The sequence below is a fragment of the Tamandua tetradactyla genome, chromosome 2, assembly GCF_023851605.1.
Source record: "Tamandua tetradactyla isolate mTamTet1 chromosome 2, mTamTet1.pri, whole genome shotgun sequence".
Classification (NCBI taxonomy): domain Eukaryota; kingdom Metazoa; phylum Chordata; class Mammalia; order Pilosa; family Myrmecophagidae; genus Tamandua; species Tamandua tetradactyla.
The window spans coordinates 198134191-198422548 of NC_135328.1; the positions used below are offsets into that span (position 1 = coordinate 198134191).

The following is a 288358-nucleotide window of genomic DNA, read 5'->3' on the forward strand; positions in this document are numbered from 1 at the left end:
GTGTTCTTATTTATCTATTTCTTTCTTCAATGCTTGTGCTTTGGGTGTAAGATCTAGGAACCTGCCTCCTATTACAAGTCTTATAAGATATTTCCCTACATTTTCTTCTAAAAGTTTTATGATCTTCAATGGAAGTAAGGTTTATTTGATCTGAAACTGAAATTTTCTGTAGTGCATAATCTGATTCAACCTATCTGTATAGCTCATTTGAAACACAGGAAGCACAGAATAAGAAAGAGGTCCTTTAATCCTGTATAAATTAGTGTAATACCTGGAAACATCCTAGAGTAAATTAAGCAGATAATCAAAAAGTATTGGCAAAGTCCCCTGAGGGAGGGAAGAAAGAATTTGGAACTATTAAGCCTTACCATCAGGGAATCCCCTGATACTTGGTCAAACTTTAGGGATACCCAAAGCATGCCCTCGATCACGAGGCTTATTCTTGTGAAGCTTATGTAGGTAGCGGAGAAGCTTAGACTACCTATAGGCATGCCGAAGAGTTACTTCTGGAGGACCTCTGTTGTTGATCAGATGTGGCCTCACTCTCTCTAAGCCCAACTCTGCAAGTGAAATTATCGCCCTTCCCCCTACGCAGGACATGATACCCAGGGGTAAAAGTCTCCCTGGCAACGTGGGAGATGACACCCAGGGATGAATCCAGACCTGGCACCATGGGTTCAACAATCACATCCTGACCAAAATGGGGAAAAGAAGTGTAATTAAAGTACCAGGGGCAGAGAGAGTTCAAATAGAGTCAAGAGGCTACACTGGAGGTTGCTCTTATGCAAACTTCAGGTAGACCTTACTACCTATCATAACCTGCCAACTCCTGACCAGGATCACTCCAGACTATCCTAAAGAACACCTAGGGCAATATATAAGATTGCCCAAGGGTTCCAGGCACTAAAGTAACTTTCCAGAAGCCTACAACCTCCAGATGGGTCCCTGGTTCAGATAAGTCCTGAAACCTAGATGGCCTAGCCTCTCCAGAACATCAGATAGTTCCATCTCTCTACCCCATATTAGTGAAAGACTCTTCCAATATCAAAAATTTAGAATTGCCATAGCCCAAACAACCCCAAAGAGAGGTATGGAAAGATCAAAGGTGATGGTGAAATTACACATAGAAGATAGGACTTATCAAATGAATATGAATGCTGAATCATTAAATGGATATCTCTTTTTGCCTCCAGTATTTTAGAACAGCCAGAAGTAAAAACCTAAAATTGTTAAATTGTAACCTATGTCAAAGCCTGAAATATGTTCTACAACTAACTGTGGTGCTGTGCTTTGAAATTTATAGCTTATTTTGTATATATGCTATTGTTCACAAAAAAAGAAGGAAAACAAGTTGATTGTGATGATAAAAAGTATTTAAGCCCTCTACCCTCCTATATTCTGGAGCAGTTAGAAGGAAAAATATGAGAGGATGGTATGGTAGCCCATGACAACTCTGGGATCTGTCCTGTAAACACTTGTTGAAGACAGCTTTGAAAACTATTGCTTTTTTATTTCTTTGCTTTGTATATATGTTATACTATACAATAAAAAAAGTTAAAAAAATTTTTAAAAAGTTTTATGGTCTTAGCTCTAATGTTTAGGTCTTCAATTCATTTTGAGTTAATTTTTGTATAATGTGTGACACATGGATCCTCTTTCATTCTTTTGCATGTGGATACCTAGTTCTTCAGGCACCATTATTGAAGAGGCTGCTCTGTCCCAGGTGAGTTGACTTGACTGCCTTATCAAAGATCAATTGTCCATAGATGAGAGGGTCCATATCTGAACAATCTATTTGATTCTATTGGTCAATATATTTATCTTCATGCGGGTACCATAGAGTTTTGATCATTGTAGCTTCTTAATATGTAAGTCAGGTAGTGTGAGACCTCCCGCTTCATTTTTCCTTCTCAAGATATTTTTAGCTATTTGGGACACCCTGCCCTTCCAAATAAATATAGTTATTGGTTCTTCTATTTCTGCAAAGTAGGTTTTGGGTATTTTAATTGGTATTACATTGAATCTATAAATCAGTTTGGGTAGAACTGACATCTTAAGGATATTTAGTTTTTCCATCTATGAATGGGTATGCCCTTCCATTTAATTTGGTCTTCCATGATTTCTTTTAGCAATTTCTTATAGTTTCCTGTGTATAGGTCTTTTGTCTCCTTAGTTAAATTTATTCCTAAATGTTTGATTCTTTTGGTTGGTATTGTAAACAGAATTTTTTTCTTGATTTCCTTGTCAGATTGTTCATTACTAGTGTATAGAAACACTACTGATTTTTCAGTGCTGATCTTGTACCCTGACACTTTGCTATACTCATTTATTAGCTCTAATAGCTTTGCTGTGGGTTTTTTAGGATTTTTCACATAAAGTATCTGTCATGGTCAGGTTCATGTGTCAACTTGGCCAAGTGGTGGTACCTGTTTGTCTGATTGGGCAAGTGCTGGCCTGTCTGTTTCGATGAGGACATTTCATAGAATTAAATCATGATCATGTCAGCTGCACCCACAGCTGATTCCATTTGTAATCAGCCAAAGGGGAGTGTCTTCTGTAATGAGTGATGCTTAATCTAATCACTGGAAGCCTTTTAAGGAGGATTCAGAAGAGACAGGCTCTCTTCCTGCTTTGGTTGGCGAGCCTCTCCTGTGGAGTACATCCAAACTCTCCATCAGAATCGTCTGCTTCACAGCCTGCCCTGTGGATTTTGGACTCTGCGTTCCCATGGTCACATGAGACACTTTTATAAATTTTATATTTGCTAGTGTCTCCTCTTGATTCTGTTTCTCTAGAGAACCGTAATACAGTATCATATCATCTGGAAACAGTGAGAGTTTTACTTCTTCCTTTCCAATTTGGATGCCTTGTATTTCTTTTTGTTGTCTAATTGCTCTGGCTAGACTTCCACCACAATGTTGAATAACAATGGTGACAGTGGGTATCTTGTCTGGTTCCTGATCTTAGGGGGTAAGCATTCAGTCTTTCCCCATTGAGAATGATGTTAGCTCTGGGTTTTTCATATATTCCCTTTATCATGTTGAGGAAGTTCCCTTCTATTCCTATTCTTTGAAGTGTTTTCGTCAAGAAAGGATGTTGAATTTTGTCAAATGCCCTTTTGCATAAATCGAGATGATCATGTGGTTCTTCCACTTTGATTTGTTGATACAGTGCTGAGTCCACCTCAGCAAAGGGTGAGATTGAATGGAAGGCAATGCAGAACTTAAAAAACAACACAAGAGAAGATTTAAAGATGGGAACGGGGGACTCACAGTCTCAAGGACTGAGAGTCTTGACCCTGAGTTCTTCATTGTATTTATTGAGAAGCTTCAAAACAGAAAGTATCTTTCAAGGTTGTTAGTAAGTTGTTTTTCCCTGGACTGCCACATCAACATTATTCTCAGGCATTCCATACAAAGCTCGAATGTTTTCTTCTGCAAATAATCATGTGCTCGCCAGGACAGTGTTCCGCCCTGGCAGGACCTGGTGTTCTGAGGTCTGCCCCCTTATTTGCGTTATGGAAACATTCTGACTTTTAGGCATTTCCCACAATATGGTGTATTACATTAATTGATTTTCTTATGTTGAACCATCCTTGCATACCTGGCATAAATCCCACTTGGTCATGGTGTATAATTCTCTTAATGTGCTGCTGGATTCAATTTGCCAGTATTTTGCTGAGGATTATTGCAACTATATTCATTAAAGAGATTGGTCTATAATTTTCTTTTCTTGTAGTGTCTTTCTCTGGCTTTGGTATGAGAGTGATGTTGCCTTCATAGAATGCATTAGGCATCTTTCCCTACTCTTCAATTTTTTTTGAAGAATTTGAGCAGGATTAGTACTAATTCTTTCTGGAATACTTGGTAGAATTCACATCTTCCCCTGGACTTTTCTTTTTTGGAGCTTTTTGATGACTGATTCAATCTCTTTACTTGTGATTGGTTTGTTGAGGTCATCTATTTCTTCTTGAGTCAAAGTTGGTTGTTTATGCCTCTCTGTGGAGTTGTCCATTTCATCTAACTGTCTAGTTTTTTAGCGTATAGTTGGTCATAGTATCCTCTCATTACCTCCTTTATTTACACAGGGTCAGCGGTTTTCTTCTCTTCCATTTCTGATTTTACTTATTTGCATCCTCTCTCTTTGTCTTTTTGTCAACGTAGCTAGGATCCATCAATTTTATTGATTTTCTCATAGAACCAACTTCTGGCTTTGTTGATTTTCTCGATTGTTTTCATGCTCTCAATTTCATTTGTTTCTGCTCTAATCTTCGTTATTTCTTTCCTTTTGCTTGCTTTGGGGTTAGTTTGCTGTTCTTTCTCTAGTTCAGTGAACAATTAATTCCTGACTTTTGTGGTTTCTTCTTTTTAATATACACATTTAAAACAATAATTTTCCCTCTTAGCACTGCCTTTGCTGCATCCCATAAACTTTGATATATTGTGTTTTCATTTTCATTTGCCTTATGATATTTATTGATTTCTCTCGTAATTTCATCTTTGACCTTACTGGTTGTTTAAGAGTGTGTTGTTTAGCCTCCATATATTTGTGAATTTTCTGGTCCTCTGCCTGTTAGTGATTTCCAACTTCACTCCATTATGATCTGAGAAAGTGTTCTGCATGATTTCAGTCTTTTTAAATTTGTTGAGACTTGTTTTGTGACCCAACATATGGTCTATCCTTGAGAATGATCCTTGAGCCCTTGGGAAAAATGTGTGTTCCGCTGTTGTGGGGTGTAATGTTCTGTAAATATCTGTTAAGTCTAGTTCATTTATTATATTATTCAAATTCTCCATTTCTTTATTGATTCTCTGCCTAGATGTTCTATTCATTGATGAGGGTGGGGAATTGAAGTCTCCAATTATTATGGTAGAGATAATTGAAGGGTTCTCCTGTCAACCTTCTGTGTCCTTCTGTGTCTCTTTTAATTGTTTTACATTTGGAGTCTAATTTGTCAAATATTAGTATAGCTATTTCTTCTCTTTTCTGATTGTTGTTTGCATGAGATATCTTTTCCCAACCTTTTACTTTCAATCTATTTTTGTCCTTGGGCCTAAAATGAATCTCCAGTAGACAGCACATAAATGGGTCCTGTTTTTTAACCCATTCTGCCAATCTTTATCTTTTGATTGGGGAGTTTAATCCATTAAAATTTAGTGTTCTCTTTGACATCTGATGATCTGATTAGTAAGTGTCTTAGAGTACATCTATTTGGATCTACTCTGTTTGGGGTATGTTGCATTTCTTGGATCTGTAATTTTATGTCTCTCATAAGAGATGAGAGATTTTCAGTGATTCTGGGACACCCACAAGATGTATATTCATGTGCTTCATATTGTTATTCAATTCCCTGAGACTCTGCTCATGTATTTCCATTTTTTCCATATATTTTCTTTTGTGTGTTGGATTTCAGATGTCTAGCCCTACAGTTCATTAATCCTTTCTTCTGCTTCTTCAAATCTGTTGTTGTAGGTTTCCATTTTTTTTTAAATTTTTTATCTTCTCTTCTATTGTGCCTATCATTCCCACAACTTCTGATTTGTTTTTTTCAAACTTTTGATTTCTTGTTTTTGTGTGCCCAGTGCCTTCTTTATATCCTCCCTCAACTTGTTGATTTGATTTTTTTTTTTTTTTAAAGGAAAGACAGAGAGAAGGAAGGAAGGATAGAAGGAAGGAAGAGAGGAAGAAAGGGAAACATCTTTTTAAACATTTTCTTGTTTTTATTGTATTTTGTTTCTCCGTTTTCGTTACATGGGCTGGGGCCGGGAATCGAACCGAGGTCCTCCGGCATAGCAGGCAAGCACTTTGCCCGCTGAGCCACCGCGGCCCGCCCGTTGATTTGATTTTTGATGAGACTTTCCATGTCTGTTTGAACAGCCTGAATCAGTTGTTTCAACTCCTGTATCTCATCTGAATCATAGGTTTGTTCCTTTGACAGGGCTGTATTTTCAATTTTCCTAGTATGATTCGTTATTTTTTGCTGGCATCTAGGCATTTAATTTCCTTAATTAGTTTATTCTAGAGGTTGTTTTCACTCTTTTACCTAGGATTTTCTTGCTGGATGGCTCTGTTCTCTATCTGTTCTTTAACATTCAGTTCAACTTATTCTAGACCTCTAGCATAGGTTCTGTTTAACTCATCAGAATTTTTCAGTTCTTGTTTTTCTGTTTCTTGCTCTGCCTATATGGAGGCTTTTTTTTTTTTTTTTGAGAAGGGTCTCCTCAGATATTATATACCCCAGTTAGATTTTCCCAGACTGGATTGGCCTCCTTTCAGGAGGAAAGAGTGCCTGCATCAGTTTTCCCTGAGGGTGAGACACAGCAGGTTGACAGACTTTCTTATGAGACCTCTTTTTCCCTGAACTGCCACATCAACATTATTCTCAGGCATTCCATACAAAGCTCGAATATTTCCTTCTGCAAAAAATCATGTGCTTGCCAGGACGGTGTTCCACCCTGGCAGGACCTGGTGTTCTGAGGTCTGCCCCCTTATCTGTGTTATGGAAACATTCTGACTTTTGGGCACTTCCCACAATATGGTGTATTACATTAATTGATTTTCTTATGTTGAACCATCCTTGCATACCTGGAATAAATCCCACTTGGTCATGGTGTATAATTCTCTTAATGTGCTGCTGGATTCAATTTGCCAGTATTTTGTTGAGGATTATTGCAACTATATTCATTAACGAGATTGGTCTACAATTTTCATTTCTTATAGTATCTTTCTTTGACTTTGTTATGAGTGTAATGCTCCCTTTATAGAATGCATTAGGCATCCTTCCCTACTCTTCAATTTTTTTTTTTTTAAGAATTTGAGCAGCACAAATTCTGATTTTCTGATCCTGCCCAGCATGTGGTGCTTGTCTTCCCATGGCTTTCCACCAGTGTAAAGTGCTGTGGTGTCTTTAATTTCAGCATACTCTCCCTGCCAGAGGCATGGTTGAGACAGAGGTGAGGTTTTAGGTTGACATGTATTGCTTCGGTTTTCCAGTCCCTAGGGTTTGAATTCCTTAAGGGAGGGATTCCACTTGATCTGAGCTTCACCTTTCTTCTGTACGTGGGGTAGGTACAGCGTTTAGGGAATTAACTCCTTTCACCTGACTAGTTACTTTGTCTCTCAGACAAGCTTAATTCTGCCCTTGCCTGGGGCAGTGTCAGAGCCTGAGATGGCTTCTGGTTCTGTCTAATGAGCTGTTAAATAGTAGGGAAAAAAAAGAAGAGGATCTTTTTCAGAGCAGGACTCCAGCTTCTCAGGTTTGTCAATCAAGAGCTTAAGTTGATAGGTGGCTTTATGTACCTCCAGGGTCTATGTGCCCTTTTTTTTAAGAGTCAAATCCTTTTCCAGTATGTTGTGTGGTCTGACAAAAAAAAGCCTATTTTTTTTCCCCCTGTCAGCCCTGCCCCGTCTCTGCTGGGGCAAAAACTCCTAGTACCTTTTGCGCTTATTCCAGGTTTATCTGGGCTGAGAGCCTATTTTCAGTAGTCAGAATTTGTTAATTAATTCCATAATTGAGGCTTGGTTGAGCTAAGCCCTTGCTGCTAGTAGAGTCTGTTTACTTTCCCCTCTGGGAACCAGCCTGCCACACCTGTTGGGGAGGGGCACCGGCTTCTGTGGCTTGAGGGACTTACAGTTCTCTGTGGGGTCTCAGCCAGTACAGCTTGTCCAGACTGGTGTACACTATGTGTCTGGTCACTGATGTAGTCCCAGAAGTTGTTCTGTATTGTTCCTGGCTATTTACTACTGCTCTGGAGGATGAACTAAATTCTACACCTCACTAAGCTGTCATCTTGCCCTGCCTCCAGAAGTTTTCAATTTTGATGCAATCCCATTCATCTCTGTTTTCTTTTGTTCTCATGTTTTTAGTGTAAAGTCTAAGAGACCATTACCTAACACAAGGTCATGAAGATGATTCCCTATGTTTTCTTCTAGGAGTTTTATAGTTTGGGTTATTATATTTGATTTTTGATCCATTTGTAATTAACTTTTTTTTATATATGTAGTAGGGATCCACCTTCATTCTTTTGCATGTGGATATCCAATTTTCCCAGTGCCTTTTATTGAAGAAAATATTCTTTGCTTGGTACCTGTGTTAGTTTTCAAGCTGCCAGAATGCAAAAAACAAACAAACAAACAAACAAACAAAAAAAACCAGAGCTGTGACAGCTTTTAAAATGGGGAATTTAATAAGTTACAAATTTACAGTTCTAAGCCTATAAAAATGTCCAAACTAAGGCATCCAATAAAAGGTACCTTAGTTCAAGGAAGGTCAATGGGTCAGGAACACCTCTGTCAGCTGGGGAGTTATAGTGGCATTTTGCTGGTCTCTTGCTCCTGGGATCCATTGTTTCAGCCTCTGTTCCTGCAGGGCTTCCTCATTTTGCTTCTCCAGGGCTGGCTTTTATGCCTTGGCTTCCTTTGGCTCTCTCCAAGTTCTGGAATGCTTAACATCTCATGGCAATGTCTGCTGGGCTCCAAGCATCTCCAAACATCCATGTCTCTGTTCTCTGAAGCAACTGTTCTCCAAGTGCCTACATCTGTTCTCTCTACCAGCTCTGAGGCTTCTCTCATTTATGACTCTCTGCAATGTTTCCTCTTTTAAAGGATTCCAGTAAACTAATCAAGACCCATCTTGAATGAGTGGAGTTACATTTCCATCTAATCAAAAGATCACATTCACAATAGGGTGTGCCATGTCTCTGTGGAGATAATCTAGTCAGAGGTTTCCACCCTACAGTATTGAATTGGGATTGAAAGAAATGGCTGCCTCCTCCACAAGATTGAAATCAGGATTAAAACAGGATTTTGTGGGGTATATAACACTTTTAAACTGGAACATCCACCCTCTGGACCCCCCAAAAGTCATGTTTTTCCATACAAAATACATTCACTCCATCACAAAATCACAAAAGCATTAAACCATTTCAGTAACAATACAAATACAAAGTTAAAACCAGTACAAAGTCTCACCAAAGTCTGCTACAGGCATGATCTGTTCTAAGGCAAAAAAAATTCTCCTATGGTTCTGGACCTGTGAAACTCAGAAGAAGTTACCTGCTGCAAATATACAAAGGAGGAACAGTCATAGGACACATGTTTCCATAGCTATAGGGAGAAATAGAAAGGTAACAGAGTTACTGGACCCATACAATTTCAAAAACCTTCAGGTCAAATTTCACTAGATTTCAAAGTCTGAGAGCCATTTAGTCTTGGGACTTTAGAAAGCAGCACTCTCACTCATTCCAAGGGCCTACACAGTGGCTTTGCTCTCTCCAAACACTGGAGTGGTTGCAATTTTGGGGAACGTTGGGGAGATCATGTTTTTCTTGGCTCTACCCTCTCCAAGCTTTGGGGCAGCACCTGGGATCTTTGCCATGTCCAAGGCACACCCTCAACCCCTCCAGAAAAATGGCATGGCAGCCAGGCTTTTCCAAATACCCAAAGAATGTGTTCCACTCTCTCCAAGGCCTGAGGCAGCACAATTCTTCCTGAGCAACAAGGTGGAAGGCCCACCCACCACTTCTGGGGCAAACTCACTCTCTTCTTGTGTATGAGTCAGTCTGTGCTCCTGTCCTGAGGTCTCCTGGTTCCAGACGTTAGCCTCCATGGTTCTACCTCTGAAGCCACTTTTCCTTCAATTTGTCTCTTTTCTGTTCCTCTTAGTCCAGACTGGCAGTGGTCCCATTTATAGAGATCCCATAGCAGTCTTGTTGGTTTTTTATGAAATACGCTGAGATCATGCCCATCAGACAAAAGGACATTCCACAAATCCCTTCTAGATAACTCAATCTCAAATCCTGGCTTCTTCTGAAATGGTTGACTGCTTCCAGGTTTGCTTAATCCTCATATGAGGCCCTATTCCCTGGGGTCTCACTTTCTGGAAGCCCAGAATTTTCCAGGACACCAATTTCTGTTTCTTTTGTACCCAAGAGTTCAGTTCTCAACTTATCTCTATCCTCTCACACTTAAAATAAGCTTCAAGGAGCAGCCAAATTGTATTTTCCACATTTAATTTGGAAATTTCCTGCACTAATTATCCAATTGTATCACTCTCAAATTCTGCCTTCCATCTTCAAGGAATGCCTTCCTTCCAGTTTTCAATGACATGTTCACCATTATGTTCTAAAGCCTCATCAGAAGTATCTTTAGAGTCCACATTACTACCAACAGTCTCTTCAAATAATTCTAGGCCTTCTCTATCAAGCGTCTCACAACTCCACCAGAATTTTACCCTTATCCATTTAAAAGCTGGTCCAATATGTTTGGTATTTGCATATTGCAGCAGCACCCCACTCCTTGTACCAAAATCTGTGTTACTTTGCAAGCTGCCAGAATGCGATATACCAGAACTGGAACAACTTTTAAAAGGGGGATTTAATAAGTTACAACTTTAGAGTTCTGAGCCTATAAAAATGTCCAAAGTAAGGCATCCAGGGAAAGATACCTTGGCTTAACAAAGGTCGATGGGTCAGGAATACCTTTGTCAGCTGGGGAGTCAAGTGGTTGGCATCTGCTGGTTTCTTGTTCTTAGGCTCTGTTGCTCTCAGCCTCTGTTCCTGTGGGGGTTTCTCACTTTACTTCTCCAGGGCTGGCTTTTATCTCTTGGCTTCCTTTGGCTCTCTCTAGGATCTGGCTTGCTTAACATCTATGGTGATGTCTGCTGGGCTCCAAGCATCTCAAAAAATCATGTCAGGAATTCTGGGAAGATGGCCAACTAGAGTAGCTTGAAATTAGCCCTACTCCATGGAAAGGTTAGAGAAGGGACAGGAGGGCAACTGAGGCAGCAATTCAGGAGGGCAGCTGACCTGGGAGAGCTTTCTGCACCACATGCAGCAGCCCTGGTTGTAGAGGCCGAGGAACTGAGAGGCAGAAAGCTGGAGTCTGGCATGGAGTTGCAGAGCCCATGGGACTGTATGGACAGGAATGCAGGACTAGGAAGTAAGCCGGGCCATGTTCCTTGGGCAGGCTACCCTCACCAGTGCAGCCCCATGACCGGTGACTCACCCCACACCCCAAGCACCTGAACCCCATCACCCACTCCCATTCCCTGCACTCCAGGCACCCCTACCCCACCAGCCCCCAGTGCATGTACCTGCCCCCCACCCCCACCCCAAGTGCAGCCCAACCCATCTCTCCTGCATCCCTCCAGAGCACTACCTCCCCCTCCCTATTCCCCACAGGCTGTTGCCAGTGCATAAAGGCTGTGGGCACTAACCTCCATACCTAGGTTACCCCCACCCCCCACCCATAGTGTCACACAGCCTCACCCTACCCTCCCTGAGCTCAACACATCCATTTATGGCACTCCCAGGCCCACATATGCACACGGGCCCCCAATCATGTCATTCAGCACTGGGAACCACACTTTACAGGAGTCCTAGAACCGCACATGTGCACAGCCCTCAGCCTCACTTCCCAGCTCTGAGAAAGTGCCAACCTGCGCAGCCAGGTCACATCTGCACCAAATCCATGAAGGCCTAATGCTGACCTGTTGCCGCAGCTCTACACATGTACACAAAGGGCTCTATGCCTTAGACCAGCACACACCAGGGGTACACCCCCCAGACCAGTGCATCTGCACAGCTGCATCCTCCCTGGCTGCTGCATGCCCACATTCACAAATATTAGTGTAACATCCCAAACCTGCGCCCATACCTGCCCTAAAACAAATCACCATACTGAGTGCTCCGGTCCCCTTCTCTTGTACAACCATCCTGCAAACACAAGGCCTTAGACTACTGAAAGAAATCAACTCCCAAAGTAAATCAATCAAGATATTTACATGTGATGAAGATAGCAGAAGATCACTAAGCATATCACAATGTAGACAGATATAGCCCTGCCTAATGACCAAATTAAAACACCAGAGGAGACACAGACGTTGGAACAATGAAGATGTTTATACAACTCTATTTGATAAAATAAATGGGATAGCAAATGACATAAAGAAGATCAAGAAGACAGTAGAAGAGCACAAAGAGGAAATTGAAAGAATACATAGAGAAATAGCAGAAATCACAGAGATTAAAGACTCTGTTGACCAAATAAAAAATATACTAGAGGCATACAGCACCAAAATTGAAGAGACAGAAGAAAGAATAAGTGATATAGAGGGCAGGATAATTGACTTTGAAGACTCAAAACAGCAAATGGCAAAAAAAGATGGAAAAAATTCAATGAGAACTCAGGGAAATGATAGACACAACAAAGCACGCAAATATAAGAATCATTGGTGTCAACTTCCAGGCTAAGATGGCGGCTTAGCAATGTGCGCATTTTAGTTTGTCCCCCAGAACAACTACTAAATAAGCAGAAACAGTACAGAACAGCTCCTGGGGACTGGACACACAGCATACCCCAGTCTGGACCAGCTGGACTGGCTGCAAACCTCCCCAGAACCATGAGTTCCCCAAGCCGCAGTGGCCAGTGCCCCTCCCTGACAGGCTGCTTCCCAGAGGGGAAAGGAAAGAGACATTACTAGCAGCAGCAGCTGAGTCCAACCAAATGCCAATTGTGGAATTAATTAAGAAATTCTGACTACTAAAAATAGGCCCCCAGCTCAGGCGAACCTGGTCAAAGAGGAGGTCACTCATTTTTGCCCTGGTGCCAAGGGGGCAGGGCTGATGGAAAAAGAAAAAAAAAGGAAACAGAGGTTTTTGTGGCTGTGTTTCTACAAAGGCTTGACTGCCTTTGGATACAGCAGCAGGACTTCTCAGGCTGCAACTGCCTCAGGCATAGGTAGAAACAAGCTTGTTTGAGGGCTTATCTGGAGCCTGTGCCTTCCCCAGGGAGGGGGTGAAGCCCAACTCAGGTGGAATCCCTCCCTCAAGGAATTCAGACCCCAGGGCTTGGTAATTTGAAGCCATTAAAACCAGCCTACAACCTCTCCTCTGTCTCCACCACGTCCCCAGCAGGGAGAGTCTGCCAAAGTGAAAGGTGCCGAATCATCTTATGCTGGTGGGACCTGCAGGCAGACAGGCACCACATACTGGGCAGGATAAGAAAAACAGAGCCCAGAGACTTCACAGGAAAGTCTTTTAACCTGCTGGGTCTCACCCTCAGGGAAAACCGAAGCAGGTGACTCTTTCCTCATGACAGGAGGCCAGTTAGGTCTGGGAAAATCTGGCCGGGGTCTATAATACCTAAGTAGACCCTCCTAAGGTTAGGAAGGGGAAGGCACCATACAAGCAGGGCAAGAAACAAGAAAACAAGAACTGAAAAATTCTCCTCTGTTAAACAAAACCTCAGCTAGAGGTCCAGAAAAACCTGAAATGAATGTCAAAGAACAGGGAGACAACAGATTCATCCAGCAAGAAAACCCAAGGTAAAAGAAGTGAACACAATCTCCAGAATAAACTGATTAAGGTAATTAAATGCCTAGACACCAGCAAAAAATAACAAGTCACACTAGGAAAATTGAAGATATGGCCCAGTCAAAGGAACAAAACAACAATTCAAATGAAATACAGGAGCTGAAACAATTAATCCAGAATATATGAACAGACATGGAAAACCTCATCAAAAACCAAATCAATGAATTGAGGGAGGATATAAAGAAGGCAAGCAATGAACAAAAAGAAGAAATCGAAAGTCTGAAAAAACAAATCACAAAACTTATGGGAATGAAAGGCACAGTAGAAGAGATGAAAAAAACAATGGAAACCTACAATGGTAGATTTCGAGAGGCAGAACATAGGATTAGTAAACTGGAGGATGGAACATCTGAAATCCAACAAGAAAAAGAAAATATAGGGAAAAAATGGAAAAATATGAGCAGGGACTCAGGGAATTGAATGACAATATGAAGCACATGAATATACATGTTGTGGGTGTCCCAGAAGGAGAAGAAAAGGAAAAAGGAGGAGAAAAACTAATGGAGGAAATTATCACTGAAAATTTCCCAACTGTTATGAAAGACCTAAAATTACAGATCTAAGAAGTGCAGCATGCCCCAAAGAGAATAGATCCAAATAGACGTACTCCAAGACATTTACTAATCAGAATGTCAGAGGTCAAAGAGAAAGAGAGAATCTTGAAAGCAGCAAGAGAAAAGCAATCCATCACATACAAGGGAAGCCCAATAAGACTATGCATAGATCTCTCAGCAGGAACCATGGAGGCAAGAAGACAGTGGGATGATATATTTAAACTATTAAAAGAGAAAAATGGCCAACCAAGACTTCTATATCCAGCAAAATTGTCCTTCAAAACTGAGGGAGAAATTAAAGCATTTTCAGACAAAAAAATCACTCAGAGAATTTGTGACTAAGAGACCAGCTCTGAAAGAAATATTAAAGGGAAAACTAGAGACAGATACGAAAAGACAGAAGAGAGAGGTGTGGAGAAGAGTGTAGAAAGGAAGACTATGAGTAAAGGTAAAAAGAAGGAAAAATAGATATGATGTATAAAATCTAAAGGGCAAAATGGTAGAAGAAAGTACTACCCATGCAGTAATAACACTAAATGTTAATGGATTAAACTCCCCAATCTAAAGACATAGACTGGCAGAATGGATTAAAAAACAGGACACATCTATATGCTGTCTCTACTCAAAGGACATGAGGGCAAGGACACAAATGGACATTTGCACACCAATGTTTATAGCAGCATTATTTACAATTACCAAGAGATGGAAACAGCCAAAATGTCCATCAACGGACGGGTGGCTAAACAAACTGTGGCATATACATACAATGGAATATTATGCAGCTGTAAGACAGAATAAGGTTATGAAGTATGTAACAACATGGATGGACTTTAAGGACATTATGCTGAGTAAGATTAGCCAAAAACAAAAGGACAAATACCGTATGGTCTCACTGATATGAACTGACATTAGTGAATAAACTTGGAATATTTCGTTGGTATCAGAGACCATCAGAAGATAGAAATAGGGTAAGATATTGGGTAATTGGAGCTGAAAGGATACAGATTGTGCAACAGGACTGAATATAAAAACTCAGAAATGGGCAGCACAATACTACCTAAGTGTAATACAATTATGTTAAACACTAAATGAAGCTGAATGTGAGAATGATAGAGGGAGGAGGGCGGGGGGCATAAATGAAATCAGAAAGAAAGATAGACGATAAAGATTGAGATGGTATAATCTAGGAATGTCTAGAGTTTATAATGATAGTGACTAAATGTACAAATTTTAAAAATGTTTTTGCATAAGGAAGAACAAAGGAATGTCATTACTGCAGCGTGCTGAAAATAGATGGTAATTAATATTTTAAAATGTCAACTTATGTGTGAGACTAAAGCAAAAAATGTTTATTTGGTAACAAAAATTATATTTTGACAAGTGCATTTCCTAATATAACTTATGTAGATAGTTGGTTGAACAACATAAGTACATGGAACCTTGGTAAGACATGAGATTTTGTTGGTTTGTCCAGGTGATGCCCCAATGAATCCCAGAGTGATTCTATCAGTGAGTGGAAAAGTATTTGCAAAGTCCCCTTTGGGGAATGGTGAGAACGGGGGAAAATTCAACTTCCCCAAGTTGAGTTCTTGATATTCTCACAGCAGTGTGGACAACCAAAGCTATAGGCTGAGTCCCCAGTCTTGGGGTTTGTTCATATGAAACTTAAACCCACAAAGGATAGGTCAAGCCTACTTAAAATTAGGCCTAAGAGTCACCCCCAAGAGAACCTCTCTTGTTGCTTAGATGTGGCCTCTCTCTCCAGCCAACACAACAAAGAAATTTACCACCCTCCCCTGTTTATATGGGACATGACTCCCAGGGGTGTGGACCTTCCTGGCAACATGGGACAGAAATCCGAGAATGAGCTGAGACTTAGCATCAAGGGATTGAGAAAAGCTCTAGAATGAGCTGAGACCCAGCATCAAGGGATTGAGAAAACCTTCTTGACCAAAAGGGGGAAGAGTGAAATGAGACACAGTGTCAATGGCTGAGAGATTCCAAACAGAGTCAAAAGGTTATCCTGGGGGTTATTCTTATGCATTAAGTAGATATCACCTTGTTATCCAAGATGTAATGGAGAGGCTGGACGGAACTGCCTGAAAATGTAGAGCTGTGTTCCAGTAGCCATGTTTCTTGATGATGATTGTATAATCATATAGCTTTCACAATGTGACTGTGTGATTGTGAAAACCTTGTGTCTGATGCTCCTTATATCTACCTTGTCAACAAACAAGTATAACATATGGAATAAAAATAAATAATGGGGGGGAACAAATGTTAAAATAAATTTAGTTTGAAATGCTAGTGATCAATGAAAGCGAGGGGTAAGGGGTATGGTATGTATAATCTTTTTTTATTCTGTTTTCATTTTATTTCTTTTTTGATTGTCTTTTTATATCTTTTTCTGAATTGATGCAAATGTTCTAAGAAATGATGAATATGCAACTAAGTGATGATATTGTGAATTACTGATTATATATATAGAATGGAATGATCATATGTTAAGAATATTTGTTTCTTTCTTGTGATGTCTTTTAATTTAAAAATTAAAAACAAAACAAAACAAACAACAAAAACAAAAAGGAATCACTGGTGTCCTAGAAGAAGAAGAGATCAGTAAAGGGCTATGAAGAGTAGTTGAGTTTATAATGGGGGAAAACTTCCCAAACTTCATAAAAGACATAAATATACAAGTCAAAGAAGCCCAACGAACTCCCAACAGAATAAATCCAAATAGGCCTTCCCCAAGGCACATACTAATCAGTTTGTCAAATGTTGAGGAGAAGCAGAAAATCCTGAAAGTGGCAAGAGAAAAGCAATCTACTACATACAAGGGAAATCAAATAAGACTGACTTCAGACTACTCAACTAGCACCCTGGAGGCGAGAAGGCAGTGGTATGACATAGCCAAGATCCTGAAAGAGGAAGACTTCCAGCCAAGAATTCTGTACCCAGCCAAACTGTCCTTCAAAATTGAGGGAGAGATTAAAGTTTTCACAGACAAAGAAGTCCTGAAAGAATTTGTCAACAAGAGACCAGCCCTCTAAGAAATACTAAAAGGAGTTCTGCTGGCTGAAAAAAAAAATGACAGAAGAGGGAGGTCTGGAGGAGGGCACAGAATTGAAGATACCACTAAGGGTAATTTAAATAATACAAAGAGAAAGAGGGAAAAGAACATACAGACCTGACAAATAAAATTAAAAAGATAAGATAGATGGAATCAGGAAATGTCTTTTCATTAATAACTTTGAATGTTAACAGACTAAACTTACCAATTAAAAGATACAGATTGGCAGAATGGATTAAGAAACACAATCCAGCTATATGCTGCTTACCAGATACTCATCCTAGATACAAGAATACAAATAGATTGAAAGCGAAAGGATGGAAAAAGATTTACCATGCAAGTTGTAACCAAAAGAAAGCTGGAGTAGCTATATTAATATTGGACAAAATAGACTTTAAATGTAAAGACATCATAAGGGACAAAGAAGACCACAATATAATAATTAAAAGGTCAATTCACCAAGAAGATATAGCAATCATAAATGTTCATGCTCCCAATCAAGGAGCTCCAAAGTACATGAGACAGACATTGGCAAAACTGAAGGGAGAGATAGATGTTTCAATAATAATAGTAGGAGACTTCAATACACCACTCTCCTCTATAGGCAGAACAACCAGACAGAAGATCAACAAAGAAATAGAGAAGTTAAATAACTTGATAAATGAGTTAAACCTAACAGACATATATATGTCATTGCACCCCAAAGCACATGGTTATACATTCTTTTCTAGTGCTCATGGAACATTCTCCAGAATAGATCATATGCTGGGTCATAAAACAGGTCTTTATAAATTTAAGAATTTAAAAATATTTAAAAATATTGAAATTATTCAAAGCACTTTCTCTGATCACAATGGGATGAAGCTGGATCTCAATAACTATCAAAGAACTAGAACATTCACAAATATATGGATATTAAATAACACACTTTTAAACAACCAGTGGGTCAAAGAAGAAATTGCTAGAGAAATCAGTAGCTATCTGGAAATGAATGAAAATGAGAATACAACTTATCAGAACTTACAGGATGCGGCAAAGGCTGTGCTGAGAGGGAAATTTATTGCCCTAAATGTCTCTATTAAAAAACAAGACAGAGCAAAAATCGGGGACATAACAGCAAACCTGGAGGAACTTGAGAAACAACAGCAAACTAACCCCAAAGCAAATAGGAGAAGAGAAATAACAAAGATTATTATTATTATTATTATTATTATTATTATTATTATTATTATGGGAGAACAGAAGAACAATAGAATCAATAAAACCAAAAGTTGGTTCTTTGAGAAAATCAATAAATTACTTGGAAGATCCTGAGAAATCTACAGCAAAGTTGCTTGAGCTAATAAATAAATTCAGCAAAGTGGCAGGATATAAAATTAATTTATATTAATTAATAATCCTTTATTAAGTTTTAATGCAAAACTCAGTAACATTTCTATACACAAGCAATGACCTAGCTGAGGGGTCAATTAAGGAAAAAATTCAATTCAAAATAGCAAATGAAAGAATCTAATACTCAAGAATGAACTTAACTAGGGACATAAAGGACTTGTACACAGAAAACTACGTAACATTGCTAAAAGAAACCAAAGGAGACCTAAATAGGTGGAAAGATATTCCCTGTTCATGAATAGGAAGTCTAAATACAGTTAAGATGTCAATTCTCAAATTGATCTACAGATTCAACACAGTACCGATAAAAATTCCAACAACCTACTTTGAAGATTTGGGAAAGCTAACTACTAAATTTACCTGGAAGGGAAAGAGACCCTGAATAGTTAAAAGCATCCTAAAAAGAAGAACAAAGTGGGAGGATTAATACTTCCTGACTTTAAAACCTATTATAAAGCCACAGTGGTCAAAACAGTATGGTATTGGCACAAAGACAGAGAAGCATTAACCAATGGAATTGAAAAGAGAGTGCAGAAATAGACCACCAAATCTATGGTCAACTGATTTTTGACAAGGCCCCCAAATCCTCTGAACTGGGACAAAATAGTCTTTTCAATAATCGGGCATGGAAGAACTGGATATCAATAGTCAAGAGAATGGAAGAGGATCCCTATCTTACATCCTACACAAAAAAATTAACTCAAAGTGGACTAAATACCTAAATATAAGAACTAGCTCCTTAAAGCTTCTAGAAGAAAATGTAGGGAAACATGTTCAAGATCTAGTAACAGGAGGTAGCTTCCTAAACTTTACACCCAAAGCACAAGCAACAAAAGTAAAAATAGATAAATGGGAACTCCTCAAAATCAAATGCTTCTTGTGTATGAATTTTTTCCTGTTTTCTTTTTATTTCTTTTTCTGAATTGATGCAAATGTTCCAAGAAATGATCATGATGAATATACAAATATGTGATGATATTGTGAGTTATTGATTATATAACAAGAATGGAATTATCATATGGTAAAAAAAGAAAAAAATCAAATGCTTCTGCACCTCAAAAGACTTTGTCAAAAAGGTGAAGAGGCAACCAACTCAATGGGAGAAAATATTTGGAAATCATATATCAGACAAAGGTTTGATTTCCTGTATATACAACGAAATCATACAGCTCAACAACAAAAGAACAAACAATCCAATTATAAAATGGGCTAAAGATATGAATAGGCATTTTTCTGAAGTGGAAATACAGATGGCTCAAAAAACACATGAAGAGATGCTCATTTCCACTGGTTATAAAGGAAATGCAGATTAAGACTACAATGAGATACCACCTCATGCCTATAAGAATGGTTGCTAGTAAACAAACAGGAAACTATAAATGTTGGAGGGGATGTGGAAAACTGGGACACTTATGCACTGCTGGTGGGAATGTATAATGGTGCAGCTACTATGGAAGACCGTTTGGTGGTTCCTTAGGAAACTAAACATCGAGTTGCCCTATGACCCAGCAATAGCACTACTTGGTATATACCCAGAAGAGCTGAAAGCAATGACACAAATAGACACCAATGTTCATAGCAGCATTATTCACAATTGCCAAAAGATGGAAACAAACCAAATGCCCATCAACAGACGAGTGTACCAAATGTGGTATATACATACGATGGAATATTGTGCAGCAGTAAGACAAAATGATGTCCTGAAGCACATAAGATGGATGAGCCTTGAGGACATAATGCTGAGTGAAATTAGACAGTCACAAAAGGACAGATACTGTCTGATACCACTTTTATGACCAACACAAAGGTATGCTCAGAGGCTTATAATACAGAATATTTGGGACTTAGAGATACATAGAAGCTAGAGATGGGTGAACCGTTAGCTAATGAAGTTGAACTAGGGTGGAATTATACATAGAAGATAGGACTTAACAAATGAATATGAATGCTGAATCATTAAATTGATATCTCTTCTAGTCTCCAGTATTTTAGAGCAGCTAGAAGGAAAAACCTAAAATTGTTAAATTGTAACCTATGTCAAATTCTGAAATATGTTCTACAACTAATTGTGGTGCTGTGCTTTGAAATTTATAGCTTTTTTTGTATGTATGTTATTGTTCACAAAAAAAGAAGGAAAAGAAGTCAAGAGTGATGATAAAGAAGTATATAAGCCCTCTAGCCTCCTATATTCTGGAGCAGCTAGAAGGAAAAATATGAGAGGATCGTATGGTAGCCCATGACAAACTATGGGGTTTGTCCTGGAACCATTTTTTGAAGAGTGCTTTGAAGACTATGTGCTTTTTCATTTCTTTGCTTTGTATACGTGATATACTATACAATAAAAAAGGTTTTAAAAAAATCAGTCTCTGTCTCTAAAGCAACTGTTCTCCAAGTGCCTACATCTGCTCTCTCTGTTGGTTCTAAGGTGTCTGTCATTTCTGACTCTCTCTAAAATGTTTCCTCTTTTAAAGGATTCCAGTAAACTAATCAAGACCCTGCTTGAATGGGTGCAGTCACATTTCCATCTAATCAAAAGATCACATCCATAATTGGGTGTGTCACATCTCCGTGATTCAACCTACAGTATTAAATCAGGATCGAAAGAAATGGCTGCCTCCACAAGATTGAATTAAGAGTAAAACATGGGTACATAACGCTTTCAAACTGGCATAGCACCCTTGTCAAAAATCATTGGAACATGCCATTAGATTACATTGGTTTATATTTCTGTTCTTGTGCCAGTACCAAATTATTTTGATTGCTGTAGCTTTCTAATAAGTTTTAAAATAGGAGAGTGTGAGCCCTCCAACTTTATTCTTTTTCAAGATGTTTTTGGCTATTCGGGGCCCCTTATCCTTCCATATAATTGATTGGGATTGCCTTGATTCTGTATATTGCTTTAGATAGAACTGGCATCTTAACAATATTTAGGCTTCCAATCCAAGAACACAGATGTCTTTCCATTTAATTAGTTCTCTGATTTCTTTCAGCAATATTTTGTAGTTTTCCATGAAGTCTGTTACATCCTTGGTTAAATTCATTCCTAGATATTTGATTCTTTTTGTTCCTATTGAAAATGGAATTTTTTTTAGTTCTTCTTCAGATTATTCATTATTAATATAGAGAAACACTATTAAATTTTGAGTATCAATCTTGTACCCCGTCACTTTGCTGAATTCATTTATTAGCTCTAGTAGTTTTCTTGTGGATTTTTCAGGATCATGTCATCTGCAAATAGAGAACATTTTGCTTCTTCTTTTCCAATTTGGATGCCTTTTATTTCCTTTTCTTGCCAAATTTCTCTGGCTAGAACTTCCATTACAATGGTGAATAACAGAAGTGACAGTGGGCATATTTATCTTCTTTCTGATCTAAGAGGGAAAGCTTTCAGGCTTTTCCCATTGACAACGATATTAGCTAGGGTTTTCATATATGACCTATATCACGCTGAGGACGTTTCCTTTCATTCTTCATTTTCTGAATGTTTTTATCAAGAAGGGGTGCTGGGGGCGGGCCATGGTGGCTCAGCAGGCAAGAATGCTTGCCTGCCATGCCAAAGGACCCGGGTTCGATTCCCGGTGCCTGCCCATGTTAAAAAAAAAAAAAATGGGTGCTGGCTTTTGCCAGATGCCTTTTCTTTGTCAGTACAGTCAATCATGTGTTGCTTTTTTTCCTTCATTCTATTAATGTGGTGTATTATATTAATTGATTTTCTTATAATGAATCACCCTTGAGTAGCTGGGATAAATTCCACTTGACCATGATGTAGAATTTTTTAATGTGCTATTAGATTTAATTTGCTTCATTTTTCTTGAGGGTTTTTGCATCAATGTGCCTAAGGGATATTGGGCTGTAATTTTATTTTCTTTTATATCTTTATCTGGCTTTGGTATTAGAGTGAGTTTGGCCTCATAGAATGAGTTAGGGAATGTCGTCTCCTCTTCAATTTTTTGGAAAGGTTGGAGAAAGATTGCTGTTAACTCTTCTGGGAGTGCTTAGTAAAATTCACTGGTGAAGCCTTCCGGTCCTGAGCTTTCATTTTCAGAGGTTTTTGATTACTGATTCAACCTCTTCACTTGTGATTGGTCTGTCAAGATTTTTTATTTCTTCTTCAGTCAGTGTAGGTATTTTGTGTGCTCCTAGGAATTTGTCCATTTTGTCTAGGTTGTCTAGAAGGCATGCAGTTGTTCATAGTATCCTCTTATAATCCTTTTTCTTCCTGGGGTAGATACTAATATTTCCCATTTTGTTTTTCATTTCAGTTATTTATTTGAGTCCTTTCTCATTTTTTCCTTATCATCTAGCTAAGATGTGCTCTTTTCCAAGAACCAAGTTTTGATTTCATTGATTTTCTCGATTGTCTTTTATTCTCTATTTCACTTATCTCTTTTCTAATCTTTGTTATTTCCTTTCTTCTGCTTGCTTTGGGTTTAGTTTGCTCCCTTTTCTAGTACTTCCAGTTGAGGGTAGGTCTTTGATTTTAAATCTTTTTCCTGTTTTATGTAGGCATTTGAGGTATAAATTTCCCTCTCAACTTTGCATCCCATAAGTTTTGAAATATTGAATTTTCATTTTCCTCTACATATTTCCTAATTTCCCTTATGATTTCTTCTTTGGTCCATTGGTTGTTTAACAGTGTATGTTTAATTTCCACATATTTATGAATTTTCCCTTTCTCTGTTATTGATTTGTAGCTTCATTTCATTGTGGTCAGAGAAGAAACAATGTATGATTTCAACACTTTTAAATTTATTGAGACTTGTTTTGTGACCTAACATATATTCTATCCTGAAGAATGACTCATGTGTACTAGGGAAGGATATATATTCTGCTGCTGTTGGATGAAATGTTCTATGTATAATTATTAGGTCTAGTTGGTTCACAGTAGTGTCCAAATATTCTATTTCCTTATTGTTCTTTTGTCTAGATGTTCTATCCTTTATTGAAAGTAGTATATTGAAGTTTAGGCTTGCGTTTTGATTTATATTTTGGTTTTCCTATAGAAAGATTTCTTTTTTTTTTTTTTTTGGCATGGGCACACACCAGAAATTGAACCCGGGTCTCTAGCATGCAGGTGAGAACTCTGCCTGCTGAGCCACCATGGCCCACTCTAGAAAGATTTTGTTATAATATTTTTTAGACTATTTTAGTAGGCTTTTTGCTGATTTAAATGAAATATTAAATTTATAGAAAATAATATCACCAATTTCTAAGTACTTGCAACCCAGCTTGAATAAATCTCAACCATATTTTTTGCCATATTTCTTTATATCAGTCCCTGGGAGTAGAACACTATGCAGAAGAAAAATCAGACAGACATTTTCAACCTTCCGCTGACTGGCAGCAGAGAAAAATACATGAACTCAGAGAAGAGAAACTAGTAAGAAAATGAATTCATGCTTGACTTCCTGTTGCTGTTCCTTTAGTTTGAGAGGAATATGGCCTAGTAGTTAAAATCATGGTCTCTGAAGTCATTCTAGATTCAAGTCCTGGCTTTGCTTCTTGTCAGTTGTGTGGCCTCTGGCAAATTACTTAACCTCTCCCTGCCTCAATTCCCTCAACTGAGGAATAACCATAATATTTCCCAGGGCTGTTGGATTATAAGCAAAAATTGAGTCCCTATGTTTTGTTTTGTTTTTTTTTTACTATGTACACTATGCGGTACATAGTAAAACTTCAATAAATACTAACAATTATTTGTTTTGCTTATTAAGCACCCACCATATGCCAATCACTCTTCTAGTGCTGAGAATTCAGCAGTGAACAAGAAAGACAAAGACTTCCATGAAGCTTAATTCCTAGTGACAGACTATGAACATGTAAATAAAATAATCTCAGATAGTGCTAAAGCCCTGAAGAAAAATGTTATAGGAAGAGAATGGGGGGGGGGCAACTTTTGACAGGTGGTCATGAGAGGCCTTTCTGAAGACTTCAGAGGTGAAATTTAACTGGGACTAGCAAAAGAAGGAGCTAGTCATAGGAAGGTCTGGAGAAGAATGTTTGACACTGAGGGGATACTGTATTCTTAGGCCTTGAGGCAAGTGCAAGCTTAGTTTGTACAAGAAACAGAAAGGAGTACAGTATGACTGGAGCTCAGTATGTGAGGCAAGGAATACACTCTGAAAGTAGAAAGGCAGGTAAGAAGGGCCTTGTAGATGACAGTAAGGAGTTTGGATTTTATTCTTAATATGAAGACAATGGAAGGTTTTAATTGCTGGTGATGTACAAAACTCTGCTCTAGGCGGAGATTTGTGTGTTTTGAAATTATTGTGCTCATGCTTCAGGAGCAACTTTTCTGGAGGTATCACACTGGTTACTCATGGGCTCCCTCTGGTGGAGCTTGTGGCTTGGCTTGCATGGTCTCAGATTAGCAAAAACAGTAATTGAGCAATTTATTTTCTCATTCAACAAATGTTCATTCGGCACCTACATAGTGCCAGACTCTGTTCACATTCTGGGATACATCAGTGAACAAAAATACGGAAGAGAACAAAAGAGACAAACATCGACCTTCTCATGGAGTTTACATTCTGGAGGATGGAGAGAGAGGCATAAAAGTAAATGTGCAAGCAATTTATGTAGCAAGTTGGATGAGGATAAGTGCTGTTAGAGAAAACTTACGTGGCGAACTAAGCTAGGAAGTGCCTAGGATGGTGGTGTTAGATAGATACAATTTTAGATACAGTGACAGGGAAGTCCTCATTGAGAAGGTGAAATTTCAGCAAAGATGTAAAGGAGGTGACAGAATGGTGCAGTTATCAGGGGAAGAGCATTCCAGGCAGAGGGATCAGCAAACATGTAGGCCCTGCAGGTTTGTGGAACAGCAAAGAGGTCAGTGTGTGCCTTGAGTGAGAAGATAATTGGGAAAGTAGGAAATGAAGTCAGAGTTGGAATGAGGGCAACGCATCAACTCTTGGGCGTCTTGTAGGCCAATGTATGCACTCCGAAATGGGAATCCACTGGAGGAGGCACATGATCTGATCAAGATTTTAAAAGGAGCCCTCTGCTGCTGTGTTGATAAATTTTGCGAGGGCCAGAGTGCAAATAGGGCCAACAGCGGCAGGTTGATTGTGGATTGTACCAGTGGAGGTAGTGAATGGTCAGATTCTGGACAGATTTTGAAGGCAGATCCTGCAAAATCTGCTGATGAAATAGATGCGGTGTGTGAGAGTCAAGGATTTCAGTAAATGATATTACTTAGTAAATTGTTGTCAGTAGAAGAGGTAATCAAAGATTATACAATCAAAAAATGTACGAATAAAACATTTTAGAGGTGACTCAAGCAGTTAATTAAAAATACGTTCTTTTTCTGGATTTTGTGATGTTTGTGGTATTTATGAGCTTTTAAAAATCCAACTTATTTCTTCTCGCATTCTAAAGATTCACTTTCCTATATAATACTGTATTTGTAATTCAGTGTTCTTTTCTTAAAGAGAAGCCCCGAGCTTAATAAACTTCAGGCCCCACAAAATCTGAATTAAATTCTGCTTCTTGCCCATAGGTAACAATTTAAAGTTAACGAAGCATTAAAATTTTTCCTCATAAGATACATAAAACAATGCGCACGAAATAAAAGTCGATGGTAAACTCAATATGATATTCGGAGTAAACAAATATTGGGGGGGGGGGGGAGATCACCGTGGGCCAGCACTCAAGTATCAACTATCTCCCAGCCACTCGGGTATCTTCCCAAACTTCCCACCGTTCTTCCACAGTTTTCCTAAATTCACCAAATGCGTTCAGAATTTCCCTTTGGGAAGGCAGGGATTATACGCATTTTTAAAAGATTCTCATGAAAAATGAATAGCTGAAGTATTTCTTCCCGCAGAGTAACTTTCACTCCAACCAGGGATTCCGCACATCGGAGCAGAACTAAGAAGCGCCGAGTGCGGCGGAACCAGGGACCCGACGTAACGAGGAGGCGGAGGGGGCGGAAGGGGCGGGGTGTAGGCGCTTTCCCCGCCCTGAGAGGCTTGACACACGCGCCCAGCGGTTTCTGGGGGAATGAGGTGTGGATTGTGAGGTGACCGAGGCCGCTTGCTTCCGGTTCCTAAGGATGCGCATCCGGGTCACACCAACGCCGCCGTTTCCTCCGCTCGCTTGGTTCTGCTGTGGGTCTGGACGGGTCCCCATGTCCTGCTGTGGGACCTCTGCAGCCTTTGGGTGAGTCTCCACCGCCAACAAAGTCTGAGTGGCAGCCAGCCAAGTACAACATGTAGGGGAAAGGGTCAAGAGCTCTGTCCCAGTCCCTGGATAGGAGTTCTCTTTGCCTGTCCCTTGTCCCTGCAATGCTTCTCTCACCCTAGCCCTGTCCCTCATAGTGGCCTCACTCCGTTTACCTCAGTTTATCCTTTATCGCCCCTGCAACCCCTTTCACCTCGCTGTTTTCCCCAGCCTCTTTCAGCCTGGGTTTCCTGCTTTTCGCTTTCCTCCCAGCCGCTCCCTGTTTGCTCTCCCTACTCTCCCACTTTAACACCTCCTTTTCCCAATCCTTGATCCTGGGATCTCAGTGTTATTTCAACTAGCGGGACGACCCCACCTCCTCATTTTGCTCACCCTCCTCCCCTGCGAAACAGCCTTTCTCTCGGGCCCTAGGTTCTTGTCTCCCGACTTTCCTAACCTAACCCTTCCCCCCTTCTTGGGACTAGTAGGTGACATTTTTTCCTCCTGTGTTTCTCCCGCCTTTTCTTAGCTAGAAGAGGGCTTTACCAGAGCCCCAATCTGGAAAGACTTCCCCAGACTGGAGAAGTTTAGTCTCAAGGCGCTGGGTGAGACGGAACTCTGGTAGCTTCCGTAATTAGGGAACAGAAAAGGCGTGCCCAGTTCCTTGCTGGAGCACAGTTTGGGGGCTCTCTAAAGAACAGGCTAACAGGTGGCAGGCCTATGTTACTACTAGCGGTTGGACTTGTGTGATCTTTGTTAATTGACGGGTCATGACAACGTCTTGCCAGTTTTGTGTTCTCTCTCATGAGAATGGATGTGCACAGCTGAAACAAAAATGCGAATGTTCTGGGACAGTCAGCCCCGTTTTCTGCATGGACTTTATTTGTAGGACAGTTTGCTGTGACCAATGACAGGTTTTTTCCCAAAGACAATAAGTCCCCGAATTATAAGCGTATTGTAAACAATTTTAGTGCGTTGTTATTGAAACGATTACTGCTAAAGAGTTCACTATAATAGTTTCGAAGTACATTTTCTTTGCTTGAACTAAGTAGGTGGAAATATATCCCTATGCTTGCCTTTTATACATTGTTTCTTCATTTTCAGTCCAAGTTTTGTTTTTTTCCTGTTTCTTCATAAGTCAGGCACTACTGTACTTAATTTCTTAGAATATTCTTCAAACTTTCATTTTTTTCTTTACTGCTTCCACTTTAGACTTAAAAGCATCTTTTTCTCATTTTGAGACTTAGGTCTTCTTTTGTAAATTTCTCCAAAGGTTTTGTTAAATTCTATTCAAGAGTTAAGTCATCTATAAAATGAAGGGATTGGATTTAAACATTGTTATTGCTCGTTTTCCAAAATTTTGTGATGCCAAGGTATAGTATGTGGGTCAGGGTTGGATAATTTTTGTTTTTGTTTTTCTGATGTTTATGGTGTATGTCTCGCATTTGATTGCAAATGTTTTTGTGTGTCATCAAATTTCTGTAATCACAAATTCTCTAAAATTTAGCACTTTAAATGTGAACAGAACAAAACCAGCTTTTAGTGTCTGCTTTTCTTGACTGGTGTGTTATAGAAAAGTCTCCCTCATTATATGATACATTATGTATATGAAAATGTATCATAGACCTTGGCTTGTTCCAAAATTGGGCTGCTCCATCAGCTATTTTTAGCAAATGACTTTGGAACTTAAGCTTGCTAGTCTTAGAAGCCACAGACAAAGCCTTTTCTAGTTGACTTTGAGAGTTTCCTACCTGTGCCTTCTCCCCTAGTGCCTAGGCTCTGCATCTAGCTTCCACTCAACTTGACCTCATCATTTCCTATCCTTCAAACCAACTCCGTTGAGTACGGGCTGACTCCAGGTGCTTTCTCCAAATTGGTGAGCTTTTGTGTGTGCTATGGACCCTTGTTGGGCTGATGCAGGGCCCTCTTTGAATTGTTTTCATTTCTGGATTTGTATTTCTTGAGCATGTCTAAGTCTGAACCCAGGTGGATTTGTACAGTTTACACCTGGAAGGAACCATAGAGTTAAAAATTAGCCCTTCATTATTTATTTATTTGTTTGTTTGCTTTTCTAGCCCTTCATTTTACAACTAAGGAAATTAGGGCTGTAAAATATTAGTGATGATTTTTCCAAGGTCTTTTAAAAAAATTTTTTAATAATGAAATCTTGCATATGCAGTTAGTATAGTGGGTTTTTGTTACAACAAAATGATAGGTTAGAGAGTATAATACAGTATTTACTGGCTTTTTTTTCAATAACTTTATCTCAGTTTAATTAAAATTAAATTTTAATTCCAAAGCTGAAGTCATTTTGCCTACAAAGAGGAAATAGAAACTGTTTTGCCAGAACTAGAAGTTGAAGTTTGAGACACAGAGTTTCTTTATCTTTTTTTTTTCTTCTAAAATGATTTTAGCCTACTATGATATAAATTCTGCATAGAAGCCTTAAATGAAGTGAACACCTGTCTTCCCATTGGAGCAGTTTTGTTGTTCATGCTTCTGGGCCTTGTACAGAAGAACACTGATAAATTTTGTGATTCTCGAAAATTCTGCACCTCTTTTACCTCACTGCCATTCAGAAAAAATATAATCACTAAAGACAGCTTAGTGTGTGTTTACTTTTAAAGCTCCAGTGAAGAATCTGGCACTTCTGGTTTTTGATAGAAATTTCTACTTCAGTTAGGCAAAGTCTTAGTTTGTAACCCTGAGGGCCCAATTAAAAGTACATTTCCTCATATTAATTTTAAGCCATATTAGTTTAAACCTACATATTACTTTTAAGTCTACAAACAAAAGTTTGTTTTGTTTTGGTTTAGTTGTCATTTAACTTGCTTCTGTTATTTTGTTTTGTATATTATCTCCACTGTGTCCTTTCTATTTGTACCTTGCAGTATGATTTCTGTGTTCTGCCTAAGCTATTTCATAACTTCATTCTGTTTTTCTTGATTGCAAATAAAAGGATCATAGAATTTATTTTTGGTAGTTGTTTAAAAGATTTTTGAGTTCTGAATATAAAACAGGATATTTTATCTCGTGTGATTTAAATGGAGAAAGAATAGTTCAAGATGGAAATGTGTATTTTAAAATACTAGGAATAATTTATTGTTCCCAAACATTCATTTATTTGATTTATGTCAATGGCTTGAATTGTTATAATTGTAGTAAAGTAGAAAATAGATGGACTTTCTGTCTGCTCATTTGTTTAAAATAAAAACGCAAGAGAATGTCATGTACACAATATATGGTTTAAGTTATAAACTGTCCTTATGATAGTGGTATCCTTTTTTGTCAGAACATTGCAAACAGTGGAACAACCACCACATCATCACCTGGATATTTTTATTTGATCCCATCAACCTAAGTCCTTGGGTAATAAAAGTACAGTATATTCTTTGTTAATTTTATGGTGTGTGTATATATATATGCACACACACTATAGTATATAATATATTAAAAATGGACATTTTTATGGGTTTTATAAAATCTGTCTTTACTATTTGCCTCTTTTAAATATGCAGCAATATCTTAAATTAGAAAAGGATGCGTAGTTTAAAAGTACTGATGCATTGTAAATAAGTTAACATATCAGCCCAAGGCACTCACTGCTTAATATCTTAAGATCTTACTTAACATTGTGTTGCATGCACTTTAACTTATTAGCTTGGCTGATGTTTGTATCACTTAAGTTTGTTTTTTTTCTCCCTGGAAAATAGTTGGTAATAATCTTTTAATACATTTCTTTCAGCAATTATTTGGGTACCTACTATGCACAAATATAACAATAGATATTCAGGCTGTGCATGTAAACTAGGCTACATTGTACAGGGTTAACATTTATACTAAAATGTTGAATTTGATCTTATTTTTACATGTCTGAATTAAAAGGCATAACGTAATTAAAATTAAAGTAAGCGTTAACCTTAAGAGCTGTCACTTAAAAAAAATTTATTGTAACATATATACAACACAAAATTTCCCATTTTAGCTGCTTATATATGTACAATTCAGTCATAAGGTTATTCTGTATTTAACTTTCCGAGGAGCCAACCACCACCCGTTTTCCACAGCAGCTGTACAATTTTACATTCCCCAAAACAATGTATAAGGTTTCCTATTTCTCTACATTCTTATGAACTTTCTTTTTTTAAATAGTATCTATTGTAGTGGGTGTGAAGTGGCATCTCATTGTAGTTTTGATTTGCATTTCCTTTATGGCTAATGATGCTAAACATCTTTTCATGTATTCATTGGTCATTTGTATATCTTCTTTGGGGAAATGTCTATTCAAGTCCTTTGTCCATTTTTTTAAATTGGGTTGCTTTGTTGTACAGTTATAGGAGTTCTTTATATATTCTGGTTATTAAACCCTTATCAGATATATAATTTCTAAATGTTTTCTCCCATTCTGAAGATTACCTTTTCACTTTTTGGTAATGGCCTTTGTTGTTTGAAAATTTTTAATTTTTGTGAAATACGATTTATCTTTTCTTTCTTTTGTAGCTCATGCTTTTAGTGTCATACGTAAGAATCCACTGCCTAATACAAAGGTCCTCAAGATTTCCCTCTATGTTTCATTTAAGATATTTCTGGTTTGAGCACTTACATTAGGTCATCGACTTATTTTGAGTTAACTTTTGTATATGACGTGAAGGAGGGGACTGATTTCATTTTTTGGTTTGTTTTTGCTTGTGTTTATCCAATTTTCCTGGCACCATTTATTGAAGAAACTATTCTTTTCCCACTGAATGGACTTTGTAGTCCTGTAAAAAATCAGTTTTCCATAGATGTATAGGTTTATTTTTTATTCTGTTCCATTAGTCTATTTGTCTTTCCTTATGTCCAGTACCATACTCTTTTGACTACTGTTTTGATTATTGCTTGAAGTCAGGAAGTGTGAATCTTCCAACTTTGTTCTTTTTCTAGATAGTTTTGGGTATTCTGACCCCTTGCCATTCTGTATGAATTTATTGATTGGCGTTTCCAGTCTTCAAAGAAGGCTGCTGAAATTTTGATTGGGGTTGCGTTGAACTTGTATATTGCTTTGGGTTGTATTGATATCTTAACAATCTTAAGTCTTCCAGCCCTTTAAGATGGGATGTCTATCCATTTATTTATGTCTTCTTTAATTTCTTTCAGTAATGTTTTCTAGTTTTCAGTATGCAAGTCTTTCACCTCCTTGGTTAAATTTATTCTTAGATATTTTAATCTTTTAATTAAATTGTAAATTTAATTATTTTCTTGTTTTCCTTTTGGACTGTTCATTGCTGGTGTATAGAAACAACTGATATTTTTGTGTTGATCTTATACTCCATGTTCTAGTTTGCTAGCTGCTGGAATGCAGTATACCAGAAACAGAATGTCTTTTAAAAAGAGGAATTTAATAAGTTGCTAGTTCACAGTTGTAAAACCGAGAAAATGTCCCAATTAAAACAAGTCTATAGAAATGTCCAATCAAAGGCATCCATCCAGGGAAAGATACCTTGGTTCCAGAAGGCCAATAAAGTTCAGGGTTTTTTTCTGAAGTGAGAAGGTACATGGCGAACACAGTCAGGGCTTCTCTCTTAGCTGGAAGGGTACATAGCGAACAGCATCATCTGCTAGCTTTCTCTCCTGGCTTCTGGTTTCATGAAGCTCTCTGGGAGGCATTTTCCTTCTTCATCTCCAAAAGTCGCTGGCTCATGGACTCTGTTTCATGGTGCTGCAGCAATCTCTGCTCTCTCCGAATGTTTCCTTTTTTATAAGGACTCCAGTAAACCAATCAAGACCCATCCAAATGGGCAGAGACATGTTGCCACCTAATCCAGTTTAACAACCACTCTTGATTGAGTCACATCTCCAGAGAGATGATCTAATTGCAGTTTCAAACATACAATATTGAATAGGGATTAGAAGAAATGGCTGCCTTTACAAAAGAGAATTAGGATTAAAACATGGCTTTTCTAGTGTACATATATCCTTTCAAACCAGCACAGTCCACCACTTTGCTCAATTTTCTCATTATTTCTAATAGTTTTCTTATGGATTCTTTGGGATTTTTTATATATAGGATATGTCATCTTCAAATAGGGATTGCTTTATTTATTCTTTTCCAATTTGAAATGTTCATACTGTCTTGAATTTCCAGTACAATGATGAATAGCATTGGTGACAGCAGGCAACCTTGTCCTGTTCCAGATCTTAAGGGGAAACTTTCAGTCTTTTACTACTGAGTATCATGTTAGCTATGAGTTTTTTATATATGTCCTTTATCATGCTGAGGAAGTTCCCTTCTATGCCTATATTTCTGAGTATTTTTATCAAGAGACGTTGCTGAATTTTGTCAGATGCTTTTTCTACATCAATTTAAATGATCATGTTTTTTTTCCCCTTAAGTATTACTGCTTACCAGTAACAATGGTATTTAATCTTTTAAACTAGTTTATTTTACGATTTTCTTTTGTTTTCAAAACAGCATGATTTCTTATTATTTGGGTTTAAGGTTCTTACATTAATTTACATCACAGCTTAATTAATATAAATTTTACTGGAATAATTTATAGGTATTATAGATACAATAATTTTCATTTGGGAAACGTTCACAGCTGAGCTGTACACATCAACTGTAGAATCTGATAAAATAATAAAAGTAAAGTTTATGTTCTAAAATTGATGATGAAAGTACAACTAAGTGATAATACTGTGAGCCCCTGATTAAATACTTTGGATGAATTCTGTGGTGTGAGAATATATCTCAATAAAATGGCAAAAAACACCTGAACTTTTACATAGTTCTTATATGCCAGGAACCTGTGTTCTAAGTAGTTATACTAATTCTTTAATCCTTACAACTCTATGATGTAAGTGTGATTATTTTCCCCGTTTTACATATGAGGAAACTGAAATTACATAATCTGCTCGAAGTCATACAGCTAGTTAGATGGGGAAAGCATTATGATTGAACTTAGTTTTTTTAGCTCCAGAGTCCATGGCGTTTTTTGCAGAAGGGTATACTAGTGATTTCTTCCTTGTAGGTTAGGTTAAAAATCCAATTTCTCTGATCATAAAAAGGATACTACTTTTGGTTAGGAAACAGGGAGTTTCCTGGGTGTGTGTGGTTTTTTTTTTTTTAAACTTATTCTGGCTTAAGGCAAATTGTACACTCCTGCAACCTTTCTCAGATGGCAAAAACCATATATTAAGAGAGCAAAGAAAAAGTATTTTTCATATGAATTCCATATTACTAAAATGTCTTACCCTTTAAAACTAATTCCATTTTATTACATAAATTTGTATAACACTCAAATTCTAAAATTTTAATGTCCTCCAAATGTATTTACCAACTTTGAAATATAAAACAAGAATAAAATGGAAATCTGTTTTAGTTAAAGGTACATCAAAAAAAAATTCCAAATTTGGAAGTTTGTGCAAAATTAAGTAACTTTATGTCTTTAGGACTGCCATGTTTAGTATATTTAAACTAGTGTTTTTATTTTTACTTTATGAAAGGGTATTTTCACAAATTAAATCCTTTTTTTTTAAATTAAAGAAATAACAGTGATTTAGAATATTCTTTTGTGCTTGCCCCCCACCAAAAAAAATTAGTTGCATTTCTAAGGAGAGATGATTTTAATTCAGATGTATTTGCCCATTTGAAAATTTAAAATTTTTGATCAGAAGTTGTAGATTTATGGAAAGATCATGCCAAAATATAGACTTCCCAGTGTACCCACCCCCGTTTTAACAGTTTGCATTAGTGCACTTTTACAACTGACAAGAGGCTATTATATTGTACTATAAGCTATAGTCCACAGTTTGCATCGGGTTTCACTGTGTTGTACTGTCATGTTTTTTTAATTGTTTTTCTGGCAATATATATACCCACTAAAATTGTCATCCCCTAAAATTATCTTGATTCTCCTCATTGTTATTGAGCTAAAAAGTAAAAGCATTGGTATGGTGATTTACTTGTTGGCATTTAGAATTTTAGTAGTTTTCAATCACCCTGAGTTTAGCAACGTTACTGAATTTCACCCTAAATTGGTAGTTTGTTCCTATGAGCACTTGCTATGTTACTATAGAAATAAATTAGAATGATTAGCTCTTAGGTGAATTGAACATTATTCTTTAGTTTCCATAGTATTTGAAAAAGATTTAATTCAGAATCATCTGTTCCCACTGTTTGGGTTTGCAAAAACTGTCGAGGAATGCAATATATTAAAACAGAATGGCTTTTAAAAATGGACATTTATTAAGTTGCAATTTTATAGTTCTAAGGCCATGAAAATGTCCTAACTAAGGCATCCAGGAAGAGATACGTTGATTCAAGAAAAGCTAATGGGTCCAGAACACTTCTGTCAGCTGGAAAGGCGTTAGTTTTCTCTCCTGGCTTCTGGATTCATGAAGCTCCCCTGGGGAGGGGGGGGCATTTTCCTTCTTCATCTCCAAAGGTTTCTGGCTGCTTTTGCTCTATTTCTGTTGGCTCTCCAAGCTTTTTCCAAAAATGGTTCCCTCTTAAAGGGCTCAAGTAAGCAATCCCACCTTGAATGGGTGGAGACATATCTCCATGGAAACCATCTAATCAAAAGTTACCACCAGCTGTTGGGTGAGTCACATCTCCATGGAAACAATTAAAGAGATCCTGTTCTAGTTTGCTAGCTGCCGGAATGCAACACACCAGAGACAGATTGGCTTTTAATAAAAGGGATTTATTTTGTTGGTTCTTCAGAGGAAAGGCAGCTAACTTTCCACTGAGGCTCTTTTCTTACGTGGAAGGCACAGGATGGTCTCTGCTGGTCTTCTCTCCAGGCCCCTGGGTTCCAACAACTTTCCCCGGGGTGATTTCTTTCTCCACCTCCAAGGGCCCGGGCTGAGCTGCAAGTGCTGAGATGAGGAATGCCAAGCTGCTAGACTGTGCTACATTGCGTTCTCTCATTTAAGCACAAGCCAATTAAGTTAAACTTCACTCATTGCAGCAGACACGCCTCCTAGCCGACTGCGGATGTAATTAGCAACAGATGAGATTCACCTACCATTGGCTCATGTCCACAGCAACAGAACTAGGTGCTTTCACCTGGCCAAGTTGACAACTGAATCTAACTACCACATGTCCACCCCTTGTCAACTTGGCAGCTACTCACATCACCTTAAACAGGTGCAAAATATTCTCTTCTGGCTGTGGACCTGTGAATCTCAAAATAAGTCCGGTGCCAATATGCAAAGGAGGATAGTCAAAGGATACAGATTTTCATTTCCATAGGGAGAAATTGGAAGGAAGATTTGCAGGCAAACACCATTGGATTTCCAAGTCTGAAAGTCATTTATCCTTCGGCTGTAGAACGCGGCAGTCCCACCCCTTCCAAGGGCCTATGCAGTGGCCGGCCTCTTTCCAAATCAACCTCGGGGATCATCGAGGAGACCACCTCTGGGCTCCACTCTCTCCAGGCATCAGGGCCACCCCTGGGCTCTCTGCCATTTCTGGGGCACACGCTCAACCCCTCCACATGGTGGCAGCCAGGCTCTCCCAGTCCCCCAAGGAGCGTGCTACGCCTTTTCCAAGGCCCGAGGCTGCACAACTATTCCACTGCAATGAGAGGGAAGACTCATCCTCGCCCTTCAGGGTAAACTCACCCTCTCCACACATACAGGTGGGTCCACTCTCCTGGCCGAGGTTTCTTGGCTTCAGACCCGAACTTCCACGGTTCTCACTCTGCAAACTCCAATCTCTCCCTTTTGTGTCCTCCTTTGTCAAGATTGGCGGTGGTTCCATTTACACCAACAGTCTCTTCAAGCCCTCCAGGACTTCTCCATCAATCTCTTCACAGTTCCTCCAAAGTCTTCCCCTTAGCCATCCAAAACACAGTTCCAACAGATCTGGCATTTGCAAACCGCAGCAGCACCCCACTCTCCGGTACCAACTCTGTTCTAGTTTGCTAGCTGCCGGAATGCAACACACCAGAGACGGATTGGCTTTTAATAAAAGGGGATTTATTTTGTTGGTTCTTCAGAGGAAAGGCAGCTAACTTTCCACTGAGGCTCTTTTCTTACGTGGAAGGCACAGGATGGTCTCTGCTGGTCTTCTCTCCAGGCCCCTGGGTTCCAACAACTTTCCCCGGGGTGATTTCTTTCTCCACCTCCTAGGGCCCGGGCTGAGCTGCAAGTGCTGAGATGAGGAATGCCAAGCTGCTAGACTGTGCTACATTGCGTTCTCTCATTTAAGCACAAGCCAATTAAGTTAAACTTCACTCATTGCAGCAGACACGCCTCCTAGCCGACTGCGGATGTAATTAGCAACAGATGAGATTCACCTACCATTGGCTCATGTCCACAGCAACAGAACTAGGTGCTTTCACCTGGCCAAGTTGACAACTGAATCTAACTACCACAGATCCCAACCAGCAGCAGTACTGAATGAGGATTAAAAGACATGGCTTTTCTGGGGTGTATAGTAGCTTTAAACCAGCGTACTTCCTGTTTCCCTTTTTTTAATGAGGAAATTTTAATTTAGCACAATGATGTTAATTTCATTCTCTTTACTGACAGTATAATCAAAATACTAGTGTATGCTTTTTTCTTAGACTATTTCAGAATTTAAAGAACACTTTAGAATTTAAAAAATATTACATAAATGTCTTATAAAAACATACCCTAATATGTTTTCACTTGACAGAATTTTTCTCTTTAAAGATGTCAAACTTGGGAAGCAGCATCTATAAAGATAACCTAAAAGCAGAATTTTTCAACTCTGCTCTTTCTTTTCCCCATGTCTTACTTTGCTATAGGTTAGGAAGGAGTATCAAGTGTTCTAGTTTGCTAGCTGCTGAAATGCAACACACCAGAGATGGATTGGCCTCTAATAAAAGGGGATTTCTTTTAAATCGTATAGTTCAGAGGAAAGGCAGCTAACTTTCAACTGAGGTTCTTTCTTATGTGGGAAGGCACAGGGTGATCTCTGCTGGCCTTCTTTCCAGAAGTCTGGGTTCGGTGATTCCTTTCTGCATTTCCAGAGGCCTGGGCTGAGCTGGGAGTGCTGGAATGAGGTATGTTGAGCTGCTTAGGCTGTGCTGTGTTGAGCTCTTGCATTTAAGAGTCCGGCCATTTAAATCAGACATCATTCAATTGCAGCAGTCACGCCTCCTAGCCAACTGCAGATGTAATCAGCAACAGATGAGGTTTACATGCCATTGGCTCCTGTCGACAGCAATAGAATTAAGCACCTTCACCTGGCCAAGTTGACACGGGAACCTAACTACCACATGTCAACCCCTGGTCAACTTGGCAGCTATACACATCACCTTAAATGATATTAAAGTGGCAAAAATTCTCTTCTGGCTGTGGACCTATAAATCTCAAAACAAGTTATTTGGTAACTATATGCAAAAGACAGTCACAGGATACAGGTTTTCATTTCCATGGGGAGAAATTGGAAGGAACCCAGGAGTCACAAGGCCCAAACAGTTCTGAAAACCTGCAGGGCAAACTCCATTGGATTTCAAAGTTTGAAAGTCATTTATCCTTCAGCTTTAGAAGGTAGCAGTCCCACCCTTTCCCAAGGGCCTATGCAGTGGCCCACATCTTTCCAAATCAACGTTGGGGGACATTGAGGAGACCATCTTTTTCTCAGCTCCATCCTCTCCAGGCATCAGGCCCATACCTGGGCTCTCTACCATTCTGGGGCACATGCTCAACCCCTTCATATGGTGGCAGCCAGGCTCTTCCCAGTCCCCAAGGAGTGTACTATACCTTTTCCAAGGCCTGAGGCGCACACATCTCTTCCACTGCAATGAGGTGGGAGTCTCATCTTCTGCCTTCAGGGCAAACTCACCTTCTCAATGTATATAGGCAGGTCCACTCTCCTGGCTGAGGTTTCTTGGCTTCAGACCCGAGCTTCCATGGTTCTCACTCTGCAAACTCCAATTTATCCCTTTTGTGGCCCCCTTTGTCCAGATTGGCAGTGGCTGCATTTACACCAACAGTCTCTTCAAACACTCCAGGACTGTTCCATCATTCTCTTCACAGTTCCTCCAAAAATCTCCCCCTTATCCATCCAGAAAACTGTTCCAATATGTCTGGTATTTGCAAACTGCAGCAGTACCCCACTTTTCCGGTACCAAATCTGTTCTAGTTTGCTAACTGCCGAAATGCAACACACCAGAGATGGATTGACATTTAGTAAAAGGGGATTTATTTAGTTAAAAATGTACAGTTCTTCAGAAGAAAGGCAGCTAACTTTCAACCGAGGTTCTTTCTTACATGGGAAGGCACAGGGTGATCTCTGCTGGTTTTTTCTCTCTATGCCTCTGGGTTCCAACAAGCTTCCCCAAGGTGATTCCTTTCTGCATCTCCAAAGGCCTGGGCTGAGCTGCGAGTGCTGAGATGAGATATGCTGAGCTGCTTGGACTGTACTACGTTGAGCTCTTGCATTTAAGCATCCAGCCACTTAACTCAAACATCATTCAGTTGCAGCAGGCACGCCTCCTAGGCAACTGCAGATGTAATCGGCAACAGATGAGGTTCACATGCCATTGGCTTCTGTCCACAGCAATAGAATTACCCAAACACCTTCACTTGGCCAAGTTGACACCTGAACCTAACTACCACAATTAGATAACAAAATACTAATGAATAAGTGTTTTTGAGAGTGAGAGCTTGAACTTGTGCATAGTGAATAGGCAGTTTCTCCCATTACTTTGATGTTTAATCGCTAAATGAACTCAAAATCTTGGTCTTATCTCATTTCTGTAAATTGTTTGCATATACTTTATTATTAATACTTTTATTCTCTTGTTTATTTGAAATAACTATGGGAATAATTATGTTAAACCATTTATTCTTACCAGGTTGTCCTTTTTTGTTCTCCTTCAGAGGCTTGCCTTTAAAAAACTATGATCTAGGTATTTATCAGAATGTTTTAATATCAGAATGTTTTTTCGATATAGTGTGAAGTGGGTATTTTCCTCCCATTTGACTTGCCAGTTTTCTTTTTTTTTTAACTCTTTAAGCTTTTTATTAGTTACTTCAACCACACAACAGCACAATACTTTGAAGACATATACATATCTCTTTTCACATACTCTTTAAACAAGCCAAAGCAAAGAACACAGCAACTTGAAAAGGGGAACAAATATCTTATAGTTTCAAGGACCTTCAAAGTGCAGAATGTTCAGAATAGGTCTTTTTTTTCTGTTATCTACTAACTGTCCAAGCATCAAAATTTTGTAAGCAAAACAAACAAATATCTGACCAGTTTGAGGAGTGCCTGCCTGTAACAATGAGGCTGTTTAATGTGTCTTTACTCTAATAACTCATATTGATTTACTTTTATGATGGAAAGAGATTATAAAAGAGCAGACGTCTACAGGTATTACAGGCATTTATTGCTCGGTCAATATATATATGTCCTTTAATCTGGGAAGGCACCCAAATTAGAAAAGCATGAAAAGAGGAAAGGACTGTTTCAGGCAGCAGGCATGTACTGCAAAATTAGGGAAGTACTAAATTGTTTTTCAGTTATGCTTTTGGATTTGTGCTGATCCATCTGTACGCTAGTTCTATATCTCCATAACCAATGATACTGACAGTTTACAACCTGTTGTCCAGGTTAGGAATGTAATATACTGCTATGCTGTTGACCAAAACCTGCTGAACCATACCACTTTATGAGAATTTCATTGGTATCTCTTTCTAACAAGAGTCAGCTTTGTATATATTCTGCTGAAGGCTGGGGGCTGCTGTGCTGAGGAACCTTGGGCAAATTACTAAAATCTCTCAGTTTCCTGTTTTCCTCATCTGTAGAATGGATTGAATTTTACATATTTTATGTCTCTAAAACCAAACTAAAAATAAATATACATTTTTAAAATACTTGGAAGAGCTTTTTTTTTTCATTCAGTGTTTTAACAAAATTACATTACAATTAGGTAGTATTGTGCTGTCCATTTTTGAGTTTTTGTATCTAGTCCTGTTGCACAGTCTGTATCCCTTCAGCTCCAATTACCCATTATCTTACCCTGTTTCTAACTCCTGCTGGTCTCTGTTACCAATGACATATTCCAAGTTTATTCTCGAATGTCGGTTCACATCAGTGGGACCATACAGTATTTGTCCTTTAGTTTTTGGCTAGACTCACTCAGCATAATGTTCTCTAGGTCCATCCATGTTATTACATGCTTCATAAGTTTATTCTGTCTTAAAGCTGCATAATATTCCATCTTATGTATATACCACAGTTTGTTTAGCCACTCGTCTGTTGATGGACATTTTGGCTGTTTCCATCTCTTTGCAATTGTAAATAATGCTGCTATAAACATTGGTGTGCAAATGTCCGTTTGTGTCTTTGCCCTTAAGTCCTTTGAGTAGATTCCTAGCAATGGTATTGCTGGGTCGTATGGCAATTCTATATTCAGTTTTTTTGAGGAACCGCCAAAATGCCTTCCACAGTGGTTGTACCATTTGACATTCCCACCAACAGTGGATAAGTGTGCCTCTTTCTCCGCGTCCTCTCCAGTTTTCTTTTATCTTCTGGTAGAGTGGCTTTCAAACTTTGTTGCTCGTAAACCACAGTGAAGTTGTATATTTTACATTATTGCCCAGTACTTATATATGTTCATATTACCATTTAAATTGAAATGGAAGTTCATGAAACAGTATTTGTCTTCACTGATGGTGATGCATTCTAATATTTTCTGTGCTATTTTGTCTAATTGTATTTCATTTGAACTGATTTCCATTCGCTAACTTAATATGATGGCCTTTTTATGTGTTAAATTAGAATTTTCCAGGACTGAGATTTTTTCTAATATTTTCTTTTTGGAGTTGAAAATGTTTGGGTTTGCTAGTTCTGTTCCCCCCACCCCAGCCCCGAAATGTATCTTATAACTTAAATAATTGTGCATTATAGTTGTGAAAAAGAGGCCCTATTGCTCTAATTGTTTTTTGTCATCTCTGTTCTTTACCGTGACTAGGTATATCATTTTAAAAACTGTGTCTAGAATCATGGTGAGATAAAATAATGTCCGGACACATGCAGAACTTCTATCGTTAGAATCCTTTGCTAGTTTCCATTTAACAGAGAAGGTTAAGGTAACTTCAGTTGCTTTTTACAAGTGTTGCTTCTGCTTCTGTTCTTGGCAGCCAGTCAAAAGGTTACAAAGCTGCTTTATGTTACTTTCTTCTGGCCCCAGTCCAGCCTTTGTAAACCAAGAAAAGAAAAGTGAAGAAGTGTGCTGTGTGTATATATATTGTGTTAAGTAAAAGAAACATGATTGAAAAGTATAGTTGGTAGGGTTTGTGACATTTATCTACTGTCCTGATTCATTTTCTGTAATTGGAGGGAAAAGGGTACTAGCTAACTCAGCACTCCTGGTCTTTCACTGAAGGCAGGGTCAGCAGGCATATTCTTACCTATTATTTTTAGCACCACCACCCCTTAGCGTTTAATGAGCACTTACTATGTACCAGGCACTATTTAAAGCACTTCACTTGTATTGACTCATATTCACTTGGGAGGCCTGGAGGAGAGTAAGAATGAGAAAGGATAAAGAAAAAAATTGCCTTCTTTTTTAGTCTCTCTTGTGAATTCTGTTAGTTACTGTAGCATGACATTTTGTACATTTTTAGCTTGGTCAGCTTTTAAAAATCCTCAGTCTTGCCTGTGTTGTTTCATTATAGAGGGGCATTATGTGGTTTGAGAGCTCAGGCTTTGAGACCTGGTTGGATTTGAAATTGGGTTTGGTGACTTACTAGGTGTATAGTCTTAGGGAATTTACTTTACCCTGTGCCTTAGTTTTCTTGTCTGTAAAATGATGACAGTAATGAATAATTATATTTAGACTTAATGAGAGGGTTATATGAATTAACATATGGAAGGCACTTAGAACAGTGCATGACCCCTATAGTTATTAATAGTCTCAACTCACAGTTGGATCTTCTGAGAATATATGCGACCACTGTGAGATCTGCATATTTGCTGAGTAACAGAATTGATTGACATTCAACATTATATTGCCCAGTAGCTATAAAACATTTTTCCTTGAGGACTTTTAGGGAAAGCTCTTATGTGAAGTATTTGGACTCAAAGTCAGGTGACAAAGGGTTTCAGGGCTACAGGCTCAATTTGTTTAATCCCTCATAGGAATCTATTTTTTGGACTTTATTTGTAGTAGTTTTCATATTTTGACCTTTGAAAAACTAAGTGGAACTAGTAAGTGAATTCTTCCACTCAAGACCAGATTTCTTTCATGAGTCTTGAAGTTTATCTTATGTCCAAGATATTTATTTAATTTTTCTTTAACAAATACTTATTAAACACTTATGTGCCCGACACTATTCTAAGACTTTTAAGATATTAATTCATATAATTCTCATAAAAAGCTTATGAGAAAGACACTAATATTGTTCCTGTTTTACAGATGAAGTCACTGAGGCCCAGAAAAGTTAAATAACTTGTCTAAGATCCTACACAGCTGGCCTGTGTTAGAGTAGGGATTTGAACTTATGCAGTCTAGCTCCAGACTTTATACATCCCAGATACCTTATGTTGGCCTTACCTGTCTCTTTCAGAATTAATTATGTTGAAAAGGGTAAAATAATGAGTGTTGAAACTTGCTTCACTATTCTTCACTCTGTGTATTGAAATGACAACACTGAAATTATGGATAATTTTTTTTTATTCAGCTGTTTTTTGAAAGAGGAAATAAGTTCAGAGAAATAGAACATCTAGTAAAATCTAGATGCATTACTAAATCTAGATTTTGTGCTATTTCTGACAGCTAAACACATATACATTTCAGAAAACTTAATTTTGTAAGTATAGTAAATTTTGTCCAAATATTGGAGAGCTGTTTGATATATAGAATTTTGACTTTAGAAAAGATATGAGTACTAATTTTTCTATATAATATATAAATGGAATATTCATTTAAGTATCAGACCACAGTACATAAAGGAAATGAATGTGACTCTCTTAGAAATATTAACTTCACAGATGAAAAGAAGAGGAAAACAAAGTTTTGGAGGCCCTGAGATCTCTGGAGTCTAAATCTTCAAAGATTAGACAAGTTCTTATGCTTTCTACCGACCAATTACTAAAAACTGAAGAGATCCAAGGAGGGTTGGAAGGGATGTAGTTAAAGAACCATTGACCCAGCTAATTCAGATTAATCCATTTCTTCTAAATGGTTTTGACAGTGGTTTTGGAATTTTTCTTGTGGAACACATCTTCCTGGGTTTTGGGGAAAAGTGTGTTGATTTTTTTTTTTTGCATGGGCAGGCACCGGGAATCGAACCCGGTTCTCTGGCATAGCAGGTGAGAACTCTGCCTGCTGAGCCATCATGGCTCGCCCAATTTTTTTTTTTAATTAAAGATTGTTTTGTAGAAAATTTCAAAGCGTGATTTTCCAAGAAATAATAGTAGAAATTGTAAAAACAATTCTTTGAGTATCTATTCCTGATAAAATAGTTTTCTTATTCAGAAATTTGTTACAGCCCAAATATGTATTTAAAAATACTTCCTTAGTAAGTTCTGATAGCATTTTGCTAAGTGTAAGTGTAAGTAACTATAAATATTTCTACAGCTGACATCACCATGATATGTTAATCAGTCATGCCTCTCAAAGTAGCCAGAAGAATTCACCAACTTTACCACAGTCAGCTTGGCTAGGCGGTTATTTATGGAGGAAGTTACAGTGATGATTTTTGTATGTCTGCAGGAAGGTCAACAGGGAAGGTGTAGTTGGTTACAATTTTGGAGGGTCCATAGAAATGTGAATTTATGCTGTTGCCTAAAAGACTGTCTTAGGATCAACCTGCAGGAAGCCTTAAGGGAGGTCAGGTGAGTGTAGACCTGCTGGATTTGTGTGTCTACTTAAGAAGTACTCTGAGCACAAAGAACTCTTAAGTAGATATGTTAGACGTTTTTTAAAACATGGTAAATCAAGCAAGGGTCCCATTACCTGATGAGACTTTGATGAATTTCAGAAAGAAGGAAATAGTGAGAGTGGATTGATGGAAAAACTTGTGGAAGAAATTGTAGCCCAAAGTGTATATAGAAGTTTCTGAAATGTACCAGATTCAGAGTAAATAAATAGGAAGAATGGAAGGATAACTGGAGTCATCAGCTCCCAACCTTTGCTCTGGATTTTGAGCATCTGGTGTTTGTCTCCTGGATAAAGCCCAGAAAAATGTATTCCAAACATATTGAACAATCTGCCTGAAGAGGACATGTATTTACTAATGGTCTATTCTCTACATGTCATTTAGTGTATGTAAATCCAATCATGTCATTCTCTTGAAGAGAATGCCTTCCCAACCTCCTTATCATATGTTATGAGGCTGTGTGTGAGCTGGCCCTTATTTGCCTCTCAAGCCTCATTTTCTACCACTCATTCACTTGCTAACTCTGCTCGAAAACCATTGGCCTTTCTGTTATTTTTCAGCAGGCTGAGATGTTATTTTCTTAATTGGGTTTTTTTTTTTTTGCACTTGCTCCCTCCTGGAAAGCTCTTGTTAAGATCTTCTTATAGTTCTCTCCTTTTTATTAGTTAACTTTGTGCTGAAATATTACTACCTCAGAGAAATTTTTATCCTACCTGAAATAGCTTCCCTAATATCATTGTGTATTTTTTTTACTTTGTTTTATATTCCATAGCATTTACCACTTTGTGAAATTATGTCACCTTGTTTATTCACACATTCGAATTGTTCCTTGAGGCTTGGCACTTTGTTTTGTTGATCACTGAATCCTTAGTAGCTACGTTAGTGCCTGGCACATAGTAGACATTCAGTAATCATTTTTAAAATGAGTGAATGTATTTTGAGGCTAGAGAAACAAGTAAACACAGCTTGAAGCACCATAGACCTCTGCAGGAAAAGGAAAAAAAGCAAAGAGAGCAGCTAACTCCAGTGTTTCCCCCAAGTTAAAGCTATGATAGCTACTTTCAAAAATGAGAGTCCTGTCATAGAAGACAAGGTATATCCCAGATAATTTATATAATGTTCAGAAGAAACAGGGATTCATATCTAGAAGGCAGTTTATCTGCAGAAACTGCCCAACTGCATATTTTACCCCTCTTACACAGTCCCTAGAGGAAACTTTATATACTAGAACCTAGTGCATGAACTAGGTTCTACTACTGCCTGAACAGATTCTCATGCACTCAGGAAAACTACTTAGTTGATAATACCAACTACAAATATCAACTGAGATAATCCTATCTGTTGAAGACTTTTAATGATGAAGAAAGACTTTCTCACTGCTTCTTCAGCCAGCAAGTCTCTCCTGTGGAGTTCTTCCAGACCCTTCATCAGAGCTGCCAGCTTCACAGCCTGCCTATAGATTTTTTTTTTTTATTAATTAACGGAAAAAAAGAAATTAACCCAACATTTAGAAATCATACCATTCTACATATGCAATCAGTAATTCTTAACATCATCACATAGATGCATGATCATCGTTTCTTAGTACATTTGCATCGGTTTAGAAGAACTAGCAACACAACCGAAAAAGATATAGAATGTTAATATAGAGAAAAAAAAATAAAAGTAATAATAATAAGAACAAAACAAAACAAAACAAAAACCTATAGCTCGGATGCAGCTTCATTCAGTGTTTTAACATGATTACTTTACAATTAGGTATTATTGTGCTGTCCATTTTTGAGGTTTTGTATCTAGTCCTGTTGCACAGTCTGTATCCCATCAGCTCCAATTATCCATTATCTTACCCTGTTTCTAACTCCTGCTGAACTCTGTTACCAATGACATATTCCAAGTTTATGCTCGAATGTCGATTCACATCATTGGGACCATACAGTATTTGTCTTTTAGTTTTTGGCTAGACTCACTCAGCATAATGTTCTCTAGGTCCATCCATGTTATTACATGCTTCATAATTTTATCCTGTCTTAAAGCTGCATAATATTCCATCGTATGTATATACCACAGTTTTTTTAGCCACTCGTCTGTTGATGGAAGTTTTGGCTGTTTCCATCTCTTTGCAATTGTAAATAACGCTGCTATAAACATTGGTGTGCAAATGTCGTTTGAGTTTTTGCCCTTAATTCCTTTGAGTAGATTCCCAGCAATGGTATTGCAGGGTCATATGGCAATTCTATATTCAGATTTTTGAGGAACCGCCAAACTGCCTTCCACAGTGGTTGCACCATTTGACATTCCCACCAACAGTGGATAAGTGTGCCTCTTTCACCGCATCCTCTCCAGCACTTGTCATTTTCTATTTTGTTGATAATGGCCATTCTGGTGGGTGTGAGATGATATCTCATTGTGGTTTTGATTTGCATTTCTCTAATGGCCAGGGACATTGAGCATCTCTTCATGTGCCTTTTGGCCATTTGTATTTCCTCCTCTGAGAGGTGTCTATTCAAGTCTTTTTCCCATTTTGTAATTGGGTTGGCTGTCTTTTTGTTGTTGAGTTGAACAATCTCTTTATAAATTCTGGATACTAGACCTTTATCTGATATGTCGTTTCCAAATATTGTTTCCCATTGTGTAGGCTGTCTTTCTACTTTCTTGATGAAGTTCTTTGATGCACAAAAGTTTAATTTTGAGGAGTTCCCATTTATTTATTTCCTTCTTCAGTGCTCTTGCTTTAGGTGTAAGGTCCATAAAACTGCCTCCAATTGTAAGATTCATAAGATATCTCCCTATATTTTCCTCTAACTGTTTTATGGTCTTAGACCTAATGTTTAGATCTTTGATCCATTTTGAGTTAACTTTTGTGTAGGGTGTGAGATATGGGTCTTCTTTCATTCTTTTGCATATGGATATCCAGTTCTCTACGCACCATTTATTGAAGAGACTGTTCTGTCCCAGGTGAGTTGGCTTGACTGCCTTATCGAAGATCAAATGTCCATAGATGAGAGGGTCTATATCTGAGCACTCTATTCGATTCCGTTGGTCGATATATCTATCTTTATGCCAATACCATGCTGTTTTGACCACTGTGGCTTCATAATATGCCTTAAAGTCAGGCAGTGTAAGACCTCCAGCTTCGTTTTTTTTCCTCAAGATGTTTTTAGCAATTCGGGGCACCCTGCCCTTCCAGATAAATTTGCTTATTGGTTTTTCTATTTCTGAAAAATAAGTTGCTGGGATTTTGATTGGTATTGCATTGAATCTGTAAATCAATTTAGGTAGGATTGACATCTTAACTATATTTAGTCTTCCAGTCCATGAACACGGTATGCCCTTCCATCTATTTAGGTCTTCTGTGATTTCTTTTAGCAGTTTTTTGTAGTTTTCTTTATATAGATTTTTTGTCTCTTTAGTTAAATTTATTCCTAGGTATTTTATTCTTTTAGTTGCAATTGTAAATGGGATTCGTTTCTTGATTTCCCCCTCCGCTTATTCATTGCTAGTGTATAGAAACACTACAGATTTTTGAATGTTGATCTTGTAACCTGCTACTTTGCTGTACTCATTTATTAGCTCTAGTAGTTTTGTTGTGGATTTTTCCGGGTTTTCAACGTATAGTATCATATCGTCTGCAAACAGTGATAGTTTTACTTCTTCTTTTCCAATTTTTTTTTTATTAATTAAAAAAATTAACACAACAATAGAAATCAATCCATTCTACATATGCAATCAGTAATTCTTAATATCATCACATAGGTGTATGGTCATCATTTCTCAGTACATATGCATCGATTTAGAGAAAGAAATAGCACTACAACAGAAAAAGAAATAAAGTGATAACACAGAGAGAAAACACAAATAAAAATAAAAAGTACAAAAATATATAAGAGAAAAAAAAAACAAAACAAACAAAAAAAAGACTATAGATCAGATGCAGCTTCATTCAGCGTTCCAAGATAATTACATTACAATTAGGCAGTATTGTGCTGACCATTTTTTTTTTTTTAGACGTCATACCATTCTACATATGCAATCAGTAATTCTTAACATCATCACATAGATGCATGATCATTGTTTCTTAGTACATTTGCATCGGTTTAGAAGAACTAGCATTATAACAGAAAAAGATATAGAATGCTAATATAGAGAAAAAAAATAAAAGTAATAATAATAAGAACAAAACAAACAGAACAAAACAAAACAAAAACCTATAGCTCGGATGCAGCTTCGTTCAGTATTTTAACATGATTACTTTACAATTAGGTATTATTGTACTGTCCATTTTTGAGTTTTTGTATCTAGTCCTATTGCACCGTCTGTATTCCATCAGCTCCGATTACCCATTATCTTACCCTGTTTCTAACTCCTGCTGAACTCTGTTACCAATGACATATTCCAAGTTTATTCTCGAGTGTCGATTCACATCATTGGGACCATACAGTATTTGTCTTTTAGCTTTTGGCTAGACTCACTCAGCATAATGTTTTCTAGGTCCATCCATGTTATTACATGCTTCATAAGTTTATCCTGTCTTAACGCTGCATTATATTCCATCGTACGTATATACCACAGTTTGTTTAGCCACTCGTCTGTTGATGGACATTTTGGCTGTTTCCATCTCTTTGCAATTGTAAATAACGCTGCTATAAACATTGGTGTGCAAATGTCTGTTTGAGTTTTTGCCCTTAATTCCTTTGAGTAGATTCCCAGCAATGGTATTGCTGGATCGTATGGCAATTCTATATTCAGCTTTTTGAGGAACCGCCAAACTGCTTTCCACAGTGGTTGCACCATTTGACATTCCCACCAACAGTGGATAAGTGTGCCTCTTTCTCCGCATCCTCTCCAGCACTTGTCATTTTCTGTTTTGTTGATAATGGCCATTCTGGTGGGTGTGAGATGATATCTCATTGTGGTTTTGATTTGCATTTCTCTAATGGCCAGGGACATTGAGCATCTCTTCATGTGTCTTTTGGCCATTTGTATTTCCTCCTCTGAGAGGTGTCTATTCAAGTCTTTTTCCCATTTTGTAATTGGGTTGGCTATCTTTTTGTTGTTGAGTTGAACAATCTCATTATAAATTCTGGATACTAGATCTTTATCTGATATGTCGTTTCCAAATATTGATTCCCATTGTGTAGGCTGTCTTTCTACTTTCTTGATGAAGTTCTTTGATGCACAAAAGTGTTTAATTTTGAGGAGTTCCCATTTATTTATTTCCTTCTTCAGTGCTCTTGCTTTAGGTGTAAGGTCCATAAAACCGCCTCCAATTGTAAGATTCATAAGATATCTCCCTACATTTTCCTCTAACTGTTTTATGGTCTTAGACCTAATGTTTAGATCTTTGATCCATTTTGAGTTAACTTTTGTATAGGGTGTGAGATATGGGTCTTCTTTCATTCTTTTGCATATGGATATCCAGTTCTCTAGGCACCATTTATTGAAGAGACTGCTCTGTCCCAGGTGAGTTGGCTTGACTCCCTTATCAAAGATCAAATGTCCATAGATGAGAGGGTCTATATCTGAGCACTCTATTCGATTCCATTGGTCGATATATCTATCTTTATGCCAATACCATGCTGTTTTGACCACTGTGGCTTCATAATATGCCTTAAAGTCTGGCAGCGCAAGACCTCCAGCTTCGTTTTTTTTCCTCAAGATGTTTTTAGCAATTCGGGGCACCCTGCCCTTCCAGATAAATTTGCTTATTGGTTTTTCTATTTCTGAAAGATAAGTTGTTGGGATTTTGATTGGTATTGCATTGAATCTGTAAATCAATTTAGGTAGGATTGACATCTTAACTATATTTAGTCTTCCAATCCATGAACACGGTATGCCCTTCCATCTGTTTAGGTCTTCTGTGATTTCTTTTAGCAGTTTTTTGTAGTTTTCTTTGTATAGGTCTTTTGTCTCTTTAGTTAAATTTATTCCTAGGTATTTTATTCTTTTAGTTGCAATTGTAAATGGGATTCGTTTCTTGATTTCCCCCTCCGCTTGTTCATTGCTAGTGTATAGAAATGCTACAGATTTTTGAATGTTGATCTTGTAACCTGCTACTTTGCTGTACTCATTTATTAGCTCTAGTAGTTTTGTTGTGGATTTTTCCGGGTTTTCGACATATAGTATCATATCGTCTGCAAACAGTGATAGTTTTACTTCTTCCTTTCCAATTTTGATGCCTTGTATTTCTTTTTCTTGTCTAATTGCTCTGGCTAGAACCTCCAACACAATGTTGAATAATAGTGGTGATAGTGGACATCCTTGTCTTGTTCCTGATCTTAGGGGGAACGTTTTCAATTTTTCCCCATTAAGGATGATATTAGCTGTGGGTTTTTCATATATTCCCTCTATCATTTTAAGGAAGTTCCCTTGTATTCTTTGAAGTGTTTTCAACAGGAAAGGATGTTGAATCTTGTCAAATGCCTCCTCTGCATCAATTGAGATGATCATGTGATTTTTCTGCTTTGATTTGTTGATATGATGTATTACATTAATTGATTTTCTTATGTTGAACCATCCTTGCATACCTGGGATGAATCCTACTTGGTCATGATGTATAATTCTTTTAATGTGTTGTTGGATACGATTTGCTAGAATTTTATTGAGGATTTTTGCATCTATATTCATTAGAGAGATTGGCCTGTAGTTTTCTTTTTTTGTAATATCTTTGCCTGGTTTTGGTATGAGGGTGATGTTGGCTTCATAAAATGAATTAGGTAGTTTTCCCTCCGCTTCGATTTTTTTGAAGAGTTTGAGGAGAGTTGGTACTAATTCTCTCTGGAATGTTTGATAGAATTCAGATGTGAAGCCGTCTGGTCCTGGACTTTTCTTTTTAGGAAGCTTTTGAATGACTAATTCAATTTCTTTACTTGTGATTGGTTTGTTGAGGTCATCTATGTCTTCTTGAGTCAAAGTTGGTTGTTCATGTCTTTCCAGGAACCCGTCCATTTCCTCTAAATTGTTGTATTTATTAGCATAAAGTTGTTCATAGTATCCTGTTATTACCTCCTTTATTTCTGTGAGGTCAGTAGTTATGTCTCCTCTTCCATTTCTGATTTTATTTATTTGCATCCTCTCTCTTCTTCTTTTTGTCAGTCTTGCTAAGGGCCCATCAATCTTATTGATTTTCTCATAGAACCAACTTCTGGCCTTATTGATTTGCTCTATTGTTTTCAATTTCATTTATTTCTGCTTTAATCTTTGTTATTTCTTTCCTTTTGCTTGCTTTGGGATTAGCTTGCTGTTCTTTCTCCAGTTCTTCCAAGTGGACAGTTAATTCCTGCATTTTTGCCTTTTCTTCTTTTCTGATATAGGCATTTAGGGCAATAAATTTCCCTCTTAGCACTGCCTTTGCTGCATCCCATAAGTTTTGATATGTTGTGTTTTCATTTTCATTCGCCTCGAGGTATTTGCTAATTTCTCTAGCAATTTCTTCTTTGACCCACTCGTTGTTTAGGAGTGTGTTGTTGAGCCTCCATGTATTTGTGAATTTTCTGGCACTCCGCCTATTATTGATTTCCAACTTCATTCCTTTATGATCCGAGAAAGTGTTGTGTATGATTTCAATCTTTTTAAATTTGTTAAGACTTGCTTTGTGACCCAGCATATGGTCTATCTTTGAGAATGATCCATGAGCACTTGAGAAAAAGGTGTATCCTGCTGTTGTGGGATGTAATGTCCTATAAATGTCTGTTAAGTCTAGCTCATTTATAGTAATATTCAGATTCTCTATTTCTTTATTGATCCTCTGTCTAGATGTTCTGTCCATTGATGAGAGTGGTGAATTGAAGTCTCCAACTATTATGGTATATGAGTCTATTTCCCTTTTCAGTGTTTGCAGTGTATTCCTCACGTATTTTGGGGCATTCTGGTTTGGTGCGTAAATATTTATGATTGTTATGTCTTCTTGTTTAATTGTTCCTTTTATTAGTATATAGTGTCCTTCTTTGTCTCTTTTAACTGTTTTACATTTGAAGTCTAATTTGTTGGATATTAGTATAGCCACTCCTGCTCTTTTCTGGTTGTTATTTGCATGAAATATCTTTTCCCAACCTTTCACTTTCAACCTATGTTTATCTTTGGGTCTAAGATGTGTTTCCTGTAGACAGCATATGGAAAGATCCTGTTTTTTAATCCATTCTGCCAATCTGTGTCTTTTGATTGGGGAATTCAGTCCATTAACATTTAGTGTTATTACTGTTTGGATAATATTTTCCTCTAACATTTTGCCTTTTGTATTATATATATCATATCTGATTTTCCTTCTTTCTACACTCTTCTCCATACCTCTCTCTTCTGTCTTTTTGTATCTGACTCTAGTGCTCCCTTTAGTATTTCTTACAGAGCTGGTCTCTTGGTCACAAATTCTCTCAGTGACTTTTTGTCTGAGAATGTTTTAATTTCTCCCTCATTTTTGAAGGATAATTTTGCTGGATATAGGAGTCTTGGTTGGCAGTTTTTCTCTTTTAGTAATTTAAATATATCATCCCACTGTCTTCTAGCTTCCATGGTTTCTGCTGAGAAATCTACACATAGTCTTATTGGGTTTCCCTTGTATGTGATGGATTGTTTTTCTCGTGCTGCTTTCAAGATCCTCTCTTTCTCTTTGACCTCTGACATTCTAACTAGTAAGTGTCTTGGAGAACGCCTATTTGGGTCTAATCTCTTTGGGGTGCGCTGCATTCTTGGGTCTATAATTTTAGGTCTTTCACAAGAGTTGGGAAATTTTCAGTGATAATTTCTTCCATTAGTTTTTCTCCTCCTTTTCCCTTCTCTTCTCCTTCTGGGACACCCGCAACACGTATATTTGTGCGGTTCATATTGTCCTTGAGTTATGATACCCTGTTCAGATTTTTCCGTTCTTTTCCCGATAGTTTCTGTTTCTTTTTGGAATTCAGATGTTCCATCCTCCAAATCACTAATTCTATCTTCTGTCTCTTTAAATCTATCATTGTCGGTATCCATTGTTTTTTCCATCGTTTCTACTTTATCCTTCACTTCCATAAGTTCTGTGATTTGTTTTTTCAGTTTTTCTATTTCTTCTTTATGTTCAGCCCATGTCTTCTTCATGTCCTCCCTCAATTTATCGATTTCATTTTTGAAGAGGTTTTCCTTTTCTGTTCGTATATTCAGCATTAGTTGTCTCAGCTCTTGTATCTCATTTGAACTATTGGTTTGTTCCTTTGACTGGGCCATATTCTCAATCTTCTGAGCGTGGACCATTATCTTCTGCTGCTGGCGTCTGGGCATTTAGTCAGATTTCCCTGGGTGTCGGACCCAACAAGGTTGTAAGATTTTTCTGTGAAATCTCTGGGTTCTGTTTTTCTTATCCTGCCCAGTAGGTGGCACTCGTGGCACACGTTTGTCTCTCGTGTTTGGAAGGGATCCCCCTGGTCACCGATCTCCACGGCCTGGGGATTTCCAATCCAATTCTCTCCGTTGGTTCGGGGGGCCACGCGTGGTGGGGGCGTCAGCCGCCGCGGCTTGAGGGGACCCTGTGGTTGGTTGCCGGCTGCAGCGGGCCCGGGGAATTCGCCACCGGACCAGGAAGTCGCCCGCGGGGGAGGGGCGTCGGTCACCGGCCGCCGCGGCCTGTGGAATTCCCCACCGGACCAGGAAGCCGCCCGCGGGGAAGAGCCACCGCGGCTTGGGTAGCCCTCTGATTCGAGACTCGTAGCCAGACCAGGAAGCCGCCCGCAAAAGAGGGGCGCCGGCCGCCTCGGCTTGGGAAACTTGCCTCTCCGAGACTCTCAGCCGGCCCGGGAAGGAGGGAGGGAGGAGCTCCGGCCGCCACAGCTGCCGCTGCTCGGGAAATCGCACGCCGCTCAGGGATCTCACCGCACCCGAGTCTCGCAGTCAGACTAGCCAGTCCAGACTGGGGTACGCTGTGTGTCCATTCCCTGCCGTGGCCCCGGGAGCTGTTCTGCACTGTTTCAGTTCACCTAGTAGTTGCTTTGGAGGAGGAACTAAGACACACGTACCTTACTAAGCCGCCATCTTGGCCCCCCTGCCTATAGATTTTTACTTTTCCATTCCCACGTTTGTGTGAGACACCTTTATAAATCTCATATTAAAAATATCTCCTCTTGGTTCTGTTTCTCTAGAGAACCCTGAGTAAAACATCATCCCAAATTATTTCCTAGTTTTACCCCTTTGGTAGTCAAAGTATCCTTGTACGATTCACTCCTGGAAATCACTAATCTGTCCTCCATCCCTATAGTTTTGTTATATAAATGTATAAATCAAGTGCTATGGTATGTAGTCTAGGCGTCTGGCTTTTTTCACTTAGCATAATGCATTTGAGACATCCTTATTGCATGTATCAATATTTTGTTTCTTTTTATTGCTAAGTAATATTCCATGGTATGTTCACCAGCTGAAGGATATGTGGGTTGTATTCAATTTTTGGCTTTATAAATAAAGCATTTCTGAATATTCACACATACACACATACACACACACACACACAAACACAAAGAAGAACATATATCCCCCATCCCATCCCCCCCATCTCCCAGTTGCATGGCAGGCACCTGTAGATACTACAGCTCTTGTTCCTGATGTGACTTGCTGGTGCTAGGTGGGCAATAAGGACCTAAGCCTCCAAAAGCTGTGCGTCTGTGGTCTTATTGCTGCTTTTGAGCCCAGCTTTTGACCGCTAGAGGGCCACTTGGAGGGTGGCCATTGTTTCTACCCTTATAGGCAGAAGCAGTAGAGGGGTCTTAAAGAGACAGTACCCTTTTTTCCCCTTTCTTTTTGGGAACAAAAATAGTTTGGGAAAGTCAGAAATGGATGGCTCCAGCCATCAAGAAGAGCTCAGCAATCACAGAGGAGTGCGAAAATTAGATTTCCAGAGTTCCAACACAATACTCAGACTGTCAGTTCTCAACTAAAAATTTATTTAGTTGTATTAAATTACAAAATACACAAAGAAACAGGAAAGTATGGCCCATTTCAAGAAAAAAGAATTTGAGAGAAACCATCCCTGAGAAGCTCATACATTAGAACTATTAGTCTATGACTAACAGTTAACTGCCCTAAAATATGAGCTAAAGGAAACCATGGACAGAGAACGAAAGGAATTTAGGAAAATATTGTCTGAACAAAATAAAGAGATAGAAAGTATGAAGAGGCATGAAACAAATTTTGGAGCTGGAAAGTATAATAATTGATTAAAAAAACTGACTAGAGGTATTCAACAGCACATTTGAGCAGGTGGAAAATGATGTGAGCTTGAAGACAACACAATTGAAGTTATCCAGTGTGGGGAGCAGAAAGAAAAAAAGAATGGGGATAAATGAAAGAGCCTGAAGGTCCTGTGTAACACCATCAAGCGTACCAATGTATGCATCATAGGAGTACCAGAAGGATAAGAGAAAGGGGCAAAAAAAAAAAAAAAAATTTCTAGCTGCTCCAGAATATAGGAGGCTAGAAAGCTTAAGTATTTTTTATCATCCTATTGAATTTCTTTTCTTTTTTTGCATGTGAAAAATAACATATATACAAAAAAGCAATAAATTTCAAAGTACAGCACCACAATTAGTTGTAGAACATATTTCAGAGTTTGACATGGGTTACAGTTCCACAATTTTAGGTTTTTACTTCTAGCTGCTCTAAGATACTGGAGACTAAAAGAGATATCAATTTAATGATTCAGCAATTATACTCATTTGTTAAATCCTGTCTTCTCTGTATAACTCCACCATCACCTTTGATCTTTCTTTCTCTCTCTTTGGGGTGTTTGGACTATGGCCATTCTAAATTTTCAATTGTTGGAAGAGTCTGTCACTAATATAGGGTAGGGAGATGGAACTATCTGATATTCTAGAGAGGCTCAGCCCTCTAGGTTTCAGGACCTAACTGGTCCAGGGACCCATCTGCAGGTTGTAGGTTTCTGGAAAGTTACTCTAGTGCATAAAACCCTTGTGGAATCTTATATATTGTCCTAGATGTTCTTTAGGATTGGCTGGAATGGTCCTAATTGGGGATTGGCAAGGTATGTTAGGTAGCAGTGTCTAACTGAAGCTTGCATAATAACAATCTCCAGAATAGCCTCTCAACTCTATTTGAACTCCCTCTGCCACTGATACTTTATTAGTTACACGTCTTTTCTCCCTTTTGGTCAGGATGGAATTGTTGATCCCACATTTCCAGGGCTGGATTCATCCCTGGGAGTCATCTCCCACGCCGCCAGGGAGACTTTCACCCCTGAGTGTCATGTCCCACGTGGGAGGGAGGGTGGGCAATGATTTCACTTGCAGAGTTGGGCTTAGAGAGAGTGAGGTTGCATCTGAGCAATGAAAAAGGTCCTCCAGAAGTAACTCTTAGGCATGCGTATAGGTAGTCTAAGCTTCTCCATTACCTATATAAGCTTCACAAGAGTAAGCCTTGAGATCAAGGGCATGGCCTATTGATTTGGGTGTCCCTAAAGCTAAACTCAAACTTAAATAGAATGTAGAGAGGCTTATAAGAAAGAATTTTAAGGAATTGGTTTACTAGAGACTAGATGAAGATTGTTTTCATGATATTCAAGATTATTCACGGTGGATCACTGCTGCCAGACTTATAGATTGTGTTAAATTATCTTGGGTTAAGTGCTGAAAATATGGGGAACTTTTCAGTTAACACATACTTCAGGATGAAATCCCTCAGTGCGCTTAACGAAACTTATAAAGAATTAAAGTTGTGACTTAACATTTCTGGGTTTTGGCACCAAAGAAAAAGTTGTGGCTTAGGTATCCTTGGTGAGAAATGGAAGGGCATAGATGTGAAAGATATTGAAGATTCTTAGCAAATTGGTTTTAAATATTAAAAGGAATCAAGAGTCTGGAAATTGTACTTGCTTGAACAAATATTTATTGAATGCCTACTGGGTACTATAAATACTAAAAGAATAAGGAGATCTCTGCCATTGTGGAACTTAGGACCAAGATACCAAGGAAATATTAATAGTTTAAACAAAATTATTATGTGCCACTTTTGAAGATCATAGATAATGTCAGAGGAGTAGTTTTGAAAAACTCTTAACTATTTACTAATAATGAAGCAAGGAACTCTTTTACTAATAACTTTGAGGTTTTTGTAGGTTAGAGGAGAATGCTTTTTCAAAATCATGATGTTTTTCTCTGTCTAGAAATGGTAAAATATGTATTTTTTTAATTTACCTTGTAATTAAAGTTGCCTGTTTCAATAACAGTAAATCACAGTTCATGCATTGTTTCAGTGGTAGATTGCTCACCTGCCACGTGGGAAAACCAGGTTCAATTCCCGGCCTATGCACACACCCCCCACCCCCCAAAAAAAGTGTGTGTTGTTGTAAATTAAGGACTTATGGTTATAAAAGAGAAATCATATTGTTGTTTTTGCTACAACTGTACAGGGAGTTAATCAGAAAGATAAAAAAAAATCTAATTTTAGGATTTTTGAGGAGGTCCTTAAAGTGGCATTGAACACTTTGAAGAAGTTTTTGAGTTTATACATATAAAAATTTATTTTTAATATCAGGAGCATGTTGTTATACCATGAGGCCTAAGTAATGTACTATACAATAGTTAGAGATTTAAGGAAGGACAAAGAATAAGAGCTTCGGGTAATATAAGGTATGTAATTTTAAAAGGGAAGGTGATATATTAAATACTACATGAGGAGGTAGGGGGCAGCATCAGACAGGGGAGTCCAGAGTTTTGGGTTCCAATACTGGTTGTTACTTAGAGGCTTCATGTAGCAGTGCCTTCACTTCTTTGGTCATGGTATTCTTAGCCCTTAACTAAGGATTAGCGCTAAACAATCTATGTAATAGTCTATATACATTGTGACATCCTTTGCTGTATAGTTTCTTGCATTAGTAGAGAGGCTAGTTTTTGTCCAGAAAAGTAAAACAAAATGTGAACTCACTTATCCACTGTCGGTGGGAATGTAAAATGGTACAACTGCTGCGGAAGGCAGTTTGACATTTCCTCAGGAAGCTAAGTATAGAATTGCCATATGATCTGGCAATACCATTGCTAGATATCTACTCAGAGGACATGAGGGCAAGGACACAGACATTTGCTACAACAATGTTTATAGCAGCATTATTTATAATTGCCAAGAGATGGAAACAGCTCAAATATCCATCAACAGAGGAGTGGCTAAACAAGCTTTGGTATATACATACAATGAATTATTATGCAGCTGTAAGGCAGAATAAAGTTAAGAAGTGTGTACAACATGGATGGACCTTGAGGACATTATGCTGAGTGAGATTAGCCAGAAACAAAAAGACAAATACTGTGTGGTCTCACTGATATGAATTAACATTAGTGAATGAATTCGGAGAATTTCAGCTAAGAACAGAGACCATCAGGAGCTAGAAATAGGGTAGATATTGAGTAATTGGAGCTGAAGGGATACAAATTGTGCAACAGGACTGATTGTAAAAATTCAGAAATGGATAGCACAATACTACCTAACTGTAATGTAGTTAGTTAGTTATGTTAGTACACCGAATGAAGCTGAATGTGAGAATGATACAGGGAGGAGGGCTGGGGGCACAAATGAAATCAGAAGGAAAGATAGACAGTAAAGACTGAGGTGGTATAATCTAGGAATGCCTAGAGTGTACAATGATAGTGACTAAATGTACAAATAAAAATGTTTTTGCATGAGTCAATATCGCAGGGTGTTGAAAATAGATGATAATTCATATTTTAAAACTTTATGTGTAAGACTAAAGCAAAAAATGCTTATTTGGTACAAAGTTTATTATTTGACTAGTACATTTCCTAATATAATTTATGGGAGCAATTTAATTGAACACCATAAGTACATGGAACCTTGAGCAGGGCATGAGATTTTGTAGGTTTGTCCAGAGTGATACCCTGATAAATGCCAGAATGATTTGAACAGTGAATTAAAAAAATTTTTTTTTTAAAGTATTTGCAAAGTCTCCTTGGGGGAGTGACAAGAAAGGGGGGAAGTTCATCTTTCTCATGTGGAGAATTCCTGATGTTCTCACAAGCAGTGGGGACAACCAAAGCAATAGGTCAAGCCCCCAATCTTGGGGTTTGTTCATATGAAACTTATCCCCGCAAAGGATAGGCTAAGCCTACTTAAAATTAGGCCTAAGAGTCACCCCCAGATAACCTCTTTTGTTGCTCAGATGTGGGCTATCTCTCAGCTAAAACGGCAACCAAACTCACCGCCCTCCCCTTCTCTATATGGGACATGACTCCCAGGGCTGTAAGCCTTCCTGGCAACGTGGGACAGAAATCCTAGAATGAGCTGGAACTCAGCATGAAGGAATTGAAAAAACCTCCTCAATCAAAGGGGAAGAGAGAAATGAGACAAAATAAAGTGTCAATAGCTGAGAGATTTCAAACAGTCGAGAGGTTATCCTGGAGGTTATTCTTACACATTATACAGGTATCACCTTTTTAGTTAAGGTGTATTGGAGAGGCTGGTGGGAAATGTCTGAAACTGTAGAGCTTTGTTCCAGTAGCCGTGTTCCTTGAAGATGATGGTACAATGATATAGCTTTCACAATGTGACTGTGTGATTGTGTAAACCTTGTATCTGATGCTCCTTTTATCTATGGTATGGACAGATGAGTAAAATATATGGATCAAAAATAAATAATGGGGGCGGGCCGCGGTGGCTCAGCGGGCAAAGTACTTGCCTGCTATGCCGGAGGACCTCGGTTCGATTCCCGGCCCCAGCCCATGTAACAAAAACGGAGAAACAGAATACAATAAAAACAAGAAAATGTTTAAAAATGTTTCCCTTTCTTCCTTCCTTCCTTCCTTCTATCCTTCCTTCCTTCTCTCTGTCTTTAAAAAAAAAAAATAAATAAATAAATAAATAAATAAATAAATAATGGGGGGAACAAATGTTAAAATAAATTTAGTAGATTGAAATGCTTGTGATCAATGAAAGGGAGTGATAAGGGGTAGAGAAAAAATAGGGGAAACAAACATCTATATTGGGTAGATGGAAATGCTAGCAATCAATGAGAAGGAGAGATATGTATGAGTTTTTTTCTTTTTATTTCTTTTTCTGAATTGATGCAAATGTTCTAAGAAATGATCATGGTGATGAATACACAACCATGTGATGATACTGTAAGTTATTGATTATATACCAAGAATGGAATAATCATATGGTAAGAATGTTCATGTTTGTATGTTGTTATGTTTTTTTTTAAAAAAAAGTGAACTCTTTTGTTGATATCACATTCTTTAACTTTTGGAATTTCAGTACTGTTGCTCAGAACCATAAAATGAATCAATCCTGAATTTGTGTGCAATTTCTGTGTTCTAATTCACTTGACTTCTTATGAAAGAGGTTAACAAGCAAGAAAATCAAATGAGTCTTTTTTGCCTAGGGCATGAACTTCTCTAAGATTTGGAGGATCACTGCAATTTAAACTACTATTTCCTCGAAATTGACATTTTTCCCTATAGAAAAAGTTTGGGGAAAGAATCCAGAAATTATGTCCAATGTTAGCTTAATGTCTTGAGGAATGCTTTTGTAAAAACATTTCTAAAATAATGCACTTAAATATTTTGCTACAAAAAATGTTAAAATATCCAACATTGTCCCTTTGTATATATTTTTTTTTAATTTTTTTTTTTTATTAATTAAAAAAAGAATTAACAAAACAATTAGAAATCATTCCAATCTACATGTACAATCAGTAATTCTTAATAACATCACATAGTTGCATATTCATCATTTCTTAGTACATTTGCATCGATTTAGAAAAAGAAATAAAAAGACAACAGAATAAGAATTAAAACAATAATAGAAAGAAAAAAAAACAAAAAAAACAAAAACAAAAGACCTATACCTCACATGCAGCTTCATTCAGTGTTTTAACATAATTGCATTACAATTGGGTAGTATTGTGCTGTCCATTTCTGAGTTTTTATATCCAGTCCCGTTGTACAGTCTGTATCCCTTCATCTCCAATTATCCCTTCTCTTTTTTTTTTTTTTAATTAACGGAAAAAAAGAAATTAACCCAACATTTAGAGATCATACCATTCTACACATGCAATCATTAATTCTTAACATCATCACATAGATGCATGATCATCATTTCTTAGTACATTTGCATTGGTTTAGAAGAACTAGCAACATAACCGAAAAAGATATAGAATGTTAATATAGAGAAAAAAATAAAAGTAATAATAGTAAAATCAAAACAAAACAAAACAAAACAAAACAAAAACCTATAGCTCAGATGCAGCTTCATTCAGTGTTTTAACATGATTACTTTACAATTAGGTATTATTGTGCTGTCCATTTTTGAGTTTTTGTATCTAGTCCTGTTGCACAGTCTGTATCCCTTCAGCTTCAATTACCCATTGTCTTACCCTGTTTCTAACTCCTGCTGAACTCTGTTACCAATGACATATTTCAAGTTTATTCTCGAATGTCCGTTCACATCAGTGGGACCATACAGTATTTGTCCTTTAGTTTTTGGCTGGATTCACTCAGCATAATATTCTCTAGGTCCATCCATGTTATTACATGGTTCATAAGTTTATCTTGTCTTAAAGCTGCATAATATTCCATCGTATGTATATACCACAGTTTGTTTAGCCACTCTTCTGTTGATGGAGATTTTGGCTGTTTCCATCTCTTTGCAATTGTAAATAATGCTGCTATAAACATTGGTGTGCAAATGTCCGTTTGTGTCTTTGCCCTTAAGTCCTTTGAGTAGATACCTAGCAATGGTATTGCTGGGTCGTATGGCAGTTCTATATTCAGCTTTTTGAGGAACCGCCAAACTGCCTTCCACAGTGGTTGCACCCTTTGACATTCCCACCAACAGTGGATAAGTGTGCCTCTTTCTCCGCATCCTCTCCAGCACTTGTCATTTTCTGTTTTGTTGATAATGGCCATTCTGGTGGGTGTGAGATGATATCTCATTGTGGTTTTGATTTGCATTTCTCTAATGGCCAGGGACATTGAGCATCTCTTCATGTGCCTCTTGGCCATCCGTATTTCCTCTTCTGAGAGGTGTCTGTTCAAGTCTTTTTCCCATTTTGTAATTGGGTTGGCTGTCTTTTTGTTGTTGAGATGAACAATCTCTTTATAAATTCTGGATACTAGACCTTTATCTGATATATCATTTCCAAATATTGTCTCCCATTGTGAAGGCTGTCTTTCTACTTTCTTGATGAAGTTCTTTGATGCACAAAAGTGTTTAATTTTGAGGAGTTCCCATTTATTTATTTCCTTCTTCAGTGCTCTTGCTTTAGGTTTAAGGTCCATAAAACCGCCTCCAGTTGTAAGATCCATAAGATATCTCCCAACATTTTCCTCTAACTGTTTTATGGTCTTAGACCTAATGTTTAGATCTTTGATCCATTTTGAGTTAACTTTTGTATAGGGTGTGAGAGATGGGTCTTCTTTCATTCTTTTGCATATGGATATCCAGTTCTCTACGCACCATTTATTGAAGAGACTGCTCTGTCCCAGGTGAGTTGGCTTGACTGCCTTATCAAAGATCAAATGTCCATAGATGAGAGGGTCTATATCTGAGCACTCTATTCGATTCCATTGGTCGATATATCTATCTTTATGCCAATACCATGCTGTTTTGACCACTGTGGCTTCATAATATGCCTTAAAGTCAGGCAGCGTGAGACCTCCAGCTTCGTTTTTTTTTCCTCAAGATGTTTTTAGCAATTCGGGGCACCCTGCCCTTCCAGATAAATTTGCTTATTGGTTTTTCTATTTCTGAAAGATAAGTTGTTGGGATTTTGATTGGTATTGCATTGAATCTGTAAATCAATTTAGGTAGGATTGACATCTTAACTATATTTAGTCTTCCAATCCATGAACACGGTATGCCCTTCCATCTATTTAGGTCTTCTGTGATTTCTTTTAGCAGTTTTTTGTAGTTTTCTTTATATAGGTTTTTTGTCTCTTTAGTTAAATTTATTCCTAGGTATTTTATTCTTTTAGTTGCAATTGTAAATGGGATTCGTTTCTTGATTTCCCCCTCAGCTTGTTCATTACTAGTGTATAGAAATGCTACAGATTTTTGAATGTTGATCTTGTAACCTGCTACTTTGCTGTACTCATTTATTAGCTCTAGTAGTTTTGTTGTGGATTTTTCCGGGTTTTCGACGTATAGTATCATATCGTCTGCAAACAGTGATAGTTTTACTTCTTCCTTTCCAATTTTGATGCCTTGTATTTCTTTTTCTTGTCTAATTGCTCTGGCTAGAACCTCCAACACAATGTTGAATAATAGTGGTGATAGTGGACATCCTTGTCTTGTTCCTGATCTTAGGGGGAACGTTTTCAATTTTTCCCCATTAAGGATGATATTAGCTGTGGGTTTTTCATATATTCCCTCTATCATTTTAAGGAAGTTCCCTTGTATTCCTATCTTTTGAAGTGTTTTCAACAGGAAAGGATGTTGAATCTTGTCGAATGCCTTCTCTGCATCAATTGAGATGATCATGTGATTTTTCTGCTTTGATTTGTTGATATGGTGTATTACATTAATTGATTTTCTTATGTTGAACCATCCTTGCATACCTGGGATGAATCCTACTTGGTCATGATGTATAATTCTTTTAATGTGTTGTTGGATACGATTTGCTAGAATTTTATTGAGGATTTTTGCATCTGTATTCATTAGAGAGATTGGTCTGTAGTTTTCTTTTTTTGTAATATCTTTGCCTGGTTTTGGTATGAGGGTGATGTTGGCTTCATAGAATGAATTAGGTAGTTTTCCCTCCACTTCGATTTTTTTGAAGAGTTTGAAGAGAATTGGTACTAATTCTTTCTGGAACGTTTGGTAGAATTCACATGTGAAGCCATCTGGTCCTGGACTTTTCTTTTTAGGAAGCTTTTGAATGACTAATTCAATTTCTTTACTTGTGATTGGTTTGTTGAGGTCATCTATGTCTTCTTGAGTCAAAGTTGGTTGTTCATGTCTTTCCAGGAACCCGTCCATTTCCTCTAAATTGTTGTATTTATTAGCGTAGAGTTGTTCATAGTATCCTGTTATTACCTCCTTTATTTCTGTGAGGTCAGTAGTTATGTCTCCTCTTCCATTTCTGATCTTATTTATTTGCATCCTCTCTCTTCTTCTTTTTGTCAATCTTGCTAAGGGCCCATCAATCTTATTGATTTTCTCATAGAACCAACTTCTGGCCTTATTGATTTTCTCTATTGTTTTCATGTTTTCAATTTCATTTATTTGTGCTCTAATCTTTGTTATTTCTTTCCTTTTGCTTGCTTTGGGGTTAGCTTGCTGTTCTTTCTCCAGTTCTTCCAAATGGATAGTTAATTCCTGAATTTTTGCCTTTTCTTCTTTTCTGATATAGGCATTTAGAGCAATAAATTTCCCTCTTAGCACTGCCTTTGCTGCGTCCCATAAGTTTTGATATGTTGTGTTTTCATTTTCATTCGCCTCGAGGTATTTGCTAATTTCTCTTGCAATTTCTTCTTTGACCCAGTCGTTGTTTAGGAGTGTGTTGTTGAGCCTCCACGTATTTGTGAATTTTCTGGCACTCTGCCTATTATTGATTTCCAACATCATTCCTTTATGGTCCGAGAAAGTGTTGTGTAAGATTTCAAACTTTTTAAATTTGTTAAGACTTGCTTTGTGACCCAGCATATGGTCTATCTTTGAGAATGATCCATGAGCACTTGAGAAAAAGGTGTATCCTGCTGTTGTGGGATGTAATGTCCTATAAATGTCTATTAAGTCTAGTTCATTTATAGTAATATTCAGATTCTCTATTTCTTTGTTGATCCTCTGTCTAGATGTTCTGTCCCTTGATGAGAGTGGTGAGTTGAAGTCTCCAACTATTATGGTATATGAGTCTATTTCCCTTTTCAGTGTTTGCAGTATATTCCTCACGTATTTTGGGGCATTCTGATTCGGTGCGTAAATATTTATGATTGTTATGTCTTCTTGTTTAATTGTTCCTTTTATTAGTATATAGTGTCCTTCTTTGTCTCTTTTAACTGTTTTACATTTGAAGTCTAATTTGTTGGATATTAGTATAGCCACTCCTGCTCTTTTCTGGTTGTTATTTGCATGAAATATCTTTTCTCAACCTTTCACTTTCAACCTATGTTTATCTTTGGGTCTAAGATGTGTTTCCTGTAGACAGCATATAGAAGGATCCTGTTTTTTAATCCATTCTGCCAATCTATGTCTTTTGATTGGGGAATTCAGTCCATTGACATTTAGTGTTATTACTGTTTGGATAATATTTTCCTCTAACATTTTGCCTTTTGTATTATATATATCATATCTGATTTTCCTTCTTTCTACACTCTTTTCCATATCTCTCTCTTCTGTCTTTTTGTATCTGACTCTAGTGCTCCCTTTAGTATTTCTTGCAGAGCTGGTCTCTTGGTCACAAATTCTTTCAGTGACTTTTTGTCTGAGAATGTTTTAATTTCTCCCTCATTTTTGAAGGATAATTTTGCTGGATATAGGAGTCTTGGTTGGCAGTTTTTCTCTTTTAGTATTTTAAATATATCATCCCACTGTCTTCTAGCTTCCATGGTTTCTGCTGAGAAATCTACACAAAGTCTTATTGGGTTTCCCTTGTATGTAATGGATTGTTTTTCTCTTGCTGCTTTCAAGATCTTCTCTTTCTCTTTGACCTCTGACATTCTAACTAGTAAGTGTCTTGGAGAACGCCTATTTGGGTCTAATCTCTTTGGGGTGCGCTGCACTTCTTGGATCTGTAATTTTAGGTCTTTCATAAGAGTTGGGAAATTTTCAGTGATAATTTCTTCCATTAGTTTTTCTCCTCCTTTTCCCTTCTCTTCTCCTTCTGGGACACCCACAACACGTATATTTGTGCGGTTCATATTGTCCTTGAGTTCCCTGATACCCTGTTCAAATTTTTCCATTCTTTTCCCGATAGTTTCTGTTTCTTTTTGGAATTCAGATGTTCCATCCTCCAAATCACTAATTCTATCTTCTGTCTCTTTAAATCTATCATTGTAGCTGTCCATTATTTTTTCTATGTTTGCTACTTTATCCTTCACTTCCATAAGTTCTGCGATTTGTTTTTTCAGTTTTTCTATTTCTTCTTTATGTTCAGCCCATGTCCTCTTCATGTCCTCCCTCAATTTATCGATTTCATTTTTGAAGAGGTTTTCCATTTCTGTTCGTATATTCAGCATTAGTTGTCTCAGCTCTTGTGTCTCATTTGAGCTATTGGTTTGTTCCTTTGACTGAGCCATATTCTCAATCTTTTGAGCGTGGACAGTTATCTTCTGCTGCTGGCGTCTGGGCATTTATTCAGATTTCTCTTGGTGTTGGACCCAGCAAGGTTGTAATATTTTTCTGTGAAATCTCTGGGTTCTGTTTTTCTTATCCTGCCCAGTAGGTGGCGCTCGTGGCACACGTTTGTCTGCGGGTCCCACCAGTAAAAGGTGCTGTGGGACCTTAAACTTTGGAAAACTCTCGCCGTCCTGGGGGTTCGCTAGCCGAAGCGGCTTGAGCCGGCCCGGGGTCTGAACGCAGGGAGGGTTGCTGGTCGCCGCAGCCAGGGAAAGAGCCCGTCCGAATTTCCCAGTCGGCCCTGGGCAACAAGCGTGGCGGGAGGGCGCCAGCGGCAGCGGCCCGCCCGAGAGAGTGCACGTTCCCCGGGAGTCACGGGGTCACCGTTCTCCGCGGCCTGGGGGTTTCCGATCCAATTCTCTCAGTTGGTCCGGGAGCTGCGCGTGGTGTGGGCGCCAGTCGCCCCGGTTTCAGGGGACCACCTCTCCAATTCTCCCAGCCGGCCCGGGAAGGGGGAGGGAGTAACTCCGGCCGCTTGCCACCCCGCCCGGTAAGGCCCGCGCGCCTCGGCGATCTCACCCGAGCTGCTTCTCTCAGCCAGCCAGCCGTTCCAGGATGGGGTACGCTGTCTTTTTTATCTCTGTTGTGGCTTTGGGCGCTTTCTGTATCGTTTCTACTCCCCTAGTAGGTGTCCTGGAGAAGAAACTAAGATCCGCGCGTCTTACTAAGCCGCCATCTTCCAGGAAGTCCCCTATACTCTATATTTTAAAGATAGTTTTTTTTCACCTTTGTTTAATTCTTGTGACATATTACCCAAGAATAGTTATTCAGTTTAGGCCATGGCCAGTTTTATGAGTTTTTTTGTACTGTATCTAGAGAACAATCTTAAGAGACATATGATTTTACAGCTGTGTCCAAATGTGCCTTGTCTCCAATGGCTGATATAACTTCTAGGTTTTGTTTAGATTTATTTTGGTAATTTAATAGGTTTGAAATGGTATCTTAAAAATATTAAAATTTTTATTTCTTAAATTTGTAGTGAGACAGGACCTTTTTCAAGTGCCAATTTGATCTTTGTGGTTACTTAAGCTGCCTGTTTGTATCTTTTGACAGTTGTAGATGTTAGTCATTGCTTGGTACACAGTAGATCGGTAAATGTTAAATTGGTTAGATTTATATCATAGGCATTAAACTTTATCTATGATAATTTCAGATATTGCCTCTATTTTTTATATCCTTTTTATCTTAGATTTCTTGTTCTTCATTGCATGGAAGTTTTTTTTGTTTGGTTGGTTTTTCATAATTGTATCTGTTGCATTGCTGCATATGCATATCAAAGTTGATAAATTTCTCTTTTTTTTCAGTAGGTAACAAAAATATACTATTCTATTATGTCCAGAATTATTTGAATGCTTAACTCTTCATATATATACAATTAATCATAGTGTAAGCTGTGAATATGTTTTTCTCCACATTGAAACTCAGTTTTTTCTGACACTGTTTTTTAAACACTCATTTTTTTTCTCCATTTATTTCATGTCTTAGATACTTCTTAAATGTAATTATTGTTTTTGGCATTTCTAGTCTCTTTAAGTGAAATATTTTCACTTCAGCCTGCAATAGTATTGCCATTATTCTCAAGCAAATCGTTTAAATCTCTGAGTCCCAGTTGCCTGTTCTGTAATATGAGAATGATAAATGTTATTTCTCTTGTCCTTCCCACTGTAATTGGTTTTAAAGATGTACAGGGCAGGTCTTCTTTAATTGCCTCCATTACTCTCCTCTTTACAAAATAGTCATTGTTATTTTTGCTTTATTTTCAATAAGAAATTTGTACTTGTTGGAATAAACCTTTGATTACTTCTTATTTGAAACCTAATATATATATTTTTTAGATTATGAAGTCCAAATTACTATTTAGTATCATCCCCACCAACACTTAATGCAATGCAAATGGTACTGTTCTGCAAGAATCCACAAAAATAGTTTTTATATTTCGAAGCTATCTTTTCTGACTTTGCCTTATAAAGCCTCATATTTTATTAATTATTTTGAACAGGTTTTATGTTAGGCTTTATGTTTCATTCTTTGAGTGTTGAGATACTTGTTAATTAATTCATTGGTAAATTCCCTTTAGAATAGACAAGTTATTGATGGATAACAATACCTGATGCTGTCATTTCAGAGCCATCAAAAAGGGCATCTTGCTGTTTATTTTCATTTTTCAGGGTTTACACATAATTATGTATTTCTTTTTCAAAATTACTTTTTTTTTGTATGCTGCATGACAGGGTCACATTTCATTATTTTTCCATGTGAGTATCTTGTTATTGCAGCACCATTTTGTTGAATTTTTGTTTGTTTGGGTTTTGTTTGTTTTTGCTTATTTGTGTTTTGGGAAGTGCACGGACCAGGAATCAAACCCAGATCTCCCACATAGCAGGCGAGAATTCTTACCACTGAACTACCCTTGCACCCCTCAAAATTGCTTTTAAGTCCTGATGTAATCCACATTTTAGTAATGATATACCACTTTTTTGATATTCATCTCCAGATTACTATTGTTTATAATTATTATAAACAATATTTTTAATTTTTGGAAGGTTGCTGTTAAAATCTTAAGTAATTAAAATCAAGAAATGATATACCACTTTTTTCATGTTCATCTTCAGGTTCCTATTGTTTATACTTATTATTGCTGTGATATTTTTGATTTGGGGAAGGATGCTTTTAATTTCCCCCAGGGAGACTTCTTTATCCTTTTCAGTTATGTGCTCTAAAAATTTATTTAAGGCTTTGGAAGGATAGTATATAGACCTCTAAAATACAGTGTAGTGGATGATCACATTTTTGGATTATCTGTTTCCTATGTAGGACTGTATTAAAGATATTAGGTTAACCCCTGAATATCTCTGTGAACACTTAGCCACTGGCAAGTTCCCTTGCCAGTTCAGGCTGTTTTTCTCTATTTAAAACCTTCTTTTGAAGTTATAATTATGAGTGATATGTACTTTGTTTTTGTTGAACAATCTGACTTTTACCCTATGCCTTTAAAAATGCATATTTATTTATGTTTATATGTGTATATACGTGTGTGTGTGTATGGACCCTTCTTATACTTAAGAACCATAATAATACACTGACGTAAAACCTAAGTTCAAGCTTGTGGCTATTTATAATTAAGGGGTAAATAGTATGTTGAATTTGGTGTAAACCAGATTATGAGGCAGGAATCTAATTAGAATTCTGAAATAATATATTTGCCAACAGTTATTTCCCTTCTAATTTCTAAGGATTAAAAATAAAAATTGTGGCTGCCATATTACAAAAGTATTGTTTTATTTTTGAGCAAGTGAAATCATAATAGCAATAAAATTTTAGCAAATGCTAAAACTGTTAGCATTTGCAGGTAGGGAAATGTAAAGTCTTAGGCAATGCTATTTTTGTTCTCAATTGTAAATTTTCCCAGATTTCTATCTATAAAGGCAAATAGATACTAAATCTCTGAAAAAGGTAGTAAGACGATTTGTGTTTAAAAATCAGTAATAAGAATTGAAACTAGAAAATTAGTACATAAATGCCCAAAAAGTACTTAAAACAAGACTGACTAGAGTATGTTTTGTAATTTCATTGGGTATTTAGCTATATTTTAATTATATTTGTTGTAATTACGTTAAGAATCTACTTTCAGTGTCATAACTTATTTGATATTTTTAAATATAAATCTCAACAAATATAGAAAAATGTCAGTAGCAATAATGGTAAAAAAAATCACTAGATTTAGTGATTTAGATTAAACTCTATAGTTAATACATGGAAATGAGAATACTAACATTTGTTTGGTGATTCTGTACTTCTTTATCATTAAGTACTGAAGCGCTGTGTTTATGTTATAGAACAGTTTCATCTGGTTGCTAGTAAATGCTGCTTTTGATTGTGTAGCATGTGCCACTTGCAGAAAATTGTGTGAACTCTTAATAAAAGTTTTAACAAATTGATAAATGCTAGGAAGTTTGAACAAATAGTTGTGTTCTTATATTTACTATATTGTTATATTTCAGGCCTTACAGATTGCAAATTATGGAAGAAAGGAGACTATTGATGGAAAATGTTATCTAAGATGCATGTTGTGATGGAATTACTTAATTTATCAAAATTATGAATACATTTGTACATAAATGTACCAGAATGAACATCTCCAAGCTTCCCACAATCACATTTTGCCAGTAGAATCCCAGAAGATTCTGTAATAAATCATATTCTTTCTTTGTTGGCTGCTATTTTGTTTTGAAGAGATCAGAATTAGTGCTTGCCATTGACCAATTACTTCAGTATATCAAGACTGATTCTTTAAAAGTCCTTTTCTCTAAGTATAGAAACTATTTATATGTGTTTATTCTCCTAAACTGAAAAAATAAAGGTAATTTTTGAGATGGAAAAACATAGGGTGCTTTATTTTTTTAAATTTATTTATTAATTAAAAATAAACAAAATAAAACAACATACATAATCAGTAATTCACAATATCATCACTTAGTTGCATATTCATCATTTCTTAGAACATTCGCATTAATTCAGAAAAAGAAATAAAAAGACAATAGAAAAAGAAATAAAATGAACACAGGAAAGAAAAAAAAACACCATTATACCTACCATACCCCTTACCCCTCACTTTCATTGATCACTAGCATTTAAACTAAATTTATTTTAGCATTTGTTCCCTCTATTATTTATTTTTATTCCATAGGTTCTACTCCTTTGTTGACAAGGTTGATAAAAGGAACATCAGACACAAGGTTTTCACAATCATACAGTCACATTGTGACAGCTGTATCATTATTCAGTCATCATCAAGAAACATGGCTACTGGAACACAGCTCTACATTTTCAGGCAGTTCCCTCCAACCTCTCCAGTACATCTTGAATAACAAGATGATATCTACTTGATGCATAAGAAGAATAACCTCCAGGATAACCTCTGGACTCTGTTTGGAATCTCTCAGCCATTGACACTTTGTCTCATTTCCCTCTTCCCCCTTTTGTTCGAGAAGGTTTTCTCAATCCCTTGATGCTAAATCTCAGCTCATTCTAGGGTTTTTCTCAATCCCTTGATGCTGAGTCTCAGCTCATTCCAAGATCTCTGTCCCACGTTGCCAGGAAGGTCCACACCCCTGGGAGTCATGTCCCTCTTTTATAGGATTTCAGAAACTAATCAAGACCTACCCAAATGGGTGGAGACATGTCGTCACCTAATCCAGTTTAACAGCCACTCTCAATTATATCACATCTCCAGGGAGATGATCTAATCACAGTTTCAAACATGCAGTATTGAATAGGGATTAGAAGAAACGGCTGCCTTTACAAAATGAGATTAAGATTAAAACATGGCTTTTCTAGGGGACATACATCCTTTCAAACCAGCACAAGTGCTTTGAGAATTTATTTCCCTGCTACCTAGAGTAGTATTTCTTTTTAAAACCCATGACTCCTTTTGATCAATGTTAAAATCTTATGTTCTCCTTTAATATTCAGATTTTCAAAATAAATTTGTTCTAAGCGCTTATACTGTTAGATGTTCTTTTTTTTACAATTCTGACCCTTTTGCCCAAAGGTGGAATTACATCCCCATTGAGAGAATATCCTCTCCTTTTCCCTTGCTGATAATCTACTAATTAGAGATTATAATTAAACTACCGTTTTGGTCCTTGGTTAAGTAAAGCATGGAATATTTTCACTTTTTGCTTAGATGAGAGCTGTCACACAAATTCAACAAAGAAGACATTAAAAACAGCCTAATAGTTTTGCCCTGAGAAAATTCTTATGGATTTAAGCCATATGTATACATTATGTGCACTTAGATAGTATTAAAATTCAGTAGAGCAAAGAGAAGACATTTTGATTTCTTATTTCTTTGTTAATAAAGTATTTCATCTTTCACAGTTGTGAATCAGTTTCACGTCACATTTATTATGCTCTTTTGAGTAGAGCAAAACAAGTTTGGGGAGATAACTCATTTTAGCTTTAGTTATTGCATTCTAATTCTGCAGCAGTAGTTATCTGTGTCATGTAATGAGCACTTAGCTTTTGAGGTTCTCTGTATGAGCTACACGTGAGTGAACTGAGCCACAAGTGATTGTGACATCTAACTTTTTTTTTTTTTTAGTCTGGATCAGGACAGGGAGCAAAGCTGTTTTAGAGCTGAGCAGTTTTACATCTCGTTGACTCCCTTACACTGTGTTTTCTCTCCTTTTTCCATTTTGGAGTTTGGCTCTCAAATAAAGTGTGTTGTGTTGCACCAAGAAAGAGCAGTTGTAGTAGGTTTATTGGCACAACTGAAGTTCTTTGTTTTTCTTTTCATGTTATTTACCTATTTTTATTACTTCTGCAATGAGATTCCTTCCTTGCTTTGCTTTACATTTATGTTGGTTTCTATGGTTGTTAGAAGAAATGAAAGCAGGTATCACTTCAGTTAAAAGCATAAGCAATGATTTCTGTTTGGGAGAAGTGCTAGTCTTATTTTTGTTAACTAGAAATTAAATATATCATTCTAAAAATAAATTTTGTTTTTTAGTATCTGTCGGCTTGTCTCTTGCCAGTAGGGCACAGTAAGGTGGTCTTTTTGGTAAATATAGGGCTTAGAATCCTATATTTCTTTTTTCTTTTTTAGTTTGGAAATCAGGACAGGAAGAACGGGGTCTGTGAAGGTAAAGATTTTGCTTAAGTAATTAACTAGGTAGTAGATTTTTGGAGCTCATTATTTCAGAATTAATTTGAGTCCTAGCTGTACGTGATTATTTCTTCTAATTCTGAAATTCAGGATATCGCTTTACTTATATGTTTTCATTGTTAAAATAGATCAAGAAGAAATAGTATTCCTTTAAATTAATTACATATATAAGAATAATTGACTGTGAAAGTATTTAATTGATATTCTGTCTTGTCCTGCTTTAAATGACTTTGTGCTAACAATTATGTAAATGTTCCACATTAAAGCAGGTTAGATGTTATCATAATTTACTGCATGCTAGGAACAGTCTATCAATTTTCGTGTAGTTCTAATCCTAAAAAAAATTGTGTTAGTTATCTGCACATACCTGTAATGGTAAAATGTTAAATGCGTTAGGCACTATAGTAACCATGTTTTAAGTACAACAGAAGTGGCTCCACATGTTGGCTTTGCAAGTCACCTGTCTTGACTTAGGGCAGCATTTCAATTTTGAAAAGCCACGTGCAAATTTGAGACTTGGAGATTGAACTGATGTAGAAAGCTTGAGGTACTAAAATATTTTTAAAAGTATTCTCTGATGGCATCAATGATAATGCTTTGAGAATATATAAAGCTTTGAAACCCTCCTCCCCTTTTTTTTAACAGACTGTGAAGACTGCTGAGAGAGACTTGCAATCCACTCACATAAGCATAATAAAAAAATATTGGTCCTCATGGAAGAAGAGCAAGATCTATCAGAGCAACCAGTAAGTACTTCCTTAAATAATTTAAAGTTGACTGTAAAAAAATCAACCTTAAGAGATTTTAAGCATTATTTAGTTATACTTAATAGTTGCAAAATTAGAAATAAAACAAGACTACTGAATACTTCTAAGAAAACAGTAATTTGCTAACAGTGATAAATCAAGGAATCTTTTAAGAAAATTTAGTGTCACAAAGTGAACATTATATTTGGAAATGTCATAAAAAATCAATGGGTAGTCTTACAATTTTTAGGAAATAAAAGAGGGCATCTATTTACCATTATCATCCAAACGGTATATCAGTATTTCTGTCAGAAAATTTAGCTTTATTTTTATCTAAATTTCCCTTATTGGCTTAATATTTTAAAAAGTAGTGTTAGTTGCGGAAAGTATAATTTGACCACTAGCTACTTTTTAAAAACCCTGGAGACTAGATTGAATTCGTAATTTCTTGAAATAAAATCATTTTAAATGTCCCCAAGTGATATGGGTTTAATGCCTTGCCATGACATTTTTGCTTTTTGATTCATTTAAGAAAGAAAAGTGGTCTAAGAAAGGAAAGAATTTAAGCTGTCTTTTATGTTAAGGGCTTTTTCCTTTTGTCTCAAGTTTCTTTTTCAGAAGTTAGGTAAATATTGATTCAAATTGCTATCCTGAGTGGTCCTCTTGCAGTTCATATTAAAAGAGAATATAAAGTGACACACATTTGCCTTTTTATGAGACTCTTAACTCCCCAAAATTTTTGAATTTTGAAAGCAGGTAATAGTATATGTGTTTCATATTCTAGGTGTATTCTTACATCACAAAAGGATGTGGATACCAGCCGCCATTTAAATAATGAAATCTTTAAAATGTATTTTTTAAAGTTTAAAAATTTTAATATTTTTAATATTTTTCTTTATACTGAGAAATGAATACTGATGATTACTTTGCCGTTATTCTTTTAGCCCTTTCAGTTGAGATAAGTAGGACCAGGAAGACATAAGCAACTGATAAGATAAGACTTTTCGAAACACTTGAAATGCCAATCCCCGTCACTGTGGGACATTGATAATCAGGTAAATGGTAGGGTTAAAATCCCCTCAGCAATATATATGGGATAAACACTATAGGAACAAATAACTAGTATATAGACATAAAAGTGCCAAAGAAAGTTCTGTCGTTGAGATTTTAATGTAGCTAGACAAAGATTTAGTCATATTTTCGAAAGATTTATCAGGTGTTGAAATACATTGAAATGGGTATTGTTAGTTGCTCCTTACCTATTTAAGGTCATGAAAATTGTGAGGCCAACCTGCTGGCAAGTCATCTTTTCTGCTCTGACCTGCTTCATTTCCTTGTGGGCAACATGATGTGCAAAATCTAGTGTTACTTCAGAAGAAGGTGAGAAATTGAAGCACTTTAAAAACGAATTGTCTACTGACTATAAATGTGATTGTCATGGGCATCATTTCCCTATTGTTTAAAATAGAATATGAAGAGTAGCTGTGAGACTTTGAGGAGAAAAATAGCTTTTCTCAGGCTGTAATAAAGATCTAAAATTGAGTGGAAACAATGGTCCTGTCCCAAGTTGATGATGATAAATACCCTACCATTTACTTGAGAGATGTTACTGACAGGTATTCATTGTCTCTTTTACTCATTTTTTAATTTGTTACTTGTTTGTTTACTCCTTGCTTGCTCTATTATGTTCAGGCCATTGTACATAATGTAATACAAATCCACTCTCAAATTTTTCAGTTTTTCTTTTTTGCCAGTCAGTTCTTACTCAATCCTGTGCAATCAGAAATGGTTTTCTCTGTGGTCACGAGATCCTTCTAAATCACTAGTGACTTTGTTCCATAGTCTTCATCTTTCTCAACTACTCTGAAAAAGCTCATATTATTGTCCAAACTGGAACTCTTTTTTTTTTTTTCCAGAATAATTTTTTAATGGAAAGAAACCCTACAAAACAGCAATAAAGGTTTTATAGCTCTTCAAAAATAATATAAACACTAATTACATTTAACAAGATTCATGATATAATTTTTTTTTTACTTGAGTAGCCTAATTTTATTGCATCTCACCCTCCACCTTTGCTCCCTGTTCCTTTCCTTTCTCTCCTCATCCTGTCTTTCCTATTGCCAAATCGAAAGCCTGTTCCTACTTTCTCCTCTACTCTCTTTTCTTTTTTTTTATTTATTAATTTAAAAAAAATTAACACAACATTTAGAAATCATTCCATTCTACATGTGCAATCAGTAATTCTTAATATCATCACATAGATGTATGATCATCATTTCTTAGTATATTTGCATCGATTTAGAAAAAGAAATAGCAAGACAACAGAAAAAGAAATAAAATGATATAGAGAAAAAAATAAAAAATACAAAAAATATATATTAAAAAAGAACAAACAAACAAACAAAAAAAAACTATAGCTCAGATGCAGCTTTATTCAGTGTTTTAACATAATTACATTGCAATTAGGTAGTATTGTGCTGTCCATTTTTGAGTTTTTGTATCTAGTCCTCAAACTGGAACTCTTTTGAAGAGTAAAAGGGGATGCTAACCAGACTCAGTTATGCTAAATAACCAGACTCACTTATGGGATAAACCTTATAAACATGATTGCCGAACCAATGTTGATCATCTCTGAAAAATCACAGAGGAATGGTGAGGTGCTTGAAGTGAAATATAAATGAATGTTGCACTGAGTTTTTTCCCTCAAAAGTTGGGCCAATAGAAATTAGGTGCTGGAAACTAGTACTAGTCTGATGCTGATCAACCACAGATTCTGGAAGCAGACTATTGAGCCAGCCTTTATGAACACTTAGGAAAGGATATGACAGTCACTGAACTATTACATATTTTCTCTAAGAATGCTCAACATTTTTATTGGTAGCTTAAAGATTTAGGATGTAAATGGATCAAGCTTCTATATGACAGAAAGCTGGAAAGAATAGCTAATATTTAAGTATTAAGGGGTAGTAACGAGTTAATGTTACTTTCTCAGTGACTCAAAGCATGTGAGTTGTAGTGGAATTGCAGCTTAATCCTGTGCTGTGTTTTATACTTTACTCTTCAAGTAAAGCCATACAACCATCAGTCTGAGAGTGAACTCCACCCACTCCCCATCTATAGAGGAGTCTCTTGCATTTTTGTGATGGTTTTCATGGTATTATAGCAAAGATACTTAGAATTCACTAATTTTTTTTTTTTATGGGCAGATTGAGTTTACTCCAAAAAAGGGGCCTGGGTACCTCATATTGTATTTTCTTTGCTTGTAATGTTGAGTCATAATTTAAAAGTGCTAGTTTTATTATGTCTTGCTTGGATAAAGGATTAAAAACAGCAGCAGCAACACAAAAACTTACGTATATGCAATTTTATTCTTTTATTTAAGTCATTAAATTTTCAGTAAGTTGAATGTGTGAGACTAAAGCAAAAAATGTTTATTTGGTACAAAATTTTTATTTTGACTAGTGCATTTCCTAATATAACTTATGTAGATAGTTGGTTGAACAACATAAGTACATGGACCCTTGGGTAGGACATGAGATTTTGTTGGTTTGTCCAGAGTGATGCCCAATGAATCCCAGAGTGATATGATCAGTGAGTGGAAAAGTATTTGCAAAGTCCCCTTTGGGGAATGGTGAGAACGGGGAAAACTTCAACTCCCCAAGTTGAATTCTTGATATTCTCACAAGCAGCGTGGATAACCAAAGCTATAGGCAGAGCCCCCAGCCTTGGGGCTTAACCCCACAAAGGATAGATCAAGCCTACTTAAAATTAGGCCTAAGAGTCACCCCCAAGAGAACCTCTTTTGTTGCTCAATGTGGCCTCTCGCTCCAGCCAACACAACAAGCACACTCACCTCCCTCCCCCTGTCTATGTGGGACGTGACTCCCAGGGTTGTGGACCTTCCTAGCAACGTGGGACAGAAATCCTAGAATGAGCTGAGACTCAGCATCAAGTGATTGAGAAAACCCTCTTGACCAAAAGGAGGAAGAGTGAAATGAGACAAAGTGTCAGTGGCTGAGAGATTCCAAACAGAGTCGTGAGGTTGTCCTGGAAGTTATTCTTACACATTAAGTAGATATTACCTTATTATCCAAGAGGAAATGGAAAGGCTGGAGGGAACTGCCTGAAAATGTAGAGCTGTGTTCCAGTAGCCATGTTTCTTGAGGATGATTGAATAATGATATAGCTGTCACAATGTGACTGTGTGATTGTGAAAACCTTGTGTCTGATGTTCCTTTTATCTACCTTGTCAACAGATGAGTAGAACATATGGAATAAAAATAAATAATAAGGGGAACAAATGTTAAAATAAATTTAGTTTGAAATGCTAGTGATCAATGAAAGGGAGGGGTAAGGGGTATGGTATGTATAATTTTTTTTTTCTGTTTTTGTTTTATTTTTCTGTTGTCTTTTTATTTCTTTTTCTGAATTGATGCAAATGTTCTAAGAAATGATCATGATGATGAATATGCAACTATGTGATAATATTGTAAATTACTGATTATATATGTAGAATGGAATGATCACATATTAAGAATGTTTGTGTTTCTTTCCTTTAATTTTTTTAATTTAAAAATTAATTTAAAAAATTAAAATATATATATATACACCTAAAAAATTTTTCAGTAAGTTGAAATATATATGAATAGATATATTTTTGCTTTATATATGTATTTCTGTCTCATGGACCCAGATCTAGCAATTTTTTATTTACTAATTTCTGAAATTAGTGCAGAACTAAAAAATTATTTACAATAATTAAGTGACCCTTGGATGGCTGTGTCATGGGACCAGCACAGTCCAACTGTGATCCTTACTTTCTTTCATTTATTTTGAGAATAATCAAGTTTTTTAGGCCATCCTTTCTCACTGATTAATGCAACAGCCTCTTCACATTTTCTTACATATAATTTTGTCTCCCTCCTTTTCATTTTCCATCTATACTTTATCAGCATGATGTTTGTAAAGTTCAGAGTGGGTCATGTTGTCTTGCTAATACACTAACAAGTGTATTATCCTTAGATAAAATTGGACTCCTTAATTCTGGTTTACAAGGACCTTCATAATTTGGCTTCTGTTTACAGTACAGTCTAATTTTCCGTCCCTCATCTTAGACTCATTACTCTAGTGACTGAATTTTTAGGAGGCTGAGTTGCATGTTCTTTCTCACCTGTGAAATCTTTTGTGCATGCTCTTCCCTGCACACAGAGCACTCTCCTTTCTCCCCTTCTCTTCCTCAATTTAAGTTCTCCCTCTTTGCCTAACTCATTTATCCATTGTTTCAATTAAATCAATAATTCTCAGTTAAATTGAAAACATAAAATATTTTTAGAGTGTTTACTGGTGGGGGTATATTGTCAACATGTAGAGAGTCAAAAACAAAAAAATCTTTAGAACCACAATCTTACACAATACTTCCTCCTGGAATTTTTTCCTGACTTAATAGCCTATTTCCCTACCTCTTCCTATCCTCTCCGCTCAACAATTTAAAAAGTCTGGGTTTGATGTGCTTTCTGTTTGTTCTTATACTTCTATCAGAATACTTACATCACTGTTTTATAAATTATCTATTTACTATCTTACTTTTAAACTGGACTGTAAGTTCTTTGAGGTTAAAGACTGTGTTTTATTTTTATCATTGTGTTCCCTATCAAGAGGGCATTCATTCAACACTTGGTTGAATGAATGACAGAATGAATACAAACCAGAATTCCCATTATAGGCATTTTAAAAAGGAGAATCTGTGGTTGTATAATTAAATTATTAGTTGGGATAGTGCTACTAGCTGCTACTGTAAATAATCCTAGTGTGTCTCAGTGGATTAACATAAAAATATTAATTTTTCTCACATGAGTCTCATATGGATTGATAACTTCTCTGAGCCACTCCTCCATAAGGGCTGCTTCCATTTGTGATGCCCTCATTTCCTTCTCTTGGTGTCACAGAAGGGGAAGAAAAGGTTGAAGGATTATTTGGGATGTTTTTAAGGGCTAGTTCTAGAAGTAGCTTTTGTCACTTGTGCATCCTATCCATTGACCAGATTTCAATCTCATAGCTCCAGCCTGACAGCACAGATGTAGTCATCCTGTGTGCCCAGGAAAAGGGACCAGCACACTTTATGATTGAATCTACCCTATTATTCCTTTGGTTCATCTGTTTCATTTTCTTGAACATTTTATGATTGAATGTACCTTAGTATTCCTTTGGTTCATCTGTTTCAGTTTTCATATGTAAAGAATAGTATGCAACTCTCCTTCACCCGTATGCCCTTTTTTTCCAGGGAGACAACCTTCATTTTTATCCAGATCAAATACAGGATCTTAGATGCCTTAGTTTCTACCAGGTCCAAATAAGACTTCTCTTGGTCCAGTAACCTAGGAACTTAAAGTATAGATTTTTTACCCCCATCAAAGGCCACGCCCAAAATGTAATGGTGAATTTATCTCTTGCCACAGGTATTTATCTTCCTAGAAACTTGGTGTATTAGTTAGGGCTCTCTAGAGAAACAGAATCAACAGAGAACACTCGCAAATATAAAATATATAAAAGTGTCTCACGTGACCGCGGGAATGCAGAGTCCAAAATCCGCAGGGCAGGCTGTGAAGCCAACGACTCTGATGGAGGGTCTGGACGAACTCCACAGAAGAGTCTCACCAGCCAAAGCAGGAATAGAACCTGTCTCTTCTGAATCCTCCTTCCCATGATTACATTAAGCATCACTCATTGCAGAAGACACTCCCCTTTGGCTGATTACAAATGGAATCAACTGTGGATGCAGCTGATGTGATCATGATCTAATTCTCTGAAATATCCTCATTGCAACCGACAGGCCAGCACTTGCCAAACCAGACAAACGGGTACCACAACTTGGCCAAGTTGACATACGAAGCTGACCATGACACTTGGAATGGTTGCTCTCACTCTCTTAGTACTAATTTCCTCTTATTAAGTCCATGAAGTCAAATTAGTAGTTAGAGGGCTGTTGGTAAGCATGATCAAAGAAACTGGTATTAAATATATTTGTGTGTGAAATTCCATCCAGATTAGGATCAAGCCCTTTCCCCTCTAGTCTATAGAGTATGACTTTCTAGTAAGTGGAATGGTATACATCTTTTTTCTTGACTGTTGCTGGGTAAATTCTGATATAAACATCTTCCTTTTTATAGTCTCCATGTAGAGTTCTACCCTTCTGTTGAATTTATTATTTCCAGATTCTAGTTTATCACTAGTGCAACATAGCCTCTTGTTATATACTTAAGGACCACTTTAATTATATATTTGTAAATGATCTGAGTGATTCTGAGATGACATTTGATATGGGTGATACAATTCTCTCATCTAGAGAGTGATATTTCTTAAGCTTGTCTTAAAATTTGGGGTATTCAATTTTGTTATTGCTATCTGTGATGATAACTAAAATTTAGCAGTTGTATAGTACTCTGTCCTTCATAAAAAACTCTTTAGGGGTATTTGAGCTATGGCCATTCTTACTTTTTCATGTTGGAAGAGGCTGTCAGGAACATGGGGTAGAGAGATGGAGCTATCTGATGTTCTAGAAAGACTGGGCCCTCTAGGTTTCAGGACCTATCTGGCCCAGGGACCCCTCTAGAGGTTGTAAGTTTCTGGAAAGCTATCCTTATACATGGAACCTTTGTAGAATCTTGCATATTGTCTTAGGTGCTCTTTAGGATTGGCTGAAATGGTTTTGTTTAGGGTTTGTATTTGCCTATTTTTTAAGTGAGTTACTTGTGTTGTTTTGTTTTTTTTTTTTTGCATGGGCAAGCACAGGGACTCAAACCTGGGTCTCTGGCATGGCCACCAGAATTCTGCCCCTGAGCCACTGTTACACTGCCTTGTATTTTTATTTTTGAGGTATAAATGTTTTTTATATATCCTACATTAATGATTTGTAATAATTTTCTCCCAAGCTGTGGGTTGTCTTTTCTTGTTCTTGATCATTGCTAACACTAAAATGTCACAGTGGTTAATTAAATAAATTTAAGCAAAACAAATGAAATTATTGGTTACTCTCTAATTTGTTAGTTAATATTAGCTATTTGCATAGCTAGATGATTTTAAAAACAGATCACTACACTGGTATCTGTACATTTATTTTTCCAGGTGAAAAAGGCCAAGATGCAGGAATCAGGGGAGCAAACTTTAAGGTATGTAAAGTTGAATTTCTTTTTAATGATCTTGTTAAAAATTTGTTCACATGCTCATTAGTATGTGGGCATGATTTGGATTGCCTACACTCTATTTTTGGTTCTTACCATCAGCCTTTACATTTTTAAATTATTTTGTTTAAGAGGAAAATACTCCTCCAATAATCACCACATATGTACTGATTATTGACAAGATTTCTGTTGGATGTGAATGAGGTATTAATGAAGCTCATTTTAATGAAGTTTGGGTGGGTTTTCTGTCATTGTATTTTAGAGCAACATTTTTTTCATGGTACACGTTGTTTAAAAACAGATGTATAATGAAAGTATATCATTTCTCAAAGATGGTTTTAAATATTTAACAAAGTACTAGAGTTAATTCAGTGTACTTGGTGCTGTAGCTTCTATTTAATATCTAGATTCTCAGTTTAATATGTTGAATGTGTAGAGGATTTTGCTCTAACATAAAATTCCAGGGTCATAGGATTTGAGGAACTGGCTCAGTACATGCCACACTGTGCAAATATCACCACCTTCTAAGATATGGGATCTAGAAATAGTCTTTCAGCAATGGGTGAAAGTGACTTATCCAGGCACACATAAAAGACAAACATTTACTATAGTCAGAAATGTAGAAACTGAAGTCAGTTTTATGCCCTTCCCGTTTAAGTAGGTATGAAATGGGACCCAGAAATCTGTATTTTTAACAAGCACTCAGGTAATTATAATGAATAGCCAGTTTGGGAAACACTCCTCTAACTACTTGGTATGATTTTTTTACTCTTACCCTTCAATTTCCTTAGTCACATCTTGTTTAATAAATTAAGTACTATTCAGAAAAATATAGGCATTTAATTAAATAGAGAAAAATAAATTTCATCTTGGAATTTAGCTTTAAAAATTAATTACAACTGAGAAAAATTTATTGGAAAATTGTTTGAATATTGTTTCTAATTATACCAGAAGAAAACTTTATTAATATTATACTTGAATATCAAGTGTCAAGCATCAAGTTTCAGAAATGTTACGAGAGCTTTAAAAATTTTGGCGCAATGAATTTTAAAAATTTCGTTGTGTAAAAACTGCTCTTACCTTTAATTAGTCAGTCTTATCTAAATATATGGAGTCTTTGATGCACAGTGTTCACTTTTCCCAAGAGTGTAGAAGAGGTGCCATCCACTCGTGTCCCTGGCCTCATTCTTGCTCCAGATTCTTTCAAGCCTGCACATCTGTTGTTTCTGATGCTCTTCGAGGTTAGAAAAGAAAGAAAATAGGAACTTGCTCAGAATCATTGTGAAACAGGAGAAGGAAGGGAAAGCTCAACATGGAAAAATTCAACAATGAAGTTAAATAAAACCTGAAAAGGAAGGAAAGATTGAAAACGAAGAACAGCAACAGGAACAGAGAAAGAAAGAAGTAGCTTGTACTCTTGAAAGCAAGGAAATGTTAGAAAATGAGGAAAAGACAGAAATTAGGAAAAAGAAGATAAAGAAATGCTAGAGGACAAGGAAAATCCAGAGAAGGAAGAAAAGTCAGAGAATACTGGAAAACCAAAAGAAGAAAATCCAGAGAGCAAAACAAGGGCAGCAGGAAAGTGCGCAGCTGGGGATGATGTACCCAGAAAGCAAAAAGAAAAACCAACAAAGGATTTGCTGAGTATCTCAAGGAATATAAGGAGGTCATACATGATATGTATTTGAGCAATGAGGAGATAAGAGAATTTGATGAGATGGCCAGGGTGGAGGATGAGGTGGAAAAAAAAAAAAAAGGTGTAACAGAAATTATAAAGGGATTATGTGGATGCAAAAAAAGCTTACAGAACCCTTTCCACCCAAGGGAGCGCAGGGGTTGCTGTAGGTCCAAACAAAGGTGCTTTGAAGACATTCCTTATGTGTTGTGTCTTTGGGCTTCACTTATGTTTTGACAGATTAGAACATTGCCAATTCTGCTTTCTTTTTCCTTGCATTTCCCAGTCAGGCATTTGGTAGGCTCTGTGCTTTAACCTTATGCTGATACTTTGCCTTTAGGTATCCTTCCCATCAACAATAACCTTTTGATCCAGCTGCAGCAGTCTGTGTTTTAAGTAGGGGAATTTTATCCATTGCCTGGGAAAAAGTGTTTGTGGTGCATTGTTAAATTAAAAAAAAAAAAATTAGCTTGTAGAACTGTTAAAAAGAGGGAGTCTAGAAGAACAAAGCAGATTTCTTTCCAGGAAGCGTGAATATGGGAAGGATACATGTGCTGGGAAGAAGTTATAATAACAGTAAAGCTAATTTTACTTGGTATGTTCTAGTCTTTGCTTTTAGTACTTTTCTTATGTTACCTCATTAATCCTCATAACAACTCTATGAGGTAAATTCTGTTATTATCCCTACTTGACAGATGAAGTAACTGAGGCACAGAGAGGTTCAGCAACTTGCCCAAGGACCTAGAGCTAGTTATTTGCAAAGGGAAATAAGAACTCAAACAGTCTGGCTCAAGAATCTGCACTATTTACCTCTATGTTTTACTAGTAGTTGAAGGAATAATTGGAGAGAGGAAAGATTAAGTAGAAGAAAAAGGAGAACATAGTGTGGAGTGAAAGTTGCGATAATTTTCATTCCAGAATTTCAGTGAGAATCTTCACACCATCCAGGTGTCTAACATAATGACTTAGCTTACATGATTACCTTTTGAAATTTCAGGGGAGAAAAAGTCAAATGAATCATTTCAAGGATTCAGAACTCCTATTTGGAGTGTGTAATTTGAAAAGTCTTCTCAAGTTATTCTGATTTGTAGCAGATTGAGAACCACTGGTCTGAAATCAGGCATCTACCTACTTTCCTATGGTACTATGGAAACAAAATGGCAGAGCAGTGTTTTAAATGCTGCAGAATTTTTCCTTTACCATTTGGTCTTTAGAGAAAATCTAACATGCCTGTGATTTAGCTGGAGTTTCTGAGTGATAGAAAAACTGAAAGGATCTAGGGATACAAGAAAGACCAGGATAATACTGAGACTGCTAGCCTCGCTGTTTCCAAGTAGCTGTTAAAAATCAAGAATGAGGATATCATGAAGAGGACTTCCTTACCTCTTAAGTTGTTTAGCATAGAAGGAAATGGATTTGATCTCATCACTTTCAGTAATGCGGCATATCAGTCAAGGCTAATATATTCATTTTGGTTCTCTCAGTCAAGTAAGCAACGCAGAAGTCAATGACCAGAAACCTGAAACTTCAAGCCTTACTTCAAACCTTACCATGTCAGAAGAAAGTAAGTACCATATTCTGTGCATGATGAAAAGGTGGTCCTATAACCAGGTGATGCTCTTCCTATGTAATTACTTTTACTGATTGCTTTTCCCCACAATATCCAGAAGCCTTTCCTGTCTTTTCTGTCTTCATTGTTATGCTCTCCTATAAACTTTATTGATATCCATGTGAGGAAAAAAACCACATGGGTATCTGCTCCCCCAAGGACCCATACTCAGTGAGTTTATTTTTGTGTTGAAGTTAAGTGCTCTAAAGATAATAGTACCTTACTCAAAATCAGAAAAGTTTTTTAGCCAAACCCTGACTTCTCCTCCAGAGGACTTGATGTTCTTCCACCTTTCTAATAATCAGATAATTCTATCAGGCTATGCAAAAAAGCAAATACCTGGGAGCCCAAAATTGATATTGGGCATAAGGTAGATCCAGCTCAATAATATACTCTCCATTTCCCATTCTCACTCTCTTGAAGAACAGTTATACTCATTCTTTAGACAAAAATTTGTAGTGTTTTGCATTTTCTTGTGGAAACATAGGCTTTGCCAAGCATACCCATTTACTCCCCCAGATTGTCTCCATAGGGCCAATAGTCCTCCCTGAAATTAAATAACTATGCCCTTCCATATTTTATTACATACTTTCAAAGCTTAAATTTGGGTAGGACCTTTAAAAAGTGGGGGAGGTGTGCATTTACTCTTGGGGGAATTTCTTTTCTTGGGGTAATTATTATCCTTAACCTTATATATTTCTGTGTATTTAAAAATGCTTGAATTTTTAAATAAAAAAAATTATATTACTTGAGTTCTGTATATTATTTCCTCAAAAGTGCTTCTATTCCAGTAACTTTCAAACCTTTAATAAATGTAAGAATCACCTAAAATGCTAGTTTGTAATGTAGAATTTTTCAGTCTCCCATTCAGAGATTTATCATTCAGTATATCTGATGTAGATAGGGCATCTGCATTTTCAAGAAGTTAGCTAAATGATGCATGTGGTTCATACTATGGGAAACTGCACTAATTAGTGGAAAGTGAATCTAATTCTTGAATGCCTCACTTATCCCCAAGAAAAAAATGTCTGTTCCTTAAAATCCCATGTACCACATAATTCAGGGCTGGGAAGGAAGTTGGGTCTTCTTGCTCCTTCCAAATCATTTCTTTTTCTTTTTTGTTTCAAAAACTAGTACCTTTGTGGTCTATATCTATACCTTCCCTTCCATGTCCATTTTAGTTCAGACTTAACTAGGAGTTTAGTTATTCTGCTCTCTGAAGACTGGATCCTCTTAGTTTTCTTCTCCCTCCGTACTCTTGCTATCATTCTTGGTGATCTCATCATTCATGTAGTTGACTTATACAACACCTGTAATATCTCTCTTGTCTTCACTTACCTTCTTACTTAGCGTAGATTCCGTGGTCCTTCATAAAAATCATTCCTTTACAAATACTATCAATAATTTTGCCCCTTGTACTCTCCTTGCTAAACCCCACCCCTGGTTTTATCCAACTCTTCGCTTTCTCCTTAAGTGTATACAAATAGCTAGGCATTATTGAATAAAGTTACATTCCTAGCTGACTAGTTACACCTTAGTCACAATAACAGGATCTCAAGTGGGCAATCAATGTGCCTGGATATCCTACTGCTTTTCCCTAATGAGTTTTTCCTTTAAATATTTTACACCATCTCTTCTCCTCTTCAAGTCCCATACTCATTCACCATTCCGTACCCTTAACTGATGACTTGTCAAATAAAAGATGTCAGACAGGAAACTTCCTTATCGTCCCACTACCACCAAATCTTCAAACCTACGTGTGTCTATATCCATGTTTTCTTACTTCCTTCTCATCATAGTGGAAATGGTATTTTTGCTCTTGCCCAAGGGGAAGCCCTTTTATTTGTGTTCCATATCCTGTCCCCTCTCACCTTCTCAAGGACTTTGGACTGTATTATCCTACTACCATTCCTGCATCATCTTCTCCTTTTCGTCTTAATCCTTCCTGATAATAAAGAGACAGCATCTGGTATCTGCTGTCTTAAAAAACACACAAAAATTCTTCTTTTGCTCTACATTTCCCACAAGTTGTAGACCTTCTCTTTGTTTCATGTTATATCAGCACCTCTGGAAAGAATTACTATCGCTCACTTTTTCCCCAAATTTAGCTTCTCTCTCTACCCCCTACGATGAAGTTGCTGTTGTCATGGTCATCAGAGACTTTCTTCTTGCCAATTCTTGTGGACATTTCTCTCCCCTCATATTCTGCATCTCACCATTTTTCCTCCCACCTCTCTCCTGTGAAGGCCCTTCTTCTCCAGTCTGAACTTTGAATATTGGTAGACCTCAGAGCTTAATTCTTAGCCATTATCTTTTTTCCCTGTATCCTCTCATCCATTATCTTACTTTAAATATCATATGCATTGTTAATCCCAGATTTACATTTGCAATCTCACTTTTTCCCTGAATTTCACATTTGTGTATCCAACTACCTATTTGGCATCTCCACTGGAATATATAAAAGGAAAGTTATACCTAAAATATCTGAAAAAGAGCTTTTTGTTCCCTTGGTCCGCATCAAATCTGTTCTTTTCCCAAACTTCCTCATCTTAGGAAGTGATATCATTATCTCTCTAGTTGCTCAGGCTAAAAACCTAGAAATCACCCCATTTTCCCATTTTGCACATTCCCTGTATCCAAATTCATTAGACTATCCTGTCAAGAATATATCTCAAATCCTTTCATTTTGCCTCACCTCCACTGCTTTTACTCTAAACCAGCATATTACTTATTTAATCTCTTTCTTTTAAAATTTATTTTTATTATAAACAACAACCCAACACATCCACATTCTTGACATATGAACATTCTTGACATGGTTAACAATCAGTGGCTCACAGTATCGTCACATAGTTGTGTATTCATCACCATGATCGTTTTTTTTTAACATTTGCATCTCTCCAGAAGAAAGAAGAAAAAAAAACTTCATACATTCCATACCCCTTACCACTCCCTTTCATTGATCACTAGTATTTCAATCTACTCAATTTATTTTAACGTTTGTTCCCCTATTATTTATTTTTTTATCCATTTTTTTACTCATCCGTCCATACTGTAGATGAAAGGAGCATCAGATACAAGGTTTTCACAATCACACAGTTCACATTGCAAAAGCTATATCATTATACAATCATCTTCAAGAAACGTGGCTACTGGAACACAGCTCTACAGTTTCAGGTACTTCCCTCTAGCCATTCTAACATACCTTAAACTAAAAGGGGAATATCAATATAATGCCTAAGAATAACCTCCAGGATAACCTCTTGACTCTGTTTGAAATCTCTCAGCCATTGACACTTTATTTTGTCTCATTTCTCTCCACCCTTTTGGTCGAGAAAATTTTCTCAATCCCTTGATGCTGAGTTACAGATCATTCTAGGATTTCTATCCTACATTGCCAGGGAGGTTTACACCCCTGGGAGCCCTGTCCCACATAGAGAGGGGGAAGTCAGTGAGTGTGCTTGCCATGTTGGCTGAGAGAAAGAGAGAGGGCACATCTGAGCAACAAAGAGGTTCTGTGAGGGTGACTCTTAGGCCTAATTTTAAGCAGGCTTAACCTATCCTTTGCAGGGATAAGTTTCATAGGAACAAACCCCAAAATTGAGGGCTTGGCCTATTGCTTTGGTTGTCCCCACTGCTTGCGAGAATATCAGGAATTCTCTAAATGGGGAAATTGAATGTTCCCCCCTTCTCCCCATTCCCCCAAGGGGACTTGGCAGATACTTCTTTATTCACTGTTCACATCACTCTGGGATTTATTGGGGCATCACACTAATCTGAACAGACCTACTAAATCTCATGCCCTATATTTAATCCTCTTTTGAGCCTCTTGTTGAATAATAGCAGATTATGCCTTGTCTTTTTTTTTTTTTTTTTTGTATGCTGTATGGTGTGGGAGTCACATTTCATTCTTTTTCCTTGTGACTATCCTGTTGTTGCAGCACAATTTGTTGATTTTTTTTTTTTAATTTAAAAAAATTTGGGGGGGTAAGTGCATGGGCTGGGAATCAAACCCAGATCTCTGGCATGGCAGGTAAGAATTCTACCTCTGAACTACCCTTGCACCTGTGCCTTGACTCTTTATATTCCTTCAATGGTTCCCAATACTACAGAGATCAAGTCTTGTTCATTTTCTAGAGAAGTAAAAATTGGCCTGAATCTCCCAGGAATTTTTGTCATTCTGTTGTGAAATTAAATTAAATTAGGCGTGGAGGAGGGTTTGGGTTGTTTTTTTGTTTGTTTGTTTGCATGGGCAGGCACCAAGAAATGAACCCAGGTTTGGAGCTTTTTTAAGTAGAGAAGGACCCACCTTCAGAATTCAGTTGAACTTACCTTTAGTTCTGCATGAGAGATGGTAACTTTAGATTTGAAATCTTCATTTTTGTCAATGTTTATGGATGAATGTGATCTATAATTTTTCAATAACATCAATTCACAGATGTCAGTTTGTCTCACTGATTGTCATGGCATGATTTGGCCCCTCATCTCCTCTTGAGCAGGGTGCACTTTTTGGGTCAGGAACATTTTCACATAACCCACCTAGATGTCAAGTTAGTTGGTTTGCCCCTAGTTCCTCTTCAGAGTAGGGTGAACTTTATAGATGTTGAAGGAAGTTCAAGAGTCTGTGTAAGCACTTTGTGATGTAACTCTGTCTGTAACCTAGACTGAAATAGTGCCTAATGAATAAGATTCTGCTACTTGTCAAACTAGAATCAAATATTTACAAATATTTTAATCACAGTTGAAATAATGAGGGTTAAGCTTTCACAGCAGCTATTCCATATAAAGTCATGGAGGTCAAGAGAACACTAGCTGGGAATATCTCTTTACTTAGTGATTCGTCATAGCATTGCATCATTTCCTCAGGTCTGTTCCCACTTTGCCAAATCTAAACAAACCCTTTATTACAAAGCTAAGAAACAGTAGTATAGAAGCATACTTACATCTGTTCTATTGTTGATTATACACAGCAGTAGCAGCAGCTTTCTAATGATGGGATACTTCTGCCAAGTCTGTCTTCCTGCAGATTATTCATCTGGCCGTTTACTCAAAATAGAGTAAGCATTCAAACTGAATAAATAAGGTGAAGAAGCATAATGTCATTTCCTAGATATGTGATCTTGCTTTTTAAGTTTGCTTTTGAGAACAGCTGATAGTTTAAGAGGTTACTTCATCTACAATTTCAGATCAGATATGGGTAAAGATCAGTTGGTGTGACCTTCAGTTCTTTTCCATGTCCTACACTTTCTACCTTTCTTTTACTGTCTCTAAAAGTTTATAAGGGCGGGCCACGGTGGCTCAGCAGGCACGAATGCTCACCTGCCATGCCAGAGGACCCAGGTTTGATTTCCAGTGCCTGCCCATGTAAAAAATAATAATAATATAAAAAAATAAAAGTTTATAAGCAGTTTATTAGAAGTGTGAGGAATTTTTCTAATACATAGTCTTTTAAATTTCTGGTCTTCAAGATGTATTATTTTAATTTTAGTTTGAAAAACTATACAGTGAGGTATACAGTTTTCCATTTCATTTTTGAAATGTTCTAACTTTTTACTTGGTGATATCTTTCTTTCAGTTATGACATGCACCGATTACATCCCTCGCTCATCCAATGATTATACCTCACAAATGTATTCTGCAAAGTAAGTTGAGTAATTATTTCCAATATATATATATGCTTTTTCTTTTCGGTTCATTACAAAATTTAATTTGATATTTATTTTCACCGTTTGATCTCTCTGTCCCTACTATAACTTTTTGTTCCCCTTTAAATATTAAATCTGTACATCTTTTAAAAAGGCAGGTGGATGCTCACTCTGAGGAGGTGCTGAAAATGCAAAATAGGATTAGTAATTAAAGAATACCACTGATTGACCCCTGATCATTATCTCTTTCTCTACATTGACAAACATATCAATAAAATCTGCTCAAGCTGGCCTCATATTGGGACTTCTCAGCCTAATCTGTATTTAGTTTCTTATTTGAAGGATATCCTCAAAGTAGGGCTGGACTTAACATAAGACAGGTTGAAGTTATTAAGAGACAACATTTTAGATCGTCATGGGGTAAGATCAGCCTTTAACATCAAGCAAATTACTCATCTCCAAGATGGCTTTGTACTGAAAAGTGTATATACAAAGCTACCAGTTGTGCATTTACAGAGAGTGTACCTATTCATACATAGATACATACATATAAGTGTGTTCATTAAAACAGAATATATCTGTCCTTTTATGCAGGATACATAAAGATGTTGGTAACAGGGTTGAGGGTTGCCTCTGGGGCTGGAACAAAAAGGAAATTGCAATTTGTTTCCTATTGTGCCTATTATACCTCTTAAATTTTGTGTTAAAAAATAAACTATTAAACAGTCAACTCAATGATTGCTCCAAATTCTACTCTGGTATTAATACTAGTTGGTGTCCTGGGTCAGTCACTTTCATACGGTTTTCTTCTTCTGTGAAATGACTACCTATTCTCTGAGATCATTGTGAAGGAGTTAGATGCTAAATGTGAAAATACTTTGAGCTGTAAAGTTTAAAAATACTACATGAAAAAGGATTTTATGGTTTTTGACATATCTGGAGCTTAATCCATTTGAGGTCACTATGGTTTTAAATTGTTCCCATTTAACTTAGGTAACAGCTGCAAACTGAACTATTTCCTGGTTTCCAATCTGGGTAAAAAGAATGGAGATTTTCAGATTGGTTCTCTTAGAATTTACTAAGAAGTGAATGCAGTATTTCTTACATATTCCACATTCATTCATTCATTCAAAAAGTATTGCATACCCACTACATTCAAGGCGCTTTATTAACTGTACCTTATGTCTTAACCTAGGCCCTCATTAACACTTATCTGAACCGTTGCACTATGAAGTTTTTTTAACTGGACCTCTATTTCCAGTTTGTCCTCCTTCTAATCAACTCTGCAATGCAATATCAAATTAATTTTCCTGAAGAAACAGCTCTGATCTTGCCAGGCTTTGCTCAGAAATTTTAGTGGCTTCCACTTGTTTCAGAATTGTCTGAACTCTTTTAGCCTGTCATTCAAGGTCTTTGATGTCTTTCTAGCTTTCTCTCACTACTTCCCTTCATATTATCTGTTCCTGGCAGGCTGAAGCCTTGGGAAGATGTTTGAAATTATTAAATTTTCCATAACATTGTTCCTTAAGTAGGTGATAGTAGAATGTGAGAAAGAGAAAAGGGTTCTACCTTTGACCACAGCAAGAGCCATTTTATGTTGTAGGTCAATCTCCCTGTTGCCATTTCTTTTGCTGTTAGCCATTTTCCCTATTTCTTATTACTGAAGTAAATCACACAGGAAGTTTTTGTTTGCTTGAACTTTTCTAGACCTTATGCACATATCCTCTCAGTTCCTGTTTCGGAAACTGCTTACCCTGGGCAGACTCAATACCAGACACTACAGCAGTCTCAACCTTATGCTGTCTACCCTCAGGCAACCCAGGCATACGGACTACCTCCTTTTGGTAAGACATCCTATTTTAGCAGTTTCAAAGAATTTGATTTTTATCATCCAGAGATTTCTTTCCCCCCCCCAAAAAGCAATCATGGCTGACCTCGGGAAGCCAAGAGATGGGTTATTCTTTTATAGACTAACAGTCATAAATCTGATAGAAGTTGGGTATATAACCTTTCAGTAGTCTGTTTGATATTGTAATACGAAATCATAGCTTTTCAGTACTCATTTGTTTATCTACCAAAACTTAGCTGTTTCCTAGGCACTATATCTTGACTCTGAAATTTGGAATCTTTAAGGGTTTAGAAAACTCTGAAGAATTGCTATTAATTTGACTTACTATATTTATAACATGGTACTGTGGTTAGGTAGACATAATAAGTTTATTTTTGAGGTGGGCAATTTCTTGCTAAAACCTTTTCTCCAAATAGAATATCCCTTATAATTTTCCTTTTTTTTTTTTGCCAGTTTTTTCTTCCCACCCTGAAACTCTGGTCAAGTGTTTGCTCTACTGAACCAAAAAATTATTTTAGAATGGGGGAAATGTGTAATTTTTATAAACTTATTGTGTGCATAGGGAGTTATCTTCATTGGTTTTAGGTATCTTGGACATAAACAGCAATTTAGAGAGATTTACCAGAAATCAATTTTGAGGCTCTTTGGGCACTTAATATCTGCGCTAGTTTTTCTGTGTATTTAAGTAGACAGATAGATGTAGTATGCTATAATATCCCTTCCCTAGAACTGGTTCCAGAAAATTGAGAGAATACTTCTTTTTTTTTAATTGATAGAATTGAGAGAATATATCATTTTAAAATATGCAATATGTTAAAAAGTCATATCTCTATAAACTTTATTGAACAAACTGGGAATTAGAAAAATCTTCAAAACATAACACCACTGATACTGGATGTATCTTTTTGGTTACTGAATTCCTACTTCTTCTGACTCATTTGGATAGTCTTTTATAATAGTAACAGCTTTCTTTTAATAAGCCTTCATCGGCTCCTGGTGACTGCTAGAAACAAAAGTGGGGGGCTATGTGTAATGATAGTTGTAGTTAGTAACTTCATGCAAGAAGGGAGACAGAAATTTTTATTTCTCCCATTTGCATATCTTTGCCTCCATGCCTATCAATACCAGCCAAGATACTAAAATCTTCTATTTATGATATATTTAACCCCCCAAGGCTGAATAGTTCTTCTGGAAGGGGAACGCTTTGTAAATTTGTTTATATTTCTTTATTTTTGTATATTAAGCCTAATTTTTTAATTGGTAGCTAAAAATAGGCTAGCACTTACAAAATTAGAACGATTTTCCCATTGTTTTTTATCCTTTGTTTTCATTTGAATTCATTATTAGCAAGCCTCAAGCCTCGTATGACATTGTTGAATAGTTGATGATTTCTGCTGTTTAATGTTATAAAACTCCTTTTATCTTTGAACTTAATTTATGGGATACCTATGATATCATGTACATATAGGTTGTAGATGTTACTGTATCTTTATGATCACTGTACTAAAAAAAAGAAAGAAAGAAAGCTCTTAAAAGTAGATCTCTGTTAAAAATATGAAGAAAGCAGTATTTGTATTTTGAAGAAATATTGCTAGTGACAGACTCCCTTAGTAATTTGTTTTCATTTAATATTTAGGGAAAAGAAAACTTGTGTTTTATAAATTCCTCGTTCAGGAATTCAGAGAGATAATCATTAACTTAATTTGACTTTAAATAATACATAAGACTTATTGGAGAGAGATTTAGTTTCTTATGGTGTGAATGATGAATATGAAATATTCTCAGAATTTACAAGGGAAATTAGAGAGAGATGTTTCTAGTCATTTTTAAAGTGACTGCATTTTTAATATTTTCTTGTGTTTAAATGTGGTTTTTGTTTTTAAATGTGTTCACTTAAATATATATAGTGAAATATTTAATTTCCTTTTTTCTTTAAGATTTTGGTACATCTTACCTTAATGCTGCTTATTTTCAGGTTCACTAGCCTGCTATTTTATTTCACTTGCAAATAGGGCTTTAGAAAATCTCACTGTAATAATATTATCTAATATTTATTGAGTGTTTGCTGTGCCAAGGAGCTTGCTAAGAATTAGTACTTCATACTTTACATTATTGTCTCATTTAATCCTCAGAACAGTTCTAGGAGGTAAATAGTACCAGTATCCCTTTTTATAGATAGGGAAACTGAGGCTTTGAAGGGTTAAATGACTTGTCCAAGGTCATATACTTGGTAAAATTAGTTAAGATTAGTATTGAACCTAGGTCTGTTTGATTTCAGAGTTGCTCATAAATTTAAATCTATAACAAAAAAAAAATGGTCTCAGAGTTCTTCTGAAATTTTAAAAGCTTTTTCTTCTTGAAGAAGGGGGAAAAGACTAGAAGCTATATTATAAATAATCTTTAAAAGTAGAGGAATACCCCTGAGGATGAGCCTGGCCCTTGCACTGTGGGATCAACAATGCTGTCCAGAGCAAAATGGGGGAAAGAAGTGTAACAGATAAAGTATCAGTGGCTGAGAGAGTTCAGACAGAGTCCAAAGGCTACACTGGAGGTTATTCTTAGGCATGCTTTAGTTAGACATTGCTACCTAACATAACTTGCCAAATCCCAACCAAAATCATTCCTGCCAATCTTAAAGAATACCTAGAGCATTATATCAGATTCTACAAAGGTTCTATGCACTAGGGTAACTCTCCAAAACCTATAACCTCCAGATGGGTCCCTGGACCAGAAAAATTCTGAAATGCAGAGGGGCCAGCCCTTCTAGAACATCAACTAGTTCCATCCCCCTATCCAATATTATCGACAGCCCCTTCCAACATGAAAAAGTTAGAAAGGACATAGCCCAAATGCTTCTAAAGAATGGGAAAAAGATTAAAGGTGATGGTGGATTTATAAAGAGGTTAGGTTTAACAAATGAGTGTGAGTGCTGAAATCCTTCTACTGATATTTCTTTTAGCCTTCAGTACCTTAGAGCAGTTAGAAATAAAAACCTAAAATTGTGGAATTATAACCTATACCAAACTCTGATATCTATTCTACAACTAATTGTTGCAATGTACTTTGTAATTTATTGCTTTTGTATATATATGTTATTTAAACAGAAGGGGGAGTATAGCAGAGAAGATAAGATTTAACAAGTGAGTATGGCTGCTGGATCATTATATATTTTTTTTAATTTAAATTTTTTTTTAAAAGTATAACAAACGCAAGTATTCTTAACTTATGATCATTCCGTTCTACATAATCAGTAATTCACAATATCATCACATAGTTGCATATTCATCATCATGATCATTTCTTAGAACATTTGCATCAATTCAGAAAAAGAAATAAAAAGAAAACAGAAAAAAATTCATACATACCATACCCCTTACCTCTCCCTTTCATTGATCACTAGCATTTCAATCTAAATTTATTTTAACATTTGTTCCCCTATTATTTATTTTTATTCCATATGTTTTACTCATCTGTGATAAGGTAGATAAAAGGAGCATCAGACACAAGGTTTTCACAATCACACAGTCACATTGTGACAGCTATATCATTATACAGTCATCTTCAAGAAACATAGCTACTGGAACACAGCTCTACATTTTCAAGCAGTTCCCTCCAGCCTCTCTATTACACCTTGACTAACCTTAAATAAGGTGATATTTATTTAATGTGTAAGAATAACCTCCAGGATAACCTCTCGAATCTGTTTGGAATCTCTCAGCCATTGACACTTTATTTTGTCTCATTTCACTCTTCCCCCTTTTGGTTGAGACGGTTTGCTCAATCTCTTGATGCTGAGTCTCAGCTTATTCTAGGGGTGAATCATTACATTGATATTTCTGTTGGTCTCCAGTGTCTTGGAGCAGCTAGAAGAAAAAATGAGAAATCATGAAACTATAACCCATACCAGACTTTAAAATCTGTTCTATAACTACTTGTTAAAGTGGACTTGAAAATTTATTGCTTTTTTGTTTATATATTTCACAATTTAAAAAAAGTTAAAACACAAAGTAATATGAATACTGAATCATTTAATTGATATCTCTTTTACTCTCCAGTATTTTAGAGCAGCTAAAGTAAAAACCTAAAACTGTGAAATTGTAACCCATGTCAAATTCTGGAATATGTTCTACAACCAACTGTCATGCTGTGCTTTGAAATTTATAGCTTTTTTGTAGTTATGTTATTTTTCACAAAAAAAGAAGGAAAAAAAGTGGATTGTGAAGATAAAAAATTTTTAAGCCCTCTAGCCTCCTACATTCTGAAGCAGCTAGAAGGAAAATTATGAGAGGATCATATGGTAGCCCGTGACAAACTCTGGGATCTGTCCTGTAACTACTTGTTGAAGAATGTATTGCAATGTTTTGCTTTTTTATTTCTTTGCTTTGTATATACGTTATACTATACAACAACAAAAATTTTTTTAAAACTATCTGAAGTCAATTCCATTTGTCAAAAATTAGTCTCTTGATAATTATATATTAAAGATTTTTTAACTTCTATGTTAAAAAAAAAAGTTAAAACAAAAAAAGTAGAGAAGTGGTAGCCACGTTCTTTTCAGAACTATATAGAAATAGGATGGGATGGCAGGAACAGGATTGGAAGTTTAACTTCTGGTGATCTGAGGTAAAAAAGGTACTCATTTATTTTAGGGATTCATAAAATATGCCCTTCGCAGCCACTTTCTAACTTCTTTTTAAAAGAAAGATTTTTAACGTGAAATGGAAATTTATGAACATTCCATAAGAGCGTTAAAGGTGTTCATATATTTCCCTCAGTGAATTAATTTCTGGGATTTATCCTATGAAACTAATTAGAAATACCAACAGAAATCTACTAACCAAGATATTCATTGCAGCATTATTTATAATAGCAAAATATTGAAGCAACCTAAACATTGAATAGAAAGTTTTGTGTTAAATTGCAATGTGTCCATAGAATAGAAAACTATGTAGCCATTATAAATCATATTCTTAAAGGAGATTTAGGGTGTTGAGAACACTCAGTGCATTATTAATTGACAGAAAAACAGTATGTAAAATAAAAGTCTAATCCGAATTTAGTTTTATAAATATATGCATAGTTCTCTTATGCATAGGTTTCAGTTAATACAGTACCATGCAAGTGAGGACTACCTGGTTTTTTTCTCTATTGTGGTGAGACTTTTTTCTTTATATTTTCTGTATTTTTCTGATTTTCTTTAATATACATCCTATTTCTTTTATAACCAGGAAAAGTAATCAGATTAAGTTACTCAATATTTATAATAGCTCATCCTGGTGATCTGTTGAATCAACAAACCAAGATATGTTTTCATGGGCTTTTTTTTAACATTAATGTGTACTTCAAATTCTAACCAAACTGATTTTCTCTGAAGATTCACTACCTGATATGTATTGCTATAAGCTGAACTGCTCAGATTAGTTTGAATAATAGCATAGTAAAGTGTTTGTGCTGAGAAACCTGGGGAGAGTTTGTTATAAGATGCCAGTGTGGGGCAGCAGGAAGTTTAACTCTCAGGGTAAGACTTCTCTTCCCATTGTTAGACCAGCTGTTGCTCCAAACCAGGCACTTGGTGCTTAATAGTACTTAAGAAGCTTCATAGTTAGAGGCATAGAGCAGTGGACTAGGAATCAGGAAGCCAGGATTTGGTTTCCTCGTGTGCTGTGGGCAGGAGTGCTCTACAGCTGAACTGTTTGGACATGCTAGCTCTTATCCATAATTCTGGGAAGGATGTTTTTAGAGGAAGATACATAATGATTTATTATAATGTGATAATAAACAGATTCACAATCCAATACCTCAGATTCAGAACCTATTTTGAAAAAGGAAATCACTATGACTATAATAAATCTGAAAGTTATCGTGGCATTGAAATTGCCTTTTTTTACCAAAAAAAAAAAAAAAGAAAAGTGATACATAACCATCTAGAATCATGGCACTAAATTTCATATCATAAACTTTTTTAAAAATGAGATTCTCAAATATTTTGATTTTTATTGTTGAAAATCAATAGACGATGCTTAGTTGTACAAACCTGGACATAACATATTTAAATGATCATGAACTCGTGGGTGGGGAAGGGAAGGGACAATGCCTCATGCTCCTCAAATAAATTATTTCGTGTGGCTAATTGATGAGAAAAGAGTTTGGCATTTTCTTTGTTTATGTCTTAATAGTTTGGAGAAAGACAGCATGTCTTGTTGACCTTTTCAGATATTCACATCTCCTTTTACTATTCTTAAATTTATTTATCAACAAATTTTACAAATTTGAGCTACACTGAGGTATCTCAGGGCTGCAGTGAAACTGGAGTACTCATCATCAAAACATATTTCTTATTGCTTGTATTCATTGTCTATAAATTTCTTACCAAATTAAAGATAAATGAAATGAGTTAATGTTAAATTTGAAGTCATGGCTGACCTTAGTATTGATTTCTTACCTGAATTTTGCTTGTTTGATGCACTTTCTTAGACTCAAATGTCAGCTTCAGTTATACTGATCCAGCAATTAGCAACTATATCCTGCAACTGTAGCTGTCCAAAATATAGTTAACAACCAGGCATTAAGTTGTTTTTTTAAATAGAGTTTCACGGCCAAAAATGATCACAAAAACTGTGGACTAAAGTTCATGTTTATTTCACTCATACATGATATCCCTAGATTCTCATGTAGAAGCAGCTTACTCTTAAATTGTCTTTCAGATCTAGCAAGTTTTGTTTATGGTTTCCTCGTTTACTGCAAATGAAAAGGGAGATATTCTAGAGACAGGAGATTGTGAAAGAAGTGACATATCACAGGAAAAAGACAAAGTAACATAACCTAAAATTCATAGACCTGTAAGTGAGTTCTCTAATTTAGTGTTAAGCACACATCACAATAGCCTCTGGGGGTATCTCAATATATATAGCACAACACAATATTGATCATATAACAATTCTGAGAAAATCTGAAGGTATGTTTGCTATTTGCTCCCTACTTAAGGAGGCAGAAATATACATACACACACACATACACACAGATACAAGAAATAGTGCTACTACTCAGGAGCATTTTGATAAAAATAAGATAAAATAAAAATGAGCCAGAGTATCTCTTAGTGAGAGATGGAATGTAGGATAATTTATCTAACCGATGAATGAATGCTATGCAACTGTTAAAGAGAGAGAGAGATTTGTATGTTCTGGCATGGGAAGATATCTCTCAGAGGTATTACTTGGGAAAAGCAAGTTATGAAATAGTATGTATAATGTCCCATTTTGATTTCTGAAAGAATAAAAGATTAATGCATAGAAGAAATATGGATGACACTTTTTCAAGCTGTTAATGGTTAAGTCTGGATGATGGGATCGTATTTGACTTAATTTTTTCAAAACTGCAATATTTCTTTAATGTTTTTAATTTATAAAAATAAGTAGGTGTTTCTTTCCCAGTCAGAAAGATAACAAAATAATCAACTTAAGAAGGCAGAGAAATATTTAATATATTTTAGGCATATTTTATGCTTGTTTAATGGGTAAGTGAATTTTAAATTTATGTGGCATGCTTCCTAACTTGACTATGCTGGATAAATTATCACTGTACACGAGTATCAGGCATTCTTTATGACAAACCATCCAGTTGGGTATCAGTAGCTCCTTCTCTGAACCCTGGTCATCTCCCCCCAACCATTAAAATTAAATTATTGGGGGTTTTGGCAAGATTTTTGTTTCTATTGCCCAGTCTCTAAATTCTTTGGAATTGTGTTTGCTTGTGGTATATTACAAGTGGGAAAATCAATCATTTTCTCTTACAAGCAAATTTATTTTTGTTTTAAGATTTAGATTTTAAACTTACTGGCTGATATTTGCAAACATAACCATGCTCTTCAGTCCTAGTGTACTGTTTGTAATTGGTCCAATTTATCTGATTCAGGTGCATTGTGGCCAGGTATGAAACCTGAAAGTGGTTTAATTCAGACTCCATCTCCAAGTCAACACAATGTTCTTACCTGCACTACAGGGTTAACCACAAGCCAGCCAAGCCCAGCACATTATTCTTATCCCATTCAAGGTAAATAGGCATGGTTGTGTTTTTTGGTTTTTTCCTTTTTATCATTGTTATTATTGTTTTTTTGTTGTTTTGGTATGTTTTTTGTTTTTTTTTATCTACCTGTATCTCCAAACAAATTGGATAATACAGGAGTTGTTTCTTCTAAAATAGAAGGGGGTGAGACTTGCATTTGTGCATGCTTTTTCTGTTTGGCAAGCCAGTCAAAGAGTGTGGTTCCTAAGTAGTTTAGCCCTTTGAATGTGAGCTGCTTAGTAGAATTGAAGTCTTGCCTTTTGCATGTTGGTGTCCAAAAAAAACTGGTTTTGCCCTAGTCTGTTCTCTAGTCTGGCACTAGATATAAATCAAGAGAAGACGTCATGAATTACAACTTTGCTTTACTTCAGAGTCAGCAAATTGTGAAGTCCAAATTTTTTTACTTCTTAGTTAGCATTTCTTTTCATCAAGAAGTTCAGTTCTGATTCTACTTTGTGATTAAAAGCATAACATTAAAATTTGAATTCTAAACATCTCAGCTTCTCCAAGTTCTTCCTCTAAAAGATTAGAATTATGACATGACTATAAGGAGAAAAAAAGAGAAATTGGAGAGACATTATGGAATTAATTCTGTCCTCCTTTGTAAATTCAGTTTAGGCCATTTGTCATAGTTCTGAATTGGCTGTTTCAGAAGCTTCTCATCTGCTTCCTTTCTCCTGATTTTTCCCAGCCTTTTAATTTTATTCTTTATAAAATGAGTACTAGAGGGATGAGAATACTACAGCAAAAACCTGTCTGAGGAACTCTTAAGATATGAACTTTGTTATGAAAGAAAACTTTTGGTGTAGGTTAACTGAAAACCAAAATTTGGGGCTTCAGTTAAATGATTGAGAACCACTTCTCAGATGATTGGGAAACACTTTGTCCAGTGGAGCAGAACTTGTCACTATGTTCCTAAGACCTTGCTCTCATCTACCTTTACCTCCTGCTGTTTAATAAATCTCCCCTTCTCTTATTTATTTTCCCTTCTTTTTTTCTAAAGTGTAACAAAGCAGGAAGTGGAAAAACTCAAGAGCTTGACTTTGTTTAGGTCTGTCTGTCTTTTTTGCCACATCCCTTTTGATTCTCTAGGCGTTTGGGGTTCATCTACAGGCAGATCTGGTGGTCAAGTCCCCCTAAAGAAAAATATCCCCGATGACCACACTTAGGTGGTAAGAGAAAAGCAACAGCTTCTGCTCTTTGATATTAATAACCATTTACAGAGCTATAGAAACACTGTTCCTCTGTAATTATATCTTGTGTTTTAGAGACCTGATGGCTGTGGCTTTCCCCCTCCTTCCATGTAAAGCGAGAACTACCTTTTGGAGTTATTTAGAACCCATTACTTTTAAAGGATCATGAAAATATCCCTTAAATTTCACTAATCACTATCCTAACTTACCTCTTAGTGCAGTTTTTCCTTTTGATCAGTTACCCAGGTTTCCCCCATTTTGTTAATAATGATAATTGCTGGTATTTATTAGGTGCTCATTATATGTTACTCATGTAATCTTCACAGCGGCCCCATGAGAGAAGTACTAATACTAACCCCATTCCACAGATGGGAACTAAGGCACAGAGAGGTTAAAGTCACAAAGTTAGTAAGTAATTAAGTCAGGGAAACTGGGACAGTCTGTGACTCTAGAGTGTGAGCACAATACTTTTCCATCTTCAATTAAATTATTCCTACTGCTTGTTTTCTTTTCTTTTTTCCTCTAAGCGTTATTTGCTTCCTTGCTTCTTCTTCCTACTTTTAAAATATTTAATGTGAGGCTTTTTGGATTTTCCTTTGTTTATGATTTTCAACATTGAAGTCATGGTATCAGTATAAACTCTCCCATATTTGAGAACTTATACTAAATTCATTTTTGCTCCATTTTTCTGTTTATCCTATTGACCTGTTTCATTGTTCATTACCAGTTTGGCACAGAATGGAAATAAAGGCAAAAGTTAACCCTCGTGGTATCAATTTTTGCCATTTATTCTGAAGAAAAATGCAGTTTCATACTTCACTTGTTTGGGGCCAACAACCTTCCCTTGAAGGTTTGTTTAGGTATTCTGTAGGATGCCCCTCTAATATTTGTCTGATGCTTTTCTCTTGACTAAACTGGGGTTATAGGTTTTTGGGGAGGAAGATACCAGAGATAAAGCACCTTTTTCATCATAGTATATCAAAGGCACATATTATCAACTTGATGTGCCAAGTACTGCTCCATGTGGCTAGATTACAACAATGCACAAAACAAAGAAACATACCGTTGAGGAAAAACAATGTAGTAAATGTCCAACCATCCTATTTAAAAATCTGGTCAAAGTTTCTCATTGCTGCAGCAGAAATCTATGTGTCAGCAAGGATCAGAGGCTAGAATGATCCATGTGATTATGGATTAGAGCTGGAGACATCAGTAAGAACTGAGGTTAAATTTAACATAAATTTATGTTATGTTGATTACCCATCTGAGGTGGTGTTTGTTAGATTTCACCACTGTGAAGTTACCAGCCCCCCTTTTCATACTGTACTCTTTGAATGGAAGTCACTGTCATAAACCACACTTAAGGGGTTAAGCTCCCTCTTCCCGAGGGCTGGAGCATCTACACAATTTATTTGAAATTCTTCTGCGTGGGAGATTTGTCTCTTCTCCCTCATTTATTAATTCATTCAATTATTTATTCGTGTCAATATGGAGCCATAGATTTTTTATACTTAATTTTGTTGCTTAAATTGTGGTATCCTGGATGGAAACTTGGAATAGAAAAAAAAAGGGCATCAATTTTGGCTATTGGGAGCTCTTTCATTTGGCTTCTGTATCCATTTTTACATATCCCCATCAGTATAAGTGGTTGTTTGTTTTTGAGTACTTCCTTTGTACTTCTTGGCACTACAAGGTGCTCCAGTCTCATCTTGTGTATTTCCTACCCTCGTCCTTTTACCAGCCATTTCTCTAAGGTGTGCCCTGGTTCCTTTTATTGGGCAGTGATATTAGAAACCAAGATCTGGGCCCTAGGTGTACTTGTTGCTACTGTCATTTCTTTTAGGCCCTTAGCTAACAGAGCATAGAAATATGTGTGTGTGTGGACTAACCCATATATATAGATACATGAATCTATAAATATTTCTATATGTAACTGTCTTTATGTTAAATTTAACCTCAGTTCTTACTGATGTCTCCAGCTCTAATCCATAATCACATGGATCATTCTAGCCTCTGATCCTTGCTGACACATAGATTTCTGTTGCAGCAATGAGAAATTTTGACCAGATTTTTAAATGGGATGGTTGAACATTTACTACATTGTTTTTCCTCAAGGGTATGTTTCTTTGTTTTGTGCGTTGTTGTAATCTAGCCACATGGAGCAGTACTTGGCACATAGTAGGCACACAATAAATATTTGATAAATGAGTGGCTGAAAAGTGGTGGTAATAGTAGTACAACTCTGTGAATATAATTAATGGTAGTGAATTATATATTTGTATGTGATTTGAATGTATATGTTTGAATGTGAAAGGGGAAATTTTAGGTTGTTTATATGTTACTAGAACAAAAATTGAAAGGGGAAAAATCATAGGACTGTATAACACAAACAGGGAACCCTAACATAAACCATGTATTATCATTATTAGTACAGTTGTAATATTTTTCATCAGTTGTAATAAATGTACCACACTAATGCAAGATATTGATAATGGGTGTGAAGGGATGGGAACTATTTTCTGTATGATTTTTCTATAAACCTGCAACTTATCTAATAAATAAATACTTGATAAATAAGTGATTGGATGAATGAATGAAGTATTAGGCAATCAGTTTTAACCAAAGCATGCACAATTTATGTTGAATGTCAAATGATCTATAATTGGATGAATTCTTCTCAGTTACTTTCGCTACGTACTGAGAATAGGTTTTGGAAACCCACTCAGCTGCCAACTTCTAGTTAACTCCAGTCTGGCAGAAAATAATGATTTTGTCTTTCTAACCTAGTGAATTCAAGACTTATATACATGAATCTCTCAAATATTTATTGAGCATCACCTACTATATGTCTATAGATGCAGGACATGATGAGCAAGATAGCAAGATTGTGCCCTTCTAGTTTAGTCTAATGGGAGAGACCAGAATCAAGCTAATGAGTAAATAACAAATTTTGAAAAATATTCTGAAAGAAACAAATATTGCTATGATTGAAACCATGAGGAAAGGACTTTGTTTTTTTTTTTAACATAGGCAGGCACTGGGAATCGAACCCGGGTCCTCTGGCATGGCAGGCAAGCATTCTTGCCTGCTGAGCCACCGTGGCCCACCCAGGACTTTGTTTTTAATATTGGGGACATGCTAAGAAAGAGCCATCCATGTTGGGAGAGTAAGAAGGGCAGAGCAGAGAGAGCAACATTGCCGATGTCCTCAAGTGAGAAACAGCTTGCCTTGTTCTGAAAAACTCAAAGCCATTGTGAACAAGGTTGGTGGAGTGACAAGATAGGAAATTAGAGAGGTAAGTGGAAACTTAGTCGTATGCAAACAGCCATTAGCCCTGGAGTAAAAACTTTATATGCCATTAATCCTGAGGTTAACCCTCCAATTTGGGGCAACATCACTTATTCAACTGTACTTCTCACCATTCTATAAGCAAAGTTATGTACTGTCTGAGTGGACCTCTTGTGGGGCATGGTTCTTAGAAACTCCATTCTCCAGTGTTTTGACAGGTCCTGAAAGCAGGACCTGTCAAAATGGCTGTGCTTTTGGAATTTGGAGAGCTAACAGCCATTAGATATATTACAATAGAAGGTACCATTTGGATTCTATGTAGTTCTGTAAAATTCTACTTTTCATTGTGTATTTCATACTAGTTTGTTTTTCAGATCTGCAGTTGAGTATTGCTTTTGTTGAGACACACCTATTAATATGCAAAGTACATTTTTATGAGATACCTGGCTTTTTAGTCAGCTGTATGTGAAATAAGACATGTAGTGGTTGTGTACACTTTTAGGTGAGTTTATCTTGGGTTCAGTAATGGTTACAAGAACCTGAATAATTGTTCATTTTCCCTTACTAGAATTTAAACTCCACAAGGGCAGGGATTTTGTCTTCTTTGCTACTCTATTCCTCAGTGGCTAGAAAAGATTTTGGGTACATAGTAGACCCTGGTTTACTTATTTTATTAAATGAATGAATGAATGGCACATTAGAAATGATATGATTTAGTTGGAGAAAGTTTTACTGAGTCCTATAAACTTCTAGGTTTGCAAATCAAGATCCCCTATGATACAAGTCAGTACTGCTGAGGGAAATTTGTGATTTTTAATGTGGTACTTTTCAAAAACTCAGTATTAACTAGCTAATCAAGTCATTAAACTTCATAGTATGGATAATGGTGCATAGCCGATTGTAAGATTTTTACCTCAAACCTAATTCAGTAAATGATCTGAAAACTATTGCATTTATAAAACCAAGCTACTAATTAGGGTACCTTTTTTTTGGCGTGGGCAGGCACCAGGAATTGAACCCTGATCTCTGGCATGGGCAAGAACGCTGCCACTGAGCCACCGTGGCCCACCCTAGGGTACACTTTTTACCATGTATATAGACATTAGATATGAGTGAGTTTTACCTCAACTATTAATAATACGTTGTTAAGAAGGTAGAACAAAATTAAAAGTCAATAGGAGGAATAGGAATATATGGCAGAACCAAGACCAAAGAAAAATTGGACTAGAATGGACTTTGCTATGAGAGAGAAATTTAACAGATAAAATGGGTTCTTCATCTTCTTTCCCACCTTAAATCATCTGTGTTCAGTCTGCTTTATTGTCAGGCTGCCTAGTATAACGAACTGGCAAGAGAATCAGGAATCGACTCAAAATTATTTTCCCACTAGAATGAATAAATCATTTATAGAATCATCCAGCCTACTGGCACTTGTTCTTAGGAAAAAGAATATGTTGAACCAGAGCAGAGAAGAACTGGAAAGACAATAATACCCTTTCTTCTGTAAACTTATAAAATCCATGTCATTTAGTTATTGTGTTTAAGAAAGTAAGTCCTTAAGAGTTGCGGGTTTTTTGGCTCCCCTGGGGAAGTAATATTGTAGAAAAGAAAGCTATCATGGACTAATAGGAAATCTGATCTCTAGCTCAGCCACTGACTCTAAGGAAAGAGCGTTAGATGAAGAATCGGAAGATCTGACTTGTCATTTTGACTATCTACTATGACAAGTTATTTTAACTTTCTGTGCCGCAGTTTCTTCATCTGAAAGGTGGTTTTGCAGCAATAGCTGTTCCTTATACCTAACTGACCTGAATGTCTCCTAGACTCTCTTCTAAGCAAAGAACCTTGGGGAAAGGGATGAGTATTTTGTGATTTTGACCAGGGCTCTTGAGTTTCTGCTACATTGTTCACATTCACTGTTCTTAATGGAAGTTTTCGTGTAAGTTTCTCTGGAGGATTTTGTTACTAATGAGATGGTAGTCAGATAGTCATGCTTGACCAATTAATACTCCAAGTTGGATCATGCTGGTGAACTCTTACAATGTGTGTGACTGCAGTAGGAGTCCTCAATTCACGCTTGATTAGAAACAAGTGTGCTTATGATAAGTGAGGGAGGAAACTTCAAGACCATATCTCACCATCTTGTTTTTACTCTGCACCTGAAAAAAGTCACTGTGGCAAATACCAGTGCCTGAGGCCTTATCATTTTTCTCCTTCGTTGTTTCCTAAAAACCCTAGTGGAATCTGCAATGGAAGGGTGTGAAGACTTTATCCCAAATTTCTTGTCTTAAGCAGCCCAAGTGTTTTATAAAGTACATTTTTACATGGCAAGAATAATAATTAATATTTTTTGGATTTTTCCAAGCCCAATGATAAATCTCTAAATGCCGATCATGGTGGAGTGGCCCACATTAATATTCCATTAATTTGAGTAGAGCACAAGAAGTAAAACCAAGCACTTAAGAATCTGGAGGACCATCTCTTTTCCTAAGAGTAATTATGAATTATGATTCGGGGCTAGTGACAATAATCAGTACCATAGTATAAGACTTACAAGTGGATTTTCCAGAGCTCTTGTTTCTACTGGTAGAGGTTACATTACAAGGTGAGGAGTTTTTCAGTTACTGGAGAAGTTGGATTGGTATGGTTTAGTTTGGTTTCTGATTTCAGTGGTATTCTTCTAGGACTTTAATAGGAAGAGTTGAAGACTCAAGTTGAAAAAGAGAAATGATTAAAGTTTTTTTGTTTCTAATCAAGTGTGAATTGAGGAATGACATACAGAAAAAGCAAAACCAGTATTTATTTTCTTTTTGCTAATGTTCTTTATTTCCTTGTAGATCTGTTCACCTAAGGCACAATATATTTTCAATTTATTTTATCCATTTTAAGTTACAAGGTAACTAATATGTTTTAATACTTTCAATTCTATAGCTTCAAGCACAAATGCCAGCCTGATATCTACTTCATCTACAATTGCCAATATTCCAGCAGCAGCAGTTGCTAACATCTCAAACCAGGTAGGTGCTTATTTTGTTACCCTGTTTGACATGGTTCCTTTGGCTGGCTGGCTCTTCCCTTCTCCTTCCCTTGGTCAATTTGCTCATATAAGAAGCCACAAGGAATCAAATGGTCTGTGGAGACCTTTTCCTCAATGAATTCTTAAGCCATTAATGAATTCTCTGGCATTCACATAAAAAAAACCTTAATGTTTATGGAATGAATAAATATTACCTCCTCTTTTTATTTAAAAAAGAAAGAACCACCCATTCCTTTGAATTCTTGGTGGTCTGGTCTTGATCATCGGTTCAACTTATTATGCTTAGAAGATCACTGGTAACAAAGAAAGGGGTTTTTTGTTATTGTTCTTTTGTTTTTGTTCCTTGTTATCTCTGCAGCAGTTAATATTGTCAACCATTCTCTCCAATGATTTTTTTTTTCCTGTCCGCCGTAAACATTACTATTTTGGTTCTAGTTTTGTGTTTTATGTTTTTGTTTTAATTACAGAAGTTGTAGGTTTGCAGAAAAGTCATGCATAAAATACAGAGTTCCCATACCCCCCTTTTATCAACACCTTGCATTAGTGTCTATATTTGTTACAATTCATGAAAGAACATTAGAACATTTTATAATTGTAGAATTAACTATAATTGTACTATTATCTATAGTTTGTCATTTACAGTAGGGTTCACTATGTTGTACAGTCCTATGTTGCTTTGTTGTTTTTTAGTATTTTTGTTCTAATAAAATATATATATACACGACTTAACATTTCCCCTTTTAGCCACATTCATATATATAATTTAGTGCGGTTAATTACATTCCCAATGTTGTGCTACCATCACCATCATCCATTACCACAGCTTTTCAATCACCCCACATAGAAACTGTACAACTCAAGCATTAACTTACCATTCCTTATACCTATCCCAGCCCCTGGTAACCTATACAGATTGTCTCCATAAGTTTGCTTATTCCAGTTATTTCATATCAATGAGATCATACAATATTCATCTTTTTGTGACTGGCTTATTTCACTCAACATAATTTCTTTTTTTTTCTTTTTTTTTTTTAAACATGGGCAGGCACCGGGAAACGAACCCGGGTCCTCGGGCATGGCAGGCAAGCACTCTTACCTGCTGAGCCACCGTGGCCTGCCCTCAACATAATTTCTTAAAGGTTCATCTATGTTGCTGTAGGTACCAGAACTTCATTCCTTTTTGGAAAAATCTTCACACACATGCATTCCATACATGGTGTACAATCAGTGGCCCACAGTATCATCACAGTTGTGTTTTCATCACCATTTCATTCCTTTGTACAGCTGAATAATATTCCATTATATGTATAATACCACATTTTATTTATCCATTCATCAATTGATAAATACTTGACTTGCTTCCATCTTTTGGCAATTGTGAATAATGCTGCTGTGAACATTGGTGTGCAGATATATGTTTGAGTCTCTGCTTTCAGTTCTTTTTGAGTATATAGCTCAGAGTGAGACTGTTATACTTAATGGTAATTCTATACTTAACTTACTAAGGAACTACCAAACTGTCTTCCACAGAGGCTGCATTCCCATCAGCAGTGAATGATATGGTGTCCCTATTTCTCCACATCCTCTCCAACACTTGTGATTTTCTATTTATTTAATAGTACTCATTTCAGTGGATGTAAAATGGTATCTCATTGTGGTTTGATGGCATTTCCCTAATGGACAATGATGCTGAGAATCTTTTCATATGCTTTTTGGCCATTGAGTATCCTCTTTGGAGAAACGTCTAGTCAAGTCTTTTGCCCATTTTTTAATTGGGTTGTTTTTCTTTTTATTGTTGAATTGTAGGATTTCCTTATGTACTCTGAGTATTAAACCGTTACTGAATATGTGGTTTCCAAATATTTTCTCCTATTGAATAAGTTGTCTTTTCACTTTCATAATAAAGTCCTTTGATGTACAAAAGTTTTTAACTTTGATGAGATCCCATTTTCTATTTTTTCTTTTGTTTCTTGTCCTTTGGGTACTTCTGGTGCCTAACACAAGATCTTGAAGATGCTTCCCTGTTTTCCTTCTTGGGGTTTTATAGTCCTGATTCTTATATTTAGGTCTTTGATCCATTTTGAGTTAATTTTTGTATATGGTGTGAGTTAGGGGTCCTACTTCATTCTTTTCGTCAATATCTAATTCTTCAAGCACCATTTATTGAAAAGACTATAAATTCCCCCTTGAATGGACTTGGCAGCCTTGTCAAAATCAATTGGCCATGTGGACCAAAAGGGGGAAGAGTGAAATGAGACAAAATGTCAATGGCTGAGAGATTCCAAACAGAGTCCAGAGGTTATCCTGGAGGTTATTCTTATGCATTAAGTAGATATCACCTTGTTATTCAAGATGTAATGGAGAGGCTGGAGGGAACTGCCTGAAAATGTAGAGCTGTGTTCCAGTAGCCATGTTTCTTGAGGATGATTGAATAATGATACAGCTGTCACAATGTGACTGTGTGATTGTGAAAACCTTGTGTCTGATGCTCCTTTTATCTACCTTGTCAACAGATGAGTAGAACATATGGAATAAAAATAAATAATAGGGGGAACAAATGTTAAAATAAATTTAGTTTGAAATGCTAGTGATCAATGAAAGCGAGGGGTAAGGGGTATGGTAGGTATAATCTTTTTTTTTTTTCCTTTCCTGTGTTCATTTTATTTCTTTTTCTATTATCTTTTTATTTCTTTTTCTGAATTAATGCAAATGTTCTAAGAAATGATAAATATGCAACTAAGTATCAACTAAGTGATGATATTGTGAATTACTGATTATATATGTTGATTTTTTTTGTTTGATTCTTAATTTTTTAATTAATAAATAAATTTTTTTTGAAATTGGCCATGGATGTGAGGGTCTATTTCTGAACTCTCCGTTGATTCCATTAGTCTATATATCTATCCTAGTGTCAGTACCACATTGTTTTGACCACTATAGCTTTGTAATAAGTTTCAAAGTCAGGAACTGTGAGTCCTTCAACTTCATTCTTTTTCAGGATGGTTTTGGCTGTTTGGGGCCCCTTGCCTTTCCAAATAAATTTGATGATTGACTTTTCTGCTTCTGCAAAGAAGACTGTTGGAATTTTGATTGTTATTACATTGAATCTCTACATTGCTTTGGGTAGAATCTCAACAATATTTAGTCTTCCAGTCCATGAGCATAGAATGTCCTTCCATTTCTTAAGGTGTTCTTTGATTTCTTTTAGGAAAATTTTGTAGTTTTCTGTGATTAAGTCCTTTGCATACTTGATTGAATTTATTCCTAGATATTTGATTCTTTTAATTGCTATTGGAAATGGAATTTTTTAATTTCCTCCTCAGATTACGCACTACTAGTATAGAAACAATACTGATGTTTGCATGCTGATCTTGTATCTCACTGCTTTGCTGAATTCATTTATTAGCTCTGATAGCTTTGTTGTAGATTTTTCAGGACTTACTTTATATAGGATCATGTCATCTCCAATAGTGAAAGTTTTACTTCTTCCTTTCCAGTTTAGATAACATTTTATTTCTTTTTCTTACCTTATTGCTCTAGCTAGAACTTCTAGTACAATGTTGATAACAGCAGTGGCAGTGGGCATCCTTGTCTTATCCCTGATACAAGAGGGAAAGCTTTTTCAGTCTTTCCCCATTGAGGATGATGTTAGCTGTGCATTTTCATATATGCCCTTTATCATGTTGTGAAAGTTTCCTTCTGTTTCTGTTTTTCTAAGTGTTTTTATAAATAAAAGATCCTGGAATTTGTCAAATGCCTTTTCTAGATCAATTGAGATGATTGTGTGTTTATTTCCTTCATCTTGTTAATGTGGTGTATTACAATAATTGATTTTCTTACAATGAACTGCACTTGTATACTTGGGATAAATCCCACTTAATCGTGGTATATAATTCTTTTAATGTGCTATTGGATTTGGTTTGCTAGTATTTTGTTGAGGAGTTTTACATCTGTATTCATAAGGGGTTTTGAGCTGTAGTTTTCTTGTGGTATCTTTCTCAGCTTTTGTATTAGGGTGACATTGGCCTCCTACGATAAGTTAAGTAGTGTTCCCTCAGTTTTGTGGATGAGTTTTGAGTACGATTGGTATTAATTATTGTAAAGTTTGGTAGAATTCACCTGTGAAGCCACCTGATCCTGGGATTTTCTTTGTGGGGAGGTTTTTGATTACTGATTTAATCTTCATATTTATAATTGGTCAGTTGAGATCTTCTGTTTCTTCTAGAGTCAGTATAGATGGTTTGTGTGTTTCCAGGAGCTTATCTGTTTCATCTAGGTTGTCTAATACAGTTGTTCACAGTATCCTCTTATGATTCTTTTTTTCCTGTGGGATCAGTAGTAATTTCCCCCCTCTCATTTTTTATATTATTTGCATCCTTTCTGTTTTTTTCTTTGTTAGTCTAGCTGAAGGTTTGTCAATTTTATTAATCTTTTCAAAAAAACTATTTTAGTTCATTTCTTATATTTGAGTCTTCTTGTATTTATTTTGTCTTTTAGTTCACTAATACTTATTGAGTACCTACTATATATCTGACTCTCTTCTGGGAACTATCTATATAGATCTCACTTTTATAGCTCTTATTTTATCTTCTTTTCTAACACTGAGGGTATCCATTTAGTTTTTTGGTTTTAAAATTTTTATTGTGGTTATATAAATATAACATAAAATTTGCCATTTTAACCATTTTAAGGTGTCCATGTAGTGACATTAATTATGTTCATAATATTGTACATCCATGACCACCATCTATTACCAAAATTAAATCATCCATCATTCATCACCATTATTCCCTTTGGTCTGTAGGACTATCCCACCTATACCATCCTTGGTCAGAGTCAGTATCAGCCGTGCTACCCCACCTCCAGCTTTGGAGTCACAGGCCAGACTAACAGTGATACTGAGAGTACCACATTAGCAGCCACCACATATCAGACAGAGAAGCCTACTGTCATGGTACCTGCGCCAACAGCACAGAGACTTTCTGGTAAGCACTGTAACTCTGAAAACTTTGGCTTAAGGATACTTCATCCAACAGGTGGTTTTAAGTGATAGCAAAGATTATTTTATTTTTATTTAAGTCATCGTTAAAGCCATATGTTTGCTTTCTCTCTCACATGAGGATTATTTAAACATTGGCACCAAAATATGATAGTCACTGGCATGAAATTATAGGCTGAATGTAATAACTGGTGCAGTAAACTGATGTACCCAGAATGAGAGTACCAGGACTCCTGCCTCATCTTCACTGCTTCATCGCCTATGGTTTTAATATGTTTGTCACAGAGAATTTCTGAATCTTGGCACATTTTATAAAAGTTGGAGGACTCCAGTTTTAGTCTATGCATATTTTAGCCTTCTGCTAAGACCTTAGAGCAGTAATTTTTAACTTTTTCTGAGTCATGCATTCCTTTAGGATCCTGAAGAAAGCTGTGGTCCTTCTCTCACAAAGAAATACATTAAATTTAACTTACAATTCAGGATTTTAACAACTCTGAGCTGTGTCAATGAATTTGATATCCAGGTTAAAAACCACAAATATAAAGGCTTTGTACTCACATTCAATAAATATATATACAAACTATTTCTTTATCTCTATATTGAGCTATAATGAACATTTATTAGTAGGCTGTCACACCTGGAAACTTGAACAGTGTTTATTATTAGCATTGATGCATTTTTTAAAAGTGTTCTACATTAGCTTACAATAGTTTTTTGTGCATCTTGTCCTTAACCATCATTCTAGATAAGTGGACATAGAGATGGTCATTGCCTCAAAGTTATATAACTTTGAAATGATTATATTTTGACGTTTTAGCTTTGGATTCATTTCTCTAAAAGCTTTGTTCTTCATAATAATTTTAACTTTTTAATAATGGAGAATTTCAAACATATATAAAAGTTAGTGGAATAATATAATGAATCCCTGTGTATCCATTATCCAGTTTCAACGATTAACTCATTGGCAGTCTTAATTATACTTCATCCAATCTCCCCCCCCCATATTATTTTGAAACAAATTCCAGGTATCATGTCTCTAAAAGATAATAAATATTTGTTAACATAACCACAATGACATTATCACATCTAAAAAATGTTTACAATAATTCCTTAATGTCTTCAAATATCAATGGGTATTCATATTTCTAATTTTCTCATAAATTTTATAAATGAGTTTGTTTTTCTTTTTACAGTTTATTTAAATTGAGATCCAAATAAGACACATTTATTGTGATGGGTAGATATGTATCTTTTGTGTCTTTTAACCCATTTCTTTTTTTTCCTTATAATTTAATTATTGAAGAAAATTGGATTGTGTGTATCTGGTACCATTTCTCAGTCTGAATTTTCCAAATTGCATACTTAAAGGGTAGTTTAACATACCCTGTCACCTTCTGTATTTTATTGTAAATTGGTAAATGGATCTCAGAGCAATAGTTCTCAACTAGGAACAATTTTGTCAGTGTCATAAGACACTTCGGCTATCACACTGGGGTACTACTGGAATCTAGTGAGTAGAGGCCCAGGATGCTCCTAAATATACTACAATGCACAGGACATCCCCCTAACAACAACAAAATTAACTGGCTCAAAACGTCAGTAGTCCAAGTTGAGGAACCCTTATCTGAGGCTTGATCAGGTTCAGTGGAGTGGGGGCGGGGAGTACAGGTGCTACTTCATGGATGTTGTGTTCTTCCATCAGGAGGCAGGCATGTAATGTCTGATTATCACATTAGCTCAAAATGGAAAGGTCCATATTCCTAAATTGCTTGCGTGAAATTGAGTTTTCCAAACTTTATCCCAGTGATGTGCCTTTTCTGGGCAGAGAACCTGCTAATCCTCTTCCTGCTCTAATTCTTGGAGTCTTTGAGTACTGGCAATATGTGTCTCATTTTTTCTTTCCAGGAGACCCTTCTACAAGCCCGTCTTTGTCCCAAACTACTCCAAGTAAAGATGCTGATGACCAGTCTAGGAAAAATATGACTGGCAAGAACCGGGGCAAGAGGAAAGCTGATACCGCCTCTTCCCAGGACAGTGAATTGGAAGTAGGGGAAAAAATTAATTTAAGTTACTTACTTTGTTTTTTTTTTCATTTCTTACATTTATGAAACATGTCTGAAATTCACAGAGTTAATGTCGTTCTGTTTTGTGTGACCTTTGATTCCTTGGCCATAAATTACAGTATCAGTTCTAGATCCTTTTCGGCAAACACATCGAAAAAGCTTCACTGAATTTTGGTAGCCAGGTAACTTTTTAAGGGAAAGAACAAACTATTCTCTATGTTTCAGAGGAGAACAGAAAGAACAGTGTGTTCTATCAAAAAGCCGAGGCTATTACAAGTGATTCCCTGCTGTATTCCTTTATTTTTTTATTTTTTATTAATTAAAAAAAATTACAAGAAGCACAAACGTTCCCAACACATACACTCACCTGCTGTATTCCATGTAACAATCTCAAAGTGAAATTAGAAGATTATAGTGCTTTAGGCTAAGTTTCTGTGAGATGTGCAACTAGATCTGATAACTTATGGATGAGATAGGCACTCACTTATTCTGTAATATAAGCTTTTTAGAACTTTACTGTGGACTTAATAATGGGCTCTGTTATTTTAAAAGACTAGAACGTTTTACAAAATGCTAATAATGGAGTTTTTATCTTCTTTTGTTTTCTGCTTTTAATTTTTCTATGATGTAATCATTTTATAAGGGGAAGCTCTATTTAGAAATGAATTAGTTGATATGTGTTCCTCCTGAAGGTATAGGTACATTGAGGCTTGTGTTCAGAGCCTCTCTTCCCCTTTGTACATGAGAGAGAAAAGATAAAGAAAACTGAAGTCCTAATGTATTTATTAGGAAAAACTGAGAACTCATTATTTTTTATACTTTCCTCCCTTAGCGGGTGTTTCTGTGGGACTTGGATGAAACAATCATCATCTTCCACTCCCTTCTTACGGGATCCTATGCCCAGAAGTATGGAAAGGTAATTTAGGCCTTTCTTCCTTGGTTATGACTGCTCCTGTTCTGACTACATGGGTAACCAAAGTCACTCGCTCTGCTTCCTCTATCTCACCCCTGTTGGCTCTTCACTTTCCATGTAAAATTTCACCTGATGGCTTCCATTATCTCCATGTGGTCATGCAGAGTTATTGGTGGTAAAACTAGAGACTAGACCCAGGGTGATTGCTGAAAGTAGAAGCAAGTTCAGTAGTGTCATAGACTAAACTTAGGAGTGGGGCTTTCAAAGCCAGGGTAGTTTCAGGATTATATATTCTAAAACCTGATGTTCTATCCCTAAAGGCATTTTAAACAGTCTAAACCAAGCATTTTACTTAGTGCTAAAATATAAGATATCTTTTTAAAGCATATTTCATACATTATTTCCTTTTTTATTGGGGTAAAATATATATATACACAAATAGTGAACCCTAACGTAAATTATGGACTATAGTTAATGATATAATTATAATAACATTGTTTCCTCAGTTGTAAAAAAGTTACCACACTAATGCAAAGTGTTAGTAATAGGGAGAACTGTGTATGTGAGGAAGTGTATGGGAATTCTGTATTTTCTACATGATTTTTTTTAAAACCCACAGCTGTATAATAAAATTGATTAATTTTAAAATATATATGATGTGATAAATGCAATCAATGGAAATAAATTACAGTTAATTTTTGACTACATATAACATAAATTTTGCCATTAACCATGTTTTTAGTGTAAAATTCAGAGACATTACATTCATAATGTGCAACCAGTATCACTTCAACACTTATTTTTTGTGTTTTTTTTTTTATTATTACAGTCATCCTACTCAGTATGCAGTGGTATCTTACTGTGGCTTTATTTGCTTACTCTGATGACTAATGATGTTGAGCATCTTTTCATGTGCTAATCTATACCTTTGTCTTCTTTGGAGAAATATCTGTCCAAGTCCTTTGCCCATTTTTAAATATGATTGAGTCTCTTTTTGTTGTTGAGTTGTAGTAGGTCATTATATATTCTAGATATTGAACTATTATCAGATATATGATTGGCAAATATGTTCTCCAATTCTGTGATTTGTCTTTTCACCTTTTAATAGTGACCTTTGCCCAAAGTTTTTGTATTTTAATGAAGTCCAGTGTATCTGTTCTTTCTTTTACTGCCTGTGCTTTTGGTGTCATATTTAAGAAACTGTTGCCAAATCCAATGTTTTGAAGACTTGCCTTTATGTTCTCTTCTAAGACTCATACTTTTAGGTCTTGAATTTACTTCTTTGACCAACTGTAAGTTAATGTTTTGTTTATGCTATAATGTAAAGGTCCATTTTCATTATTTTGCATGTGGATGTCCAGTTTTCTCAAGCCAATTGTTGAAGAACTGTTTTTTCCCCAGTTGAATGGTCTTGAAACATTTGTCAAAAATGTTGAAAGTACGATGAAACTAAAAACTGGGCAAAGGAAACCCACTGAAGATGGTGGAGTGCGATCATTCACGGCTCTGTCCCCTATGGAAACTTTGAACAACCAGCAAGAACTGGCAGAAACATCTTTCTCAAAGCTTCAGAAAACACTTAAAGGATTGCAGTATCAGGGCAAGCACCAAACCAAGAAAAAGGAGACTCAGAAGCAGGATAGGTACCATGGTTGTCTCATTCTCCCTCCTCTTCCTGGCTCTGCAGAGCTAGCCCATCCTCCCAGTGAGGATCCCTGATCCCTGGTTCCTGTTCCAGAGGGAGCAGAGTAACCCTAATGCACATACTTACATACTTACATACTGGGAGCCTGAGGGACTTGCCAATCTCAGAATTTGCCCTACATGTAGAAGATGGCTCACAGAGCTCTCCTGCAGAACCCTGTAGGAGATCAGTCAAGTTCTGCAGCCTGAGGCAAGGGATTGCTGCCTGTAGGACATATAACACAGTGCCCATGATAAGAGAAAACGATTTCCTATGTAAGAAGAGCACATTGTATCCATGTAAATGGGGGGATTCTTAAGGCTATATATATATATATATATATATATATAGTCATGCTGAAGGGATCAAGGACGCCCTTGGGCATTGACCTGGAGCTATTCTCCAAACTCCTTATATGGATATATTCTGAGGTGGGGGGAACACTAAGACAGTTTAATCTGCAAAGACAGGGAAAGGTGTTTTTTTTTCCTTTTATTTTATTAGCTCCTGAAGTTCAAGGAAAGCTGTGTCATAACACTAGCTTAAGGAACAGACATCTCAGAGTCTATTATTCCAGCCATAGCACATTAAAATATCACGATTTCCAGGTTTCAACAAAGGATTACAAAACATACAAAGAAACAGGAAGTGATGGCCCAGGCAGTGTAGCCGGAACCCTGCTGACCCCAGAGTCATCTGGGCCCCATTCCAAGTTCAGGGGGTCTCGTTGCTGGAAAGAATTCAGGGACGAAATAGCAGTAGTATTAAGTATGACATTTATTAAAGGGGGAGAGAGAATTCACATTAAAGAAATTAACGCTGATGTGTCAAGGTAGAGATATGCCTCAAATGAAGTGGGTTAGTTGTTATGTAGAGAGGTCTTTCCAGTGATTTGCCATCTCCACCTCTGAACACCAGGTATCTTCTTTGTTCCAAGAGGAGATAACTATCAGTGCTTGTGGAGCTCCATCACAGAGTAAGAATTTTGGGGGGGGTAGATGTTTAACAATCTTTATGACCCCATGCTTTTTGTCATTAGCAAAGTGTCTGCTAGCTTTATGACTTTGCATAGTTTCGGGGCTTTTAGGGAAATACTTGCTCTAGGAATTTTGCAGTGTGTATTAATTCCTTCGGAACTGGATAGGAAATCAGGGACCTGCAGTTGTCCTATTCTATCCTGCTTCAAAAGGAGATTAAAGCTTTAGAAATCATTAGCGAGGAAGATCAGTTCTAGGACATTCCAAACAAAGACTTTTTAAAAATGGTCATAAATGTGCTCAAAGAGCTATAGGAAAATATGGACAAGGAACCAAAGGAAACAAGGAATATGCAGCAGATGAATAAATAAATTATATCCATTCAATAGAATACTACTAAGCCATTTAAAAGAATGAAGTTCTGATACTTGAAAACATTATGCTAAGTGAAATAAGCCAGACATAAAAGGATAAATATTGTATGATTCCACTTACATAAAATATCTAGAATAAGCAAATTCACAGTGGCAGAAAGATTAGAGGTTACCATGAGCTGGGAACAAGGAGAATGGGTGGTTACTGCTTAAAGGTAAAAAGTTTTGGGTGATGAAAAAGTTTTAGTAATGGAAAATGGTGATTATAACATAACATTATAAAAATAATTAATGCCATTTTAAATTAATTATACACTTAAAAATGGTTAAAATGACAAATTTTGTGTTTTATATATGTTACCACAATTAAAAAACAAACAAGCAAAACAATTGATCATAGATGTGAGGGTTTATTTCTGGGCTCTGTATTCCATTCTATTAGTCTATATGTGTCTTTTGCCAGTACCGCGATGTTTTGATTGTATAAAACTTCCCCCATCCCCAGGGAGGAGGGGACAGTTGCAAAAATAATACAAAATCGGGCGGGCCACTGTGGCTCAGTGGCAGAGTTCTTGCCTGCCATGCCAGAGACCTGGATTCGATTCCCTATGCCTGTCCATGTTTAAAAAAAAGAAAAAAAAAATCCAAAATCAATAAACAGAACTCTAATATACCCCATACTAATGTACTCAGATTTACCAACTTTTAACATTTAATTACATTTGTTGTATCTAAACACTTGAGCTTAAGTTGCATACATCACGCTACTTGAATGCTTAATATTTCCCTGTATATTTACTAATAATAGGGATAATAGGGATATTCACTTTATGTAACCTCAGTGAGTAGCGTTAACAAGTTCAAGAAGTTGTCCCAATAATGTCCTTTTGGGTATTTTTCTCTTTCATTATTAGATCCAGTACAGCATCATGTATTGCATTTAATTTTTGTTTTATCTCTTTAGTCTCCTTTTTTTCTTCAATCGTGAAAACATATATATAAACATAGATTTCCCATCTCAGCCACTCCCAAGCATACAGCTCAGAGGGATTATTCACATTCACAGTGTTGTGCTTCCCTTTTCACCATCCATTCCCAGAACTTTTCCATCACCCCAGAAAGAAACCCCCACCCATAATGCATTGATTCCTCATTTTTCTGCTCCCCTGCCACATACTCTACTTTTCGTTTTCTGAATTTGTATATTCTAGCTGTTTCCTATAAGTGGAATTACTGTCACTTTACAGTAAGTTTTGAAATCAGGAAGTGAATTCCTCCAAGTTATTCTTTGTCTTGATTGTTTTGGTTATTCATGTGCCCTTGGATTTTCATATGAATTTTATGATGGGTTTTTCCATTTCTGCAGAAAACACTGTTGAGAATTTGATAGGAATTATATTGAATCTCTATACTGCTTGGATAGAATTGATCTGAGCAATATTAAGTCTTCTAATCCATGAACATGGGGTGTATTTCCATTTATTTTCCATGAACATGAGGTGTATATTCCATTTATTTCCAAGATCTTTAATTTCTTTTAGCAGTGTTTTATAGTTTTCCATGTACAAGTCTTGTGCCTCCTTGGTTAAATTTATTCCTGACTATTCTTTTAGATGTCAATATTAATGGAATTGTTTTCTTAATTTCCTTTAGGTTAGTTCATTGCTAGTGTGAAAAATTATAACTGATTTGGGAGAGTTGAGTTTTTGTTCTGCAACTTTGCTGAATTTGTTTATTAGTTCTTAACAGGCTTTTTCCTTTAATTTTTTAGTGTTTTCTAGATATAAGAGCTTGTCAGCTTTGAAATGATAGTTTTGCTTCTTTGTTTCCAATTTGAATCCTTTTGTTTCTTTTTCTTGTCTAATTGCAACTACTGCCTAGAGCTTACAGTAGTATGTTGAGTAAAAGTGGTAAAAGCAGACATCCATGTCTTATCCCTGATTTTGCAAGAAAAGCTTTTCAATCTCACCTTTGAAAAGCTATGTGTTTTTTATTTAAGATCTTTAGAATTTCGAGGAAATTTCCTTCTATTCCTAATTATTGAGTGTTTGAAAGGGTGTTGAATTTTGTTGAGTACTTTTTCTGCAACAATCGAGATGATCATGTGGTTTTTTAGCATTTACATTGGTTTTCAAATGTTGAACTGCCCTTGTATTCCTGTGATAAATCCTTTAAATGTGCTACTGAATTTGATTTGCTAGTATTTTGTTGAGGATTTTTGCAACTATATTCATAAGGGATATTGATCTGTAGTTTTTTTTTTTCTCTCTCTCTCCCCCCCCCCCCTTCTGTCTTTGCCAGTGGTGTAGCTTTGGGGTTTTTTGGGGTTTTTTGATCGCCTCTGAGAATGCCTCTTGTCCTAGACATGCACATGTCTTTCTGAATTCCTAGTATATGAGGGCCCTTTTAATTTCCCAGAGAACTCTCTCCCCTGCTCTTCCTTCCAGGCTTTAAGTGATCTACTCCATGAATCAATCATAATTTTTTTGCCCCAGGTATCTATAGGTTTTTGTTTGCCTTGCAGTGTTTCCAAGTACTGCCTATCACTTTTCCACCCTGAGTGGCTTCCGCAGTAAGTGAGACCAAGACAGATATCTTTTATAAGTCCTTTAGATAGCCCCTATTCAGTTAGAACGAGCAACACTATGATTTGTGAATCAAATCTGCTTTGCTTCTACCAGGGTTCCAACTGGAAACTCAGCCTCTTGCTCAGCTAGAATGAGAGTAGAGCAAGAACAAGTAGAAGTGCCACAAAGCTTTCCTGCCTAAATTATGTTACTTTTTTCTTTTTTCTTTTGTTTTGTTTTGGTTGGGTTTGGTTGTTGTAAACTTTTGACTGTTTTCCAAAGTTCTGACAAAATTGGTTTTGAGTTTCTGCTTCTTTTTCAATGTTTATTTGAAAGGGATGGTGTTTGGACCTGTCTACCCTTCCATTTTGTTGCTGCCACTCTCTACTAGTCTTTCCTTCCTTTTTAAACTAAATATAACAAACACTATTTAATTTGTTTAGCCTTCAATACAAACATCAGTTTTAATAAGAGTGATGAATGGTTTTCAGAGAGGTAAGGCTGAGAATTTCTACACTAAATTACCTTCATACTCCTGTCTTTCAGTTTCTAAGAATTTATAAAAACGTCTTCCTTCTTGTCATCAGTATACTTGTATCAGGAATATTTTCCACAGGCTTTTGATATCTAGACCAGCAAGTTGACATAAGCTTTATAACTAAACTGGTTATAAAAGTATATAAAATAAGAGCATATAACCTCTAAGTAAGGCCTGATGGTTCATTTAAAAGAAAGTACATTGGTTTTCCTGCAAGTGTTTTGACTGCAGACCTTCTTTATCTACTTCTTGGTAGTTTAGATTATCAGGTAAGTGACTCCCGGTATTGTACTCTGTGTATATATGTATGCATGTGTGTATATACAAAGGAGGTTATGGGTCTTATAGTAACTATACCTTAGCAATAGATAGAATTTCTTTTGGAACTGGGTATTTCTAAAAATATTGTTTCGTTTCGTAGGAGGTGGTCCAGAGAGAAATGAACAATGAATATGATCTTTGACTGTAAAGCAGTGAATTAAATTTTAAAAGTCCCTTCTTTGTACCCATTTATTTATATGATATTGGCCTAGACTCTCCTAGTTTCCAGAAACTAATATCCTAAAATTTTTAACTATTCATAACCTCTGTTACATAATCATAGGTTCTTGTTACTGTGGATGAATATAGTATGAGTATCTCAGTAATAGCTTAAGATACTCTTGTGGGCATGTGCTATATTGGGCTTTGACCTAAGATAATTTAGAAATATTGGAAGATCAGAATTAGTGCTGATCTTTAGTGAAAATCAGACCAGTACCAAGTCAAGCAATTTTTTCTCTGTTACTGGCTTCCAGGACCCAACAGTAGTGATTGGCTCAGGTTTAACAATGGAAGAAATGATTTTTGAAGTGGCTGATACACATCTGTTTTTCAATGACTTAGAGGTGAGCATTTTAAATTGTTTTTCTGCTTCTGTGAGACATTTTGATCACTATTTGTTGAGCCTGTTCTTATTTTATTTAAAGGATAATGTGGTAGTTAGGTAGGATAGGTGTGGAAAAGCCAGCTGGCCACTTATATATACATAGTCTTGCAGTAATACTGCCTCGGTTCAAGTCACCACAGTCTTTGTTGTGTTCCTAAATTTTATTGGCTCAAAGACTTGATTTTTATTAGCCTTTTTGGAAGATATCTCACTCTAGGGGGACTGTTAACTATCTATAAAACCAAAACACTGATATTTAAACCAATATTGCAATTCATTGGTCTTTATTAAATAATATCTATAAAGTTGCTTTGACTATTTGTATTCTCAATTGTATTTTAACTGCTCTTCAATTTTACCTTTTCATAAGGCTCTCTTAATTTGTCAGAGCTATAAGTGACTACTCTACTCCATTATATTGTATACATGCTTATTGGAGAAAAATTTTGCCCATGTATAGGTTAATCCTGATGCCAAAAATCATTTTATAGCTATATACAAGGAAAACCAGAAGACAGTGAGCGCATTGTGATTAATTTTTCTGGCTTTGACATATGAGTTCACCTTAATGGTGAACATAATGTAGTAGAAAGAGTACAGGGCAGGGAGTCAGAAGATCCAAGTTTGAGTCCCAGCTTAGGGAAGTTATTTTGCCACTCTGGACCTAGTTGAGAACTATCCTTCACAAGAAACTAGTAATAATTGTTGTGCTGGGGGAGGGATCTGGGTGGCTGCAACACAGAAGTAGGGGGAAGCAGACTTTGTATTTCACGTCCTTTTGAATTTTGAACTGTGTACTACATATTTAAAATAGTAAAAGTTTAAAAGTGAAATATAACAGCATTTTACGACAAGAAAGTAATCCAATTTCTTTTTAAATAAAATCTAGTTCTACTCAACAGTCAGCTGTCCAACAAATTAAATTAGTAGGACCCTAAACTCCAGTACTTTTGTCTAAACTACTACAATGCTTGAATCTTCCCTTGACTTCACATGTTGATAAGTTAGGACATCATAGTTTTTATTCAGCAAACATTTATTGAAAATTTACTACGTGCCGATAATTATTGCCAAATTGTATTTGTAATGATTTTCTAGACATAGTCCTCACTCAGGACTGAAAGTTCTGTGAAGAATTTGACCTGAATGTGTTCCTGCCCCCCAGGTCAGTGGTTCTCAACTTTAGGGCGCATAAGAATCACCTGGGGAGCTTGTTAAAAATGGGGATTCTAGGGCTTCACTCCCAGAAATTCTGATTCAAGTAGGTCTGGGGTGGACCCAAGAATATGCATTTTTAAAAAACTGCCCCAGAGGATTCTGATGCCGGTGGACCTCACTTTGAAAAACACTGCCCTGGGTGGTCTCAATGGAGTGAATCTGTCAGAGATAGGCAGTGGGTGGCATTTTATTTCACTAGTAGCTTGGGGGTGATGGAAGGAACTTTGGATTGCAATCAGAAAGACCTAGGTTCTTTCTAGTCTCTTTCTACCCTTAGTTGTATGACCTTTCGCAAACCATTTTACCTCATTTTTAGCATATAAGGAGATTGGTTTTAGATTAAATCTCTTCAAATTCCTAAATTTGAATTTATAAATTTTATTTCAGTCATTCTCATTTTTGAGACCATACTCCACCACTAGTCTGTCTCATCTACAGAAATTTATTGGGTTCTTGGCTGTATTATGGCACTTAACTAGATTATAGAGGGGTATAAAGGAGATTTAAGCTGTGGATCCTACCCCCAGGGACCAACAATATAGTAGAATTTACAGTGTAATATAGGACATAAACACACCAGACAATGTAGGGGAGCTTGTGCTTACACCCCATGACCTGTTGGAGAAATGAACTATTGAGAAAAAAGCATAACTGAAGGTTGGGTTGATTTCATAAAAGCTATAGGACCTAAATCAGCCTTAAGAGCTCTTAAGTTGGACAGCAAGGGGGATGAGAGTGATCCCCCACACATGATAGACCACCAGGTATTTCATTATCCTGTCACTGTTTGTGTTTTTTTATACAGTGGTAATAAAACTTCTGTTCCCTGGATTGAAATAATGTATTGTTTTGTCTTTTAATAGGAGTGTGACCAGGTGCATGTGGAAGACGTGGCTTCAGATGACAATGGCCAAGACTTGAGGTGATAAAAACAATGATGTCTTAAACACTAGTATACCTGTTATGTGCAAGACACTAAGTGCAGAGGGAAACAAAGATGAATACAGCCCTAAAAGAGCTCACAGTTTATTAAAGAACAGAAACTGACACAGTTAACGATGGCATACCGGGTGAGAATGACATGATAGAAAATGTAATAGGAGCACAGAGATGAGAATAATTCTGATGGACATGGTACCAACCTTGGAGAGACCTCAGTGGAGTAGCATTTGAACAGGATCTTGAAGGATGAGTAGCAATTGTGATATTAAAAAGCAAGCATTCCCCCAGAGTGATTTGATCAGTGACTGGAAAAGTATTTGCAAGCCCCCTTCGGGGAAGGTGAGAGTGGGGAGAAATTCAACTTCCCCAAGTTGAATTCTTGATATTCTCACAAACAGTGTGGACAACCAAAGCTATAGGCTGAGCTCCCAGTCTTGGGGTTTGTTCATATGAAACTTAACCCCACAAAGGATAGGTCAAGTCTACTTAAAATTTAGGCCTAAGAGTCACCCCCAAGAGAGCCTCTTTTGTTGCTCAAATGTGGCCTCTCTCTCCAGCCAACACAACAAGCAGTCTCACCACCCTCCCCCTCTCTGCGTGGGACATGACTCCCAGGGGTGTGGACCTTCCTGGCAACGTGGGACAGAGATTCTGGAATGAGCTGAGACTCAGCATCAAGGGACTGAGAAAAACCCTAGAATGAGCTGAGAATTAACATCAAGGGATTGAGAGAACCTTCTCGACCAAAGGGGGAAGAGTGAAATGAGACTAAGTGTCAATGGCTGAGAGATTCCAAACAGAGTTGAGAGGTTATCCTAGAGGTTATTCTTATGCATTAAGTAGATATCACCTTGTTGTTCAAGATGTAGCAGAGAGGCTGGAGGGAACTGCCTGAAAATGTAGAGCTGTGTTCCAGTAGCCATGTTTCTTGATGATGATTGAACAGTGATATAGCTTTCACAATGAGACTCTGTGAATGTGAAAACCTTGTATCTGATGCTCCTTTTAGCTACTATATCAACAGGAGAGTAGAACATATGGAATAAAAATAAATAATAGGGGGAACAAATGTTAAAATAAATTTAGTTTGAAATGCTACTGGTAGATGAAAGTGAGGGGTAAGGGGTATGGTATGTATAATCTTTTTTTTTCTCTGCTATCGTTTTATTTCTTTTTCTGTTGTCTTTTTATTTCTTTTTCTAAATCAATGCAAATGTTCTAAGAAATGATGAATATGCAACTATGTGATGATATTAAGAATTACTGATTGTACGTGTAGAATGGAATGATATCTTAATGTTTTGTTTGTTAATTTTTTTAATTAATAAAAAAAGTTACAAATATATATATATATATATATATATATATATATAAAGCAAGCATTCCAAAATAAAGGATGTACCAGTTTCTCTTTGGCCATTCATTACATTTTTAGTCAGGAAAAATGTGCTTCCAGACTGGGTATGTTTAGATGCAAATAAGCATCAGGAATTTTACCAAGGAAACTAACTGTGGGGATTTGATGATGTATCAGGCGTAGTCTATGGAAGACAATTATAAACATTATTGATTATCACAGTAAAAGCTAAACCAAGGAGGCCTCAAGGACAAAATGCTTGCTCACCTTCCTTATTATTTTCTTGGCTACTGTCTTCTTGACCAGTAGTCTTAGCTAAGAATAATCTAAAAATTTAACTAGCTTAAAGATTTTTTAGGAAAAAGACACATATTTTCATGTTGTTTTTTCAATGTTTGTCCCTTTTCATGGGTAAAAAGTTCTTCCCTGTATCTAGCTTGGAATTTTCCTGCTACTGTTTAAGACTCATTTCTTCATCTTTGATTTTGAATAGAAATGAAGAAATTTTAAATCTGTAGCTTTCTTTATATAATTCAAAGCTTCTTGAATTTATTACAGTCTCTTTTCTATGCTAAACATTTTCTATTCACTTTAATTCCTGTGCAGGTACTTTGGAGATATTGTTATTCATGGAGTTCCAGCCATGAATTCTCAAATGCAGAGTAGAACTGGACATATCACCTAATCATTTAGTGTGAAAATAGTGAAATTTTAATTTGCAGGAGCAGTATTCAGTTGTGCATTGCACGGGCCATAGTGGGCACTATTCTTATAGAAACTTTTTAGTAAAAGCTTGATCAAAAACAGTGTATGAACCACTGTGAACCCTTTTTTTTTTTCTTATACTTGTGTCTAACCAATAATTACCTATCTTATATCTTGGCAACTCTATTTTCTTAAATATAGAATCTCACACATTACACATTGGATTCTATTTTGATTCTACCAAGTGTCTGTAATTCTGTTAGTCATTTTTAAATCTTTACTTATGAAGTATTAATATCTGCCAGCCTATGTACCTGTGTTATTACCTATTGCTATATAAAAATTATCCCAAAACTTAGTAGCTTAAAACAGCAAACATTTATTATCTCACAAGTCAGGAATATGAGAACAGCTTAGCCAGGAGGTTTTAGATCAGGCTCTTTGAGGTTGCATTCAAGATGGTGGCTAAGGCTAGACTCATCTGAAGGACTGACTGGACCTCGAAGAGATGCTTACAGACTCTCACATGTAGCTAAATGGCTACCCTGGGCTTTAGGAAAAAACTGTTACATCTTTTCATGTTAGTTTGTTCTAATGTTTTTCCCTTTTCATAGGTAAAAAAATTCTTCCCTGTGTCTTCCTTGAAGCTACAATGTGGGCTTCTCCATGGGGCAGCTGAAATGTTCTCACAGCATGGTAGTTGGCTTCTTCCAGAGCAAGTGCTCCAAGAGAAAACAAGAAAAGTCTAGTCTCTAAAATCTAATACACTAAATATAGCCCATACCTAAGGGAAACAGAATTAGAGGAGAGGAGTAGCAAAGAATTTATGGTGGTGGGGGAGCATAGGCCAGGAATCGAACCTGAGTTTTCCACATTATGGACATATTTTTAAATCACCACAGTGACCCTTGAGCTTAATGAAATAGTCAGCAGATTGCTAAAGAAAAAACATCCCCTGTAATCTTACTCTTACGAACATTTTGGTTTATTTCCTTATGTTATTTTTCATGTTTCTCCTTTTTACACAATTGCAATCCTTTTATGGTGCTGTCTTTACGCAAAATTTTATATTCTGTTATTTTCACTGTAAATTATGCTCTGTAGTTAATTAAAAAGATGCTTAGATGCTTTATCCCAAGCCAACCTCTAGGGGATACTGGTGCTTGAATTGTTCCTTCTTTATCCCTCTTTCCCTTCCTTTACTTTCTCTGATAGAAGTAATAGGAAGATAGACAACTAATAAAAGGTGGACTCTGACACCCAGAGATTGAGAGAGAAGATCCTTAAAGTCATTAGTCCTGATTATCAGATGCCAGGAACAGGACAGAGACTCCCAGGTGGCACTCAGCCAAAAACTCCATGTGGTATAGGTTTTAATTTTCATCATCCTTTTTCTTTTCAGCAACTATAGTTTCTCAACAGATGGTTTCAGTGGCTCAGGAGGCAGTGGCAGCCACGGTTCCTCAGTAGGTGTCCAGGGAGGCGTGGACTGGATGAGAAAATTGGCTTTCCGCTACAGAAAAGTGAGAGAAATCTATGATAAGCATAAAAGCAATGTGGGTGGTAAGTGTAGCACACAATTAGTCTAATTCTTTTGTTTCTTTCTGATTTTTTTTTCTTTTCCAGAGATTCCTTAGATATCCCTGGCAACCGCTTATAAATTTTTGCCACATTAACTTTTTAAAAACCTTTTTATTTTGAAATAATTTCAAACTTATAGGACATTTACAAAAATAATATAAAACCCATACAGAGAACTCCAGCATGTTCCCCATCCGATATCCAGATCCTCAAACTTTTTATATTTAGCCAATTCATCGTATCTTCTGTCTAGCTATCTAGCCATCTGTCTATACAAATTTTTTTAATCTATTTTCTAAACATTTGAGAGTAAGTTGTATGCATCATGCTTCTTGAACACTTGAAATTTCAGAGTACATTTCCTAAGAAGAAGGATATTCACTTACGTAACCACCTTAGGTACTGATATCCAGTATAAGATATTTAACATCGATAAAAGCTTATTGTCTGTATTCCAATTTTTTTCATACATTTCAGTGATATCCTTTGGGGCATCTTCTCTTCCATTATTCAATCCAGTCCAAGATCATGTGTCGTATTTTATCATTGTCTCTTTAGTCTCTCTGTTTTTTAAATGCATAACCATACATACAATGTAAACTTCCCTATTTCACCCAATCCCAAACATGCAATTCAGTGGGATTAATCATATTCACAATGTTATACTACCCTCTCCACCATCAATCTCTGAACATTACTATTACCCCGAACAGAAACCCCATATCCATTATGCATTAACTCCCCATGTTCCCTAACCACCCCTACAACCCCGGTACTCTACTTTTTGTTTCTATGAATTTGCATATTCTAGCTATTTCATACAAGTGGAATCATACAGTTTCCTGTATGACCTTTTGCGTCTGACTTATTTCATTCAGCATGATATCGTCCAGGTTCATCCATGTAGTAGTATGTATCAGAACTTCGTTCCTTTTTAAGATTGAATAATATTTCATTTTATGTATATACCATATTTTGTATATCCATTCATCTGCTGATTGACATTTGAATTGCTTTCAGTTCTTTTGAGTATATACCTAGAGGTAGGATTGCTAGGTCACATGGCATTTCTATGCTTAACTTTCTGAGGAATCACATAGCATTTTCCACATTGGCTGCAACATTTTACATTCCTGCCAACAATGTACTGAGATTCCTATTTCTCCATATCCTCACCAGCACTTGTTACTTTTCATTTTTTCAAATAATAATCATTCTAGTACTATGAGGTGCTATCTCATTATGGTTTTGACTTTGCATTTCCCTAATGGCTAATGATGTTGAACATCTTTTCATGTACTTATTGGGCATTTATATATCTTCTTTGAGAAGTGCCTATTGAAATCCTTTGCCTATTTTTGTTTTTGTTTTTGGGGAGGTACATGGTCTGGAAATCAAACCCGGATCTCCCGCATAGAATGCGGGCATTCTAACCACTGAACTACTTGTGCACCCCTTTGCTTATTTTTAAATTGGGTTGTTTATCTTTTAGTTGTTGAGTTGTAGGAATTCTTTATATATTCTGAATAGTAAACCCTTATCAGATATATAGTTTCCAAATATTTTCTGCCCTTGTCACAGTAACACTTTAATTGAAAGACTGCTTAGATGCTTTATTCCATCTAATTTTGTCCTGTTTGAGTAAAACCCTTTGGGAGGAAGGCTTGCATTTCTCATGGGCTTCACTTAGAATAACTTTGGAAAGTCTTTTGTTTTTTTAGACAAAAGGAAATGTGTTTCTTAGATTTTATTTGATGGAATTACTACAACTAAGAATTTTATATTACCATAGGACAAGTCAGGTAGAACACGTTGGATATGCAGTGACTACATTTATGGTGCACAGAAAACCAGGCACATGTTCTAGGTTAGCAGGATCCATGTGTTGAGATTTGGAGGACCTTTGAAATTCTTTCTGCCCTGAAATATTTCAAATGTCAGGGTGCCACTATGCCTAAAATTCTATCATTTGGAATTAATTAATTAAATCATAAATTGTTAGAAGAGGCATTAGAGAGCTAATCTAAATCTTACATTTAGTAGTTGAGAAAATTAGTGTCCAATGTAAAATAATTTACAAAAATAATATAAAACCATACAGAGAACTCCAGCATGATCCCCACCCAAGACAAAGGGGGTACATCTTTTCCATGGCCAGCAAGTTAGAGACCAATATCCCCTAACTCTTGGTCCAGTGTACCTTATATTCATCTACTTCTTCTTTCATTGATGTACCCTTATTAGAAAATATTTTAAACTGTGAACTGCTATCCTCAAAAATGTACATACACACAAAGTTTTGCCAGAAATTTCAGTGATCCATAGTCTTCCTAGAGATGCATTACCGCAGTTCAAGAGCCATACTGTGCTGCCTTCCAATGTGATGCAGAATGCAGTAGAAATAGGGCTTTGATGATTAGTTTTATTATTCTAATTTCAGCCCTCCAGTACCAGCTGAGAATCACAGGCTTCCAGGCTTTGGGAAGCTGGTTTACTTTTTTCAGATTCCCCTTTTTATTGCTTAATTCTTGTCCTGATTCAGAATAAGTGCTTTTATTTTGAAAACAAGGTCTTTCTATTTTTCCCCCTCTCACAGACGTTGACCTTTCTTTAGTTAGTTTTCATATGCAACCTAAGTTTCTGGTCCTTTCCCTGGATCTGATTTCTTGCAGAAAATGAGATAATCCTCTGTGGGAATCCCTAAGCCCACTTTGGGTAGCAAGTTAAAAGTAATGTCCACCTATATGTTTTGTAAAAGATGAATTAAGTGTCACATCATCTGTTGGTTAAGTATGTGATATATAGGTGCTGATTTTGTTTTGTTTTGCCAGAAATGTTAAACAGAGACTTTTTAATGTAGGCTTGCATTGTGAAATCAATCTGAAAACACATTATACTCCCAGTTGAACTCACAAAAATGCCTTCTGCTTTTGTGGATACTAATAATAAAATACAGGGTTCCTCTTTTTACCTTCACTACAGAAAATTCAGAACTAGATTTATTTCTTGAAATTATAACTCAAGTGTCTGACATGCTTCCATCAGATAAATTCTGTTTTATGTATAATTATCTGGTCTTAGGCAGTGTTTTAATCTCTTATTAGCTGCAGTTGTTTCAGAAGTAAGTACGATACAAATAAATGACATTCATATCCCAAAACCTCAGGTTAATACTTCTGAAGAGGGTGGAAAGTCTTCCTAAGACCAAAACCACTAACTTGCTCTAGGGGATTTTAGGCAAATCCCCTTTCCTCCCTGGGTTTTGATTTCTTTAGAAAGAGATTAGAATAACCATGGACTCCTGTAGCTATAACATAGCTCATTGTTTACCCCGCTACACCCCCTCCCCATTTGGTCCTTGATGTTGTGTGCTAAAGCAGTGCTAATCAAAATGGGGTCCACTGGTCTACATATTACATGTTACTGGTCTGTGATGAGAGCAGGAGCTTTCACCTTCAGCTGTGTCACCAATCGCATTGTTTACATCAGCTGAATAATTTTTTTGTTTTCATTATGCCCCCATAGCAAAACGTTCTGACGAGAGAAATCAGGCACTGATTTTCATTTTGGTGCAAGCTCTGTATCTAGTTGCAGATTTGTGTTTTTGAGTAGCACTTTTGAGATTCTCTGGGAAGATAAATATATTAGCTCACTAGAATATTTCATTGACTCACAATATTTCTAAATAGAATTTAGAAATTGCTTCCTCAGTGTTAACAAGGATATGTTGTCAAAATAATGAATGTCTGCTTTTATTCTAAAAGGCCTCCTCAGTCCCCAGAGAAAGGAAGCACTGCAGAGACTAAGAGCCGAAATTGAAGTTTTAACAGATTCCTGGTTAGGAACTGCATTAAAGTCCTTACTTCTCATCCAGTCCAGGTATGGAAATGGTTCTTTTAGGAATCATCCTCTCAAAGACACCCTCTTTCCTGCCTCAGTTCAGGTAAGGCCATCCCCTAACATAGGGGTTGGGATAGTGATGAGAAGAATTTAAATGATGCAGAGAATATTTATGTTAGGTGGGAGGCAAGACCATATTATGCTGTTAGTTTTAAGAAGATATTTATGTATGTAACCTTTTTCCTTTTCCTTTTTTGCTCACAAAATTAAAACTCAGTAATCATAATCTACAGCCTAGGGGGATGGTCATCACTGCATCGAAGATGTATGCAGGAGACAAATCACAAATAGCCCAGCTACAAGAAGCTCTAAGAAATATACCAAATCCTACTTAGGAAGGTGTTCTAATTTGCAAGCTGCCAGAATGCAATATACCAGAAACAGAACAGCTTTTAAAAAGGAGAATTTACTAAGTTGCAAGTTTACAGTTCTAATGCCGTGAAAATTTCTAAAATATGGCAAGGTTATGAAAATATCCAAATTAAGGCACCAACAACAGGTTACCTTCACTCAAGAAAGGCTGATGAAGTTCAGGGTTTCTCTCTCATCAGAAAGGACACATGGCGAAGTCTGCTAGGTTTCTCTCCCAGCTTCTTGTTTCATGACGCTCCCCCGGGGGCGTTTTCCTTCTTCATCTCCAAAGGTCTCTGGCTGCATGGACACTAAAGCTTTTTCCAAAATGGTTCCCTCTTTTAGGGCTCCAGTAAGCAACTCTATCTTGAATGGGTGGAGACACATCTCCATGGAAACCACCTAATCAAAAGCTGCCACCTACAATTTCATGGGTCACATCTCCATGGAAATAATCAAAAAGCTCCCACCCAGCATTATTGAATGAGAATTAAAGGACATGGCTTTTCTGGGGTCCACAACAGATTCAAATTGGTACAGAAGGCAAGATGCAAAAAAAATAATACATTATAATTAGATAGATTAAGGAGATTTCAGTTTGAAGCCAAAATGGGAAACAAATGCAGTCCCTGCTCCACCAATATTCTTACTGTCTCCTCCCTCAAAGCATGAATTACAGGATACAACTTAAGAGCAAGCAGTACAGTTGACACTAAAGAGGGGTGATGTCGAGCAAAGTTAAAGAATGTGAAATAAATGTGTATTCTGAAATCTATGTTGCTGTTGTACGAGGAGTACAGAAGACTTAGGGCTCATTTGTAGGTTGAATTGCATTCAAATGAAATAACACAGTAACTGAAACCTCTGTTTTGTTTGTCTTCTAAAGCATGGTACCAGTGATATCAGCTGATGCTATTTGCTAACAAATGCACTGAATCAGAATGGTCAGAAGGGAAGTTGGACATGAATTGAGTTGCTCCTTTGTGTCCAATGTGATGGACAGAAATGATTATAATATTTGCCCGTAAATATGGAAAACAAATAAATCTGAAATAAATAAAGCATTAACTGAACATTGACACTGAACAAATATCTTATCAGGCCTTTTGAGGTTAATTTTAAATGTTAGATCATAGAGAGTTGACCCATTTGAATTTTTGCCCCCAGGTTCGTTTGGTTTCACCTTTTCTTTTCTTTTTCCTATTTCTCCCTTCCAGAAAGAATTGTGTGAATGTTCTGATTACTACCACCCAACTGGTTCCAGCCCTGGCCAAGGTTCTCCTATATGGACTAGGAGAAATCTTTCCTATTGAAAACATCTATAGTGCTACCAAAATTGGTATCGTTTCTGTTCTGTTTCTTGTCACTGACTTTACAGTAATACTTGGTATAAATCATGCATTTATAATTTACCAGCCCCTCTGTTAACTATAGCTATAATCATCACAACACAGTTTTCTCTTGATATTAGTGATGAGGTAGTTGAGGCTTAGCAATGATGTGGCATGCTCAAGGCTTCACAGATAGTAAGTGGTATAAACAGGACTCAAATTCAAGTCTGTCAGGTGCAAAACTTATCATGTTCTTTTTTTTATAATATTTGAAAGAACATATATCTAGTTTAGAAATCTATTCTGTGCCTCATTTCAGGTTTTTCTCTCTTTTCACAGAAAGATTGCTGGAGTATAATATGATAGAAAAAGCGCTGGATTCAAAATCAAAGGACTAGGATTCAAGTCTTGACTCCCTCACTTACTAGCTCTTACCTCAGGCAGATTAACTTATCTTCTGAACCTTGGTTTTCTCACATAAAATGAGAATCTACCAAAGAGGTTATGAAAATCAAATGACATTGTGTGTGTGTGGTATGTGTCTGTGTAGAGGGACTTTGTACCCCTAAAGTTATATTTAATATCAAGCATAAGAAATGATAGCTACTCAATAAATACTTCTAAATTAATTTACTAATTGGCACCAGGTTTATATAAAACCAGCTTGTTCAGCTGAGGAAGCAGCAGAATGTCTCACTCCAATCCCTATATATTCATGGTCCTGGAGAGAGAAAGAGTATGACAAACATCTCCCTACCACTCACATCCTTCAGCCTTTGATTATAACCCCTATGCCCTGATGGTAGTAAGGAAAGGGCCTTGTAGTGTAAAAGATGGGTTATTAGAAATAATTTTTATTCTACATACCTGTTAATGAACTTTCTCTATAAAAATTGTCTCCTTTATTCCTTTTTTTACCATTTTTTATTGTGAAATATAGCATATATACAAAAAAGCAATAAATTTCAAAGTATATTTTAACAAGTAGTTATAGAATAGATTCAAAGTTTGATATGGGTTACAGTTCCACAATTTCAGGTTTTTCCTTCTAATTGCTCCAAGATACTAGAGATTAAAAAGAAATATCAGTATAATGATTCAATAGTCAGACTCACTTGTTAAATTCTAACTTCTCTGTTATAAATCCTCTTTCTCCTTTGATCTTTATCCTAATCTTTGGGAATATTTGGGTTATGCTCATTCTAACTTTTTTCTTGTTGTAAAGGGTATCGATAGTATGGGATAGGAAGATGGAACTAGTTGATGTTCTTGAAGAGATTGGCGTCTCTGGGTTTCAGGATTTATCTGGCCTAGGAACCACTAGATATGTTCAAATACGTTTTTCTGAAACATAAACTTAGTGTATGCAACTCCTGTAGGATCTCACATAGAGCCCTGGGTGTTCTATAGGGTTAACAGGAATGATGTTGGAGTTTGGCAAACCATGGCAATTAGCAATACCTAGCTGTAACTTCCATAAGAGTAGCCCCGAGAGTAGCCTCTCAACTCTATCTGCTACCCACTAATATCTTATTTTGTTACATTTCTTATCCCTCTTTTGGTCAGAAAAGCATTGTCGATCCCAAGGTACCAGGGCCAGGCTCATCCCTAGGAGTCATGTCCCACGTTGCCAGGGAGACTCATACCCCTGGACAACATGTCCCACATAGTGGGAAAGATAATGATTTTATTAGCAGATTTGGGTTTAGAGAGAGGACTCATTCTGAGCAACAAAAGAGGTTCTCAGGAAGTAACTCTTAGATATAATTATAGGTGGGCTTAGCTTCTCCACTACAGAAATAAGTTTCATAAGAACAAACCTGAAGAGGTTTGGGCTCTTGGCCTATTAATTTGGGAGTTCCCAGTGTTTGAAAAAGTATCAGGGATTTCCCAGGTGGGAAAGTTTAATAGTTCTGTATTTTTTTCTCCTGTCCTTCAAGGGACTTTATCAATACTTTTTTTTTTTTTAGTTTTTTGTTGTAAAATAGAACACATACAAAGCAAAGAAAGAAAAAACAATTTTCAAAGCACATTTCAACAAGTAGTTTCAGAACAGATCCCATAGTTTGTCATCTGCTAGCATTCTACCACCTCAGATTTTTCCTTCTAGCTACTTCAAAACACTGGAGACCAGAAAGACTATTCAAATAGTGATTCAGCAGCCATACTTATTTGTTAAATTCTGTTTTCTTTGTTATACCTCCTCCTCCTCATCTGATCCCTCTCCCACTCTTTGTAGGCAATGCCTGTTCTGATTGTCATGTTGAGAAGAGGTGTCCACTCTAAATAATAGGGGAATGTAGTTGATAATCTTGGAGAGGCTGGTCCCTCTGGGTTTCTAGATTCCTAGAAGAGACTTAGGAACCATCTGGGAAATATTTTTTCTGGAAAGCAAGCTTAGTACATTAAACCTTTATGGAGTCTCAGTTTGAGCCTTAGGTATTCTTCAGGGTCAACATGAGTGACCTTGGTTAGAGTTTAGCAAGCCATGGCAATTAGCACTATCTAATTGAAGCTTGCGTTAGAATAGCCTCCACTGTAGTCTCTTGACTCTGTTTGATGGCTCTTGGCCTCTAACACCTTATTTTATTACACTTTTCCCCCTTTTGTTCTGGCAGGTGTTGCTGATCCCACAATGCCAGGGCCAGACTCATCCCCGGATGATATGCCTCATGTAGTCAGGGAAATACTTACCTCTGAATGTCACGTCCCATGTGGGGCTGGTGGGGAGTGGGGTGGGGGTCGGCGGTGATGATTTTTCTTGCAGAGTGGGCTTAGTGAGAGCCACATGTGAGCAACAAAAGTGGTTTCCTTGTTATGGGTAGTCTTAGCTTCTCCCCTACACAAATAAGTTTCATAAAGCAAGCCTCAAAATCAAGGGCCTGGCCTGTTTTCTTATGAGTCCCCAGTGTTTGAGAGGATACCCAATTTTCCCAGATAGAAAAGTTTAATAGTGCTACATATATATTTTTTATTTATTTTATCAGCCCACCATAGTATGAGCTGTATCCTGGTATTACATTAAGCTATATAAAATTACAAGACCTCATTCCCATTCTGGACTCCATGAGTTTGGATTATTTAAATGGGCTATCCATGCAGGTTGATATAGGTTATGTGTTACCTAAGTTCTGAACATAATAAACCTCTCTGCCTTTGGTCTCATATGGTAGGTAAAGGGCTAGAGTTCATATACTATCATCTTTTATCCCGTATTCTGATTTACCTTAGACCTGGACAGATTGACTTTGTTTTTACTTCTAGTTGAGATTTGATCTCTTTTTTGGTTACTTTAACTGTTATTATATATAGCTATGTTAACTTTCAAAGCTGTAGCTCCCATTTCTAAGTCTTAGGTGTCACACAGTTACACAAAGTTCCAGAATCTAGAACTACATATACAACTTCAGACTAAATGTGACTGCTATAAGGACTTACGATCTGGGCTCCAATTTCTTTACAAGTATTTTCTGAAAGAGACCTTAGCATATCTGTTCTTTTGTTTCTGGCTTTTTTTGCACAGTACATTGTTCATTGTGTGCCTCTCCAGGTCCTTCCCTTTTGTAGCTGCACCATATTCGATCATACGAATGTATTATAGTTCACCAATCTGCTTCTCAGTCATTGTAGTCTTCAACACCCTCCATGTATTGGACATCATGGATATTGTCCAAAATAAACAAACCATATTTTTTGTTTTAACAAACCAAAATAAACATACTATCATCAAGATACTGCTGATAGTATCCTCACTTGGTTGTACAATCAGCAGCTCTCTCAATTTTAGAGAATTTTCATTGGTCCATAGTGACAACAAACTGACAGGCAGAATGTCACCAACTATCAGATCAAAACTACCCCTTACCACTTGTCCCTCCCGCCACCAATTAGTTACCCTTAATATTGCTGTGGTACTATTGATGTCTTCCTGTTAACTACTGGCCATAACATGTACTATTAGTTTTCCCCCATAGCACTCTACTGTTGATTCTCTGTCCACTATCAAACATACTCCATCATATGTATATACCACATTTTGTTTATCCACTCATCTGTAATGGGCACTTGGATTGTTTACATTTTTTGGAAATGGTGAACAGAGCCACTATGAACATCAGTGTGCAAATGTCTATTCGTGTCACTACTTTTGGCTCTTTTTTGGGTCTTTACCAAGTATGGTATTGTCTGGGTCATACTCGATATTTTGTGTGAGATTAAAGCAGTGAGATCATTTGCCGTATTGGCTGAGAGAGAGAGGCTACATCTGGCAACAAAAGAGGTTTTCTGGGGGTGATTCCTAGGCCTAATTTTAAGTAGGCTTGGCCAATCCTTTGTGGGGATGTTTCATAGGGACAAACCCTAGATGGAGGGCAGGGCCTGTTGATTTGGTTGTCCCCACTGCTTGCGAGAATATCAGAAATTCTCCAAATGAGGAAGTTAAATTTTTCCCCCTTTCTCCCCGTTCCCCCAGAGGGACTTTACAAATACTTCTTTATTCAGTGTTCAAATCACTCAGGGATTTACAGGACATCACATGAACCTAGATAAACCTACAAAATCTCATGCCCTATTCAAGATTCCATGTACTTATGGTGTTCAATTAAACTGTCCGTATAAGTTAAATTAGGAAATGCACATGTCAAAATATAAATTTTGTACCAAATAAAATCTCTTGCTTTAGTCTCACACTCTAGTTGAAGTTTTAAAATATGAATGACCATCTATTTTCAACACCCTGCAATATTGATGTTCCTTTATTCTTCTTCATGCAGAAACATTTTTAATCTGTACAGTCACTATCATTGTACACTCTAGGCATTCTTAGATTATACCAGCTCAGTCTTTGTCATCTATCTTTCCTTCTGCTTTCATATATGCCCCCAGCCCTCCTCCCTTATCATTCTCACATTCAGCTTCATTCAGTGTACTTACATTATTGTGCTACAGTCAGGTAGTATTGTGCTATCCATTTCTGAATTTTTGCAGTCAGTCCTGTTGCACAGTCTGTATCCCTTCAGCTTTAAGTACCCAATCTCTACGCTATTTCTATCTCCTCATAACCTGTTCTTAATTGAAATTCTCCAAGTTCACTCCTTAATGTTAGTTCATGTCAGTGAGACCATACAGTATTTGTCCTTTTGTTTCTGGCTAATCTCACTCAGCATAATATCCTCAAGGTCCATCCATGTTGTTGCATACTTCATAACTTTATTCTGTCTTACAACTGCATATTATTCTTATAAATTTTGTACCAAATAAACATTTTTTGCTTTAGTCTCACACGTAAGTTAAAGTTTTAAATAAATATTTTATTTTTTTGTTGTAATTGTAAATTGAATTTTTTTTATTTCTGCCTCAGATGCTCATTTCTAATATGTAGAAACAGCTACAGATTTTTGAGTGTTGATCTTGTAGTCTGCCATTTTGATGTACTCATTTATTAGCTCAAGTAGTTTTGCTATGGATTTTTCGGAGTTTTTGACAATATATCATCTGCAAACAGTGCGAGTTTTACTTCTTCCTTTCCAATTTTGATGCCTTGTATTTCTTTTTCCTGTCTAATTGCGCTGGCTAGAACTTTCAACACAATGTTGAATAATAGTGATGACATCCTTGTCTTGTTCCAGATCTTAAGGGGAAAGCTTTCAGTTTTTCCCATTGAGGATGATGCTAGCTGTGGCTTTTTCATATATTCCCTTTATCGTGTTGAGGAAGTTTCCTTCTATTCCTGTCCTTTGAAGTGTTTTCAATAAGGAAGGATGTTGAATTTTCTTAAATGCCTTTTCTGCATCAATCAAAATAATCATTTGGTTTTTCTGCATTGATTTGTTGATATGGTGTATTACATGAATTGATTTTCTTATGTTGAAGCATCCTTGCATACCTGTGATGAATCCTACTTGGTCATGGTGTATAATTCTTTTAATGTGCTGCTGGATTCTATTTGCAAGAATTTTGTTGAGGATTTTTGCATCTATATTCATTAGAGAGATTGGTCTATAATTTTCTTGTAGTGTCGTTGTCTGGCTTTTGTATGAGGGTGATGTTGGCTTCATCGGATGAGTTTGGTAGTCTTCCCTCCTCTTCAATTTTTTGAATTGTTTGAGCAGGATTGGTACTAATTCTCTCTTGAATGCTTGATAGAATTCACACGTGAAGCCATCTGGTCCTGGATTTTTCTTTTGGGGGAGCTTCTTAATGAATGATTCTATTTCTTTACTTGTGATTGGTTTGTTGAGGTCATCTATTTCTTCTTGAGTCAATGTTGGCTATTCATGCCTTTCTAGAAAGTTGTCCATTTCACCTACATTGTCAAGTTTACTAGCATAAAGTTGTTCATGGTATCCTCTCATTACCTCCTTTATTTCTGCAGGGTCAGTGGTTATATCTCTTCCATTTCCAATCATATTTATATGCATCCTCTCTCTTCTTTTTGTCAACCTTGCTAAGGGTCCATCGGTCTTATCAGTATTGATTTTCTTATAGAACCAACTTCTGGTTTTGTGGATTTTCTCTATTGTTTTCATGTTCTTAATTTGATTTATTTATGCTCTAATCTTCATTATTTCTTTCCTTTTGCTTGCTTTGGAGTTAGTTTGCTGTTCTTCCTCTAGTTCTTCCAAGTGAACAGTTAATTCCTCGATTTTTGCTGTTCTTTTTTGATATAGGCATTTAGGGCAATAAATTTCCCTCTTAGCACTGCCTTTGCTGCTTCCCATAAATTTTGATATGTTGTGTTTTCATTTTCATTTGCCTCGAGATATTTACTGATTTCTCTTGTGATTTCTTCCTTGCCCCACTGGTTGTTTACGAGTGTGTTGTTTAGCCTCCATATATTGTGAATTTTCTGGCCCTCTGCCTGTTACTGATTTCCAGCTTCATTCTATTATGATCCCAGAAAGTATTTTGTACAATCTTTTTAAATTTATTAAGACTTGCTTTGTGACCCAGCATAGTCTGTCCTTGAGAATGATCCATGAACACTTGAGAAAAAGGTGTATCCTGCTGTTGTGGGGTGTAATGTTCTGTAAATGTCTGTTAAGTCTAATTCGTTTATTGTATTATTCAAATTCTCTGTTTCTTTATTAATCCTCTGTCTAGATATTCTGTCCATTGATGAGAGCAGGGAATTAAAGTCTCCAGTTATTATGGTAGATGTGTCTCTTTCTCTTTTCAGTGTTTTCAGGGTTTGCCTCATGTATTTTGGAGCACTCTGGCTTGGTGCATAAATATTTATGACTATTACATCTTCTTGTTGAATTGTTCCTTTTATTAATACATAGTGTCCTTCTTTGTCTCTTTTAATTGTTTTACATTTGAAGTCTAATTTGTTGTATATTAGTATAGCTACTCCTGCTCTTTTCCAGTTGTTGTTTGCATGAAATATCTTTTCTCAACCTGTGTCTGTCCTTGGGTCTAAAATGCATCTCCTATAGACACCATATAGATGGGTCCTGTTTTTAATCTATTCTGCCAGTTTTGTGTTTTAATTGGAGAGTTTAATCCATTAACATTTAGTGTTATTACTGTAAGGGCAGTACTTTCTTCTACCGTTTTGCCTTTTGGATTTTATATGTCATATCTATTTTTTTTCCCTCTTTTTACCTTACTAATAGTCTTCATTGCTATACTATTCTTCACCTCTCTCTCCTGTGTTTTCTTATCTGCCACTAGTGCTCCCTTTAGTATTTCTTGCAGAGCCAATCTCTTGGTCACAAATTCTCTCAGTGATTTTTTTGTCTGAAAATGTTTTAATTTCCCCCTCATTTTTGAGGGACAATTTTGCTGGATATAGAATTTTTGGTTGGCAGTTTTTCTCTTTTAGAATCTTAAATATATCATAGCGTTGTCTTCTCACCTCTATGGTTTCTGCTGAGAAATCTACGCATAGTCTTATTGGACTTCCCTTGTATGTGATGAATTGCTTTTCTCTTGCTGCTTTCAAGATTCTCTCTTTCTCTTTGACATCTGACATTCTGATTAGCAAGTGTCTTGGAGTACGTCTACTTGGATCTGTTCTGTTTGGGGTACCCTGTACTTCTTGGATCTGTAATTTTATGTCTTTCATAAGAAAAGGGAAATTTTCGGTGATAATTTCCTCCATTAGTCTTTCTCCTCCTTTTCCCTTCTCTTCTTCTTCTGGGACACCAACAACATGTATATTCATGTGCTTCTTGTTGTCATTCAGTTCCCTGAGTCCCTGCTCATATTTTTCTATTTTTTTCCCTGTGTTTTGTTTTGCTTGACAGATTACAGATGTCCCATCCTTCAGTTCACTAATCCTTTCTTCTGCCTCTTCAAATCTAATGTTGTAGGTTTCCATTGTTTTTTTTATCTCTTCTTCTGTGCCTTTGATTTCCATAAGTTCTGTGATTTGTTTTTTTCAGACTTTCTATTTCTTCTTTTTGTTCACGCTTTGCCTTCTTTATATCCTCCCTCAACTCATTGATTTGATGTTTGATGAGATTTTCCACATCTGTTTGACCATCCTGAATTAATTGTTTCAACTCCTGTATCTCATTTGAATTTTTGGTTTGGTTCCTTTGACTGGGCCATATCTTCAGCTTTCCTAATATAACTCATTATTTTTTCTGCTGGCGTCTAGACATTTGATTTCCTTAATTAGTTTATTCTGGAGATTGTTTTCATTTTTCACCCAGGATTTTTGCTGGGTGGCTTTGTTCTCTGTCTGTTCTTTGACATTCCGGGCAGCATATTCTAGACTTCTAGCATAGGTTTTATTTAACGGATCAGAATTTTTCAGTTTTTGTTTTCTCATTTCTTACCCTGCCTATGTGGAGCCTTTTTTTACTTAGGAAGGTCTATTTAGATGTTATAGATATATAGATACTTAGATATTATAAACCCCAGTCAGATTTTCCCAGACCAGACTGGCATCCTCTCAGGAAGAAAGAGTCACCTGCATCAGTTTTCGGGGGGTGAGACCCAGCAGGCTGACAGACTTTCCTATGAAGCCTCCTGACTTTGTGCTGTTACTATCCTGCTCAGTATGTGGCACTTGTCTGCCTGCCTTTTCCCACCAGTATAAAGTGATGTGTGCCTTTAACTTCAGCCGACTCTCCTGTTGGGGGGGATGTTTTAAACAGAGAAGAGGTTGTAAGCTGGCTTTAATTGCCTCAGTTTTCTAGTACCTGGGGTCTGAATTCCTTGAAGGAGGGATTCCACCTGAGCTGGGTCCCACCTTTCTCCTGGGGAAGGCACAGACTCCAGGGAATAAATTCCTCTCACCTGACCAGCCTCTTTGTTTCTCAGAGAAGCTTAATTTCGCCCTTGCCTGGGGCAGTTGGAGCCTGAGAAGTCTTGCAGTTCTATCTGAACTCCTGTTCAGATGACTGATTAAATCTTTTTACTTGTGATTGCTTTGTTGAGATTTGTTTCTTCTCCAGTCAGTGTATACTGTTTGTGTGTCTCTAGAAATTTGTCCATTTTAACTAAGTCATCAAGTTTGTTGGCGTATCATGGTATCCTCTTAAGATTTTTTTTTTCTTCAGAGTCCGTCTGAAGAAATAAAAACACCCCCTACCCCCTTTCTGATTTTGTTTATTTGCATGCTCTCTCTGTTTACCTTTGTCAGCCTAGTCAGGGATCCATCAGTTTTACTGATCTTCTCAAAGAACCAACCTCTAGTTTTGTTGATTCCATCTATTGTTTTTTTGTTCTCAAATTCATTTATTTCTGCTTTAATCTTTGTTATTTCTCTTCTTTTATTTGCTTTGGGATTAGTTTGCTGTTCTTTCTGTAGTGCCTCCAGGTCAACAGTTAAGTCCTAGATTTTTACCATTTCTTCTTTTTTTTTAAAATTTATTTATTAATTAAAAAATAAAGAAACAAAATAAAACATCAACATACATAATCAGTAATTCACAATATCATCACTTAGTTGCATATTCATCATTTCTTAGAACATTTGCATTAATTCAGAAAAAAGAAATAAAAAGACAATAGCAAAAGAAATAAAACGAACACAGGAAAGAAAAGAAAAAAAACATTATACCTACCATACCCTTTAGCCCTTGCTTTCATTGATCACTAGCATTTAAACTAAATTTATTTTAGCATTTGTTCCCCCTATTATTTATTTTTATTCCATATGTTCTACTCCTTTGTTGACAAGGTAGATAAAAGGAGCATCAGACACAAGGTTTTCACAATCACACAGTCACATTGTGACAGCTGTATCATTATTCAATCATCCTCAAGAAACATGGCTACTGGAACACAGCTCTACATTTTCAGGCAGTTCCCTCCAGCCTCTCCATTACATCTTGAATAACAAGATGATATCTACTTGATGCATAAGAATAACCTCCAGGATAACCTCTCGACTCTGTTTGGAATCTCTCAGCCATTGACACTTTGTCTCATTTCCCTCTTCCCCCTTTTGGTTGAGAAGGTTTTCTCAATCCCTTGATGCTAAGTCTCAGCTCATTCTAGGGTTTTTCTCAATCCCTTGATGCCTGGTCTCAGCTCATTCCAAGATCTCTGTCCCATGTTGCCCGGAAGGTCCACACCCCTGGGAGTCATGTCCCACGTAGAGAAGGGTAGGGTGGTGAGACTGCTCGTTGTGTTGGCTGGAGATAGAGGCACATCTGAGCAACAAAAGAGGCTCTCTTGGGGGTGACTCTTAGGCCTAAATTTTAAGTAGACTTGACCTATCCTTTGCGGGGTTAAGTTTCATATGAACAAACCCCAAGACTGGGGGCTCAGCCTATAGCTTTGATTGTCCACAGTGCTTGTGAGAATATCAAGAATTCAACTTGGGAAAGTTGAATTTCTCCCCGTTCTCACCATTCCCCGAAGGGGGCTTTGCAGATACTTTTCCAGTCACTGATCGATTCACTCTGGGATTCATCAGGGCATCACTCTGGACAAACCAGCAAAATCTCATGTCCTATCTGAGATTCCAAGTACTTATGGCATTCAATCAAACTGTTTCTTCTTTTTTAATATAGGCATTTAGGGCAATCAATTTCTCTTTTAGTAGTGCCTTTGCTGCATCCCATAAGTTCTGTTATGTTGCATTCTCATTTTCATTCATCTTCAGATATTTACCAGTTTCTCTTGAAATTTCTTCTTTGACCCAATGATTGTTTAAGAGTGTGTTATTTAATCTCAATATATTTATGAAAGTTCTGGTTTTTTGGTGGTTATTGATGTCCAGCTTCATTCAATTGTGGTCAGAGAAAGTTATTTGGACAATTTAATCTTTTTAAGTTTATTAAGACCTGTTGTGTGCCCCAGCATATAATCTATCCTGGAGAACATTCCATGTGCACTAGAAAAAAATGTATATCTTTTGTGTTTTGGGTATAACAGTCTATATATGTCTGTTACATTTGACTCATTTATCACATTGTTTAGGTTCTTTTTCCTTGTTGATCCTCTGTTTGGTTGTTCTATCTATAGAGGAGAGTGGTATATTGAAGTCTCCCACTATTATTGCTGAAACATCTATAGCTCTCTTCAGTTTTGCTAATATTTGCCTCATATTCTGTAGCTCCTTGATAGGGAGCATAAACATTTATGATTGTTATTTCTTCTTAGTGAACTGTCCCTTTAATTAATATGTAGTGCCTTTCCTTGTCTCTTATGATATCTTTAGATTTAAAGTCTGTTTTGTTTGATATTAATATAGCTACTCCTCTTTGTTTTTGGTTACATTTACAGCTTGCATGGAACATGTTTTTCCTTTCCTTCACTTTCAGTCTATTTGTATCCTTGGGTCTGAGATGAGTCTCTTGTAAGCAGCATATAGATGGATCATATTTTTTAATCCATTCTCTAAGTCTATGTATTTTAATTGGTGAGTTTAATCCGTCCACATTCAAAGTTAACAGCCAACAGTTCTTGAATCTACTATTGTATCCTTTTTATTTTTATCTGTCAGATCTATATATTCTTTTCCCTCTTTTTCATTTTATCCTTTAAGTTACCCTTAGTGATACTCTTCAATTCTGTGCCCTCCTCCCAACAACCCTCTCCTGTCTTTTTTTTTTTTTTTTCAGCCATCAGGGCTCCCTTTAGTATTCCTTATAGGACCAGTCTCTTGTTGACAGATTCTCTCAGTCTTTGTCCATCAGTAAAATTTTTAATCTCTCCCTCACTTTTGAAGGACTACTTAGCCGGATAAAGAAATTCTTGGCTGGAAGTCTTTCTCTTTCAGAATCTTAAATATATCATATCACTGTCTTCTCACCACCATGGTGTCTATTGAGTAGTTTGAATTTAGTCTTATTATTACACGATTTCCCTTGTGTGTGGTGAATCACTTTTCTCTTGGTACTGTCAGGACTTTCTGTTTCTCCTTAGCATTTGAGTGTGATTAATATTTGTCTTGGAGTAGGTCTGTTTGGATTTAATCTATTTGGGGTTCATTGGGCTTCTTTGATTTTCATATTTATTTCTTTTATAAGTGTTGGAAAGTTTTCCCCCATTATCTCCTCAAGAGAGGAGATAATGGGGGAAAACTCCTTCTGGGACTCTTCTCCTTCTGGGACATCATCTTATATTTGTGTGCTTTATGTTGTCCATTATTTTCCTGAGATCCAATTCCAATTTTTTAATCTTTTTTGCCATTTCTTCTGTGTGTTCGAATTCGGTGTCCTAGCCTCTAATTTTCTTATTCTTTCTTCTGCCTCTTCAAATCTGGTTTGTCTGTCTTGTCTCTATTATATTTTTAGTTTGATCTACAGTATCTGTCATCTCTGTGAGATCCACTATTTTTCTGTTTATTCTTTCAAATTCTTCCTTATGCCTTTCTGGTATCTTCTTGATATCCTTTATGTCATTAGCCAACCCATTAAATTTATTTAGTAGAGGGCGGACAACTGTGGCTCAGTGGCAGAGTTTTCGCCCTCCGTGCCAGAGACCCGGGTTCGATTCTCGGAGCCTGCCATGTCAAAAAAAAAAATTATTTAGTAGGTTTGTATGAACAGTCTTTGGTTAGTCCTTACAAATTCTCTGTCCTCTGGTGTTGTCATTTGGTCATTTGGCTGGACCATATCTGCCTTCATGTGCTTTTTGATTTTCTGTTGGCTTCAAGGCATTTGATTATCTTGATAAGATTCTTCTGAAAATTGATTTCCCTTGCTTGTCTAAGGTTTTGCATTTGCTTGGGTTTGCACTGAAGGTCTCCTTTTGCTCTTAGTTTATCAGTAATTCTCTGCCAGACTAAGGCTGGGATCTCAGCAGGAGGTGCAGCAGTACTTGAAGAGCTCTTGAAATCTAGGCAGATAGGCAGTTTGTCAGACTGGATTTTCCATGTCACCCCAGCAGATGGCGCTCTTGAGCCACCTCTTCCCATCAGACCCGCCACTCCCCAACTCAGGCAGCTGGCTGAGCAGGATGGAAACCCGTGTAATTCCAGCCAAGGTGGCTGTTCTTGGTGCACTTTGGCAGAGAATCTGCTTGTGGGTCTGGTGGTTGCCAGACTCCCACTTGGATTGAACTTAGGCTGTGGGACTGATTATTTCAAATGCTACTACACTCAGCCAACCTGGAAAAGCCAAAAAGAAAAGTGGTTCCTTTCCTCAGCCATGCCTCTCCATTATGCACACCTGAGGGCACCAGGCCTCCATAGGGAAAGGGAAGTAGTAGCAGGACCCATTGAGTCTTTTTCTATGGCCAGTTGTCAGACCAACTCCACCTCCTCCAAAAAGGAGAACCGCCTAGTCTGTGCCAGACACCAGGTTCCCACAGTGGCCTGTCTCAGGTATCGGGCAGGCTCTGTGCACTGGCTAGAAGGTCTCTGTGTGCAGGCAATTCAAGCCTACTGGCTCTGGGTTTACCACAGGAGCTCCTGACTTCTGAGCTGAGAGGGAAGATCTCCCAAGCTTGCTGTGGAGGCTGGCCCCGTTCCTTCAGAACTGGCTTTTTCCTGTGCACCACCACTTGCCCCAGGTAGAGTCACAACTAAGTACACCCACCCCATTTTTTCCATCCCAATCTCTCCACTTTTTCATTCAGGACCTCCCTATATAGTATAGAAGACCCTTTCTGCTCCCTTGCACCCTGAAACTGCTGTCCCAGTCAAGAGCAGGGGTGAACTCAGCCTATCCTATTCTGCCATCCTGTGTCTAATTTTTAAATACCCCAGGATCTGTTAGGGTCAGTCATAAGCCCACCAGATTTTATTTACATGTTTTCCTTTCTTCATTCATTCATTCAGTAAATAATTAATTATTGAATACCTTTTATGTGCCAGGCATTGTACTAGGTACTGAAGATATAGCAGGGAGAAAATAAACAAATTAGTTATAATTGTGTCAGAACGTGACAAGTGCTGTGGATAAAAAAAAAAATCAAGCAGAAGAAGATGGTTTTAAATAGAATAACTAGGGAAGTCCTTTATGAAAGTATTATTTAAGCAGAGACATACAGAAGATGAGAGAATGAGACATTAGCATATACCTCATGTATTAGTTAGGGTTCTCTAGAGAAACAGAATCAACAGGGAATACTCGCAAGTATAAAATTTATAAAAGTATCTCATGTGACCGTGGGAATGCAGAGTCCAAAATCCGCAGGGCAGACTGTGAAGCCAACAATTCCAGTGGAGGGTCTGGACGAACTCCACAGCAGAAGCTTGCCAGCCGAAGCAGGAAGAGAGCCTGTCTCTTCTGAATCCTCCTTAAAAGGCTTCCAGTGATTAGATTGAACATCATCATTGCAGAAGACACTCCCCTTTGGCTGATTACAAATGGAATCAGCTGTGGATGCAGCTGACATGATCATGATTTAATTCTATGAAATGTCCTCATCAAAACAGACAGGCCAGCGTTTGCCCAACCAGACAAACAGGTACCACCACTTGGCCAAGTTAACACATGAACCTGACCATGACACCTGGGAAAGGAGCATGCCAAAGAGAGGGAGCCAGCAAATGGAAATGGTTGGAGGCATGTTCAAGGAAGAGTGAGAGAGGAAGAATATTAAGAAATAAGATCAGATAAGTTGAAGGAATGGGGTGGGGGGGATCATGAAGGGCCTGATAGATTAAGGCTTTGGCTTTTATTCTGATGAAATTCTGTTGTGATACTTTGAGCAGAAGAGTGACATGATCTGACTTATATTTTAAACAGATCAGTCTAGCTGCTGTGTAGGGTCTTAAAGAGAATAGCTGAGAAATAAATTAGGAGGTTATTACAGTAATCCAGCATGGGTGGCTTCAACCAGATGGTACTAGTGAAGGCTGAGTAGTAGTCATTACTAGATACAGTAGGATGGCAGAGCTGACGGGATTTGCTAATAGTTTGGATGTAGAATGTGAATAAAAATGAAGTAAAGGGTGACTCCAAAGATTTTGCATTAAGCAACTGAAGGATGCCATTTCCTGAGAGGGAGAAGACTGGGAGAAAAATCAGAAGTTCAGTTTTAGACATGTTGAGTCTGAGATACATCCAAATGGATATATCCAGTAGGCAGTTGGTTATCTGGATTCCGGGGGACATAGAAGAGATACTGGCTGGAGAGAGAAAATTGGGAATAACATATTAAACACAAATCTGGAGATAGAAAAAAGCCAGAACCATTCTCACTTTAGAACAGCATAAGACTGCTTGAAAATAACTTGTTTGTTGAGTCTCTGCTCAGTAAAAGTGACAGACACTGCCCTGAACAATTTTTGTAGGTTTTCTGTAGTCCCAACAATCCTGCAAAATACTATGATTCCCATTTTATAGATGAGGAAACTAAACCACTGAGAACTTGTACAGAATTACTGAGTAAGTGGCAGAAAGTTCAGCCTTAATCTATTTAATTGCAAAACCCATACTGTTGCCACTATTATGTGCTGCTGCCAACTTTGCCTTTGCCATCCTTGAGGAGTAAGAATTCATGTCCCACTACCCTAGAAATAGAAAAAAATAACATATGCCTTATACTTCCTATCAAAGGAAAACAAAATAAGTGTATTATATATATATGTGATCATAAAGTTGGGATCTAAATGCCTAGTTCTCATTTTCCTCTCTCTAGCACTAAGAAAGTTTCTTTAGTTTATTTAACTCTGTGAGCCTCATTTTCTTCATTTGCAGAATGGGAATAATGCCTTTAATCTCACAGACTTATTATAAGTAAGGAATATTTGGGATTATTTGTGGTAGAAGGTGGGAGGTTTTATTTGAATGTGCATATACTTTTCTAATGTTTTATGATGAAAATTTTGAAATATAATACAGAAAAGTTAAAAGAATTTTACAGTGAACACTCATATGTATGTCCTAGATTTTTCCATCTTCACGTCATTTTGTAGATGGATGACAGTGTCACATTTTTACAGATGAAATTGTGACTCTGAGTTTTATATGCCCACAGTCACAGAACTGATAATTGGTAGAACTTAGATTTAAATAGTTCTGTCATACTCCTTCCAAGTCAGAGTTTTCTTAACCCAGTAGGAGGTAGAGACAAGTCTTGATTTATGACTCAATCTTCTGTACATTTATAATTCTTATGAATGAGAATATACCAATTAGTAAAAATTAATAAAACTACATTAGCAAAAATAGCTCAATCCTACCATACTGACTACCTCTCAACATTTTGGTATAAGTCCATTCATATTTTTACCTCACATTGATAAAATTTTTAACAGAAACCGATCACATCATACAGATTGCCTTCTAACTAGTTTTTTTCCCCCACTTAATATATTCTTATATGTCCCTCCATGGCAGTCAGTATAGATTTGTACAAAATCATTTTTATTTTATTCATTCATTCAGGAACTATGTATTGAACCCCTGCTGTGTGCCAGGTACTGCCAAGGCACTAAAAATATGGCAGTGATAGTCCCTTGAGGGACTGGAGAAAAAAATATGGAAATATTAAATTTTTCCATCTGGGAAATCTCTAGTATTCTCTCAAATATTAGGGACTCTGAAGTGAATAGGCCAAGCCCTAAATCTTGAGTATTGTTCTTATGGAACTTAGTTCGGTAGTGGAGAAGCTAAACCTACCTATCGTTATGCCTATGAGTTAGTTGCCTCCAAGAAACCTCTTGGGTTGCTCAGATGTGGCCTCTCTCTCTCTCTAAGCCCAACTCTGCAAGGAAAATCATTGTCCTCCTCCCCATGGGACATGACATTTAGGGGTAAAAGTCTCAGGGACAGTAGCGGACCTGACTCTCAGGGTTGAGTTTAGTCCTGGCATCAAGGAATCGACAGTGCCTTTCAGACTAAAAAGGGAAAAGAAATGTAACAAAGTAAGATATCAGTGGCTAAGCGATTTCAAATGGAGTTGAGAGGCTATTCTGGAGGCTACTCATATGCAAGCTTCAGCTAGATATTGCTAATTGCCATGGTTTGCCACACCTCAGCAAACATCATTCCTGTTAATGCTAAAGAACATTTAGGGCTCTAACTGAGACTCTACAAAAGTTTCATGTACTAAGCTTACTTTCCTCAAACCTATACCTCCAGAGGGTTCCTAGGCCAGCCTGTCCAAGAATATCAACTAATTCCATCCCCCTCTTCTGCCTTGTTGATACCCCTTTTCAACATGAAAATGTTAGAATGGACATAGCCCAAAGACCCTTATAGATTGGGAATAGGATCAAAGGAGAAGGAGGAGTTATAACAGAGAAGATAGGATTTAACAAATGAGTATGACTGCTGAGTCACAATAAAAGAAATCATGATGTTTCTTTTAGCTTCCAGTGTTTTGGAGCAGCTAGGAGAAAACCTGAAAATGCGGAATGGTACCATAACAAACTTAAATCTGTTCTGTAATGACTTGTTGAAATGTACATTGAAAATTGTTGCTTTTTTTGTAAATATATTTCACAAAGTCATTTTTTTAATGGACGGAAAACAGCCAGTTTGCAGAAAGGGAAACGCCAATTATTTTTAGTAAACCTGAAAATCCTTAACCTCGCCAGTAATTAAGGAAATAAAAATGAAAATGTGATGCATTTCCACCCATCAGTCTCAGTGCCAAGTTTTGTTAAAGGAATTGAGAACTCTTACTCAGCCAGTAGGAGCTGAAAATGGATACAGCACTTTTTGGAGAATAGACTGTCAACGTCTAATAAAGTTTGGGATGTGCATAATCCTATGATTAAACAGTTCCACTTCTAGTGTATAACCCTGTGCTTAAGGAGTTCCACTTGTAGAACAGGAGTCAGCAAACTACAAGCTACAGGCCAAATCCTGCCCATTGCCTATTTTTGTAAGTTTTATTGAAATATAGCCATGCCTATTCATTTACATAGCTGCTTTCATGCTAAAATAATAGTACAGTTGAATAATTGTGACAGAGACCATATGGCCTGCAAAGCCTGAAATATTTACTATCTGTCCCTTTACAATAAAAGTTTGCTGACCTCTGCCCTTGAGAATCTTATATAGACAAGGAAATAGTCTAAGAATTTTTTAATGAGCCTTATTTGTAATAGCAAATAATTGTAAAGAATCTGTCCATGAACAGAAAATGGATAGATATATTTGAACATGGAATACTATATGCAGTTAAAAGTGAATAAATTAAGGTTATATATATCCACAAGAATTAATTAGAAAAACAATGTTAAGCACAAAAAGCAAGTCATAGATATGTACAGTGTTTTAACATTTTTATAAAGATTAAAAATGTTCACAGCAATACCATATATTGTTTATGGATATATACTCATGTAGGGGAGAATGGCATTGGGTAGTTATATGAGAAATTTCAAATAAGTCTATAATATTTTATTATTTCAAAATCTAAAGCAGCTATAAACTGAATATTTAACAAAGCTGGGTGAATGGTAGGTATATGAGCATTTGTTTTTATGATCCTCCACACTTTTTTGTATACTTAAACTGATTCATTTACAAGGAATTGGTAGGAAGAACAATAATTGAAAGCCCCCTTCATATATCGTTTCTGCTGCCACTGCTCTGCTGTGCATTTCAGCTAAGAATCCAGAGCACTCAATTAGGCCTCCCACACCTGAAAGGTAGATTTTCTGCTGTGGTTGTTATATGGAGTCCTGGCATCTAACAGGTTTATCACCACACTAATGGAAATTATTTTATTCCCTCTGACAATAAGAGTGCTTATTTGGCGGTTTTCCTTAGCCTCAGATGATCTTGGAGCTAATTTGTGAAGCTGCAGTGATGCCTGATGCCATGGTAACCTCAGTGGGAGGCTTGAGGCTTATCCTTCACTGAACTGTGAAATGGGAGTAAGAAGAGGAAATATTTTTCAGTTCCTCTGGAATGAATTCAAAAGTATGGTTCTCTCCATGGCCATGATCTTAGATATATTAAAGAAAATTTTCAAAATAATTTCTGAAAAATATCTAGTATTTTTGACGGAGAAATACTGGGATCTAATATTCTCCAAAAGCTGGGTTGGTGTGCCAGTCACCAGCTTCATTTGCTTGCCATTTGGTCATTAGCCACATTCCCATATTCAGGAAAGCTCATCACTGGGGTTATTTCAAGATATGAAAGTGGAGGAAGTATTTTCATCAGCTGTGTCAGTTATTTTTTCATGCACTACTTCTTGACTTTGGATTGTTAATAATTCTCTTAGTTTCTTAGTCATTTTAAAGAAGAGATTCCTGGTTGTATTTTCATTCATAATATTTGCAAGCCACAACAATGAAAATATCTCTATGTCCTTGTCCTCTAAACATGAGGCATTCCCTTTGTCAGGTCTTAGGAGAGAAGCCTAAAATCTGATCAAGTTCAAAGTTTTTTTTTCTGTAGTCATCATAAATTAGACTGTAAGCCTGGCAGAGATTGGATTAGGTTATAAGGATGTAGTGATTGGAATGGAATTAGTGAACTCTTCAATTTCTTGAACATTAATAAGAGTCCAATATTAATTGAATTCTTTAATGTTCAACATTAAATGAGCTACATGTTCTCCACTGAATCATTTGCCTGTTATTACTGCAAGATATAATAATGCTATTGTAAAATATTAACACTGAAAGGGACCTAAGTGTACCTAAGCCAAGTCTTGTATTATAACTGGGACACTGAAGCCCAGAGATAGCTAGTTTCTGGTCCGAGTGACTTGTTCCCCTCTTCTGAAGTGCCACACAGGCAAGGGATGTCAAGGACTTGGAGTTGCTGATATGTACCAGCAGAGCTTCTGGGCATGGTTGTATAGTTCTTGTTGTAGTCACTTCAGACTTGTGTATTTGTATATTAATTACAACAATTTTCCAGTAGATGGCAGTCAGGCATCTTGATGAAGAGACACCTTTTTTTTTTTTTTTTACAGAAAAAAATGTAGGAAAAGTTCTGCTAAGTCACTGGGTCTGGCAAGAAAAAAGTGAAAAGGATGAGAAGGTTAATGGAGCAGGATGAAGAAAAAAGCAGAGTTAAGGCCTTGATTAACTGAAGAATGTGATAGAAGCAAGGAAATAAAGTATGAGGGATGGTGGTAGAAAGAGTGAGGGCCATAATTGCCTTTTTATTTAATGTGCAAATAAAGTGTCTTTTCCATAGCAGTATCTTCTCTGCATATTTTAGGAGTTGGTTCCAGATGGGACTTGAATTTTGAAATACTGGCATGTCTCTTAGAACTGTCTACAGTAGACTTAAATCACCCTTTTCCCAAGGTCAGTTTCAGTGATGCAATATCTCAGTTGCAGTTACAAGTATAGTAGTGAGGAAATTCTGGATGTGACAAATGTTGCCATATGCCTTGGTCATTTGTCTAGGTTCTCCTTTGGGGCACCTCCCCCACTGAAAGATAGAGTGCCCATTCATAAGCTGTTTCTGTAAAATGAAGATTTGGAGGGAAATAGCTATTTGTTGGTTACTAGTAACAAGAAGTAAGGGCCTTATGAATATACTTCTCTTTCCTGCCATAAAACAGTTTCCCCTCAGAAGTCATCCTTTCTTGATGGCACAACAGTCAGAGCCTAGACTAGGAGTCAGGAGCCCCAGGTCTGAATTCTAGCTCTGCTTCTAACTTGTTTGTAATCTGGGTAAAATCGCTAAACCTTTGAGTCTTATATTCATTGTTAAAATAGAATATAGTACCCATTCTACTGGATTATTTTGAGAATTAAATGAAGGAGTAAGTTGAAGAGTGCTTTGTAAGCAGTGAAGTGCAGGAGACATGGAAGTGGGAGGTGGCGTTCACAGCTCCCACACTGCTTAGGCCCCTTACCTTCCCATTTATCGACATTCCATCACACCTAGATCTCAGGGACTTCACCCCCAGTGTGAAGGTTAAAGTAAGAACCAGAAAGTGCAATGCCTAGAGAAAGCCAGTTGTTTTAATGGCACAATTTCACATTCTTTGGGCAAGAGGCTACTAAATCTCTAGCTTTCACCTCTACTTCCAACCAAGCAAACTATGTGGGCCACCACTTGAAACACAGACAGGTGAATCTAGCAGCATCCCTTTTCTTTGGTACTGAATGTCCTCATAGGAAATATCTTTTCCTTATCAGGTAAGGAGAGCTGCTTTGAAAGAATTGTGTCAAGGTTTGGAAAGAAAGTCACATATGTAGTGATTGGAGATGGACGAGATGAAGAAATTGCAGCCAAACAGGTAACTATAGTAATAGTTTATGTAGGAGTGTATTGTGATATTAGAAAAATAGTAGAACTCAGAAGTTTAAGCACTCTACCATGCATTTGCAGTGCTTTGCTTTCCTTTTATTTTTCTTCCATTTTTCTTTAAAGAAACAGAAAGGTCATTTTTTTCCCAAAGGACTTCTCCCTTTAAGCTGTTATATCCTCCCCTCTCTTCTTTCCCTTGCCACTCAAAAATCTTAACATCTTTGAACTTTGCTACAGAAACCCCTGATGTGGATCCTACCTTCCGTCTTCATTTTAGAGGCCATTTCCTTCTCAGGAGCTTCAGACTTGACTACAAAATGGCAAAACAGATTGACTTTTCTAAGGCTTCAGTCTCAGAAACAATGATAAAATTGAGAGTTGTTTCTGTAGAGACAGTTCTTCTTGCCACTGAGCCCTGGAAAGAGCATTCAGGCTTCAATTAATCTCATCACCATGCAGCCTCCAATTCACCCCTTTTTAATACCTGAAACAGTAGATGAAAGAGCTTTGGCTTTGAATTCTAAAATCAGGTGGGTTCAAGTCCCATCTCAGCCATTTATCAGATGTGTGACCTCGGACAATATACCATCCTCTTCACTTTCCTCATCAGTTAAATGGATCTATGGAAGTTCTTTCCCTCCTTACCACAATTTGTTTTCTTCCAGCAACTCTGTTTCTTAGTCTTGGAGGCAGTGAGGTTTCAAGTAGAACCAGCTCCTTGTTAACTGTGTTCAACAGTTAACAGAGAAACCTTTAGCAACTGTTAAACTCTGAGATGCAACTCTGAGATTAGTAATTAGTTGGCATTAGTATCTCATTTTATTTTCACTCGCCATTTCATGTAGTAGTTCAGAGACCTTTGTTTTTTCACACACATTATCTCTGAATCTTTTATTCAGATGCTTTATCTTGTTGCCCTCTTTGGGTAAAACACTAATAAGGTGTAGGTACCAGTGCTTCTTGGCCTGTAGAAGAAGGGAGTGGGAGAGAGAGAGAGAGCGCAACTCAAATGATTTGCAGTTTATCTCTCTAAACTAGTGCCAGTAATCATCTGCCATGGAATATGCACAGTGGAAAATACCTTTAAGCTTTGTCCATTAACATCTCCCCTGTGAGGGATCTTTTCTGCAGCTTTCCTGACAGAATCCTTTCTAGTTCTTGCTTCCTGGTCCTTGTTCGTACCCAAGGAGGAGGGCGCTGCTTCCCACTGGCCTGTTCCACTGCAGGGTCATTTAAGTAGTTAGGAGTTCCCATTTACATTGAACTACATTTTTCCCTATAACTTTCACATTATTCGTCTTAGTCTGGCACTCCTGAGCAAGACCTAACAAGTCTGCTTCCACTTCTATGTTTTATAGCCTTTTAAATATATATAAGTAGCTGGTTTGGGAAAAAACAACACTGAGCCACATGCCAAAAGAACTATATTCTAAAACCTCAGTATTCTGGGTAACTTGGAACCAGGTGGAACTAGAAGATCAATAAAGCTGGTTTTGTTCCACTTCTTAGAGCATGGTTTCTAACACTTGTGTTTTTATAAAGTCTTTCTTTAAAATGTGGCTTCCAGAATTGCACACAGTATTCTGGACATGAATCAAACCACATAATATAATGAGATTATTTCTCAGATTTGTACCTTTTACATCTTGATCATGGACAAGGTTTAGGCCTTGTAGTTCTGAAACTTGCAGGAAATTGACCATCAGTAAGAAAATGTAATATTTTCTGAATACTAATTTCTTACCTGGGTCATTTCATTTATTTCTCTCATAAAAATGCAAAGAGCCCAGTTACTGCTGAAACTTAATAAAAATATCTCACATTTGTCCTACAAAGTCACTGTATGTATAACATATGTGTTCTTTATGAGGTGAGCAGGGGTAGAAAACAATACCAAGTACCTTGGGGAGAGGTCTGTGGAAGAGGGGTATGGGTAAATATAAACCCCCAAAAGAAGTCAGGGTAACTAGCTCCCTCCCTTTCTCTTCCAGCACAACATGCCTTTCTGGAGGATCACGAACCACGGAGACCTAGTTTCCCTCCACCAGGCTTTGCAACTTGATTTTCTCTGAGAACTTGAATGAGGAATCTTCCCCCACAAGCTCTTTTTCACTCCTGAAGGAAGCTAGAGACCAGAACCAACTGGGAACTCTCTCTCTCATGGAATGCTGGTGAGAACACAGAACCAACAACTGCAAGGGACAAAGCTTGTTTTTTGCTAAGAATGGGCTACAGCCCCCTATTCATCATCACACAGAAGCAGGAGATAGTTGGATAGAGAGAACAATAGACTCGCCACAGCTACAGTGCTTTATTTCTTATGGTTTTTGTTCTGCTTTGTTTCAAAAAATGAAGAAAAAGAAAAGAAAATTCTTGGGGCAGAGTTGCACTCTTATCCATGACGAGATTAAGAACTGCTATTAACTTGTGATAGGATAAATTGCAGCAGATTTTTATAACATCTCTTGCAGTCTTTATAATCTCCCTAGGTGTAGAACTTAATCCCAGTGAATGTATATGTTATTTTTGTAGGTAAGGGTCTGGTCTCTGAAGCAGATACTCCCCCTCTCTTTTTCTAGCAAGAAAGGGGTGTATAAAGTTTCCTTCAAAAATAGTAATTGAAATATCTAAAATACCTCTCTCTGACAGTAGCACCTCTTTAGTTGCTCCAGTTGTCTGCTCTCTGGGATGGTTCCTTTCTCATTCTTCCATCTCCTAGTTTGCTGAACTTTGGGGCACTAGACACTGATTAACTTTAGACTTTGGCATTTCCCATCCTATAATCCTTGGTTCCTTTCCCAAATGGCACAAACCCTAGTGACTCCTTCTCTTAGACAAATTTTAAGCCTTTAACTTGGCTCTTTTATTCAAAGACTGTTCCAAGAGGCTTAGCCTCCAAACTGAACGGAAGGAGCTAAAACTTATGCATTTCAGCATTTGAAGAAAATCCCGTTTGACTTTTGAGACAGAAAAAGTCCATATTTTCCTCCTTCCCCAGTAGATACTCACCCCTATAGCCTTCTGTGTCATCAAATACCAGGCTCTTGTCTCTTTCCTGTCCTCTGCACCACACATCCACATCTATGCAGCTCTGACCAGTCTCTGGGCATTGGACTCAAGAAGTCAAATCAAGCCTAAGACCAAGCTCACAACTACATTCTGGCCAAAACTACCAATGTATTTGACTTCCTTTGAAGCCTTCAAGCCCTATGAAATGTATCCTGGACATATATTTACCCAACTCACTGCTTGAAACTGAACAGCAGATTGTTATTATCGAAATGCAGTTTTCCCATAGGATAACCTTCCAGCTGCTCAAATCCCAATCTAAAATGGGAAACCAGAAGGCCAAAAAAAAATTTCCTGATTTTAAGTGAGGGTACTTCTTAAGGGAGTGATTATATAAGCACCTCAGAGAGATGCAGTCTTGGTCCTCCATCAGAGACATCCTTGACCAACCCAGCTATACTTGCTTGTCCTTAGAAATTCTGCTTATCCACTTCTTGAGATACTGCAGAACAAAAAGGTCAGGCTCCATCCAATGCCAAGTCACCCAGATAGCAGCAAAGAAAGGCTGGTGTACACATTCCTTCAGAATTTATTGAGAAAGTGCTTCATGACTCACAATTTTAGGGAGTTGGTTTTTGGAGAGTCAGTGAAGTCCATGCGCCATTACTTGCGTATTTCTCCTTGTTTCCATGTGGGATTGGGGAGAGGGAGATGGTGTCTGAGGCAGACCTTCCATTGGTCTATATTCAGCACAGTTGCCCAAATATCTGTTTCACTTGGGTCTTCCAGGCCCCAAACCCTCATCCTACAGGCTTTATAGCTGTTAGTTTCTTGCCCTCGACATATGCTACCCTGTTGATGCTGTGCTCCGGACTTGTAAGGCTGTGGAGCAATACACCCATCATTCACTCAGCTTCACACACACTCTTCCCTCCTCAACCCTGTGGAAAACATTTTATTCCTAGAATGTGACTTGGACTCCTTTTTCAAAGGCCTTTTCCCTCTTGCCCTGACTGCCCAGCCTAGGTGTTTCCAAAAGGGACTTGAACTTGGCCAAGAGAGATGAGGAGGCTCTCTGAGCAGAGCAGCCTCTGCCCTTTTCTGGTTGTTGCCGTGCTCACTTAGAGGACAGACATCAGGTAGGAGCAGCTTCCTGGCTCATCTTTGCCAAAATGAGTGCTCTTCTTACCCTGTCTTCTCTCATCCCCACCCCTACCTCCATCCAGCACAAAGATGTGGAAAGGAAAATAAGCTGGTGGTGTCACTAAAAGCCAAGAGTCAAAGGATACTGTGGGTCCTTTCATGAAGGGGGAAACCCTTTGTATTAGAAACATTACCCGTGAATAGCCAAGTGATAAGTTCTTCCTCCAGCTGGGCACTGTTGTTTCTATAAGATGGGTCTACACATTTCGTGGTGAAGGCTGTCTCTCATAGGGGATCTTCAGTTGCCAGGTGTGTCCTGGATTTAAGAGGTAGCCTGACTTTCGAATGTAAAACTGACTGTGCCTTAGCATCACCCTGTCCAGTGTCCCTGGGGCAGTTGGTGATGTCCAGGAGAATGGGCACCTGCTCTAGATTTAGATGCCTATTTGGGCTTTTGTTTGGTTCGGGTGTTCCTGTCTTCTGCTCTGCAAGTTAGGGGGCAAAGCTAGTGTCCCAGAAGACTTGTGCCACAGCTTGTTCACAGTTTACACAAACTCACCTTTAAAGCTCCAGGTAGCTTGATTGGCAAGCCCCAGTTGCAGCATATGGAGCTTTAGATGTTCACTACCTTGAATAGGTGTCAGTGCCACTGAACCACAGAGAGGAGTAGAGGGGCAAAGCCAGATTCTTCCTGTCTGGGAGAACAATAGTCTAGGCCAAGGGGTGGTGAGCTTAGGGACTTCCTATCCCTCCTCACTCCTCCAGAAGGGGCCAGTTAGGGCCCCTCTAAAGCAGGCTTCTATTTCTTACCATTAAATTGGTTTCATTTTTCACCCGAAATTTGGAATTCCCCAGATAGTCACACTGTAGAAGCCAAATCTCAAGTCTGAGATTCTAAAATATCTTAAACAGGAGAAAAAATCTAGTTCTGTCCCAGCTTTGATCAGCAGGACATCTGTCCCTCCCTCTTCTCTGAGTTACACAGCTCAAGCAAAGCTCCTAGGCTGGTTCCTAGTGCACTGAGAGGAGCCACCCCATTAAGGATGACTTCTGCTCAAAACATCTCTCTCCCTCTGGACTTCAGATGCCTCTTTAAACAGAAAAAGGCATTGCTTGGTTTGGATATATTTATGTGACTGTGGCATTCATGGCTGTAGAGTCCTTGACCATAATGTTATATGTAATGGGAATTATCTTATAAACTTGAAAAATAAAATTTTAATTTTCTATACAGTTTGCTTCTGTGTCTTTTCTGAATAAGATCACCCCAGTCACCCAGCTAAATAGGGTCCTAAGTAGGGCTTCATAAATATTCTGGAAAGTTAAATAGAAAGATGGCAGTCTTTCAATAACTAGGTCATTAGTTTCACTGAAGAAAGGTAAGATTAAAAAAAGAATCATTTGGTATAAACAAATATATATGGGAAAATAAAAGGGATATTTTAAAATAATTTGGAGAATTTATTTCTTAATTGTTTCTAAAATATATTGCTTTGAAAAGTGTGTAGGACTGGCATAATAAGAGATTTCATTTGCTGTCAATGTGCTGAAACTTAACTATTAAAGAGAAAAACCAATACCATACTGTTGAACTTAAACTAAAGGCAATAAACCTGACAACCTATCGAACCTCATTTGATTTGGCCTGATTTTATGTCACACCAACTAATTTTTCTCATTGATTTCTTCAGACTTGGGTCTCACTATCTCTTGCTGGTCTGGAAAACAGTCTAGTCTTTCAGGAATCCTTTTGCCTTTTATTCCAGTGAAGATTAGAATTAGGTTTTAGCTTTCAAATACCATACATATCAGACTGTAAAATGTATTTTTCCCCCAGCTCCCCCTGAAGGAGTATCTTTTCATGAAAAGGTGTGCATTTTGAACCACACTGTCACTGAAGTAAACTTGTTAGTTGCTATATCCTTACTTGGTAATAAGTACAAATATTAGAGCTGTTGACTGCTTTTCAAATCCAAAGAGTAATTAAACATCTCTCTCTCTCTCCCTACAATAAGTACAACATCAGCACATGTAAAACATTAAAAAATTTTTGGTGGGAAAAAATTAGTGATATGAAAGCTTTTTAATCCTTCATAAATAAGTTTCTTGATGTTAAAAAAAAGTCTCAATGGGGATAAAAGATGGTAGTGGTTTTTAACTGCCATTTTTTAATTAAGTTGGCAACCATGTTGACCATTTTACTGATCCGTGAAATTTGAAAGTCTGGAAGTCACTGGGCCAGATGATCTCCAAGAGCCTAACATTCTATGTATGTAAAAAGCATCAACATTGCCTCTCCAGAAGTTCTCCCTGTCCCTCACCCCTCTCCTCATTTCCATGCTATCCTTGGCTCCAGGCCAGCATGGCTGCCACATGCCCTCCTTTCATCCAGTGGGGTTACTGTTCTCAGAGGGACAGACTCCCTGCAGCATTCCTTCCCTCCCACTGACTCAATTCACCAGTGTCTGAAGGGCTCTCACCCAATTTAACTCCTTCTGGTCACATAGGCCACACACCACACAGTTACTGCTGACTGAGTCTCTTGGATGAAGCGCTTCTTTGTGGATCCCATCCCTCATCTTTTTAGGGCTTATCAGTTTCTCAGGGAGCCCTGCCCTGTCTCCAAGGGCCTTTTCCTGTTCCTTGGTCTCCATATCTGTAGGAGTAAAGGTCTCATGAAACTGAGAACAACCTCTTCCATATGTATAGATGCCAAAAGAATGTTACCCCCGTGAGCACTCTCATAATATACCCTCCCCTGGTGCCAAAGAACCCTAAACAAAAAAATCCCACATTTTAAATATCGAATCAGACTCCGAGAACAGCACAAGGTTTCACTTCCCCAGGACTATTGCCCACATCCACGTCCTATAAATCACCTCGACACTAAAACCCCACACTAAGCGCCCAGCAAAAACACCGTTCTTCATCTGGGCTCCCATATTCACTTCCTGAAGTGTTTGTGACTTCTCCTGCCAGGCCCAGTAGCAGAGCTGGCAGTTAAGATCTGGACCAAAGTCCAGTTGAACAACTGACCCCATGCTCACTACCATGCCTGAAACTTAGAAAACAAGGTTTGGAAATTCTATCTAAGCCAGCCTATCCCATCTCTAGTCCCAGAAACTTTTACCAATTTTGAGGGATAAATTTCATGGCCCTGTCCCCTTCTTTCCAGGAGGCTTTGGACTCTATAGTAGATTTAGTTTAATGACACAGACTACAGGATTTTGTGAGGTTTTAATAATAACCTAATAATACTGTTAAAAACACCTCTCACAGAAACACATATGCACATACATTCTCTAAATCTCACATGGACTCTGAGGTAGAAGTTACACTGACCAAAGGATAAAACAGTCCTTAAAGGGCTAAGCCATGGCCCAGGCCACAGGATCACAAGCACATGGTTGGAAGGTAGCCCCTTTTGAGCAGGAATAGAGGTTGGTACAGCCTCACTAAGAACTAGAGTGGCTTACAGGGGCCAGCCAGAATTGGGCACCCATGGGCCAGTCTTCCAGCATTTGAGGTCTACCCAGGAGTAGTTTGAGTGGAAAGGGGATGAGGCTAAGGTGGCAGCTGACATTGTTCCAAACTCCAAGGCTGGCGTGATGTTTCTGGCACATAAAAGGCTCTTAGTAAACATTTGTTGAGTGAATTGAATGAACTGATGGTGACAGGAGAGGATGAATTTTTAAAAACACACCCTGAAGACCTGGAGTTTTCTATCTCAGGATAGGGGAATCAAGGGATGGGACAGCACCTCCACCAACTGTCTTAGAGGTGGCCAGAAAGATGAAGATTCCCTTGATGGGAAGGTTTGGGACCATCAGCTATGTTGGCTGGGGTGGGGTGGGGATTGTATTTCCTTTCTTCCCAAAGTGTCTTGTACAAAATTGAGGCCCACTGACCCTCCAGGGCCTAGGCCTCTTGTTCATATTGCAAACTCCTTGAAGGCAGGCCTATGTCTTAATTAACTCTGTTCTTCAGTGCCTAGCACAGATCGGCATTAAGCTCTTGTTGCGCGAATCAAGGCCCATAGCAGCATAATTAGCTGATCTTCTCCTGCCTTCTGCCAATTAATTGTCCATCTGTTCCTGACCCTGAGCTCAAAGGACCCCATTCATCTCTCTCTTCCCTGACAAAGCAGTCTCATCCTTCACCTTAGGGAAAAAGTTCTGAGCCAAACAGGTGATGCGTCTGTTCTGAGGCAGCTGACACCACTCGAGGGAGAGGAGGCCCCGGACCCCATCCACCTGGTCAGGCTTCCAGTGGCAGCTAGGGTGCAACCAGCGATAGTAAATAAGCCGCAGAGCCAGGCCCAAAAGGAAGCAGAAGCCTCCCACAGGCAGCAGCACCTGTAATGAGATTCCACCCGGCATCCAGGCACTATGAGTCACCGTGCTGGCCACCAGGAGACTGCTGTCACTCAGGAGGAACACCAGGTGGATGGTGGCCCGGCCTCGGGTCCGGCCCTCAGCCACATTGAACCAGGAGAAATAGAGGATGGTGGCCACTGTTGCCCGGTATAGCCATTCAGAGAAGGGGTCAGGCATAAAGTCCGTGCCCTGAAGCCAAACCCAGAGCAGCAGCACCAGCCACAGGCCCAGGAAATGCAGGGCCACATAGTGGGGGAAGACAGCAGAGAACAGGGCCACAGCCAGGACTCGGGGCCACAGCAGCAGCAGATTCCACAGGAAGTAGATGATGGAGGAGCCCAGCCCCAGGAGGGGTTTGGAGGGGAGGCAGGTACGCAAGGCCCGATGGTAGTCAAGCAGCGCCCATGAGATGCCCAGGAAGGAAGTGCAGATGCCAACCCCTACAAGGAATAAGAAGAAATAGGTTAGCCCTGTGAACAGCCTGCCTGGCACTCCCCACGGCTTGCAGGTATTGTGGCAGCCTTTATAGTAACCCTGGGGAAGGTTCAGAAACCTCCCTTATATTTTGTTGAAAAGAAAACTGCAGCTGGAGAACATGAAATAAATTCACACAACCAGTTAACTAACAAACAGCTGAGATTCAAATTTGGCACCTGCCCTTCACCATTATGCTTTACTTTTCAGGTGACATTTTTCAAGGATGAGAGTGACCCAGCATTTGGCTACCCTGAGCCTTACCATCCCCTGAGCATCTTCTAGGGCTGCATAACCTTCCTTTCCTGGAAGAGCCCAAGCCTTTCACAGGTCTAAGAATCAGCAGTTCCAGTTTCCTCTTTCTCAGTCTCAGAAAGGGAGGCAGGATTTACTGTGGGCTGAAGCTGACCTTAGAGCCAGGAGGGATGCCCCTGCTCTGCGAATGGACTATCTTCTCACTCCCCCCATCTACTCGCTCAGACTGGCCCCTGGTCTTGATTATCCAATATCTAGACGTAGATGTTAGGAATCTATCCTGACTCCCCACCCTAGACTAGAGATGCCAAGGCATCCAAGGAGAGAGAGAGAGAAGTCTCTGGAATGTCTCTACAATGCTTTCTCCCCCACAATCATTTAACAGATGTTTACTAGGAGCTTATTATGTGCCAGGAACCCATTCCCAGCCTGGAACCAGATCTATGGCCACTGCCCTTTCTAACTACTCCACAGGAGGTCTCAGCAGGGTTGGTGTTCTTCCAGTTTGCCCAGCACGCCTCATTTTGACCTCAACAAGGACTTGCCCAGGCTGTGAGGTCAACCAGGAGCACATATGCCCCACTTCCCCTAGCCTGTTCCTACTCACCTATATTCATGCCCCAGCTTGAATATCCCCTAGTCACTCATTCTCACCCCACCCCACCCACTCAGGCTATGCCCGGTGTCCCTGTAACACCCACCCACTTCTAGGTGAGCTTTATCACACAGTAATTACCGATTTCCTTATTTCTGAGCTCCTTGAGGACAGGAAACAGATCCTGCTCACCTGGGACCCCCAGGGCTGACCACAGTACCTGGCACATAATAGCTGTTGAATGAATGTCCGTTAAGTAAAAAGTTGGGAAAAATCTGTCTTTTTCCCCCAAACACACACACACACACAGCATAGACCATCTCCACTTGCCCTGGTCCCTCAAATGGATGAACAAACAAAAACATGTGCCCAGTGAGTGCTGTGTTACCCAGGGCAAGTCACTTTTCACCTTTCTGTACATCCTTCCTTTTCTGTAAAATGGACATAAAAAGGACACCATCCTGACAGGGCTGCTGTGGACATGCATGATGATGACTTGCAAAGCACTTTCCCCAGTGCCTGGCTAATAGCAGGCACTTAACCACGACAGCTGCTGTAGCTGTTTGTAATAATATTGTTACAGGCCAGGCTAACAGCTGAAAGGGTCCTTGGAGATTGGGTCCAACGTCCATCTTGTAGAGCCATGGAAACTGAGGCCAGAGAGAGGAAGGATCTCCCCAGGTCACATAGTGAGCGATGGCAGAACAGGTACCAGGCTCCTTGGGACATTGGCATTTACAGCAGGAGGGTCTTGTGGGGGGGGGGGGGGGATGGTAAAAGGCCAACGGGAAGCCCTGGACCCTGAATCAGACATGAGTTGTAGTCCTAGCTGGCCAGTCACTTCCCTTTTACAGGCTGAAATGCTCCCAAAGCTCATCACTAGTCAAACTTCTCCCACCCTGGTCTTGCAGCCCTGTCAGCCTCTGTGCCTGCCCACCTCACTTTCAGATCACTCAACAAAATTTACTGTAACTGCTTGTTTTATTTATTGTCCCTCATCCTGGCAGGGCAGGGGCTGCATTGATCTTGTTCATTGATGTGTTCCCAGCACAGCAACTGGCACAGAAGAGGCACTCAGTAAAAATCTTGCTGAATGTATGAAGGTGTTGAATAAATGTTTAGTATTACCACAATGCCTAGTCTACCTCAGGTACCCTACACACTTTACTGCTGTTATCTTCAAACAGTAAAAACTACAATTATTAAGCCTGGTTATGTACCAGGTACTGTGCTTTACATGCATGATCTTTCTTACTTCTTCCATCAACCCTGTGAGATAGGAACATTTATTACATCCATTTTACAGATGAGAACAAACTGATAACTCAGAAAGGTCAAGACATCTGTCCAAAGTCATACAGCTAGAGAGTGACTTTGAATTTGAATCCAGGCCTAACTGGGTTTCCATGTTCTCCTATTTTCTAAGCAGACTTTTTCAGAGTGAAAAAACATTTCCAAAGCTGGAGAAAAACTTTCCCAAGACATGAAAGGGGGCTGGCCTCTGGCCTGTCACTCACACTGATAGTATTCAGCCCGACCACTCTGCAGCACAATGGCCAGCACCAGCGTGAGCTGTGGCGTTGTCTCCAAGAAGGTCTCAAAAAGCCGCAGCATGCTGATGTCCAGCGAGAGGAAGTCGGCGTAGGCCAAGTCAAATTCTGAAGGCACCTCCTGCTGCCACACCAACAGCCCCTGCTGCAGCCCCTGCACGCACCTAGGTAGTACACACAGATGCCCAGAGGGGCCAGGTTAGTGTCTCATAGTATTCCTACTTCCCCTACCCATCTGGTGGACACAGGCTCCAATCCTAGCCCTGTCACTCACATGCTATCAAGCCTTGGGCAAGTCACTTAACCTCACTAAGCTGGTTTCCTCATTTGGAAAATGGGCATAAATACAACTACAACTGCCCCAACTCATTACAAATCTTGTCCCATTTACTTCTCACAACATCCCCATTTTACAGATGGAGAAACAGGATTAAAAAGCTAATGAGAGGTAGGGTGCACAGATGGTTCAGTGGTAGAATGCTTGCCTTGCATGCAGAAGACCCAGGTTCGATTCCCAGACCATGCACCCAAAAAAAGGATTTAAAAAAAAGCTAATAAGAGATAGAATCAGGATTTGGACCCAAGGCTGTTTGCATTCAAAGGTATACTACAAAGCTGAAGGCTGTTCTCAAATTTAGTATGCATTGTCAGCAATGGGAAGCCATGGGGAACTTCTGAGGACAGGCACAACCAGGTCAGATTGTACTTCAAAAAGAGTATCTTGGTTGCAGAGAGGAGGAAGGACCAGAAGCAGGGATCTCATTTAAGAGACTACTGCAACAACCCAGGGAGCAAGGGTGAGGGCCTGGCCCCTCAGTGATGGGAATGGAAATCCGGGCAGAATTGAGAGAGAGTACAGAAGTTGGGCAGACAGGCCTGGGCAACCACTGGCGTGAGGGGGAAGTAGAAGATGCACCAGAACTCCCCCCCCAGAACTAAACAGGATTTGTGGCTTTTGGAGAGTGAGCCCCATCCCTCTTTGAGAATTCATTCATTAGACATTTGCTGTCACCTCCTCTGGAGAAATGTGACAACACAGTGAAGGAACAGCCAGGCAGGGCTGGGTTAGGGCTCTCCCTCCAGCAGGAGCCTTTGTCTCTGGTCGTCTGATACCCTAGCAGGGCCCAGTATAAGTGGAAACAGACCACATCTTGAAAACCAAACCTCGGCAGTCTGTCTGACTCATGCTCAATGAATAGAGGAGAAACATGACATATTTAAGGATTCAGGGCCAGGCAAGAGATTCCCCATCTCTTCAGGGCCCTGCCAGTTCTGAAAAGGGGCACGATCCACACCTTTTCCAAGAAACAGTCTTGGTGGCTCCAGGGACAAAGATGAGTCAGACCCCATGTCTGTTCTCTTGCTCAGTTTTGTTCTTTCTCAGTGGGCAACAAGGATGAGAGGTGCCCCTCTGTGAGGGAACAAGCACAGCTCTGGGGGTCCAGGACTGCTGAAACTCCCAAGTTGACCCAAGGTGATCATGATGCTGTTGACATTTATTGAATGTTTACTTTGTGCCAGGACAATTTGCAGGCCTCACTTCATTTAATCCTCACATCACTGAGACCAGGACAGGGTCAAGTGACTTGCCCAAGGCCCCTGCTCAACAGCTCCGAACCAGCCTGCAAATCTCTGACATTACAATACTGGACCAGGTGCCAAGCACTGAGCCACGCACTTTCTCACTTTCACTCCTCAACAGGCCTCCTCCCAGACCTAACTGTAGGTCACTATTTCCTTTTTACAAAGAAGAAAACTGAGGCTCAGGGAGATACAGGAATGAGGTCACCGGCCCCAAAGCCAGAACTGGATCCAAAGGTCTGACTCCAAAACCCAAGGCCACTTTTCTCTCAGGTCCTCAGATTTTTCACCTGTGCAAGAAATGGTAGGACCGGAGGAGCCCTGGGGTTCTCAGCAATTCTCTTCTCTTTATGGAGTGGAGCGCACAGTTATAGAGGTGGCAGCAGGGGCTCTCCTTGGTCCGGGTGCTCGCCTCCCCACCCCCTTCCTGGTGTCCGGGTTCTCACCTGTACTAGTTACCCCAGCTGCGGGAGGTGCCGGCTGGTCTCTGTGACCCCTCCCCCTTCCCGAGGGCGGGGCGCTCACCTGTACAAGTAGCCCAGCTGCAGGAGATGCAGCAGCGCCAGGCAGCGCCCGGAGGGCTGTGACCCATGCAGGTCGGCGGGGTCGGCGCGCAGCCAAACCCAGCTGAAGAGCTGCAGGACGGTTGAGGCGAGGACCAGCAGCGCCAGCACCAGCGCGGCCCACAGGTAGCGGCCGCTGCTCACATACTGGCCCGCGGCCCATAAGTCGGCGCCCAGATCGAGCAAGAAGGCGGCGGTGCCCACGACGCCCAGGACTAGGTCCCGAAGCAGGGCGACGCGGGACCACCCGGGCATGGCCCGCCTGCTCTTCCCCCACCCCCGCCCCTCCTCCTCCTCCTCTGCGATAGCACCCGACTCTCGGGGCCCCGGCCTCGCAGGGGCAGGAAGAAGGCGGCCACAGACCTCCGGGGCCGCCCAGGGCCCGGGCCTGCTGGGCGGAACTTCCCTGTCCCGCCCCGTCCGGGGAGGGGCGAGGCTCCCGGACCCCGCCGCTGGGTGCTCACGGTGCCCCCACCCCGGGCCTCCCGCAGAGCTTGAATGCTGTCCCGGGTTCTGGCCCCGCTGCCTGCCCAGGAATACTCACTCCCCACCCCACCCCCAGCTCGGCGGAGCGCACCCTAAGGCCCTCCAGGCCCAAGGCGAACGGCCCGAGGCGCACGGCGTTCTGCTGAGCAGGCTTCCAGCGCCTCATTTCATATGTAAGGCGCCGCAGGCTCAAGAAGCGGGAACGGCCGGGCTAGAACCGTGATCTCTCACAAATGTATTGTTGAAAAAAAATTGTGAAACAAAAAAAGGCACATACTGATCCCTAGTTGCGGGACTTTGCAAACTAACAAGCATGCCCGGTTGATCCGAGGGCACAAGGATCAACAAGGCGGGTCTTCCCGGGCGGCTCCTTTCACTCGGTTTATCCGGGAAGGGGAGGGAGAAGCGTCCAATAAGTGAGGAGTTACTTCGAACTTTACTTACCTATTTAAAAGGACGGCACAGAACAAAATGCACAAAGAACATTGTTCTTTATTTAAAACATGAAACTTGAAGGAAATGTGCTCTGGGGTGTTTGGGCCTTCCTTTCTTCATCTAGCTGTCCCGACCCTCTGCGGGACAGGAGGCAAATCGTGGAAAAGTGCGCCACCCCCGCGACGGAGGAAGGGCGGGCGGCGCTCCAGGTCAGGGCGCGAAGAGCGCGCGCAAGCCCAGCAGCGTGGCGAGCAGCAGCGCGCGCCCGGGCGCGGGCGCGGCGCTGGGGCCGCGCAGGCAGGCGGCGTACACTTCGAAGGCGACCTCGCGCAGCGCGCACACGTGCTCGGCGCGGCAGGCCTCGTCGCAGGTCCGTGCGTCGTAGCTGACCGAGTTGTAGACGTAGTAGCGCTGCAGCGCGTCCCGCTCGCTGGCGATGCGGCCCAGCGCCACGTGCATGGAGTGGGCGCCCGCATCAGGCACCTCGTAGGCCTTGGTCAGTCGGTACTCGAGCTCCCAGCGCGGCGTGCCCTGCTCGTTCGCCTGGCTCAGGTTCACAAAGTAGGTCACCATGTCCTGGAGAGTGGAGAGAGGGGCGTGGAGGGGGCCCGCGGTGAGCGCCTGCCGGGTTCTGCCTCCACGCACCCCCATCCGCCCCTCGCATTTACCCCCAAATTCTTTATCTCGCCAAACAATAAGGGCTTTGGGTTGTTGATAGTTTACTATTTACCAGGCCTGTTCAGCAGCCAGCCTCTGGTTGAACCTGATGAAGTAACTGCACTTATTACCCCCACAGATGAGAAATCTGAGGCCTAAAGAGGTTAATTCACTTGGCAAGAGCCCTACAGCTGCTAAAATGGGACGGAAATCTAGGTTATTTCCTCCAGGGCCTGTGCATTTTTTGCCCCACCAAGCACCGGGGCACATAGAAGATGCTCAGAAGATATCTGTGGAATGAATGGATAACAAGCAACATAAAAGGAGTGGGATGAATCATGGGCAAAGTGCCCTGCCTGGCTGAAAGAGGTTGTAGAACTGTAGTTGATGGAGGTACTCCAGACCTCCGAGGACTCGTGTGCATCTTCAGGACTAGAATCTAAAAGGATTTTTCTCTCCAGCATTTTCCAGTTAAATTCATGGACGTGCTGCAAGCCACTAGATTCAGGGTTAGAGGAACTATGGTGTCTGAAGGGTAATTGCATACTAGGCAGGTTACATGCTTTCATTAGTCCTACTCCAAACCCTGTAAGGTACGTACTGCCATTCCTATTTGACCTAGGAAGCAATGGTAGCACAGAGACATCAACGGTTCAGGGGATGAGCCAGGATTCAAACCCAGGAGAAGGATAGAGGGCCTGTTATGGAGTGGGGAGTTTTCCTCAATCAGCTATTCTCCTTGCCCAGATCCTGACTATCCAATATGTAGACAACAGGCCACACCCTTAAAAATCCTCAGGCCCTTTCTTATTTACAAGTACCCTCTAGAATCAAGGGCCCACATTAGCTCATCCAGTTCCTGGCTTTAACTGTTCTCTAGACACTCTCAGCTCCCACATGAAATCTCCGTACCCCGCCCTCCCTGAAATTCCATCTGCAATTCCGAGTTGCACTTCCATCAGCATTTTCACTTAGATGCCATTTAGGCGACTCAAAGTTGCCAGGTCCAAAAACCAGAGTTCCGACCCTCCCTCCAAAACCTGTTCTTCCTGTAGTCATCCCATTTCCGTTAATAGCATCCTCATCCTTCCAGTTGCTCAGGCCAAAAACCTTGGAGTCTTCCTTGACTCCTCTTTCTCTCACACCTCGCACCCAATTCACCAGCAAATCCTGTCTGCTCTGCCTTCAAAAAACACCCACTTCTCCACATCCCATAACCACTACCCCGGGGCAATCCACCATCGCTCAGCTTGTTATATAGTCACCTCCTAACTGCGCCCCTCCCTTGCCCCCCACAACCTGTATTCTGCACAGCAGACCCAGTGATTTTGTAAAATTATGAGTCATTTAATTTTGTCCCAGCCCCTCCAAATCCAGAATCCTCACTGTAGCCTGCATGATCTCACCCCATCCCCTCCTTCCAGCTTCATTCCAGCTGAACCTACCTCCTTGCTCCTCCCCTAACACACCAAACACAGCCTTTCCCATAGCCTTTGACTTGCTGTTCCTTCCACCTTCCCCTGATACTCACAAGGCTTGCTTCCTCAGTTTACTCAGAACACTGCTCAAATGTCACCCTCTCTGTGACATTTGACCCTTTCCCTGCCCTATGTATCTAACACAGCACAGATGCACCCTTACCCGTCACCACTCAATCTCCTCACCCTGCTTCATTTCCCCCCTTAGCCCTTCTCTGCATGGCATACTTAAATTTACTTGTTTATTGTCTGTGGCCTCCTATAAGAATGTCAGCTCCAGGAGGACACTGACTTTGTTAGGTTTTGTCCCCTTAGTTAGCTCCTGAACTTAGAACAGGGCACATGCTATTTCATTCTGTTGAGTAAATGAAGGAATAACATCTCTTTGCAATTTCAGCAATCACATGCCCATCCTGATTGGTGACGGATTGCTCAATGTGTTAGAGCAGGCTGGAGACTAGCTAGAGTCAGCCCAGGGAAGAGGCAAGCAGTAGACCTGAAGTCAGACTGGAACACCTTGAACCAGGCCAAGGAGATCCCCTTGAGGGCACTGAGGAGCCAGTGAAGCTTTTAGCAAGAGAGAGGAAAGCTGAAAGCAATGCTTTGGAAAGATTAAGTCCCCCTGTAGTGCATAGCACGTGAGCTTCTGCAAGGCAGGGCTGCAGCGAGGGCTACCTGTGGCAGTGATCCAGGGCAAAAGGAGATTTGAGGGGAAAATAATTGACCTGATTTGGGCAGCATTTGGAGGTAGCTCCAGGACTATAAACTTGAACTCTAGAAGGGTAGAAGTAACCTGACCTTCCTGAGGCTCAGTAATGGGTAGTGGTTGGATCAGCTAGGAAAGAGCAGGGAGGCAGTGATGCCTTCAGGTCCGTCTCCAGCCCCTAGCCCTGGGCTCTGCAGACCCAGGGCTCCTGACCTGCAAGCTCAGTGTGGCTCGGTCATATTCAAACACCCGGATGCCTGGATTGTTGGCCCCGTTCACCACTCCAGGTAATGTGGTTTTCCAGGGGGTGACTCCAGGTGTGAGGAACATGACGTTGATGGGGGCACCTTTCAGGAGAGAGAAAGTGGGACTGAGAGAGGCTGGTGAGAGGAGGGAGGTGGGGCTTGCAGCCACCCCCCAGGCTGAGTACCTGCATCATCATAGAACATTCGAAAGCTGTCGGTGTGGTGGTGCCCGAAGAACTGCCCTGCAATGGCCCGATGGTGCCTGCGGATTACCTCCACGTACCTCTCGTTAAAAGCCTGCCGGAACCACGCCTTGTTCCGTGTCTTCTCAAAGAATCCTGGGGGCACATGGCCAATAATGTACACCTGCAAAGAGGGAGTGCCCCAGGGGCTGGCTCAGAAATGCCCTTCCCAACCTCTCATTTCCACCCCTCAAAATCTGCCCATCGTCCCAAAGGCAGCAGACAGGCTCAAATGTATTTCCTCCCTGAAGTTTTCCCCCGTTCCCTGTGCAGGCAGATTCAGGCATTCTCTCCATGCCCAGCAATGAATATACCACATACATTCCCACTGCTGTGCCTCTGCCCAGGAGTGCCTCTCTCATTTTCACTTCTGTATGTCCCTACCCATATTTGAAAACCTAGCTCCAAGGTCACCTCCTCCATGAAGCTTTCCTGATCCTTCAAAGGAACCTCTTAGAGACCTCGGGCACTGTAAGTGAGCAATGTTTGCCTGGTTGTGCAGCACCTGCTGTATGGTAATGTGTGTTCGTGTTTTAACATTAATAATGTTAGCTCAGGCTGGCAATACCTGAGCACATGGTCCCCACTCCAGGAGGTAGAGCTGGGGGGAATAAGAGTATGAGCTTTAAAGTCAAAGGGCATCATGGATACGAACTATATGACCTCGGGCAAGTCATTTCACTTCTCTGAACCTCAGTTCCCTCATCTGGAAGATGGGGCTCATAGAGCCTACCTGGCAGCATTCCAGGAGTTAAATGAGATAATCCATATAAAGCACTTAGCAGTGATGCATAGTGATTACTCAAAGTACCAGCCATCAGATTCCTCTGGACATACTGCTCAGTGCAGGGACTCAGGCAGGTGACATCCAGGTTCTTGAGCTGCCAGTACAGCCAACCAGGTGAACACACACAAGGGCAGGGTTGTCACCTACTTGGCAAACCTTGAGGACTAACACACAAGTATGGGCTGCAGTTATGTGTGTGGTAGCCATGAAAAGAGAGCTGGACTGAGATTCTGGAGATAAAGTTCTAGTCTCAGCTCCATGACTTATTGTGCGACCTCAGAATTATCACTGCTTCTTGTGAGCTCAGGTGCCTTATCTGCAGTGGGTTCCAGCTTCTGGCCTCGCAGGGCTGCTGTGAAGATGGATGAAACCTACTCCTAGGGCCAGGCCAGTGAAGGACTCTCTGACATAGGCATCTTAGGTTGGGTGGATAAATGTGTACCAAGGCAGGAGACTTGTTCGGGAAATTGACCCCAGAGAGGAAGGAGGCGACAGAGGTCCTTACCATTTCCCTAGCCTGGGAAGCATTGGTCAGCACCTCTTCTAGCCACTGGAACTGCTGGACAGGGTCAGTCATGCCAGCCGTCAGCTCGTTATTGGTATAGTACAGATTGGTGTTGAGCACCACGATTCGCCCTGCCCTGCTTGGACCCGGCAACTTCTCAGAATAGAAGGCACCTAGGGGTCACAGCCAGGGAGAAGTCTGATGAGTTCCCTGCCTCTGGCCAGACATGCCTCTGTCCGGCTCTGTTTTACTCACCCACATTCTCCTTCCCTTGCAGAAGGAGAGGTGGGGTAAACTACCATAATTCCCATAAGAGTGGGGTCAGTGTAACCGAAGGCTCCAGAACCAGGCTTCCTAGGTTCAAATCCTGGCTCTATCACTTATCAGTGTTAGGTCGGGGGAACGGGGAAGGGCACTGCAACTGGAGCTGTGGAGGCTGTGTCGCCCCTCCCAACCTGACTTCAGGAACTAATGAACTGCCCCTTCCGGATGTCACCTGACCTCCATCCTTAAAAGCTGCCTGTGCCAAAGCCCAAGCGCGCACTCACCTCCCTCCATCCTGGGTTTGGTGAGTTCTGCCCGAGAGTGCAGAAATACCCCCCAAACACACTTTAAATTTCCTGGTGTACCTTTCTTCTTTCTCACCCTTTTGCCTCCTAAACCTTTCAATTAGCTGTGCAACTAAAGAAATTTACTTAACCTTTCTGCACTTTCACATCCTCCTCTGTACAATGATGTGTGTTTGCCCCCTTTAGATTCTCTTTCAGTCCTTCTCCACTAAGCTTTTCATCCCCAATAGCTGATCTATGTGGACTAAATCAATGAGCTTCCATTATTATGGGCTTCTGGTTGGCTTTGACCAATAAGGAGCCTCAGCAGCAGGAAGCTGAAGGAAGGAAGGGAATAGAGTAGGGTCTGGCTGTGTCTCTGGACCAGGGTTTCTTAACTAGGTGATTTTGTCCCCTCCCTACCCCAGAGACATTAGGAAATATCCGGAGTCATTTTTTGTTTTGTCTCAGCTGGGAAAACGAAATTACTGGCACCTAGTGGGTCAAGACCAGGAATGCTGTTAAACATCCTACAACGCACAGGACAGTCCCACAACAAAGAATTTCCTGGCCCAACATATCCCTCGTGTAGTGCTGAGGTTGAGAAACCCTGCTCTAAACCAAAGGTCAGTGTCCCTTCCTAGCATCATTGTGAGGAGTCTCCTAATGCACTGACAGTGGTGCTCGGTAAATATTGGCTGTTTTGTCATTAATGCCATGAGAGTAAAAGCATGGACTTTGGGAGACTGCCCTGACTCCTGCTCCCAAGTCTGCCTCTTCTAAGCTGTGTGACTCGATATCTTCAAGGCTTAGTCTGTCTGTAAAATGGGGATAAAATCAGTACCTATGACACGGAGTTGTTGTGAAGAAGAAATTAGGTCAGAGCCTGGCATATAAGTGCTCCTTAGGGTAGCAAATGGTGCTGGTACCTTCTTTAAAGAGAGTGATGGATTCGTTACTGAGCCAGGGTCTCCACATTTCTGCTACCTGATTGTAGATATTGTTGCTCCCTGCTGGAAACTGGTTTTTGGGGTGAAAATCATGATTTCCCAAGGCAGCATAGACTTTAGTATCTAGGAAGGAGAAAAATGTAAACAAATATATGCTAATGTGCTTGATGGGGTTAGTCATTTTCTGTTGGCCACCGGCCATCACAGCTAATGGGATGAGTGAGAGCCCAGATGAGGAAGATACAGAGATAAGCAAAAACCACAATTGATAGAATCTGGCTGAACTTTGTTCAGACTTGGGAAGGAAGAGCAATAAATTCACTGATCCCTGTCCCTAACCCCATTCCCAGCAGAAAGTTTCCTAATGAAATGGCAGGAAGGGGAAAACTAGAAGATCTAAATAATCTTCTGTGCATTAGCAGCCACTTGGTAATTTAGAATTCCTTATTCTTGTTAATTCCTCCTTTCTGTTAGGGAAAGGGTCTAGTTCACTTCTGGGAGGCCTTGGGAATTTCACTCATTCATGCATTCAACAAATATTTATTGAGCATCTATGATGTACCAGTATTTAAAGCTGGAAATCAGAAATCCAGTCCCAGTCCCCAAGGCTTTACCGTGCAGTAGGATTGACAGGCATGGAATAATTAGATATGTGAGGGCTGTCAAAAGGGAAGAGCCATTGGAGGAAGGATGAGTGAAGGAAACATTTGTTGGGCAAGCAACCAGTTCAGCTACAGTTTCTTTCCCAGAAGAGAGCTGGTTTGGAGAATTGATTTACATATAATTAATCTCAGTAGCATCTGTTATCTGCACCCACCGCTAATCCTAGAAGGCTGAAATTAAGCTTCCTGTGCTCTTGGCTCCTCTTGTCTACCTTCTTTTTCCCCAAATGAATCTTCTAGAAGCAGGCACAGGGCATTAATTAATTATTAATTAATGAATTATTAATTAATTAATTGAGGAATAGACCATCCAAGGGAAAGGTGCAGAAGTCTACCTTTTGTCCATACCCCACCGGTTCCTTCCAGAGGATAGCCATTATCTCATGTCCCTAAAAGGTAAACCTTTGTCACCTCTAAAAATTAAGATTATCTGCCTACAGCCTAGAATAGTCTCACTATTGAATATCTGTGTATATAGATATTCAACAAATAGCTGTTGGATGAATAAATGAGTGGGCAGCTGGACACATGGGATGTTTGACTACCACAGTTATGTATACTTTCCTTTTAGATTTCTTGCAAACAATAATGAGTGCTCTAAAGAATGCTGCAAGTGAGGTCAGCAGCAGGCTGAAGACTGTGGCCTCTCATTGGAGTTCTGATCTGGTCCAGCCCCTCCGAGCAGTCTGGAGACATTCCATGGGCACAGCAGCTGAGATGAGCCTCTGGCATCAGTTCAAACATGTACCACAGGTGTGGCAAGTGCGCAGCATCAGTCAGTAGGTGCCAGTGGGATATTTCCAATTTATCCAGTTCTAGCTTTCCCTCCAGGGCTTGAGGTACAAATGCAGGGAACTCACCTTGAGTTTTTAAATCCATTTGCTTGCAAAATTTCACACCCCGGAAGAAACGACCTAATTATAGAGCTTGGTGAGCCCCACCAGTGTGCCTTCTTTTTTTAAAATTAACTCTAGTTTATGGAGTGAGATTCCTTTATTTCATTTTAGATCAACTTTTCATTGAGGTGTAACTACTACAAAAAAGTGCATAACTCCTAAATGGACAGCTCAATGAATTTTCACAAAGTGAACATTCCTATATAATCCAACCCAGATCAGTAAATCAAATATTATCAGTATCCCAGAAGCCACACAGAAGTAAGTTTCCCATTTTAGACTTTATATAAATAATTATATGGTATGTACTCTTTTGTGTCTGATTCTTTTGTTCAGCCTCATGCTGGAGATATCTGTCCACAGTGTATTAACCATACTTGTTCCTTTTCTTTACTGTGAAGTATTCCAATGTATGAATACCACACAGTTTATCTATTCATTCTGTTGTTGATGGACATTGGTTTTGTTTTCAGTTTAGAGTTACAATAAATAAAGCTTCTATGAGCAAAAAAGAAGAAGAAGTAAGGGCCACTTGCTGTAGGAGGTACCAGGGTGGGGAAAATTCAGGGGAGGCCTCGCTAACAATGTGGCCTGTGAATGAGCCCTAGAAGGGGAAAGGGTCCATTTGACTTATTTCTTCCTCATGAAAATTCTCATGCCTGCTTTTATTTAATGCTGTCTGTTGAGCACATAGTAGGTACTCATTAAATGACCATTCACAATCTCAATAAATATTTGACAATGAACAAAAACTCTTCTTGAGCTCCAGACAGGGATTATATGAGCTTATTCCATCCTGGGGTAAGTGACTTTGAATCACTGGAGGGAGGGTGGAGCTTCCAACACTCAGTTGGGGAACTTCTCTAACAAACACTTTGCCTTGTACAGCCTACAAGATCTGGAAATATTGAGAGCTCTGCCAAAGAGGAAATCGTAGGATTCCCATCAGGAATAGTTCACTGAACCAGAAGCCATCATTTCTGGCTGTAAAAACCTGACCTCTCTAAAGTAAAATGTCAGCAACCATTAAGAATCCATTTAAGAAAAAACCCAAATCCCTGCAATCACAATGGCAGATGAGAAGGCAGGGAATCGCTCCCATTTTTTTACCTTTTATGTGCCAAGCACTGTTAGAAGCTTCTTATTAGCCTTAGTTCCATGCAGGCACAACCTGGTATTTAGTGAGAGACTGAGTTATAGAAATAAACTATGATGTATGTTAAGAATGTTTGTGTTTTCTACACAGTGGGAGACAATATTTGGAAACCATATATCAGATAAGGGTCTAGTATGCAGAATATATAAAGAGATTGTTCAACTCATCAACAAAAAGAGAATCCAATTACATAATGGGCAAAAAACATGAATAGACACTTCTCAGAAGAGGAAATACAAATGGCCAAAAGGCACATGAAAAGATGCTCAACTTCCCTGGGTATTAGGGAAATGCAAATCAAAACCACAATGCGATATCTAACACCCACCAGAATGGCCATTATCAATAAAACAGAAAATGATAAGTGCTGGAGAGGATATGGAAAAAGAGGCACATTTATCCACTGTTGGTGGGAATGTCAAATGGTACAACCGCTGTGGAAGGCAGTTTGGTGGTTCTTCAGGAAGCTAGGTATAGAATTATTATATGATTTGGCAATACCATTGCTAGGTATCTACTCAGAGGACATGAGGGCAAGGACACAAACGGACATTTGCACACCAATGTTTATAGCAGCAGTATTTACAATTGCCAAGAGATGAAAACAGCCAAAATGTCCATCAAAAGACGAGTGGCTAAACAAGCTATGGTATATACATATGATGGAATATTATGCAGCTGTAAGACAGAATAAAGTTATGAAGTATGTAACAACATGGATGGACCTTGAGGACATTATGCTAAGTGAGATTAGCCAGAAGCAAAAGGATAAATACTGTACAGTCTCACTCATATGAACTAGCATTAATGAATGAACTTGGAGAATTTCAGTTAAGAACAGAGGTCATCAGGAGATAGAAATAGGGCAGATACTGGGTAATTGAAACTGAAGGGATACAGATTGTGCAACAGGACTGACTGTAAAAATTCCAAAATGGATAGCACAATAATACCTAACTGTAATACAGTAATGTTAGAACACTGAATGAAGCTGAATGTGAGAATGATAGAGGGAGGAGGCCTGGGGGCACAAATGAAATCAGAAGGAAAGATGATAGACTGAGATGGTATAATCTAGGAATGCCTAGAGTGTACACTGATAATAACTAAATGTACAAATTAAAAAATGTTTTTGCATGAGGAAGAACAAAGGAACGTCAATACTGCAGGGAGTTGAAAACAGATGGTAATACATACTTTAAAACTTTAACTTATGTGTGAGACTAAAGCAAAAAAAATGTTTATTTGGTACAAAATTTATATTTTGACTAGTGCATCTCCTAATACAACTTATATAGACAGTTTAATTGAACACCATAAGTACATGGAACCTTGAGTAGGGCATGAGATTTTGTAGGTTTGTCCAGAGTGATACCCTGATAAATCCCAGAGTGATCTGAGCAGTGAATAAAAAAGTATTTGCAAAGTCCCCTTGGGGGAATGGTGAGAAAGAGGGAAAATTTAACTTCCCCATTTGGAGAAGGCCTGCTATTCTCACAAGCAGAGAGGACAAAAAAAATCAGTAGGCCAAACCCTCAGTCTTGGGGTTTGTTCAGATGAAACTTATCCCCGCAAAGGATAGGCTAAGCCTACTTAAATTTAGGCCTAAGATAACCTCTGTTGTTGCTCAGATGTGAGCTATCTCTCAGCGAAAACGGCAAGCAAACTCACCGCCCTCCCCATCTCTATGTGGGACATGACTCCCAGGGAGTCATGGAGGTTATTCTTACGCATTATATAAATAACCCCTTTTTAGTTTAAGGTGTATTAGGGAGGCTAGAGGGATGTGCCTGAGACTGTAGAGCTGTGTTCCAGTAGACATGTTTCTTGAAGATGATTGTGTAATGATATAGCTTTCGCAATGTGACTGTGTGATTGTGAAAACCTTGTATCTGATGCTCCTTTTGTCTATGGTATGGACAGATGAGTAAAACACATGGATTAAAAATAAATAATGGGGGGACAGATGTTAAAATAAATTGGGTAGAGGGAAATACTACTGGTCAATGAGAGGGAGGGGTAAGGGGTATGGTATGTATGAGTTTTTTCTTTTTTCTTTTTATTTCTTTTTCTGAAGTGATGTAAATATTCTGAGAACTGATCATGGTGATGAATATACAACTATGTGATGATATTGTGAATCAATGATTGCACAGCAAGTATGGAATGTTCATACGTCAAGAATGTTCGTGTTGTATGTTGATTGGTTTATTAATAAAAAAAAATTTTTAATAGAATGTTCGTGTTTGTATGTTGTTTTGGTTTGTCAATAAAAATTAAAAAAAAGAAATGAACAATGACCAGGAAACTCCAACCCACTATCAGCAATAATCAGACCAGGAGACTCTGGCTACCACCTGTAGCGGTCAGTCCAGGAAACTGGCCACTATTGACAACAACCTGTTCAGGAAGTTAAACCACGATCCCTGTAATAACCAGCCCAAAATGGGAGATCTTGCTCCTCAATAACTGGCAGCTCCCCGTTTCCAATTTAGGGCCAACCAGAGAAAGCCAAATATGCTCCCCTAACCAATCAAATAGGATGCTCCACTCATAGTTAACCTGCCTCCTGCTTCCCCATGCCAAAAGCCTCCAGAGTATACCTGAAACCTTCCCTTTTTTCCATTAGAAAGCTTCCCCACACCTCTGCCTGCCTTTGAGCCTCTGCCAAATGCAAATGATGGTGGCTGACTCCCGCGCTACAGCATGCTCTGAATGCATAGCTTTCATCTGTTCTCATTTAGATGTTCTTTATTTCCATGTCCTCTGTAGCACAGTGAGAACAGTGTCTCACCATAGTGAGGCAGGGTCAAAATCAGGGTACTGGCTGGCTGATGAACAAAAGTCAAATTCCAAGGAGCAGTCAGGCTTTAAGGAGAAAAATATCTCTGAGAAGAACAGCAATAAACAGCACTTGGGGGGCAGGGACCCCACCTAAGTAAGTCATCTAAGATCAAGTATCTACCAAGGAGGAACAAGGGGAGGGTAGTAAAACAGTTAATAAAAATTACAAAAGGAACAAAATTCTATAAAAGCAGTTGGCCCACAGTGTTGAGACCTCTCATCTCTTGCCCCTCTTTCTTTGCAAGAGTACCTACGTGTCCTTCTCACATGCATACTCAATACATTTTCTGCCTACTTTACTCTCTGTGCTGTGCCCTTGAATTCTTTCTCACAGCATGGCCAAGAGCCTAGGAAGCCGAATCCAGCAGCAATAGTAGATGCTCAATAAATATTTGTTAACCAATTAAAGGAGTGAATGGGTTACCTTATTTAATCTTCATAATAATCCTTATGAGCAGGAACAGTGATTTCCCTCATTTTACACGGGAAGAAACAGGGTCTTAAGGAGATTAACCAACTAGAACATGGCAGAGCTAGAACTGGGATCCATATTTGTTTGACTTGTGTGCTGCAAAGGCAGGAACCAGTGTTGAGAACAACTCTCATTAATAATACAGGTGGGTCGTGGCAGAAAAAGCACTTGCCATGGGATCCAAAATCTCTTCCTCCACTCAAACAAGTTACTAACCTTTCTGTGCTTTAGCTTATCTATGAAATGGGGAATATTCTGCTTGACCTGCATTATCATTATCAAATAAGATAATGCCTTGTTTCATCTCTTCCAATTTATCCTCATTTTAACATCTCTAAAATTGGGGTGTGTTTTCTCATGAGGCCTCAAGAAAGTGCTTTATTATACTTTAATTGACAGCATTTTTTTCTGAGTGATACACAAAACAATGATGCATCTTACTGTCCGTGGCATCATGGATACTGGGAAATTCAATAAATGTACCAGTGTAGTATAAACTATAAAACCTTATATAAACTATAAAACCTTATAATTTACATTCATATGTTAAGTTTTAAAGTATTTTCTTATCCATATTTCATTTTTATTCCAGAAGCCCCATGTGGAGCAGCAAAAAGAGTGCTCAAAGTTGGATCTGATGTTTTGTTCTGTTTCACTGATTTATGTATCTATCTTTATCTATCTCTAACAATATTACATTGTCTTAGTTAACCTACCTCTATGTAAGTCTTAAAATTGGGTAGAATGCAATAGTAGTGGTAAACAAGAGGGAGGGGTTAGGGGGGTGGGATAGTTTTGGGTTTTCTTTTATCTTTTCATTTCTTTTTCTGATGTAATGCAAATGTTCTAAAAATGATCATGCTGATGAATGCACAACTATGTTATGAAACTATGAACTACTGATTGTTTATTTTGGATGGACTGCATGATGTATGAACATATCGCAATGGAATTACATTTTTAAAAAGTTGGGTACATAGCAAGGATGAAAAGAAGCATAAATAAACACAATAGTAGAAAAAAAACTAGATCCGAGTTTACATCTCACCATAGGCACTGACTAGTTTTGAGCCACAGGTTTTTGAAATTAATAATACCTATTGTATTGCATGGCGGAGGGCATAGTACCCTGGTTTGGTCCTAAGTAGTGACTTCTGCTCGAAGACGAGCAAACCCAAGCATGCCTGGATTGGGTGGGTTGGGTTGAATTGGGTGGGCTGGAAGCATAAAGGCATCTCTTTGCATAAAATTGATTTACCTTGAGGAAAGGAGGTGGAGAAACGTAGGTTGCTTGCGGGAGAGATGCAGGATGGTAACAAGAGCTGGGACCAGTCCTGGTACTCCAAGCATGTGGGGAATAAGAGCAGCACCCAAACCTGCATTTGTGTCCCCACCCTTGCTCTGTGACCTTGAGCAACTTACTTGGCCCAAGGCTACATTCCTCGCCAATAAAACTGAGATGGTAATGATGGGTCTTTCTAGAATTGTCACAGTGACAAATGAACTAAAGGATGTAAAATAGTTAAAGCAATGCCCTACACTTTACACTCACTACATATAGTTCTTGCTGCTGCTGATTTAATTCATTGTTAATACCATTATTCCTTAACTGGGTCCTGGGGACTATTAGGCAAAATAAAATGGCTGCCTGCACTGGGTGTTTCTAAGAGGGAACCCCTTTTCAAGAGGAGCTTTCAGAGAAGGTGGAATGCACCCTTAGGGTCACTGATAAGCAACACCTAGTGATAAAACTAGTTTCAATCCAGTAGAGAGAGTTTATCAGATTGGACAAGCATACCATGCTAATCAATGTAAATCTGCTCCCTACTTTGTAAAACCTCCTATGTAAAAAGAAACAATGTCAGCCAATCAGAACATTTCCTCACACTTGCTTCCATGTTTTCCCTGTATGACCTTCCACTTTCCACACCCTCCATGGAACTCCCTTCTAATTTTCCAATGGGATGCTGCCTGATTTGTAAATCACTCAAAAAAGCAGTGAAATCCTAAATTTAACATTGTTGAAAAGTCTTTCTTTTATCACCATCCATGACTAGGACCTTCAGAAGGAGCAGCTGTACCAGAACCCAAAGTGGGAGAGCAATAGGCTGCCAGCCTGAGAGCCTGATTCAGCCCCCCAGGACCTTGTACTTGGCACAGCCTATTTAAAAATATTTTCCAAGAATTAACACCAGGCTGGTTGACCAAGATGGCGGTGTAAGACATTCCACAGTTCCGTTTCCCCTCAGAATCTTTGAACGACTAGCAAAAACTAGCAAAGCATTTGTCCTCAAAACGCCAGAGAACAATTAAAGAGTTACAGTAACTGGGTGAATGTCGAATCAAGAAAACACAACTTTAAAAGAAAGAAGTTTGTAGTACTCTTCTTGCTAGCCTCTTTCCAATTCCTCCAGGGAGCAGTGTGGAGCCAGCCAGCGTGTGGTTCTCTTGTGGGTCCCCAGCCTTGGGAGTACTGAGGAACAGCACCTTGGGTGCAAATTAGCATCTCCCAGAGGACCTGGCAGCTGGGATAGTCTGTGGGAGATGGATGCCAACTCTGGGGCAAGAGTGGACCACAAAGGCTGTGGGTAGGCCCAAGTAAGACTGACCCAGGAACGACACCTGCATATAAATCTAGAGGCCTTGAGAAGGGGGCTGTGGGTCTGGTGTTAAATGCAGAGGCTGAAGGCAGTGAGATATAACAGGCATGATCATTCACATGCTTGTGTGAGTATCCACAGGCCAATGAGATCGCAGGCTCCTCTCAAGTGTCATCGGGAGGGTAAGAAATGATCCAGGAGACAATCTGGTTGACAGATAGTCATCATTGACAGATGATCATCAGTGAATGAAGGTCATTACCCCTGATTTTGCTGCTGTTGTTTCCTGATTGTGCCAGGCACCTCCTGGGGTCCAGGCAGTGGTGTCCCAGGGATCAGGACCCCTCCCTTAGGGAAAGGGTGGGGCCTTAAGCCCGTAGCAGCCCATGTGACCAGAGCACAGACAGTCATTAAAACTCCCCTGCCCTAATCACTGTTTGTGGCCAACTCTCACAGGACTCTGGTAAAACTCTGTTGTACCAAATCTTTAGATTATCTGAACCTTATAACCACCCCTCCACCCGCCACCCTGGTACTCGCCCTTTTTAGTTTTTGGCATAGAGTGTTGATCTTCATTTCCCAACCGGCCACCACCGGGTAGTATTTTCTCCTGTCTGTAAGTCCCTAATTAAAACTCATGGCTAATTTTCTGCCTGACATGTTCTTTGGTCTTGGAGTTGTGCTGGGCTACAACACCAGAGAATGCTGTGCGGGAACTGGTGGCAGAGTCTTACCCGGAAAGACCTCTCTGATGAGCTTGGTCAGGCGTTCCACGATTCCCAGCACAGCTGCCTCTCCCAGCCTCTCGTTGGGCACGTGAGGCGTGTCATCCCTGCAAAACACCCCGGGGCAGTTTCCTGCAGGCAGTTTGGTCAGGGGCATGAGAAAAGGAGGGGAAGGCTCTGTCGTGAGAAGGGAGCCAGCAGAACAGATTTCAGCTGTCCACTGAGGGGAAATGGTCAGCAGCAGTTGGGAGTCCACCTCCAGGACAAAGTTCAAATCTAAGCTCTGCCATTTACCTGCTGTAGGTCCCCGGGCTGGTTCTTTAACTTCTCTGGGCCTCTATTAGCTCATCTGTAAAATAGGGATAATTATGGTATCTACTCATAGAGTTTTCGTGAGACTTCAATAAAAGGGGGAAAGTATATATATATATATATATATATATATATATATATATAGTAGTAATAGTGGCTGCCAGGTTGTAATTACTATTACTGTTACTTGGAGAGGGAAACTCTGGAGTTCCAGCCCCATCTTTTAAGCTCCCAGGGAGCTCAGGGTTGAGAAGCCTTCTCTGAATACTTCTACTTTCCACTAGGTTTCTGAGGAGCTTGGAGCTAGCTTCAGAAGATGGGGTTCACGTCCACTTTGGGGCAGTACCCCAATTTTATCCCCCATTTGACTGATCTAAAGTCCTGGCTCCACCTTAGAACTTCTTAGCAAGGTAGGAGGGCATGGGGAGGAGTGTGGTGGAGGGTAGGGTTTGGATATGGGTTGCAGCCTCACCAATGTAGGTGCCGAGGTCTCTGCTGGACCAGGCACTCTCTCAGGGAAGTTAATGAGCTTAATAACAGTAAGACTGCTAGGAGCAGCTCCCAGGGGCTACTCAGTGCCAGCTACTTTCTGTGTGTGGTACTCATATCCACTAATTTGTTCCTTGTAATAACCCTACAGCAAAGGCTCTTTTGTTATCTCCATTTTACAGATGAAGAAACTGAGGTACAGAGACATTCAGAATTCTGCCTAAGGGTATACAACTAGAAAGTGGTGGAGCTAGGATTTGAAGCCAGTCAGCTGCACTTCTGACACCCTCATTAGGGAAGAAAAGTGGTCAGTCTGGGGACACCACAGAAATCCAAAGACATGGGAAAAATTCCACTTTTTCTAGTTTGAAGCATCCTATTCTGTCTGGTAGGAAACATCCAGTTTCTACAGGTTATCACTCGAGGGACTGCAGCTCTCCCAGAGAAACCAAATTTCTTAGAAACAGAAGAATTATAAAGGATTCTAGAGGTCATTTCATCCAATACCATGCACCTCCACAAAGTCCCAGAGATTTCCCAGAAAAACCGTGTATCTGTTAAAGGATCATAAGTTTACCAAAGTGACCACCTTTCCCAGAGGGAGCACATCTCTCAGAGTTTTACATATTTCTGGAAGAAGGGGACTCTCAGAGAATTCAGAGGCTCCCTCACAAGACCCCTCATGAGCAGGTGAGGGCTGGTGTCCAGGGTTGTGGCCTAAAGCTCACTCTCTTCCTAGAAGCAGCCATCGAGGCTGGCAAAGGGAGCACGAGGTCACCGCTCCCTCCAGCCTTCCTCTCCAGCTCCCCTGGTTCACCTCTGCCTGCAGGAAGCCCTTCCCAACCCTGCCAGACTGGGTTGAGTGCTCCATGAGACTCATGCATCCTCCCGGGCGACCTGCTTTCCTCATTGGGACATAACGGTCAATGAGCTTGTCTGGATCGCCTACAAGACTGTGAGCTCCTTGAAGGCAAGTCTGGGTCTCCCTCATCTCAGTATCCCCAGGGTCTACCCCCAGGGCTGAGCACAAGATGGTTAAGCCACTGAAGGAGGGAGGAGAGAGGGAAGGAGGGAATGGGAGAAGAGCAAATGATAAGAAGGGCAGGTTCTGAGGAAAGCTGAAGGGCTTGCAGTAGCATCGTTGGATGGGAAGCAGGAATTGAGCCTCTACGGCAGAGGAGGACTTACCCTTCAAGCTGCCCCCATGCACAGCAAAGCTCTGACCAAAGAGCCCTCCTTGGGGCACTGGGCACTTGGTCCCATTGCTGGACCACATTCCAGTCCACTCTACCTTCTTCCCTCCCTGCGTTTACATCTCTAGGGCTTGGAGTCCTCAACCCTACAGGGAGTGGCTCCAGTGCTTGGCCCTCAGCTTAAAATCCAAGCATTGGCTTTGACTGTGTCCCCAGCCTCAGGGAGAGCTGTGTTCTGCCGAGCCTGGGAGACACGGAGTTGAGGGCCTGGGAGACACGGAGTTGAGGGCATCTTCGGAATCAGCCAGACCCAGGCCCCAGGGTCCGCTTGGTGACTTCCTTAATCCCTTTTAGCTTCAGGTTCCTTATCTCTAAATAGGGCTAAGGGGAGGCTCCAGGGAGACAGTGTGGGCAGAGAGCGTGGCTGGCACGTGGCCCACAGCCGGTGCCCACTGACGGGCAGCAATTGTGGTGACTGCTCTCACCCAGTCCAGAGAATGAAGTCCGGCTCCGGCTCGATCTCCTTCATGGCGTGGATGGAGGAGTTGATGAGCGCCCAAGGAGAATCACACAGGTAGTCGCCCCAGGGGCCCGCGTTGGGTACTGGCTGGGAGCCTGCCGACGGGCACACCTGGAGGGGGTCTTGTGATACCTTGTAGTCAGGGTCAAGGTGCAGGTCAGAGATATGCCAGAACTTTCCTGTAGGGAAAGAGAGACCCTCCCTGAGTGCTGGTCCTTCCACAAGCCTGGCTGGAGAGGAAGTCTAGAAACCCTGGGCAGTGGGGAGAAGGCTCACACAGGTAAGAGAAGCCCCCTCTGGTCACCCAGGATTTAGGGAAGGTCCCACAGGTCCTGCTCTGCCCAGGGAGGCAGCAAGCATAGCAGAAGGAGCACAGGCTTTCTCTGTCTCTGACCTGCTCTGTGACCTTTAGTGAGCCTCTTTCCTTCTCCACATTAGCAGCTCAAGGCATCTGGTTCTGTGGTTCTCAAGGACGCTAAGGGGTTCAGCATTCTAAGCAGAGTGGTTGTTTTAGAGCAAAAGCCAGATCAGGATCGGGTCTAAAAGCTCAGGCTCTGGAGCCACATACTAGCTGTGTGACCTTGGGCAAGTCACTTCTCACCGAGCCTCTCTCAGCTAGATCCTATCATGCTCCAGGGAAATAAGTGCAAAACTCTGACCTGGGAGGAGAAAGCTTATTCCCCAAATGAGTGTAAGATCTTGTTAATTAATCCCAGCAAAAACCTAGGGAATATGTGTAGAAATAGAGTCTAAGGGTGCAAGACCAGAGAAGAAGGAACGTAATTTCAGACTAGGCCGAATTTCTCATTTGAGTATACTTGCCAGTGGGTCTAGATTCAGAGTGGCAGCTCAAGCAGCTGGGACTGGGCCTGTCTGCTGAAGTGATTGATGGAAACCTGGACTCGACTCCAGATTAAGTGAGCCTGAATCCCAAAATCTCTTGATGTAATTACGGAAAGGAATTCAGAGAAACAGGCAAGATGGAGTGGATGTATCACGTGTACCAGCACAGGGCCTGGCACAAATAGTTTCAGTGACTGCTTACTGAAAGAGGATGGAACAGGTTTCAACTCAAGGATGAGACCAGGCACTGGGATTTCTTCACCCTTCATCATTGCTGTCACTTCCTCATAAATTTCCTGTCAGAGCCAACAGGCAATTTCTCCCCGGCCCGCCCCATGCCCCATCCCCCTCCAGTTCCACCCACAAAGCTGGGCCTGGGCTGGGAAATCCCGCTTCCTGCCCCGCTTTCAGGATTGGTTGGCCAGTCAACCCAAGCCACACCCAAGCCATTCAGGGTAAAGTCTGGCCGCTGCTGCCCCCTTGCTCCCTCGCTACCACCACCATCAACACCCCCACCCCCCACCCCCGCCCCACCACACACACACACACACACACACACACTTTTTGCTCCCAGAGGCTCTTAAGCTTTTGCCCACCTCTCCTGTAGTAAACCTCGGGAAAGATCTGAAACTTACACTAAGGTGCAAATGACTGATAAAGCAAATCATTACCCCTCCCAAATGCCACAGCCCCAGGATATATTGATCACTATCCCCATTTTACAGATTAGGAAACAGGCTTAAGGGCCAATAAACCTGTGATCCCGTGGTAAATGGCAGAGGTCTTATGGCTCCAGATGGGATTTGTAAAGGGGTAAAATCAGTGTCTTTTATTTTAGATATGTCTCTAGTAGACAGAATATGCCTGCTGTTTATTTTTTACCCAAACTGAGAGCCTCTTCAAACGTATTGAAACTAATATACTAGAAAATGTTCCTAAAGTCACAAAACCTTACAGCACAGTAAAGAAACCTAACTGCCCATTTCAGTTAGTAAGTGGGCAAGAGTTTATGGGCTTTCCCAAGCCCCTGAATTGATACTGAGGCGGGGGACACACATGATTCTAAGCCTAAGGTCAGGATGACCAAGCGGGATGCAGTAAGAGGCCCTTCTCTCTGGGGGTGTAGTCCCCCTCTTCTCTGAGGCCACGTGGAGAACATTCCCGACTTGAGGCGGCTCCTCAATTAGCCACAAACATGGAACACTTCCACATTTTACTTCAGCCTTCAAAGTATTCAATGAGCATTTCTTCATTTCAGAAACTTCTCTGATGACAGGCTCAAGGGTCAGTTGACAGCTTGTCTTTTCCTAGAAGATAAACTTGGAGCCCCAGTTTGGCAAGTGTATGAAACTGACACTCCTTCTACCCCTCCCAGAAGGTCACTTCCTGGTGACCTGTGCATGTGTGTCCACAGGTCTGACTGCAAGAGAGGCCCTGTAGGGTCTCCCCCAGGTCGTCACCCAGCTGCATCTTCCTCCTCACTCAGGCCTCAGCCCAAAGGTCACCTCCTCAGAGAAGCCTTCCCTGACTACTTGATCTCAGGAAGCACCTCCCCCACCCACCAGGTCACTAGCTCTAGCCTTCCTCCAGTCTTATTCTCTTCAAAGCACTCTCACATTTGAAATGATCTTGTTTCTCATCCATCTTCCTGTCTAGAATGTCAGATCCACAAGAGCCTGAAAGCTGTGTTGTTCATCACCGGAGCCCTAGTACCTAGAACAGGCCCTGGGATGTGAAGATGGACAAATACACAGTACAGGAGGGAACACCTCCTCCTGGGGTAGTGGGGAAGATGAGTAGGACAGGAAGCACTCACAGAAAGTTAGCCAGGTCCCAGGCCCATTGCCAGCTTATCTTATTGCCTTCTTACAGGCATTTTGTGAGGGATTCTTATGCCCATTTTACAGATGTGGGAACTGAGACCCAAACTCACAACGATGACATGCCTGTTAACTTAGAACTGTTGTAAGAAGCATATGTCACCCATGAAGGAATGCGAGCCACAGGCTTTTGTGGAATTGATCACAGATCAATCAAGGTTCTCTGGCCCCCCACCAAAGGACTTAAGCTCTAACTAACACATCATGGAGAAGGAAGGGCAGAGGGACTCCGCAGCAGATGGTGGGAGATCTGATTTCTAACCTAAGCTCTTAAGTCTTACCTGAGGGATGTTGGCAAGTCATTTCGCCTCCCTGAACCTGAGGGGATTTAAAGACAGTGAAAGGGAAAGGGCTTGTAGAGAAGAACACCCTAGATTTGCCAGCAATCACTGCTGGGGGCCAGGAGTGAGACCGGTGGGTGTGGGGAAGTGGGCACTTGAATGTTCTACCCTTTTAGACCAGCGCTTCTCGAACTTTCCTGCACAGACGCCTTCCCTACGGATCGTGTTAAAATGAAGCATCTGGGGTGGGCCGAGTTCTCACCTGCCATGCTGGAGACCCGGGTTCGAAGGATTCCCGGTGCCTGCCCATGCATGCAAACAAACAAACATTCCCTAGCCCCTTATGTTAAATACATGGCTCTCCTCACCGCAGCGCCATGATGTAGGTGGTATTACTATCCCATTTTACAGATGAGAAATCTGAGGCCCAGGCCATACAATGTGGGACTGGCCTTGTTCTGCCCTGGCTGGTCCTCTTACTTCAGCCCTGGCTTGGCCAGGGAATGTCTCCCTAAGGTGCCAACCCAGTCTGGAAGAACTGGTCCATTTCTCTGCAATTAGAAGCTGAAGAATAAGTGCAGAGTTGCTCAGGGTAGGCATGGGAGGAATAGGAGCCACAAGTTGGGGCCCTACTTACAGGAAGCAGAATTCTTTTAAAACTTAATTTTGTTTTAAAATCATGGACACACAATAGTAGAGGGGTAGAGGGGGAAATTAAAAAATGCATGCTATAACCAATAGTTAACAGGAAGAAATCAACAGTACCACAGCACTACCAGGGACCACTGATTGGGGAGTGGGGGACAAGTGATAAGGGGTAGTTCTGATTTGGTTGTTGGTGATGCTATGTTTGTCAGTTCTTTGTCGCTCTGGACCAGTGAAAATTCTGTAAAATTGAGAGAGCTGCTGATTGTACAACCAAGTGAGGATACTGTAAGACATTATTTTGTTTCTTTATCCAAAATAAATAAAAGTTTCTTTATTTTGGACATTATCCATGATGCCCAACAGATGGAGGGAGTTAAGGGTGCAATGAGTGAGAAGCAGAACGGTGAGCTGTGATATATTTAAATGATGGGATAGGGTGTGGCCACAAAAAGGAAGGATGTCGAGAGGCACACAACGAACTGAATAAACCTTGGGGACAGTCAGCTTTGCAAAACAAGCCAGAAACAAAAGAACAAGTATGCTAAGGTCTCTTTCAGAAAATACTTATAAGAAAATTGGAGCCTAGATTGTAAGTCCTTATAGCAGCCACAGTTTGCCTGAAGTTACAAATGTTTGTCTAGATTCTGAGATACTGAGCTATATGTGTGTAACTTGGTATTTCCCTGGAACTTTGAGTAACTCTGTGACACCTAAGACCCAGAAATGGAGTGTTACAGCCCTGAGAGATAGCATAGCTATATACAATATTAGTTAAAGTAACCAAAAAAGAGATCAGGCCTCAATTAAGGTAAAAAAACAAAGCCAATCTGGCTGGGTCTAAGGTATATAAGAATACAGGGGAAAAGATGATAATGTAGGTATTGTAGGCCTTCACTTACTATATGAGACTACAGGCAGAAAGGTTGATTATATCTAGAACCTAAATTTTCTGTAACACATAATCTAAATCAACCTGTTTGGATAGCTCATTTAAACAACCCAAACTTCTGGAGTCTTTAAAACAGGAAAGAGGCCTTGTAATTCTGCGTAGCTTAATGTGATACCAGGATACATCTCAGACTATAGTGGGTTGATAACTAAAAAGTATTGGTAGAGTCCCTTGAGGGTCCAAAGGAAAAAATATATATATATGTATAGAGAACTATAAAGCTTTCCCATCTGGTACCCTCTCAACCACTGGGGACGCCCAAGAAATAGGCCAAGCCCATGATTTTGAGGTTTGTCCTAATGAAACTTATTTCTGTATTAAAGAGGCTAAGGCTATAATGAGACCTAAGAGTTGCTTCCAGGAAACTCTTTTGTTGCTCACATGTGGCCTCTCTCTAGGCCCAACTCTGCAAAGAAGATCATTACCCTCCCCCTTATGTGGGATATGACAGTCAGGGGTGAAAATCTCCCTGACAACATAGGGCTTGACTTCCAGGGATGATTCTGGCCCCAGCACCATAGGATTGACAATGCCTTCCTGACCAAAAGAGGGAAAAGAAGTGTAATAAAATAAGGCAACAGTGGCTGAGAGATCAAATAAAATCATGAGGCTATTCTGGAAGCTACTTTTATGCAAGCTTCTGATAGTGCTAATTGCCATGCTTTGCTGAACCCTAACCAACATCACTCCTGTTAACTCTTAAGAATACCTAGGGCTTGAACTGAGACCCTATAAAAGTTTCATGCACTAAGTCTGCTTTCCTGGAACCTATAGTTTCTGGAGGGTTCCCAGGTCAGATAAATCCTGAAACCCAGAGGGACCCAGAGGGACCAGCCTCTCCAGGATTATCAATTAATTACATCCCCCTATTATTTAGTGTTGACATTCCTTCTCAAAATGAAAAAGTTAGAACAGGCATTGTCCAAAGATCCCTATAGATTGGGAAAAGGATCAAAGGAGAAGGAGGAGGTATAACAGAGAAGATAAAATTTAACAAATAAGTATGACTGCTGAATCACTATACTGATATTTCTTCTAGCCTCCAGTGTTTTGGAGCAGCTAAAAGGAAGAATCTGAGATAGCGGAACTGCTGCCCATGACAAACTCTGGATCTGTTCTGTAATTACTTGTTGAAGTGTGCTTTGAAAATTACTGTTTTTTCTTTCTTTGCCTTTGTGGGGACCTTGGGATTGAGCCATTCCCTAAATCTCTGTAAAACTTGAAAGCACACAGCTGCTTGCATGACCTGGGTCATTTAGTGTTTAAGCTGACCTCCTTAAGAAGGAGGAATGTGCAAAGGGTCAATGTATGTATGAGACCAGATGCATAGGATGTTAATCTGTACCCTCCCTCCTTCCTGAAGTGCCTGTGATGTTATCATGTTTGCTGTTATCTACAAAGCAACCTATAATCCTTCTCATGCGCACCAACTATAGTCAATCCTACCCTTGTGTCAGGAGACCTCTCTGCTGTACCCATTTTCTCACACTCTCATACCTGTTGATTCCCACCTAAGTGTGGAGTGTTTTCACCTGAGCTCTGAATCAAATGCCTTCAGAGTAGCGTGATTCCCTGATTAAGCTTCCTTCTTTTCTCCTCTAAGTAAATTCTTAATCGAGTTCATGTCTCAGTCTGTACCTAGCTCCTTCTTTGGTCTCTCTGCTAGAAAGGCCCTTGTGGGATAGGACAGCTTTGTATATACATTATATTTTACAATAACAGACATTAAAAAAAAAAAAGTATGGGCATATACATTCCAGAAAGTTTGGAGAAAAGAGAAAGTAGAGCCTATGAAGCCTACCCTCCCAGGAGCGTAGTGAAAGGAATGACACACAAAGCAACTAAACACAGCCTTTGTCCTGCCGCTTCCTCGCCCTGGGATCTTGGGCAAGTGACAGAGCTTCCCTGAGTCTCCTTTTCCTTATCTGCAAAATGGATTTACTAATAACAGGGCTTATCTCCCAGGAGCTATAAAAATCAAGTGAGTTGGTGCCCTCTGCTGTCCTGGGAACAGAAGGGGAGGCCCCATGTGCCGCTGCCATGGTTGCCGCCGTCGCGGGGTACGCCCTCCAGTAAGTCTTCCTGCTTCCAGAATATTTGAAAGATGCTTCCAAGAAGTTCAAAGTGGCCTTACATTTGTAAAACTGGTTACCCCATGTTCAGGGGAAGGAGCCATTTATTTGTTCAATATGTGTGTGTGGCAGCTGTTTCAAATGTTTTCAAGGGAAAACACCGCTCATGGTTTATATAAATCACTCAGTTCAGTTAGGAGGACATCTCTACTTTGCCACACCAATGGATCCCTTATTACTGGTTCTCCGCTATCTCAGAAAGGCTGATAAAGAAGGAAAGTTTCAGCCATTAGATCAAGTAGTGGTGGATGACATATTTCCAAAGTGTGTCTTGTTGCTGCACTTTCCTGAACTGGAGAAGTTACTTTGCCATGTGACAGAGGAAAAAGAAACAGATGGCAAGAAACATTACAAATACAGCAAAGAGAAGTCATTAAAGTGGCTGGGAAAAAAAAAAAAGGTGATTCAGACTGCAGCAACATTAAAATCTAGTCACCAGTCATTGAGACCAAAGGAAGAAAGTTTTATTATGTCCAGAACCTCGGTTTTCTGTAGCATATAATCTAACTCATGCTGCCTGATACATCATTTAAACAATCCAAACACAGGGAACCCAGAATAAGAATGAGGGCCTTTAATCTTGTATAGCTTAATGTAATGCCTGGATACATCCCAGCGTATATTAAGCAGATAATCAAAAAGTGTTGGCAAATGTTTCTTGAAGATGAATGTATAATGACATAGCTTTTGCAATGTGATTGTGTGATTGTGAAAACCTTGAGTCTGATGCTTCTTTTATCTACCTCATGGACAGATGAGTAAAACATATGGATTAAAAATAAATAAATAATAGGAGGAACAAATATCAAAATAAATTTAGTAGATTGAAATGCTAGTGATCAATGAATGGGAGGGGTAAGGGGTATGGTATGTATGAATTTTTTTTCTGTTTTCTTCTTATTTCTTTCTGACTTGATGCAAATGTTCTAAGAAATGATCATGATGAATATACAACTATGTGATAAAAAAAGAATGTTCATATTGTATGTTGATTGGTTTTATTAATAAAAATTTTTAAAAAGTGTTGGCAAAGCCCCTTGACAGATGGGAGAAAAATAATGGAAATATTAAACTTTATCACTGGGGAAAACCAGATACTGTGCCAAACATTAAGAACACCCAAATCAATAGGCCAAGCCCTTGATCTTGAGGCTTGCTCATATGAAGCTTATGTATGTAACAGAGAAGCTTAGCCTACCTATAACTATGCCTAAAAGTTGCCTCCAGAGGATCTTTTTTGTTGCTCAGATGTGGCCTTTCTCTCTCTAAGTCCAACTCTACAAGTGAACCATTGCCTTCGCCCCTATGTGGGACATGACATCTCAGGATGAAAGTCTTCCTGGCAGCATGGGAGATGATCCCCAGGGATGAGCCTGGCTCTGGCACTGTGGGATCAACAATGTCATCCTGACCAAAAGGGGGAAAAGAAGTGGAACAAATAAGGTTTCAGTGGCTGAGAGAATTCAAATAGAGTTGAGAAGCTACTCTGGAGGTCACTCTTATGCATGCTTTAGTCAGACATTGCTACCTCTCATAGCTTGCTAAACCCCAACCAAAACCATTCCTGCCAATTCTAAAGAATACCTAGGGTACTATATAAGATTCTACAAAGGTTCCATGCACTAGGGTAACTCTCCAAAACCTCCAACCTGCAAATGGGTCCCTGGAACCCATAGGTCCTGAAATGCAGAGAGGCCAGCCATTCCAGAATATCAACTAGTTCCAACCCCCTACCCTATATTAACAACAGCCCCTTCCAATGTGATAAAGTTAGAATGGCCATAGCCCAAAAACCCCTAAAGAGTGGGAGAAAGATCAAAGGTGATGGTGGAGTTATACAGAGGAGGTCAGGCTTAACAAATGAGTATGGGTGCTGAATCATTATACTGATATTTCTTTTCGCCTCCAGTACCTTAGAATAGCTAGAAATAAAAATCTAAAATTATGGAATTGTAACCCATACCAAACTCTGAAATCTGTTCTACCACTAATTGTTGCAATGTACTTTGAAATTTATTGCTGTATATATGTATATATGTTATTTAAAGAGAAGGAGGCGTATAACAGAGAAGATAGGATTTAACAAATGGGCATGACTGCTGAATCATTATATTGATATTTCTGTTGGTCTCCAGTGTCTTGGAGCAGCTCAAAGGAAAAAATGAAAAAAATGTGGAACTGTAACCCATACCAAACTTTAAAATCTGGTCTAAGTGAGTAAAAAGTATTTGCAAAGTCCCCTTTGGGGAATGGTGAGAAAGGGGGAAAATTCAGCTTCCCCAAGTGGAGAATTCTTGATATTCTCACAAGCAGTGAGGACAACCAAAGCAATAGGCTGAGCCCCCAATCTTGGGGTTTGTTCATATGAAACTTAATCCCACAAGGGATAGGTCAAGCCTACTTAAAATTAGGCCTATGAGTCACCCCCAAGAGAACCTCTTTTGTTGCTCAGATGTGGCCTCTCTCTCCAGTCAACACAACAAGCAAACTCATAACCCCCCACCTATCTACGTGGGGCATCACTCCCAGGGGTGTGGACCTTCCTGGCAACATGGGACAGAAATACTAGAATGAGCTGGGACTCAGCATCAAGGGATTGAGAAAACCTTCTCGACCAAAAGGGGGAAGAGCGAAATGAGACAAAAGAAAGTGTCAATGGCTGAGAGATTCCAAACAGAGTCGAGAGGTTATCTTGGAAGTTATTCTTATGCATTAAATAGATATCACCTTGTTAGTGAAGATGTAATGGAGAGGCTGGAGGGAACTGCCTGAAAATGTAGAGCTGTGTTCCAGTAGCCATGTTTCTTTGAAGATGATTGTATAAGGATATCGCTTTCTCAGTGTAACTGGTTGATTGTGAAAACCTTGTGTCTGATGCTTCTTTTATCTACCTTATCCACAGATGAGTAAAACATATGGAATAAAAATACATAATAGGGGGAACAAATGTTAAAATAAATTTAGTAGATTGAAATGCTGGTGATCAATGAAGGGGAGGGGTAAGAGGTATGGTATGTATGAATATTTGTCTTTCTTTTTTCTGAATTGATGCAAATGTTCTAAGAAATGATCATGGTGATGAATATGCAACTATGTGATGATATTGTGAATTACTGATTATACATACAGAACGGAATGATCATCTGTTAAGAATGTTCGTGTTTGTTGTATTTTTTTTAATTAAAAATTAATTTTAAAAAAATCTGGTCTATAACTACTTTTTAAAATGTCCTTGGAAATCTATTGCTTTTTTTTGTATATGTTATATTTCACAATTAAAAAAAAAAGCCAGTCACATCAATGTTGGAGTCTGGGTACAGTCAGCTGCCTTTTTACCTGGTGACCAGGTATCCAGAGATAAGAAAAAGGATTAAATTCATTATGCCCATGGTCTTGTAACCAAGAAATCAGGATTTAAGGGATAATTTTGATTACTGAATCATTATACACACATTTTTTTTTTACTCTCTGGTATATTGGTGCAGACAGAGGGAAATTCCTGAAATCTCTGAATTGTAATACCTGATCTCTGGTAATAATTGTATAGCCCTTTTCTTCTGCCCGTGATTGTAAAAACCTTGTGACTAACCTTCATTTGTACACAGTTATCCAGTTCCTCAACTTTTCGAGTCTTGTAATCTCTAAAGACAGCTCCTAATGTTTATTAATAAAGGGTCTTGGGTCAGCCCAGAGCTAACCCACCCCAAATCTAAAGTTATCTTGATAACCGAGACTGGATCTAACCAAAGTGGGCCTGCCTGACATGCACAGTAGATTAGACTATAATCTACATGTCACCTATACCTCGCTGCCATTTTCTTACATTCCTTTTGTGACTGAGCATGTAATCAATCTGTGCATGCTCAATAATCAGATCACCTCTGATTACATCACCTAGAGCCACTGTGCTCATTATCCTAAACCTTGCCCATCTTTTTCTCTAATAAATCTATCAGAATTACTTGAGTTCGAGGAGACAGATTTTGGGCTGCTAGGCCATCTTATCTCCTACTATGCGCCTAGTAATACACTCTTTTCTATTTTTGAAATCCAGTGTCTCAGGAATTGGTTATTGAGTGTGTTGGGCAAAAGAGTCCACGGCCTTTGTCTGCTAACAGTCTGATATCTGAATATATTTCTAAAGAATTAAGTGATGACTTATCTAAATACTTAAAGCTTCCAGAACCTTTGCTTTCATTGCCAAACCCTCCCTTAAAGAAAATCAAGTTATCAGATGAGCCTGTAGAAGCAAAAGAAGATTACACTAAATTTAACACTAAAGATTTGAAGAAGAAAAGAAAAATAGCAAAATGAGTACAGCTCAGAAGACTTTGGCTAAAGTCGACAAGCATGGAATGAAAAGTATTGACACCTTTTTTGGTGCAAAACTTAAAAAAAATTTTGAAAAGATGTGAAACTTTGAAAATGAAATCTAGCAAAAATTTATTTTTGCATTTTACATGTTCCATTTTCATCCTTCTTCTCTGTCACTGTACTTCCTGACCCTTAATTGCCACCTTTTTGGGGGAAAAAAAAAAAAAAAAGCCTTACAAAGATGCAGCAGGGCAGTTTTCCAATTCACTTCAACATTTCTTTGTATTTGATTTTTGCATTCCTGAACAAAATATGGAAAAGTAATTGTATAACTTAGTGGCTGGTGGCCTTTAGAAACTTGTTTGACACAATGAAAAGTAATCAAGTGAATTGAATTAACATATAGCAGCACAAATTTCCTCAATAAACTGACATGGGACAATACTTCCTATTGTTTTATGCCACTTTGCCACACAGTAGCTGTAACAATACTGTTTTTAATATACTGAGAGAAACCAAATAACGTAGCTCTCAAGTAAACTGTGAACTTTCAAAAGGGTTTAGTCTTTTTTTTTTAATTTTTTTTAAACATAACAACACACAAACACGAACATTCTTACCATATGATCATTCCATTCTTGGTATATAATCAATAACTCACAATATCGTCACCTAGTTAGGCTTTAGTTTTTGGTAAAGCTTTTGTTTTGGTAAAGCTTTTTCTGTTTTTATGAGTATATGTTCTTTGTAGAAAATATAGAAAAGTATAAAAGAAAAATTGTAATCACCCAACTTTTCATTACCTAGAAATAATGGTACATTTTCTTAGAATACTAATTTATTTATTTATTTACACAGACAGGCACAGAATACTAATTTTTAAAAAGGAATATTATCAGTAACTTTATAATTATATTATATATAGTTATATATAATATATATAGTACAACATTATTTTGTGAGCATTTCCCCAGGCTACTTAGTATTCTTCCTAAAATGCATTTTTAATAGTAGTATAATTTTCCATTATTTGGATATTTCATTACTTGATAACCATGCCCCAATTTTGAACATTTAGATTATTTCCAAATATTCATGATTATAAATAATGTTGTGAAGAGTCAAATTATACATAAATATTTGTCCACATCTTTTATTGTTTCCTTAGAATGCATTTTTAGGTGTGGGCCCGCTTGGGTCAAAAATATGAAGTTTTTCCAACTTTTGGTAATATATTTCACAGAAAGTCTTTAGAATATCACATTCTAACAAATAGAGTGTGTTCTTATTCAGTGTTACTTTGTTAGCTTTGTTATATTATATTTGCCACATAAATAGGAAAAAAGGCAAAAAAAAAAATCAAATGAGTTCTTTTAGTCTTTGATTTTTCAAATGAGGTTTAAAAGGACCAGAGGATGCCAAGCACCTAGACCCAAGCCTGTTCTACCTCAAGTGCTCAATAAATAAATATTAACTTTTCTTAAGTATTTTCCTTGGATTATTTTTTTACATACATTATTTTATAAACAGAGTGGAGTTGTACAGTTTGGGTTCAAATCCAGACTCAGACACTTACTAGCCGTGCAACCCCAGGCTAGTTGCTTACCTACTTGAAGACTCAGTTTTCTTTGTCTGTAAAATGGGGATAGTAATCTTTATTCACAAGGCTGTTGTGGGGCATTTATGTTAAAGTACTGTATGCAGAAATTCTGGTAGTGCTTGGCACATAATAACTACTTAATGAATATTACTTATTGTTTTCTATTTTGCTATGTTATCTTGACACTTTTCCGCCAGGTAGTTATACCATAATCTATTCAGTTATTCCACTAATGGAAACAGCTTTTCATCATTTTAAACAATGCTGTATTGAACATCTTTGGGCATTTGGCAAGGGGGAGCAGGGATCTTTTTAACCATTAAGACTTTGGGTTGGGGCTGCCCATTGGCATTTGGGTTTCTAAGGAAACATATTTAAAGGTGAAAGAATGAGGAGGTTGGAAGATTCTTTCCATCATTCCCAAGTCCTCAATCTCTAGCAGTGCCTGGAGTGCCCCAGAGGGGAGCTGGGCTATCTGTCCCCCGAGTAGAAGGAGGACTGCTGCTCTCAGCCTTCTCTGGAGCTGGTTGCCCTCACAGGGAATGACACACTCCTCTCAGGGCTTGTCCTAGAGGTCCCTTCCACCTTTTAAGTCACAGCTTTTGGGTCTGAGTCCTTCCCAGGCACTTCAACCTGGATTTCTGTCCCTGAGGATGCCCAGCCCATGTCCGCAGAGGGCTTTGCCAAAGGCTCCCAGCTGTTCTTGGGTAGTGCCTGAAAAAGTGGACTGACCACAGCAGCGCCTAAGGGCCACTGGCTCTTTGGACTCCAGGCTGAGCTCTGCGGGATCAAGCAGCGAGAACAGCCTCCAGCAAGTCCTTTTCTCATTCTGGGCTTCACTTTCTGCAGCTGGTCTTTGGATCATCTCGTGGATCCCATTTAAAGGACCTCAGAAAAGGGCAACCTAGAATCTTAAGGAAAACCACAGGTCCAGCCCTCCTGCTGACTCTTCTCCAAGTGCATGGAAATCTAACAGATGCCTCGAGCTGGACATGTCCCCAACTGAACTGCTGGTCTCTTCCTCCAGCATCTGTTTCCCCCATCTCAGCAAATACAACCCCAGACTAAAAACCTTGGAATCTCCCCTGATTCCTTTTTCTCTCTCACCCACGATCTGTCAGCAAATCTTGCTCAGAATCAGATATTCCCCCCTCACCCACCCTCTACCACCCCAGGCTGAGCCTCCATCCTCTCACTGCATTATTAAGTGATGCAACAAAAAACTGGTTTTGCTGCTTATCCATGAGGGTCATCAGTTGTCCCAGCTGCCCAGAACCTAGGGGGTACCTGGGGCACGGGACCTACCATGCTAAGATCAGGAATAGTTGGGCACCCTATCTGTATTCCATTACAGTCTAAGGATCCCTTCAAACATAAGTAAATCAGATCACATCACTCCTCTTCCTAAAACCGGGTAACAACCTTGCACTGCACTCTGAGTGAAAGTCTGAGTCCTTAAAATTGTCTAAGTGTCCCCACCTCCCAATTATCCTGCTGAGCTTACCTCCACCCGTACACCCTCTGCCCACTCTGCTGCAGCTTCTTTGCTATTCCTACACACATCACCCACGCACCTACCTCAAGGCCAGTGTAATTTCTGTCCTCTCTTACTGGAACGTTCTTATCTGGATGCCCATGTGACTCTCTCCCTTACCACTTCAGGCCTCTACTCAAATGTCACTTTGTTAGAAAACTCTTCTCTGGCCACCCCATAAATACCCATTCCCCCCTTACTTTATGCCTCTTGGCATACTATATATTTTTCTTGTTTACGTGGGGTTTATGATTGTTTCTCCCCAAGGGAAGGAATATTTCATGAGGACAAGAACTTCGTTTGTTTCCTTAGCTGTCATATCCCTGGTCCCTAGAATAGTGCTTGGTTTATAGTAAACTCTCAGCCAATTTTGTAGAATGGGTTTATGAATCTTTCCTGCCACCTTTTTCCTCTATCAAACGAGTGGCTCTTATATACTCAGACCTCTTTGCAAAGTCAGTGTCCTTCCCCTGGCCAGCTGGCACCCCACTTGGACTCTCCAGGCTCAAAGAGCACCAACCAAATCCCCACTGACTCTCTGTAACCTGCCTGCCTGTTCTAGCTCGCTGCCTTGCTATTCCTAGCAATGCTCTCGGCAAACTCAGTCTCCGGCAGTCCGGATCCCGAGTTCACAGTACAAAACAACAACATCACAGGCGTTCCCAGTGCCGTACCTGGCTCAGCCCTGGCCACTCTCCAGTGCGCCAGGAAAATCAGCAATTCAAGCAGCCTCATCCTCGGGGCTCACCTCCACGAGACAGCCGCCGCAGGATTCCCCAAGAACTGCTGTCCCGGCTTCCTAATTGTTAGCACCCACGTGCCTAAGCAGAACTTCCCGTCCTGTTACGGAGTTTATCCAGGTGCCATTTTCTCTTTTGCCCAGCAGGGTGTGAGCTGGGTTGGTTGAAGATGCATCAGCTGGGGCAGAAGACAGGCCTCTGGACTCAAGTAAAAAGCAGCACCTGTTCTGCAGGTTCCTTGGAACATTTCAATCCCAGCCAGCAACTGTAATCTCCAGGAAACTTTCCCAACCTCAGTCATAAGAGGCAAATATCATCCACTTTCAGAGTTTTTACATTGCCCCACCCCAGCAGAACAAACTATATACAATGGCTTAGCTTTGTCTTCAAAGGAACTTAACTGCTAGTCGGAGATCAAGATGCTTGAGCACTTGTAAAAAAAAAAAAAGGCTTGAATGCAAACAAATGGGAGAGTAAGTCATCCATTCATTCAGGCAGGGAGCCAGACCCCAAGGAGATGGTGGGGACCAAGGGCAGGCACTGCCCTGGAAAGGCTTGGCAGAGGGAAAGGGACACCACTGGATTGCAATTCGGTGAGTTAGGTGAGTTGAAAAATCCACAGGTGAGATCTAAGTCTAACCAAAAGGTTTAACACACGGAGGAAACCAAGATGGCTTCCAGGAGGAGGTAACACGGGCTTAATCGTGCGTTAAATTTTTACTACTGAAATTGTTGAACATAATCAGAAATAGAGAAAACACAGAAGCAGAGAGACTAATGTAAAGAAACCCCAGGGGTTTGCCCCTATGAAACGTATTCCTGCAAAGGATAGGATAAGCCTACTTAAAATTAGGCATAAGAGTCAGCCCCAGAGACCCTCTTTTATTGCTCAAATGTGGCCTCTTTCTCTAAGCCAACTCAGCAGGATATGACTCCTAGGGGTGAAAAATCTCCCTGGCAACATGGGACATAGATCCGGGGATGAGCCGGGACCCAGCTTCAAGGAATTGCGAAAGCCTTCCTGACAAAAGGGGGAGGAGAGAAATGAGACAAAATAAAGTTTCAGTGGCTGAGAGTTTTCAGAGTCAAGAGGTTATCCTGGAGGTTATTCTTATGCATTATATAGATAGTCTTTTTTAATTTAGTATTGGAGTGGCTAAAAGAAAGTACCTGAAATTATTGAGCTAGGTCCCAGTAGCCCTGATTCTTGAAGACGATTGTATAAAGATATAACTTTTACAATGTGACTGTGTGATTGTGAAAACTTTGTGTCTGATGCTCCTTTTATCCAGAGTATGGACAGATGAGTAAAAACTATGGATAAATAAATAAATAAATAATATGGGGGACAAAGGGTAAAATAAATTGGGTAGATGGAAATACTAGTGGTCAATGAAAGGAAGTGGTAAGGCATATGGCATGTATGAGTTTTCTCTTTTTTCTTTCTTTTGCTGGAGACATGCAAATGTTAAAAAAAAAAAGTGATCATGGTGATGAATACACAACTATGTGATGATATTGTGAGCCATTGATTGTAACCATGTCAAAAATGCATGTATGTCAAGAATGCTTGTACATCTGTTCATCATTTATAATAAAAATGTTGAAAAAAATAAATTGAGTAGATGGAAATACTAGTGGTCAATGAAAAGGAAGGGTAAGGTGTATGGTATGTATGATTTTTTCTTTTTATTTCTTTTTCTGTAGTGATGTAAATATTCTAAAATATAATCATGGTGATGAATGCACAACTATGTGATACTGTGAGCTACTGATTGTACACAATGTATAGACTGTATATGTGTGAAGACTTCTCAATTAAAAAAATAAAAAAAAGATCCCCCAGTTCCCATCCTCTGGCTTCAGCAATTATGAACTAATGGCCATTCTTACTTCACTATACTCCCACCTCCAACATCTTTGGATTTCTTTAAAGCAAATTTTGTCCATAAATACTTAAGTATGTTTCTCTAAGAAATAAGGACTCTTTTTTTCCCCAAACACAATGATAATACCATCATCAGAGCTTAAAAAACAGCAGTCATTTCTTAATATCACCAGGTAGATATTCAGTCAATGTTCAAATTTCTCTAGTTGTCTCATTTTTTTTTTTTAATTACAGCTGGTTTATTCCAATCAGGATACAAGCAAGGGCCACACTTACATTTGGTTGCTGTGTCTTAAGTTTCTGTTAATCTGAAGACCTATAAGGGAGGGGAGACAAGGCTGTCCAGGGCAGCAGACAGACGTAGCTTGATTCCCAAGGTGTCTGGGCTCCCCCTCCCTGGCAGGCTGTATCTGAGAGATAACAGGTCCTCAGAAGGATGTTCTTGGACATTTATTGGGCTCAGTAAATATTTGATGTCTATTAGGTTCTGGACCCTGGGGACACAGTGGTGAACAAAGCAATGGCTCTGCCCTCATGGGGCTCACATGAGAGCAGAAGAGATGGATGTTCTACAAATGAATCCACAAGGCTCCCTGCCTGGCAGAGCCCCTGGGTTCAGGGTTGCAGCAGAACTTCTGGGAACTGTATGGACTTAGCCAATAAGCAGGGTCCACAATCAACTCACATCCTAACCCTGTTCCGGTCCCAGGTCAGCCTAAGGAGGAAGATTATTGTATTCCACAATAATCACCAAGACTGAATTTAACAAAATTGATTTAATGAAAATAAAGCAGTGTGGTTTTTCTTACACCTGAGCCTATGGCCTGATTCGTAACTGCTAAAAGGTATCTAGAGCACAGCAAGGTACCCTTGGAGGACAAGCCTTGGGACTGGTGGAGAAGGGGGACAGGCAAGAAGACTGGGGCAGCTGGCTCCCTGGGGGCTGAGCAGGGAGTTGGCAACATCTAGGCATGAAATCTGGAATAAGAGAGAGTTCTGAGGGGGCATAGGAGCCCCTTACAACCCAACCCAGGGGTGCTAGACTTCCACTTAGCTTTTGGCTGTATGCAGGGCTCCTGTTAAATCCCACAGATTTTTATTCAGTGTCCTTAAGAGGCCCCCCACCACTAACCCATAAGATGCTTTTGTGCAAGTACAAAAAGGCACCTGTTCACATTTGAAAGGATTATGGACCCTAGAAAAGCCACACAGTAATCCTGATCTATTTTGCAGAGGCAGCTGTTTCTTTTAATCCCTGTTCAGTACTGTAGGTTGGAAGCTTGATTAAATTATCTCCACAGAGATGTGGCATGCATGATTGCGGGTATTAACTTTTGATTAGAGGGAGATGAATGTCTCCATCCATTCCAGTGGGGGCTTGATTAGTTTGCTGGAATCCTTTAAACGAGGAAACATTTTGCAGAAAGCAGCAGAGTCACAGAGCCACAAGATTCACAAGAGTTGAGAGCCCATGCAGCCAAAGACCTTTAGAGATGAAGAAGGAAAACACCCCTGGGAAAGCATCATGAAAGAAAAAGCCCAGAGAGAAAGCTAACAGATGGCGCCATGTTTGCCACGTGCCTTTCCAGTTGAGAGAGAAATTATGAACGTCATTGGCCTTTCCTGAATGAAGGTAACCTCTTGTTGGTGCCTTAAATTGGACATTTTTATAGGCTTGCTTTAATTGGGGCATTTTTACAGCCTTAGAATTATTAACTTGAAACTTAATAAATTCTCCCTTTTTAAAAGCCATTCTGTTCCCGGTAGATTGCATTCTGGCAGCCAGCAAACTAGAACAGCACCTTTCCAGACATATGTGTGAATTAGAAAAAAATCCCCCCCACTGCCCCTAGGCAGACACAGCAGGGTGCTCAGAGCAGAGCCAGGGAGATTTCAGTCCCCACTCAGCCCCTCTGCCCGGCACCTGTTACCTGAGTAGCAGGGACTTCTCTCCATGCTTGGCCTGACCAGCTTGGTGGTCTGTATTAGGTTTGTTGGAAGAGGTAAGCAGGACGGAGAAATGCAGATGGTCAGGACTTTGCCTTCTTAAGCGCAAAACAGCCCCCCTTCTTCAAAATGCCCAAAGCATTTATTTGACTTATAACAACTATAGTCTTCAGGAAATCCCCATTGCTCTTATGAGAAAAGCATGTTGTGTAAAAGCTGTTAGCAAACAAGCGTCCTTCATGTTTTTGCTGCAGCCCTTTCATTACCCCCACATCATCAGTGCATTTAAATACCCTGGTAGCAAAGCCCTTGGGGTGGGGGTGGGAGTGGGCGCTACTCCAAAGGGGCCCTCAGGTGCCAATGACCTTTGCACTTTCCTGATCTCAGAGCCTCTGAGAAGCCAGACTGTGGCTGTGGTTGGCTTGGGGCTCAAGTCCACAGAGGGCTTAGTCCAACAAGATCAAGAATGGACCTGGTTAGAACCTATGAATGCTGACATCTAGCTCAAGTCCTCTAAAGCCAAAACACGTTGCTTTTTTACAACCATTCATTCATTTAACAAATATTTATTAAGCAGCCTTTATGTGCCAGTTATTGTGCCAGGTGCTGGTGATACAATGATGAACAAAAATAGTTCATCGTTTGTAAGAGAGATAGGGTTTAGACTTATTCATATGGATAAATGTAAAATTACAACTGTGATTGGCCAGTTTGCATGTCATTCTAAGAATTTCAGAGTTTTTCCTGTAGGCTATAGGAAGTCTTTGAAGTTTTGGGGGCATGGGAGTCACAAGACTGTAGAAATATTAAATTTTCCCTTTGTAAAAACAGTGGCTGATCCAAAAGAATGAAGCCTGGATAAAGAACATTTTTGAGAATGGAGACCTCAGATTATGCCATATAATTAATGTCTTTTCTTAGCTGGGCTTTTTGTGATAGTTGATCCTTAGAGATCCCAGAGAAGAACTCTGAAGTTAGGCCACAATTGACAAACTCAGCACGGTCAAATATTGATCATTTTGTCCAGGAAGCCCATTCCTGCTCCTGGTTTCTCCATCTATTTCTCCTTGCCACCCAGGTCCAAAACTACAGAGTCAGTTCAAGGCTAGCACAGTTCTGGGCACTTAGGCGCTGTTTTTAGGTTTCCTGGCTGCTAAAACAAATGCCATACAATAGTTCAGCTTAACAACAGGAATTGACTGGCTCACCATTTCAGAGGCTTCTCTTTCTGTGTCCAGTTTCCAATTGCTTGTAAGGACTACTGCCATAATGGCCTAAGGCCCACCCTCACTCAGTTTGTATGTACTTGAATAACATCTTCCAAGATCTTATTTACAAATGGGTTCACACCCATAGGACCAGTGGTTGGGACCTGAACATGCCTTTTGGGGGGGGACATGATTCATTTACTGAATACGTGAATGATGACATAAATAAGATTGGTTGTCTAGATGAATAGAAAAATTAATAAATAAAAGAAATCCTAAACCTCTCCCTTTCCTAAGACTTCTGCTTACTCTGTCCATTTCTTTCCCATTGCTTCTGACTTGGTTCAGGTCCACATCATTGCTACTTTGGCCTGTTACACTGGCTTCCTAGCAAATCTCCCTTGACTTCAGCTTCTGGCAACCTCTGTCCTATACACCCCCCCCTTACTATGCCAGAGGAGTCTGGAAGCAATCCTGTAACTCCTCAGCTCCAAAACCTTTAGTAGCTCCCTATGGCTATGGGAAAAAGTCCAAGTTTTTAGCATGACATCTAGATGGTGTACCCCTTTGAAGGTATTGCTTTGAACATCTATCCTCCTGGTCACACCTCCTCTTCCTGATGTACTCTTTAAAAATGCAAATGTTTTTTAGAAATAATTGTTAGGTGGGACAACAGCACCAAAATATTGAGTGTTTAAGGGTAAGGAAGTGCTGACAAGGGTAGGGCTAGGCAAAAGGAGACAGAGGGAAGGACAAAGCATCATGTTTAAGAGGTTAGGCTCAAGAGTCAGAGAGAGCTGGGTTCAGTGCCAGCTCTTCTCTTCGCTAGCATGACCTCAGGCAGATTACTCAGCCTCACTTGGAGTGGCCTGGTACACCAGTGCACCCTAAAGGGTTACAGGAGCAATGAGATATTCATCCCTAGGTTTGCTGAACAGACTGGAGGTAGGGTTGTGGAGTCCCCTGATCAGTCACCTCTGTAGGGTGACCAAACATTCCAGTTTACCTAGGACTGGGGGACGGAAGGTGTTTCCTGGGACATGGAACTTTCCATTTAAAAGTAAGAAAGTCCTGGCCAACTGGAACTGTTTAGTCACCTGTTTACGTTTCCTAGGCTGCTCAAGCAATACCATGAAAACGGTCAGGTTAAGCAATTGGGAATTTAATTGCTCACGGTTTTGAGGCTAAAACAAAGTCCAAATGAAGGTATTATCAAGGCAATGCTTTCTTCCTGAAGACTGGTATTCTGGGGCTTGCTGCCAGGGATCCTTGGTCCTTAGCCTATCACATGGTGTGCTGGTTTGACATGATGTATGTACCCTGGAAAAGCCATGTTTTAATCCTAATCCCACTTTGTAAAGGCAGCCGTTTCTTCTAATCCCTATTCAGTAATGTATGCTTGAACCTGTAATTAGATCATCTCCCTGGAGAAGTGATTTAATCAAGAGGGGTTGTTAACCTGGATTGGGTGGAGGAGTGTCACCACCATTTGGGTGGGTCTTGATTAGTTTATGAAGACCTATAAAAGATGAAACATTTTGAAGAATGAGGGAGATTCGGAGAGAGCAGAGAATGCTGCAGCACCACGAAGCACAGAGCCCACCAGCCAGCGACCTTTGCAGATAAAGAAGGAAAATGCCTCCTGGGGAGTTTAGGAAGCCAGGAGAGAAAGCTAGCAGATGATTCCGTGTTCGCCATGTGCCCCTCCAGCTGAGAGAGAAGTCCTGACTGTGTTCGCCATGTGACTTCTCACTTGAGAGAGAAACCCTGAACTTCATCGGCCTTCTTGAACCAAGTATCTTTCCCTGGATACCTTTGATTGGGCATTTCTATAGACTTGTTTTAATTAGGACATTTTCTCAGCCTTAGAACTATAAACTAGCAACTCATTAAATTCCCCTTTTAAAAGACATTCCATTTCTGGAATATTGCATTCTGGCAGCGAGGAAACTAGAACACATGGCAAGGCATGTGGTAGCGTCTTCTGGTCTTTCCCTTCTCTTCTGGGTTCCATTAACGTTCAGCTTCTTGCTTCCTGGGCTTTCTCTCCATATGTCTGAATTTTATTCTGCTTATAAAGTACATCAGTAGTAGGATTAAGACCCATCCTGATTGAGGTAGGCCACACCTTAACTGAAGTAACTTCATCAAAAGGTCATGCTTACAACCAGCTCACCCACTGGAATGGATTAAGTTTACAAACATGTTTTTTCTGGGGTACATATAGCTTCAAACCACCACATCACCCTATCCTCCAGCCCCTTCCAGCTCATTTGTTTAACCTCATGTGCACACAAATGTTATTTTCTATATGTGTCTGGGATTGAAGAAGGCCTCAGTTTCCTCGTCTGTAAAATGGTGATGACAATAGCACCTACCTCATTCCATGACTGTGAAAATTAAGTGAAGAGACCTTTGACCCCTACCCTTTGGACCCAGAGATACACCCAAATCCTATGTCTTTGCTTATCTAATGCTCTTTGCTCCAAGATACAAAAAAAAGTTTGTTACTTATCTGTCAGTGTAATAAATATAAGGTATAGCACCAAGCTATGTTAAAAGGGAAAAAATGCACACTCCTAAGATTAAAAAATAAATATTTTTCTCTGCTAAGTCACTACTAAGAGGGGTCTAATAGCAATTGTCAACTCTCACGAATCTCCTATGCACCCCCTGCTTTGAGTTCTCCATTCAAGAAGCATGCTGAGCCTTGGGGAAAGGGAAAAAAACAGACTAGAAGGGACTGGAATGCCTTGTGTTGCCAGAAAGCCAGAGGGCTTTAATGAACATCTGCCGTGCTGAAAGGACAAAGGAACTAACCTCCCACTGTCAAAGATATGAAGACTGCAGCATGGATAATAATACGATAATTCTTTTATCATTGTTATTATTATTGTCATAGTTACTGGGACAATTGAGTTTATGAAAGACCAGGCATTCATGATGACACTTCAAATAGAAAAAGAACACAAAAAGGTAGTGGAAACATGTAAGTATCATGACCATAACAGATATGCCTAACTTTTATTTTAATAAGAAACATTAACACATTTAGATATTTTGCTTCTTTTGGTAATTACACATCTGTTTATAAAACATACGTACATACTTTGTTTCCATGAGGGTAAGGAAAGCAACGCAAAGTTGTGTGAGTGGCCAAATAGTTCCAGACAAAGTGAGTACAGTGGGCAGAGCTAGAAGTACTGATGGGCTGGGCTGCTCACACTCAGTAACCAAGTAGAAGGTTATGACAGCAGTGTCATCCAAGAACTAATCAGCCAACCCTCCGAAAGAGACCAGCTAATTCTGCAGACTCAATTCCTTCCTTGTCTTCTAGGAAGTGAAGCCTCTAGTTGGCCCTGTGAAGATAGTAAAATATTCTAGTAATAGGACTTTTCAAACTTATAAAAAGTCCCAACAATGTATCAAAAGGATAAGGCAATGGGTTATATTATGTTGGCCCAGTGAGAACAAAAGCACATCATTTTGAAGAAAGACACCAAGTTGCAAAAAAATTAAAACCTATGAGAAAGGCAGGAACTTTGAAAGTTTTACAGACATAACAAAAATGAAGCTTAGCCCAGTGATCCGTGACTTGGGGGAGAATCACCTTGGATCACACAAGCAGGTGTTGAATCCTGACCAAGAATCAATTGACTGAAGATCACAAATGGGCTCAGATGGCCCTTCTTTTTCTTTGGCATCCGATCAGATTTCTGAAAGCCCAGGAAGGAATCAAAATAATTATTACAGAAACCCTAGGAGGATAGATAAAATAAATAAAGCAATGAACTTTTAGGATCCAGATTTTGTGGGTCCTGAAGCTTATACAATTCATGTGACATTAAGAGAAAGAATGCAAAATAATGTGTAAAAGTAAGTTGTATTTAGAGAAAAGATGGGACCTTGCGAGTGAGGGGCCATGAAATTTAAGTTCCATTAGTTTCACAGTAAACCATTGCTTGGGCCTGTTTAGTTGCTCTTTAAGATATTTGAAGACTTCATACGAATCAGCCATACTAAAACTTTAATTGCAATTTAGAAATTAAAGACATTTGTTTGTAAACAATGTTTAGCTATTCATAAGGTTGGTTTCAAGTTTTATTAGCTTTAAGAGTATAATAAATTGAGTATTAAACAAATAGTTGTGGGCTCTCTGCTCTGCATATAAAAGCCTCTCTACTATTAAAAGAATTTTCTCAGTATTATCCAATTCATAATAACTATTACTGGTAGAAATAATCAGTGCAACATAAAAAACTGAAAATGGCTAAAATTCCACCCAGTAAAATTTGTCTGAATACAAAAGAAAAATATATTTGTATTTAACATTGAAAACTACCAAAAGCCACCCAGAACCAAATTGTAGTCTATAGAAATAACGAGTACCCGAAAACCTATAGTGGCAGACGTGAAAAATCAGTAAAATTGAATACGGATTGTTAAGTAAAACAAAATGGCCTCCTCAATTAGGTGAAGCTGGAGGGACCCCTTTTCAGGAAGGCCTTTTTTCAGGAGACAAAAACAATTGACCTGCAGGAGCTTTCAGAGATTGAACAAGAGAAGGCACGCCACAGAATTGCAGATGAATAACACCTGGTGATAAATCAGTTTAGGTCCAGTAGAGAGAGCTTATTAGAAGGGGCAAGCATGCCACGCTAATCGATGTATATCTATAACTTTCTTTTTAAGAAACCCCCTTCCCCCTCATGTAAAACCAGCTAATCCAAATTATCAATCTTGTCCCTAACCTCATGCCTGTGTCACACTGCCCATTGCAATTTATTCTTTGACAAAGGATACCAGTCATACTGGATTAAGTGCCCACCCTACTTCAACATGACCTCATCTCAATTTAACTTATTACATCTGCAATGACACTATTTTCAAGTAAGTTCACATTGTGCGGTACTGGTGATTAGATCTTCAACATATCTTTTTGGGGGACATAATTCAACCCATAGGGAGATGGAGGACTTCTTGGAAATCTCTTTTATGTGACAGGAAGGCTCCAGATTGACAAAAACAAACCTTGAGAGGTTAATTGCTACCACACAAAACAGGTAAGCACCAATTATTTTAGTGCAGATTGAGAACTGAGTCTTCTACTCAATTTATCAGATCATTAAGCTATAGAAAGGATATGCAAAAAGCATATTTTGGTGTTTTGCATTGTATTATATTTTTAACTTTTTTATTGTGAAATATAATATATATACAAAAAGCAATAAATTTCAAAGTACATTGTAACAAATAGTCATAGAACAGATTTCAGAGTTTGGTATGGGTTACATACCAAATTTCAGGCTTTTGCTTCTAGCTGCAAGACATTGGCAACTAAAAGATATATCAATATAATGATTCAGCAGTCATAGAATTTGTTAAATCCTATCTTCTCTGTGATAACTCCTCCTTCTCCTCTGATCCTTTTCCCAATCCTTAGGGGTATTTCGGCTATGCCCATTCTAATTTTTTCAGGTTGGAAAGAGGTGTTGATAATCTGGGATAGAGGGATGGAACTAGTTGATAGTCTTGGAGAGACTGGTCCCTTTGGGTTTCAGAACTAAACTGGCCTAGGAACCCATCTAGAATTTGTAGGTTTCTGGCATGTAATCTTTTAAAAATATATTTATTATTTATTTATATATATATATAATATATTCACATACCATATAATCATCCAAATGCATTGTATTATATATATATATATATATATATATATATTTTTTTTTTTTACATGGGCAGGCACCAGGAATCGAACCCAGGTCCTCAGGCATGGCAGGCAAGCATTATTACCTGCAGAGCCACCGTGGCCCGCCCTGTATTATATATTTTTTAATTTTTAAAAATTTTTATTAATAAAACCAATCAACATACAATATGAACATTCTTTTTTTCATCACAGAGTTGTATATTCATCATTATGATAATTTCTTAGAACATTTGCATCAATTTAGAAAAAGAAATAAAAAGAAAACAGAAAAAAATTCATATATACTATACTCCTTACCCCTCCCTTTCATTAATCACTAGCATTTCAATCTACTAAATTTTAACATTTGTTCCCCTATTATTTATTTATTTTTAATCCATATGTTTTACTCATCTGTCCATAAGGTAGACAAAAGAAGCATCAGCCACAAGGTTTTCACAATCATATAGTCACACTGCGAAAACTATATCATTATACAATCATCTTCAAGAAACATGGCTACTGGAACATAGCTCTGCATTTTCAGGCACTTCCCTACAGTCTCTCTGTTACATCTTGACTAACAAGGTGATATCTATTTAATGCATAAGAATAACTTCCAGGATAACCTCTCAACTGTGTTTGGAATCTCTCAGCCATTGACACGTTATTTTGTCTCATTTCTCTCTTCCCCCTTTCAGTCGAGAAGGTTTTCTCAATCCCTTGGTGCTGAGTCTCAGCTCATTCTAGGATTTCTGTTCCACGTTTCCAGGAAGGTCCACACCCCTGGGAGTCATGCCCCACATAGAGAGGGGGAGGGCAGTGAGTTTCCTTGTCATGTTGGCTGAGAGAGAGAGGCCACATCTGAGCAACAAAAGAGGTTCTCTTGGAGGTGACTCTTAGGCCTAATTTTTTTTCTCGTTTTTTTAATTAATTAATTAATTAATTTAAAAGATTAAGAACAAACAAAAACATTAACATATCATTCCGTTCTACATATATAGTTAGTAATTCTCAATATCATCACATAGTTGCATATTCATCATTTCTTAGAATATTTGCATCAATTCAGAAAAAGAAATAAAAAGACAGCAGAAAAAGAAATAAAACGATAACAGAGGTAAAAAAAAAAGATTATATATACCATACCCCTTACCCCTCGCTTTCATTTATCACTAACGTTTCAAACTAAATTTATTTTAACATTTGTTCCCCCTTATTTATTTTTATTCCATATGTTCTACTCGTCTGTTGACATGGTAGATAAAAGGAGCATCAGACACAAGGTTTTCACAATCACACAGTCACATTACGAAAGCTGCTATGTCATTATTCAATCGTCATCAAGAAACATGGCTACTGGAACACAGCTTTACATTTTCAGGCAGTTCCCTCCAGCCTCTCCACTACATCTTGAATAACAAGGTGATATCTACTTAATGCGCAAGAATAACCTCCAGGATAACCTCTCGACTCTGTTTGGAATCTCTCAGCCATTGACACTTTGTCTCATTTCATTCTTCCCCCTTTTGGTCAAGAAGGTTTTCTCAATTCCTTGATGCTAAGTCTCAGCTCATTCCAGGGTTTTTCTCAATCCCTTGATGCTGAGTCTCAGTTCATTCCAGGATTTCTGTCCCACGTTGCCAGGAAGGTCCAAACTCCTGGGAGTCATGTCCCACGTAGACAGGGGTAGGGTGGTGAGACTGCTCGTTGTGTTGGCTGGAGAGAGAGGCCACATCTGAGCAACAAAAGAGGCTCTTTTGGGGGTGACTCTTAGACCTAAATTTTAAGTAGACTTGACCTATTCTTTGTGGGGTTAATTTTCATATGAACAACCCCCAAGACTGGGGGCTCAGCCTATAGTTTTGGTTGTCCACACTGCTTGTGAGAATATCAAGAATTCAACTTCGGGAAGTTGAATTTCTCCCCGTTCTCACCATTCCCCGAAGGGGACTTTGCAAATACTTTTCCACTCACTGATCAAATCACTCTGGGATTCATCAGGGCATCACTCTGGACAAACCAACAAAATCTCATGTCCTACCCAAGATTCCAAGTACTTATGCTGTTCAATCAAGCTATCTACATAAGTTATATTAGGAAATGCACTAGTCAAAATATAAATTTTGTACCAAGTAAATATTTTTTGCTTTAGTCTCACACATAGGTGAAATTTTAAAATATTAATAATCTATTTTCAGCACCCTGCAGTATTGACATTCCTTTGTTCTTCCTCATGCAAAAACATTTTTAAAATTTGTACATTTAGTCACTATTATTATACACTCTAGGCATTCCTAGCTTATACCATCTCAATCTTTATCATCTATCTTTTTTTCTGGTTTCATTTATGTCCCCAGCCCTCCTCCCTCTATCATTCTCACATGCAGCTTCATTCAGTGTTTTAACATAATTGTATTACAGTTAGGTAGTATTGTGCTGCCCATTTCTGAGTTTTTATATTCAGTCCTGTTGCACAATCTGTATCCCTTCAGCTCCAATTACCCAATATCTTACCCTATTTCTATCTCCTGATGGCCTCTGTTACCAACGAAATATTCCAAGTTTATTCACTAATGTCAGTTCATATCAGTGAGACCATACAGTATTTGTCCTTTTGTTTTTGGCTAATCTCACTCAGCATAATGTTCTCAAGGTCCATCCATGTTGTTACATACTTCATAACTTCATTCTGTCTTAAAGCTGCATAATATTCCATAGTATGTATATACCACAGTTTGTTTAGCCATTCATCTGTTGATGGACATTTTGGCTGTTTCCATCTCTTTTCAATTGTAAATAATGCTGCTATAAACATTGGTGTGCAAATGCCCATTTGTGTCTTTGTCTTAGGACTAATTTTAAGTAGGCTTAGCCTATCCTTTCTGGCGTTAAATTCCTATGAACAAACCCCAAGATTGGGGGCTCAGCCTATTGCTTTTATTGTCCCCACTGCTTGGGAGAATATCAAGAATTATCCACTTGGGGAAGTCAAATTTTTCCCCTTTCTCACCATTCCCCCAAGGGGACTTTGCAAATACTTTTTTATTCACTGTTCAAAGCCTTATGGGATTTATTGAGATATCACTCTGGACAAACCAACAAAATCTCATGCCCTACTCAAGGTTCCATATACTCATGGTGTTCAATTAAGCTGTCCACACAAGTTAGATTAGGAAATGCACTAGTTGAATTATAAATTTTGTACCAAATAAACATTTTTTTGCTTTAGTCTCTGTGGTAGATTCAATTATCAAGTTGGCCAGGTGAAGGCACCTAGTTCTGTTGCTGCAGACATGAGCCAATGGTACGTGAACCTCATCTGTTGCTAATTACATCTGCAGTCAGCTAGGAGGCATGCCTGCTGCAGTGAATGATGTTTGACTTAATTGGTTGGTGCTTAAATGAGAGAGTGCAACATAGCACAGCCCAAGCAGCTTACCATACCTCATCTCAGCACTCGCAGCTCAGTCCAGGCCTTTGGAGATGCAGAAAGAAATCACCCCGGGGAAGGTTGTTGGAGTCCAGAGGCTGGAGAGAAGGCCAGCAGAGACCACCTTGTGCCTTCCCACATAAGAAAGAACCTCAGTTGAAAGTTAGCTGCCTTTCCTCTGAAGAACTAATGAAATAAATCTCCTTTTATTAAAAGCCAATCCGTCTCTGGTGTGTTGCATTCTGGCAGCTAGCAAACTAGAACAGTTCACACATAAGTTAAAGTTTTAAAATATTAATTACCATCTATTTTCAACAACCTGCATTATTGATATTCCTTTGCTCTTCCTCATGCAAAACGTTTTTAAATTTGTACATTTAGTTACTATCATTATACACTCTAGGCATTACTAGATTATACCATCTCAGGCTTTATCATATATCTTTCCTTCTGATTTCATTTGTGCCCCCAGGTCTCCTCCCTCTAGCATTCTCATATTCAGCTTCATTCAGTGTTCTAACATTATTGTATTACAGTTAGGTAGTATTGTGCTATCCATTTCAGAATTTTTACAATCAGTCCTGTTACACAATCTATATCCCTTCAGTTACAATTACCCAATATCTACCCTAATTCTATCTCCTGTTTGTCTCTGTTCTTAACTGAAATCCTCCAAGTTCATTCATTAATGTTAGTCCATATCAGTGACACCATACAGTATTTGTCCTTTTGTTCCTGGCTAATCTCACTCAGCATAATGTCCTTAAGGTCCATCCATGTTGTTATGTACTTCATAACTTTATTCCATCTTACAGCTGCATATTATTCTATCGTATGTATATACCATAGCTTGTTTAGCCACTCATTTGTTGGTGGACATTTGGGCTGTTTCTATCTCTTGGCAATTATAAATAATGCTGCTATAAACATTGGTGTGCAAATGTCCATTTGTGTCTTTGCCCTCATGTCCTCTGAGTAGATACCAAGCAGTGGTATCATCGGGTCATATGGCAATTCTATACTTAGCTTCCCAAGGAACAACCAAACTGCCTTCCACAGCGGTTGTACCATTTGACATTCCCACCAACAGTGGATAAGTGTGCCCCTTTCTCCACATCCTCTCCAGCACTTCTCATTTTATTTTATTGATAATGGCCATTCTGGTGGGTGTGAGATGATATCTCATTGTGGTTTTGATTTGCATTTCCCTAATAGCCAGGGAAGTTGAGCATCCTTTCATGTGCCTTTTGGCCATTTGTATTTTCTCTTCTGAGAAGTGTCTGTCCAAGTCTTTTACCCATTTTGTAATTGGGTTGCCTGTCTTTTGTTGTTGAGCTGAACAATCTCTTTATATATTCTGGATACTAGAACTTTATCTGACACACCATTTCCAAATATTGTCTCCCATTGTGTAGGCTGTCTTTTTACCTTCTTGATGAAGTTCTTTGATGCACAAGAGTGTTTAATTTTGAGGAGTAGCCTATTTCTTTCTTTCTTTCTTTCTTCAATGCTCGTGCTCTGGGTGTAAGGTCTAGGAAACCACCTGTGCTGGTTTGAAAGGATGTATGCACCCTTGAAAAGCCATGTTTTAATCAAAATCCCATTTCATAAAGGCAGAATAATCCCTATTCAGCACTGTATGTTTGAATCTGTAATTAGATCATCTCCCTGGAGAGTAACCCAATCAAGAGTGGTTGTTAAACTGGATTAGGTGACGACATGTCTTCACCCATTTGGGTGGGTCTTGATTGGTTTAGGGAGTCCTATAAAAGAAGAAATATTTTGGAGAATGAGAGATTCAGAGAGAGCAGAAAATGCTGCAGCACCATGAAGCAGAGTCCACCAGCCAGCGCTTTGGAGATGAAGAAGGAAAGCGCCTCCCAGGGAGCTTCATAAAATAGGAAGCCAGGAGAGAAAGCAGATGACGCTGTGCTCTCCATGTGCCCTTCCAGCTGAGAGAGGAAACTGTGACTGTGTTCACCACGTACCTTCTCACATGAGAGAGTGTTCTAGTTTGCTAGCTGCCAGAATGCAACACACCAGAGACAGATTGGCTTTTAATAAAAGGGGATTTATTTCATTAGTTCTTCAGAGGAAAGGTAGCTAATTTTCAACTGAGGTTCTTTCTCACGTGGGAAGGCACAGGATGGTCTCTGCTGGCCTTCTCTCCAGGCATCTGGGTTCCAACAACTTTCCCCAGGGTGATTTCTTTCTGCATTTCCAAAGGCCTGGGCTGAGCTTCGAGTGTTGAGATGAGGTATGCTAAGCTGCTTGGGCTGTGCTACATTGCGCTCTCTCGTTTAAGCACCAGCCAATTAAGTCAAACGTTATTCACTGCAGCAGGCACGCCTCCTAGCCTACAGCAGATGTAATTAGCAACAGATGAGGTTCACGTACCATTGGCTCATGTCCGCAGCAACAAAACTAGGTGCCTTCACCTGGCCAAGTTGACAACTGAATCTAACTACCACAGAGGGAAATCCTGAACTTCAACATCCTTCTTGAACCAAGGTATCTTTCCCTGGATGCCTTTGATTGGACATTTCCATAGACTTGTTTTAATTGGGACATTTTCTCAGCCTTAGAACTGTAAACTAGCAACTTATTAAATTCCCCTTTTTAAAAGCCATTTCATTTCTGGTATATTGCAGTCTGGCAGCTAGCAAACTAGAACACCACCTCATATTATAAGATTTATAAGATATTTCCCTATATTTTCTTCTAACAGTTTTATGGTCTTAAATTCAATGTCTTTGATCCATTTTGAGTTAATTTTTGTATAGGGTGGGTGGTATGGATCCTCTTTCATTCTTTTACCTGTGGATATCCAGTTCTCTAGGCACCATTTATTGAAGAGATTGTTCTGTCCCAGATGAGTTGGCTTGACTGCCTTATCAAAGATCAATTGTCCATAGATGAGAAGGTCTGTATCTGAGCACTCTATCCAATTCCATTGGTCAGTATAGCTATCTTTATGCCAGTATCATGCTGTTTTGACCACTGTAGCTTCGTAATACACCTTAAAGTCAGGTAGCGTAGGACCTCCGATTTCATTTTTCTTTCTCAGGATGCTTTTAGTCTATTCGGGGCACCCTGTCCTTCCAGATAAATTTGGTTATTGGTTTTTCTATTTCTGAAAAGTAAGCTTTTGGGATTTTAATTGGTATTGCTTTGAATCCATAAATCAATTTAGGTAGAATTGACATCTTAACTATATTTAGTCTTCCAATCCAGGAACACAGTATGCCCTTCCATTTATTTAGGTCTTCTGTGATTTCTTTTAACAATTTCTTATAGTTTTCTCTGTATAGGTCTTTTGTTTCTTTAGTTAAATTCATTTCTAAATATTTTATTCTTTTGTTTGCAATTGCAAATGGAATTTTTTTCATGATTTCCCCCCTCAGATTGTTCATTACTAGTGTACAGAAACACTACAGATTTTTGAGTGTTCATCTTGTAACTTGCCACTTTGCAGTACTCATTTATTACACAGTTTTGCTGGGGAGTTTTCGACATATAGTATTATATCATCTACAAACAGTGAGAGTTTTACTTCTTCCTTTCCAATTTTGATGCCTTGTATTTCTTTTTCTTGTCTAATTGCTCTGGCTAGAACTTCCAACACAATGTTGAATAGCAATGGTGATAGCGGATATCCTTGTCTCGTTCCTGATCTTAGAGGGAAAATTTTCAGTTTTACCCCTTTCAGGATGATGTTAGCTGTGGGTTTTTCATATATTCCCTTCTCATATTGAGGAAGTTCCCTTCTATTCCTATCCTTTAAAGTGTTTTCAACAAGAAAGGATGTTGAATTTTGTTAAATGCCTTTTCTGCATCAATCGAGATGATCATGTGGATTTTCTGCTTTGATTTGTTGATATGGTGCATTATATTAATTGATTTTCTTATGTTGAACCATCCTTGCATACCTGGGATGAATCCTACTTGGTCATGGTGTATAATTCTTTTAATGTGCTGCTGGATTTGATTTGCAAGAATTTTGTGGAGGACTTTTGCATCCATATTCATAACAGAGATTGGTCTGTAGTTTTCTTTTTTTGTAATATCTTTGTGTGGCTTTGGTATGAGGGTGATGTTGGCTTCGTAGAATGAGTTAGGTAGCTTTCCCTCCTCTTCAATTTTTTGGAAGAGTTTGAGCACGATTGGTACTAATTCTTTCTTGAATGTTTAGTAGAATTCACATGTGAAGCCATCTGGTCCTGGACTTTTCTTTTGGGGAGTTTCTTAATGACTAATTCAATTTCTTTACTTGTGATTGGTTTGCTGACGTTGTCTATTTCTTCTCGAGTCAATGTTGGTTGTCCATGCCTTCTAGGAAGTTGTCCATTTCATCTACATTGTCGAGTTTATTAATATAAAGTTGTTCATAGTATTCTCTCATTACTTCCTTTATTTCTGTGGGGTCAGTGGTTATGTCTCCTCTTCTATTTCTGATTTTATTTATTTGCATCCTCTCTCTTCTTCTTTTTGTCAACCTCACTAAGGGTCCATCAATCTTATTGATTTTCTCAAAGAACCAATTTCTGTTTTTTTTAATTTTCCTGATTGTTCTCATGTTCTCAATTTCATTTATTTCTCCTCTAATCTTCATTATTTCTTCCCTTTTGCTTGTTCTGTGGTTAGTTTGCTGTTCTTTCTCTAGTTCCTCCAAGTGGACAGTTAATTCCTCAATTTTTGCTCTTTCTTCTTTTTTGATATAGGCATTTAGGGCAATAAATTTCCCCCTTAGCACTGCCTTTGCTGCACCCCATAAATTTTGATATGTCTCATTTTCATTTTCATTTGCATTGAGGTATTTACTGATTTCTCTTGTAATTTCTTCCTTGACCCACTGGTTGTTGAAGAGTGTGTTGTTGAGCTTCCATATATTTGTGAATTTTCTGGCACTCTCCCTATTATTGATTTCCAACTTCATTCCTTTATGACTTGAGAAAGTGTTTTGAATGAATTCAATCTTTTTAAATTTATTGAGACTTGCTTTGTGACCCAGCATATGGTCTATCCTTGTGAATGACCCACAAGCACTTGAGAAAAAGGTATATCCTGCTGTTATGGGGTGTAATGTTCTACAAATGTCTGTTAAGTCTAGCTCATATACTGTATTATTCAAATTGTCTGTTTCTTTATTGATGCTCTGTCTAGATATTCTGTCCATTGATGAGAGTGGGGAATTGAAGTCTCCAACTATTATGGTAGATGTGTCTACTTCTCTTTTCAGTGTTTGCCTCATGTATTTTGGAGCATTCTGGCTCGGTGCATAAATATTAATGATTGTTATGTCTTCTTGTTGAATTGTTTATTAATACATAGTGTCTATCTTTATCTCTTTTAATTGTTCCACACTTGAAGTCTAATTTGTTGAATATTAGTATAGCTATTCCTGCTCTCTTCTGATTGTTACTTGCATGAAATATCTTTTCCCAACCTTTCACTTTCAACCTTTGTTTATCCTTGGGTCTATGATGAGTCTCCTGTAGACAACATATAGATGGGTCCCGTTTTTTATAGATGGCAGAATGAAATCCATTCTGCCAGTCTACGTCTTTTGATTGGGGAGTTTAATCCATTAACATTTATTGTTACTACTGTACAGGCAATAGTTTCTTCTGCCATTTTGCCTTTTGGATTTTATACATCATAACTAATTTTTCTTCTTTTACCTTTACTGATAGTCTTCATTTTTACACTCTTCTCCACACCTCTCTCTCCTGTCTTTTCATATCTGTCTCTAGTACTCCCTCAGTATTTCTTGCAGAGCTGGTCTCTTGGTCACAAATTCTCTCAGTGATTTTTTTTTTTTGTCTGAAAATGTTTTAATTTCTCCCTCATTTTTGAAGGACAATTTTGCTGGATATAGAATTCTTGGTTGGCAGCTTTTCTCTTTTAGTAATTTAAATATATCATCCCACTGCCTTCTCACCTCCATGGTTCCTGCTGAGAAATCTATGCATAGTCTTATTGGGCTTCCCTTGTATGTGATGAATTGCTTTTCTCTTGCTACTTTCAAGATTCTCTCTTTCTCTTTGATATCTGACATTCTAACTAGTAGGTGTCTTGGAGTACATCTATTTGGATCTATTCTCTTTGGGGTATGCTGCACTTCTTGGATCTGTAATTTTAAGTCTTTCATAAGAGTTGGGAAATTTTCAGTGATAATTTCCTTTATTAGTTTTTCTCCTACTTTTCCCTTCCCATCTCCTTCTGGGACACCCAAAACAAGTATATTCATGCACTTCATGTTGTCATTCAATTCCCTGAGTCCCTGCTTATATTTTTCCATTCTCTCCCCTATATTTTCTTTTGTTTGTTGGATTTCAGATGTCTCATCCTCCAGTTCACTAATCCTATCTTCTGCCTCTTGAAATCTGACATTGTAGGTTTCCAATGTTTTTTTTGTCTTTTCTACTGTGCCTTTCATTCCCATAAGTGCCGTTGTTTTTTCAGACTTTCGATTTCTTCTTTTTTGTTCATTCCTTGCCTTCTTTATATCCTCCCTCAATTCACTGATTTGATCTTTGATGAGGTTTTCCATGCCTGTTCAAATATTCTGAATTAATTGTTTCAACTCCTGTATCTCATTTAAATTGTTGGTTTGTTCCTTTGACTGGGCCATATCTTCAACTTTTCTAGTATGCTGGTGTTCTAGTTTGCTAGCTGCCGGAATGCAATACACTGGAAACAGGATGGCTTTTTTTTTTTTTTTACATGGGCAGGCACCGGGAATTGAACCCAGGTCCTCTGGCATGGCAGGCAAGCATCCTTGCCTGCTGAGCCACCGTGGCCTGCCCCAGGATGGCTTTTAAAAAGCAGAATTTAATAAGTTGCTAGTTTACAGTTCTGAGGCCAAGGAAATATCCCAATTAAAACAAGTCTATCGAAATGTCCAATCTAAGGCATCCACGGAAAGATACCTTGGTTCAAGAAGGCTGATGAAGTTCACAGATTCTTTCTTAAGTGGAAGGGCACATGGCAAACACAGTCAGAGTTTCTCTCTCATCTGGAAGGGCACATGGCAAATATGGCATCATCTGCTAGCTTTCTCTTCTGGCTTCTGGTTTCATGAAGCTCCCTGGGAGGCATTTTCCTTCTTCACTCCAAAGGTCACTAGCTCGTGGACTCTTTGCTTTGTGGTGCTGCTCTCTTTGAATCTCCCATTCTTCAAAACATTTCCTCTTTTATAGGACTCCAATAAACCAATCAAGACCCACCAATGGGTGGAGACATGTCGTCACCTATTCCAGTTTAACAACCACTCTTGACTAAATCACATCATCCAGGGAGATGATCTGATTACAGGTTCAAACATACAGTTTTGAATAGGGGTTATTCTACCTTTATGAAATGGGATTTTGATTAAAACATGGCTTTTCTAGGGGGCACACATCCTTTTAAACCAGCACAGCTGGTATCTAGGCATTTAATTGCCTTAATTAGTTTATTCTGGATATTGTTTTCACTTTTTTTACCTAGGATTTTCTTGCTGGATGACCACGTTGTCTATCTGTTCTTTGACAGTCAGTTCAGCTTATTCTGGACCTCTAGTTTAGGTTTTGTTTAACAGATCAGAATTTTTCAATTCTTGTTTTCTTATTTATTGTCCTGACTGTATGGTGGCTTTTTTCACCCGTTTAGGAGGGTCTACTTAGGTATTATAGACCCCAGTCAGATTTTCCCAGACCAGACTGCCCTCCTGTCAGGAGGAAAAAGTCACCTGCATCAGTTTCCCCTGAGGGTGAGACCCAGCAGATTGAAAGGCTTTCCTATGAAGTCTCTGGGCTCTCTGTTTTTCCTTCCTGCCCAGTATGTGGCGCTTGTCTGCCTGCAGGTCCCACCAGCATAAGGTGATGCGGTACCTTTAACTTCAGCAGACTCTCCCTGCTAGGGGCATGGTGGAGACAGAGGAGAGGTTGTAGTCTGGTTTTAATCACTTCACTTTTCCAGACCCTGGGGTCTGAACTCCTCAAGGGAGGGAGTCCACCTGAGCTGGGCTCCACCCCTTTCCTGGGGAGGGCACAGGCTCCAGACAAACACTCAAACAAGCCTTGCAGCTCCCCCACAGGCTGCTTACCAGAGGGGAACGGAAAGGGACTTTACTACTAGCAGGGGGAGTGCAACCAAACTCTAACTGCAGAATTAACTAACAAATTCTGACTACTAAACATAGGCCTCCAGCTCAGCTGAACCTGAGTAAAAGCAGAGGTCGCTGGTTTTTGACCCAGTGCAGAGGGGACTAGGGCTGATGGAAAAAGGAAAAAAAAGAGGTTTTTCTGGATTTGAAAAGGTCTGGGCCCTGAAGGAAAGGAGCGGGCACATAGGACCTAGAGATACACAGAGCAAAGTATCAACTTAAGCTTTTGATTGGCAAACCCAAGGAATGGGGGTCTGACTCTGAAAAGGATTTTTCTCTTTCGTTTGGTGGCTGTTTCTACAGCTTGACTGTTCTTTGGATACAGCTGCAAGGCTTCCTGATTGCTTTAGGAGTAATATGATAATGTCATCTTGCTGTGTCTCAGGCCTCTGTCCTTGGTTGTATCTTTTTTTTAAAATTTTTTTTCTTGTATACTATAACATATATACAAAGCAAATAAATAAAAAAGCAATAGTTTCCAAAGCACTCTTCAACAAGTGGTTACAGGACAGATCCCAGAGTTTGTCATGGGCTACCATACGATCCTCTCATATTTTTCCTTCTAGCTACTCCAGAATATAGGAGGCTAGAGGGCTTACATATTTTTTTAACCATCACAATTGACTTTTTTTCCTTCTTTTTTTTGTGAACAATAAACATATACACAAAATCCTATAAATTTCAAAGCACAGCACCACAGTTAGTTGTAGAACATATTTCAGACTTTGATATGGGTTACAATTTCACAATTTTAGTTGGTTGTATCTTGTTTAATTCTCACCGATGATTTGGTGGTTTATAAAATTATAGGAAAGAGATCATAAACAAGCAATATCTGGCCCAGGTATCTACTGTTTGGCCCATGTAGTATTTTTAAATTTTTCAGTTTACTTATAAACACTTAAATTCCAGAAATTGGTACATAAAAATCCAGATTTCTGGCTTCTGCTTAAAAAAAACTTAGATGACCAGTAACCCTGGGCCCACACCCTTTATGTCAGTTGCTATTTAAAAACACTTTTGCATGGTTGTTTCTTACTGTAGAGAACACTGTTTCCCTCTGTTATCCTATCCAATATATTTACAGTTTTCCTGCACAACCCCAGTGGTTATTTGAGTGTGTGAGTCAGTTCTAGAATGTTCAGGGAAGTACAGTAACTACACTGGTTGATGTAAGCAGACTTTCTGGGTTTGAATGCAGATTCTCACTAAAGCAGGATAAAATATGACAACGGTAAGTCCTTGGTTTCCTATCCACTTCTTAAAAGAGTCCATGGACAACAGTAAGTCCCTTGCTTCTTATCTAGCATTTAAGGAATTAATGCAAACTGCAAACTTTAGCTGCAAACTTCTTGGGACAAAAATTTCCCCTGAAGCCCCCAAACTTCCCCAAACCACCAAAATCTTCCCAAACTATAAAAAGCGTGTAAAATCATAGGCCCAAAGCAAACTCTTAGTTAATAAAAGAAAGCCTGGGGTTGTAAAGATTGCTAAACATCAGCCCAAAGACAAATTTTGGATATGTGATGGGGTGGCCACAAACATCAATAGTTATCTCTTCCTGAAACAATGCTAGCGCTGATTAATACAAACCTTGTAAACCCCTAGAGTTCAGAGATTACTACAGAAACCTGCCACTAGCAAGTATGTCCCTGTAAAGCTAGATAACCCACTTCTACTCAGTGTGCACGTTTCTCCCTTGAACACATCAACATTATCTCTCTAACATATACTCTCTTCGTTTCTCTTTAATAAACTTTACTACTTATTCCTGTGAGCCCTTTTGTTTAAATTCTTTTAGCAGCAGGACCCCTGAACCTGGAACAGGGCTCAGCTGACACCATTCCCAGCAGGGGACTGTTAACACCACAATTTGCCAGAGTGTAACCTTGGGTAAACCACTTAGCCTCTGTCTGCCTCAGTATTCTCATTTATAGAATGGGGACACTAGCTACCTACTTCATAGGATGGAGTTCATACTTATAAAATGCTTAAGACTGTGCCTGCAGTCTTAAAAAACGAAAACAAACGGTCCCGGAGCCCAGGAATCATATCTACCTTATCTGCTCTTGAATCCAGCGGGCGAACAAGGCCTAGAACAAAAAGGGGCAGCAGTAAATATTCTATAACTTAAAAAAAATTGGAAGGAAAAGTCTAACCATCTAGTAATCCTCGAACAAAGGAGCTGATAGTCAAGCTCCACTCGCCACTGAAAGAGTATTATACAAAGACTAGTTGAAGCCACAGGAGATGCTGAGCCTGGATTAGCCTTCCTGGGACGAGCCGATGTGAAGAACGAGGAGGAAGGGGCATTCCAAGATCTTTTGAAGGCTGTCATGGGAAACTGGGTGTAAGTGTTCTAGACCCTCACTAGGAGAACTAAGACCAGATATTGGCGATAAAAGCAGAGAACTTGGCTCATTTTGGAACAGAATCCTGTGACACTAATACAGCAAATCCTGAAGTGCTCAAATGGCGCGCGATCATCTGGCGGGACGCCAAAGCTGGAATTCTACTACTGCTCTTTCGATTGAGGTATCGTCTGATTGGTCACATTCCAGCGGGAACAAGAGGACGCCGAAAAACGGAGGTGAAGATAGTAGCTCACTTGGCAGGGGTGCGATCACACGTTCTGGCATGCCTAAGTATTATTGTGTTTGTTTTGTTCAGACGTTCTATTAGCATCTCCTTACTTCCGCTTGCTCCTGGAGTGGTGCCCTTAGTAAACATGGCCGTAGAGGCTTCCGGTCCCTCCGGAAGCAGAGTGCGAGTTTTCAGGAGCGTGTTCGGGGAAGACAGGAAGAAGCGTCGTATTCGCGAGCTTTGATTGGCTGAAGGTAGACGCGCCCCGGATTCTGACTGGTTTGGTCCTTCGCGGGAAGGCGTTTGTGGCGCCAGAAAAAAGTAGATAAAACGCTGTGGCAGCAACTGGATCCTGAGGTGCCGGGCCGACCCACCAGACCCGAGCCTTCTGGACCTCCTTTCTGAGGGAGCAGCGAGCAAGATGTGGAATAGTAATGAGGGGTGGGGTGGGGGAGGATGAGAATCGCGAGGTGGATTTAGCCGGAAGGCGATACTGGGGTCGGAAAGGCGTGGGGCAGATGGGGTGAGGGAGGGACGAATCCGTAGGTGGGGATGTTTGGGGGCTGAGCAGGGGCCGGGGGAAGGTGGTGGGAAGATTGAGGAAATGGTGGGAGTGTCTGGGAGGGGTGGGACCTGAGGGGTTGATTTTTCAACACATCAACAAAATCTGTTGAGTTTCAGAGGCTTTGAAAACAGCACTGATACTAATACTGTTGTTTAAAACAAGGTGGATTTGACAGCTATAGCAGCTCCACCTATGGCAGCGCGGGTGGCTACACGCAATCCGCTGGGGGCTTCGGATCGCCGACACCTTCTCAAGCTGAAAAGAAATCAGTAGGTTGAAAGAGTATTTCGTTTTATTTTATCCTGTCCTGAAACTCCTAACTCATCCCCGAGAGAAATTTATTCAACAAAGGAAGGCCGTAAGCATCAACTCGTTCGATAATTTTTGATTATGTCAAAATAAGTGCTGTGTACACTTATTAATGCACTGTATAAGTGCATTATACAGTGTATAATTAAGTGCTGTAAGTTTTAAAGATGGAATCTTCCCTAATTTTGCCTCCAGTTTGTTTGGTTTTATTTGTAAATTTATCAAAATACCCAATGAACCGATCTGGTGGAAAAACTCAACTTGTATTTTACACCCTTCATCTACTCAGAGTCTTTTAAAATCAAATGTAGTGAGGTGAAATAGCGTAGTAGTCTTTGAAGTCAAGTGAATCTATGTTCTATTGCTCTGACACTTTATTTGCAGAATATAGTTGGGGAAATTTCTTAACCTTCCTGGAAATCGGTTTTGTATTTGTTAAATGGGGTTTAAAGCACATACTTCTCAAGATTGTTGAGGGACTGAATATAATATATACAAGGTGCTCAGCCCAGTGCATGCTCAGTAGTTGCTTTCAGTAAATGATTCTAGTTGTTGTTATAAAAAGAGCATGGGCTTTGGAGCCAGAAGACATAGGTGCCAAAATTCAACTTTGTCATTCACCTAGCAGTGTGACCTAGATGAAGCACCTTGAATCAATGGCCCTTGGTTTTTCTCATGAATAATTGTACTACTCATATCATATGGTGGGTCTGAGAATTTCTAAGGAAAGTGATCTGTAAAAAGCTGTCCAAAATACTTATCAGCTCTCTCAGAAATGAGGTTAAAGAACTGTTGAATCCATCTAATAAATACAGGGTTAATTTGGCCTCTCTTTAGTCATCGTTCATAAGTAGTTTTTTGAACAAGTTGTATGTTTTGTGTACAGCTTTTACCTAAACTCTTACTTAGGGGTGTATGTTGGTGGGAAAATATTCATTGATAATTCCCATACATTAGAACATTGCTTTTTATTTTTCATATAAATTATTTCATACAATCTTGTAAGTTATTTTCTTGTTTACTCCATTATACAGCAGAAGTTCAGGGAGATTGAGGAACTACCCAATTACTTACATAACTAGTTAATAACTGGAACCAGTAGTGCACACATAATGCTGAGGAAATTAAAAATCTGGTGAACAGCTTCTCTCTAGCATCATTTTCTTTTTCCCAGAAAGACCAGAAGGGCTCTAGTCCTCTAGCTTTGTCTTCTTTGAGGTTATGAAGGAGTAAACAGAAGATAAATATTGATTCTCATTCTTTTCTTCCCAAACTTAATTACTTTTCTCCAGTTAGAGTTTTTTTTTTTTTTAATTCATTTCAGAAATCCTAGCTTGGGCTTTGTATGAGACAGCTTTTCAGAGAAGGATGATGGCTCGAACCCAGGTCTTTTGTTTGTAAATCTAAAGCTTTCTTTCACAGTAAATTAGATAAATGCTTCTGTCTAAAATGTTTCCTAATGAGTATAAATCTGTTGTATTTATTTGGTCAAACCATGTGAAATTCCTGATAGTGGCCATTTTTTTTTAATCTATAAAAATGGTGATTTCATATAGTATTGTTAGAGTAGCCTATGGTTCAGTAGTCAGCTATGAAAATGTATATATTTTTTTTTCCAAAATTAACATCTTTTGCTGGTACATCCTCTGTGAACCTCTTTGGAGCAAACCTGAAACTCCTTGTGATAGTTCCTGGCACATAATGGATGCCTAATAAAAAAACAAATATTTGTGATTTGAGATGAAATTGAAGGCATAACATTTCACTTATTGCCCATATGTAATTTTTTTATCTGGGGAATAATATTTATTGAATGTCTATTACATGCAGAGATTGTGTTAGCCTTTTATTTACATTGGATGTTTCATTTACAATAACTTGAAAGGTAGATACCGTCATTTTACAGAGGAGGTGGTAGCATGTGTAGGGCCGTGAAATTGGGATTTGAACACAGGTCTGCGAGACTGGCTGGCTCCAGTGCTCATGATCTTGCCTCTGTTACCATACTGGCCTTTAGTTTTCTCATGCTGAAGATATAATGGAAATTTCATCTGTGATAGGTGAAAGCAGAAACTATAGTAGCTTCTTTGTGAGCAATAAATCCTGGGACCTTTGCAAATTCTGCATCTGTAAATACTAATGTGTGGATACATATATATATATATAGAGAGAGAGAGAGAGAGAGAGATTTGTACATATATATAGATTTGTATATAACTATAAAATACAGTAAAGTAAAATTTAAAAAAAGAACTATTGATTCCATCATACCCTTATTAAAAGCCATTGTAGATATGAGGAGTGAAGAACAATAGCTAAATAATTGCTAACACTTATTAAATGCTTACAACATGCCAGACAGTATTCTAAGTGCTTTAATATATTACTATATTTAATTTTCATAATGATTTTATTATTCCCAGTTTTATAGATGAGGAAACTGAGGTGCACATCAGTTGAGAAATAGGTCCAAGTGTACAGTGCTCCTCAGTAGTAGAGCCCACAACCTTAACTCCAAAGCGTCATATCAACCTGGCCACACTCGTTCAAAATTATCTTTTAGCAGAGTGAAATATTACCAGGGTTGTGGATCTTCAGATCATAGCTGTACTAAATCCATGAAGTCCAAGAGTCCATTGCATTCTCTGTTATACATGTAGTATAGTTATTTCTGTTGATTTCTGACTGAAAGAACTCTAATCTTTAATTCACCATGCTTCTTCTATGTTCATATTCCTTCTGTGAGTATAGAAGTCCATAATGTGGTATGCCCTTCGCCTGGAATGCCCATTCCTAACCTACTGTTTTTCACTATCAAAATTTCTAATGCTTCAAGGTCCAGTCCAAATGCTCCTTCTTCTTGAAATCACTATGGAAGAATTTTTGAATTTTTCTGAGCACACATGGCACATTTCATTATGTGGTGTATCAAGATCAGATTTGTTGTTTACATTTAGATTAGGAGTGTCTTGAAGGCATGTCCTATCCCATCTTATCCATCTTTATATCACCCAGACTAGCCCTAACCAGTGGTAAATAAAAGGGTTTACACTTTGTCAGTCTGCTTCAAGATGTGATTAGAACATTCTTATTAGACACTTATGCCCACCTCTTCCCTTTAAGATGTCCAATGTAGCCAAGCCCTTAACCCGTTTTCTGTAGGAGCTCCATCTAAGTTCCAGAACATCTGTCCTAAAAGGAAGCCATACTTCTAACTTTTTTGTTATATTTTATCCCAAGGCCTGCAGCAACTCTCCACAAAGTACCATCCCTCCTGGCTATTTCGCAAACTTTCCAAATACCATCTCGTTGGTCGTTTGAACTGCCAGTTCCAGTCTGCCCCCATCCTGAAGCTGGGATTTCCTTTTAAAGCTCTGTTCTGACAGCAGTTCACACTTCCTTATGTTCCCCCCCACTCTGGCCTACATACAGGTGAATCCTCAATGTGACATGAACTTAGTCATTCAGCAGAAGCTTTGGAATCAGACAGTCTGGGGTTTGAATTCTAAGTCTGGCATTTGTTAACTATATGATTTTGGTTTCCATCTCTGGGCAGCAGATAATGAACTTTTGAAGCTTCCATGTTATATACATGTAAGTGCTTGGGACATGGCAGGTGTTAAATGAGTGGAAGTTAATACTTTCTCAATGAGATTAATGCATACTTTTTCTTTTCAGAGAACCCGAGCCCAGCACATCGTTCCTTGTACCATATCCCAGCTACTTTCTGCCACTCTGGTTGATGAAGTGTTCAAAATTGGGAATGTTGAGATTTCACAAGTACGTAAAACATAATTAGTGGAAAAGCCATTTAATTGAAGAATGAAATAAGACTTCGTTTAAAAACATATAAATGTGTTTCCAGGAAAACCAAACTCTTTATTTTACTTTTGACCTAGGTTACTATTGTGGGCATAATCAGGCATGCAGAGAAGGCTCCAACCAACATTGTTTACAAAATAGATGACATGACAGCTGCGCCCATGGATGTTCGCCAGTGGGTTGATACAGATGTAAGCAGTTGAATTAGTGTTGGGTTACTGTGGAACTTTAGAGATGTTGAAATTTTTTAGTCTTATTTTTTAAAGGTTTACTTTATAAAAATAATGTATAAGCAAGACATCAAAAACAGAAATCCTAAAACAACTCTCAAAAGACAAATGTGGAATTCAGGCCAGACTTGATGATTTTGTTTTCTTTGGTGTGTGTATGTGTAAGAGAGACAGAGAGAGAGAGAAGTTCATGAACTTTTTGGTGATTAGAGCACTTATTCCAAGTCAGCCTAAGCCAACACAAGGCTTGGAATGAAAATCAAGCAAAGAGTGATGATTTTGAAAGGCTGCAATTTAAAACCAAGAACAACTCAACAGCTTCCATTTCACTAGTTTTGCTTGGATTTGGAGGGGAACAACTTTCAAAGTTGACATTTGAGAAAAGACTCAGGACAGCGTAAACTCATATGAACTGACACCCTAGAGAGTGTTTTTGCCACCTAGGTCATGTTGCTGAGGTGGACCTCCGTAACTCTCCCTGGCCCCTCAACACACACACTCACGTTTATCCAGCCAAGGCAGAGAAACTGTGAAGAAAAGCTGTGAACAAAATAGGTGACATTCGTACATTTTTCACTCCTAATGCTTGGCTGCCATTGAATGTCCTTCCTGGACCTGTTCAGGTTAATAAAAGTCACATAATTCTTTGGAGTCCCACTTTTTAGATGCTTTTCCTGCCATTCTGAAGGACTGCTGCATTTAATGTCCTTTTTAGTGTTTTCAGTAAAGAAGGATAAGAATGCTACAGGAAGGTGCAAGGCCATTTATTCCTCCATTTCTGCCAGTTCTTAAAACTCTCCACCATGAAACACCCGCCCCCCCCTCCAAGTTATAAAAAGTGCTCAGGTAGCCCTTGGTTTAAGTAATCAGGAGATAATAAATATTTGATATGAGTACCTTTGAAGATTTCCTGCAATTATTCTGCCTTGGAGAACCTGCATGTCATTTACCAAATTCACCTTCTTCAGAAGATGGTGGAGGACCATCACCACCTACAGGAGAGGAAAGGAAAAGTGCTATCAGTTGCATTTATCAGCTGTTTCTCCCATCTTTCAGCTAGTGTCCTTTCAGAGCTTTAAACAGGACACCATTGAGAATTAGGTTCTCCAAATTCTGTCCAGACTGAGTTCCTTCCAAAGATTCTCAAGAGTCTTTGAAGCATTGTGGGTGATTCAAATCTTTTGTAGAAGTTCCCGTTAGACCCTCTCTTCATCAAGAGAAAGACTTTCTGTTAGATTCATTTTATAGTATTCTTTAACTGGATTTCACAGAACCAATAAAGAAACATTTCTTTTTTTTTTAAAAAAAAAGCAGAAATCCTAAACGTAAATAGATTTAATTACATAGAGTTTAAAACCTTCTAAACTTCCCAAAATACTGTAAACAAAGTTAAAAGTCAAGTGATAGGAGATACTAGATGGTAACCTTTTAATAGGTATCTGTAAAACATTTATGCTGAATAGGTCCTTGGGGGGTGGTAATCAAAAGCCAATAACTTGATGGCTAGTTACATTTGTTAGAATTGTGAATAACTAGCTTCATATATGTTTTTTCCATTAATCTAAAAAAAAATCATAGATCATATAAATGTTGAACTGGCGTCTCCACTGCTAAGTATTCACATTAAGGAAATAATTAGACAAGTACAAAGATTAAGCTATAAGAATGTTGATCATAGCATTATCTATAGTACTGTAAAATTAGTATTTATGGTACTCAAAAATACTAGCAATAGGTGATTATTAAGCTACAGTACATATAAAATACTGGAAATAATGTAGCAATGTATGAATTTCATAGGTGTTTTTGAGAGGACAAGAGGATCTTACATAATAGTATGTATAGTAATGCCCCATTTTTTGCAGAGTAATATGTGTATGAGTGTCTATATACATGGAGAAACTAAACTGTAAGAGAATATATATTTTTTTAATTTGGCAGAAGCCTTCTTGGTTTTTGTTTTTGGTTGTTTTTAAAATATGCTCATTTTAAATGGCAAATTTTGGATAATAGGGACAAACTTTGTATGCTATTTTCATTCACTTCAAAAAAAAACAAATCATCTTTGGAGAAATAACTTAATAGTTAGACATTATTTATGTTTTCCTTCCCCTTGGAAAAATAGAGAATAATCCATTCAACAGATACTATAGGAGAAATTACTCTGGACCAGACTGTTCTTGGTTTCAGATATACAAAGAATGAAACAGACATAGTCCCTGCCATCAAGTGGGAGCATAGATGCTACAAATGCATAATACTACGTGGTCCTACAGAATGTACCATGCTCATTTGTAATGCATTTTAGAACAATTTAAAAGCATCCCACCCCCCAGGGATGACTACTGTTATGAAACACATTTGGGTAATTACCCTTTCAGACATCTCTGCATATCTATAAACACAGATGTGTGCATATGTGTTACATTAAAAAAGGATGATAAATGATGCATAAGCAACTGCTATCTCTTTTCATGCAAAGCTGTTATGAAACTAATTTATGTCAGTAAATATAGATTTATATCATTTTTACTTACAGCCTCTTCCAATATAAGGAATACTACATCATCCCTCACTGAACAGTAGACTCAATCAGGAAACATTTAGTTTGTTTCCAGTTATTTGTTATTATAGATATCACCCCAGTGAGTGGCAATACCTAAAAGTAAGTTTTCTGAAGGAAAATAAATTTTATGTTTTCTAAATTCTTTTACAACTTACATTTTTACTACCTTCCATAAAGGTACTAGTTTTACTTAAGTAGTACATGAGAGTGCCCAGCCCTCCACATTCTTCCTTACAGGGGCTTTTATGAATCTTAAATTTTTGCCAGTATGATAGATAGCCTTGTCAAGGAGGGTTTTTTCACTTTTTAATTGTATTTCTTTGAATTTAGTGAGATTGGATTTTTTAGTATATTTAATGTTCATTTGCAGTTATTTGGAAACTAAGTCCTTTGATTTGCCCAACCCACCCTCAAGAGTGTATGTTTGTTTGTTTTTGTTTGTATGGGCTTGATAAATACTAACTGATCATAATCATGCAAGCAATTTCTGCAATTTGTCTTTTAACTTTGGAAAGCATTCCATGGTCCCAAATTATTTTTTAAATTTTCCATGTTTTCTATTATTTTTATGACTTTATTTTAAATAATTAAATCGATCCATTTGGAAACGATTTTGGTAAAAGGAGGGAAGTAGAGATCTAGTTTTACTTTTCCTGAGTGGTTTTAGAATGTCCCACATAGGAATAGAAAGTTTCATCTGTGGTATATGTATATAAAATAATAGATAGGTAGATGAAGTGCAAAACATACTGAGGATCATCAGATCATGGGATTTCCACTTATGTGGGGTATTTTTTATTTTTAAATCCATGTTTTTTGTTGTTATTGTTTTTGTTTTTTTACATGATAGGCAACAGGTATCAAACCGGGGTCTCCGGCATGGCAGGCGAGTATTCTGCCTGCTGAGCCACCATGGCCTGCCCTAAATCCATATATTTTATTTTACAGTTTTTTTATAACTGTTTTTTTGTACTCAGAAAAGAACTTTAAAAATCAGCATTTTTTTCCTTGTAAATAATTTATGAGTATTATAGCATTTTTTTCTTGTAAATAATATGAGTATACAAATTAAAATCATTTGTAATTATCTCAGTTAACTATTGTTAACACTTTGTTGTGCATTTTAACCCACATGTGATCATCCCATAATACGGTTTTGCAATAATCTTTTTTCCATGTATCGCAGCTGATCTCCCCAGACGATAAACAGTATTTTCTGCAATGTCATTGGTAACAGTTGTGGAGTACCCAATTATATGAAAGCACATCTATTGTTGGATACTTAGGTTGTTTTAAATTCTTTAGTATTCTAAACTGTGCTATGATGAATATTCTTACAGCTGAATCTCAATTCATGTTCTTAATTATTTCCTTGAATTCCTACAAGTAGAATTGCTAGCCGATAAGTATATCCACTAGAAAGACTGTGTGCCTAAGAGCATTGTTTGCTTTTTATGGTGTTCATAAAATAGACCTTTGGAACTGGAAATTATCTTTAGGGATATTAATATTCTAATTCCTGATTTTATAAAAAAAAAGTAAGGTCCAAAGGCAGGGAAAACTAGTTTATCCGTTAGCTCTTCTACTTTATAACTGTTTTTTTTCCGTGCATAGTTTAGAAATTATGAATGAAACTTTAACCAATATCACTAAAAACTTAATGATATGATTGTATTTTTATCTGATAGGATGCAAGCAGTGAAAATACTGTGGTTCCTCCAGAAACATATGTGAAAGTGGCTGGCCACCTGAGATCTTTTCAGGTAGAGTCAGAACAAAGTGTCAGTTAAAATGTGTTTGCATCAAGCAGTTTCTGGATTTGGGATAATTAAGACTTAACTAAGTCTTCCTGTTTAATGGGAGCCATAATCAATATATATTTTTGTTTGTTTGTTTGTTTTGCATGGGCAGGCACCGGGAAATGAACCCAGGTCTCTGGCATGGCAGACAAGAATTCTGCCACTGAGCCACCGTTGCACTGCCCAATATTATTTTATTATTCTCTTCTTTAAAAAGAAATAACTGACTTTCAACTTAATGTAACACTAACAGAATGGTAGAGGTACAGCAGACTCTCTTCCTGCAACTGGAGCTGTGGGTCCATTGGGTGTAGAAAGGAGGATATTGAATTTGGATTTTGGAGTCAGGAGATTGCTTGGTTGTGTAACCTCAGGCCAGTAATTGAACAACCTGAGCTGGTTTTGTTTGTTACCTCATAAATAACTATGTATTAGATTAACCCTGAGTTAAAATTATAAAGTATATAATACACATTTTTGCAAGAAAAAAGCCATATGTTTTGACTTGAAAATGACTTGAATGTGCTTACTTTTTATTCAAATTTTTATCTTAATTTTAACAGAACAAAAAAAGCCTGGTAGCCTTTAAGATCATGCCCCTGGAAGATATGAATGAGTTCACCACACATATTCTGGAAGTAGTCAATGCACACATGACGCTGAGCAAATCTCACAACCTGGTGAGTGTCCTCACTGTAGTACCTTTCTCTCTTCCCTGGAAGAACTTCCTTGCTTCTCTGCTCTGGCTTTGATTTCCATAACATTTTTAAAGGTTGAGGCAGAAGAAAGACATCAGTCAGTCAGATCTCAAGAGATTTCCTCTATAGCCTTTGCTATTTTATTTTATTGTAGATGAAGCACTCATGTTTCTCTAAGAATTACTGTTTTCTCTTAATGACACCACTGACCAGATGGCTAAGGCCTAAGACTACCTTCTGGTGTTGACATGTACTTAGGGGCTGAATTCTGTAGCTTTAGGATTATCAGTCTATATTCAGAGAAAAAAACCAAATAGAACTAAATTTTGTTGCTTTTCTTCCAAGCTATTGACTAAATAGGAAAAATTATGCACTATTATTTTGTCCCTGAAGTTATATTTTTTGGTTCATAGTGAAGTTTTTCCATAACCTTATATTTTTGTGTGTGAATTCAATTTGGAAGGTCCACCTAGGACCACATAAAGGTTTGTTGATTCTAGTATTAGGAAGTCCTCAGATAATTCTGGTGGGAAGGTGGAGAACTGCTTGTAGTAGAATATAATTGGAGACTGATGAGCCATTAAGAATGCTATTGCATCCTGCTATGGGCCAAGCACTTTGTTAAGCACCTGAGATAATAGAAATGAATTCATTCATTGAAAAATATTTATTGAGCCTGCTATGTGCCAGTCATTAGTTTAGGCTCTTTGAATATAGTAGTGAACAAGAGAGATTAAATGTCTGTCCTTAAATTTATGTTCTTGAGGAGGAACAGACAATAAACAAGGAAACAAATGACTAATTCTGAGTAGTTATAGGTGCTCTGAACAAAGTAGGGAAAGAGAGTAATGGAGGAAAGAAAGATGGTAAAAGTTTAAATAGTGAGTCAGAAAAGGCCTTTCTAAGGAGGTGACATTTGAACAGGGACATGGATGAAATGTGGAAACAAGTAATGTAGATACTTGGGGGAAGAGCATTCCAGACAGAGGAAATATAGAGTGCAAAACCCTGCGGCTGCAGCAAGCTTGACGTAGCCTGCAAAAAGGCCAGTGTATCTGGAGTGAATTGAGTGAGAAAGAAAGTGATAGAAGTGGACAAGAAAAGAAGGCCTATGTCATATAGGGCTTTGTAGGTCATGGTAAGGACAGACTTTATTCTAATTGATGCTAACTCTTTAGAAGGTTCTGATCAGGGAGTGACGTCATCTCCTTTACCGTTTAAAAGATCTTTCAGAAATCTACCCTATGGTTTATGGAGAATAAACTATGAGTTACCAAGAGTGGGGATAGAAGTAATTCAGGTAAATGGCAACAGTAATTCTAGTCATAAGAAGTGACTTGATTATGATTGTTTGGAATATAGAGTTGACAGGACTTACTGCCGGATTAGATATAGAATATAAAGAAAAAGGAGGGTTTGAGGATGACTCCTAGGTTGGGGCTTTAGCAGTTAAATGAAAGAGTAGGTTTGGAGGGTAAAATCAAGAGTTCTGTTTTAGACTTATCAAGTATGAGATGCAGTTAGAACTTAGTGGACAGTTGGATTTCAGACTGATGCTTGGGAAAGAAGTCTGGGTTAAAGATAGAACCTTGGTAGTCATTAGTGAATAGGTCATATTTAAAGCCTTGGATGACATGAGGTAAGTAAAGATTTATGAGATGAGAGGATGAAACTCTGGGACATACTTAGCCTTTTGGAGGCTGGAAGCAGAATAGGAGCTAGTGAAAGCCTTAAGAATCTGCCAGTTAGGCAGAAAGAAAACTGGGAAATGTGATTCTATAGAAAGCAAGAGAAGAATATTTCACGGAGGGAGTAGAGATTGACTATAGAAGTCAAATAAGATGATGGAGAAGTCTCCTGCTGGATTTGGAAATGTAGAGGTCTTCTTAATCCTCAAGAGAGAAGGTTCAGTAGAATAAAGAAAATGGGATTGGGTGGAAAGCTTAGGGTGTTTATTACATGTATCAAATATTATATGGTAAAAAGTTGTTTTAAAGTGAAAATGGGAGGTAGAGGATAGAACCACATAAACATGGAAAAATTACACTGAAGAGTAAATAAAGGTGATTCTTTCCCTAAAGAGTTTGCATTAAGTAATTTGGGTTCAGAGAACTTGAGCTTTGATGAGTGGCAAGCACAGCACTGTGGAACCACAAAGAAGGTCTTCCTGTCCTGGCCTGGCATCAGAAAAGGCCCCTAAGAATGGTGAGAAAGGGGGAAAATTCAACTTCCACACATGAAGAATGCCTAATATTCTCACAAGCAGTGGGGACAACCAAAGCAATAGACCAAACCCTCAATCTTGGGGTTTGTTCATATGAAACTTATCCCTGCAAAGGATAGGCTAAGCCTACTTAAAATTAGTCCTAAGAGTCACCCCCAAAGAACCTCTTTGGTTGTTCAGATGTGGCCTCTGTCTCTCTCAGCCAACACGACAAGGAAACTCACTGCCTCCCCGCCCCCCACCCCCAGGTGGGACATGACTCCCAAGGGTGTAAACCTTCCTGGCAATGCAGGACAGAAATCCTAGAATGAGCAGGGATTCAGCATCAAGGGATTGAGAAAACCTTCTAGACCCAAAGGGGGAAGAGAGAAATGAGACAAAATAAAGTGTCAATGGCTGAGAGATTTCAAATAGAATCAAGAGGTTATCCTGGAGGTTATTCTTATGCATTATATAGATATCACCTTTTTAGTTAAGGTATATTGAAGAGGCTGGAGAGAAGTGCCTGATGACAATATCGAGCTATGTTCCAGTAGCCGTGTTTCTTGAAGATAATTGTAAAATAATATGGTTTTTGCAATGTGACTGTGTGATTGTGAAAACCTTGTTCTGATACTCCTTTTATCTACAGTATGGACAAAGGAGTAAAACATAGGGATTAAAAATAAATAATAGGGGAAACAAATGTTAAAATAAATTTAGTAGATTGAAATGCTAGTGATCAATGAAAGAAAGTGATAAGAGGTATAGAAAAAAATAGGGGAAACAAAGGCTAAAATATATTGGGTAGATGGAAATACTAGCAATCAGTGAGAAGGAGGGGTAAGGGGTATGGTATGTATGAGTGTTTTTTCTTTTTTCTTTTTATTTCTTTTTCTGAATTGATGCAAATGTTCTAAGAAATGATCATGGTGATGAATATACAACTATGTGATGATATTGTGAGTTATTGATTATATACCAAGAATGGAATGATCATATGTTAAGAATGTTCGTTTTTGTACATTATGTTTAAAAAAAAATTTTTAATTAAAAAAAGCAAAGAAAAGAAAAGGTCCCCTAGAAGAGGTGAAGCCTAAACCAGGTCCTAAAAGATACTTGAGTTGAGACTACCTCAGCAGGGCGTAAGTCATTTCAGCAAAGATAGGTAAGAAACAGCATTCAACTCAGAATTACTGGGTCATAAAATATAAGATTATGTTTCACCATAATCATGAAAGCTTAAAAACAACATACCATGTTTTTGTTTTTTAACTCCCTCAAATCAGGAAGCATTTAATGAAACTGATGAATGAATGAATTTCCTGACTGAATGGGATTTCTCCTTACGACTTCTACAGTGCTTTTATATGTGTTATGGGTATTTAACATATTTGATCCTTTGTCATTCTTATTTATTCAGTTCAGAGTGTTAAACATGAGCGTGTACTGTCTTCCTGGCACTGTGCAAAGATGAAGGGACCTGGCACGTGATGGGTGCTACGATAGAGTCTGGGCTGAGTGCGGTGAGAATCAAGGAGGAGGAACATGACTAAGTTGACTTGGGAAATGTCAAGGAAGGCTTTGCAAAGGCACTCACAGTTAGGTTTGGCTTTGAAGTATGAGACGAGTGTTTACCAGGCAGACGGGGGACTTGCATTCCAGACAGAAAACAGCAGTGCAGTTCAGAGACATATTTGAGGATGGCAAGAAATCCAGGGAACTGGGGAGTAAAGTGAGACTAAGTGGTCAAAAATAAAACAGATTTTGAAGTCCAGTTTTGGTAGGTCTTGAATCTAGGAGTCTTGTAATTTTTTTCCAGGCAGGGGGAGACACTGAAAGCTTTAAAAAGCAGAGGAGTGATAGGGTCGGAGGAGGTTATTACTGGAGGACAGTGTAATGGGTTGACTGGAGTACAAGAACCTAAAAGCCATGGTACCAATCAGGAGACTGGGGGAAGAATGGTGGTAAGACTGAAGATTGGCTTAGCTACACTGAAGGTTGTATTAATAGACTATGGTGACAGATTGTGGGAGGTGAGAGAATGGAGATTCATATGACAAATCTGTAAGATTGGATTTGGGTTTACTTGTTCAGGTGGAGTTTAGCAGGTCAAACGAGTTTGAGGAAGAAAGTAATTTTTTGTGTGTGTGTTTTTTTTAATGTCTGAGATACTTACATGGAGGTATCCAGTTGATAATAAGAATTTGTGACCTAAGAGGAGGTCTGAGATGAAATCCTAGAGGGACCATCAGCCTTTTGGGGGGACAGGTAGAAAAGGCTGACACTGCAAAGGTGCAGTTTGGGAGGAAATTGGAGAATCAGAAGAATCTGGTATCAAGCAGCCTAAAGAGGAGGATATTTCAAGAAGAGTGGTCAGCAGTGGCTACTTCGGAGAGGTCAGATATGAGGACTGAGAGAGACCAGCTGAAAGTCATCAGTGAACTTGGTGCGAACCATTTCAGAGATATAGTTGAGGAGGATCCAAATAGAGGTAGACTGAGGAATGATTAAGGAGAAAATAAAAGTGCTTATAAGCTTATCTTAAGAAATTTGGTGGTAAAAGAAAAGGAAAGAGAAGAGGACTTCTTCTTTCCCCAACTAAGAGACTTAGTCGAGGAACTAAGTCTCCTTTTCTCTCTCTGCTATAATGCTTCATGCCTAGTTGGCACTCAATAAATGCTTCAGCCCAAAGGATACCATTATAGCACATCTCCAGGTAATTTTCTTTTCAGGGCAAACAACAGGAATCAGGAGTCACCTTTTTCTTGATATTATGTACTTCAAAAGGTTGTTTTATCTTCTTATGAAGTACTCATTGAATAATAGATGTCTCTTGCAGTGTAAGAAATAGTTTTTGGAAAACCTCTTTGCTTAAATTGTATTTTTGTAAACTGCTTATTAAACTATTTAAATAGCAAAGACTTTGGTTAATTTGTTGAATTTTTTAATGTCAACTTCTTTTTTAATTCAGCCCTTGGCAGGGAGAGCACCTATCAGCAATCCAGGAACGGGTGAAGCAGGGAACTTTGGTGGGAATAACTTCATGCCAGCCAATGGCCTCACTGTGGCCCAAAACCAGGTAAAATCCCCTTGAATTATGCCAGAAAGGCAAAATATAGACAGTCCTAAATTTTGTTCCTTCCTTAATGAGCCTAAGGATATCTAAGTATCCAGCTTAGTTTCTTTCCTACAAAAGGACTCCAGGTTAGCAACAAGGAGCTCATTCAAAGTAGTTGCTAAAATCTTTCTCTGATTTCATTCTTGAGGTGCTGAGTTTGATTAAAGCTTGCCCAAGACCTGAAGGATTGAACTTCCATGATCTCAAGAACCAGCTACCACACATGAATGTAGCCTCAATCAAGTGAGTATATAGTTTCCATGAGCTACAGCTCCAGAATTGGACCCTTTTTACCCCACCAGATCTTCCTGGTGATAAGAAGTGAATTAAAAAATTATCTGTTGACTGCAACCTTATTGACAGAAGGGAAGTTGGTCAGCTGTGGAAAAGTAGAATAAGGAATCACAAAGATGGTTATTGTAGTTTACAAAATATTTGAATACCTACTCTGTAGTGGGGATATAATCTTGAGCAAATACTGAGCTTATACCTCTTATGGGATTCAGTCTGGAGAAGTCGGATCTTTTGCCTTTGGATTTCCTTTGGCAATACTGTTTCTATTGTGGAGATGGGTGCAGTAGGCCACCTGGACCAGGAACCATTAGACAGTTTTTTCAACACTTTTGTCCCGATTCTGTGTTAGACAAGCAGCCTCCTGATTCCAGTGTAATGAACTAATCAGATTAGTGTGGTCCTCGTGATAGTAGTTATTGTAAATCAGTGGTATTCTAGGCCTAGATTGCTCCGATTTAATTTTGTTTCCTGTCCTGTAAAATAAGGATAATTCCTAACTCAGAGTTCTTGCAAGGATGAGGTATATAATCACTGGCACATAGTAAGTGCTGTATAAATTCTCAAGTGTTGTTATTAAGTTACTGACACTGGGGGCCTTGAAGAGTTTGAAGCTGCCATACCATTTTTGGAAAAACCTTTGCTTTCTGCAACAAGGTTGGGGGCTGATGGATGTCAGTGGGGGGGGGGGGTACTTTTAAACATAATTGTTTATTATGGGAGTTTTTCTGTGCAAGGTAGACCACAGCTTTAATCCCTGTTTCACTTTGTTTAAGTGAAACTGTATTCTTGGTTTCACACAATTTAAGGAGAGGGATCCAAGGCAGGAGTAATAGACTGTGTTTCTGTGGATAAGTTTAGTTTTACAACTTTCCTCGCATTTCTCCCTTTGAGAGCCTTTTATAAGCAAAATTGCTGTGAAATCTTCTTAGCTGAAATTGAAAATAGGGAGGTGAATGAAGCTTGTGTATTTGGCCATATCCAAAGGCAGTATTCATTCTTTCCTATTTGTTTGAAAATGAGACTTTTTTTTTTTTCTTTCTTTCTAGGCAAGCTGTGGATTTCCTTAGCAATGAAGGACACATCTATTCCACTGTGGATGATGATCATTTTAAATCCACAGATGCAGAATAACTGGATCTAATTGGGTACCTGAAATATTTTCTAGTTGGATCTAGTTTCACAATCTGTTGTCTCCAATTGTGCATAAGTTTGGCCAGTTGACTTCTAGGAAGTAGGTTTTATCTATAAAAGGTCTCAACTGACATCCTTCTGAACTTATTGCACTTCTCTTTGTCTTGTTTTGTTTTAATTTTTTGAAGCTCAGAGGGAAAATGGGCAATTATCAGGGATATAAACCAGGACAGAATTTCTTAAAGAAGATACAAATAAGTTAGTTCACATCAGGATAGATGGAATTGGAAGAGAACCTACCAAGAGAGTTGGACAGTATTACTTAAATAAATGCTCAGGAGCTTCTATTCCTAAAATGTTTCTCGTTAAGGCAAAATGAACAGGACTAGGACCTATTGCCAGAGAGCTAACCAAAGGACTGCTAACCTTTGCCTGTCTCTGTTTCCCACTTTGGTTATATGGAGTTACTTTCAGAATTGCACTTTCATTCAGCCTATTGTCTTGACTGCTGCTGAAAAGCGTGTTTATGAGAATATGAGGTTCTGGAGTGGTAGCCTCTGGAGCAGGGCAGAAGAAAGTACTTATTTTGTACTGTTTTGTAAAAATATGTGCATCCATTTGTTTAATAAAACAGTTTCCTCATTGCAGAAACTTGTGGAAATGTTTTTATTTTTCTTCTTATTTTTGAGCTGGTGTAATTACTACTTTATCAGCTGAAACAGTATTGCACAATGAGACTTGGAGTTGAATCCCGACTCTTTCCCTCCCTCTTTTGTTTGTGTGTGTGTGTTCTAATAAAATCTTATTTATAAAAACAGATGGTCATCCAAATGGGACATATGGGCTATAAATTGTTAACCCCTGCCTTTACAAAGCATTTAATGACATTCTTTCTTTTGCCCAAGGCAGAAAGAAGTTCCTTTTTGTTTGGGGATGGGGGAATGGAGAGGAGTAACATTTTTTTTGAAGGAGAGATTGCTATTTATTAGGTTGTGAGTTTCTCGGTTTTACCTTTACAGATGTACAAAAGGTCATTGAAAATATAACTGAAGGAAATGTCAGCCGAGCCTACACGTAAGGCTTACTAGCTGCAGGGTTGGTGAAGCGACCTGGGAGGGCAGCCAGCCAGCTTATGCCACCTAAAGACAGACTAGAGACCTTTTGCCAGCAACACGCGTCTACTAACCTTTTCCCCCATTACGCTGACGGTTGCCTTGCATTGTGGTTACCATAAAATAACTCTCATTGGCACCAAGCTTTATAAAAACACCTTCATTTTGCTGAAAAAGGGCAGTCAATAGAGAAGCCAAACTGAACAGCCTCAACAAAATAAAATTAACGTCAGCAGCAAATCCTCTTGCTGAAGACCTCGGGTAGAGGGTACGTGTACCCAAGTCCCAGGGCTGGTAAGAAGGGACACACACCCGCACACTGTCCCTCACCTTGAACACGCCAGGTTGAAGTTCAGTTGCGGATCTTAAAAGCCTTTTCAAGGTAAGTGTAGCGACTCGAGAGGAGTAACATATTTGTAGCAAATATTTCTCAATTTTAGTGGAACCTCAGTGGTATTAATTAAATTCACAATGTTAACTACCTAATCATCCATTACCAAGACTTTTTCATGACACCACACAGAAACTCTGTTCCAAAATTAACAATAACTTCCCTTTTCCCTCTCCCCAGTCCGTGATAACTTCTACTTTCTGTCTCTGAATTTGCTTATTCTAGATATTTCATATAAATAAAATCATCTCATCCTTTTTAGTTAGGATCTGGAGCAAGCTACTTCAGCTCTGAGAGCCTTCATTTCCTTATTTATGAAGAGAAGACAGTATTAGTTCTCATGCTTGTTTTGAAGATTAAATAAAATGAAGTGTATGTAAAGATTTTAGCATTGCCATTAATATGGACTCTTCAGTCTCAAATCCTTAGCAGTATGTAATCATGTAACTGAGCAAAATATCTACCGTTTGACCTTGAGATGAGTCTTACTCCAGACCTACAGCTATTTCAACATGATCAGCTATTTCTTGTGGGAGGAAAAAAAAACTAGTTGAAGGATGTTTTTGACAACTGCTGAAAGTAAGCTATGCTTTGAATAAAAGGACGTGTTCTGAGATAAGTTAATAAGGTGTACCATGCAAATGAGAAGTCTATAACTGCTTTAACTGTGTTTCTAAATGAGATCTATCAGCAGCTGTGTGAAGGTTCTACCCTCCTGGTTCCTAAAGTGAAAAACATCTGGCTGCCCTTTTCTGTACCTCTGAGTGGTCTCGTCTGGGAAGCTATGCAGACAACCAAACTCAGTCAACCAATGTGTTTACTTGCAAGTATGTTCATTCTTAATTATTTCCTCAAAGAAATAAAGAACGACGGCTAAAAATAGGTAAAGAAAAACTATGTGTTTGAATTTGGAATGCATGATAAGATATTTTATGTGTGGTGGGTTTCTTTTTCTAATAACCCTAGTGCATTGAGGAATTTGCATTCCCTGAAGTGGATGAGGCAATGGCAGTGGTTCTGGGTGGAAGCTTTTTTTCTTTTGATAGCATTAGATGATGGTTTAGCAGTTAAAAACTGCTTATTCATTAATTCAAACACATGCTAATTGGTTCATTACCAGATATCTACTGTGTTGGCCCATTGCTCAGTTACTAGGAATATAAAGCCAAATAAGAGATTCGTAAGCACAGGAACTAGCTGGACTGACTAGTTCTGCATTCTCAATAGCACTGGGTAGCTGCTCAACACTACTGAATTTCTTGCCATCTTGGCAGGAGTTGTGTAGTGTTTTTGTTTCTTTGGCTGCAGTGGTTTGACTTAAAAGTGGGAATTTATTCACTCCTGGTTTTAAGCTTAGGAAAAAAGTCCAAATCAAGGAATCATCAAGGCAATGCTTTCTCCCTTTAAGACTGGCATGCTGGCTGCTGGCAATCCTTGGTCCTGGACTCCTCTGTCACATGGCAATGCACATGGGTGGCACCCCCGGTCTCTACCTTTTTTCTAGGTTCTGTTGATGTTCAGCTTTTTTGCTTCCTACAGCTTTCTCTCCCTATGTTTGAATTTTATTCCACTTATAAAGCACTCCAGTAATAAGGTTAAGTAAGATTAATAAATCTTAAATCCAGATAGGATAAGGTAAGACTCATCCTGATTGGGCTGGGCCACGCCTTAACTGAAGTAACCTTATCAAAAGCTCCTATTTACAACAGGTTGTCACCAGCAGGAATGGGTTATATTTAAGAACATGTGTTTCTGGGGTACATACAGCTTCAAGCTACCACATGTAGTTTCTGAGGAGTTGTGTTGTTGTGTAGTTCTGTGGGTGTGAACACAGGCAAGAGAGCTAGCAGAAGGAAAGAAGAGCATTTACTCTACTCAGGCAGAAAGGACCTTCATCCTGGGCACGTGTCACCTGGGATGTCTGATGTAATGTTCTCTTGGTACTTTGAGACAACAGGAATAGCATTGTGAGCCCAGTGCTTGGAAACCACTCAGTATCACAGCCCAGCAATGGGTCTGGCCAGCTCATGGGAAGATCTTTTCTTAGTTTACAGGTGGGAAATGAGACTCCTTAGGAAATAGTCATACCTTTATTGAGTTTAACAAAAGAAAAGCCAGTAAGAATTAGTGTCCAATGTGGATTGATAGATTTATTTTTTAAAAATGCAATTGGTTGGAGCATCTAGGAGGAAAAACCTAAAATTGTAGAACTGTAAGCCATACCAAACTTTGAAATCTGTTCTGTAACTACTTGTTACAATGTACTTTGAAATTTATCGCTTTTTTTGTATATGTATTATATTTCACAATTAAAAAAAATACTAGAAGAAACTGTAAAAGACTTGAGGATGAGGCCTTTCTAAATATGATGCAAAGGAAAACGACAAAAAAAAACAAAATTAAATATGATGCAAAAGCTAGGGGCATGAAAAGGAAGGCATTAACAAATTCAACCACAGAAAAATTAAAATACCTGCATATATAACCAAAGTTAAAATAAAAAAATATTTGTAGCTCTTGTAGCAAAGAGATAGTTTTTTTAATATGTAAAGAACTCCTGCAAATCAGTGAGAATAAGAACAAATACCTCAAAGTAAAGTTGGCCAAGGATTCGTGGCTGAAATTGCCCATTACCTCCTTTATTAATTGCCTCCTCTTCTCTCTTATTAACTGATTTGAAGCCATGTACTCAGTTAAAAAGCGACATTTTCTAGTCTCCCTATGGTTGGGTACAACATTGTTACTAAGGTCTTGATTAGATAGAATCTAAAGTGTCAAAGAGAACTTTTGGAAAGGCTTCTTAAAGGAAGGAAGCATATACATTTTCACCTTCCAGGCTGCAATCTAGATATGATGTCTGGTACTCCAGCAGCTATCTTGATCCATAAGATGACCTTTAAGTTGTAAGTCATGTAATATGGTAGAAGAGAAGGAACCCCTGAAACCCTGATACACTTAAAGCCTTTGTGCCAACCTGAAACAGCATCTCCAGAAATGATTTCTGTGAGAATAAACTCCTTGAGTTTTAAAGAAAAAAAACGCAATTTGGGGAAAATTTTAAACGCTTATTGATAAAAAAAATTTTGAGCATGCATCCCAGTTTAATATCCATTTATTTAGTGGTTGTTTATATCTATTACTGTATTAATATGTAATATACATTATAAAACATTCAAATGTAGAAGTGAGAAGAAGGACATTAAAAATAAATATTAAGGGATATACTAACAATTATTTCCGGTTCCTCAGTGAATCATGTGGTGTACTCCCAGAGGTATATGCTTCTCACTTGGGAGAACACTGCTCAGTGGAACTCCCTAACGGCATTATTACACCCTCCCCACCACCCAGTTTACTGAGAGGTAAAAGATAACAGCAGCACCTTGAGGTGGTGTCATCCTCGGGCCCATTCCTTCCCAATCCCTATTGCTCTGATGAAAAACCATTCAGTTATGGTTTTCAAACATATTTTCCTTTTAAGCGCAGCTTTCTCTACTGTGAAATTGCTTCCTTTCTTACAGTAGCAATTGACCACACAGAAAGCCCTTTTTATAGGAACTGGCAGCCCTCCCCACTCCCCCTTTGTGGCTTTGCTATTCATCTTGTTCAATTTTGTGCCAAGATTAAACAGAACATGGAAGTGAAAACCACTGTCATTTGAATTTGGGCTGACCCTGCAGGTTCATGCTAGAGCAGAACTTCGTGTCCATGTAGCTCTCTTGCATATTGTTTGTCCCTAAAGTTCTCTCCTTCAGGTTTCTCCTGTACAGTCTGAATTGGTAGCTTCAGAGGAGGATATAGGAACTGGTGGGAATCAGGGATGAAGGGCCAGATACTAGGGACTGGCCCAACAGCCTGGAGTTGCTGTATGGTTTTTATCTGATGAACTCCATGTGGGGTTAAGGAAGCCTGGGAAGTTGGTGGATCTGGACAGCTCAAAGAGATGTTAGCAGGCAGAAAAAGACACAGTCCAGTGCAGTGCCTAGAATCCAGGAGCTGGTAATCTGACCCTCTTTCCGCTCCCACCTCAGCTGCTGACTCCTAAATCAGGTTTTGTCAGTCTCCTGTCCTACTTTAGTTCTGTGACTGGCTCAGTCCCGGAAACCAGTCTCTTCACTACTTCCAGGAAGCAAGACCCCTGGTCATGACTCTTTGAACAGGCCTAGACTGACCTTAGAAATTGGGTCACTTCTAGGCTCTCAAACCAACTTGTATACTCTATCTCCATAATCTAGAAATAGTCTATTTTAAACATTGGGGTGAATTCCTTGGCTAGGACAAAGTATGGAGGTATAGAAAGAACACAAACTTTGGAGACAGGGTAGTATGTTTATTGTATTTACTTTGTGCCAAACACTGTGCTAAACTCTTACAAACCTTATCCCATTTGGTCCTTAAAGCACTCTGGTGAGGTGAATAACTATGAGTTTTAAATTTCTTCATATGTAAAGTAAATTTCTTCATATGTAAAGAGATTTAAACAGTTTGCTCATAGTCAGGGCTGAGGGGTGGTGCCCTGGGATTCTCAGCCAGGCTTAGGATTGGAGTCCTCGCTCTTAATTGCTGTACTTGTCTGTTCCAGGGGCAACTGACCAGAGCCTGTTTTCTAATCTGGGCAGAACGTAATAAATTATATCTGTTATCATTTGTACAGAAATTTAGTTTTAGAATGAAATCTTGGATAGTCGCTTACAACTTTGGCAATAACTTAGGACCACTTGATCAAAACTGCTAGCTTTCCATAGCCTCAGGTCTCTATAAGGTTCTTTTTTAATTGGCTCCCCCTAGCTTCATCAGTTTTGGAGGCCAAGATCCTAAGATTCTGTTCTTGAAGCCAAGTTCCCCACATTCATTCATACAACTTGACTAAGTTGATTTACTAAGTGCCTATCATGTGCTAGGTGCTTGGAATACAGAGGTGAAGAAGGCACAGTCCTGGTCTCTCAGGGGCTTAGAGCTTGGGGTTGTGGGTAGTAGGGGCGGGGGGAGGCAAACATAGTAAAAGGCTCTCATGATACAGTGTGAGCAGGATCCACTCACCTTCACTGAGAGGTGATGGATACTATGCTGCCATCAGCAAGGTTGGCTACCTCACTTCTCTGCACAGACCAGTGGACAACTGGTAGGGATTTGGGGCTCAGTAGAACAAAGCTGGAACCTCTGGATACCCAAATTTTGAGGCTGAGGGAGTCTTGTGCTAGATACTGAGCTCAAACAAGCCAGCTTCTATGGCAGGAACCTAGAACCTGAGGGAAACTGGTACAGAGTCCATCGCCTTTCACAGCATCCCCCACACAGCTGTTCTTTGTCCATAGTCTGATTTCCATGAGGCCTTGGCCAAGGTCTTTTAAAGGCTTGTAACAGTTGGCTGATCTCTGGGATTCTCTGAGAAGTAGCTTTTAGGAAGCATGGTCCCTTTAGCACCTAGATGGTTTTTGCAAGGTGTTCAAGTACTTCTTCGTAATCGTGTTCATCATCATCTGCAAAAGAGTCCAAGTCAGTGGCACCACTGCTCTGACCTGAGCACTTCACTCCAAAAAGGCCTGTGTGCCACCGGAGTCTGAGCACTGGGGGCTGAACTCATCTTCTCTTGCTAGGACAAGGAAAGGGCAGTAGAGTCCCTTTGGCCTGAGCCCACCCTTATAGGCTTATCCAAACTGGGACCACAGAAGGGTCTGTCCCTGGCTGAGGTTGTGGCCAGTACCATCAGAAATAAGGAAGCAGTAGGGGTGTGGAGAAGGGGAGAAGCAAGGGCTGTCACAGACTTACCTGAATCCTGCATATTTGGCCTCGAGGGGCTGAGACTCTTCCTGCAAGCAGGAATCTTGCTGTACACTTTAAAACTGTGCTTGGTTAACTCTGGCATGGTGTCCGTCTTGATTTTTGGCAGCAGAGTGAGTTGCTCCAGTCCTAATACTTGAGAAGACTTTAAGTGGGGATAAAAATGAGCAGAAATCAGTAGATCTCAAGAAAGAGGCAACAGAGTCCATGAAATACAATTTACTTAGTGTCACTTCCTCTGTCTCCCTCTCCACTTCTTTTTCAGGGTCAAATTTCTTGGGACCCCAGATGTTTTTGCTACAAGCACATGAAACATTCATTGGCAGGGGAGAAAAAAATGGCAAGGGTGGGAAATGAGGATGGGGTTGGAGCTGAAAACAGGGTGTCCCTGGAATTCTCCACAGGAATTTGGCCAATGTTCTTCAAATATGTTGCTGAAGGGGAAAAAGCAGAGACACCTCAGGAAAGCAGTCACAGAACCTCTGAGCAGGGCACCAGAGCTGAAAGGGCCCTTAGAGGGAGGAGAGCTTTTATTGAGCTCTTACCATGTGCTAGGTGCTAAATGCAGATCTGCTCATTTAACCCTCAAGCGGCCTCTTGAGTAGCTGTTTAATTCCCAATTTCATTTGAGGAAATGAACTTAGAGAGAATGTGGTATGTCAGACCTGTCTGCGGATCTATAGCTGGGCCAAGGTTTGGACCCAGAACCATGTCTGTGACCTCTAATTCTGGTGCTCTTTCCACCACACCATGCTTTAAAGAGCAAACAGTATAATCCCAGTTAGTAGCAGAGAATGGTGATACCCAGAGAGGAAAAGTTACTGATACAGGGGCAACAAGCAGGGAGTGGGCCCAAAATCACTTCCATCAGGAAGCAAACGAAGACTTGAGGTCTCTCAACTCTGTGCCATGTGCTTTCCAGTGCTGGAAAGGGCTGCATTTCAGATACTCCAGTCTGTTCTTTGGTAGGACACAAAAAGGTTTCCCCACCCCCCCGCAGAAATGAGCCCTTCTAGAGCTGAGACAGCTCAGTGTTCACCTTATTAGTTTCCCCAATTGTAAGAAGAGATAAAATCAGTGCCTACCTCAGGGGGCTGTTTTAAGAGCTAGGTGGGACAAATATAAGGTGCCTGCCACAGAATAAGCACCCAATAGAAGGCAGCTAATAAAACACACTGTGAACTGGTGATGTCCCAGTTTTACTGTTGGGAAAGCTGATCCTCGGAGGAGTGACTGCTACAGGCTACAAAAGTAAACTGGGATGTAAATTAAATTCTGACTTTCTTTATTCCCTCATCTGCAATTCAGTTTGGTTCAGTTCAGCAGGTTTTTGCTGTCACTTATAATGCCTGCTTTGCAGAAGATGAGGTCCCTGCCCCACAGAACTACCTCTAGCAGAGAGAAACTTGAGTGCAAATGAAAAAAACTTTCCTTCCCTCAAGTTAATACAACATGCAATGTGGATACTGAAAAGGAAGGATTATCCCTGCCTAGGTGGAAATTTGAGCCAAGCTTTGCCCCTGAGCCTGAAAGGAGGAAGAACATTCCTAGAAAAAGAATGGTCTGCGTACAATGCTGAGGCTGGAATCGGCATATTGAGGAAGCTTTAGTGGGTGGTGGAAGATAAGCCTGGGATGGCAGGACTGGAGTCATCTTACAAAGGCCCCTGGATGCCATGTTAACAGGTTTGCATTATCCCCCTGGCACTGGGGAGCTACTAAAGGTTTCAGAAGATGGGGCTGAGGCTCAACCATGACCAAGATTTGGGGAGGTTACTCTGACAGCTGTGCGGGTGGGATTTAGAAGCTTTTGAAACAGTCCAGGGAAAAAATGATGAGGCTTCCACTAGGGAGTGCTGGCAAGGGTAATGAAGAGAGGAAAAGCACAATGCACTTGGGGCGAGAATGCTTATGCCCAAGTTCAGGCTCTGCCACTTACTAGCTGTGTGACCTTGGGCACTCCATGGGGTCTCTGAGCCCCCATTTTCTCAGCTGTATAATATGGACAATCACACCAACCTCAGGATTGTGAGGATCAAATAAGTACAATAGATGAGAAAGTGTGCTCTGTACACTGCAGAGTTCCATAGAATTATAAGAACAGCGAGATTCCAGACAGACAAGAGATGGCAGGATGGGCAGTGATCCCAGTTCTCTCTACAGTGACCCCTCCCTGCCCACCTTAGTTATTTTGGTACCTTAATGCCTTCCTCCCTGTTGCTCTGCTTCTGTCCGCTGGTGCTCCATTTTTTGGGGGGCCTGGGTGGAGGCATGTGATTCTCACTGGCTGGTAACTTCCGAAGGTGATAGTAGAAGGTATCTGTCAGCTCCTCCACTGTGACTACAGGGGGAGACCCAGCTGGCCGGCCTGGCTGCCCCTCCACCTCCATGACTGTCAGGTCCAGCCACTGGGGAGGGATCTCAAAGCACATCTCAGGCTCTGAGTTCAAGCTGACCACCAGAAAGGGTTCCATGATCTTCTCCTCCAGCCGCAGGCCCAAGGAGGCCAGAGGGTCAGCAGGATGGCTAGCATCCTTTGCCACCACCTTGACCTCACAGGGCAGTGAGAAATGGGCAGTCAGATCTGCCAGGCTATAGCGCCGGCTATCGCTCTTCTCCTCCACGAAGCCACCAGCAGTGTAGAGGGGCAGCAGAACCCGTTCTTGGTCCTCCGCCTCCTCTCTGCACTCGTCTTCCTCCTCTTCCTCCCCAGCCTCATCATTCAGCCGCTGACAGACCAAAACATCTACGTCCCCGCTGTGGACCCCAAGGGCCTGGCCAGTCCCCAACACCTCCAGCCGGTCACCCACTGCCAAGGAAGTGAACTCGGGGTTCTCCTCCTCCTCCCCCTCGCAGTCCTTCGTGGCTACCACCCGGAGGGGCCGGCCTGGCTGGAAGGCACTCAGGAGGTCGTAGGCCGTGGCAAACTCCCTCGGCCGCCGCCGCAGCTTGCCCTGGTAGGCCCCGGAGATCATGAAGTGTCTGGGCACCTTCCGGCCCTTGCTGGTAGCCAGGACCCGCCACGGGGGGGTGGCCTGGCCGTGGATCCAGAGTCTCTGGCCCTTCTGCAGGGAGCCCAGCCATGGGCTGAGGAAGACAGGGCGCCCTTCCGGAACTTCCAGGACCTCCATGGACAGGGGAAAGGGGCCTCCCCGGGCCAGGACCTCACTCAGCAGCAATGGTTTGATGAAGTGGATGTCTCCAGAGGAAGCAGTGACATCCTCCACGTCGACCTCCAGGGTGGAGGGGATCTTGACGATGGTTCTGCGCACTGTGGAGAAGGAGGTCAGCTCGGGGCACACCGGGTGGGGGAGACCCCCCAACCGTGGCAAAGGGACTTGGCCTCGACTTGATGACCCCTTTCCTGATTTCCTCTTCTTTCCCACCAGCATTTTCCTATTGTACCAGATTCTTCTCCCATTCTTTCCCTTCAACCTGTTCTTTTTTTTAAATTATATAAAACTTTAAACATTTCTAAATGTAGAGAGAACAGTATAGTGAGCCCCCAGTACCCATCACGTGGCTTCAACACTGAACTCAAGGCCCATCTTTCATTGGGGTGCTCGCCTCCCTCTAGTCCCCTCCACGGGATTATTCTGAATCAAAATAATTACCTCAGGGCATCTGTGATCATTTCAGTTTGTATCTTTATGAAAAGGGAAGGTTTTTTTAAAATGCCATTACCACATCTAAATAATAATTTGACAATTCCTTAATATCATCAAATATCCAATCAGTTCAACTATTTTTTTTTTCTTTTTTCAACCACTTTTTAAAGTTTACTTTTGAATGTAATTTTATAAGCTGCCTTCCCAGATCCTTTCTGGATTTAAAGAGAGAGAAAACCAAATCAAGAAAAATACTGACAAATGACCTCGGCCACTTATTTCTTCTTGAGGGTCGATTAGTATCCTGATGTATAAACTCAAGATGTGCTTCATCATCAAGCCCGTGATGAAAACTGACCCATTCACTGTCTTCATTGACCCACGCCACACGAGGGGCAGGGCAGGGAATATTTTCCCCATTATACAGATAAAAACACTGAGGCTTGGAGAAGTGGCAACTTCCTTTCGTTCAATATTTGGATTTCTGGAATATGCAACTAAGTGATGATATTGATTACTGATTATGTATGTTGTTTTATTTTGTTTATTTTTTTAATTAATAAATAAATTTAAAAAAGAAAAAAAAATTCGGATTTCTGCTCCATGCTATATGAGTTGCTCATGATTAAAGCTGGGGGATGGGCACGTAGACTTACATTATACTGTTCCTTCTTTTCTTCAAAAGGACATAGTTTGCGAATTACCTGAGCATATTCCATTATTCAGGATCACCTCTCAAGCCCTGCTCATCATGAAAACATTTTGCTAATATAAATAAAAAACAAAAACCACCTGGCTAAAAGTGGAGGCAACTCAACCGTCCATCAATAATGGATGGATAGCCAAAATGCGATATATCCATACAACGGAATATGATTCAGCCATAAAAAGTAATGAAGCTTTGATACATTGTAGGTAGAACATGGATGAACCTTGAAGAAATCATAGTGAATAAAAATAAGCCAGACACAAAAGGACAGATATTATGAGATCTTACTGCTATGCAATATTAGTATATGCAAATTCAGAGTCAGAAATCAGAATACAGGTTACCAGGCATAAGGAATAGGGGAAGGGAACAGGGAGTTAATACTTAATGGGTAGAGAGTTTTTGTTTGGGGTGATGGAAAAATTTTGGTAATGGATGGTGGTCATAGTTGCACAACACCAAATTTAATGAACACCATTGAAGTGTATACTTGAAAGAGGTTAAAATGGGGAACTTTATGTTGCATATATCTGCCACAATAAATATTTTAAAAAACAGACATAGAACTGTACAACACAAAGAGTGAATCCTAATGTAAACAACAATATAATATTGCCTGATATAATATTAATAATATAATCAATAATGTAATATCGATTCATCAATTGTTAACAAATGTACAATAATAAAGCAAAATGTAGAAAATAAGGGGAAAAAAGCCATTGTGGAATTCACTCTCCAGTAAGAAATAAATATTGCTATTGTTAAAAAAACAAAAATAAAACTTGACTCCCCAGATTGTGGTGGTCTCTTATTACCATTTCCCAAAAGGGTTCAGTGCTCCCTGGGAGAGAGCTAACTTCAGTTCCTGGGGAGGAAATGTTCAAGTCTAGCCAGTCTGGAACGTTTTATACTAGAAAGCAAGGACAGTCTATCCCAGACCAAGCAGACATGTCAAAAGGATTCAGAGACCAACTTGAAAAGGCTCCACTGGCCAAAGATGAGACAATTGAACAATACTTTCACTAAAACACATAAAAATCTGTGAGTTCATAATTATTAAACACACACACACACAGACAATGATATAATCACATCTGAAGCATGCTAGGGAGCCAATTTATTTTAAAACCTAGGAAAAAATCAAGCATTTGACTTGTATTTTCTGTACTGTACCTAAGAGTAACCAAAAAGTAGATGAAGGGAAATTTCTCTTTATTGACATTTCCCAGCTAAAAAATAAAGAATGATAAGATTAAAATATCTAGTTTGCAATTCTTAATGACATAATGGGTCTTGGCAGTGATGGTCAATACATCGCAAAAACAGCAGCAATGAAAAATTGTGTCTGATCAAACTTCTAGGAGCTAAGTATAGTTTACAGGTGTGCAGAAAAGAGTTACATAGCAGGCCAGAAACTGCTGTCTTTAGAAAGGATGCAATCAGGAAAATCCAAAATGTAAGAAACTTTTGGATTCCAAAATAGGACAAATGGCCTTATTTCTTCAATAAATTGCTAGAAAAGTAGAGAAGGAAGGGGAACCAATAAGTTAAAAGAGGCTTAAGAGACATAACAACCAATTGCAATGTGTGGGCCTCATGTAGATCTGATTTAAATAAACTGTAAAAAAAAAAAAAAAAGGATGAGCCCAAAGAGGAAATGCAAACACCAAATGGATATCTAGTGGCATTATGGAGTTGTGACTTTTTTGGTGTGATAATGGTATTGTGGATCTGTTTTTAAAAAGCCATTTTTAAAAGAGCTACACCTTGTAGTACTTACAAAAGAAATGATATGATGATAAAGGGGGGAAGGATTGAAATGAAACAAGAGAGACCCTAAGTTGATAATTGTGATGTTGGGTGATGGGGGTCATAGGAGTTCATTATATTACTCCTTAACTTTTTGATATATTTGGAATTTTCCATAATAAAACTTTCAGAGGTTTTTCCTTTTTTAAGGGCAAAGAATCCCCACTTGGCTCTATGGTTTGCCAGCAAACCCGCCTAACGACTCAAATTCTCCGTGCTCCAGGAATTTGGCCTTTGCTCAGGCTTGGCCTCTGGCTGGCTGGCCATGGACAGTTTCTGCCTCTCTGTCTCCACTGCCCTGCTCTGGCATGCTGCCCCAGCCTGCACTAATAAATAACCTATGAAACCAGCTGGGGGATTCACTCAGCATAGGGTCCTCTCTTCAGTGATCTACAGGAGTGATCCCACTCCCCCAGAGTCAGGAAAAGTATCTTTCTCCTGAGCAGCTAGTCATGTTTTTAATTTGTGACATGGTGTCTTAAGAGATATCCAACTTTGCCCAAATCTAAAAAAGTAGATGGGAGCTCACCCTTCTGTCATTTTCCTTTATATCTAATTTCCCACTTATTGGGGAATCTCTATTATGATATATCTATTCTATCGTATATTGTATACTCCCCAGATTATCATCAGGGAAGGGGTCATCCAGCAGAGCAGCTCTCCAGGGTCCCTCTCTGTCCCTCCCCTACCAGTCCCCACCCAATTCCCTGGGCCACTCACGGTGCATGATGGCGTGGACCTCATACTGGGGCCTCAGGATCAAGGACCTCCAGGGCAGGGTGGTGCAAGTGAGGGGACAGTCCCTAAGGGATGGGTCCTGCAAGGCCTGAAGCAGGGTCCGAGGGCCGCCAGGCTCCTGCCTCCAGAAGGGCCCCTTCTGGGATAGGGGCAGGTGCAGAGTGACTGGCTGGGCACTCGTGTCCAGGACACAGTGGGCACAGGGGGTCCCTAGGTGCATTTCAACAGCCTTGAGTTTGAGGGGTCGATCTGCAGGCACCACCCTGCCCTCCATGGTGATGCTATGGGTTGACATGAAACAAATGGGCAGCTTCTCGGACCTCTGGGTTGCAGCAGAGACCAGCTCCTCCAGGGTTCCGTAGCTCTGGAGGTTGGTGAGCGGGCTGAAGTAGCCTGTGGGGCACAGGAGAGGATATCAAGGTCACTGGGGGTGGTAGTGGTGCAGGCCTTGGCTGGGTCCAGTGTTGTTTACCAGGTGCCGGTCTGTCCCAGAATCCCCTGAGGACAGACGCCAAGAGGGGGCCTGCAGATAGATGACAGAGCTGCAGGGCTGAGGGTCGAGAGGCAGTAAGTGACCATGTGTGAATGGACGGTGAGTGGCAGCATTTATTTATTTCAAATAAATGAATTATTTATTTCAAAATAAAAGCAAAAACAAAACCTCAAAATACAAAACAAAACACATCACTTGTTTTTACTTGGATCTTCAGTGCTTTCAAAATAAAGACCAAAATGTGTTAGCATACCACACAAGCTCTCTGGTGATCTGGCTCCCAGTTGCCTCCCCACCACTTAGCCCCCCACCTTGAATCCACACCCGCGCACTTCTGATTCTAGCAATCACAATTATTTAGTAATAAAAGCAAGCCCTCAGAGTGTGACTTCTTTGGGCCAGTGCCTGTGCTAAGCACTTCATGCATGTTAGCTCATTTAATCCTCAAATCAAGACTGATTATCCCCATTCCACAGAAGAGGATGGTGAGGCACAGAGAGGACATATGAACTTGCCCAGGGCCACAGCCAGTGACTGACAGAGCTGGAGTCTCATCCAGCCTCTTGCTCCAGGGTCCAGGGTCTCTGGTCCACTAGGCTGTAGCTTCCTACAATGACTGAGCTGCTAAGGATTTTTCAAGCATCAAATTTTCTCCCTGGGATCCTGCCTCCAGTCGGTCTGTCTTTAAACCCAGCTCGGGCATCACCGTCTCTGGGAAGCTTCACAGACCCCTGAGGCAGGGTCCCCACCACCACTCCTTCACCACAGCTACATGAGCTCTCTTAGGAGTGGCCCTCCTCTCACTGCCTGGTCATTTGTCAGTCTCCCTGCTGTCCTGGAAACCCCCTGCTGCACCTAGTTCACCCTGTTCCCCCACCCCCAGCACAGGTCCAGCACTCCAGTGGCTGTCAGTCAATGTTTGGTGAGCGACTGTTTAAGTGAACCCAGAGGCAGGGACCTCAACAAATACAAAGAACACAAAGAAAATCCCATCTGAGAGGCAGATGGAGTTAGAGAACTCAGCACGGACATGACAGGGGGCAGCCATGCCAGGCTCAGGGCATTGTTGGACCACTCTGAGAACATTTGCAGGTCTCAAGCCTGAGCCATAGTGGGTGGGAGGACCAGTGCACAAACCCAGAGGGGTGGGAGTGCAACCCAGGACTGGGGGATTGGCGAGCCTGCAAGTGTGTCGCAGATGGGCCTGGAGGGTGCCAGGGCACCAGGAAGACTGGGGTCCCAACTTACCCTGGAAGTTGGGGGCGAGCTCCATGGTCTGGCCCGTCCCTGGGTCCTCACAGACCACCTTCTGGAGGTGAACCTGGGTGACCTTGATCAGGTCCCCTGTGGAGAAGGAGCACTCATTTCCAGAGATCTCATAGATGGAACCTGTGGAGACATGGACTCGGTTTCCCTGTTTGGCAAGACCCAAATGCTGGGCAGCCTGTGCCATTACCCAACAAGCTTTGCTATGCCACATCTTTGCAAACACTGTTCCCACTGCCTTTGCAAACACTGTTCCTTGCCTAATGCCCAGTAGCTCAGGGTCCCCAAGCAGCAGAAATTGCATCTGCCATCTCTCAGCATCATATGTACCCCTCTGTGGGCACTTTTCTGTCATTTTTCCGTCCCTACCAAACTTAGCTCACAGGATGGGGCTGATTCATTTCAGCATTTCTGCAGCTGGCACAGCCTCTAAATTTGTATTAGATTCATGAAAGAGAAGCAACCCAGTGAATCCCATCTCCCTTGTGGTACAGCTACAAAGCCAGGCTCAGAGAGGGGCAGTGACTCCTCCAAGGTCACACAGCACCAGGGTTGGAACCTGGCTCTTCTATCACCTGCCCTGGTGCTCATCTTCTTCAGCAGAGTTGGTTTTAAAGGAAGCACAGGTGGGACTGAGAGCCACTGATAGGGAATGGCTGAGTGGGCAGGGTTCTGGGCCCCAGTTTTAAGCAGAGCAGCCCCACTTTTCTGATTTAAAGGGCTTAAAACAGTGTCTTGAACATAGAAGCGGCTCAGTAGAGATCACAGGTGCACACACACATACGGTGCACCTGATTTTCATCTAGCTGATGGGGCAGTGAATTGCAAGGGGGCTGAGACTTGGGGGACACCTGACCCCACCCCCAGCCCCAGGAAAGCCCCAGTAGGGACAAACATCAGCCAGGACAAAGTGATGAAAATTCCACCCCTTCTCCCCAGGAAGACACTCACAAGACCAGAAAACACCCAGTTCTGCCTACAATTTCATGGGTGGCTCCTCCAGGCTGGTGGGAACAGTTAACTGCTGAGCTAAGCGCTCATGATCTTGGTGAAAGGCTACAAGCTGCAATTGCTGCATCAGGTTTACGCCCTATGACTGTTCTTGGAGGGATGGGCAGTTTCTATTTTCTAAATACAGAAACTGAGGGGATTACCCAAGACCATCAGCTAACAGGATGCAGAATCGGTTGGTTTGCCTCCAAAAGTGGTTCTCTTATCCACGCAGCTGCACTGCTTCTGAGTGTCCCGCGCAGCCACCTGCCCACCTGGGCATTGCCAACTGTCCCCAGCCATGCTCATCCCCACCTGTGCACCTGCATCCCGTTCAGGTCCTTCCTCTCGAATCTCCCTAACTTCCTCCACCTTCCACCGCCCAGGGAGAATGAGGAAGCTCAAGGGTGGTGAACAGGATGGTGCACAGGAGAGGTTGAACGGACCAGGGGATTGATCCTCCAGCTGGGGTAAGAGCAAACATGGCAGGCGCCTACACGTAGCTCCCAGGGGATAGAGTCAGGATTTGAACCCAGATCTGTCAGAAACCCACGTGTGCCTGTGCAACCCACTGTGTGGAGATGGCCTGTTCTGCCCCCTGTGAGGTTCTCCATGCATCTCAGTCTTGGTCTAAAACTCCACATGCAACCTCAGAACACATTAATGGAAGTTGCTGTGGCGCAGCAAGTCTTCCTCTACCCAGGAGGGAGCAGGGCACCCATGCATCACTTTGCTCTCTAAGGAAGGAGTCTGCGCCCCCACATGGCACCTCTCTGTTCCCTCTTTCCTTCACCCTCCCCCATTCAGAGGCCTACAGTTCCCCCAGGGCAGCCCTGGCATCCCATCCTCCGAGCAGCCGTCCTTTCCCTTCCACTACTTGTCAATCCCTCCCCTCTTGTTCTTTCAGGCAATTATGGATTGAACCGCTGGTGGGCAGATTGTGGCCAGGGGACAGATATGAGAGCTGTGCAAGAAGCAGAGGGTCGGTTTAGGGGAGACTTCCCGAAGGAAAAGCCATCTAAAGCTGAGAATAAAGGGATTGGTTAGGTGAAGAACTGCAGGTTACCAAGAGAAGGTAAAGTCTGGAGGAGGGACCGACGGACTGAAGGAAGCCGTTGAAGATGGGCATCAATGGGGAGAAGAGGGAAGACACAGTGGGGCACAAGGGGAGGGGAGAACTGAAGACAAGCCCTCTGACCAGGCGCTTAAGAATCAAGCAATATCTGCGTGTCACTGGCACAGTCGTAACTCAATAAATGCGCTCGGTGGTTCCAGCCCGGCTTGAATCGGTTCCTTCCACCTTCCGTGCCTGAGCTCATTGACTTCACATCACCACTCTGCGGCACAGGTCAGCGCAACCCAAGGGAGCGACCCCATCCCCCATTCCACGGAAGCAGAAACGGAGGCCCAGAGAGGTGGAGAGCATTCCCCCAAATCACACAGCTCGGACAGGAGCTGCATTAGGATTCGAACCCGTGAGCAGTTTCCCGGTTTCGAATGGTCTTGCAGCACCTCTGCCCCAGAGAGAGTCTGGCCGCGGCGGGCCGAGGGCAGAGAGGGGTCCCGGTCCCCCACTCACTCTGGAAATAAACCCCGGAGCAGATCCGCAGCACGCGCGGGAGGGAGGCAGGGTCCAGCGCCCGCACGAAGTCCTGCAGCGGCACCTGCTCCATGGCGCGGCGGGCTCGCTGGGAGACGGAGTGAGACGCCAGCCCGCCGCGCGCCGAGCCGCAGCCCCGCCCAGGAGGGACGGGCCAGCCCCGGGGGGGTGGGGGGGGGGGGAGACGCCCCAGACGCCAGAGCTCTTGCGCAAGCCATCTGCGGCTCCCGGCCTCAGTTTCCTCACCTCTAAGGTGCGGGGCGCAGTACCTACCTCTCTCGTTGGTTGCACGATTTGGAGCGTCTAGATCAGGGCCTGACACTCAGGCAGTGATGGACCCCTTGGTGGGGCGAGGATGCCTGGAAATGATGAAGGTGAAGGAGGAGACCCGGGGGTTCCGCGTGGAAGCTCCCTGCCAGATCGAGGAAAGAGACTTGTGGTTCGGGTGGGAGAGGACAGACGTGGCCCAGCCCTGAGGGGTCCACAGCATGAGTCCGCTGGGAGACACGGCCCTGCCCTCCAGGTCTGAGAAGGGAGACCTGAGAAGGGAGTGTCAGGTCTGACTTCCCCTCTCCAGGACATCTCGTGATCCCCTCTTGGGCACCTCCAGTGACAGGAAGCTCATTACTTTTCCAAGATACATTTATAAACGATATAAAATCTCCTCAAGCTAAAAAGAAATCTGCTTAGGAAACAGACCAAACAGTTCTCCTGACTCACAGAGATGGGATAAGAGTTCCCTCTTCCCAGTCCCCCACGGCTAGACCCATCAAGTTTTGAACCCAAAAGGAACTAGGATTGGGTTCAAATCCCAGCTCCTGTTGTGATATGACTCTAGGGAAGTCACTTTGATTTTTCTGAGTCTCAGTTTAGCTGTTCAGAGGATCAAATGAGATGATAGAGATATTATACAAAATGCGTCAATTTTTTTTGTTATTATGAAAAGTAATAAAAGACTTTTCTCATCAGAGATAACAAAAATTTAAAAATAAAAGCAAGGCAGGGACCCAAACAGATACTTGTACACCAGTGTTCATAGCAGCATTATTCACAGTAGCCAAAAGGAGGAAACAACCCAAGTGTCCATCAATAGATGAATGGATGAATCAAATATGGTATAACCTTATAGTGGCATATCATTCAGCCATAAGAAGAAACGAAGCGACAGATGGCGTAATAGATGAAGCAAAAGAAGTCCATCCAAGCTTAAAAATTGCAGTTGCTATTTTTCAACAGAAAGGCTTACTGTTGACATGGTCAGACTTTGTTAGCTAGTGATAAATGTGGTGAAGCAATCGTGTCTCTCCAAGAAGCAGAAAAATATTATGCAAAAGCAGAAGCATGATGCAAAGAATATGGAGAAACCAAAGGATCTGGACCAACAGTCAACCCTTCAGGACACTTGTTCTTTAGGCAACTTGGAAGTCTTGTGAAGAGTACCCTAGAAAAATGTCAGAGAGAAAATGAATTCATACCACATCCAAACCACAAGGAAAACCTGTGCAAGAACCAGATATCAAACTTCAGAAGGACACTGGGCACTCCGTTTCCTAAAACACATTGATAACGTGTGCACGTTGAATGTCTGTACTACTAGATAAGATAAACCACGAACTTCAGTTCAGATTTCTTAAAATGATTTCTCCAAAAACTATAAAATAATTTATCACATTCGGAGGGATGCTAATTTCAGTTTATCTATTCTTGATTTTTATTATGGTGGAGATGTTTCATGCTTTGTTTCCAGGCTCTCCTTTTTAATCAGGACAGCATTCTAAAGATTTTATTGTGCCTCTAAAGGGTGTATTTTGGGGTTGAGTCCTTTTTGAATTCTGGGTAGTTTCAAGTAAATATGTTAAAATATAGGTCAGAATTATGTGATTTCAGATATGTTTTTCTATCGTCACAAAAAAAGTTTATTTTCCTTCCTCTTATTTTATACCAGAAGGATGACAGGAATCGTTCTTTTTAACAGAAACAGTTATTTCCTCATCATTATATTAATTATAGTACAGACTTGTTATGTTTTGAGTCATTTATCTTTTCTGTTGGAAAAAAAAGTCACTTATGGTGACAGATCAGAAATTCTTTCATATCAAATCTCCTACATAAAATAGAATGTATAATTTACTGGAAAATCAATGTTTATAAGTATTTTGAGACCATATAAGGACTCATTCTTATTCTCGTAGCCCTGTGCTTCATTTTAGTCTCAATAAACCTGCAATGATTTTTATAACTACCTTTTTTAATGGGTCCTTACTTAGAGGACAGAACTTTGTAATGGCTCTTAGTGTTTCTAAATGAGAGAAGACAGGATAAAAATGTTCTTTGAAGACATCAAATACTGCATGATGGAAAGAAAAAACTCTAAACTTAATGAGTTATGTTTTCCTGAATTACACCGATGGCTCTCCAGTTCTTATTAAAAGAAGTTAGAAGTTAGAGGGCAGGCCAAAGTGGCTCAGTAGGCAGAGTTCTCACCTGCCATACCAGAGACCCAGGTTCAATTCCTGTGTGCCTACCCATGTGGAAAAAAAAAAAAAAGAGTAAAATGTTTTTGTTACCTAATTTCAGTGTACATTGTTCTTATATGGTTTTCTAATATACATATCCTGTCAGGGTTGTATTGCTTTAGGCCAAAGGCGGCAGCAAATACTTAGCCAACAAATGTAGATACAGTATCCTCTTTAAAATAGATTGTAATGTTTAAAGCAAAATTAGTTTAGTATATGTACAAACTTAAGAAATAGTAGATGCATAATACTTTAACAAAAGTCATTCATCTGTAAGTATATCTTCTTTTGCTCTCTGGGGGCTTTAGCCAGTTTTCCTATTATAAATGAGACACATGTTCACTTAAATCACTAAAATAGTAGTGTATGTCTATTGAGAGCTCACTATGTATATGTACTAGGCATTGTGCTGCGCCTAGAATCTGCACAGTGACTGTGAGAAATAAATACCATTGTGGCAGTTAGATTCATTTGTCAGCTTGGCCAGGTGAAGGCACCTAGTTCTGTTGCTGTGGACTTGAGCCAATGGTACGTGAACCTCATCTGTTGCTGATTACACCTGCAGGTGGCTAGGAGGCGGGCCTGCTGCAATGAATGACGTTTGACTTAATTGGCTGGTGATTAAATGAGAGACTCAACGTAGCACAGCCCAAGCAGCTTGGCATACCTCATCTCAGCACTTGCAGCTCAGTCCAGGCCTTTGGTGGTGCAGAAAGGAATCACCCCGGGGAAAGTTGTCAGAACCCAGAGGCCTGGAGAAAAGGCCAGCAGAGACCATCCTTTGCCTTCCCACGTAAGAAAGAACCTCAGTTGAAAGTCAGCTGCCTTTCCTGTGAAGAACTAACAAAATAAATCCCCTTTTATTAAAAGCCAATCCATCTCTCATGTGTTGCATTCCGGCAGCTAGCAAACTAGAACAACCATTATCCTGAAAAAAAAAAAAAATCAAGCACTGATACATGCTATAACATGTACATTGAAAACATTATGCTAAACGAAATAAGCCAAGCCCAAAAGAACAAACATCTATGCTTTCACTTACAGCAAATAGCTCAAATAAGCAAATTCATAGAGACAGAAAGTAGATTAGAGGTTACCAACAGCTTGGGAGAGGGGAAATGGGGAGTTATTGCTTAAAGGGTACAGAATTTCCATATTGATGATGAAAAAGGTTTAGCACAACATGGTAAAAATAATTGATGGCACTGAATTGTAAACTTAAAAATGATTAAAATGGTGCATTTTTTGTTACCACAATTTAAAAAAATGTATCCTGTTATTGTCTGAGCTACATGATCTTTGTCAATCAAAATAATTAGGGAAGCAACTGTATAGTGCCTGACAGCACTCTAAAACAAACACTTGCACTATCAGATATCAGTAACACTAGCGATAAAACTTACTAACAAAAATTTTATCTATATATGGATATATCCTAGTTAAAGAACATCTGACAAGGAGAGGATTGTGGGAAGATGGCAGAGTAGGAGGCGCAAAGAATTAGTCCTTCCACCAAAACAGCTATTAAACTGGCAGGAACTGTCTGAATCAACTATTTTGAAACTCTGGAGCCTAATGTCATATTGTGTAGCATCCAGGGAAGAACTGAGAAAGAGCCTGATATATTGCAATAAGCAATGGTAAATTTCACCCTTCTTGAAGCTGCTACCATTGCCTATCCCCTAGCTACTGGACAGGTAGTGGAAACTGAAGGCCAGACTCCTGATGCAGCCTGCTGGTGCCAGGGTGGCTATAAGGACCTAAGTCACCAAAATCTGGGGATGGGGTGTGGGGTCTGAGTGCTACTTCACATCACTGGGGAGCCAGGTCTGAAGCCAGCCATTGTTCCAAATCCCCTGAGCAAAAGCAGCATAGAAATCCTAAAGAGATAGTACTTTTTCTCTCCTCTTGTCTCTTTCCATTTCCCATTTGGGATCAAAAATTAGTTTAGAAAATTGATGGCTCAATTCCTCCACAGCAAAAAACAAAAACAAACAAACAAACAAAAACCCCTAGCAGTCCCAGAGGAGTGGATGAACTAGATTTCCATAGTTATAACAACATAATTCATCAGAATGTCTAGCTGTCAACAACAAAAAAATTGCAAAACACACACAGAGGGGCAAGATGGTGGCTTAGTGAGGTGTGGAATTTAGTTCGTCCTCCAGAGCAGCTAATAAATACTCAGGAATGGTACAGCACACCTGCTGGGGAACATCAATGACGGGACACACAGCATACACCAGTCTGGACCAGATGGAACAGCTGAGACCCCACACAGAACTGTAAGTCCCCTAAGCTGCAGAGGTCGGTGACCCTCCCCCATGGCCACAGCAGGCTGGTAACCCGAGGGGAAAGAAAACAGATTTTAACAGCAGCAAGGGCTTAGCTCAACCAAGCTTCAATTGCAGAATTAAGTAACAAATTCTGACTACTGAGAATAGGCCTCTGGCACAGATAAACCTGGAATAAGAACTAAAGGTACTAGGAATTTTTTCCCCAGCAATGAGGGGGCAGGGCTGATGGAAAAAAGAAAAACAAACCAAAAAAAAGAGGCTTTTTGAATTGGATAGCACAATACTAGATAAGGGTTGGACCCCAAGAAAAGGGGGCACACAGAGCCTGGAGACACAAAGAGCCACGTACCAACTTAAGCTCTTGATTGACAAACCTGAGGAACAGGGGTCCAAGTCTGAAAACAGTTTTTTCTTTTGCCCTTTTCCTACTCCTTAACAGCTCATTAGCTAGAACTGGAAGCTTTCTCAGGCTCCAACATTGCCCCAGGCAAGGACAGAATTAAGCTCATCAGAGAGACAAAGTGACTCAGACAAAAAGGAGTTAATTCCCTAAAGGGTGTACTTTTCCCGAGAGAAAGGTGGGATCCAGCTCAAGTGGATTCCTTCCTTCAAGGAATTCAGGCCTCAAGGACTGGAAAACTGAAGTAATTAAAGCCATCCTACAACCTCACCTCTGTCTCACCCTCATCACCCCATCCCCATCCTCCACCCCACCCTGGCAGGGAGAGCCTGTTGAAGTTAAAGGCACCAACCACATCATATTATGCTGATGGGAAGCCTTGGATAGACAAGCATCACATGCTGGGAAGAATGGGAAAACCAGAGTCTACAGATTTCATAGGAAAGTCTGTCAATCAGCAGGTCTTATCCTCAGGGAGAGCTGAGCTGGCTACACTTTCCACCTGAGCTATGGGCCTGTGTGGTCGGGGAAAATATGACTGGGGTCTATAATATCTGAGGAGACCCTCCTCAAAAAAGAAAAGAAAAGAAAAAGAAAAAGATAAAAATGCCTCCATATAGGCGGGGCAAGAAACAGAAATACAAGAGCTGAAAAATTCTGATCAGTTAAACAGAACCTATGTTAGAGGTCTAGAATAAGTTGAACTGAATGTCAAAGAACAGATAGAGAACAAAGCCATACAGCAAGAAAATCCTAAGTAAAAGAATGAAGCCAATCTCCAAAATAAATTAATTAAGGAAATCAAACACCTAGATGCCAGCAAAAAGTAAAGAGTCGTATTAGGAAAATTGAAGATATGGCCCAGTCAAAGGAACAAACTAACACTTCAAATGAGATACAGGAGTTGAAACAACAAACTCAGGATATTCAAACAGATATGAAAAACCTCATCAACAATCAAATCAACAAGTTGAGGAAGGATATAAAGAAGGCATGGAGCAAACAAAAAGAAGAACTCAAAATTTTGAAAAAACAAATCACAGAACTTATGAGAATGAAAGGCATAATAGAAAAAATGAAAGAAAACAATGGAAACCTACAATAGATTTGAAGAAGAAGAAGATAGGATTAGTGAACTAGAAAACTGGACATCTGAAATTTAACACACAAAAGAAAATGCAGGGAAAAGAATGGAAAAACATGAGCAGGGTCTCAGAGAACTGAATGACAACATGAAGCACATGAATATATGTGTTATGGGTGTCCCAGAAGGGAAGAGGAGGAAAAAGGAAGAGAAAGACAAATAGAGGAAATAATCACTGAAAATTTCCCATCTCCTATGAAAGACATAAAATTAAGATCCAAGAATGCAGCATACCCAAACAGAATAGATTCAAATAGACATATTCCAAGACACTTACTAATCAGATTGACAGATGTCAAAGAGAAAGAGAGAATTTTAAAAGCAGCAAGAGAAAAACAATTCATCACATACAAGGGAAGCCCAATAAGACTGTGTGTGGATTTCTCAGCAGAAACCATGGAGGCAAAAAGTCAGTGGTATGATATATTTAAGATTTTAAAAGAGAAAAACTCCCAACCAAGAACTCTATATCCAGCAAAATTGTTCTTCAAAAATGAATGGGAAATAAATATATTCACAGACAAATAGTCACTGAGAGAATTTGTGACTAAGAGACAAGGTCTACAAGGAATACTAAAGGGGAGCAAGCACTATAGGCAAATAGGAAAAGGCAGGAGAGAGAGGTCTGGAGAAGAGTGCAGAAATGAAGACTAAATAAAGGTAGAAAGAGTAAAAGAATTTAGATATGACATAAAATCCAAAAGACAAAATGATAGAAGAAAGTACTGTCTTTAAAGTAATAACATTAAATGTTAATGGATTAAACACCCCAATCAAAAGATGTAGACTGGCAGAATGGATTTAAAAACAGGACCTATCTATATGCTGTCCACAGGAGACTCATTTTAGACCCAAGGACAAAAATAGATTGAACGTGAAAGGTTGGGAAAAGTTATTTCATGCAAACAACAATCAGAAAAAAGCAGGAGTAGCTATACTAACATCTGATAAATTAGACATTAAATGTAAAACAATTAAAAGAGACAAAAAGGACAGTTTGTATTAATAAAAGGAACAATTAAACAAGAAATATAATAATCATAAATATTTATGCATCAAGCAAGAGTGTGCTAAAGTACATGAGGCAAACACTGACAACTCTGAAGGGAAAAATAGACACCTCTACCATAATAGTTGGAGACTTCATTTTCCCTCTCTCATAAATGGACAGAACATCTAGACAGAGAATCAATAAAGAAACAGAGTATTTGAATAATATAATAAATGGACTAGACTTAACAGACATTTACAGAACATTACACACCACAACAGCAGGATGCATATTTTCCTCAAGGGCTCATGGATCATTCTCAAGGATAGACCATATACTGGGTCATAAAGCAAGTCTCAATAAATTGAAAAAGATTGGAATCATACGAAACACTTTCTTAGATCATAATGGAATGAAGTTGGAAATCAGTAACAGGCAAGGGGCCAAAAAATTTACATGTATATGGGGGCTCAACAACATACTCTTAAACAACCATGGGCCAAGGAAGAAATTATAAGGGAAATCAGTAAATATCTGAAGCCAAATGAAAATAAAAACACAACATATCAAAATTTATGGGCTGCAATGTGGGACAGAAATCCTAGAATGAGCTGGGACTCAGCACCAAGGGATTGAGAAAACCTTCTCCACCAAAATGGGGAAGAGAAAAATGAGACAAAATAAAGTGTCAATGGCTGAGAGATTTCAAACAGAGTCAAGAGATTATCCTGGAGGTTATTCTTACACACTAAATAAATATCATCTTTTTAGTTAAGGTGTAGCAAGAGAGACTGAAGGGAACTGCCTGAAAATGTAGAGCTGTGTTCCAGTAGCCATGTTTCTCAAAGATGATTGTATAATGATATAGCTTTCACAGTGTGACTGTGTGATTGTGAAAACCTTGTGTCTGATGCTCCTTTTATCTACTTATCAACAGATCAGTGAAACGTATGGATTAAAAATAAATAAATAATAAGGGGAACAAATGTTAAAATAAATTTAGTAGATTGAAATGCTAGTGATCAATGAGGGAAAGGTAAGGGGTATGGTAGGTATGAATTTTTTTCTGTTTTATTTTTATTTCTTTTTCTGAATTGATGCAAATGTTCTAAGAAATGATCATGATGATGAATATATAACTATGCAATCATATTGCAAGTTATTGATTATATATCAAGGATGGAAGGATCATATGGTAACAATGCTCATGTTTGTATGTTGTTACGTTTAATAAATTAATTAATTAATAAATTAAGAAAAAAAAATTTATGGGCTTCAGCAAAAGCAGTGTTAAGAGGGAAACGCTTTAAATGGCTTGTGGTGGTTTGAAAGGATGTATGTCCCCTAGAAAAGCCACGTTTTAATCAAAATCCCATTTCATAAAGGCAGAATAATCCCTATTCAATACTGTATGTAATTAGATCATCTCCCTGGAGATGTAACCCATCAAGGATGGTTGTTAAACTGTATTAGGGGAGGCATGTCTCCACCCATTTGGGTGAGTCTTGATTAGTTTCTGAAGTCCTATAAAAAAGGAAACATTTTGGAGAATGGGAGATTCAGAGAGAGCAGAGAATGCCACAGCACCACGAAGCAGAGAGTTCATGAGCCAGTGACCTCTGGAGATGAAGAAGGAAAATGCTTCCCAGGGAGCTTCATGAAACTGGAAGCCAGGAGAGAAAGCTAGCAGATGACACCGTGTTCACCATATGCCCTTCCAGCTGAGAGAGAAGCCCTGACTGTGTCTGCTATGTGCCTTCTCACTTGAGAGAGAAACCCTGAACTTTATTGGCCTTCTTGAACCAAGGTATCTTTTCCTGGGTGCCTTTGATTGGACATTTCTATAGACTTGTTTTAACTGGGACATTTTCTCGGCCTTGGAACTGTAAACCAGCAACCTATTAAATTCCCCCTTTTAAAAGCCATTCTGTTTCTGGTATATTGCATTCCAGCAGCTAGCAAACTAGAACATGCTTGTATTAAAAAAGAAAGAGCAAAGATCAAGGAATTAACTGTTTACTTGGAAGAACTAGAGAAAGAACAGCAAACTAACTAAAGCAAACAAAAGGAAAGAAATAATGAAGATTAGAGCACAAATAAGTGAAATTGAGAACATGAAAACAATTGAGAAAATCAACAAAATCAGAAGTTAGTTCTTTGAGAAAAATCAATAAAATCGATGGACCCTTAGCTAGACTGACAAAAAAAGAGAGAGAGAGGATACAAATAAATAAAATCAGAAATGGAAGAGGAGACATACATAACCACGAACTCTGCAGAAATAAAGGAGGTAATGGGAGGAATCTATGAGAAACTATATGCTAATAAACTAGACAATGTTGATGAAATGGACAGCTTCCTAGAAAGGCATGAACAACCAGCATTGAGTCAAGAAGACATAGATGACCTCAACAAACCAATCACAAGAGATGAATCAATCATCAAGAAGTGCTCAAAAAAGAAAAAGTTGAAGACCAGTTGGCTTCACATGTGAATTCTACCAAAAATTCAAGAAAGAATTAATACCCATTCTGCTCAAACTCTTCAACAAAATTGAAGAGGAGGTAAAGCTACATAACTCATTCTATGAAGCCAGCATTACCTTAATACCAAAGCCAGACAAAGATACTAAAAGAAAAGAAAATTACAGATCAATCTCTTTAATGAATATAGATGTAAAAATCCTCAACAAAATTCTTACAAATCAAATCCAGCACTACATTAAAAGAATTATAAATCATGACCAAGTGGGATTTATTCCAGGTATGTAAGAATGGTTCAACATAAGAAAATCAATTAATGTAATACACCATACCAACAAATAAAAGCAGAAAAGCCACATGATCATCTTGTGATGAAAACACTTCAAAAGATAGGAATAGAAGGAAACTTCCTTAACATGATAAAGGGAATATATGAAAAACTCACAGCTAACAACATCCTCAATGGGGAAAAACTGAAAGCTTTGCCCCTAAGATCAGGAACAAGACAAGGATGTTCACTATCACCACTGTTATTCAACATGTGCTGGAAGTTCTAGTCAGAGCAATTAGACAAAAAAAAAAAAAAAAGAAAAGAAAAGAAAAGAAATACAAGGCATCCAAATTGGAAAGGAAGAGTAAAACTCTCACTGTTTGCAGATGACATGATACTATATGTCAAAAATCCTGAAAAATCTACAGCAAAGCTACTAGAGCTAATAAATGAGTACAGAAAAGTAGCAGGGTGCAAGATCAACACCCAAAAATCTGTAGTGTTTCTATACACTAGTAATGAGGAATCTGTGGAGGAAATCAAGAAAAAAATCCATTTATAATAGCAACCAAAAGAATAAAATATTTAGAAATAAATTTAACTAAGGATATAAAAGACCTATACACAGAAAACAATATGAAATTTCTAAAAGAAATAATGGAAGACCAAAATAAATGGAAGAGCATACTGTGCTTATGGATTGGAAGACTGAATATAGTTAGGATGTCAATTCTACCCAAATTGATTCATAGATTCAATGCAATACCAATTGAAATCCCAAAAACTTACTTTGCAGAAACATAAAAATCAATAACCAAATTTACTTGAAAGGGAAGTGTGCCCAAATCTAAAAAATATCTTGAGAAAGAAAAATGAAGTGGTGGGGGCAGGTCTCACACTACCTGACTTTAAAGTATATTATGAAACTACAGTGGTCAAAACAGTGTGGTACTGTTTTGTATATAAAGACAGATATACTGACCAATGGAATTGAATAGAGTGTTTAGAAATAGACCCTCTCATCTATGGACAATTGATCTTTTTTATTCTTTTTCTTTCTTTACTTTTTATCAAAGAAATTTATTTGCATGTAAATAAACAGGTTCTTTTTGTAAAAAAAAAAAAAAAAATCCCACAAAACAGATTTTGTCTACTTTCAAAAAAATGAAAATCCCCAAAGTATTTACAGAATGGCCAAATGCACAGAAAATCAAATTTGAAAGATTATTTTTCTTTTAAAAAAGTGGACAATTGATCTCTGATAAGGTGGTCAAGCCAATCCACCTGGGACAGAGCAGTCTCTTCAATAAATAGTGTTTGGAGAACTGGATATCCATATGCAAAAGAATGAAAGAGGATTCATATCTCACAGCCTATACAAAAATTAACTCAAAATAGATCAAAGACCTACACATTAGAACTAAGACCATAAAGCTTTTTAGAAGAAAATGTTGGGAGATAACTTATAAAACTTGTAATATGAGGTTATTTCCTAGACCTTGCACCCAAAACATGAGTATTGAAAAAAGTAATAGATAAATGGGAACTCCTCAAAAGTTAACACTTTTGTGCATCAAAGAACTTTGTCACAAAAGTAAAAAGGCAGCCTACACAATGGTAGACTATATTTGGAAACTACATATCAGATAAGGGCTTAGTATCCAGAATATATAAAAAGAGTCTTTAACTTAACAACAAAAAGACAAACAACCCAATTTAAAAATGGGCCAAAGACATGAACAGACACTTCTCAGAAGAGGAAATACGAATGTCTAAAAGGCACATGAAAAGATGCTCAACTTCACTGGCTGTTAGGGAAATGCAAATCAAAACCACAATGAGATATCGTCTGATACCCACTAGAATGGCCATTATAAAACAAAACAAAACAAAAAACCCCCAACAAAACAGAAAATGACACATGCTCAGAGGATGTGGAGAAAGAGGCACACTTATCCACTGTCAGTGGGAATGTAAACTGATACAACCACTCTGGAAGGCAATTTGGCAGTTCCTCAGGAGGTAAGTATAGAATTGCCATATGATCCAGCAACCCTGTTAATGGGTATATATTCAGAGGACCTGAAAGCAAGGACACAAACAGACATTTGCACACCAATATTTAATAGCAGCATTATTTACAATTGCCAAGAGATGGAAACAGCTGAAATGTCCATCAGTGGATGAGTGGCTAAACAAACTGTGGTATATACATAGAATGGAATGTTATGCAGCTGTAAGACAGAGTAAAGTGATGACGCATGATGGGGATGAACCTTGAGGACACCATGCTGAGTGTAATTAGCCAGAAGCAAAAGAACAAATACTGTGTGGCCTCACTAATACGAACTAACATTAACAAGTGAACTTGGAGAATCGAAGTAAAAATTGGCAGAATTGAAGAGAGAAATGGATAGTTCTATAATAATAGTTGAATACTTCAAAATGCACTTTTGATAATTGACAGAACAGCTAAGTAGAAGATCAATAAGGATATAGAGGACTTGAACAGCCTATTTACCAAGTAGAACAAACGGACACATATAGAGCACTCCACCCAACAAAGGGAGAATACACATTCTTCTCAAGTGCACATGGAACATTTGCCAGGATAGATCATATGTAGGCCACAAGTCAGATCTTAATAAATTTTAAAATATTAAGATCTTTCTCAGATCACAGTGGAATGAAGCTAGAGATCAATAACAGAAGGCAAAATGGAAAATTACAAATGTTTGGTAATTAAATAACACACTATTAAACAATCAATAGGCAAACAAAAACTCACAAGGGAATTCTGGAAATATTTTGAGGCAAATGAAAACTAAAACACAACATACCAAAACCTATGGGATACAGCAAAGGCTATGCTCAGAGGTGAATCTATAGCTATAAATGCTCATGTTTAAAAAAAAAAGAAGGACCACAAAACCAGTAACCTACTGCACACCTAAAGAAACTAAAACAAGAAAAGCTAATTAAACTTAAAGTTGTAGAAGAAAGGAATATTAACGATTAGAGCAGAGATAAGTGAAATTGAGAACAGAAAAACAAAAGAGAGATTCAACAAAACCAAATTTGGTTTCGTTTTTTAAGAAGATGAATAAAATCAACAAAGCTTTAGCTAGACTGATGATGAAAAAGAGAGGGAGGACACAAATAACTAAAATCAGGAATACACATGGGGACATTACTACGGACCTTACAGAAATAAAAAGGATTATAATAGGGTACTATGCTCAAAATTCCATGGCCCCCACTTAAAACTTTCAAATCCAAACTCAATAAGCCTGATATCTTTCTTTCTGTCCAATCTATCCCTGCCTAAGGCCCAGCCACCTACAGCAGTTATGGAGGAGGGCGAGGCACAGAAAGATATGGCGAGGTGTGGTTTAGAATTCTTTTTACTGGGCCTGGGGATTAGAAATGGTAAGCTTAAAAAAAATTGCAACAGAATAGGCTATGTTTAATAGTATTTTTTTTCCAATAATACCTTTGCAATGGTAACTGTAGTAATCAGATCATTATTAATATTTAATAGCCTTGGATAGGAGTAACTTAAAAAAATCTATTTACCAAACTTCAGTAAATAAAACGAAAGATCTTTGAGAGATATGGAAATGTTTTCATGGATTTAGGCTTGAGACAAATTAAACAGTTGCAGTATATTCTCCAGAACTTGGTTGTCAATGTACGTTTAAAATTGTTTGTAATTTTAAGATATTATGAAAACAAACAGAGTTTTCAACCTCTGATAAAAGGAATTTTATGATAAATTTTGAATTGAACAAATGCAGTTTTGTTCTGCTTGGATATGTTCTCCCTAAATTTATACAAGCTTACTAATAAAATAAGCAAATATTATAAGTGCATTCTCAATATTTCTCTTAAAGTGACCTAACTAGAGAGGTTAAGTTCAATGTACCTGGTATAATAAAATAAGAACGTGCTAATCCTTCAAACATATTCTATTTAAGTAATTAAGTTTAGTAAGAAATTTAAATGGATTTTTAAATAATCTTGATTACCTGGATTTCAAAGAATCTGGTTTTTGTTGTCTGGCTATTTGTTACCTCAGTATGTCGAAGAATTTGAATTTATGGTGGCTTTGTTAATGTCAATCAGTATCTTGTTGTTAGTAAATGCTGTTGTCATGGTCAGGTTCATGTGTCAACTTGGCCAAGTGGTGGTTGGTACCTGTTTGTCTGGTTGGGCAAGTGCTGCCCTGTCTGTTGTGATGAGGACATTTCATAGAATTAAATCACGATCATGTCAGCTGCATCCACAGCTGATTCCATTTGTAATCAGCCAAAGGGGAGTGTCTTCTGCAATGAGTGATGCTTAATCTAATCACGGGAAGCCTTTTAAGGAGGATTCAGAAGAGACAGGCTCTCTTCCTGCTTCGCCCAGCGAGCCTCTCCTGTGGAGTTCATCCAGACCCTCCATCCGAGTCGTCAGCTTCACAGCCTGCCCTGCGGATATTGGACTCTGCATTCCCATTGTTAGGTGAGACACTTTTATAAATTTTATATTTGCGAGTGTTCCCTGTTGATTCTGTTTCTCTAGAGAACCCTAACTAATACTGCTGTCATGAATAGAAAAGACATAAATCTTAGCTTCAAAGAGTTTATTTTCTAGTTAGAATGTGTTTGTACCAGAGCATAGTGTAAAACAGTCCTAATGAAGGAATTAAAATGCTGAAAGAATTTAAAAAGCAGATAGATAAAGAATGACCTAAGAAGACCTCACAGAAGAGCTGACACTTGTAAGACCTAAGTAAGAGAGTAGCATTTAAATAAATAGCGCTCTGAGCTAGCTTTTTTTAGAAGCCATAGATGGGTTTTGTGAACTAACACATTCCTGGTATTATGTAACAGTTGGGAGTAATGTTGAGAAAAATTTGAGTTTTTTCTGGATATAAGTCCTTTAAATATCAAAAACGCTGATTATATTTTGCAGTTGGGGCTTTCTGACCTTTGAAGGTAAAATAAGAGATTTTAGATATATTATAAAGTAATCATTTGTGTGTTTTAAGTATAAAGTATAAAGATGTCTGACTGTACTCTAAACCCAAGCATAAATTTCTTCCTTCTTCCATTATTTTGTAGTATCTCTGTCTCCTTCACCCTTTATGAATACCGTTATTGGAAGGAAGTAAGCAGGTTCAATAGCTTTGTGTGCCATATTTTTTTTTTTTAAAAAGAAAGCTTTTGTGTCAAACCGAGTATCCATACCAAACTAAACTTTAGGTTTATTCCTGTTAAAAGAATGTGGATTATTAGTCTGCTCTTAATGTAAAGTTTCTTTAAAAAGTGTTTCTTAATCATCCAAGTACTCTGTCTACAAAACAAAGATCTTTACATCAGAATAATATCCTCGTTGATATCCTTAGCCTTCTCTTTTATTTTGGAAGACAAGTCTTCTCACTTAACTGCTAAGGGAAAAACTATTACAAATAATTTGTTCTTTCACCTCATGTAAGTAAGATGCCGAAATAGTTTTACCTATTGCATAGGAGGTGTTTGGGAGTATTACAGTGGTTAAAAGGGATTTTCTACCCTGTTGCTGGTTAAAATTTGTATAGGTAAAATATTATTCATATATTTAGAAATTGAATAAATTCCTTAAAATTTGACAATGCTCTCACTGTCCATATTATATGCTGATACTAATGTGTGCGATATTATGCAATGGTACGGTGTTGTTAGTCATGATTTAGTTATTCTTAAAAGGCTACAGATCATAGAAACAGCCAAATTGTCACTTGAACTGCTTTGCTCTAATACTTCTCTAAAAGTATATGTGGCCAGCTGTAGGTCACAGCTCAATCTGTAACAAGGAAAAACTTTAAAAGAAGGGCAGGTCAGACATATATATTTTATTTCATCTGTTAATTAAATAACAGGTAAATGTGTAAAAAATGAAACAGAACAGAACCTCTGCTATGGTTTCTTACTATAAAACAACTGTCTAATGTTTTTATTTCTGAAAGCAGCTTCATTTAAAAATGCTTATGAAATTCGAGCTCAGATTGTAAATCTTAACTGCTATCTTTAAATTCTGAAATGCTTTGCTGTTTCGATAACCTAGTAGTTCCCTGAAACTTTAAGTATCTGTGTGACACCTGAGACTCAAATATAGTTCTCCAGCTCTGAGAGTCAGCATAAGTGTATACAACTATTAAAAAAAAAAAAAAACAGAAAGAGATCAAACTCCAGTTAAAGATGTGATGAAGCTGATCTGGTTAAAATTAAGGTAAATCAATATACAAGGTGAAGAAAATATTGTCTGCATTTTAAAGCTTTAACTTTTGTGTGAGACAAAAAGAAAAATGTTTATTTTGTCCAAAATTTATACTGTCTAATTTAATCTGTCTAGTCAGTTAACCTAACTCAGCTTTATTTGATACAGAACCTGGAATAAAGATCAAAATCTTAATGTTCTGTATGAGTTAATGCTATACAATGATGCATTTCAAAGTATTTTGAGCAAAAAATGAAAAAGTTTGCAAAGTCCCTTGAAGGAGTGAAAAAAAATAGAACTATTAATCTTCCCCAACTGAGGAATTCCTGATTTTTTCTTAAGCATGAGGAGCTCCCAATTTAATAAACCAGGACCTCAGTTTTGAGGCTTGCCCCATATGAAACTTATTTCTGTAATAGTAAACTGAACCCAGTTAGGATTAGTGCCTAAGAGCCATCTCCAGAAAATCTCTGCTGCTGCTCAAATGTGATCTCTCTCTAAGCGGAACTCCAAGTTTCTCCCCAATGTGGGACATAATTTCCAGGGGTGTGAGCCTGGCCCTGGCAGCATGAAACATAACTGGCCCTGGCATCGTGGGACATAACTGTCCCTGTCATCATGAGACGTAAGTTCCAAGGATGAGCCTGGCCCTGGCATTGTGGATTAGGTTACTAAAAGGGGGTAAAGAAACAGAGTTTCAATGGCTAAAAGATTTCAAATCAAGTCAAACAGGGCATTCTGGAGGGTTGCTCTTATGCAAGTTTCAGCCAGATATTGCAAACTGACAATACAGCAAATCCCAACCAGTGGTATTCCTGAAACCGTGAAAGAGATCTTGTGTTCTATAAAACTTTACTTAAGTTTGTTTTTCAGAGACTTGAAACTTTCAGATTATTCCAGTGCCAGAGAATCTCTGAAACCGAGAGATACTGGATTCTGCAAGAATAACAACTGGTTTCATCATATCATCTGCTTATCCCTTAATGAACAATGCTGCCTTTCAGCCTTGAAGCAGTTCGAGTCATCACCAAGATATTCCTCAAGATAATTATCAAATGAGAGGAATTGTAACCCAAAAATCAGGATTTAAGGGGTAATTTTGATTATTGAATCATATTCTTTTTCACTTTTGGGGATATTGGAGTAGACAGGGAAATACCTGAAATCCCTAACCTATAATTCAACAGCCCTAATATCTGAAATGAGTGTAAAAGCCTTATCTTGTGCCTCTGCAACTATAAGAGCTGTTATGCCCCTTATCTGGTCATTTTCTTGTAGGGCAAAGATCCTAATGCTAATGAAGTCAGCCAGTAACCAGTCTCAGCCCTGAACATATGATAAATCATATCAGCTAGATTCTGCTATTAAAAGATAGCTTGTCTTCCTTCCTTTTGGCTTACATCTTTAGCAATGAAGTGATAGCGCTACCTTCCCTCCTTTCAGCTTATGATCTATTGAAATGATAATGATAGCACTGTCTCCTTTGTGCTTTGAACTTGCTATTCAAAATGATCTCATCTCCCCTTGCTAAAATCCTTAAGAACTTTGAACCCCCTAAACTTGGGGAGACAGATTTTGGGCCACTAGGCCATCTGCTCTCCTACTATGTGCTTAGTAATAAACTCTTTCTCTCTCTGAAAAAAAAAAAAGAGGGCACTACGAACATTGATATGTAACAAATCAGAAAACCTGGATGAAATGTACACATTTCTTAAAACATACAAATTACTTGATCTGGCACAAGAAGAAATATAACATGTGAAGACATTGATTCAGTAATTAAAAAACCTCCCAACATCGTGAGGCATGCAACTAGGTTAATGAACCTTAAGGACTGTACATTGAACGAAATGCCAGGAACAAAAAGACAAATATACCATGCCTAACTCATATGAACTAACTATAATATACAAACTTGGTGAACTGAAGTCGAGGGCATGGGCTATCAGGTTGGGGCCTATTGTAAAGGGTCCTAGATTGTAAGCCCTTACAGCAGTCACGTATATTTGGGGGTTGTAACTGTTATTTCTAAATTCTGAGATACTGAGCTATTTGAGTATAACCTGGTCATTCCCAGAAACTTCAGGTATTTATGTGACACCTGGGACTCAGAGTTAGAGCTCTGCTGCCGTGAATGTCAGCAGTACCCCACAAAGGAACTGTTTAAAAAGTTGAAGAAGTTATCAGACTTCAACTAGAGGTATGAATGAAGCTGATCTGGATAGGACTAAGATAAATCAGAATACAGGGCAAAGGATGATATGGTTCTATATTTTAAAACTTCAACTTCTGTGTGAGACCAAAGGTATAGATGTTTAGTCAGTACAAAATTTATATTTTGGATAGAATTAACAAATGACCTGACAATTGATATTTGTACAGCAATGTTCATTGTGGCATTATTTACAGTAGCCAAAAGGTGGAAGCAACTCAAGTGTTCATCGACAGATGAATGTATAAAAAAATTGTGATATATCTTTACAATGGAATATTATTCAGCTGTAAAAACAAATGAATTGATAGTATATGCTATAACATGGTTGAACCCTGAAGGAATCATGTTGGGTAAAATAAATCAGACACAAAAGGACAGATATTGGATGATTTCTTTTATGTGAAACACTTAGAATAAGGAAATTCATAGAGATAGAGAGCAGAATAGTGGTTACCAGGGGTGGGGAGAGGGGGATTGAAGAGTCACTGCTAAGTGAGTATGAGTTTTGTTTTGGGATGAGGAAGATAGATTGAAAACAGATATTCATGAAAATTATACAATATTATCGATGTACTTAACATCAAAGGATTGTCCACGTAAAATGTTTTTGTATTCTTTATATGTTAGCACAGTTAAAAATACATAACTAGACAACGAAACCCCACGTTGTCATTGGCTGCCCCTGCGTCCACAAGCCTGCCAGCTAGTTTAAAGGACACTGGGAAGTTAACTTCTGACTTTTAGAATGGGTGTGTGTGTGTGTGTGTAAGATTTATGACTGTGAGATTCCCTAGAAAAAAATATTCAGAGCATATTAGGTGGTCACAAACATGGAATATGTAAAAAAAAAAAAAAAAAAAAAAAAAGACCTGCCTCAGTTCAGCAAGAGGAGGGAGAAACTTCAGGCCCATCCCCCCACATAAACTTTGAACAACTAGAAAGAAAAAAGCTACATAAAAGCAGTAGGCTCTTGAAGCACCCAGGCTTGCCCCTCCCCCACCCCCACGAGCCCAGTCCAGAGCCAGTGGGCACTCCCAGGACAGATTCCTGGTCCCAGTTCCAGAGCGAGCAGAATAGCCCTCATGCACATAGTGGGAGCATGTATGCCTGGCCCAGTCTGTCTAGTGGTGGCCTGAGGGACTTGGTGTCCTAGCATTGCCCTGTGTATAGAAGGTACCTCACAGGGCTTTCCCACCGAATGCTGTGGGAGAGCAGGCAAGGAGCTGTTGGCTACAGGACATACAGTGAAATGTCCGGAACTGTGAGGAAAATGTTTCCCAGGGAAGAGGAGACATTCATATCTGTGTGAACAAGGGACACCTAGGGCCAAATGTGCACGCGTAAGACAAGATGCCTGTGCAGAAAGGATCAGGGAAGCCTGACACTTTGGCCTGGAGCTATTCTCTAAACTCATCGTATGGATAAGCCCTGAAGGAGGCCACTTTCACAGGTCAGTCTTCAAAGACTGAAAGGTGCTTTCTTTTTCCCTCCTTTTATTATCTTTTGTTAGCTCCTGACTTTCAAGGACAGCTGTGTCACAACATTTGCTTAAGGAATAGATGCCTCAGAATATAAATTTCAGCTGTAACACATTAACATAGAAAAATTTCCAAGTTTCAACAAAAATCACAAAATTTACAAAGAAACAGAAAGTGATGGCCCAAACAGAGGAAATGATTACAGCATTAGAAATCATCAATTAGGAAGATAAGACCTGGGGGATTCAGACAAAGAAAAATTTTAATGGTCCTAAACTCACAGAGTTAAAGGAAAATAAATACAACAGGGAACAAGAGGAAATTAGGAAATGACAGAGGAGCACAAAGAGAACATCAGCAGAGAGATGGACATTATGAAAAGGAAACAAATAGAGCTGAAGACCACAGTAACAGAAATTAAAACTTCCCTAGAAGAGTTCAACAGCATATTGGAGGTAGCAGAAGAAGTAATCAGTGGACTTGAAGATAAGACAGACAGACTGACGTAGTTAAATGGATAGATAGATAGAATGATATGGCAAAAGTGACCAAATGCTAAAATTAGTGGATCTTCGTATCTTGGGGTGGGGATATGTTGGCATTCTCTGTATGGGGGTTGTATTATTTTTGCAACTATCCTGTAGGTTTGAAATGATTTCAAAATTAGAAGTAAAATTAATCAATTAAAAAACATTTGACAAATAAAAAGAGGACCAGCACTTTTCTGTCACCACCCAAATATAATTATTACTAACAATTTGCTGAATTTCCATTCTTTATTTCTGCCTGTATCTTTTTTAAAACAACGAGCAAATTTACTGATTTACAGTGAAGTTGCAAAACAGTTAGTTTTAACTTGCTACCCCCCAGCACATTTGTCACAACTAAGAAATCAATTTAGTACATTACTGCTAACTAAACTGTAGACTTTACTCGGATTTCATCTGTTTTTCCTTTTTCTGATCCAGGATCCCCTCCAGGATGCCACTTTGCTTAGTTGTCATATCTCCCTGCAGTCAGGAGAAAATGACAGCTCTTTAGCTCTTCCTCATGTCTTTTAGCAGACAGTGTAAGTTTGACAGATTTCTCTTCAACCCAGTTTTACCAAGAATTGGAGCAAAGGGTGAAGAATAAGAAGATGGGCTTTAGAGATAGAGCTGGACTCAAATCCAGGCTCCCCCAATTATGAGCTGTGTGACCTGGGACAAGTTCCTTGGCATCTCTGAGCCCAAGCCCTCTGTCTGTGAGGCTGCCTGTGGTAGGGAGGAGAGGCACAGAGCCTGGGCACATGCCAAGTGTTCAACATCTGTTGCCACGATTATTTACCAAGAGCCTCCTGTGCCTCTGACACTCCTCAAAGGAGATCCCAGTTAGTTCTCCTAGCACTCTGCTTTCCATTTTAGGAAAATGAGGCTCTGTGTGGGAAACTGACTTCGCTGTGGTTGCTTCTATAAATCGAGGAATCTGAACTAGGACCCAGGCCTTACCTAGGCCCAAGCATTTTCCACTTTCCAGGCAGGGAGTACGGGCCTGGCATTTCCCTGGAGCTGGGTGGGATGCAGAGAGGAAAGCTTGTGTTCACACGTAGAGGTGGTGTTGAGCTGGGGGTGGTTAAGGGTGGAAAGGAAGGCCCAGTGAAACGCAGGGAGGACGCCTCCATCTGAGAACCTGAGTTTCTCATTTCATTAGAGTTTTCAAGGTCTGCAGGTGCTTGACTTAGGGCCGCCAGTTGGCAGCTGTGGGTGCAGCTTGTTATAGCAGCAGGGTGACGCGGTGGGGACCGGTCCTTGCCTGCTGTGTTGGTCTCTTACCTACTTCCTTCCACATGTGACAATCATGTAACTTAGTGTTTGCAGGCAACGTCCGTGGGGGGCTAAGTCCTTCCTCTCTGTCCTATAACCTCCCTCTTTAGAGGACGGGGAGGGGTCTCTTGTTGATGCCACACTGGACAGAGGCTGGCACAGTGTCCTGCTGTCCACCTCAAGGTTCACCAGTGGAGCACATTTGACCAAAACACTGGAAAACACTGCAGGAGGCAGGGGGTCAAGTCCGGCGTGGCAGAGACATGGAGAAAACTTGAGCTCTGGAGGGAGACTGAGAACTTCAGTACACAAAGCTGCACCTGCAGAAGTGTCCCCATGGCCTGCACACCTCCCCGGGCTGTTGGGAGGCTTCTCCCATCTGTTGCGGCTCAGAAGTGAGTCCTAGCCCCACGCACGCAGATCTAGTCAGTAAACACCAGAATGTTGAGACAAGAAAAAGTTTATTCAGCAAAGCCTGGCTTTGCAGACAGAAGGATAAATAATTTCTCAGATCTGTCTCCCCAAACTAGTAAGGTGAGGGACATTTATTGATTAAACAAAGGAAGGTGGCGCTAGGGATATTAAGGCTATTGGCACATTAAAAATTTTTTAATGCAATTTTATTGATATGAATATTCACACACTATATTGCCAGTTTGAATCTGTTATGAATCCTAGAAAAACCAAGTTCTTTAATCCTCATTCAATATCGCTGGGTGGGAGCATTTTGATTGTTTCCACAGAAATATGAGCCGCCCAATTGTAGGTGGTAACTTTTTTTTTTTTTTTTTTTTTTTTTTTAATTTTTTTATTAATCAAAAAAAGAAAAGAAATTAACACAACATTTAGAAATCATTCCATTCTACAAATGCACTCAGTAATTCTTAGTATCATCACATAGATGTATGATCATCATTTCTTAGTACATTTGCATCGATTTAGGAAAAGAACTAGCAAAACAGCAGAAAAAAATATAGAATGTTAATATAGAGAAGAGAATTAAAATAATAATGCTAATAATATATATATATATATATATAAAGGAAAAAGAAAAAAAACAAAAACAAAAGATACAAACACACAAACAAACAAACAAAAAACCATATTTCAGGTGCAGCTTCATTCAGTGTTCCAACATAGTTACATTACACTTAGGTATTATTGTGCTGTCCATTTTTGAGTTTTTGTATCTAGTCCTGTTGCACAGTCTGTATCCCTTCAGCTCCAATTACCCATTATTTTACCCTGTTTCTAACTCCTGCTGGTCTCTGTTACCAATGATATATTCCAAGCTGATTCTCAAATGTCGGTTCACATCAGTGGGACCTTACAGTATTTGTCCTTTAGTTTTGGGCTAGACTCACTCAGCATAATGTTCTCTAGGTCCATCCATGTTATTACATGCTTCATAAGTTTAGTCTGTCTTAAAGCTGCATAATATTCCATTGTAAGTATACGCCACAGTTTGTTTAGCCACTCGTCTGTTGATGAACATTTTGGCTGTTTCCATCTCTTTGCAATTGTAGATAATGCTGCTATAAACACTGGTGTGCAAATGTCCGTCTGTGTCTTTGCCCTTAAGTCCCTTGAGTAGATACCTAGCAGTGGTATTGCTGGGTCGTAATCCATTCTGCCATTCTATGTCTTTTCATTGGGAAATTCAGTCCATTAACTTTTAGTATTATTACTGTTTGGATAATATTTTCCTCTACCATTTTGGCTTTTGTATTATATATATCATATCTGATTTTCCTTCTTTCTACACTTTACTCCATACCTCTCTCTTCTGTCTTTTCGTATCTGACTCTAGTGCTCTCTTTAGTATTTCTTGCAGAGCTGGTCTCTTGGTCACAAATTCTCTCAGTGACTTTTTGTCTATAAATGTTTTAATTTCTCCTTCATTTTTGAAGGACAATTTTGCTGGATATAGGAGTCTTGGTTGGCAGTTTTTCTCTTTTAGTAATTTAAATATATCATCCCACTGTCTTCTAGCTTCCATGGTTTCTGCTGAGAAATCTACACATAGTCTTATTGGGTTTCCCTTGTATGTGACAGATTGTTTTTCTCTTGCTGCTTTCAAGATCCTCTCTTTCTCTTTGACCTCTGACATTCTAACTAGTAAGTGTCTTGGAGAACGCCTATTTGGGTCTATTCTCTTTGGGGTGCGCTGCACTTCTTGGATCTGTAAATTTAGGTCTTTCATAAGAGTTGGGAAATTTTCAGTGATAATTTCTTCCATTAGTTTTTCTCCTCCTTTTCCCTTCTCTTCTCCTTCTGGGACACCCACAACACGTATATTTGTGCGCTTCATATTGTCATTCAGTTCCCTGATCCCCTGCTCAAGTTTTTCCATTCTTTTCCCTATAGTTTCTGTTTCTT

The 288358-nt window shown here is 39.0% G+C and overlaps 5 protein-coding genes and 2 pseudogenes across 14 annotated transcripts; 4 read left to right on the top strand and 3 right to left on the bottom strand.

Annotated features, from left to right (window-relative positions):
• Window positions 1-26393: 26393 nt before the first annotated feature.
• EYA3 (EYA transcriptional coactivator and phosphatase 3) lies at window positions 26394-162008 on the top strand. 8 transcript variants are annotated; one of them, XM_077150632.1, is made up of 20 exons: window positions 26398-26552; window positions 73321-73357; window positions 74026-74126; window positions 75071-75181; window positions 82248-82291; window positions 85463-85542; window positions 91163-91229; window positions 92940-93076; window positions 100996-101133; window positions 108558-108643; window positions 113468-113648; window positions 115568-115707; window positions 116558-116641; window positions 123576-123665; window positions 125788-125846; window positions 129331-129491; window positions 133274-133388; window positions 134978-135099; window positions 156516-156616; window positions 158619-162008. In XM_077150632.1, exons 5-20 carry the CDS (start codon window positions 82263-82265, stop codon window positions 158697-158699), a joined length of 1671 nt encoding a protein of 556 aa, XP_077006747.1. In that variant the 5' UTR covers window positions 26398-26552; window positions 73321-73357; window positions 74026-74126; window positions 75071-75181; window positions 82248-82262; the 3' UTR covers window positions 158700-162008. The 8 variants fall into 8 exon arrangements, 6 of the variants coding, with proteins under 6 accessions (XP_077006747.1, XP_077006750.1, XP_077006746.1 ...); XM_077150635.1 differs by lacking the exon at window positions 85463-85542; XM_077150631.1 differs by lacking the exon at window positions 75071-75181.
• Window positions 83645-85456, top strand: LOC143654936 (transcription elongation factor A protein-like 4; annotated as a pseudogene).
• Window positions 162009-162856: 848 nt separating the features above from the next.
• On the bottom strand, window positions 162857-170558 carry XKR8 (XK related 8). Its single transcript, XM_077150639.1, has 3 exons — window positions 170136-170558; window positions 167997-168193; window positions 162857-165595 (listed from the first exon to the last, which is right to left on the bottom strand). Exons 1-3 carry the CDS (start codon window positions 170426-170428, stop codon window positions 164886-164888), a joined length of 1200 nt encoding a protein of 399 aa, XP_077006754.1. The 5' UTR covers window positions 170429-170558; the 3' UTR covers window positions 162857-164885.
• Window positions 170559-171087: 529 nt separating this feature from the next.
• On the bottom strand, window positions 171088-204239 carry SMPDL3B (sphingomyelin phosphodiesterase acid like 3B). Its single transcript, XM_077137521.1, has 8 exons — window positions 203937-204239; window positions 189047-189260; window positions 186577-186674; window positions 177192-177335; window positions 175715-175887; window positions 174366-174546; window positions 174149-174282; window positions 171088-171670 (listed from the first exon to the last, which is right to left on the bottom strand). Exons 1-8 carry the CDS (start codon window positions 203995-203997, stop codon window positions 171305-171307), a joined length of 1371 nt encoding a protein of 456 aa, XP_076993636.1. The 5' UTR covers window positions 203998-204239; the 3' UTR covers window positions 171088-171304.
• Window positions 193118-200229, top strand: LOC143654946 (ribonuclease H2 subunit B-like; annotated as a pseudogene).
• A 24901-nt stretch (window positions 204240-229140) lies between the features above and the next one.
• On the top strand, window positions 229141-246309 carry RPA2 (replication protein A2). 3 transcript variants are annotated; one of them, XM_077150640.1, is made up of 9 exons: window positions 229141-229333; window positions 229630-229736; window positions 233455-233556; window positions 233676-233789; window positions 238083-238157; window positions 238757-238873; window positions 244069-244176; window positions 244364-244458; window positions 245556-246309. In XM_077150640.1, exons 1-9 carry the CDS (start codon window positions 229324-229326, stop codon window positions 245638-245640), a joined length of 813 nt encoding a protein of 270 aa, XP_077006755.1. In that variant the 5' UTR covers window positions 229141-229323; the 3' UTR covers window positions 245641-246309. The 3 variants fall into 3 exon arrangements, with proteins under 3 accessions (XP_077006755.1, XP_077006757.1, XP_077006756.1); XM_077150642.1 differs by lacking the exon at window positions 229630-229736 and having other exon boundaries at window positions 229143-229333; XM_077150641.1 differs by lacking the exons at window positions 229141-229333; window positions 229630-229736 and adding an exon at window positions 233036-233208.
• Window positions 246310-250248: 3939 nt separating this feature from the next.
• On the bottom strand, window positions 250249-264268 carry THEMIS2 (thymocyte selection associated family member 2). The gene is made up of 6 exons (XM_077150643.1): window positions 264119-264268; window positions 261532-261672; window positions 259773-260183; window positions 255122-256194; window positions 252913-253069; window positions 250249-252623 (listed from the first exon to the last, which is right to left on the bottom strand). Exons 1-6 carry the CDS (start codon window positions 264210-264212, stop codon window positions 252568-252570), a joined length of 1932 nt encoding a protein of 643 aa, XP_077006758.1. The 5' UTR covers window positions 264213-264268; the 3' UTR covers window positions 250249-252567.
• Window positions 264269-288358: the final 24090 nt, after the last annotated feature.

What these genes read in the sequence shown, in the direction of transcription:
- XKR8 (XM_077150639.1), bottom strand. Translation starts at nt 170,428, where the DNA reads ATGCCCGGGTGGTCCCGCGTCGCCCTGCTTCGGGACCTAGTCCTGGGC. An exon ending in CAGCTGGGCTACTTGTACAG is followed by an intron (nt 168,194 to 170,135) that starts GTGAGCGCCCCG and finishes TGTACTACCTAG; the next exon opens with GTGCGTGCAGGGGCTGCAGC. An exon ending in TCGGGCTGAATACTATCAGT is followed by an intron (nt 165,596 to 167,996) that starts GTGAGTGACAGG and finishes TATTCCTTGTAG; the next exon opens with GGGTTGGCATCTGCACTTCC.
- THEMIS2 (XM_077150643.1), bottom strand. Translation starts at nt 264,212, where the DNA reads ATGGAGCAGGTGCCGCTGCAGGACTTCGTGCGGGCGCTGGACCCTGCC. An exon ending in CTCCGGGGTTTATTTCCAGA is followed by an intron (nt 261,673 to 264,118) that starts GTGAGTGGGGGA and finishes ATGTCTCCACAG; the next exon opens with GTTCCATCTATGAGATCTCT. An exon ending in GCTCGCCCCCAACTTCCAGG is followed by an intron (nt 260,184 to 261,531) that starts GTAAGTTGGGAC and finishes TGTGCCCCACAG; the next exon opens with GCTACTTCAGCCCGCTCACC.
- SMPDL3B (XM_077137521.1), bottom strand. Translation starts at nt 203,997, where the DNA reads ATGAGGCTGCTTGAATTGCTGATTTTCCTGGCGCACTGGAGAGTGGCC. An exon ending in AGTGGCCAGGGCTGAGCCAG is followed by an intron (nt 189,261 to 203,936) that starts GTACGGCACTGG and finishes CTTTCCCTACAG; the next exon opens with GAAAGTTCTGGCATATCTCT. An exon ending in GAGCCACACTGAGCTTGCAG is followed by an intron (nt 171,671 to 174,148) that starts GTCAGGAGCCCT and finishes TCCACTCTCCAG; the next exon opens with GACATGGTGACCTACTTTGT.
- EYA3 (XM_077150631.1), top strand. Translation starts at nt 74,094, where the DNA reads ATGGAAGAAGAGCAAGATCTATCAGAGCAACCA. An exon ending in AAGATCTATCAGAGCAACCA is followed by an intron (nt 74,127 to 82,247) that starts GTAAGTACTTCC and finishes TTATTTTTCCAG; the next exon opens with GTGAAAAAGGCCAAGATGCA. An exon ending in CCCAGGACAGTGAATTGGAA is followed by an intron (nt 115,708 to 116,557) that starts GTAGGGGAAAAA and finishes TTCCTCCCTTAG; the next exon opens with CGGGTGTTTCTGTGGGACTT.
- RPA2 (XM_077150640.1), top strand. An exon ending in GGAATGTTGAGATTTCACAA is followed by an intron (nt 233,557 to 233,675) that starts GTACGTAAAACA and finishes CTTTTGACCTAG; the next exon opens with GTTACTATTGTGGGCATAAT. An exon ending in ATGAATGTAGCCTCAATCAA is followed by an intron (nt 244,459 to 245,555) that starts GTGAGTATATAG and finishes CTTTCTTTCTAG; the next exon opens with GCAAGCTGTGGATTTCCTTA.